Source organism: Coregonus lavaretus (genome assembly GCF_964263955.1).
Source record: "Coregonus lavaretus genome assembly, chromosome: 18".
Lineage (NCBI taxonomy): Eukaryota > Metazoa > Chordata > Actinopteri > Salmoniformes > Salmonidae > Coregonus > Coregonus lavaretus.
Window position 1 is genome coordinate 19,216,789 of NC_140005.1, and position 280,378 is coordinate 19,497,166.

At 44.5% G+C, this 280,378-nt stretch overlaps 7 protein-coding genes and 1 long non-coding RNA gene across 10 annotated transcripts in view; 5 read left to right on the forward strand and 3 right to left on the reverse strand.

The window, feature by feature from the left end:
* Nucleotides 1-23,628: 23,628 nt before the first annotated feature.
* Nucleotides 23,629-28,148, forward strand: LOC311145555 (pre-mRNA-splicing factor syf2). Its single transcript, XM_084181825.1, has 7 exons — nucleotides 23,629-23,674; nucleotides 24,096-24,191; nucleotides 24,356-24,481; nucleotides 24,894-25,011; nucleotides 25,726-25,816; nucleotides 26,430-26,528; nucleotides 27,465-28,148. Exons 1-7 carry the CDS (start codon nucleotides 23,657-23,659, stop codon nucleotides 27,628-27,630), a joined length of 714 nt encoding a protein of 237 aa, XP_084037951.1. The 5' UTR covers nucleotides 23,629-23,656; the 3' UTR covers nucleotides 27,631-28,148.
* Nucleotides 28,149-42,939: 14,791 nt separating this feature from the next.
* On the reverse strand, nucleotides 42,940-47,706 carry LOC311145556. The gene is made up of 3 exons (XR_014614613.1): nucleotides 46,945-47,706; nucleotides 43,425-43,503; nucleotides 42,940-43,293 (listed from the first exon to the last, which is right to left on the reverse strand). It is a non-coding gene; the product is annotated as an uncharacterized lncRNA (long non-coding RNA).
* Nucleotides 47,707-48,650: 944 nt separating this feature from the next.
* On the forward strand, nucleotides 48,651-51,403 carry LOC311146043 (glutathione S-transferase 3, mitochondrial-like). Its single transcript, XM_084182490.1, has 4 exons — nucleotides 48,651-49,080; nucleotides 49,640-49,762; nucleotides 50,319-50,391; nucleotides 50,968-51,403. Exons 1-4 carry the CDS (start codon nucleotides 48,955-48,957, stop codon nucleotides 51,066-51,068), a joined length of 423 nt encoding a protein of 140 aa, XP_084038616.1. The 5' UTR covers nucleotides 48,651-48,954; the 3' UTR covers nucleotides 51,069-51,403.
* A 3,486-nt stretch (nucleotides 51,404-54,889) lies between these two features.
* Nucleotides 54,890-61,031, forward strand: LOC311145217 (transmembrane protein 50A). Its single transcript, XM_084181441.1, has 7 exons — nucleotides 54,890-55,154; nucleotides 55,953-56,058; nucleotides 56,153-56,265; nucleotides 56,392-56,459; nucleotides 59,559-59,651; nucleotides 59,781-59,841; nucleotides 60,174-61,031. The coding sequence occupies exons 2-7, from the start codon at nucleotides 55,957-55,959 to the stop codon at nucleotides 60,217-60,219; spliced, it is 483 nt and encodes a 160-aa protein (XP_084037567.1). The 5' UTR covers nucleotides 54,890-55,154; nucleotides 55,953-55,956; the 3' UTR covers nucleotides 60,220-61,031.
* An 80-nt stretch (nucleotides 61,032-61,111) lies between these two features.
* LOC311145216 (ammonium transporter Rh type B-like) lies at nucleotides 61,112-66,450 on the reverse strand. Its single transcript, XM_084181440.1, has 10 exons — nucleotides 66,249-66,450; nucleotides 64,973-65,159; nucleotides 62,936-63,086; nucleotides 62,707-62,854; nucleotides 62,418-62,596; nucleotides 62,076-62,213; nucleotides 61,877-62,004; nucleotides 61,583-61,662; nucleotides 61,424-61,497; nucleotides 61,112-61,286 (listed from the first exon to the last, which is right to left on the reverse strand). Exons 1-10 carry the CDS (start codon nucleotides 66,397-66,399, stop codon nucleotides 61,260-61,262), a joined length of 1,263 nt encoding a protein of 420 aa, XP_084037566.1. The 5' UTR covers nucleotides 66,400-66,450; the 3' UTR covers nucleotides 61,112-61,259.
* Nucleotides 66,451-109,837: 43,387 nt separating this feature from the next.
* On the forward strand, nucleotides 109,838-132,887 carry LOC311145707 (macoilin-1-like). 2 transcript variants are annotated; one of them, XM_084181974.1, is made up of 11 exons: nucleotides 109,838-110,072; nucleotides 118,791-118,932; nucleotides 119,544-119,670; nucleotides 122,319-122,442; nucleotides 123,047-123,225; nucleotides 123,338-123,860; nucleotides 128,866-129,024; nucleotides 130,147-130,329; nucleotides 130,407-130,527; nucleotides 131,810-131,984; nucleotides 132,126-132,887. In XM_084181974.1, the coding sequence occupies exons 1-11, from the start codon at nucleotides 109,993-109,995 to the stop codon at nucleotides 132,326-132,328; spliced, it is 2,016 nt and encodes a 671-aa protein (XP_084038100.1). In that variant the 5' UTR covers nucleotides 109,838-109,992; the 3' UTR covers nucleotides 132,329-132,887. The 2 variants fall into 2 exon arrangements, with proteins under 2 accessions (XP_084038100.1, XP_084038101.1); XM_084181975.1 differs by having other exon boundaries at nucleotides 109,902-110,072; nucleotides 123,344-123,860.
* A 7,843-nt stretch (nucleotides 132,888-140,730) lies between these two features.
* On the forward strand, nucleotides 140,731-216,808 carry LOC311145869 (low density lipoprotein receptor adapter protein 1-B-like). Of its 2 annotated transcripts, none has more exons than XM_084182218.1 (9): nucleotides 140,731-140,952; nucleotides 190,151-190,314; nucleotides 191,494-191,606; nucleotides 193,201-193,315; nucleotides 193,761-193,833; nucleotides 205,131-205,226; nucleotides 207,483-207,616; nucleotides 208,226-208,260; nucleotides 215,372-216,808. In XM_084182218.1, exons 1-9 carry the CDS (start codon nucleotides 140,829-140,831, stop codon nucleotides 215,514-215,516), a joined length of 999 nt encoding a protein of 332 aa, XP_084038344.1. In that variant the 5' UTR covers nucleotides 140,731-140,828; the 3' UTR covers nucleotides 215,517-216,808. The 2 variants fall into 2 exon arrangements, with proteins under 2 accessions (XP_084038344.1, XP_084038345.1); XM_084182219.1 differs by having other exon boundaries at nucleotides 140,831-140,952; nucleotides 190,172-190,314.
* Nucleotides 216,809-249,236: 32,428 nt separating this feature from the next.
* LOC311145740 (fibronectin type III domain-containing protein 5b-like) overlaps nucleotides 249,237-280,378 on the reverse strand; it is a gene marked incomplete at both ends in the record, with an annotated part of 62,018 nt that continues 30,876 nt past the window's right edge. The window contains 4 exons of the mRNA XM_084182027.1: nucleotides 249,237-249,376; nucleotides 249,771-249,854; nucleotides 270,361-270,562; nucleotides 274,062-274,177. Of these exons, the coding sequence (XP_084038153.1) occupies nucleotides 249,237-249,376; nucleotides 249,771-249,854; nucleotides 270,361-270,562; nucleotides 274,062-274,177 (542 nt within the window). The remainder of the gene's footprint in view (nucleotides 249,377-249,770; nucleotides 249,855-270,360; nucleotides 270,563-274,061; nucleotides 274,178-280,378) is intronic.

The window sequence follows — 280,378 nt, forward strand, 5'->3', positions numbered from 1 at the left end:
AGCAGAATAAGACAAAAATTACATTGATTATATATCCCAATCCATCCATGTACTTCTCTTGGAAATATGGTAGGCTTTCAAACATGGTTGAATTTCAGAGGTAAAGTAAAAAATCCCCCAAACAATGTCTGGTTTAGATCATTGACAGACACTGACATTTCTGTCATGCAAGAATGTTATTCACTGCAGAACTGTACTTTGAAGTCTCTTATTTCTGTCTAAATGTTTAGAAATTTAGAACCTAGAATGTTTAATGAGGGAGGCAGGGAATACAACTGTGGATAAAAAAGAAATGTTCTGAAAATGTTACAGCTCAATTCAATACAATTACAAATGTGAAATAGTGCACTGTGTAAAAATATGTACTTTCAAGATCCTTGATTATACTCAGGGAACATCTAAGGAGAGGATACATAATCGATACATTATTATTACAGTTTTTCTCGATTGCTAAGACACATTTCTTGAAAGCTGCTCTCATTTTCTCTTAACTGTGAACACAAAACCCAATTTTCAAGCTACATTCACAAAACCTCAGACTCTTCTTGCAAAACCAAACTTTCACCTCAAAACAGTTCAATCTGTGCTCAAAACTGAACTATGTTGTCAAATCGTGCCCCGAGTCAATCAAAATTAAAAACACTACTGAACAGTCACTAAACACTACGTAGAAAAATAGAAAACACAATGCTCAGGACATGAAGCTGGAGAAATAAATGTTTATTGTTCACTGTAGGCTAAATGCATGTTGCAAAACAAAAAAAAACCTGTGCATTTAGCACTTGTACAAAAAGACAAAACAGAAATCTTATGCGTTTGCCACTTGTGTACAGTAAGCCCATGTAAAAAATAAAGTACAAAAATATACAAATAAGTGCATTACTCAGCCACAGCATCATGTCTCCGTACTGGGTCAGGCCACAGGACTTCATCCACATCACAGGCCACATTTTGTCTGGCCAGGCAACGGGGGAAAAAACCCCTGGCATGCCGTATCCAGGCTTGGCATGCCTCCACACCTATGTCACCACAGGCAAGTCCCATGGCTTGCAGGAGATTTACCCTGGTGTAAGGTTGGCGTTCATATACCTTCCACCGCCATGAGGAGAAGAATTCCTCAATGGGGTTTAGGAAAGGGGAGTACGGTGGAAGGCAAAGATTGATAAAACCTTGGTTCATATTGTACCACTCTCTATCCTGGAGGGCTCTGTGAAAACTCACATTGTCCCAAACAACAACATAGATGGGATGCTCATCCTGCTGCCCTAACAAAGCATCTCGCATGTGATTGAGGAAAATGAGGAGCTGGTGAGTGTTGTAGGGCCCCAGGTTGGCATGATGGTGGACAACCCCATGATTGCTGATGGCAGCACATAATGTGACATTGCCACCACGCTGCCCAGGAACACCAACAATGGCCCGATGGCCAATCACATTACGGCCTCTCCTTCTCCTTTTGGTGAGATTAAACCCAGCTTCATCCATGTAGATGTATTGATGGGGTCTTTCCATTGCATCCAGTTGAAAAACCCTCTGTAGAAATAGATATAGTTTTGTAAGTGATACGGAAAAAGTGATTTAGGCCACTACAGTAAATCACTACTTAGAGTAATCAACATTGAATGTGTCTGGATATATGCCAACCTGTACATACTGGAATCTTTGCTCTTTGACTCTGTCTGAGTTGCGATCAAAGGGCACTCTGTATAGCTGTTTCATGCGCAGTCTGTTGCGCTTGAGGACACGATCAACAGTAGAGAGGCTGACACTGTTGATACTCTCAAAATTTAAATGGTCCTCAATGATCTTCTGCTGAATTTCGCTCAGTTTAATGGCATTGTTCTCACGGACCATATCAACAATTAGGGTCTCTTGGTGTGGGGAGAACATACCTGTCCTCCCACCCCCATGTGGCAGTCTTTCAATTCTACAAAAAGAGAACATGGAGTTACAAAAAATATACATGGAATACTAGGCCTACAAACAGTTAGACCAACCCTCCATTACAATACTACAGTACATTGGTAGAGTGATGTACTGAAACATATATTTACTTACAGTATACTGTGGTACAGTATATAGTATGTCATACAGTAATTGCTGTCAACATTTACATACTGTACTATAATGTCAAAAAAAGGTAATTACCTGTTCTCTTCTCTAAATCTTTGGATTATGGTGGACACAGTGAATCTACTGATGTTTGGTTGTACCCTTTGTCCAGCCTCCCTCATGCTCATACCATGGACAAGAACATGGTCAATCACAGTAGCTCTGATTTCATCAGATATTACTGTTCTTTGTCTTCGCTGACCACCTCGACCACCTCGACCTCCTCTCACACGAACTCTTCCTCTCAGATTTCTATCCATTGTAGGGCCTCACAAACCAGTGCTCTCTGAACTGGCTTACTGTATATGTTCCCTCACATCATTAGCCACAAGTGTGATCAATTTTGAGTTGTTGTGTTCAAGTGGTGACACCTGTGCTCTAATTGTGTTTGACTTTTGTTACCTGTGCTCACCATTATGCAGCACGGGTGCATCACAATGAAAATGTGTTGGCAAGTTATATCTAAACAGGTGAAAAGTGCTTATGGTTTTGCCAAAAGAGTGATTGATTCAATCAGTGGGTTCAGGCAACTGAGCATTTGGTTCAGACAATAGGGTTTAGTGTTTTAGCAATTGAGAAAAACTGTATTATTATTGTTCATTTCTAGTTCCTCACTCATCCAACCATTTATCATACTTATAAAGATATAAAGATACCCATTCTCATGTGACTCAAATTATGTTCAAGCCATTTCCTAAATATAAATGTATTGGTCGCGTACACAGTTTAGCAGATGTTATAGCGGGTGCAGTGAAATGCTTATGTTACTGGCTTCCTAACAATGCAACAATCCAGACATAATGGGACCCAAAAAGTTGACTCAAGGTTGCCAAAAAACACCTGGAAGCACCTGGATGATCATCAAGATACTTGGAAGAATGTTCTATGGACAGATGAGTCAAAAGTATAACTTTTTGGACAACATGGGTCCCATTATGCCTGGAGAAAACCGAACACTACATTCCACAGTAAGAACCTTATACCAATAGTCAAGCATGGTGGTGGTAGGTTTGGGGATGCTTTGCTGCCTCAGGACCTGGAGCACTTGCCTTAATAGAAGGAACCATGAATTCTGCTCTGTATCAGAGAATTCTACAGGAGAATGTCAGACCATCCGTCTGTGAGCAGAAGCTGAAGCTGAAGCTGAAGCGCAGCAAGACAATGATCCAAAACACACAATCAAGTCTACATGGAAATGGCTAAAAAGCAACACATTTGAAGTTTTGGAATGGCCTAGTCAAAGTCCAGACCCAATCCCAATTGAGATATTGTGGCAGGACTTGAAACGAGCAGTACAGGAAGCGTTTGGTTGGAGTCATTGCAGCTAAAGGTGGCACAACCAGTTATTGAGTGTAAGGGGGCAATTACGTTTTTACACAGGGGCATTGGGTGTTGCATAACTTTGTTTATGAAATAAATTAAATAAGTATGTAATTGTTGTGTTATTTGTTCACTCAGGTTCCCTTTATCTAATATTAGGTTTTGGTTGAAGATCTGATAACATTTAGTATAACAAATATGCAAAATTAGAAAGGGGGCAAATACTATTTCACAGCACTGTATGTCAAGAATCCAGTATATAAATAAATATGTGGTGTGTAAACAGGGTAACTAAAATGCAATGTACAGTAGTAGAAATATTAGAATGAGCTTTGTCGAGAATGCAGTATTTAAATCCACAGCACAAAACTCCATGGCAAAATGGCTAGAATTTCAGGAAATTAGCTTCCGGACCATAGAGGCCATTAGATTCCGGGATATAAATATATACACTAAATGACCAAAAGTATGTGGACACCTGCTCGTCGAACATCTCATTCCAAAATCATGGGCATTGCTGCTGGGACTTGCTTCCATTCAGCCACAAGAGAATTAGTGAGGTCGGGCACTGATGTTGGGCGATTAGGCCTGGCTCGCAGTCGTCATTCCAATTCATCTCAAAGGTGTTCGATGGGGTTGAGGTCAGGGCGCTGTGCAGGCAAGTCAAGTTCTTCCACACCAATCTCGACAAACCATTTCTGTATGGACCTCACTTTGTGCATGGGAGCATTGTCATGCTGAAACAGGAAAGGGCCTTCCCCAAACTGTTGCCACAAAGTTGGAAGCACAGAATCGTTTAGAATGTCATTGTATGCTGTAGTGTTAAGATTTCCCTTCAGTGGAACTAAGGGGCCTAACCCTAACCATGAAAAAGAGCCCCAGACCATTATTCCTCCTCCACCAAACTTTACAATTGGCACTATGCATTGGGGCAGGTAGCGTTCTCCTGGCATCCGCCAAACCCATATTCGTCCATCAGTCTGCCACATGGTGAAGCGTGATTCATCACTCCAGAGAATGCATTTCCACTGCTCCAGAGTCCAATGGCGGTGAGCTTTACACCACTCCAGCTGACGCTTGGCATTGCGCATGGTAATCTTAGGCTTGTGTGCGGTTGCTCGGCCATAGAAACCCATTTCATGAAGCTCCCGACAAACAGTTCTTGTGCTGATGTTGCTTCCACAGGCAGTTTGGAACTCAGTAGTGAGTGTTGCACCGGGGACAGACAACTTTTTATGCGCTACACGCTTGTGTGGCCTACCACTTCGCGGCCACACAAGCCGTTGTTGCTCCTAGATGTTTCCACTTCACAATAACAGCACTTACAGTTGGCCAGGGCAGCTGTAGCAGGGCAGAAATTTGACAAACGGACTTGTTGGAAAGGTGGCATCCTATGACGGTGCCACATTGAAAGTCCCTGAGCTCTTCAGTAAGGCCACTTTACTGCCACTGTTTGTCTATGGAGATTGCATGGCTGTGTGCTCGATTTTATAAACCTGTCAGCAATGGGTTTGGCTGAAATAGCCGAATCCACTTATTCGAAGGGGTGTCCACATACTTTTGAATAATGTTTTTCATGCCATTTCATGCCATCATTTTGGGACAGTGCACTATGTAAAAGTGAGATGTGCACTATCTCTCCCATCCTCTCGACTTAATCCTCTCCCTCCCTCTCTCCGTCCCTCCGCCCCTCTGTCCCTCCAGCTCTCTCTCTCTCCCTCCCTCTCTGTCCCTCTTTCTCTCTCTCTCCATCTCGTGGAAGCATTGGTGGAAGTGACTCTGTTCAGAGTGGGATCGTCACATAAGGAAGTGATCGGACTCTAACCTCCAAATCATCACTGTGCTCTCCTCACGCCGGTATCTGACCCACTGAGTGGCGGGCGGTTGTACCCAGTTTGACCACCTTTCTGGGGTTTGGTTTCCAACCCAGAAGCCACAGCCATGGCTTGGAGACCTGTATAATCACATACTACTGAAGACAACAACGGCAGCTGCATTCTCTCTCAATCCCATCATGTACCAACATCAGCCGCAAGCGAAATCCCCAACTTTAGATAATACAGGGTATTGAAAACAGTATTTCTGAATCTGTCCTCCACTCGCTATATCATCTGCAGGCTCACAGGAGCACATTGTGTAGGGTGGCGTTTCATGACGATCAAAACGTATGTTATAAATGGGATTCATATCAAGGTAGGAAATGAAACACAGCAGCTAACGTCTTCAGACATCGAGCACTAACGACTTCAATAACCCAGCCCAGGCAGAGAGCTGAGCACTGAACAGCTCATAGTGGTGAAAATCCCCATAGAGAGAGAAAGAGAGAGAGCGAGAGAGAGAGAGAGAGAGAGAGCACACGAGAAAGGAATGGAGGGGGGGGTTTCTGGCATGATTAATCTTATTTAAATTAAAACTGTCCCCCCCCCCCACACACACACACAACCAGCATCACCCCTCATTGCCTCTGCACTGTTTGATCCCAGCCCTGTGTCCACCCACCCTCCCTGTGCCTCCCCTGCCCCCAGCCCCTGCCATGCTTGCCCTCTGGCAAAGGAAGAAAGGCTGTTTTAACAGAACCCAGAGTGGGCCGGGCCAAACGGGCCTCGTGCCATCCGTACATTTCCACATTGTCTCATCGGCAGCGCTGCGTTTCCTTTCCAGAAGCCATCCATCAAACGCCACAGGCCCGCCGAGTGCCTGCCCCACTCCGCAAAACAACAACAAAGTCCTGGGCTAAATGAGACTAAATAAGAGGGGAGGAGGAGGAGGAAACGTAGGATGAAAGGTAGGAAGAGAGAGAGGAGAAGGAACGGGCATTAATAATTCCGGACATACAGTATAAAGCTGCCCTCTGAAAAGGATATCACAGGGACGGGGTTTCCTTTGTGGACTACAATAGTTTCTGCTGTGGGCAGGGTGGTGGGTTGGGGTGGGGTGATGGCTGGCTGCCAGGTTGGCAGACCCCAGTCTTCCCAGTAGGGCACAAATTGTCACAACCATCGCTCGCCAAGCCCAAACCACCATGACCAGGGGAGGAAGTGACATCATGCACCATGGCTTGGCAAGCAGTAGTGATGGTCATTTAATGGGGATGGCGTAGCAGAAGATGAGAGAGCCAATAACCAGTTAATCACCAGGGAAAATAGCCATGGGGGTGCAATAAATGAAGAGACAGAAGGGAAGATTGCTCTTTTCTGTCGATATGTGTTCCAGAGCAACAATCTAATTTGTATCAGATTCTCCACATCCCCAGTCCCCCACCCCCAGCAGGATAAATAGTTTGGTACTCTGCGGTTTGTTTCTCCAGATAAGGGTACATACCAGACTGTGTCCATACAACCATCACTGGTGCAGGATTTTGAGATTTGGAGGTCACTGTGGCTTACAACCTCACACTAAGTGCCAGTTTACATATTGCTTGTGGTCAAAGTTAAAAAAGATCAAAAAGAGAGGTGGACAGAGAGGCCTGTTTTAGGCCCTGTTTTCGAAATACTAAAGATCTACACATATAGCTGACACATGTAAATAAATGATACTCCTGAATGTGTGTTTATAAACAAGGCTCAATAATATTGTGATCTCTGATCTGATTCCGATAGATTTTTCCTCTGTCAGTTCAGCTTCCTCTGCAATATGATCTGAAATTACCTTCTGCAGCTAGAGGAGACGAGCACCTCTCTCTCGCTCTCTGTTTCTCTCTCTAGCTCACTTACTCTCCCTGTAACTTCATCACAAGAGCTGGACTGGGCTCACGAGGGGCTGTGAGTCTGGAAACACCCCAACCCATTACTCACTCCCAGTCTGGTCTGGGGAGAGTCTAGCCGGCCCGCTATATACAGCAGGGAGCATGCACCTCCATAGCATAGACTACCCCCATGCCAAACACAAGCCTCTCCCTCTGAGGCATTAGGCTTTAATGGACTCTGCTAAACACATTCTCTCCCTATTGGGGGGATATCTGGTTTCTACACCCTGTTTACACAGTTTTCTCTCTTTCTCCCTCTCTCTCTGCTTCTCTCTCTCATTGACACACACACACACACACACACACACACACACATTCTTTGCTGGAACTTTCCCCTCATGTATCAGGATTAAGAATAAATTCACACAGACTACTTTACATAGCACTCTGTGAGCTCTCCCTAAAGGGCTGGATTATAACCCACTGTAGAGGAAACACCCCACACGTTTACATACTGAACCCACAACCTTTACATCATTGGAGTGTTCAGAGAGCAATAGGTGAAACAGTCCAACAGCCCAGGTCAGTTACTCTGGGATACACTACATGGCCAAACTTATGTGGACACCTGCTCGTCAAACATCTCATTTCAAAACCATAGGTATTAATATGGAGTTGGTCCCCCCTTTGCTGCTATAACAGCCTCCACTCTTCTGGGAAGGCTTTCCACTAGATGTTGGAACATTGCTGCGGGGACTTGCTTCCATTCAGCCACAAGAGCATTAGTGAGGTCGGTCACTGATGTTGGGCAATTAGGCCTGGCTCGCAGTCGGCGTTCCAATTCATCCCAAAGGTGTTCGATGGGGTTGAGGTCAGGGATCTGTGGAGGCAAGTCAAGTTCTTCCACACCGATCCCGACAAACCATTTCTGTATGGACCTCGCTTTGTGCATGGGGGCATTGTCATGCTGAAACAGGAAAGGGCCTTCCCCAAACTGTTGCCACAAAACTGGAAGCACAGAATCGTCTAGAATGTAATTGTATGCTGTAGCGTTAAGATTTCCCTTCACTGGAACTTAGGGGCCTAGCCCAAACCATGAAAAACAGCCCCTGACCATTATTCCTCCTCCACCAAACTTTACAGTTGGCACTATATATTGAGGCAGGTAGCGTTCTCCTGGCATCCGCCAAACCCAGATTCCTCCGTCAGATTGCCAGATAGTGAAGCGTGATTCATCACTCCAGAGAACGCGTTTCCACTGCTCCAGAGTCCAATGGCGGCGAGCTTTACACCACTCCAGCTGACGCTTGGCATTGTGCATGGTGATCTTAGGCTTGTGTGCGGCTGCTCAGCCATGGAACCCCATTTCATGAAGCCCCCGATGAACGAACAGTTCTTGTGCTGATGTTGCCTCCCGAGGCAGTTTGGAACTTGGTAGTGAGTGTTGCAACCGAGGAGAGACGATTTTTACGCAATACGCGCGTCAGCACGCGGCGATCCCATTCTGTGAGCTTGTGTGGCCTACCACTTTGCGGCTGAGCCGTTTCCACATCACAATAACAGCACTTACAGTTGACCGGGGCAGCTGTAGCAGGGCAGAAATTTGACGAATTGACTTGTTGGAAAGGTGGCATCCTATGACGGTGCAACGTTGAAAGTCACTGAGCTCTTCAGTAAGGCCATTCTACTGCCAATGTTTGTCTATAGAGATTGCATGGCGGTGTGCTCAATTTTATACATTTTTCAGCAACTTGTGTGGATGAAATAGCCAAATCCACTAATTTGAAGGGGTGTCCACATACTTAGATATATATAATGGTGTGTAAAGACAGTATGGACAGTATATGAATAAAAAATGTGTTTACAGCAGTAGTTATATAGGATGAGCCTTGACTAGAATACAGTTTATGCATATGAAATGGGAAAAACAGTATGTAAACATTCTTAAAGTGACCAGTGTTCAATGACTCTATGGGGCAGCAGTATCTAAAGTCCAGGGTAGCGCACCGGGTGGTAGCCGGCTAGAACAGTGATTAAGGTTCAGGGCCGGGTACTGGGTGGAAGCCGGCTAGTGGTGACTGTTTAACAGTCTAACGGCCTGGAAATAGAAGCTGTTTCCTAGTCTCTCGGTCCCAGCTTTGATGCACCTATACTGTCTCCGCCTTCTAGATGGTAGCGGGGTGAACAGGCCGTGGCTCCGGTGGCTGAGGTTCTTGATGATCTTCTTGGCCTTCCTGTGACACCAGGTGCTGTAGATGTCCTGGAGGGCAGGCAGTGTGCCCCTGGTGATGCGTTGGGCTGACTGCACCACCCTCTGGAGAGCCCTGCGGTTGTAGGCGGTGCAATTACCGTACCAGGCGGTGGCCCGACAGGATGCTCTCAATGGTGCATCTGTAGAAGTTTGTGAGGGTCTTCGGGGCCAAACCGAATGTATTGTTAAAGACAAGAGTTCAGAGGGGGGCCTGCTTGTTGCACATTAACAAGTGGTCATGAGCCTCCTCAACTTGTGAAAAACAGTTTATAATTGATACCATTGTTCTTAAAGAAAGATCGCATTTACCACTTGAATGTCAAAGAAGCACCCTGGCAGTAGCTTGCACATCACCAGATTTGATATTAGATCATTGGTGGTGGTGTGAACTGGAGATAAAAAGACCAATCTGTTTGCTTTTTTTACGTGTAAAATGGTTTGTTCCTGTTCCAAATGTTCTGATGGGAGGAAGCTGCTGTGTGTGTTCCGCGGTCGGTTGGTTTGATGTTGGGCCTGATTTGCTGCATTGACCAAAGGACTGATAGGAAGGACTGTTCCCCACACAGCTGTATATCTAGAGGCTGTTGGCAAAGCCAGGTCCCTACGCAGCTGTCCACAACAGAGTATTGTGAAGCCAAGTGAGAACTGTACTATCTAATTAAGCTTGTGGGGAAAGACGATGGGAACTGAGATGCGGAAACACATGACACTTTTGGCAACGCGCAACCGGGGGACACCTATATTGAACTTGAGTGTTTATGAATTAGTTTATTGCTTTCATCTGTGCAACACATCCAAATCTATGAATGGTTTAAGCTTTGATGAGTTCGAAAAAATAATGGTGGGCTTATTTCTATGGAGCCACACTACATGTCCTGTTTATGGTATACTTTTATTGATTGAGAATGGCCCTTTAAAAGTGAATCATAATGGGCATTTTATCTCACCTTGTGTAATATCAACTATAGGTTTTTGGTTTTTACCCTGTTACATGTGGTTGCTCATTAATGGTGTTGTATGTCGCCCTCTTGTGGTCATGGGCATCCCATCCCCCCTGGGCTAATATGACAACTGCTCAATGAGGTCAACAATTACAGTATTCATCATGTCCTCCTTCGGAAGGATATCTTTCCGAAATACTTCTAACTCTCAAATTCCATTTACTTTTGTATTGCTGTCCTCAATAAAGGCTGCTCTCTCACTTTAATTTTGATCAGCAGAAGAGAGTTGGGTAAGTTTTTTGTTTTTTTACGTTCAGCATCACTCCATCAAGAGAAATGTAGTATTCTTCTAACAAAGATATCTACATACATTATATTTCAGGATGTTGTGTATCCCTGGAGATAATCAGTATTCATGTAAACATTACAGTTTTGAAAACATAGCTTCTCCAAACAAAGTGGTCTCTTGGCACAATTTACACAACGTATGGGGTAAGTTGAGCCTCGGGACAGGGTAAGTTAAGCCGCCTACACATTTCTGTACTGAATGAAATATTAACACTACCTTTTTAATCATGTCTATCTCTATTACACAATTCAACACAATCACAATCACATTTTTGTCTTTTAATCGTTTTAAATATATTTTAGTGCAGGCTTAACACCTAACAAACACTTTGTACTTTTTTAATCACTTTTAACATAGGCCAGGTCTTGTTGTTACCTCATATGCCAGTGATAATGCCTTGCATTACGCCTGGGAAGAAAACTCTTCAATTTGCTCAACTTGCCATTGGCTCAACTTACCTCATGGCCATTGGCTTAACTTACCCCAAGGCAAACATTTTGACTATATTAGCCCACACAGCTACAAGAATGCACTTTCTTGTAGATTTAGAACCTCATATCGAAGCTTATAGAGACCCCAACTGATGTATAGAACAATCTTAAAATGATCTATTTTGGTTTAGATACAAGCATTATGAAACCTCTAACACAATAAATTAATTGAACTTCGTGAAAATCTGTTTTTTGGACCTAACTTGCTTACCACTTGTCTTCCTTCACAGACTCCATGAAATGATGACCTCTTCCTAAATATTTGGTCAAATTATGGTTTCCTAGAAACAAGGCTGGCTCAACTTACCCCTTTGGCTCAACTTACCCCATTCTCCCCTAATTATGATCATAAAGTTTGTGGATTAGCCTGAGTTCCTTTGGATAACATCACAAGAGACATCTGTTTACCCACAATGTTGAGCCGGTGGTGCTGCTCTTCGTGGTCGTTTCTAGTGGAACAACCATAATGGGCCTTAATTGGGAATGTAAGTGTGTGTGGTGCAGAAAGAGCATTGACTACAAAACCAGTGGTATTTGAGTGCATACATTCATCTTTGTGTATGAATCACTCTCTAAATCCTCTTATATCGCACACTTAATCCTTTTCCACTCGTGGATAATAAAATGGTTCAAGAAGAATCAGAACAGTCAGTTCCATGTCAAATCATACAAAACATACTAATGTGATGGATAGTGAAGCTTTTGGCTGAAATTAACTTGTGTCATGCATTCATCACCATGTACGTATGCAGATAGAAAGATACATTTGGTGTGACACATTTTACAAGGAGATTCATCTATGTATCCATGTGCAGCCTCGATTCATCTGTGCCTGTTGACTATGCCTGAAGGCAGTGGGAGCCGTGAAATCAATGGGACACATTACAACTTCTAGAAAGAGTTGATAATGACGTATTGTAGAGCTGGTTTCCATTGATAATTCTGTGTGGGACATATGACACTGTGAAGGATTGTGATTTCCCTCCAGCACGTATCTGGGGGAGGCGAGAAGGAGAGTTGCTTTAACACCTCTGGATTTACGGGCACAGGCTGGCCACCAGGCTGGCCACCAGACTGGCCACCACCAGAGCCCTGGTTGTCATCACCACAGAGAATCTCCCCTTAACCAGCAACCACACAGACAGTGAGTGAAAAATTGTTTTGGAGAAAAGAGAAGTACTGAGCTGAAGAGAGAAAAACGGTGGGTCGGTCATTAAAAGGCATGTGTTGAACATACTGAGACGCAGTGAAAGAACGAGAGAGAGAGAGAGAGAGAGAGAGAGAGAGAGAGAGAGAGAGAGAGAAGAGGGAGCGAGAGACAAAACAAGAGTGGTTGCGCCTGTCATGGTTTTACTGGCTTCAGTGGTGGATTTGGAGGGGATGGAAAACAAGACGCCATTTCGTGTTCCATTAATATATGCGGCACCATGGCCCCCTATCCCTGCACACACACACGGGGGGGGGGGGGGGGGGGGGCAGAAGCCTTGTTGCCCTACATGTGGGGTTTCCAGCCCAGTGACAGCGCCCTGTAGTCGGGGTGGTGCAGCTTCAGGTCCTCATATTGGAGGAGCGTGTTTGTGTTGGCCCAGAATTAATAACTTTTCATTTAGTGCGGAAATGACAGGAATAGTAATTAAGGAAATGGAATGATTTTATTGGCCATGATGTTTATATTAAGTTCCAGATGTGAGGCAGCTGCTCATGCAGAGAGGCCCTGCCCCCGGAGCGATATCACTGGGGTAGAGGAAAGGGGGTGGGTTATTAAAGGAAGATAACAACACAAGCCAAATGCATTTCCCCATGTAAAAAACATATAGCAGTGGTGGGTAGCAAATTAGACCAATATAATGTGCCGTTTCATGAATCACAAGTACTGTGCTATATGCCATATTCATAAACGTGCCCCTATAGCATAATGTATTTGCACATATCACATTACCCTATTCCAGGCCTGATTTGCCTGACTGGAAATATTAATATTGAAGAGAGGTGGTTCAGCATTTTTTGGGTGGCCCAAACCCATGGTCGTCCCATCTCCTACTGTAATAGGGGCTTAACATCCCTTAACAGGCAGTGACAGAACTGCTGAGTCTCTCTATTGGAGGGTTGTGGGCCCCAGGGCCAGCCAGGGTTCCTCATTTAAAGCCAAGCCAATTTGAACCCTGCTGGGCTCTACTCTCCTGTATGCCCATAGAAAAGACTTACACTGGTGGTTCTAGAATAAGCCATCTTTGTCTACCCTAACCCAAGCCTATTGGAGGTGGCGTGCCTGGTAACTGCAACCCCCAGTATGCGTCAACATGCCTTTTTTCCAAATGGACACTTCCAGTAAACACAATATGGGTGTCCTCCTGGCTCCTGGAGTAATTAGGTCTGATTTGTTTTCTCTAAAGCTGATCTCCAAACAGTGTCATTAGAGTAATGGTCCTGAGTGAGCAGCTTTAATCAGCCTTTACAGCTCTGGATGAGATGGTGATTTATTCAAGAAGGGCTGGAGGAGAAGAAGTCCTACACATTGGAACATGGAAGGACTCTCTCTCTCCCTCTCTGAGAACATTATTCCATTGATTTGGGGTGTTCACCCCTTCAAGTTATTTGTAATGGAAAACTCCTGAAGGAAGTTATTGGTTAATGTGTTGTGTGTGTGTGTGTATGTGTGTGTGTGTGTGTGTGTGTGTGTGTGTGTGTGTGTGTGCGGTGTAAATACACACGTGCGTGCTTGCCTGTGTGAGCGTGTGCATGATGTTCAACTGAGATACGTGTCAAAATCTGAAAAGATATCAATGGCACTAGAGGGATGTATTGCTCTTGAGTAACAACAAAGAGCACAAGCCACACGCTCATATCATAATTTGCCAGAATATAAGGAAAACATGGAGTCAAAAGAATAATTCCTAAAAGCCTGTGTCAGGTTACTTTCTCCTTCACTATATCAAGATGAATGTTCTGCAAGCCACCATTTTGTGTTGAAATAAAGTATTTCAGTTGCTGTTGTTTTTAAAGCACTTTCACCTCTTTTTTATTTTCTGTAACAGCAATGGCAGGGCCCTTCCCGTTACTTTAGTGCTGTTTTGCTTTGCTGTGTTGTGTTCCCATCTGGTTCCCAGTGAAAATGCATCACTCCATTAACATTGCCTGTGATCTAGAGGATGCTTTAATCTAAGACTATAAACTCCACTTAATTACATCCTCCAAAGAGCTCTATTAGTATAATGCAATCAAATAGGGAATACATTCATTCTGGCAAGTCAAACATGCGAAAGTTGCCATTAAACAGGGTTTACTATTGTCTCAAGAACAGATCTTAAAATCATATTTAATACATTCAGGCCAAGGCTTGCTGCATACTGTCAGAACGCTGCGTGTGGATGTGGTGCAGGGAATCAAGCGCAGGAACAAGGGTGTTCGTCAACAGACTTTAGTAATCCAAAAACAGGTGCATTGCCAACCCAACCGGGAGGCAAGAACAAATTACGCACACAAACAACAGTGCGCAAAAACAAGAAAAGGCGCACGCAGTGCGGACTCTCGATACTAACAACACGAGAGAGGAAACTCCTCAATAGCAACAGCTGACAATAATAATCACACATAACACCTGACCCAACACACGATAACTAAATAGGAAACAAAATCAAACACTAACAAGGGACAGGTGTACAAACAGACAAAACCAAACAAACATGAAACATCGAACGGTGATAGCTAGTACTCCGGGGACGACGACCGCCGAAGCCTGCCCGAACAAGGAGAAGGAGCAGCCTCGGCCGAAACCGTGACAGTACCCCCCCCTTGACGCGCGGCTCCAGCCGTGCGCCGATCCCGGCCTCGGGGACGACCAGGACGACGCGGAGCAGGGCGCGTAGGATGACCCCGATGGAACTCGGTCAGCAGGGACAGGTCTAATATGTCCCTCCTCGGCACCCAGCACCGCTCCTCCGGGCCGTACCCCTCCCACTCCACGAGATATTGGAGACCCCCCATCCGGCGTCTCGAATCAAGGATGGACCTCACAGTGTACGCCGGAGCCCCCTCGATGTCCAACGGGGGCGGAGGAATCTCCTCTATCTCATAATCCTGGAGTGGACCAGCTACCACCGGCCTGAGGAGAGACACATGGAACGAGGGGTTAATATTCCTGTAATCAATAGGCAGTTCTAACCTGTAACACACCTTGTTCAACCTCCTCAGGACTTTGAATGGCCCCACAAACCGCCGACCCAGCTTCCGGCAGGGCAGGCGGAGGGGCAGGTTTCTGGTCGAGAGCCAGACTCGATCTCCAGGTGCGTATACAGGCCCCTCACTGCGGTGGAGATCGGCGCTCGTCTTATGCCGACGGATGGCCCGCTGCAGATGGACGTGGCCAGCGTTCCATGTCTCCTCCGAGCGCCGCACCCACTCATCCACCGCAGGGGCCTCGATCTGGCTCTCGTGCCAAGGTGCCAGAACCGGCTGGTACCCTAACACACACTGGAAAGGGGTTAGTTGGGTGGAGGAGTGGCGGAGAGAGTTCTGCGCCATCTCGGCCCACGGAACATATCTCGCCCACTCCTCCGGCCGGCCCTGGCAATAAGACCTCAGAAACCTACCCACATCCTGGTTGACACGTTCAACCTGCCCATTACTCTCCGGGTGGTAACCCGAGGTAAGGCTCACCGAAACCCCCAACCGTTCCAAAAAGGCTCTCCACACTCTGGAGGTGAACTGGGGGCCTCGATCAGACACTATATCCTCGGGTACCCCGTAATGCCGGAAGACATGGGTAAACAGAGCCTCAGCGGTCTGTAGGGCAGTAGGGAGACCCGGCATGGGAAGGAGACGACAGGCCTTCGAGAACCGATCGACAACGACCAGGATGGTAGTATTCCCCTGTGAGGGGGGAAGGTCTGTAACAAAGTCCACCGAGAGGTGGGACCAGGGTCGTTGTGGAACGGGCAGGGGTTGTAGCTTACCCCTGGGCAAATGTCTGGGCGCCTTACACTGTGCACACACCGAACAGGAGGAGACATAAACCCTCACATCCCTGGCTAACGTTGGCCACCAGTACTTAGTGCTAAGGCAGTGAACTGTCCGGCCGATACCTGGATGTCCAGAGGAGGGGGACGTATGAGCCCAATAAATGAGGCGATCGCGTACCTCGAGCGGAACGTACGTCCGACCCACTGGACACTGTGGAGGACTTGGGTCGGTGCGTAACGCCCGCTCGATCTCTGCATCGACCTCCCATACCACCGGTGCCACCAGACAAGACTTTGGTAGTATGGGAGTGGGCTCAACGGACCTCTCCTCCGTGTCATACCGCCGAGACAGGGCATCTGCCTTCCCGTTCTGGGACACAGGGATGTAAGTGATTTTAAACACAAACCGGGCTAGAAACATAGTCCAGCGGGCCTGGCGAGGATTCAGTCTCCTAGCTGCCCGGATGTACTCCAGGTTACGGTGGTCCGTCAAAATGAGGAAAGGGTGTTGAGCCCCCTCAAGCCAATGCCTCCACACCTTTAGGGCCTGTACCACGGCTAACAGCTCCCTGTCCCCTACGTCATAATTCCGCTCCGCCGGACTGAGCTTCTTAGAATAAAAAGCACAGGGGCGGAGCTTAGGTGGTGTGCCAGACCGTTGTGAGAGGACGGCCCCAATACCGGCCTCGGACGCGTCTACCTCTACCTGGAATGGTAAAGCGGGATCCGGATGCGCCAACACCGGCGCCGAGGTAAACAGGTCCTTCAGTCTCCCAAAAGCCCTGTCCGCCTCAGCTGACCACCGCAAGCGCACCAGACCCCCCTTCAACAGAGACGTTATGGGAGCTGCCACCTGTCCAAAACCCCAGATAAACCTCCGGTAATAATTCGCAAAACCCAAGAACTGTTGCACCTCTTTCACAGTGGTTGGGGTTTGCCAATTACGCACAGCTGACACCCGGTCAACCTCCATCTTCACCCCTGACGCAGACAACTGATAACCCAAAAAGGAGACCGACTTCTGAAAGAACAGGCATTTCTCTGCCTTGACATATAGGTCATGCTCCAACAGTCTCCTCAACACTCGGCGCACCAGGGCTACATGCTCAGCTCGGGTAGAACTGTACACCAGAATATCGTCTATGTACACGACTACTCCCTGCCCCTGCATGTCCCGGAAAATCTCATCTACAAAGGATTGGAAGACTGAGGGAGCATTCATTAACCCATATGGCATGACGAGATACTCGTAATGACCGGAGGTCGTGCTAAATGCTGTCTTCCATTCATCGCCCTCTCTAATGCGCACCAAGTTATATGCGCTCCTGAGATCCAATTTTGTGAAGAACTGAGCACCGTGTAATGACTCCGTCATAGTCGCAATCAGAGGAAGTGGATAACTGTACTTCACCGTAATCTGATTGAGACCGCGGTAATCAATACACGGGCGCAAACCTCCATCTTTTTTCTTCACGAAAAAGAAGCTCGAGGAAGCGGGTGAAGTGGAGGCCCGTATGTATCCCTGTCTCAGAGACTCGGCGATGTAAGTTTCCATCGCCTTCCTCTCCTCTTGAGACAAGGGATACACATGGCTCCGCGGAAGTGCTGCTCCTAACTGGAGATCTATCGCACAATCCCCCTGTCTATGAGGCGGCAGCTGCGCCGCCCTTGTCTTACTAAACACCAGTGTCAAATCCTCATACTCGGGGGGAATATGCAGTGCGGGCATTTGATTTGGACTCTCCACCGAGGTCGCCCCTATGGAAACACCCAGACATAGCCCCTCACACTGAACAGACCACCCTTTAAGAGCTTTCTCTCGCCACGAAATAGTAGGATCATGGGTAACCAACCAGGGAAGCCCCAGCACCACCGGATACGCAGGAGAGTCAATCAGATAGAGCTGAATCGTCTCCTCATGACCCCCCTGCGTCTTCATCCTAAGGGGCGCTGTGACCTCCCTAATCAACCCAGATCCTAACGGACGGCTATCTAGGGCATGTACAGGGAAAGGCTTATCAACGGGAAGGAGAGGAATCCCTAACTCTACACAGAACTGGCAATCTACAAAATTCCCAGCTGCGCCTGAATCTACTAGCGCCTTATGCTGGGAACGAGGTGCAACCTGTGGGAAACAAACAGGCAAGGTTATGTGAACGACAGAAAGCTCTGGGTAAGTAGGGCGCCTACTCACCTGGGAGGACTCCCCAATGCGTGGCCAGCCTTCACCTCCTCCGGGGGACCCTCCCCAACACCTAGCCGCGGTGTGCCCTCCACGGCCACAGTTGGTGCAGGGAATGGCCCCCCTCGGGTTCCTACTCCTCCGTTCTCTAGCGCCAGCACCTCCGAGCTCCATAGGGCTCGGCTCGGAGGTGCCGGAAGGTGGAATGGGCAACCCCCACCCGGGACGTCCACGGGTGGCGAGCAGGGTGTCCAGCCGAATGGCCATGTCGACCAGTTGGTCAAACGACAACGTGGTATCCCTGCACGCCAACTCTCTCTGGACGTCCTCCCGGAGACTGCAGCGGAAGTGGTCTATGAGGGCCCGCTCATTCCACCCTGCATCTGCCGCTAGAGTCCGGAACTCCAAAGCAAAATCCTGTGCGCTCCTCATCCCCTGTCGGAGGTAGAACAGACGCTCCCCCGCCGCCTTCCCTTCTGGTGGATGGTCAAACACGGCACGGAAGCGGCGGGAGAACTCCGCATAGGTAATAGTAGCGGCGTCTATTCTCCTCCATTCGGCGTTGGCCCACTCCAACGCCTTGCCGGTGAGACAGGAGATGAGGGCGGAGACGCTCTCGTGTCCCGAGGGCGCCGGGTGTACGGTGGCGAGGTAGAGCTCCACTTGCAGCAAGAACCCTTGACACCCGGCAGCGGAGCCGTCGTACGCCCTCGGGAGTGAGAGCCGAATCCCGCTGGGTTCCGGAAGGGAGACAGGAGGACTGACCGATGGGGATGGTCCGGTAGGTGGGGGCGTGGGTACCCCGCTGGTCTCCCATCGGTGGAGAGTGTTCATCACCCGATCCAGGGCGTGACCGATCTGGTTGATCCTGTCCTCCTGCCCACGAAGACGGTCCTCCATAATGTCCGTTGGCGCGGCTGCTCCTGCTGATTCCATAGTGTGATGTGTGATTCTGTCAGAACGCTGCGTGTGGATGTGGTGCAGGGAATCAAGCGCAGGAACAAGGGTGTTCGTCAACAGACTTTAGTAATCCAAAAACAGGTGCATTGCCAACCCAACCGGGAGGCAAGAACAAATTACGCACACAAACAACAGTGCGCAAAAACAAGAAAAGGCGCACGCAGTGCGGACTCTCGATACTAACAACACGAGAGAGGAAACTCCTCAATAGCAACAGCTGACAATAATAATCACACATAACACCTGACCCAACACACGATAACTAAATAGGAAACAAAATCAAACACTAACAAGGGACAGGTGTACAAACAGACAAAACCAAACAAACATGAAACATCGAACGGTGATAGCTAGTACTCCGGGGACGACGACCGCCGAAGCCTGCCCGAACAAGGAGAAGGAGCAGCCTCGGCCGAAACCGTGACACATACTGTATTGAATTTAACAAGAAAAGGATGTATTGTTGATTGGCATGAGCTGTCCTTTTTTTGTGCAGTGAACGAGCATAACAAATGAAACTTCAAACAAATCAACAGTCACTGCCATGGTCTCTGGTCTCTGTCAGTGTGGAAAACTGATGTCTGACTTTACGCTTGACCTTTCATGCTTTCTATTACTTCCAGTCATATCTGTAATCACACCATGCGTGAGTTATGCTGATTTCCATTGATATAGCAATATTTTGTTTGATTAAACATCAAGAGAAAAAAAGTAAAAGTCTGGTTAAAATTTCAACACAAAGACATAATTATGAAACGCAAGATGCTGTGATGAGGTGATGTTGAAGGAGTCAGGCGCAGGAGGGTAAATCACAGAGTTACGCAGTAACGTGTCAAAAACAGGCCCACTGGAAAATACAAGGCACACGAGGAATTATAAAATAATATAATATGCCATTTAGCAGACGCTTTTATCCAAAGCGACTTACAGTCATGCGTGCATACATTTTTTGTGTATGGGTGGTCCCGGGGATCGAACCCACTACCTTGGCGTTACAAGCGCCGTGCTCTACCAGCTGAGCTACAGAGGACAATTATCCCGGCAATACAAAAATACAAGGAGCTCCACCGAGCTACATTACTCTCCACAATAAACAATCACACACAAAGACAAGGGGGCAGAGGGAACACTTATACAGGTACTGATGAGGGGATATGAACCAGGTGTGTGTAATAAACAAGACAAAACAAATGGAATGATGATATGAGGAGCGGCAGTGACGACGAACGCCGAAGCCTGCCCGAACAAGGAGAGGAGGCAGCCTCGGAGGAAGTCGTGACAGATGCAAACCAATTACTTTTGTCATGGTGTCACATTTCCATTTCCATTAGATAATTTAGCAGACGCTCTTATCCAGAGCGACTTACAAATTGGGTCACGATAATAGATCTGGCTCTCACACAATGACACAATAGCTACAGTGAATACTCAGATAGCTCTCTATCTGTTCATAATTTAACAGGTTTTTGTCATTGTTTGTGTAACTAATGGCTGTCTCCCTGACATATCCAATAAGAGTCATTGTTATTTTAACTTTAAAAAATATATATGTTCTCAGGTCAGTGGTAGTATCATATACACCTATCAAAGATACAGTATGTGCACATGTGTGGAGTGAAAACAAGATCAATGTATTAGGCTACTGAATATCTTATTGACACCATGCCAAGACAGTAGCCCATTATTGGATTTTCCCCCTTATGAGTAATGATGATACTTTTAATGTATTTTTTACAATCTAAATAATATACTAATAATATTAATATTTGATTGAGAATTTCTATAACGACGCTCCAATTCCGTTCGTTGCGTAACATCCGACATTCAGAGTGAAGACTTCCTGCCTGTGCACCATTTACCAGGGCAGAGGTGAAAAGAGCAATAGGTAAGGCTGGGTTAACTTCACCTGGGAAAGATGAGGTGTGCTATGTTATGTTGGCCCATCTTCGTGATGAGGCACTGGATAAGGTATTGGTGTTGTACAACAGAGTGTGGGAGGAGGGGAAACGACCAGGCAGTTGGAAGGAGGCAGTAGTGGTACCAATCCGGAAGCCCGGGAAGGATCCACCAAAGCCAACAAGCTATCGGCCAATTGCTTTAACATCACATGTATGTAAGATTATGGAACGTATGATTACAGAGAGGCTAAGTTACTTCCTGGAGAGCAGAGGGCTAGTATCGCCACATCAGAGTGGGTTCAGGAAGGGTAGGGGAACTATGGATCCAGTGCTCTGCTTAGAAGCAGAGGTCAGGAAGGCTCAGGTGAACAAGGAGACTGTTGTAGCTGTCTTTTTTGATGTGGAGAAGGCGTATGATATGATGTGGAAGGAGTGGTTGTTAATCAAGCTTGATATTATGGGGGTAGGAGGAAGAACGTACAACTGGATAAAGGATTTCCTGTTTGGAAGGTCTATCCAGGTGAGGGTGGGGAAGTCTTTATCAGGCAGCTACTTGGTGGATAACGATACACCAGAGGGGAGCGTGATTAGTCCTCTGTTGTTCTCAATCATGATCAATGATGTTTACTCTCAGGTACAGCCGGATATAGGGAGGTCGTTATTTGCAGATGATGGGGCCTTATGAAAGAGGGGAAGAAATGTGCCATACGTAGTCAGGAAGGTACAGGAAGCAATTGATGAGGTAGAGCGGTGGGCATTAATGTGGGGATTCAGGTTCTCTGTAGAGAAAACTCAAACAGTGTTCTTTACCAGGAGGAAGGTGGGAGATTAGGTATGCTTGAGGTTATATGGGAGAAACTTGGAGAGGGTGGGGGCCTTCAGGTTCCTTGGGGTATACTTTGACACTAGACTGACCTGGGCAGAACACATTGAGAGAGTGGTGGGAAAGTGTAAGAAGGTGCTAAATGTGATGCGCTGTGTCATGGGGAAGGAGTGGGGGGCTGGGCGTTCCTCATTGAAGACCACGTATGTTGCATTGATCCGATCTGTAATAGACTATGGCAGTATAGCATATGGTTCGGCAGCCCGGACCTCACTGGAAAGGCTAGATGTCATACAGGGCCAAGGACTCAGAATATGTAGTGGGCCGTTTCGGACGTCCCCAGTGGCTGCATTACAGGTGGAGATTGGGGATATTCCATTGCAGATTAGGAGACAGCAGCTGGCAATTAATTATTGGGTCAACCTACAAGGACATGGGGTGTCTCATCCTGCAAAAGGGATTTTACAGGCATGCTGGGAACATGAGCGAAGACAGAACACGAGCTTTGCGTGGGTTGGTAATACCCAGTCGAAGGAGATGGGACTGTATGGAAGGGAGTTTAGTCCAATGGTAGTTATTCCTGTAAAACCAACATGGCTACTCCCGCCTCCAGTAGTTGATCTAGAAGTGTTGGAGAGACTACAAAAAGATAGGGATGGTGTTGATCCAGCTGATTTCTTTAAGAGACATCTGGAAACTGTGTATCAGGATTTTGTGGCCATTTACACAGATGGTTCAAAAGATCCAAGGACAAGACGTACTGGGTTAGCATTTGTAGTGCAAGAATGTGGGGTGGAAGTCAGGAAACGTATTACAGGTCATCTGGCTGTATATACGGCAGAGCTGATGGCCATACTGTTGGCCTTGCAGTGGGTGGAGGAAGTCAAACAAGACAGAGTAGTTATTTGCTCTGATTCATGTGCAGTGTTAATGAGTCTCCAGTCCTTTAGCTCACATAGCAGACAAGACCTGCTTTATGAGGTGCTACAAACCCATGGCAGGATTAAACAGATGGGTATTCAGATAATAATTATTTGGGTCCCAGTCCATGTGGGGGTGGAGGGGAACGAGGCAGTAGATGAACAGGCTAAACAAGCACTTAGTAGTGGGGATGTTGATGTTGAAGTTTCAATGGGCAAGGCAGAGGCAAAAAGATTGATATTTACAGTGATGGTGCAGAGATGGCAGGAGCAGTGGAATAGAGATAATAAGGGAAGGCATTTATTTCAAGTACAGAGGAAAGTCGGGGAGGGGAGGACGGCATGAAGGGAAAGAAGAGAGGAGGCTATTTTTACAAGATTAAGGGTGGGACACAGCCAGTTGAATAAGACATTAAATGTGATAGGAAAGCATCCAACAGGAAAGTGTGATTATTGTCAGGAAACAGAGACTGTGGAGCATGTATTGCTACAGTGTGGGCAGTATCAGAGGGAAAGAAAGAGGATGAGAAGGGGATACAGGAAGTTAGTTTAAATAGTATATTGAGTAGCACGTCATTAGATATAGTCTCAAATATTTTGTTATCTTTTTTAAGAGAAACGGGGCTGGCGGGTAGGATTTAGTTTCTCCCTGTTTCTGCCCCACACTCCAGTACAATAGGTGTCGGTAATGCACCATAACGTTGGATGCCAACCGCTGATAAACCCCACCGAAGAAGAAGAAGACTTCCTGCCTTCTAGCTCAACGATGTCGTCCTGTTTTGAGGTTGGTGTTTTGACGAATGATATCCTTAAATAATGAAAAGGGGGGTTTTATTAGTTGTGATGAAGATAAACAATTATTGAAAATCAATATGCCATTTGAAATGTGTTAGTGTACCCAATGGAGAGCTCGTATCAGTACTTCCAATGTCTTTGTTTACAGTCCAATGGCCAGCGCTAACAGCATTAGCTAACCGTTAGCTAAATTGCTATAATTTCAGACCATTATCTTTCTAACGCTTAACTAGTTATATATTTCCAATTTGCTTTTAGCTACTGATGTTTGTAGTGGATTAGCATGCTACGTAGCAAACGTTACCTTGCTATGTCTTGCCACTGTAACGTACAGCACGGATCTGACATGTGAGTTAGTACTTTATGCAAGCTAGCTAATAAGCTAGCTAATGTTTATGCTATTTTCATAGGTATCTGCGTCGGTCAGTGATGAACAGACTGATAGTGCTGCATCTCAGAAAAGAGAGGAGAGACTCCGAAAATTCCGTGAACTGCATTTCAAAAGGGTGTGTGTTCAAAGGTTCTCCTATTTCAGACACATTTTAGTAACGTCATAGTAGCCTATCCTCATTTGAGTTCAGAAGTAGCTTGAGTTTACATGGTATATCTTGTCTCTGTGTTCTTTGTATTCAAGTTCTGGAATGTATGTATTTTGTGGTATCCATTGCAGAATGAAGCGCGCAAGCTCAATCACAAGGAGGTTGTGGAGGAGGACAAAAGACTGAAGCTACCAACTAACTGGGAGGCTAAGAAAGCCCGTCTGGAGTGGGAACTTATGACGGATGAAAAGAAAAAGGTACCAGTTTATCAACCGACTTAATTATAATATATTAATTATATATGCCATTTAGCACATGCTTTTATCCAAAGCAATTTACAGTCATCCTTGCATACATTTTACGTATGGATGGTCCTGGGAATCAAACCCACTATCCTGGCATTTTAAGTGCAATGCTCTACCAACTGAGCTACAGATGGCCACTGCTATGTTGAACATAATTATTATTACAGAGGCACTGCTTTCTGGATGAACCGTCACATGCGTAGGATTATGTTTTATTTTGTTGGCTGATCACAGACAGCAGGATGTCAGAAATCAACTGCAAGTTGTGTACCTTAGGATAATAGATAAGTAATGTTATAAGTTATCTAGTAATTGTATGCACACTGTTGCGGTTTAGTGACTTGGTGTGTCTGTGAGATTTCAGGAGTGTGCGGCCAAAGGGGAGGACTATGACCGGGTGAAACTGCTGGAGATCAGTGCTGAGGATGCTGAGCGTTGGGAGAGAAAGAAGAAGAAAAAGAACCCTGATCCAGGATTCTCAGGTGAGAGATACTACTCTTTTTTTTTTGAGCGAACATAACAACCATGCCTCAGCTGGTCAGTTTTTCTGAACAAGAAAACTCTGGTTTCTACTTATAGGCTATAACTGGTAAGGCCACATGGTCAGGAAGAGCTCAGGTCCTCCTCTTTAGCTGAGGGCCATTCAATCATGGGCTTGGAGAGCACCTACCAGTATGTCATGCTGTACATCCTCAATCCATATATATTTTTTAATCAAGCTATCATCTAAAATAAGATATACGCCTGGGGAAACAAGTGGGAAAGAGTGACTTTTTAATGTAGAGCCTGGTTGTTTGTGAAGACCTCAACTCCACAAAGACCAGTCTGAAATGCAGCAGAAATTAGATTGTGGAAGACAGCTACTGGAGGTGGTACAGTCACTCCACCACAGGGTAGCCCTGAGGAATTCTGGGTGCGTGTAAAGACCCCTTGGGATACATCATTTTTAACTGCCTCCAATTTAATCTGCCAAAAGGGATCACTGCATTCCCCAAATATGGCTGCCATCTGTTGCATCAAAATGTCTCTGAATTAAACCTCTGGGGAGAAAATTATCACCAGAGGGGCTTGAAAGCGGGGAAAGCGGCCTCCTCATCTCCCCTAACCAGACGCAGGTTTTGTCACAGAGCTTTGCGCCTGCTTGTTGTTTGTTCCGGTAATTATAACCTCTCTTGTTTGCTGCCATTGGCCCGCAGGTTACGCGGAGGCCCAGCTGCGACAGTACCAGCGCCTCACCAAGCAGATCAAACCAGACATGGACGGCTACGAGAGGCAGCGAGAGCAGTGGTGAGCCGGCGCCCCCTCATAAAACTCCTCTCTCATTTTCCATTACTGAGTGTCTTTGATATTGTCTACAATGAGTCGGCCGTGCAGGGTTGCCTCCCAATGTCCTCAAGCACAAGTCGTATATATTGGTTTTGAAAAGGCACATGTTTCAAAGAAGACTGTTTCCCCCATAAAAGGGGTACCATTACATTTTTTTATTGCGTCAAACAAATGGATAATTGACGCTGCTATCACACAGTTTCACTGATCATGTGCAGAAAGCATTCACTTAAATCCCAGGCAGTGTGCCCCAATCCTGCCCCATGGTTAGTTTTGACATTGTCACAAAATCATTTAATGTCTTAAAAGCGTCAGTGTGAGGCATATGCTCAGAGAGGAACGGTATGGTTATAGTTATGGTGGGTTTTCTTGATCAGCCAAAGATGAGTTCAGAACCCACAGGTTTTTCCCCTTAATTGCTGCCACATGTGGAGCTGTGAAGGGTGCACTACACTAAAGCATAATGTTCCCAGTCATAGAGATGGCTCATATTCAGCTTGGAGAGATGGATGGCGTTGAGGAGGATCATTATAATTGATATTGTGTTAACCGACTCTCCTGTTCTGTCTCACAGTGGCGAGGACTTCCACCCCACATCCAACAGCCTGATCCATGGGACCCACGTCCCATCCAAGGAGGGCATTGACCGCATGGTGGACGATGTGGAGAAACAGTAAGTGTAATAGAGACGAGAGAGATCCTATCCCCCTCTGACCTCCCATTTAATGCACTGGAGTCCAAAACAAGGTCCATTTGTGGAAAGAGTGAAAGCCCTCTGTGAATGGGAGAGGCAGACATGTGCGTGCATGAAGCCAGGGCATATCTGATGCCTACTGAATGAACCCCAGTGTTGGGAGCCTGATGGGGCTGGCTGATAAGGCTCTTTTATGGTATCACCCGCTGGGGAGGTGCTGGAAAACTTGTCTGTTCTTTCTAGCTTAGTGGGAGTGTTGCCTAGTTAATGAACCCTCATCTCTAATTCACACCCCTTAGATTACCACAGTTTCTGTTGCATCTGCATGAATGGTGTTAAATTTGCCAGATAGAACGGATTTTCCCCAATCCAATAATGCATGGCATGCCTTTCAAAATAAAGGCCATGGAATAGAGCAGTCGAGCTGCACATTAGACCTTCCATACCAGCTACGGTCAAGTCCTGAAGTCCCTCACACCTGACCAGCATATTACCTTCCCTAGTGTCCCTGGGTTACATTAGCCTTCTATCTTTCTTTTCTCTCCTCTTTGCGCCCAACTATTTTTGGGAGTCCTTGTGTTAGTGATGCTCCTGTGAGAGATTAGACAGGGAAGGAGCTGCCAGGGCATGACGCACATCTCCGCTTTGAAGACACACTAAGTAAAGGCTGTGAGTTAGCAAAGTGACTGTGTGTGCCAGCCTGTGTGTTCAAGTAGAAGAGTAAGGTTTTCCATTGGTGCTTTGGCATATGAAATTGTATACTGTCTTCGTTTAGGGATTGTTGCCTGTGTGTGATTGAGTCGTTCTGGAGAGGTCGGATTTGATGTAACTGAATTAGGTTTTTCTACTATGATTGTTCTTTTGGTTTGTGAGTTGTGTGTGTCCTTGACACTGATCCTTTGCTGTTCTTCGCAGGATTGAGAAGCGGGCCAAATACAGCCGGCGCAGGGCCTACAACGATGACGCAGACATCGACTACATCAACGAGAGGAATGCCAAGTTCAACAAGAAGGCAGAGCGGTTCTATGGCAAATACACAGCCGAGATCAAGCAGAATCTGGAGAGAGGCACAGCAGTCTAACTGGACTGGTCATTCTAATTGACGCTACCATTTCCACTGCTTTGTTGTAACTGAAGGCCATAATTAGTCACTATGGTTACAGGACCGTACATAGAACATAGAAACCCCATTTCAGTTGGTGACAATGCTTACGTATCTGAGATCTAAGTTTGTATTTTGTCGCTGACATTTCTTTAGAGGCATTTTATAACTAAAAATGTTTTACTGTATTGTTACTAAAACACTTTGAATTACATTTTTACATTTTAGTCATTTAGCAGACGCTCTTATCCAGAGCGACTTACAGTTAGTGAGTGCATACATTTTTCATACTGGCCCCCCGTGGGAATCAATCCCACAACCCTGGCGTTGCAAGCGCCATACTCTACCAACTGAGCTACACAGGACTACTTGAATCAGGTGGAATAGCTAACTCTGAGTACAACCTGAATATTCTTGTAACGCTATTCCTGCCTTTCTGTCAGTGTTTATGGTATGTATGAACACGCATTTTGTTTAAATAAAACTTCTTAAACGTTTTTGTTATCTAGCAGATTTGTAGGTCTTGCTGAATGCGGTCTTGGTTGGATGGGGGGGGGGGGCTTGTCGTGAGCGTGAGAATGAAACACTATCATTCATCTTAAGGCTACAGTGTGTCCATCAGTTATGCCAGCAGAAGAATGTGCTATTGTAGGTGCACGAGGAGATAAAAAAACAATTATACAATTTAATCGTTATCGCTCACATCTCTGTTAAGCCGACTGCCCCCAAGCAGAATATGAGCTAGGAGAGACTTGTGACCTAAGATGAGATCAGACAGTCAACAGATTCCCATGCTATCTTCACCCATCCCCTGATTCAGTTTCTCTTATTCTGTATCAATGCACACTATGGGTTATTAGAAAATACAATGTGGGGGTTCTACAAACACATTGAATAGAATTTGATCCTCATCCTTCCTAATTTGAATCAGACATCTGTGTAATGTTTCATCGGCGTTACTGAATGTGTTCTGAATAAGCCTCATGGGGTTAGGTAATAAGATGGGGAAGAGGGGTTTCAAAGGCTAGCGTGCAAGAAAACATTTACAAGTTGTTTATGATTTCCTTGTAGATGAGGATGGCGTGTGGGGGGTATACACCCTAGTCAAAACATCCTATAGGATTTTGTGTCACCTGTATCAGAATCCAATTGGGATTATATTAGACAACTTTTTTCCTATTGGGAATCAAAAGTCATTTGATTGGATCCCATAGGTTTTTGATAAATCTTTTGATAAGGATTTTGTCACCCCAATCAGAATGCTATTAGAACTTTTTTTCTAAATTGAACCCATTAAATTATAGTTTGTCATTAGTTCCAGGACAATACAACAACATTAATTACAAAATGTCCATTGATCGGTTCTATGTCATTTCTGTTTTATTCACCTGTAAGGAAGCCTGTCCCTTTAAGAGGGAGGTAGCTCAGTTGGTAGAGCATGGCGTTTGCAACGCCAGGGTTGTGGGTTCGTTTCCCACGGGGGGGCAGTATGAAAAAAAATTAAAATAAAGAATAATGTAAGTCGCTCTGGATAAGAGCGTCTGCTAAATGACGTAAATGTAAGAGTGACTGATGACGTCATCCTAACTCCCAAGTTTAACACGTCACTTGTGGCTGTGCAGAGAATCTCCGGTTTTCTAACATTATTATTCTATCTGTTTTATGCTTCACTGTGCGTGAATGAAAGAACAGTGAGTACAGTATTTGTTTCCTGACTAAGTTGTCAATGTTTTAGACATATTTTCGTAATTGTGCAGCATTTTATGCACTCGTTTTTATGCTAGCTAAAACACTACTGTTAACCACATTTTGCCTGTCAGCTGACTAGCTCGCTAGCTAAATTGTAACTATTTGTATGTGGTTTTTGAGTCTAGTTTATTATTGCTAAATGTATGTGCCTTATTATAGGCAAGACAACCCCATTTTCACTATTTCTGGTAGATCCCTGGTAGAAACATCCTATACCATTTTGGGAACCAGTCCTATTGGACTCCTATGGGATTCTGTCCTATATGATTTTATCTTATAGCATCGTATAGGAATCCAATACAAAAATAAGGTCTATAGGATACAGTCCTATAGGATAGGTTCCAAAATCAGAGGATTTGCTATTGGATTTTTTTTATTGGAATCCTATAGGATTTTTTGATTAGGGCAATCATGTCTTTGATATTTGATTCTACTTTGCAGAGTTGTTGGGACCCGGCCTGGTTTGGTTCTCAGGTGAGGGTTGTTTCTTTTGAATTATCCTCTGATCAGCCTGAGGATATTGGCTGAAGATGATGTAAAACAGGGGTGTCAAACTCATTCCATGGAGGACCTAGTGTCTGCTCGTTTTAGATTTTTCCTTTCAATTAAGACCTAGACAACCAGGTGAGGGGGGTGCCTTACTAATTAGCGACCTTAATTCATCAATCAAGTACAAGGGAGGAGCGAAAACCCGCAGACACTCGGCTCTCCGTGGAATGGGTTGGACACATGATGTAAAGGAAATAAATAATACAAAACGTTCATTAATCAGCTTACATTTAAAGCAAAAAAACTATGATAGTGCTTTACCTTTTTGCCTCATGGAGGGCCAACTTTGGCAGATATCTTTAGTGGTCCTAAATGGTCAGCACCATTCATGTATAGGTATTTCCTCTTCCTTTTCACTATTGGGCCTATCCACAATCATGTGCCTGATGAGCAGGCAGTGACCCACATATACTGTGTCATGTTTTTCCATCAGAGAGATCACATGAAAGAGCTTTTCCCCCAGTACAATGAGAAGAGAATGTGATAGGTTAGCCAAAAGGCTTTTGTTGGAAGTTATTCTCTTTGAAGATTGATGAGATAAGAGTGTTTATAAATTGGAAATCTGTTACACAGTGATAGATAACTCTATTGTTAAAACACGTATATGGTACAGGGCTAGGTGTTTTTGAATGAAAATCGAATTAATGTGATTTACCCAAATAGATGCTTGGTATCCCTGGTAGGATAGAAAATTAAACATCAAATAAAGTTTGCCTGCAAGGGTTGACTTTTAGCATTTTTCTCAAGACAAACTGAAAAGGCGTTCTGTGTTCCACACACAATGGAATCCTTTATGCCCTTCTGTAAACACTCGTTTTTTTCTCTCCTAAAGATGTGTCAAGACACTTTTGTGTTATTGCCAGAATGTTCCCGATTTAGGGCTCTATTCAATCAGATCCACATTACCCGACATCTGCATAGTGGTTATTTTGATGGTGTACGAGGTGGAACTGCATTTGAGCTGTCAAATCCACAAGTGGCTCCCGGCATTATACCTAAAGCGGACATGTTTTACTTTTTTATTTTTTTATTTCACCTTTTATTTAACCAGGTAAGCCAGTTGAGAACAAGTTCTCATTTACAACTGCGACCTGGCCAAGATAAAGCAAAGCAGTGCGATAAAAAACAACAACACAGAGTTACATATGGGGTAAACAAAACAAAGTAAAAAATACAACAGAAAATATATATACTGTGTGTGCAAATGTAGCAAGTTATGGAGGTAAGGCAATAAATAGGCCATAGTGCAAAATAATTACAATTTAGTATTAACACTGGAATGATAGATGTGCAAGAGATGATGTGCAAATATAGATACTGGGGTGCAAATGAGCAAAATAAATAACAATATGGGGATGAGGTAGTTGGGTGGGCTAATTTCAGATGGGCTGTGTACAGGTGCAGTGATCGGTAAGGTGCTCTGACAACTGATGCTTAAAGTTAGTGAGGGAGATAAGAGTCTCCAGCTTCAGAGATTTTTACAGTTCGTTCCAGTAATTGGCAGCAGAGAACTGGAAGGAATGGTGGCCAAAGGAGGTGTTGGCTTTGGGGATGACCAGTGAGATATACCTGCTGGAGCGTATACTACGGGTGGGTGTTGCTATGGTGACCAATGAGCTAAGATAAGGCGGGGATTTGCCTAGCAGTGATTTATAGATGACCTGGAGCCAGTTGGTTTGGCGACTAATATGTAGTGAGGACCAGCCAACAAGAACGTACAGGTCACATTGGTGGGTAGTATATGGGGCTTTGGTGACAAAACGGATGGCACTGTGATAGACTACATCCAATTTGCTGAGTAGAGTGTTGGAGGCTATTTTGTAAATGACATCGCCAAAGTCAAGCATCGGTAGGATAGTCAGTTTAACGAGGGCATGTTTGGCAGCATGAGTGAAGGAGGCTTTGTTGCGAAATAGGAAGCCGATTCTAGATTTAACTTTGGATTGGAGATGCTTAATGTGAGTCTGGAAGGATAGTTTACAGTCTAACCAGACACCTAGGTATTTGTAGTTGTCCACATACTCTAGGTCAGACCCGCCGAGAGTAGTGATTCTAGTCGGGTGGCCGGGTGCCAGCAGCGTTCGATTGAAGAGCATGCATTTCGTTTTACTAGTGTTTAAGAGCAGTTGGAGGCTATGGAAGGAGTGTTGTATGGCATTGAAGCTCGTTTGGAGGTTTGTTAACACAGTGTCCAATGAAGGGCCAGATGTATACAAAATGGTGTCGTCTGCGTAGAGGTGGATCTGAGAGTCACCAGCAGCAAGAGCGACATCATTGATATACACGGAGAAAAGAGTCGGCCCGAGAATTGAACACTGGCACCCCCATAGAGACTGCCATAGGTCCAGACAACAGGGCCTCCGATTTGACACGTTGAACTTTATCTGAGAAGTAGTTGGTGAACCAGGCGAGGCAGTCATTTGAGAAACCAAGGCTATTTAGTTTGCCAATAAGAATGCGGTGGTTGACAGAGTCAAAAGCCTTGGCCAGGTCGATGAAGACTGCTGCACAGTACTGTCTATTATCGATCGCGGTTATAATATCGTTTAGGACCTTGAGCGTGGCTGAGGTGCACCCATGACCAGCTCGGAAACCGTATTGCATAGCGGAGAAGGTACGGTGGGATTTCGAAATGGTCGATGATCTGTTTGTTAACTTGGCTTTCAAAAACTTTCGAAAGGCAGGGCAGGATGGATAAAGGTCTGTAACAGTTTGGATCTAGAGTGTCACCCCCTTCGAAGAGGGGGATGACCGCAGCAGCTTTCCAATCTCTGGGGATCTCAGACGTTACGAAAGAGAGGTTGAACAGGCTAGTAATAGGGGTTGCGACAATTTTGGCTGCTAATTTGAGAAAGAAAGGGTCCAGATTGTCTAGCCCAGATGATTTGTAGGGGTCCAGATTTAGCAGCTCTTTCAGAACATCAGTTGTCTGAATTTGTGTGAAAGAAGCGGGGTGGGGGGGGGGGGGGGGGGCATGGGCAAGATGCAGCGGAGGGTGCAGAGCTGGTGGCCGGGGTAGTGGTAGCCAGGTGGAAAGCATGACCAACCGTAGCAAAATGCTTGTTGAAATTCTCGATTATTGTAGATTTATCGGTGGTGATAGTGTTTCCTAGCCTCAGTGCAGTGGGCAGCTGGGAGGAGGTGCTCTTATTCTCCATGGACTTTAGTGTCCCAAAACTTTTTGGAGTTAGTGCTACAGGATGCAAATTTCTGTTTGAAAAAGCTAGCCTTTGCTTTCCTAACTGCTTGTGTATATTGGTTCCTAACTTCCCTGAAAAGTTGCATATCGCGGGGGCTATTCGATGCTAATGCAGTAAGCCACAGGATGTTTTTGTGCTGGTCAAGGGCAGTCAAGTCTGAGGAGAACCAGGGGCTAAATCTGTTCTTAGTTCTGAATTTTTTGAATGGGGCATGCTTATTTAAGATTGAGAGGAAAGCACTTTTAAAGAACAACCAGGCATCCTCTACTGACGGAATGAGATCGATATCCATTCAGGATACCTGGGCCAGGTCAATTAGGAAGGCCTGCTCGCTAAAGTGTTTTAGGGAGCGTTTGACAGTGATAAGGGATGGTCGTTTGACCGCGGACCCGTTACGGGCGCAGGCAATAAGGCAGTGATCGCTGAGATCCTGGTTGAAGACAGCGGAGGTGTATTTAGAGGGTAAGTTAGTCAGGATGATATCTATGAGGGTGCCCATGTTTACGGTTTTAGGGTTGTACCTGGTAGGTTCCTTGATAATTTGTGTGAGATTGAGGGCATCTAGTTTGGATTGTAGGATGGCCAGGGTGTTAAGCATATCCCAGTTTAGGTCACCAAGCAGTACGAACTCTGAGGATAGATGGGGGGCAATCAATTCACATATGGTGTCCAAGGCACAGCTCGGGGCTGAGGGGGGGCTGTAGCAAGCGGCAACAGTGAAAGACTTATTTCTGGAAAGGTGGATTTTTAGTAGTAGGAGCTCAAACTGTTTGGGCACAGACCTGGATAGTATGATAGAGCTCTGCAGGCTATCTCTACAGTAGATTGCAACTCCACCCCCTTTGGCAGTTCTATCTAGACGGGAAATGTTGTAGTTGGGGATGGACATTTCTGAATTTTTGGTGGCCTTCCTAAGCCAGGATTCAGACACTGCTAGAACATCATGCCGTGAATAACTCAAACTTAGGAAGGAGGCCTCTGATGTTAACATGCAAAAAGCCAAGGCTTTTACGGTTACAGAAGTCAACAAATGATAGTGCCTGGGGAGTAGGAGTGATATTGGGGGCTACAGGGGTTAACCTCTACATCACCAGAGGAACAGAGGAGGACTAGAATAAGGATGCGGCTAAAGGCTTTAAGAACTGGTCTTCTAGTGCGTTGGGTACAGAGAATAAAGGGGGCAGTTCTCTGGGCATTGTAGAATAGATTCAGGGCATTATGTACAGACAAGGATATGGAAGGATATGAGTATAGTGGAGGTAAACCTAAGCGTTGGGTAACAATGAAAGAGATAGCATCACTGGAGGCACCGATTGAGCCGTTCTCCGCGTGTATGGGGGGTGGAACAAAGGAGCTATTTGAGGCAGTTTGAGAGGGACTTGGGGATCTACAGTGAAATTGTATAATAAGAACTAACTGGAACAGCAATAGGCAAAGCATATTGACATGGGAGAGAGGCATAAAGCAATCACAGGTGTTATTCGAGAGAGCTAAGACAACAACTGGAAATGGCGATGAAAGTTTGGGCTGAGGCTAAACAGATAAAACAGGACAGGGTACCGTGTAAAGGAACAGTCCAGCAGGCATCAGCTGTGCAGCTGAGTGATCATAAGGTCCAGTGAACAGCAATGTGAGTCCGAGAGCAGTTCGAATTGGTGCTACAGCACAGGCGATCAGGAAGCACGGCTGTTGAATTTGCGTGTGCTAGCGGGCCGGGGCTAGCAGATGGATCTGCGTGGTCGTCGCAACGGGAAGCCTGTTGAAACCACAGATGATTACGTCGGCAGACCAGTCGTGATGGATCGGCGGGGCTCCGTGTCGACACTAGGAGGTCCCGTCCGGTTGACAGAGAGGTAGATAGCCGGGAGATGGGCCTGACTCGAGGCTAGCTCAAGGCTGATTAGCCAACCACAACATCCATTCGGTTGCAGCTAGCTAGTTGCGATGATCCGGTGTTAAAGGTCCAGTGATTCAGTGATTCCGGCAGAAAATCTGATATGTTCTGGGTCGATAACGCGCTGTGCAGACTAGCCGATAATAGTCCAGGCTAGAGCTGGCTGGTAGGTAGTGCAAGCCACGGACAATGGTGAAAAAATCCAGCTAACGGTGGCTAATAGCAAGTAGCTAGTTAGCTGGCTACTCCCATCCGGTAGACAGAGAGGTAGATAGCCAGGATATGTGCCTGGCTCGAGGCTAGCTCAAGGTTAACTGGTGCTTGCTTCGGGGGCAGTGGTGATTAGCCAACAGCAACATCCATTCGGTTGCGGCTAGCTGGTTGCGATCCGGTGTTAAGGTCCAGTGATTCAGTTATTCCGGCAGAAAATCTGATGTTCTGGGTGAAAAACCGCTAACGGTGGCTAATAGCAAGTAGCTAGTTAGCTGGCTAGCTAGTTTCAACTGGAGATTCTAGATAAAAGGTAAGTAAATAATAGAATCCGTTCCACATTGAGTGAGGCGGGTTGCAGGAAAGTATATTTAGTAGAAGGATGAAAAGTGTGATAGGGGAATATATATACTCTGTAGCTCAATTGGTAGTGGGTTCGATCCCCGGGACCACCCATACGTAAAAATGTATGCACACGACTGTAAGTCGCTTTGGATAAAAGCATCTGCTAAATGGCATATTATTATTATATTATTCAAAAAAAGACACACAAAAAAGACAAAAAACGGGCTATTTACACGGACACACAAGAGTACACGACCGCACTGTTACGCCATCATTGCCATTGGCTGCAAGGGGTTGCATTAACAGAAATACAGCGTTGTTTACAAGTTGGAACACTGGAATGTGAGGTGTAATCTACACGATTAGGATGATAGAAATGCTCATTTTGATGTTTTCTCTATTTGAGCGTAATTATTTCTATATTGCCTACACTTTCTCGTTCTGAACTTCTAGCGCCAGTGGGGCAGGAATGGCTTCATGACAATGATCGCAAGAGCAGCTGCTCACCGATTTGACAGCGCAAACATAGTTTAACCAGCACTGCCAAAACATCTGCTATGTGGGTGTATGCTATCGCCGGTTAACCCTTGATCTGATTGAATCTAGGCCTTATAGACTGCAGCTCCCTTGTGGCCAGATCATATAATCAGAGGAGAGGAAAATACCCTCATATGATGTAAGAAGACAGAAGGGAGAATATCTGGCCTGAGATGTGGCGGATTGCATTACTCCTGCCTGAACGCTTGCTAGTAATGCAGTAATTCATGCTTATAAAAATAATGATATAAGAAAGTAATTGTGCATGATGAACCCTCTACATTTACATTTTAGTCATTTAGCAGATGCTCTTATCCAGAGCGACTTACAGTTAGTGAGTGCATACATTATTTTTTAAATTTTTCATGGGAATCGAACCCACAACCCTGGCATTGCAAACGCCATGTTCTACCAACTGAGCTACATCCCTGCCGGCCATTCCCTCCCCTACCCTAGACACACAAGGATGACAAGTCAGACCTGCCTTTCCTCCTCCACATCTGATTAAATTACAAATGATTGTGATTTGTTTGAGACTATACACAATTACATTGATATTGACATCAAAGGTGTGCTGATCATACTGGCATTTCGTAGACATAAGAAGACAGTTGCTAAGGATGTACTGTATTGAACAATGTGGGATCTTTGTGTGGCATCTTTGATTGTGTGGCATGACATGGGAATATCAGATTCAAACCTCAAGCCATGGGATTGCAGTTACATTTTTACTCCCCCATTGATAAAACACAGGAAATCACAGTTTATGGTAAAATAATCAGTTAAATTTACACATACGCCAAGATCTTGTCATAATAATAGGCTTACTGAGTCTCAGGTAAGATGCATCTGAAGGAAAGTATCTGACTGCTAGCCAGTTTTACGAGCCATAATGACACTTTGGGTTAGATCAGGTAACTCGGGAGAGAACATGTTAAAAAAAAGCTCAGTCATGTGTTAGCAGACATTTGGCACCGTCTGAGTTCTCTCCATGAACAAAGAGTTTAACTCACCTGCCAAAACCAAACGCCACCTTCACAAACACTGCTCTATGAGTGTGGCTGTGACTTCTGGATGATGTATGGCAAGTTTATTACACTGAAATCTGAGCCTGAGTAAATCATTCATTAAAACCACTAAACATGAGGTGGCCGTGTTGAAGGTAGGTGTTATGACAAGCTAAGCTATGCAGTTGTTTTTTACAGGGGGTCCAATTCAGACCTCAAATCACTAACATAGCCATTGTCCCCCAATCAATTACTTAAATTCGCTTGGCTTTAACCACCAAAAACCATTCCATCACTAAACTAGTTGTCAGAGTCAATCATCTCTTATAAAAACCATTCCACCAATAAACTAGTTGTCAGTGTCACTCATCTCCTTGGAGGTGTTTAGGAATCAGAACAAGTTCTGCAACACTCACTTCAGTGGTGCAACTCTGACACTATGTGGTCAACATGTGCATTACAGCCAGGGGCGCAACTTTCACTCGGGACGAGGGGGGGACATGACCTCCCCACATTCTGAAATTTCATTTTTGTCCCCCCCCCCCCCCACACTGTTTTATCATTGCATTGTGACAGAAAAAGCGGTATCGGTGTGCTTTAGGACAATGCGGACGCCTTAGAGTGGTCGGGTAGGCTGTTTGGTTGTTATTTGGTCGTTATTGATCTGTCAGTTTCCCTAGCTAATTCCCTACCTTACACACTGCCACGGTATAAACAGCTCTACAGGCTTCACTGTCATGGTGCACAGTCAGTACAGAACACTATGCTCATCATGTCCCAACAGGATCAGACAGCCAGGCAAGACTAGTCTACGGAGCTCAGGTGAATTTTGCAGTATATTATAACAATCAGTGAATGGATACAAAGTTCCATCTTGAGTTGATGGGTAGGCTACAGTCTGGGATCTGGGAATATTGGTAATTTATTAAACCATTGATTCTATTCTTGGATAATATAATGTATAAATGTACACCAAGGTAATTCTTTGGTGACAGGTGTTTCAGCAGGGTCAGGCAACCAGGGAAGACCAGTCTGTGATGGCACTGAGGTGAACCTTTGAAGATGCAACACTTTATTATATTTGTGCAGCAAACCGTGGACAAGCCAGAAGCTTCAAAGAATTAAACTATTTTAAGGCAGTCTGATAAACCTCTTAAGGTTGATTTCCAAACTGTATCAAGTTGATAGTCTTTTCCCGATGACACAAAACATGTAAAACAAAAATGTGAGGAAGACCTGGGAGACACTACTGATGATGATGAATGGATACAGATATGTTTGAATGCCCAGTCATGTTCATATAATCTCAGACATAAATTACTGCAGTTTAAGACCATCCATAGAACATACTATATGCCAGTAAAACTGAATATCATGCATTCAGAAATGTAGTTCCTCTGCTGGAGATGTAAAATACAAAAGGGGACATATTTCAATATGTTATGCTCTTGTGAAGGCTGGCTGAATTCTGGCAAAGAGTATGTTGTTTTTATCTCAGCATGTCTACAGATTGACCCTTCTCCCTGTTTTTGTTTGCTTGGAAATGTTGATACTGGAGACCGTTATCAGAAGAAACTGTGTAACCTAGCATTTATAGCGGCTAAGAAATGCATTGCCATTAATTGGAAGGTTGGTTATCCTCCCACAATGTCACAATGGATGGCAGAAATGTTAAGTTATGTATCACTAGACTTGATTTATTACAAGATTAAGGGTATATTGTGCAACTTTCATAAAGTCTGGATGCCTTAGATGGAATACTGTACGACAAAAATAGTCTGTATTGAAAACATGCCCACGTCAGGGGTGATACCTATTTAGGCAATCCTTAGCTGCTAGGTTGCTCAGTCCTGGCCCAAGGGGTCTGCCGTACTGTTGGTTGTCACTCTAGCCTTGGCCTAACACATCTGAAACCAATAATGAATGGTTCACTAAGATCCTAAAGCTGAGTGGGATGTGTTGGGTTGGGGCGCTGCAGGGCAGTGGACCCCTAGACGCAGGACAGGGTGATCCAGCTATATTGTGTGCAAGTAAAAAGAGCTCTACAGTACTATTAGGCCGATGATATGAATTACAGTGCACTCTGTAATTATTGGGACAGTGAAGCATTTTTTCTTATTTTGGCTCTATACTTAAAATCAAACAATGACTATGAAGTTAAAGTGCATACTGTCAGCTTTCATTTTCATCCATATCAGAGGAACCGTTTAGAAATGACAGCACTTTTTGTACATAGTCCCCCCATTTTAGGGGGGCAAAAGTATTGGGACAAATTCACTTGTATGTGTATAAAAGTAGTCAAAAGTTAAATATTTGGTCCCACATTCATAGCATGCAATGACTACATCAAGCTTGTGACTCTACAAATTAGTTGGATGCATTTTCTGTTTGTTTTGGTTGTTTCAGATTATTTTGTGCCCAATAGAAATTAATGGTAAATATTGTGTATTGTCATTTTGGATTCACATATATTGTAAATGAGAATATAATACAGTGGGGAAAAAAAGTATTTAGTCAGCCACCAATTGTGCAAGTTCTCCCACTTAAGATGAGAGAGGCCTGTAATTTTCATCATAGGTACACGTCAACTATGACAGACAAATTGAGAAAAGAAATCCAGAAAATCACATTGTAGGATTTTTTATGAATTTATTTGCAAATTATGGTGGAAAATAAGTATTTGGTCACCTACAAACAAGCAAGATTTCTGGCTCTCACAGACCTGTAACTTCTTCTTTAAGAGGCTCCTCTGTCCTCCACTCGTTACCTGTATTAATGGCACCTGTTTGAACTTGTTATCAGTATAAAAGACACCTGTCCACAACCTCAAACAGTCACACTCCAAACTCCACTATGGCCAAGACCAAAGAGCTGTCAATGGACACCAGAAACAAAATTGTAGACCTGCACCAGGCTGGGAAGACTGAATCTGCAATAGGTAAGCAGCTTGGTTTGAAGAAATCAACTGTGGGAGCAATTATTAGGAAATGGAAGACATACAAGACCACTGATAATCTCCCTCGATCTGGGGCTCCACGCAAGATCTCACCCCGTGGGGTCAAAATGATCACAAGAACGGTGAGCAAAAATCCCAGAACCACACGGGGGGACCTAGTGAATGACCTGCAGAGAGCTGGGACCAAAGTAACAAAGCCTACCATCAGTAAAACACTACGCCGCCAGGGACTCAAATCCTGCAGTGCCAGACGTGTCCCCCTGCTTAAGCCAGTACATGTCCAGGCCCGTCTGAAGTTTGCTAGAGTGCATTTGGATGATCCAGAAGAGGATTGGGAGAATGTCATATGGTCAGATGAAACCAAAATATAACTTTTTGGTAAAAACTCAACTCGTCGTGTTTGGAGGACAAAGAATGCTGAGTTGCATCCAAAGAACACCATACCTACTGTGAAGCATGGGGGTGGAAACATCATGCTTTGGGGCTGTTTTTCTGCAAAAGGACCAGGACGACTGATCCGTGTAAAGGAAAGAATGAATGGGGCCATGTATCGTGAGATTTTGAGTGAAAACCTCCTTCCATCAGCAAGGGCATTGAAGATGAAACGTGGCTGGGTCTTTCAGCATGACAATGATCCCAAACACACCGCCCGGGCAACGGAGTGGCTTCGTAAGAAGCATTTCAAGGTCCTGGAGTGGCCTAGCCAGTCTCCAGATCTCAACCCCATAGAAAATCTTTGGAGGGAGTTGAAAGTCTGTGTGGCCCAGCGACAGCCCCAAAACATCACTGCTCTAGAGGAGATCTGCATGGAGGAATGGGCCAAAATACCAGCAACAGTGTGTGAAAACCTTGTGAAGACTTACAGAAAACGTTTGACCTGTGTCATTGCCAACAAAGGGTATATAAAAGTATTGAGAAACTTTTGTTATTGACCAAATACTTATTTTCCACCATAATTTGCAAATAAATACATAAAAAATCCTACAATGTGATTTTCTGGATTTTTTTCCTGATTTTGTCTGTCATGGTTGACGTGTACCTATGATGAAAATTACAGGCCTCTCATCTTTTTAAGTGGGAGAACTTGCACAATTGGTGGCTGACTAAATACTTTTTTCCCCCACTGTATGTTTCTAAATACTTCTACATCAATGTGGATGCTACCATGATTACAGATAATCCTGAATAAAGCATGAATAATGATGAGTGAGAAAGTTACAGACACGAATATCATACCCCCAAGACATGCTAACCTCACCATTACAATAACAGGGGAGGTTAACATTTTTTTGGGTGGTATGATATTTGTGCGTCTATAACCTTCTCACTCATCATTATTCACAATTCATTCAGGATTATCCATAATCATGGTAGCATCCACATTCATGTAGAAGTGTTTAGATAAATATTCAGGGCCTAAAATGTACTTTTTGGTCCACCAGGCACTGTGGCAGGTAGATTTAAAAATCTACCAGCCACTCAGATTTTTTTGCAGCCAAAACAATTTTCCCCGCTAAAATTACACCAACAAAACAAATCACCGAGCATGCTTTGTAATGTTTCTAAAACAATAAATGTATTACTAGTAAGAAGTAATGTGGTATATTGTTTAATTTCATTTCATTTTTTGTGGCCTGAGTCTTTTAACCAAAATATCACAGATGAGACAAAAATGTTCACCTTCCCCTTTAAAGGCAGGAGGTTACTGTGGTAACGTGACTCGAGTCATGTTTGTGCCTGTGAGGTTGAGAGTCAGACTAGTAGCAGCAATAATAATAATAATAATTAGTCATTTAGCAGACGCTCTTATCCAGAGCGACTTACAGGAGCAATTAGGGTTAAGTGCCTTGGTCAAGGGCACATCGACAGATTTGTCACCTAGTCGGCTCGGGGATTAGAACCAGCAACCTTTCGGTTACTGGCACAAAGCTCTTAACCACTAAGCTACCTGCCGCATTGTCTTCTCTTCCCTACCAGTTGAAACGCAAACATTGAAAAACAACCTAGCTTGTGAACAAAACAATGTAAATAGCCAAGAAACAAGGACAAAGTCTCACTTCAGTAGACTTTTGTTTCAAGTCAATAAGACTAACTTTTATGCCTGTGTGCAGCGCTAAAAATTAATCTTTCACTCAGATTTTCACGTGCGCACAGCCCCTAGCCAGGCAGTATTGCAGCGCAAGGTGGGATAGGCTATGTAGGATTCATAGTTCTTTGGCTTTGTGCAATTAATTTACCAGCTATGAAACAAAACGGCAGAAATACTTTGAAACAGCTACTGCAGCATTTATTTTACTATAAATCTGATCATACTTTACTTTTTATTCACATGTGAGTGAAATAATGCGAGTGAAATGCTTGCACTGTGGAGCCCTGACCTCCGTTGACTAGTAAAATAGACATTGTACCCACCAATGCCAAAATCTACCCGCAGGTGGCGGGTGTTACATTTAGGCCCTGAACATATTCTATTTACAATAAAAGTGACCACAAAATGTTCCTAAGGGTCATATTAGATTGTGTAGAAATGCAGGAAATTAGCTTTGGATGGCCAAAGAATTCTGACGGAGGACCCCCAGACTCCCCACCAGGTTATGTCCACCCCCACTTCTAAAACCAAAGTTGCGCCCCTGATTACAGCTGACTAATATAACAGCTGCAGCAACAGCACATACTGGAGGAAACCTTGATTTGATTCTGCTATACTTAAAAATGATTTCAAACTGCTGTATGCACACAGCCTTTATGTTGACTAATGTCACCAAAATTCTTTTTGTCATTCCCGTATTGGTAATTATTGAATGAGAGAACACAGTTAAGTCAAGGAGCAAGGAATTTATTTTAAGTGTCTTTATTGGTTCGCTAATCAGCACTAAACACCACAAAAAAGTAATCCCACCTGAATGAAATCTTCTGTTCTTCCCACTTAATTCACTTTGTATCTGAAAGAAAACATCTACCATAAAATCAGCTAACCCGAACCACCTGTACAAATGTTATACAGTATTTACATTGTCCATGTATTCTGACACACTAGCGTGATGTGGCGAGTTAGTGTTTGAAAGAAGTGCAAGAAAAGGAGAATTGGACCATGTTTCGGACCAGGACCCAGTGACCAAACAGGCACTCCACTCTTGATGTTACCGTTGATGTGGTGGAAGCTGCAATGGCTGTGGGCTTGGCCACTGAATTGTTCTGTGTGAACAAATGAAAGAGAAACATTAGAATCAATATAATTCAAGTGTGGCGCACAATACTTCAAGGAAACCTCTAGGAATTTAAATAAAACATTTCTGCTAACTCAATGTAACACTAGTGGCACTTACATTAATAATGGATGAGTATCTTTCTCTTGGGAGACATTTTAGGGCTTGGGACATCCTCGTCAGGCTCTATGTCACTGTTCTGCAGCAAAGAGAAAACAAAAAGACTAAGTTGAGTAGAAATCATATCAGCTTCTTTAGCAGTTATTTTCTGGTCTCACTATCAACACACAAAGCATAACTATCAATACATTGTCCTAGATGAGCAACAGCTCACTTGTCTACAGTACATAGCTTTAACAAACTGCAGTTCCCATGCACCCTTGCTTTATTGAAGTCAAAGCTAGGCATCTGGTCATTACAATAATTCTACAAGGGTAGTTTTCATAAACAAAACTAAATAATATAGAATGAAAAATCCCTTCTCTGTCTGTGGCATGATGATGATGATGATGCAGTTCTCAAAATCCTATCCAGAACACCACTTGTGTACCAACTTATCTTTGGCATACGGACGGAGGGAGTCCTTGGTCTGTTTTTAGTATTGTCAGTATAACATGTGGTGTATGTTTAAAATGTGAGTTGTATCTATCCATCTATGTGTGATAAAGTAGCATAGGTGATTAATTGGGATGTTCCAAATTGAATATAAATGGAGTCCGTGAGAGTATACAGTGCATTTGGAAAGTATTCAGACCCCTTCACTTTTTCCACATTTTGTTACGTTACAGCCTTATTCTAAAATGTTGTTTCCCCCCCCCCCCCCCCCTTCATCAATCTACACACAATACCCCATAATGACAAAGCAAAAAAGGTTATACATTTTTGCAAATGTATAAAATAAAAAAATAAAAAACTGAAATCACATTTAACTAATTTCAGGAAACTAGGCGTATGTCGCACGTCACTACTTCACAGGAGAGGCATTTGACGGTAAATCAAAATGCATTTTTTGGCAGAAATAACTTCTGGAACATAGGAACTTTCATGTGCCTTAATAACAAACTTGTATGCCATCTGTAAATACAAATAAAATGGTTAAATTCCGAGCCTAGTTGGTTTAGCCACAGAAAAAGACAGGAACCTTCCCGCTAGCCATGATTGGCTGAGATAATGGATGGACTGGACATGCCGAGAGAGGAGTTCGGATTGGTCTGCCATGTAGCACGCTTCTGTCTATAACATCAGCTGGTAAGTATGTTTAGGTAATCCTTTCTAACACATGTTTTTAAAAGATCTCACGTAGTAAAACTGCATAAGTGTTGCTCTCCACTTTCTGGAAGACCGAGTTTTTAAAATCAGTGGAATGCCCGGTAGAGTTAGAGTATGATAGCTAAGGAGATGGAGAACATTCTGCCGTTTGATTGCAAATATGCAGAGGGAGTCGAAAAGAGAACACACAGAAGGCTGTTGTATAAAACACCTGTCTCCGGATTACATCTTCAAACAAAGGGCAACCATTGCATCCGTGACAGAGAGGGAGAAGTCTCCATCCATGTATACGGGTAAGAGAGTCTAGCTAGCTACATTTTCAGATATGTTTCTAATTTTGTCAGAAAGTCGTTTTCATTTCAAGTTAAAGCGTACTGTTAGCTAGCTAGCTAACGTTAGCTGGCTGGCTCGCTAGCTAACGTTACGTGTATGATCTGTGTAGTAATATTATTCGTATCTCAGAGCTATTTGCATTGCTAGTTATAGCCTAATGTTAGCTAGCTAGCTAGCTAACGTTGAACCTGGTTGGTTAGCTACCTGCAGATTCATGCAGGGTAGTAACGTTATGAGTTGGGATTATGGTTCATTGTTTGGCTAGCCAGCTAGCTACATGTCTAAACAAAGGACTCCATTATGCAACTAACAATTTCACTGTACTGTTTACACCTTCTGTATCCTGTGCATGTGACAAATAAACGTTGATTTTATTTGATATAGTATGTGTTTACCAGAGATGGTAATATGAAGAACATGACCTGCACCAAAGTCAAATTAGGATAAAACGTTAGGCCAACGAGACAGACAGTGTCAAGTTCTAAAATTCTCTGGTAGAATGCCCTGCTTTTATTTAGTCATACTCACAACCGTAAGCTATTTTCTGTAATTGGCTCGACCATTAACTTGTAAATAATGATCTTGTTGTGAGTTTATTTTCCTGTAATAATGAATACAAATGTGCTAAAGTGAAAACGTTGTCAGCTATATGATATGGTCATTATTTGAACTGGATAGCCAGCTAACTTGACATTAGCTAGCTAGCTAACAAGCTAGAAACGAACCAAAACATTATTTAGAAAGTTGCATTTAGTTGCCTGGTTTGCTAGATTGACATATACTAAATTCATTTTTAAACGGGTGGGTTTATTGGTGTTAAAATACACCAGTTATGCTATTTCGGACCACCAGGCTGCTAATGTCATGCACCCTGTAGTTTTTGTGTTTATACTTTTTCATTACGACAAGTTTGATATCGGACGACAATAGAATGTTTATGATGTCAATGTGACAACTGTCGATAGACGTAGTATAAACCAGCCTTTAGTCTTGAAATCTTTGTTTGTTTAGTACATGGCCTCACGTGAATCCTTAAAGAGATGGGTGGGGCTAAGGCTTAAGAGGGTGTGAACTATAATTAATTCATCTTTCCCTCAATCCTGACTAGTCTCCCAGTCCCTGCCACTGAAAAACATCCCCACAGCATGATGCTGCCACCACCATGCTTCACCGTAGGGATGGTATTGGCCAGGTGATGAGCGGTGCCTGGTTTCTTCCAGACGTGACGCTGGGCATTCAGGCCAAAGAATTCAATCTTGGTTTTATCAGACCAGAGAATCTTGTTTCTCATGGTCTGAGAGTCCTTTAGGTGCCTTTTGGCAAACTCCAAGCGGGCTGTCATGTGCCTTTTGCTGAAGAGTGGCTTCTGTCTGGCCACTCTACCATAAAGGCCTGATCGGTGGAGTGCTGCAGAGATGGTTGTCCTTCTGGAAGGTTCTCCCATCTCCACAGAGGAACTCTGGAGCTCTGTCAGAGTGTCCATCGGGTTCTTGGTCACCTCTCTGACCAAGGCCCTTCACCCAGATTGGTCAGTTTGGCCGGGCGGCCAGCTCTGGGAAGAGTCTTGGTGGTTACAAACTTCTTCCATTTAAGAATGATGGAGGCCACTGTGTTCTTGGGGACCTTCAATGCTGCAGAAATGTTTTGGTACCCTTCCCCAGATCTGTGCCTCGACACAATCCTGTCTCGGAGCTCTATGGACAACTCCTTCGACCGCTTGGTTTTTGCTCTGACATGCACTGTCAACTGTGGGACCTTATATAGACAGGTGTGTGCCTTTCCAAATCATGCTCAATCAATTGAATTACCACAGGTAGACTCCAATCAAGTTGTAGAAACATCTCAAGGATGATCAATGGAAACAGGATGCACCTGCGATCAATTTCGAGTCTCATAGCAAAGGGTCTGAATACTTATGTAAATAAGGTATTTTTTTACTTATTTTTTATTTGCCAAAAATTCTAAAAACCTGTTTTTGCTTTGTCATAATGGGATATTATGTGTAGATTGAGGGGAAAAATTAATTTTTGGGACTCACCTTGTTATGCTGTGCTCACTTGAACAGGAAGGTGGCGCGACGGTCCTTCTTGTGGGTAAATTTAGTCATCAAACTTTGTCATCAAAGTCTGGCATTCCCTGGATTTATGGTTATTTCAAGACAACTAGGAACTCTGAAAAAAACAAGGTTGAATGATGACGTCAGTGATCTTCAGGTCGGAGCTCTAGAAAGAGGTCCGAGTTCCGGATTAGGAATTCCGAGTTGGATGACTGTTCAAAATGTATTTTCCCAGTCTGCGCTCGTTTTTTTCAGAGTTCCCAGTTGCCTTGAACTCACTGAAGTCTGAGATTTCCCTGTTGTTTTGAACGCGGCAGAAGTCATGCTGGATTGACAGCATGGCCAATGTATTCAATATTTCTGGCCCATGGTGTTGCATGCAAATGTTTATTATTTTAAGCTCGGAAAAGAGACCCTTAAACCCAGACATGGACCGCACACACACTCTACTGAATAGCAGGCTAATGATTGCTTTGCAACGCTTGCAGTTATCCACTGATTCCTTCCAAACCACTCATTGTTGAATTTGTGATTTCCAACTTGTTGTGTAATGTTTATGTCCAATGACCGATGAGCACCGATACGTTTTATCTATAATTTCTCTTCATATGACAAGGATTGAAAATGATGATGACTGCTTGTCTAGCTTGCTTGCTAAGATTTTGAAAGTAGGATGTTGACATGATCAGTCCAATCAAAGCTACGGTAGATATAATGTGATTTGATGTCATTTTATCTGTGGCCAATGGCCTTGAGCCTTCTTGGATGGGCACTTCTAATGTAACTCTATGGCAGCACCCCAGGGGCTTGGAATTTTCGAGCTCTCCCCGTAGATTTTGCGGTGATGTAGTTTCCCCATGAGTGACTGAACACTGTGCCAATCATGGTGCAACTAGAGAACAATACCAACCCCTACACTCCCTATTTTTCGCTGGCAGCCCCACCACTACAGAATGCACTGAACTAGGCTGAAACGCCTGCATTTTGGAGCTGCTTTAATCAAGGAAGAAAAAAAGAGACCATGTTTGTATGCGGATTTGTAACTAAATTATCTATTTATTTATTTTTACATTGTTTGCAAACTGACATGTGGTTTGGTATTAATACCAAAATAACATGCAAAACAGACAACACATTTGTTTTTTCGCTAAACAGGAATGATGGGTCGCCACGGTATCTCTGTGCATTAAAATTGCCATCGATAAAATGCAATTGTGTTCGTTGTCCGTAGCTTATGCCTGCACGCCACCATGGGACACGCTGTTCACACCAGCAAACCGCTCGCCCACACAACGCCATCTGCCCGGTACAGTTGAAACCGGGATTAATCTGTGAACTGCAAACTTCTCCAGTGTGCCAGTGACCATTTGCCAACTGAAATCGGTTTTGCCCACGATTATTAATTTGCTCCCATTGGTAACGACAGGCTGTGGTCTATCTTGGGTTAGTTATAAAGACGAAGAAAAAATATTTGAAATGGTTTAGAAACTGTGATGGAGTGGAGTTTAGTCTGCTGCTTGACCAAACAACTAGCCACAAAATGCTCAAGTCAGCCTACGTCATCGAGTGTCGCTCTGGAAAATTCCAACCTTGCAACCCCTTCCGCTTGAAAACATTCCGCTATGTTCTTTCCACAGCAGTTAGAACGGTGAGGTGATTAGTAAATCTTTCCCAAATAGAGTGCGCCTTTGAGTGCACATTATGTGGTTTACAAACAAAGTTTATCTTCAATACACCGGAGTTGCATTAAAACAGACATTGTTTTGGATGAGTTTACTGTTTACTGCAAGCAACCCATACAAGCAGTATGGATATAATAGACCGTATAAAAACATATGGATCATACTAAACACGCGAGAAAATAAATATCGCGAGACCAGCATACATAACTTCTCCCCTACTTGTTATTAGCAGCATAAACAACCAGTGGTTACAGGCGGAGGTTATTCTCTCATTTAAAATTAGTTGGGATTTTGCTGTATTTTTTTTACTATGGAAATTCTAGAGCTCTTACCATCAAGCTTCGGATATGTCATATTTACATACTTTTATAGCTGGATCATGTTGAGTTATCTTGGTATTAAGGTTGGAGCTGCCAGAAAGAAATACGATGTGAAGGTAAGTACATAACGTTTCTGTCTGATGATGATTATGCGAAAATTAAATAACTGCGCTGCAATGCCAGATAAGTACATTTTAGCACTGTAATCCGTCTGGAACATAGCCTTCTTCTGTTCTAATCCGAGTTTATATAAAATAATTCCAATCCTGCTCAAATTGGGAGCTTCATTCAATGTCAGTCACTTCTTGTCTTGACCAGACTTGAGGTGCTGTGTACTTGGGACTCAAGCAAAACACATTGAAGTGAGCTTGACCTGCCCTATGTAGAAAAGTCTGTTATGCAAACACAAAAATGTGTGCATGAGAAATACAGGTCACCTGATGATGCAGACTGTTGTATATGTTAATGTGTTTGCCCTCTCCTCTTCCATTATGTCAAGTATTATGAATCTTGTCTCCAAGAACCTGGCCCTAATGCACCACAACTCCATCCTAACAATGATTATGCAGTTGTGGTAGACAGCTACTACTATCCCTATTGCTGGTACAGGGGCTCAAAGAAAATGAGTATTGCTATGCCACTTCTCACTGACGTTTTCTCTCCTCCACTGGGCAGTACCCTACCATGTACAGCGACAAGGAGCAGGTGTTCAACTGCATCCAGAGGGCCCACCAGAACACACTAGAGGTCTACCCACAGTGGCTTGTGTTCCAAACCATTGCAGCTCTTGTCTATCCAGTACGTATCTGCTTACACAAATCAACATTACCAGGTTACATCACTTACAATGCCACACACATTGGTTGGATTTAGTGTCAGTTGACATTTGAGTGGTTCTTTCACAACCACATTCAGAAACTAGTAGTCGACCATTTTAACATCCTCTAAATCCTCTCCCAAATGACTGCATGCTACTACCTAGTTGAACAGCATTATTTTGTCAACTCACACACAGTGCACTATTGACCTTATCACTGTGTAAATACTGATAGATAAACGCTTCTAAAGGAAGGTTTGTCACTAGTGTAATTTTCGGATAATAAGTAAGCCATGTGGGAGTGGCATGCCATGTTCTCTGGATGATCATTGACAGCATGTGCTGCACTTATCTGTCGTCTTTACACAACCAACGACAGCACATACCAAAAGGGGCCACTCCCCACTGGTGTTGTGACAATGATTCAGCATCTTCTCCATTTGACAGTTCACTGGCTGTTGCTCTCTGTCCTACTTCCCTCACTCTGTGTTTTCCCCTTTTTCCTGTTACCCAACCACACATCACTCCACCTCTAAGACTTCTGCAGCTGTGCTGGGAGCCATCTGGGTCACCAGCAGGTTCTCCTATGCCTGGGGTTACTACTCAGGAGGTAAGACCATATCTTGTAGTGACATTGCACATTACATTTACATTTTAGTAGACGCTCTTATCCAGAGCGACTTACAGGAGCAATTAGGGTTAAGTGCCTTGCTCAAGGGTACATCGACAGATTTTTCACCTAGTCAGTTCGGGGATTTGATTCAGCGACCTTTCGGTTACTGGCACAACGCTCTTAACCACTAAGCTACCTGCCACCCACATCATGACATCAACACATCTCTTATCTTTTTTTATTACTTTTGAGCCAGTTTCCATTCAATAATTCACAAACCGGGTCACAGGGCATGAGGGGAAAAAGGTTAAACTCCCAATGCACTCCTTGTAGATTATATATGCTTTTAGCAACTATTTAGTATTTCAACCATATCTGCATTTTATCATTATTCAACACAAGGGTATACCATTATGAAAATTAGTACTACAGCTGTATTTTATGAAAATGTAATGTGAAACATGCTGAAATATCCCCACATTCTGCTAAATGTTAGCAGGTAATGATTAGAATAATCACTCTTATTCTGCATTTTATAAACGGCTGTAAACTGTAAGAAGTCTCCCCCCCCAGATCCAGCCAAGAGGATGAAGGGTGCCTATGGATACATTGGGTATTTTGGAGTCATCATTCTTTCCATTGCAGTGGCTTTGCAATTGCTTGGAGTCTTGTGAACCAGCTGGTTCTGTCCCCTATTCGCCCTTTTTACTAAAGAAACGTATCTCTTACAGTGGCTTGTGCCTTTTTATTCAAACAGCCACTATGATATCATCTAGCTGAACAATATATTATTTTCAATTATGATAGTCTTTAATTGCTGTCATCTTACAAGTGTGTAAACAATTATAGGCCTATGTTTTACTGCAACACAATTTAGTTTTGTTAGGTGATACTGTGAGGAATATTGATTATGATTTGGCTTTTTTTATATGATTATCAGGCATTTGTTGTAACCTTTCATGCCCATGTACTGACAACGCTATGTTAATAAAGATGAATGTAAACATTGTCAGAAAAGTTATTTTTATCATATTGAAGCATGATATCAATTCCTATGCACTAGTCTTGATATATAATTTTCCAAAGGGTAGAGAAATATAGAAGGCAAGGAATATGACACCTGTGATCTCTCATGTGACTGTTTCATGCAAATTGGGAGAATTGCACCTCAAATTAGGTCATGAAACAATCTTCCAACCAATGGTCCCCTCCCTTAATATGCCAGCGAGATTCAGACAGTGGGTGAGTACAGTTGCTTAAACTGTAGTGGCCCACTGGCCCATAGTGATTATCTGTGACCCTTGACTTCACACAGCTCTATGAATTCTCTTTTTTAAATGTTTTTATAAAATAGTGCAATTGAAACACGTATTATTTAAGTAAGATATCTCATCAACTGAATTGATATTGAACAGTCTATGTCAGTGAGCAGGCCCAGTCCTGGCCATTCTGAAACACCCGAGGCAAGGCCAAAAAAGTGCAGTTTTATCATTTTTCTAGTTGAAAAACAAGACAAATTGGATATCAACTAGTTTTCTCGTTTATGGTTTCCAAATTGGGCATAAAGTAACAGAAAACAAATGACAACTAAATGTATCCAATTTTGTATTACTTTTTTTTCCTTTTGTTCATACCTGGAAGTACACGCCCCAAAATATAATATTCATAGCGCATAGCCGGTTGAGCTGCAGTACTGTCGGCAGCACAGAGAAAGGATTAGACATTTGTGTGACTGGAAGATAAAAATAGTAATTTTAGCTATGATGCATAACTTATCATGAAGTTAGCATGCCACTAGAACTAACTTGGCGAAGCGCAAGAAGTATGAATGCCCTGACTTCTGCAGAGGCCATATCACCCTAAATGCTGGACGGCCAATGCAGATGTCAGATTGACCATGCAGCCCCATTAAATTAGTCCCTCTACTAGTAGTAGCTAGCTAGTGGAAGTAAATTAGCATAAAAGGCGCTGCATAGTCAATCCTATGTCTGCAGTGGCCATACAGCATTTACTGTGATGCGGCCTCCGCAGAAGTCAGAGCAACCATACTTTTTGCGCTTCATGGAGCAGAGCTGTAGTGAAGGAAGCTGTCAAGGAAGTGAGTTTGTGATTATACAGGACCTCCCACCCCCACCTACAGTGAACCAATCATGTCAATGTGGAGCTATACAGAGCCCTCTGCATTGTTACACAATTTGAGTGGCGCACGGCGATGTGCTATGGAAATTGATTTGGCCTCTGCATGCCTCTGGAGGCTCCGCCATTGCGTCACACCCTCCAAATGAAGCCTCCAACCACATTTTTGGATCAAGCATAATTTGGCTTTAAATGGGCTTTTCCGGCCTAACTGGTGTGGCGAGATTACTCGATCCGTTGGTATATGACGACATGAGTGTTTATTTCAAAGAGCGCTCTGTAAACCACGCCCCAGTGGGCATAGCTAGGCATGTTGCACTGGGACACGTTTTAATATGGTAAAAAGCCTCTCATTCTGTGTAGCCCTGTTATGCTAATATATTCGAGACCAGTGTATTGCAGTTAATTTTGTCTTTGACATAATAAGTAAAATATCTTTGAGTAGTAAACAGGGAAACCACGAGTCCCAGACAGTTTGCAATAGAACATACCAGAGGGGGGCATTGTTTACTACATCAATTACTGGGATCATCTGGTTATCACTAGTGTTTGGAATACATTGAACTGGTTGACAAAACATGGGATGCCTTTTCGCACTGAGATGTAAGGTCGGCGGTGGGTCTGTGTAAACTATTCGATCAATATGGAGACAGGTTTATAGCATATTTATTTACTGTTATAGTATTTCTAACTAGCAGCCATATAACAGCCAGGGAAACTAATTGTTCTCACTTTAGGATTTTCTTGTGATCACAACTAAAGTACTTATTTTGCTCAAATAGAGAGAATTATATTGTATTTTCTTTGAAAAGATGGGCCTGGTTCCGTGTGGCGCTGTTGACCGCAATTGTCTGGATTATCTTGTGACCAGAAAAAAACTACTTATTTTACTCAACTAGAGATTGAAATGAATGGTGTTTCTTTGAAAAGATGGGCCTGGCTGACATGAAAACTACATTAACTACATCTTTTTCCCCTCAAGTCACTCATTCCCAACACACCCAGAAACTTGAATACCAGTACTTACCATGACCTCTTTATGAAAAGCCATGTCACCAGTTTTTGTACTATCTCTAAAGTCATTATGGATATTGTCTGAGCGTGCTGGCCATTAATACTGGTATTGCTTTTTTCAATTTTTTCAATTAAGACACAATGAAGACACTGTTAGAGATGTAATGTATGCTTTTCATTGGTCTGTGTCTCTGTATTACAGCAAATTTAAGATTAGTGCAAACTGGAAGTGTGACTTCTTTCCCCAATGATTTCCTAAGGCTGAAGTATTTAGTCAGTTATCAGTTATTCCACAACAAGGCTAGATGGGGCTAAATCGCAACAACACCACACACAATAAAGAAAGTTTATTAAATAAAGTCATTGACAGGAAAGTTATTTACTACATCAATTATAGTCAGCCTCTCCCCTTCGTTTGCTTAACTGGGGGAATGGAATGGAGAAATAGTTTACTATAGGCAGGGTGGGATTCGATGGGTGGAATGCATCCCAAAGGGCACCCTATTCCCTATAACTTTTCCCTATATAATGCTCTACTTTTGACCAGAGCCCTCTGGGCCTTGGTCAAAATTAGTGCACTACGTATAGGGAATAGGGTACCATTTGGGACACATTCCATCTGTTCATGAAGCCACCTGAAATCAATGGCTGCATATCAATTGTCCATCCCTCTCCTCATGGATATCCAAGCATTGGATAGGTGTACGCATTGGCTTGAGCTACTTTACACCATTGTTAAATAAAAAAAGAAGAAATGTGTAAATCCACACTTTGGGAGAAGGTCAATGGATATGCAGCCAATGTTAATGGTCACACAACTTTGAGTCATTAGTAAATATATATATATATATATATTCTATAAAAGGGCAAATAATTGACAAGTTGTTGCAGTAGTAGGTAAGACCATGGATGGAGAGTATGGGTTAATTATGGACTTTGAGAGAATTGCGGTAAACAGCGCCACACTCGGAATGTTATATTCTCAGCCAGCCCCATTTTTCAAAGAAAACACAATTTGATTATATCTCTATTTGTAATTCAAATTTATTCCAAACACAGGTGGTAACCAGATTATCCCAATAATTTAGGTAGTAAACGATGCCCCCCTCTGGTATTGTCTATTGCGATCTGTCTGCGACTCGTTGTTGTTTCCTTGTTTAGGCCTACTACTAAAAAAAAAGTACTTACTTATTAAGTCAAAGACGAAATGAACTGCAATACTACACAGAACAACGGCGGACACAGTAAAATGAGAGGCTTTTCATCATATTAAAATGTAAATGTGATATTAAAACGTGTCCCAGTGCAACGTGATAGCTCTGCCCATTGGGGCGTGGCTTACGGAGAGCTTTTTGAAGTAAGCGCTCGTATTGTCGTATCTCAACGGATCGAGTTATCTCACCACACTGGCCCTGCTGGTGAATACAATACACTGTGGCGCAGTACGGTGGTGCAGATCTACAAAAATGCGAAACTGATGCTGACATTGGCACCTCCAACATCAAAGAGGCGTGGAAAGTCAACTGAGCAGGCGTGTGGTTGAGCTCAGTCGGAAGCAAAGTAATAAACGGCGTCTGGGTGGGCCCATAACGAACATAAAACAATAAAAGGTAATTTATTAACGATGAATATTAGGTGACAGTATAATTTATAATGTTTGTTTGTTATTGCTGTTAAGATATTGTTGTATTTTGGGCTACTGGGTCTTGCGTTACGTCCAACACGAAGGATACTTAAAGGGAGGGCTGGTGCTCCCAATGCTTTGAACAATAGACTGCGAACAAGCTCACACATTGGTATGGCGCAGTATCGATTTATTTGAAACAATATTTAGCTATCGATTTATACACGTAAGTTATCATAATTAGTTTGATTCCTGAAAACTACATTTGTTCTGGTGGTTGTTGATTTGTGTTTGAGAGCTTATGCGCTTTAGAGCATCGTAACCTCTTTGTGTTTACGCAGCTTGACCTAACTTTAAACAATATGGATAGGTGTAAAAAGCTTTTATGGGCGCTAAATAGGTGAATCCTTAGCACTGAAAGCTCAGGTATACTGAGTCGGCACAGCAAATAGCAGGTGTTTGTCAACTAAACAATAGTTTCACAGTACTAAGCTGTTGGATTCTTTTTATAAATATAGCTAAATTGCTACCTCATCCATTTACGTGTTAATACACTACATGTCCCATGAAGCTACAATTCCGTATGCATGTAGTAGGTGCCTGGCACTTATGCCATCTCATGAACTAGTCTCTGGGCAACATTTTACCAGTAGTGGGTTTGATAAGTAAATGTATTAATTGTGCAGGCATTATACATGAACTGTAATTAGCTACCTAGCTGTAATAGTCAACTCCATCCCTGCCTGGGTACTCTAACCCAGCTCCTTTTCCCTTCACACCTCAGAACCATGTCAGGGTTTTTGGACAGCATCCGCTGCGGAGACTGCGAGTGCAATGTGGACTGGGGAGAGAGGCGAAACACCATTGCATCTATAGCTGCTGGAGTCCTGGTATGTTCTACTCTACTATCACATTTGACAACTTTACATCACTGTAAAGTGAGAAAGAAGGCGTATTCCTAAATCCTAATCCATATTCCTGCAGTTCTTCACTGGTTGGTGGATAATCATTGATGCAGCTGTGAACTATCCCGATGAGGCAACTTTCCATCACGCCTATCACACCTGTGGAGTCATCGCTACTGTGGCCTTTCTCATGTAAGTCACGCTGTTGTGAATGTGTCCACCAAGGTTGGGGTCAGTCCCATTTTGAATTCAGTCTGTTGAAATTCTCCTTGAAAATAAATTGAGCTTTTTAAACTTTTGTCTTTGGTACTTATCTAGGATCAATGCTGTCTCGAATGGCCAGGTGAGAGGGGACAGCTACAGTGAAGGTTGCATTGGACAGACAGGTATGAGATAATGGAATAATCCTAACTGCATTCCTTCAAGTTAAGATTCAGCCCTAAATGCAAAATGATGTAGATAAGTTAAGCTCTGAGCTGCGGCGCTCGCTTTATGTGTATGGATTGTTTTGACCTTTGCAGTAACATGATTGACCTAATTCTGTGTTTAAATTATGTTTTCCCAAAATCCAGAAAATCCCAAGTGATTACATACGTTGAAACTAGTTCAGTGGAGTTTCCCTCTCTCTCTCTCTCCCTGTAGTGCTGTACTGAAACAGCTGCAAAAACGGGAGCCGTGACATTGCTGAATGCAGGCCTCGCTCTGTGGACAAGCTCTTTGTTTTATTGAAAGCGTACGGCCGAATTAGCTATTTTTGTCAAAAGTACTATCAGTTTTGAGTCAGGGAATGTGTACTTTTCCGACAACGTGGAAAAAGAGATGGCAGCAAGAGTAAAGCTGGTGTTCGGTGCTGGCTTTACATTATGCAGGAAATCAAGGGAAGAAGGCACCAAATTTCACGTTTTTCCGATAAAAGATACGGAGAGATGCAGAAGATGGTTAATAGCAATTAGAAATAGTAAATATGACGTAAATACTCCTGCAGCCCACTTTGCATCGCTGTGTGTGTAGCAAGCACTTCAGTGACGATGCATATGAACGAGATATGCAAACTGAAATGATGGGGACAGAAAACTGAAGGATACAGCTGTTGCTGTATTTCCATGGGCTGGATCTGGCGCAGTGCCAAAATACAAAGGCACGTTTGAGAAGAGAAAGAGAAAGCGACAAAGCAAGTGTGCCTAGCCTGATTCTTGACATTCGAGGTGTTCTAATTGTGTTATTAATTGCACCATATCATGTAGACAAACTTTTGTATATATAGTGTATGCGGACACCCCTTCAAATTAGTGGATTCGGCTATTTCAGCCACACCCGTTGCTGACAGGTTTATAAAATCGAGCACACACACAGCCATGCAATCTCCATAGACAAACATTGGCAGTAGAATGGCCTTACTGAAGAGCTAAGTGACATTCAACGTGGCACCGTCATAGGATGCCACCTTTCCAACAAGTCTGTTCGTCAAATTTCTGCCCTACTAGAGCTGCCCGGTCAACTGGAGTGACGTTCTCTGGAGTGATGTTTCACGCTTCACCATCTGGCAGTCCGATGGACAAATCTGGGTTTGGCGGATGCCAGGAGAACGCTACCTGACCCAATGCATAGTGCCAACTGTAAAGTTTGGTGGAGGAGGAATAATGGTCTGGGGCTGTTTTTCATGGTTTGGGCTAGGCCCCTTACCTCCAGTGAAGGGAAATATTAACGCTACACCATACAATGACATTCTAGACGATTCTGTGCTTCCAACTTTGTGGCAACAGTTTAGGGAAGACCCTTTCCTGTTTCAGCATGACAATGCCCCCGTGCACAAAGCAAGGTCCATACAGAAATTGTTTTTTGAGATCGGTGTGGAAGAACTTGACTGGCCTGCACAGATCCCTGACCTCAACCCCATCGAACACCTTTGGGATGAATTGGAACGCTAACTGCGAGCCAGGCCTAATCGCCCAATATCAGTGCTTGACCTCACTAATGCTCTTGTGGCTGAATGGAAACAAGACCCCGCAGCAATGTTCCAACATCTAGTGGAAAGCCTTCACAGAAGAGTGGAGGCTGTTATAGCAGCAAAGGGGGGACCAACTCCATATTAATGGCCAGGATTTTGGAATGAGAAGTTCGATGAGCAGGTGTCCACATACTTTTGGTAATGTAGTGTAGGCTTAGGTGCACTACATGTTAGCATATGTGCCCTATGTATTTTTGACGGGGGGGGGGGGGGGGGAGGGTTGAGAGACAATAGACATTGTGTCACCTTGCATTGCAGAATAGAATATCCCTAAAACATTGTGGTCCCGCTCATAGAGGTTTATGAAAAGTGATAATTCAATAAAGTAAAGTAGCTACTAACTCGTTAGATGACTGTCCATTTGGCCCAGCTGGAACAGGGGTGCGTCTCCAATTCGTTTTCGGAATATAAAAACAACTTTACAGGACACCAGAGTTTGTGGGCAGCAAAATATGTGTATGCGACCAATACAATTTCATTTGATTCTAAATCCCCTTGATTTCAAAAAGTAAATGAACTGCTCCTCATTATGTTCCTCCATTTCTGTAAGAATTGTAGTCACATAGTCAAATTGTCTGCAGTACAAACATTCCTCATTCGCGGCATTGGAGCGTAATTGCCACAACTGGACCACCAGTCTGTGTTGATCCTGGAGATGGGTTGACGCTGTGGTCCAGCTACTGCTATGCTTCGGTAGCTAGAGCAGCCGCGGTCATCAGAAGCTCAATTTGCCTTAATTCTTTGTCCGAATACTCAGGCTCAAATAAATACGGTTCAACAACACTGTCGGCACCCCTCCAGTAGTTTTCTTCGTCACTCGCTAATATTTCCTCATCAGACATACAGTATATTTGTAGGTTGTTGATTCCTTTTTTATAACTAATGTGTAACGCTGTCTTCTCTTCTCCACCGGAAAAAAAAAGTGCGTCTGTGAATAAGGGCATTACGTGCAGTTTCTACGTAGCTTGGATTTCCCAGAGAGCGCACATGCACAATTGTTACCCACCGCCGCTGCTGTGGCGGTCGGCTACATAAAATAATATAAGATATTCGCAAATGTTTTTTGTAGTACTTTGGACAAAAAGCTAATTCGGCCGTACTCTTTCAATAAAACAACCAATTAATCCACACTGGGCGGATTTCTGAATCATGAATTCACTGGCAACGGAGCAAAGCGAGGCCTGCATCCAGCAACGTCACGAGTCATATGACCCATTTTTGCAGCTCTTTTAGCACAGCACTAGGGAGAGAGGGCAAACTCTACTGAACTAGTTTAAATGTATGGAATCACTTGGGATTTTCTGGATTTTGGATAAACTTCTCCTTTAATTGGATTTTGGGGGCCCAGAAGCTGGTTGACTTCTGTTGTGACTTTTTGCTCTTACAATACACACACACACCCACATACAGTTGAAATAAAAGATAGAGCTTCAGACCCTAATGAATCCCTTCCACCTCGTTGTATCACTGATTGCAGGAGCTCGTGTGTGGCTCTTCATTGGCTTCATGCTGGCGTTCGGCTCGCTCATCGCTTCTATGTGGATCTTGTTTGGAGGCTTCGTAGTGCCCAGTAAGTCCAGCATTCCCACTCAGCATGTGATTATTATGTACCCCAAACTAATAGCTCATCGACATTGAGTGGTCACTGTGCAAAACATGGTAAAGAATGATAGTAAAGGTAATTTTTTTCGGTTCTCAGAGAAACCTGTTGTGTATCCTGGTATTGCGGTTTTCTTTCAAAATGCATTCATTTTCTTTGGGTAAGTATTCTTCAACTTTTCTTCATGTTTTACCTTAATTAAATGTTGTTTTCTGTTAAGTTATATGTACTATAGGTATTCCCTTGGAATGTATTTCTGGCCTAGTAGTGCATACGTCACTTAAATGTATTATAGTCTAAAATGAACTATAATACCTTCAACTGTAACTACATTACAATACATTGTCTAAAATGAACTATAATACCTTCAACTGTAACTACATTACAATACATTGTCTAAAATGAACTATAATACCTTCAACTGTAATACATTACAATACATTGTCTATGCTAGTTATTTTCTCTAAATAGACACCCACTCTTTCCTTGCAGGGGCTTGGTGTTTAAATTTGGACGCACTGAAGACTTGTGGCAATAATGGTTTCTCTCCTTGTTTCTGTCCACTGTCATACTATCTGTTCTCTTTTTCTATGAGTCAATGTATGCTTTGGTCAATCAAAACACCTACTTTCCGTCTTTCAAGCGATACAAAATATTCACTTTATATGATAACCTTTTTTAGCTTTTAGATTAACATATGTATGTTTAATTTATGAGTAGGTTGGTTGTTGTACAAATGCACACAAAACAATTACAATATAAAAAGCACAATTTGCAATTCATCATATCTTAATGGAATGTTTTCTTTTCACTCAAAGTATGGAGCCATTCTGTTACAATTTACCATCTTACATTATTTATAATGGAAACCTTCAAAAACAGACTATTTACAATACCATTTATGCACTCTAATGATGCATAAAAAAATATTTTGCTCCATTTGTGGAAAATGTCATTAAGGTACAAACATCTGAGGGGGAAAAGACAGAATATATATATATATATATATATATATGGGAGTGTTAATCTTGTAAGTAGACTTACTTACTGTACATTTACTGATAAGAATTTAACCTTGAATGTGGGCAAAAAAAAAGTTGTACAATAATGTGGGGTCTATAATTGAGTAGTTATACTGAACCATAATTTGAAGGTTCGTAAATCAAGCTGTAGTTTTAGTGTGGTTTGATTCCTCAAGGTTTCAATGTTTTGGCACCCATCTCTGTTCTTTGACTATGTATTTGACTGTAATGCTTATGCATTTTACAGTACTTGTATAATAACCTAACCATGAGGTCACTTTTCTGATCCTGAACAACCATGGCAGCATTAAACAGAAAATGTACAACACGCGTGAGATGACGAGTCATTATTCACATCTCTCACAGGCCAGTTTCTCTGTTCTCTTGGCTAATGTTTGACTAACACAAAGCAATCACAATCGCATATTACAGTGCAGTTTTCACATACTAAACATTTGAAAAATTAAATAAGTTGAAGATGCATTGGAATATTGTATGGTTGAATTGTGCATTGCTCTCCTGACACAATACTTGTTTATTTTTCTCTTCCAACCTCTCACTGTTTCACCACTAGGTGGGGAAACTGAAAAACAATGATTTTAGTTAAAACAGCATAACTTCAGAGGCACAAATGTATTGCTTCAACTGCATGCATTTCTTTTTTTAACCTATCAATCGTTGGATACAAACTGAGCATTTCTGTCATCACTGATTACTTACCTCCCAGTAGGCCTGGTCATCAAAGCATTTCTTTTTCTGGGGTGGCCTCCAGAAATTACATTTCAGAAGGAAACCTGAGCAGGAAGGAACAGGTTTGTGGTTAAAACTCCAATCCTCCAGTGAGTCCAATAACATATGTACAGTACTGTAGAAAGTCACCTGTGATGAGTCCCAGAATCATGCTCAGACTCAGGGTGATGAGGAGCGTGCAAATGTGGAACACAGCAAATCGGACGGCCCTGAAAAGATGCATAACCTCATTCAAAGGACACCCCATAAATGTGTATATGTTCTTATGTATTCACAAATTCACCTTCAATTATTTGTATAAGTAGAGTGATTGTTATAATGTAATGCCCTATCAAATGCGGAGATCATTTTTGAAACGTGTCCCCAATGCTCTTCCATTCTCTTAAGATCCTGTAAACATAAGATGCTTTTAATGCCGCCTACGTTGTGAGATCATCAGAGTCGGCAATCTGTAGGAGAAGTTGAACCATCCACCCCAGGATACCAGGCAGACCATGGACACTAAGGACTCCGCAGGTGTCATGGCACTCAAACGCAAACAGCATGAGGGGCTGAAAGACACAAAGCAGTAATATGAGATAAGGAAAGCCCATGGGCAATTCATGAATTTGTTTATACGTACCTTAATGTATCGGGATCCCAAGGTTGATATCAGTGCAGCAGCAAATCCAACCGCCATAGCTACCCACGGCAAATTAACGGCTGACATAGCAACTCCAATAGCAACACCACCAGCAAGAGTACATCTCTGAATATGAAACTGAGAGGAGAGAACATTTCCACAAACAATTATTTTGGTGGATTGGATAGGGCAACTGTCCCTCAAGATAACAAAATATGTGAAATTCTTAAATTGTTTTTTCCATTCTACTTGATCAATATCCCACTTTAATGGCTACTGCTGCCCTTTAACTTCCCACCTACAGGTGACCCTGGCCATTCAAACATGTTTTCAGGTCATTACCAGGTTGAGTTTCCCTTGGGGACTGGTGAGGACAGAGAAACCAGTAGCTGTGACGGCACTGACTGCTAGGGCCAGGTAGGTGCTGTAGACAGCTCTCAGGTTCCTCCCACTGTCAGGATGATCCACCTCTACCAGCACAGAGTTAAAACTGGGCCAGAACATCCACAGGAACAGAGTCCCTGGAGAGGAAGAGACGCACATACCAACCAGAAGTCAACACTCTCATTATTGAAAACAGCCCTGTCAAACAACAATACATTATTAGTGAAGCATTAGCATTTCCATTTACCCATTACAGAGAACAGACCGGTCTTGCGGTCAATTTTCTCTTTCTCATGCTGTTGCTCGGATCCCGGTTGGTACAGGACCCATGACAACATCAGTCCAAAGAAGGTCCCAAAAATGTGGAGCAGCATGATGGTATTCAGAAACTGCACCTGTGTGTAAACAGACGAGCCAATCATCAGTATACAGTCTAAAAACACATCATCATCATGATCATCACTTTATTGGCTTACCTTTAGGAATGTCTGGAGTAGCCAGCCATTCAGCACAAACCCTGAGACCTCCAGCAGGGCAATAAGAAGGAGATGGACAGGATTGGTCTTCCCAAGGATAGCACCTATGGCAATGAGGGAGGAAGCTGTGCACATCTCTGCAACAACCAAGCTGGTCCAAACACAGGAAAAGGGGCTCAATATTTATGATATACAGTGAGGGAAAAAAGTATTTGATCCCCTGCTAATTTTGTACGTTTGCCCACTGACAAAGAAATGATCAGTCTATAATTTTAATGGTAGGTTTATTTGAACAGGGAGAGACAGAATAACAACAACAAAAATCAAGAAAAACGCTTGTCAAAAATGTTATAAATTGATTTGCATTTTAATGAGGGAAATAAGTATTTGACCCCCTCTCAATCAGAAAGATTTCTGGCTCCCAGGTGTCTTTTATACAGGTAACGAGCTGAGATTAGGAGCACACTCGTAAAGTGAGTGCTCCTAATCTCAGTTTGTTACCTGTATAAAAGACACCTGTCCACAGAAGCAATCAATCAATCAGATTCCAAACTCTCCACAATGGCCAAGACCAAAGAGCTCTCCAAGGATGTCAGGGACAAGATTGTAGACATACACAAGGCTGGAATGGGCTACAAGACCATCGCCAAGCAGCTTGGTGAGAAGGTGACAACAGTTGGTGCGATTATTCGCAAATGGAAGAAACACAAAAGAACTGTCAATCTCCCTCGGCCTGGGGCTCCATGCAAGATCTCACCTCGTGGAGTTGCAATGATCATGAGAACGGTGAGGAATCAGCCCAGAACTACACGGGAAGATCTTGTCAATGATCTCAAGGCAGCTGGGACCATAGTCACCAAGAAAACAATTGGTAACACACTACGCTGTGAAGGACTGAAATCCTGCAGCGCCTGCAAGGTCCCCCTGCTCAAGAAAGCACATATACATGCCTGTCTGAAGTTTGCCAATGAACATCTGAATGATTCAGAGGAGAACTGGGTGAAAGTGTTGTGGTCAGATGAGACCAAAATGGAGCTCTTTGGCATCAACTCAACTCGCCGTGTTTGGAGGAGGAGGAATGTTGCCTATGACCCCAAGAACACCATCCCCACCGTCAAATATGGAGGTGGAAACATTATGCTTTGGGGCTGTTTTTCTGCTAAGGGGACAGGACAACTTCACTGCATCAAAGGGACGATGGACGGGGCCATGTACCGTCAAATCTTGGGTGAGAACCTCCTTCCCTCAGCCAGGGCATTGAAAATGGGTCGTGGATGGGTATTCCAGCATGACAATGACCCAAAACACACGGCCAAGGCAACAAAGGAGTGGCTCAAGAAGAAGCACATTAAGGTCCTGGAGTGGCCTAGCCAGTCTCCAGACCTTAATCCCATAGAAAATCTGTGGAGGGAGCTGAAGGTTCGAGTTGCCAAACGTCAGCCTCGAAACCTTAATGACTTGGAGAAGATCTGCAAAGAGGAGTGGGACAAAATCCCTCCTGAGATGTGTGCAAACCTGGTGGCCAACTACAAGAAACGTCTGACCTCTGTGATTGCCAAAAAGGGTTTTGCCACCAAGTACTAAGTCATGTTTTGCAGAGGGGTCAAATACTTATTTCCCTCATTAAAATGCAAATCAATTTATAACATTTTTTACATGCGTTTTTCTGGATTTTGTTGTTGTTATTCTGTCTCTCACTGTTCAAATAAACCTACCATTCAAATTATAGACTGATAATTTCTTTGTCAGTGGGCAAATGTACACAATCAGCAGGGGATCAAATACATTTTTCCCTCACTGTATGCTTCCAACAGAAAAACATGAATATAAACATTAACTATAATCCAATTGGCAGGTAAAAAAAATCAGGGATCTATCATTTTGTAATGTTTTCAAATCTCCCATGAAATCTGAAGTTTAGATCTAATTACATTATGCCTCAATGCCGAATGAATAATAAAGATAGGCACCATCTAAAATAATGAAATAAGATGATGCCTATCCCATACACCTCAACTTTGATTTATTTCCCAATACCTTCTCATATTTATCCAGATCTTTCCTCTGTGATACAAAGACTCAACGGCGTTCAGGATAACTGCCCACTGGACAGCCATGGCTGCCACTAGGAGGGTAAATCCTGCACCACTGAAGCTGTACCGCACCAGGAATGTGGCCAGAAAGCCAAAACCCAGAATCACCATCACATGAACATCCTGGAATTCTGTGAGGAAAGAGGGGACACCTAATATGTCACAGAAGGGAAATTAATTGTATCACTAATCTTGTGAGCCTGGGAGCCTATAGCCTGCCCAAAACGCCCTTATTGCCTTCTAAGGGAATAAATAGAGTTGAATTGTTTTGTGTTGCCCCATACAAAGACTGTGTATCTCCTGAGTGGCGCAGTGGTCTAAGGCAGTGCTAGCTGTGCCACTAGAGATCCTGGTTCGAATCCAGGCTCTGTCATAGCTGGCCGTGACCCATGGGGCGGCCCACAATTGGTCCAGGGTAGGGGAGGGAATGGCCTGCAGGGATGTAGCTCAGTTAGAGCATGGTGTTTGCAACGCCAGGGTTGTGGGTTTCGATTCCCACAGGGGGCCAGTATGAAAAAATTTAAAAATAATGTATGCACTAACTGTAAGTCGCTCTGGATAAGAGCATCTGCTAAATGACTAAAATGTGTATCACTGAAACTGTGCACAATGCAGCTAGCCATTATGTGGGAAAGCTTTGGGAGGCGTTAACAAGCCCAGCTGCAACTCTTGCTGGCCAAACCAGATTAAGCACTTATCACTCATAACCAGTGTTGGCAGCCCCTCCCATTTCTTTTCTCTCTCTCTCTCTCTCTCTCTCTCTCTCTCTCTCTCTCTCTCTCTCTCTCTCTCTCTCTCTCTCTCTCTCTCTCTCTCTCTCTCTCTCTCTCTCTCTCTCTCTCTCTCTCTCTCTCTCTCTCTCTCTCTCTCTCTCTCTCTCTCTCTCTCTCTCTCTCTCAACAAACACTGTAGGATATAGCCTCAAAACATTGTTTTTTTTTATCTCTTGGATGGTCAGTCCTTGCATCCATAGCTCTGTCTATGAATTTGAGAGTGGTTACATTTCTCCAGCCCCATCACTCAGCTGTTTACCAAAACAGTAGTGGGGAGATGGCTTTGTTGTTATTTGAAATGCAGATTGCATTTAACACATACTCCCAAAGCATGCTTTAGTAAGACACTTTTTTTGTCTCATAATAACAATAATAATAATTATCTTGAAGTCTACCACTGTACAACACCTTTCCAAAATAGCACATTAGAATTGTTTTTCAACTCACCTGAGTAATAGTTGGTGAATGCATGTTGTTTAGTTTCTACATTTTGTTCAATTTCAACATAAAAAATAAATACTACGATGAATCCCGTCTGCAGGAAAAAAAGCAGAGGCGGCAGACGAGAGCGGAGACTCGGTGCATATTGGGGAGCCATCGGCGCTTCTAACCAAAAATGACCTAATGGTGCCAAAACAGAATTGTCTGTGCGCAACCCCTTCTACGCGAAACCGGAATGTCCCGTTGGGCGAAGAAGAGCAGCTACTTTACCATCTGTGTTATCTGTTTATGTTTACAAGTCAAAATGTCGACGCTGTTGCAGGTGTTTGGGCCATCCCTATTTGGTATCGATTTTCATGTAGAGTAGATAGACGTTACACATTGGGTCGGTTTTGAAGACATGGTGTTTTCATTTTAGATAAATAATCTCCGTTTACTTTAAACCGCATTTGAAAGTGAAAATATATGCTAGTCCCAGTAGAAAATAGTCTGGAGGTGCCTAATGTAGCCTACTCTTATCAAAAACTGTTCGTATTTATAAACCCTATGTAATGCGGTTTTTGTCCTAAATAGGGAGCTAGATACTCAACATAGACAACATTTTTAGCACCCATAGCATGTGTATTGGCCTTTGACTCAGATATTAACGCAACAATAATTTTGATCTGGATTAAATTTTTTGAAAACCTGTATCCTGGTTGTGCAAATTGTTCCAGTGTGTGTGGTTGCGTCTGAATAATATATAATTTATCCTGAAGTGTGCACTCATTTAATACTCCCCACAAATCTAAAAGTATAGACCCCTTTCAAGTACACGACATGCCTCCATCACCATCTGCGCCCATTCAACATTTACAATATTACTTCCAAACAAAATAACTTTTTTGGGGTTCTCATATGCTTACAATTATGTTTTGATTCTTGCTTGAACAGCCGCTAAGATTATATTTGGTTGAATGCTAACGCTCATTGATATAGGCTGTAGCAAAAGCTAGCCGAAGAGCCATTTTACTGCTTGAAGTTTAAGTGTTTTAGTATAATGCAGTTGATTTGCGATGATGACACAAACATTATATTAAGCAGGACATTCATACTAGCCTTAAAAACCAATTATAATCCAAAAGTAGTGTGAAATGCACTCATAAGCAACATGTAAATAGAGGCTTTTTTATACTGAACCAAAATATAAGCGCAACATGCAACAATTTCAACGATTTTACAGTGCTACAGTTAATATAAGGAAATCAGTCAATTGAAATAAATAAATTAGGCCCTAATCTATGGATTTCACATAACTGGGCAGGGGCGCAGCCATGGGTGGGCCTGGGAGGGCAGAAGCCCACTCACTTGGGAGTCAGGCCCATCCACTGGGGAGCCAGGCCCAGCCAATCAGTATGAGTTTTTCCCCACAAAGGGGGTTTATTACAGAAATAGTCCTCAGTTTCATCAGCTGTCCGGATGGCTGGTCTCAGATGATCCCGCAGGTGAAGAAGCCGGATGTGGAGGTCCTGGGCTGGCTTGGTTACACAAGGTCTGCGGTTGTGAGGCCGGTTGGACGTACTGCCATATTCTCTAAAATGACGGAGGCGGCTTATGGTAGAGAAATGAACATTACATTCTCTGGCAACAGCTCTAGTGGACATTCCTTCAGTCAGCATGCCAATTGCACGCTCCCTCAAAACTTGAGACATCTGTGGCATTGTGTTGTGTGACAAAACTGCACATTTTAGAGTGGCCTTTTATTGTCCCCCAGCACAAGGTGCACCTGTGTAATAATCATGCTGTTTAATCAGCTTCTTGGAATGCCACACCTGTCAGGTGGATGGATTATCTTGGCAAAGGAGAAATGCTCACTAACAGGGATGTAACAAAATTTGTGCACACAATTTGAGAGAACTAAGCTTTTGGTGTGTATGGACAATTTCTGGGATCTTTTATTTCCGCTCATGAAACATGGGACCAACACTTTACATGTTGCGTTTATATTTTTGTTCAGTATAGCTGGCATTCTAAAAGGACTCCCCCTTGTTCTGCCACCAAGTTGCGCACATCGCCCTCCTGTGGCAATGTTTGCAAACACAGAAAGGGGTCTATTGGAACGATGGAGGTTTCTGCCATAATTCTTATAGCCTAACAATAATTTCCTTTGGAGGAAAGAGAATTTGAGTATGCGTGTGTTTTAGTTACTCAACAACCATCATTGAGTACATTGGATATGCAATGTATTGTCCAGTGTGATAGCCCCCTACACACTGTTAAGTAGAGCAGATATCCATCTGTCAGCTGAGCGCGTCTCACTTTTTTTTAGGACATATGCCTACACAATTGCACATGACAAAGAAATAATTTGAATTTAATAATGTTATTTAATCATGGTCTACATTACATTCTAATCTAATACATAAACTATGCAAATAGCCTATACATTCGGATGTCTTTGATAGCAAGAGCATTGGACAAAGTGCACTGCACCATGAGACCAATTCCAATTGTTAGAATCATTATCTTTCATTGGATTACCATTTACAGAGTGCATGGCACATTAAATATAATTTGATCAACTGTAGGCCTACACAAATCATAGCCAACAAGTTTGCCTGTGTCTGTCACACTGAGGTATAAAGAACGAACTGTCATTCAGCGTGATGGTACCAGTGTTCCACCATAGAAAGAAAGCCCGCCCCAGGGCTAATATAGGTCAATCAGCAATGTCTGATTTCTCCACAAAGAATATAATTGGTCGAATGGCGAGACTCAGGCCTCATGTCCACCAGATGCGTCCCTCTGCGTTCCAGTGAAAGCCATTAATTGTCAATGGAGCAGTCCTCAACGCTGAGTCGGGAATGCCGCACTAGGTTGCGGTGTGTTCTGTGTGTACCGCATGCGTTCAATATTTTCAACTTGTGCATTGCTTTACAGTGCGGTTGTACAAACAGCAGTTTATAAACAGTCAAGCCAGTTGGCTAGCTATCTAACTACAAACTAACCCTTGACTTTTTCCACATTTTGTTACTTTACAGCTTTATTCTAAAATGGATTTAAAAAATAATAATTCTCAGCAATCTACACACAATGCCCCATAATGACAAAGCGAAAACAGGCTTTTAGAAATTTTAGCAAATGTATTAATAATAAAAACCAGAAATAACTTATTTACATAAATATTCAGACCCTTTGCTATGAGATTCGAAATTGAGCTCAGGTGCATCCTGTTTCCATTGATCATCCTTGAGATGTTTCTATAACTTGATTGGAGTCCACCTGTTGTAAATTCAATTGATTGGACATGATTTGGAAAGGCACGCACCAGTCTATATAACGTCCCACAGTTGAAAGTTCCCTGCTGTGTTCGACCAAAGCGCCGATTGCTAACGGGACCTCCATGCTAAAAATGCTTCAAGGAGACACACTGCCAATACCATTGCATTACCTTGTCAGTTGAATGTGAAATAATTAGCTGGAAAGTGGAAGCTAGGTGCTGGCAATTTCTTAGGTAAGCTACAGTGCATTCAGAAAGTATTCAGACCCCTTGACCTTTTCCAAATTTTTCTAAAATTGATTAAATCGTTTTTTCCCCTCATCAATCTACACACAATACCCCATAATGAAAAAGCAAAAACAGGTTTTTAGATTTTTTTGCACATGTATTAAAAACAAAAAACTGAAATATCACACTTACATACAGTACCAGTCAAAAGTTTGGACACACCTACTCATTCAATGGTTTTTCTTTATTTTTACTATTTTTTACATTGTAGAATAATAATGTGGTCCTCTGTAGCTCAATTGGTAGAGCATGGCGCTTGTAACGCCAGGGTAGTGGGTTCGATCCCCGGGACCACCCATACGTAAAAATTTATGCACACATGACTGTAAGTCACTTTGGATAAAAGCGTCTGCTAAATGGCATATTATATTATATTATTATATTATAATAGTGAAGACATCACAACTATGAAATAACACATATGGAATCATGTAGCAACCCAAAAAGTGTTAAACAAATCTAAGTACATTTTATATTTGAGATTCTTCAAAGAGCCACCCTTTGCCTTGATGACAGCTTTGCACACTCTTGGCATTCTCTCAACCAGCTTCATGAGGTAGTCACCTGGAATTAATTTCAATTAACAGGTGTGCCATCTTAAAAGTTCATTTGTGGAATTTCTTTCCTTCTTAATGCGTTTGAGCCAATCAGTTGTGTTGTGACAAGGTAGCCCTATTTGGTAAAAGACCAAGTCCATATTATGGCAAGTACAGCTCAAATAAGCAAAGAGAAATGACAGTCCATCATTACTTTAAGACATGAAGGTCAGTCAATACGGAACATTTCAAGAACTTTGACAGTTTCTTCAAATGCAGACACAAAAAACATCAAGCGCTATGATGAAACTGGCTCTCATGAGGACCACCAAAGGAATGGAAGACCCAGAGTTACCTCTGCTGCAGAGGATACATTCATTAGAGTTACCAGCCTCAGAAATTGCAGCCAAAATAAATGCTTCACAGAGTTCAAGTCACAGACACATTTCAAAATCAACTGTTCAGAGGGGACTGTGTGAATCAGGCCTTCATGGTCGAATTGCTGCAAAGAAACCACTACTAAAGGACACCAATAAGAAGAAGAGACCTGCTCGGGCCAAGAAAAACGAGCAATGGGCATTAGACCGGTGGAAATGTGTCCTTTGGTCTGGAGTCCAAATTGGAGTTTTTTGGTTCCAACCGCCGTGTCTTTGTGAGAGGTGGTGTGGGTGAACGGATGATCTCCACATGTGTAGTTCCCACCGTTAAGCATGGAGGAGGAGGTGTTATGGTGTGGGGGTGCTTTGCTGGTGACACTGTCTGTGATTTATTTAGAATTCAAGGCACACTTAACCAGCATGGCTACCACAGCATTCTGCAGTGATACACCATCCCATCTGGTTTGGGCTTAGTGGGACTATAATTTGTGTTTCAACAGGACAATGACCCAACACACCTCAAGGCTTTGTAAGGGCTATTTTACCAAGAAGGAGAGTGATGGAGTGCTGCATCAGATGACCTGGCCTCCACAATCCCCCGACCTCAACCCAGTTGAGATGGTTTGGGATGAGTCGGACGGCAGAGTGAAGGAAAAGCAGCCAACAAGTGCTAAGCATATGTGGGAACTCCTTCAAGACTGTTGGAAAAGCATTCCAGGTGAAGCTGGTTGAGAGAAGGTCAAGATAGTGCAAAGCTGTCTTCAAGGCAAAGGGTGGCTACTTTTAAGAATCTCAAATATAAAATATATTTTGATTTGTTTAACACTTTTTTGTTTACTACATTATTCCATATGTGTTATTTCATAGTTTTGATGTCTTCACTATTATTCTACAATGTAGAAAATAGTAAAAATAAAGAAAAACCCTTGAATGAGTAGGTGTGTCCAAACTTTTGACTGGTACTGTATGTAAGTGTGATATTTCAGTTTTTTGTTTTTAATACATTTGCAAAAATGTCTAAAAACCAGTTTTTGCTTTGTCATTATGGGGTATTGTGTGTAGATTGATGAGGGGGAAAAACAATTTAATCAATTTTTGAAAAACATGGAAAAAGTGTCACGAGAATTTTGTTATCTCAATGGTTGAAGTCAAACACTTCTTAAATCTTTGAATAATTCCCAGAGGTGTAAATCTCTAGTTTAAATAAATTAAACAAAGACCCCTATCTGCAATGGTCAGCCTTTATTCATGAGAGCGCTCTGCCACAAAATGGACGTACACTCTTTTTATACATACACGTCGGAGGAAAAATCCCACCCCGCTTTAGGCGGGCTGTATTTTTCCACTGTACACATCTTGTAAACTCACACCTGAGTTTAGCTCACGTGGTTATCCTCTGCTCTCCTGACCATCAGGTCACACACACACACACACACACATTCTTATCATAGTCTACTCCTTGCTCGGGCAGGCTGCATTTTTTCTCTAGTTATCGCTGTTCTCACAATATCCTGCAAGGCTTTTTCACTCCCCTTCCCTGTGTGTTTTTGGAACCAGTCTCCTGTTATTGGTTTCAATCATTTTGCACTTCTGCTTGCTAATTACAAGACACAAATACACTGTTACTGGGCAAATATGCATCTTATATAAAGACATTTGATTAACTCTCTAAGCTCTAGTCTACTAATAGTCATACAATATTAGTTTAACTGAGGGTGTGACATTTTAGTCATATCTTACTCACATATTTCTTTATCAAAAAGTCAAGGGGTCTGAATACTTTCCGAATGCACTGTAGCTTACCTAAGAAATTGCCAGCACTTAGCTTCCACTTTCCAGCTAATTATTTCACATTCAACTGACCAGGTAATGCAATGGTATTGGCAGTGTGTCTCCTTGAAGCATTTTTAGTATGGAGGTCCCAGTAGCAATCAGCGCTTTGGTCGAACATTGCAGGGAACACTGAGACAGCAAAAATGACCATCTCCTCCATGCTGCAAACCTTTCTGCAGCCTTGCGAAGCACATATGCGTCAATTATGGAATATGCAGACTAGACAACCGCCAAAAACAACATAAGGCAAAATGCATGCGCATCTGGTGGACAAACGTTGCAGTTGTAGCCATAGCCACAGGAAGTAGGGGTGTTGAGGGTGCTGCAGCACCCCCTGAATAATCAAAAAATAAATAGGTAAATAAATAGTGCACTGGGCCTTTAATAGTCCTGTATTAGCAGACCAATATATCCTACTGCAGCTCCCCGCCGCTGAGAATATTGGCAAAAATATTTGTAGCACCCCCACCCCCAAACTACTACCCGCGGCAATGTACGGCGTCAAACTAGGTATGCCGTCTGCCGTCCCTGATGGGATTCAATTATCTGTCCCACCCCGGTGGGAGGAGTTTGCACTGGGTGAAAAGTGATTGCATTCATTTTGGAACAGGGCTGGCCCCTCCTGGGCGTGAGCCAGGTGCCCCTTTCAAAGCCCATGGTGAAGTCAGCTCAAAACAAAAGTGAAGTAGCCTAGGCTAGATTAAGCGCGTGGAGTAATGAGTAGGATTCTGTTTTCACATGCAAAAGTGACATTCCTTTAATAAAAACGTTAATCTGCCTTCCCAATGAAAAATAGTTTGAAAATTCTGACATGTAATTTATGGAAAATAGATGTACAGTGGCTTGCCAAAGTATTCACCCCCCCTTGGAATGTTTCGTATTTTGTTGCCTTACAACCCCCCCCCCCCCCAAAGACAATACTTTGTAGAGCCACCTTTTGCAGCAATTACAGCTGCAAGTCTCTTGGGGCATGTCTCTATAAGCTTAACACATCTAGCCACTGGGAATTTTGCCCATTCTTCAAGACAAAACTGCTCCAGCTCCTTCAAGTGGATGGGTTCCGCTGGTGTACAGCAATCTTTAAGTCTTACCACAGATTCTCAAATTGGATTGACTAGGCCATTCCAATACATTTAAATGTTTCCCCTTAAACCACTCGAGTGTTGCTTTAGCAGTATGCTTAGGGTCATTGTCCTGCTGGAAGGTGAACCTCCGTCCCAGTCTCAAATCTCTAGTAGACTGAAACAGATTTCCCTCAAGAATGTCCCTGTATTTAGCGCCATCCATCTTTCCTTTAATTCTGACCAGTTTCCCAGTCCCTGCTGATGAAAAACATCCCCACAGCATGATGCTGCCACCACCATGCTTCACTGTGGGGATGGTGTTCTCGGGGTGATGAGAGGTGTTGGGTTTGCGCCAGACATAGAGTTTTCCTTAATGGCCAAAAAGCTCAATTTTAGTCTCATCTGACCAGAGTACCTTCTTCCATATGTTTGGGGAGTCTCCCACATGCCTTTTGGCGAACACCAAAGGTGTTTGCTTGATTTTTTCTTCAAGCAATGGCTTTTTTCTGGCCACTCTTCGTAAAGCCCAGCTCTGTGGAGTGTACGGCTTAAAGTGGTCCTATGGACAGATACTCCAATCTCCGCTGTGGAGCTTTGCAGCTCCTTCAGGGTTATCTTTGGTCTCTTTGTTGCCTCTCTGATTAATGCCCTCCCAGCCTGGTCCGTGAGTTTTGGTGGGCGGCCCTCTCTTGGCAGGTTTGTTGTGGTGCCATATTCTTTCCTTTTTTTTATAATGGATTTAATGATGCTCCGTGAGATGTTAAAAGTTTTGGATATTTTTTTATAACCCAACCCTGATCTGTACTTCTCCACAACTTTGTCCCTGACCTGTTTGGAGAGCTCCTTGGTCTTCATGGTGCTGCTTGCTTTGTGGTGCCCCTTGCTTAGTGGTGATGCAGACTCTGGGGCCTTTCAGAACATGTGTATATACTGTATACTGAGATCATGTGACAGATCATGTGACACTTAGATTGCACACAGGTGGATTTTATTTAATTAATTATGTGACTTCTGAAGGTAATTGGTTGCACCAGATCTTATTTAGGGGCTTCATAGCAAAGGGGGTAAATACATATTCATGCACCACTTTTCCGTTATTTATTTTGCAGAATGTTTTGAAACAAGTAATTTTTTTCATTTCACTTCACCAATTTTGACTATTTTGTGTATGTCCATTACATGAAATCCATTTAAATTACAGGTTGTAATGCAACAAAATCCATTTAAATTACAGGTTGTAATGCAACAAAATAGGAAAACGCCAAGGGGGATGAATACTTTTGCAAGGCACTGTATGTTGCTGTGTTCAACTGCTAGTCGGAACTAGGAAACTCTGAAATTTCCGACATGCTAACTGGTTGAATGCGGCACCTGTATAACTACAACCAGTTAGCAAGTCTGACTTTTCAGAGTTTCCTAGTTCCGACTAGTACGTGTATGCGGCATGTTTCTGGACAACGCACCATGCTAGCCTCGCTTATGCGCGACCCACGTGACTACACAGCCAGCTGTGAGAGCTGGCCCATGTTCAGTTGTCAAACGTTCTCGAACATTACGGTTAGAAATGTCATAAATAGAGCCGATGGGATTCCTTATTCTATATGTCAGAGAGGCATGTTTGATCTACATTTCTATTCGAACGTTCTAAAACGTTCAATCCTGCTGAACGCGCCCCTGGTGTCAACCAGACTAGCACCATGCTGCCTTGTTGAAGTCATGACCAAGAGGCGCAAATTATGCCGGGTTCAAAACAGCTGGAAACTCGGAACTCGGAAATCTCAGACTTTCGACTTCAGTGCGTTCAAGACAACTGGGAACTCGGGGTTAAAACGAGCACCGACTGGGAAAAATAGTTTTTTTAAACAGTCATCAAACTCGGAATTCCAAGTCGGGAAATCGGGCCTCTTGCCGTGTTCACGTGCTAGTCAGAACTAGGAAACTCAGACATTTCCGACTTGCTAACTGGTTGAACGCAACACGTGTATTACTACAACCACTTAGCAAGTACGACATTTCCTAGTTCTGACTAGGACGTGAACGCCGCATCTTTCTAGAACTCTGACCTGAAGATCACTGACGTCATGATTTGACCTCATTTTCTTCAGAGTTCCCATGGTGATTTCAAGACAACTGGGAACTCTGAAAAACGAGGTAAAATCATGACGTCAGTGATCTTCAGGTCGGAAAGTCGGAGCTCTAGAAAGATGCCAGTGTTTCCGACTTGGAATTCAGAGTTGGATGACCGTTCAAAACTATTTTTCCCAGTCGGAGCTCGTTTTTTTCAGTTCAATCAAATGTTATTGGGCATACACATATTTATCAGATGTTATTGCGGGTGTAGTGAAATGCTTGTGTTCCTAGCTCCAACAGTGCAGTAATATCTAACAATACACGACAATACACACAAATCTAAAAGTAAAATAATGGAATTAAGAAATATATACTGTATATATAAGGACAAGCAATGTTGGAGTATATATATATATATATATATATATATATACAGTGGGGAGAAGAAGTATTTGATACACTGCCGATTTTGCAGGTTTTCCTACTTACAAAGCATGTAGAGGTCTGTAATTTTTATCATAGGTACACTTCAACTGTGAGAGACGGAATCTAAAACAAAAATCCAGAAAATCACATTGTATGATTTTTAAGTAATTAATTTGCATTTTATTGCGTGACATAAGTATTTGATCACCTACCAACCAGTAAGAATTCCGGCTCTCACAGACCTGTTAGTTTTTCTTTAAGAAGCCCTCCTGTTCTCCACTCATGACCTGTATTAACTGCACATTGTATGATTTTTAAGTAATTAATTTGCATTTTATTGCATGACATAAGTATTTAGCTCTCAGTTCTCATGTTTTGTGGCACTACTATTCTATCACTATTGATCCAAGATGGCGTAGCAGTGTGGTCATGTTCTTTGTTGTGTGTCTGTGTAAATAGCCAGTTTTTTGTATTTTTCGTACATATTTCCCTATCACACTTTTCATCCTTCTATAAAATATACTTTCCTGCAACCCGCCTCACTCAATGTGGAACGGATTCTATTATTGACTTACCTTTTATCTAGAATCTCCAGTTGAAACTAGCTAGCCAGCTAACTAGCTACTTGCTATTAGCCACCGTTAGCGGTTTTCACCCAGAACATCTGATTTTTCTGCCAGAATAACTGAATCACTGGACATTAACACCGGATCACAACTAGCTAGCCGCAACCGAATGGATGTTGCTGTTTGGCTAATCACCACTGCCCCCGAAGCAAGCACCAGTTAGCCTTGAGCTAGCCCCATATCCCGGCTATCTACCTCTCTGTCTACCGGACGGGAGTAGCCAGCTAACTAGCTACTTGCTATTAGCCACCGTTAGCGGTTTTTCACCATTGTCCGTGGCCTGCACTACCTACCAGCCAGCTCTAGCCTGGACTATTATCAGCCAGTCTGCACTGTCTGCACAGCGCGTTATCGACCCAGAACATATCGGTTTTTCTGCCAGAATCACTGAATCACTGGACCTTTTAACATCGGATCATCGCAGCTAATCAGCCTTGAGCTAGCCTAGAGCCAGGCCTATCTCCCGGCTATCTACCTCTCTGTCAACCGGATGGGACCTCCTAGTGTTGACACGGAGCCCCGCCGATCCAACACGACTGGTCTGCTGACGAAATCGTCTGATGTGGTTACAACAGGCTTCCCGTTATGACGTCGACAACGAAGATCCATCTGCTAGCCCCGGTCCGCTAGCACACGCTAGCCGTGGCCTCTTGCTCACCAGTGCTATAGCAACCCTCCTATTGCTGTTCACCGGACCTTATGATAACTCAGCTACACAGCTGATGCCTGCGGGACTGTTCCTTTTTACGGTACCGAATATTGTTTATGTTTAGCCTCAGCCCAAACTTTGTCGCCATTACCAGCTGTTGTCTTAGCTCTCTCGAATAACACCTGTGATTGCTTTATGCCTCTCTCCCATGTCAATATGCCTTGCTTATTGCTGTTTCGGTTATTTCTTATTGTACTATTTCACTGTAGATCCCCCAGCCCAGCTCAACCTGCCTTAGATAGCTCCTTTGTCCCACCCCCCATACACGCGGAGACCGACTCAATCGGTGCCTCCAGTGATGCTATCTCTTTCATCGTTACCCAACGCTTAGGTTTACCTCCACTGTACTCATATCCTTCCATATCCTTGTCTGTACATAATGCCCTGAATCTATTCTACAACGCCCGGAAATCTACCCCTTTTTTTCTCTGTCCCCAACGCACTAGAAGACCAGTACTTAAAGCCTTTAGCCGTATCCTTATTCTACTCCTTCTCTGTTCCTCTGGTGATGTAGAGGTTATCCCAGGCCCTGTAGCCCTCAGTATCACTCCTACTCCCCAGGTGTTATCATTTGTTGACTTCTGAAACCGTAAAAGCCTTGGTTTCTTGCACGTTAACATCCGAAGCCTCCTCCTTAAGTTTGAGTTATTCACTGCGTTAGCACACTCCGCCAACCCTGATGTTCTAGCAGTGTCTGAATCCTGGCTTAGGAAGGCCACCAAAAATTCAGAAATGTCCATCCCCAACTACAACATTTTCTGTCTCGATAGAACTGCCAAAGGGGGTGGGGTTGCAATCTACTGTAGAGATAGCCTGCAGAGCTCTATCGTACTATCCAGGTCTGTGCCCAAACAGTTTCAGCTTCTACTTCTAAAAATCCACCTTTCCAGAAATAGGTCTCTCACTGTTGCCGCTTGCTACAGACCCCCCTCAGCCCGAGCTGTGCCCTGGACACCATATGTGAACTGATTGCCCCCCATCTATCCTCAGAGTTCGTACTACTTGGTGACCTAAACTGGGATATGCTTAACACCCCGGCCAACCTACAATCTAAACTAGATGCCCTCAATCTCACACAAATTATCAACGAACCTACCAGGTACAACCCTAAATCTGTAAACATGGGCACCCTCATTTATATCATCCTGACAAATTTACCCTCTAAATACACCTCCGCTGTCTTCAACCAGGATCTCAGTGATCACTGCCTTATTGCCTGCGTCCGTAATGGGTCCGCGGTCAAACGACCACACCTCATCACTGTCAAACGCTCCCTAAAACACTTTAGCGAGCAGGCCTTTCTAATTGACCTGGCCCGAGTATCCTGGATGGATATTAACCTCATTCCGTCAGTAGAGGATGCCTGGTTGTTCTTTAAAAGTGCTTTCCTCTCAATCTTAAATAAGCATGCCCCATTCAAAAAATTCAGAACTAAGAACAGATATAGCCCCTGGTTCTCCTCAGACTTGACTGCCCTTGACCAGCAGAAAAACTTCCTGTGGCGTACTGCATTAGCATCGAACAGCCCCCGCGATATGCAACTTTTTAGGGAAGTCAGGAACCAATATACACAATCAGTTAGGAAAGCAAAGGCTAGCTTTTTCAAACAGAAATCTGCATCCTGTAGCACTAACTAAGTTTTGGGACACTGTAAAGTCCATGGAAAATAAGAGCAGCTCCTCCCAACTGCCCACTGCACTGAGGCTAGGAAACACTGTCACCACCGATAAATCTACAATAATCGAGAATTTCAACAAACATTTTGCTACGGCTGGCCATGCTTTCCACCTGGCTACCACTACCCCGGCCACCAGCTCTGCACCCTCCGCTGCAACTTGCCCATGCCCCCCCCCCCCCCCCCCCGCTTCTCCTTCACACAAATTCAGACAGCTGATGTTCTGAAAGAGCTGCTAAATCTGGACCCTACAAATGCTGGGCTAGACAATCTGGACCCTTTCTTTCTAGCCTCCAACTGCTCTTAAACACTAGTAAAACTAAATGCATGCTTTTCAACCGAACGCTGCTTGCACCCGCCCACCCGACTAGAATCACTACTCTCGGTGGGTCTGACCTAGAGTATGTGGACAACTACAAATACCTAGGTGTCTGGTTAGACTGTAAACTCTCCTTCCAGACTCACATTAAGCATCTCCAATCAAAAGTTAGATCTAGAATCGGCTTCCTATTTCGCAACAAAGCCTCCTTCACTCATGCTGCCAAACATGCCCTCGTAAAACTGACTATCCTACCGATCCTTGACTTCGGCGATGTCATTTACAAAATAGCCTCCAACACTCTACTCAGCAAATTGGATGTAGTCTATCACAGTGCCATCCGTTTTGTCACCAAAGCCCCATATACTACCCACCATTGTGACCTGTACGCTCTTGTTGGCTGGTCCTCACTACATATTCGTCGCCAAACCCACTGGCTCCAGGTCATCTATAAATCACTGCTAGGCAAATCCCTGTCTTATCTTAGCTCACTGGTCACCATAGCAACACCCACCCGTACTCTGCGCTCCAGAAGGTATATCTCACTGGTCATCCCCAAAGCCAACACCTCCTTTGGCCGCCATTCCTTCTAGTTCTCTGCTGCCAATGACTGGAACGAACTGCAAAAATCTCTGAAGCTGGAGACTCTTATCTCCCTCACTAACTTTAAGCGTCAGTTGTCAGAGCAGCTTACCGATCACTGCACCTGTACACAGCCATTCTGAAATTAGCCCACCCAACTACCTCATCCCCATATTGTTATTTATTTTGCTCATTTGCACCCCAGTATCTATATTTGCACATCATCTCTTGCACATCTATCATTCCAGTGTTAATACTAAATTGTAATTATTTTGCACTATGGCCTATTTATTGCCTTACCTCCATAACTTGCTACATTTGCACACACAGTATATATATTTTCTGTTGTATTTTTTACTTTGTTTTGTTTACCCCATATGTAACTCTGTGTTGTTTTTTTTTATCGCACTGCTTTGCTTTATCTTGGCCAGGTCGCAGTTGTAAATGAGAACTTGTTCTCAACTGGCTTACCTGGTTAAATAAAAGGTGAAATAAAAAAATAAAAAAGTAAAACATGTCCGCTTTAGGTATAATGCCGGGAGCCACTTGTGGATTTGACAGCTCAAATGCAGTTCCACCTCGTACACCATCAAAATAACCACTATGCAGATGTCGGGTAATGTGGATCTGATTGAATAGAGCCCTAAATCGGGAACACTCAGTGACACCCACAGAACACAATTCTCAAGAGTTAGACACATAGCAGAGTTCAATTGGTGGCGTTCTGAGTTAGGTGTAGTGATAATGTCAGGTCATCACATTGGGTAGCCATAGCAATTGACATGGAGCAGAGAGTGAGTAAAGAGACAACCAAAACATTACCTTGTGGAATAATGCACTCCTTTTACAGCAATACAAAATGGAGATCACAGGTATTCTGTAAAGATTGCAAAAATACCTGGCTGTGTAATACTTGGCATTGAATAGAGTTGTTGTCACGATCGTTGACTGATGAAGAGACGGACCAAGGCGCAGCGTGATAAGCGTACATTCTTTATTTAGTACACACACGAACCAAAACAACAAACGAAACGATACGTAAAGTCCTAGATTATACACAAAACCTTACGGAACAAGATCCCACAAAATACTAGTGCCAAACAGGCTGCCTAAGTATGGCCCCCAATCAGAGACAACGAGCTACAGCTGTCTCTGATTGGGAACCACCCTGGCCAACATAGATATAAACGATCTAGAACAAAAGCATAGAAAATGTAACAGAAACTCCACACCCTGGCTCAACATTTAAGAGTCCCCCGAGCCAGGGCGTGACAGTACCCCCCCCCCAAAGGCGCGGACTGCGACCGCGCCACACCAACACAACGGGGTAGGGGCCGGGTGGGCATTCCGCCTCGGAGGCGGATCCGGCTCCGGGCGTGACCACCACTCTCTCTCTACCCCCCCGTAGCGCCCCTGGTCTGGTCTGGCCCCGCTGGCCGGAGCTGGACTGTACACCGGTGGAGCGGATTGCTCTGGCTCCGGTGTGGAGCAGCTGACGACGCGCACCATTGGCTTGGTGCGGGGAGCAGGAACAGGCCGGACCGGGCTGGCGACGCGCACCACTGGCTTGGTGCGAGGGGCAGGAACAGGCCGGACCGGGGTGACGACGCGCACCACAGGCTTGGTGCGAGGGACAGGAACAGGCCGGAACGGGCTGGCGACGCGCACCACAGGCTTGGTGCGGGGAGCAGGAACAGGCCGGACCGGGCTGGCGACGCGCACCACAGGCTTGGTGCGGGGAGCAGGAACAGGCCGGACCGGGCTGGCGACGCGCACCACAGGCTTGGTGCGAGGGACAGGAACAGGCCGGACCGGGCTGGCGACGCGCACCACAGGCTTGGTGCGGGGAGCAGGAACAGGCCGGACCGGGCTGGCGACGCCCACCACAGGCTTGGTGCGGGGAGCAGTAACAGGCCGGACCGGGCTGACAACGCGCACCACAGGCTTGGTGCGAGGGACAGGAACAGGCCGGGCTGGACTGTGGAGACGGACTGGAGGTCTGGAGCGGAGAGCTGACACAACCTGTCCTGGCTGAATGCCTATTTCCACACAATCTGTGTGAGGCATCAGCACAGGACGTACAGGGCTGTGCACTCGTACTGGCACTACAGCACGTGGCACTGGCGCAGGATATCCGGGACCGAGGAGGGGTACTGGAGGCCACGAGCGTTGAGCCGGCACACTCCGTCCTGGCTGCATGCCCACCTTAGCACGACACGTGCGTGGTGCTAGCACAGGACGTACAGGACTGTGCCGGAACACTCGCGGCACAGTACGTGGCTCCGCATAACACAGAACCTGCCCAGTCTCACGCTGCCTAGCCTGAGTACGGGGAGTTGGCTCTGCTCTACCTCTAGGCTACGCCAACCACCCTTCCAGCCCCCCAAACCTGGTGGCCTCCTCTCCTAGTCCGCCGATTCGCCCTGTAGCTGCCTCCAGCAGCCCCGTTGTCCACGCCGTGTGCCCCCCCAAAAAAATTACTTGGGGTTGCCTCTCGCGTGTCCGTCGTCGGCACGGTTGGCGCCGTTTCTCCTCTCCTGCCTGGGCATTTACTTTTGCCCATGGCCCTCTGCCCGCGAATATGTCCTCCCATGACCACCATTCGCCCACCTGAGCCATCGCCCTCTTCTCCTCCTGGGCACGCTGCTTAGTCCTCTGGTGGTGGGATCTTCTGTCACGTTCGTTGACTGATGAAGAGACGGACCAAGGCGCAGCGTGATAAGCGTACATTCTTTATTTAGTACACACACTAACCAAAACAACAAACGAAACGATACGTAAAGTCCTAGATTATACACAAAACCTTACGGAACAAGATCCCACAAAATACTAGTGCCAAACAGGCTGCCTAAGTATGGTCCCCAATCAGAGACAACGAGCTACAGCTGTCTCTGATTGGGAACCACCCTGGCCAACATAGATATAAACGATCTAGAACAAAAGCATAGAAAATTTAACAGAAACTCCACACCCTGGCTCAACATTTAAGAGTCCCCCGAGCCAGGGCGTGACAGTTGTGATGGATATTGTCCATGATTATGAATTCTGGCATTGATGCCCTAAATAAAAAAACTGTCAGATGGCAGCAGTTGTAGTATCTATACTGAACAAAAATATAAATGCAACATGCAACAATTTCAAAGATTTTACTGAGTTACAGTTCATAGAAGGAAATCAGTCAATTGAAATAAATTCATTAGGCCCTAATCTATGGATTTCACATGACTGGGAATACAGATATGCATCTGTTGGACACAGATACCATAAAAAAAAAGTAGGGGCGTGGATCAGAAAACCAGTCAGTATCTGGTGTGACCACCATTTGCCTCATGCAGCGCAATACATCTCCTTCGCATAGTGTTGATCAGGCTGTTGATTGTGGCCTATGGAATGTTGTCCCACTCTCCTCTTCAATGGCTGTGTGAAGTTGCTGGATATTGGCGGGAACTGGAACACGCTGGGCTTGAAAAATATTACGGACTACAAAGGGAAATCCAGCCGCGAGCTGCCCAGTTACACGAGCCTACCAAACGAGCTAAATTTCTTTCATGCTCGCTTCGAGGCAAGCAACACTGAAGCATGCATGAGAGCACCAGCTGTTCTGGACGACTGTGTGATCACGCTCTCCGTAGCCGATGTGAGCAAGACCTTTAAACAGGTCAACATTCACAAAGCCACAGGGCCAGACGGCTTACCAGGACGTGTACTCAAAGCATGCGCGGACCAACTAGCAAGTGTCTTCACTGACATTTTCAATCTCTCCCTGACCGAGTCTTTAATACCTACATGTTTCAAACAGACCACCATAGTCCCTGTGCCCAAGAAAGCGAAGGTAACCTCCCTAAATGATTACCGCCCCGTAGCCCTCACGTCGGTAGCCATGAAGTGCTTTGAAAGGCTGGTCATGGCTCACATCAACACCATTATGTCGGAAACCCTAGACCCACTCCAATTCGCATACTGCCCCAACAGATCCACAGATGACGCAATCTCAATCACACTCCACACTGCCCTTTCCCACTTGGACAAAAGGAACACCTATGTGAGAATGCTGTTCATTGACTACAACTCAGCGTTCAACACCATATCGCTCACAAAGCTCATCACTAAGCTAAGGACTCTGGGACTAAACACCTCCTTCTGCAACTGGATCCAGGACTTCCTGATGGGCCGCCCCCAGGTGGTAAGGGTAGGCAACAACACATCTGCCACGCTGATCCTCAACACTGGTGCCCCTCAGGGATGCGTGCTTAGTCCCCTCCTGTACTCCCTGTTCACCCACAACTGCGTAGCCAAGCACGACTCCAACACCATCATTAAGTTTGCTGACGACACAACAGTGGTTGGCCTGCTCACCGACATTTACATTTACATTCACGTCATTTAGCAGACGCTCTTATCCAGAGCGACTTACAAATTGGTGCATTCACCTTATAGCCAGTGGGATAACCACTTTACAATATCTATTTTATATTTTTATTTTTTTGGGGGGTAGGGTAAGGATTACTTTATCCTATCCCAGGTATTCCTTAAAGAGGTGGGGTTTCAAGTGTCTCCGGAAGGTGGTGAGTGACTCTGCTATCCTGGCGTCGTGAGGGAGCTTGTTCCACCATTGGGGTGCCAGAGCTGCGAACAGTTTTGACTGGGCTGAGCGGGAACTGTGCTTCCGCAGAGGTAGGGGGGCCAGCAGGCCAGAGGTGGATGAACGCAATGCCCTCGTTTGGGTGTAGGGACTGATCAGAGCCTGAAGGTACGGAGGTGCCGTTCCCCTCACAGCTCCGTAGGCAAGCACCATGGTCTTGTAGCAGATGCGAGCTTCAACTGGAAGCCAGTGGAGTGTGCGGAGGAGCGGGGTGACGTGAGAGAACTTGGGAAGGTTGAACACCAGATGGGCTGTGGCATTCTGGATGAGTTGTAGGGGTTTAATGGCACAGGCAGGGAGCCCAGCCAACAGCGAGTTGCAGTAATCCAGATGGGAGATGACAAGTGCCTGGATTAGGACCTGTGCCGCTTCCTGTGTAAGGCAGGGTCGTACTCTCCGAATGTTGTAGAGCATGAACCTACAGGATCGGCTCACCGCCTTGATGTTAGCAGAGAACGACAGGGTGTTGTCCAGGGTCACGCCAAGGCTCTTCGCACTCTGGGAGGAGGACACAACGGAGTTGTCAACCGTGATGGCGAGATCATGGAACGGGCAGTCCTTCCCCGGGAGGAAGAGCAGCTCCGTCTTGCCGAGGTTCAGCTTGAGGTGGTGATCCGTAATCCACACTGATATGTCTGCCAGACATGCAGAGATGCGATTCGCCACCTGGTTATCAGAAGGGGAAAAGGAGAAGATTAGTTGTGTGTCGTCTGCGTAGCAATGATAGGAGAGGCCATGTGAGGATATGACAGAGCCAAGTGACTTGGTGTATAGCGAGAATAGGAGAGGGCCTAGAACTGAGCCCTGGGGGACACTAGTGGTGAGAGCACGGGGTGCGGAGACAGATTCTCGCCACGCCACTTGGTAGGAGCGACCGGTCAGGTAGGACGCAATCCAAGAGTGAGCCACGCCGGAGATGCCCAACTCGGAGAGGGTGGAGAGGAGGATCTGATGGTTCACAGTATCAAAGGCAGCAGACAGGTCTAGAAGGACAAGAGCAGAGGAGAGAGAGTTAGCTTTAGCAGTGCGGAGAGCCTCCGTGACACAGAGAAGAGCAGTCTCAGTTGAATGACCAGTCTTGAAACCTGACTGGTTTGGATCAAGAAGGTCATTCTGAGAGAGATAGCAAGAGAGTTGGCTAAAGACGGCATGCTCAATAGTTTTGGAGAGAAAAGAAAGAAGGGATACTGGTCTGTAGTTGTTGACATCAGAGGGATCGAGTGTTGGTTTTTTGAGAAGGGGTGCAACTCTCGCTCTCTTGAAGACAGAAGGGACATAGCCAGCGGTCAAGGATGAGTTGATGAGCGAGGTGAGGTAAGGGAGAAGGTCACCGGAGATGGTCTGGAGAAGAGAGGAGGGGATAGGGTCAAGCGGGCAGGTTGTTGGGCGGCCGGCCGTCACAAGTCGCAAGATTTTATCTGGAGAGAGAGGGGAGAAAGAACTCAAAGCATAGGGTAGGGCAGTGTGAGCAGGACCAGCAGTGTCATTTGACTTAACAAACGAGGATCGGATGTCGTCAACCTTCTTTTCAAAATGGTTGACGAAGTCATCCACAGAGAGGGGGGGGGGGGGGGGGGGGGGGGGAATTCAGCAGGGAGGAGAAGGTGGCAAAGAGCTTCCTAGGGTTAGATGCAGATGCTTGGAATTTAGAGTGGTAGAAAGTGGCTTTAGCAGCAGAAACAGATGAAGAAAATGTAGAGAGGAGGGAGTGAAAAGATGCCAGGTCCGCAGGGTGTCTACTTTTCCTCCATTTCCGCTCGGCTGCCCGGAGCCCTGTTCTGTGAGCTCACAATGAGTCGTCAAGCCACGGAGCAGGAGGGGAGGACCGAGCCTGCCGGGAGGATAGGGGACATAGAGAGTCAAAGGATGCAGAAAGGGAGGAGAGGAGGGTTGAGGAGGCAGAATCAGGAGATTGGAGGGAGAAGGATTGAGCAGAGGGAAGAGATGATAGGATGGAAGAGGAGAGAGTAGCGGGAGAGAGAGAGCGAAGGTTGCGATGGTGCATTACCATCTTAGTAGGGGCAGAGTGAGTAGTGTTGGAGGAGAGCGAGAGAGAAAAGGATACAAAGTAGTGGTCGGAGAGGAGTTGGAGGGGAGTTGCAGTGAGAATAGTAGAAGAACAGCATCTAGTAAAGATGAGGTCAAGCGTATTGCCTGCCTTGTGAGTAGGGGGGGGGGACGGTGAGAGGGTGAGGTCAAAAGAGGAGAGGAGTGGAAAGAAGGAGGCAGAGAGAAATGAGTCAAAGGTAGACGTAGGGAGGTTGAAGTCACCCAGAACTGTGAGGGGTGAGCCATCCTCAGGAAAGGAACTTATCAAGGCGTCAAGCTCATTGATGAACTCTCCTAGGGAACCTGGAGGGCGATAAATGACAAGGATGTTAAGCTTGAATGGGCTAGTGACTGTGACAGCATGGAATTCAAATGAGGAGATAGGCAGATGGGTCAGGGGATAAAGAGAGAATGTCCACTTGGGAGAGATGAGGATTCCTGTGCCACCACCCCGCTGACCAGATGCTCTCGGGGTATGCGAGAACACATGGTCAGACGAGGAGAGAACAGTAGGAGTAGCAGTGTTTTCAGTGGTAATCTATGTTTCCGTCAGCGCTAAGAAGTTGAGGGACTGGAGGGTAGCATAGGCTGAGATGAACTCTGCCTTGTTGGCAGCAGAACGGCAGTTCCAGAGGCTGCCTGAGACCTGGAACTCCACGTGGGTGGTGCATGCAGGGACCACCAGGTTAGAGAGGCAGCAGCCACGCGGTGTGAGGCGTTTGTATAGCCTGTGCAGAGAGGAGAAAACAGGGATAGACAGAGGCATAGTTGACAAGCTACAGAAAATGGCTACAATAATGCAAGGAAAGGAGAGAGCGGGGCATCCCTCACTTACGTTTCACTGAAGCACCCAAATATAACTCTCCCAACTTCCACCTCAGAAACTATAATTGTTGTAAACTACAGCGGTTCAATGTTTTCTAGGAATAGACTAACTTAGTTTATTCAGCTAGCTAACTTGGTACAGAATTCTTCTGTGAAAATCGTCCAGGGCACCTAGTCATATGACGCCACAGCCAACTAGAATGCCGGACTTCAACAACACGGTTTAGCACCAATACTCTGCCACAACAAACCACCAGCGTGTCAACACGCCAAGCAGATCATTCATGTCCGTGTCTAACGTTGTGGGTTAGTCCCGACAGCTTGAGCGAGTCCGTCGTCAACTTATTCAGCCAGTTAGTTAACTAGAATAGTTAGCATACTAGCTAGCCATTGCTTTCAGACAACGAAGAAACCCCTCCTCCCACGGCACGAACACACAGAGAGAGCCAAGCTAACGTTAACTAGTCACCCATGTCCCGAATTCCCTTGAACGACTCTGGCTACCAGTATGTAAAAACATAACACAAATGTAGGTTATAACTTACCCCTAGCAGCTACTGTTAGCTAGCCAAGTGCAAAGCTAGCCACTGAATTGACTCAGCCAGTTCGCGTCTGTTCGCTAGGTCGTTCCAGCTATTGTTTAGTAGCTATCCAGGTAGCAACAAGCTAGCTACATTTCAAGCACAGTAGCCACTTACTACCTAACGTTAACGCTTCAGACAATGAGGTTAGAAAAACAGCTGAATGGTAGGCATTATTGTATGTAATTATTGTAGGCAGCTAGCTGGCATAATTACAGGTACTCTCAGGCGTGAAACAACTATCCACAGTTGCTAATAGTTACCAGTAGCTACCCGCTAGCTAGTCCAGGTAGTGGGTTAGCTAGCTTCGTGCTTCACCGGGCTCAGCCGAATACAATACTAACCTACAATAATTACATACAACATCAACCCACGATAACTACCTACAATAAATCAAATCAAATCAAATCAAATTGTATTGGTCACATGCGCCGAATACAACAGGTGCAGACATTACAGTGAAATGCTTACTTACAGCCCTTAACCAACAGTGCATTTATTTTAAACAAAAAAAGTAAGAATAAAACAACAACAAAAAAAGTGTTGAGAAAAAAAGAGCAGAAGTAAAATAAAGTGACAGTAGGGAGGCTATATATACAGTAAAATAAAGTGACAGTAGGGAGGCTATATATACAGTAAAATAAAGTGACAGTAGGGACAGTGGCGGCTCCTGAAAAAATTCTCAGGGGGGGCAATTTTTCTGATGATTTAGGTGACCTACACACATTTTAAAAAAGATATGTCCAGCAACAACATGAAGACAGGGGCAGCATATAAGTCAATACCAGAAGCATTTATTGACTGATCTCAAAAGTGTTGGCTTACCAGGGTTGGTGGAGCCCTCAGTTTCATCTTTGCCTCGCAAAGCTAACTCAAACACTCCGCAAAACTTCACACACTGGATTAGCCGGCTGAGGATGTGGCGGTTCTTGCTAATGTCGTAGTAAATATATTTGTTATAGTGAATATGGAATATGATATGTTGAGTAAAATGTTGTGCTAAGATCTATTTAGGTCAGGAGCTGGTTATAAGTTCTGTTCCTATCCAATAACAATGGACAAAAGGGTCCTATCTTGTCAGCCTTGTCAGCAGGTGGCCAAGGACAACACCCACGCCATAGGCCTCTCAGTTCTTCCAACTCACGAGTTCTTGCTCTGAGGACACACACACACACACACACAAACACACACACACACACATCATCACTGTTAAACACACACACACACACACACACACACACACACACACACACACACACACACACACATCATCACTGTTAAACACACACACACACACACACACAAAAATCCCCTCTCTTAGGCTGAACATTTGAAGACAGAGAACCCGACTCAGAGCCAATGCAACAGTGACAGTAGCCTGGAGGGGACCTCGCCCAACTCATCAGGACCAATCAGAAGATCAGAACTACTACATTCAACCTACTTCATTTATTGCATAAAATGTCTGCACACAATGTTTCGGGGCTCTCTTCAGATAATAATAATAATAATAATATGCCATTTAGCAGACGCTTTTATCCAAAGCGACTTACAGTCATGCGTGCATACATTTTTGTGTATGGGTGGTCCCGGGGATCGAACCCACTACCTTGGCGTTACAAGCGCCGTGCTCTACCAGCTGAGCTACAGAAAGTGGATACTCATGGATGCGCATCGCAATTGTAAAATGTCAACACAATTGGAGACACCACGTCATTTTTGGAGACATGTTATTGACAGTAAACTATTGTAGATGCGACTGCTAACTAAATAAAACATTTTAGCTGGCTAGCTAATCATCTTAGCTAAATGTGGGGCAAACAATTCAGTTATTTACCGTTAATTTGAGGGATTGGGGTGAAAGAAATCGAGTTACATAGTGATACTTTACGATATACTGTATTGACAATATCGCAATATTTTAGCGCTAGTTGGCTGTACCTGCACCAAAACACCATTATTGTTCCTTCATAGCTTGTTCTCAATCTTTTCACATTGGGAGCCAATTTGTTTTCAGCACTTTTATTTCCATGACTGATCAAAACTCGTTCTCATGGCTTTCTGATCCCTCTGCAACAGACATATGGTGCGCAATAAAATCACAGTATCGAATCGCAATACGTATAGAATCATGAGACTCGCAATGCATATATCTTATCGTGAGGTTCCTGGCAATTCCCAGCCCAAGTTCATTTGCCACAACAAATCTCTTCGCTAGCAAACGCGATGTCTTCTCCAAAACGGCAATGTGTCTCCAGCAATGTTTACTTTTTTGACGTTCTATGGCATCTCCACTTTCCAAGCATATATGACCACATGTAATATTTTGGTAAGTGATGCAAATAGTGAACTATGTAGGGCCAGGATGTAAAATATATGTAGCTGCAGCAATTTCTCTTATCTGATATGGTAAGTAATGGGGCTTAATGTATAGCTCCCTAAGAGTTTGACGAACGGGTCCGTGCACGCGATTCCAGATATCTTTACCTCTGAATAAACTGCCTTTATTATACCATATCCACCCTGTCCAAAGTCTCTACTTGGTCTCAGTTCTCCAGTAAACTTGTGATTATCAACACTAACCTCATCGTTGTGGCGGCGGACAGCTAGCCTGTATCCCTCATCCAGTTGAGTGGCAATGTTATTTTTTCGTTCTTACCAATTTTTGGAAAATCCTCGGGTGTAGGACTTTCCGCCTTTAGTAGAAACCTGTTGAATTATTAAATTTGGTCTGGGAGGTCCTAATTGTTTCGTTGCCAATTTATCTTCATTTGTTCGCCGACAAAAAGGAACTTCTTTCAAAGACACAATCCGCTCTTTTCTTAGTTACGTTCATGGTTACGTTACGTATGACGAAAGCGCGTAAGTGCAAGCCCTCAGACACCCATAGAGATTGTATTGAAAGCTCTGAAATTTGAAAAAAATAGATTTTACATGGGAGTCTATGACAGACTTCTGGGCGATTTTCAACCTGACTGAAATCGCCCCAAAAGGGGGGGGGGGAGCCATTTGAAGCACGACTTTAGCCTGATTGGACATTACAACACTGATAACTACTGTTGCCGTGATATAATTGATTAGAAAAAAAATCCCTTCCTTTTCCCGTTTGGCAGTGCGTCGCCCATATCGCCCTATTGAACACACCGCCCCTGAGTAGGGAGGCTATATATACAGGGGGGTACCGTTGCAGAGTCAATGTGCGGGGGCACCGGCTAGTTGAGGTAGTTGAGGTAATATGTACATGTGGGTAGAGTTAAAGTGACTATGCATAAATACTTAACAGAGTAGCAGCAGCGTAAAAAGGATGGGGTGGGGGGGCAGTGCAAATAGTCCGGGTAGCCATGATTAGCTGTTCAGGAGTCTTATGGCTTGGGGGTAGAAGCTGTTGAGAAGTCTTTTGGACCTAGACTTGGCACTCCGGTACCGCTTGCCGTGCGGTAGCAGAGAGAACAGTCTATGACTAGGGTGGCTGGAGTCTTTGACAATTTTGAGGGCCTTCCTCTGACACCGCCTGGTATAGAGGTCCTGGATGGCAGGGAGCTTTGCCCCAGTGATGTACTGGGCCGTACGCACTACCCTCTGTAGTGCCTTGCGGTCAGAGGCCAAGCAGTTGCCATACCAGGCGGTGATGCAACCAGTCAGTCAGTCAGTCAGTCAGTCAGTCAGTGATGCAACCAGTCAGGATGCTCTCGATGCTCAGGATGCTCAGGATGCTCTCGATGTCAGGATGCTCTCGATGCTCTCAATACCTAACTACAATCTAAATACATAGTTTAAGCTTTACTCGACAAAGCCCAAACTATGTATATAAGCCATATAAGCCAAGCTTACCTCCCGCCAGAGAGAGACACAACCTCACCCGACGACGACACACTCAACCCTGTGACAGCCCTGTGACAACGACGAGACAGCCTATAGGGAGGAGGTCAGAGACCTGGCATTGTGGTGCCAGGACAACAACCTCTCCCTCAATGTGAGGAAGACAAAGGAGCTGATCGTGGACTATAGGAAAAGGAGGGCCGAACAGGCCGCCATTAACATTGAAGGGGCTGAAGTGGAGCGGCTCGTGAGTTTCAAGTTCCTTGGTGTCCACATCACCAACAAACTATCATGGTCCAAACACACCAAGACAGTTGTGAAGAGGGCACGACAACACCTTTTCCCCCTCAGGAGACTGAAAAGATTTGGCATGGGTCCCCAGATCCTCAAAAAGTTATACAGCTGCACCACTGAGGGCATCCTGACCGGTTGCATCACCGCCTGGTATGGCAACTGCTCGGCAATCTGACCGCAAGGCACTACATAGGGTAGTGCGTTCGGCCCAGTACATCAATGGGGCCAAGCTTCCTGACATCCAGGACCTATATACAGTCACCCAAGTCATAGACTGTTCTCTCTGCTAGCGCACTGCAAGCGGTACTGGAGCGCCAAGTCTAGCACCAAAAGGCTCCTTAACAGCTACTACCCCAAGCCATAAGACTGCTGAACAATTAATCAAATGGCCACCCGGACTATTTACATTGACCCCTCCCCCTCTGTTTTTACAATGCTGCTACTCGCTGTTTATTATCTATGCATAGTCACTTTACAAATTACCTCGACTAACCTGTACCGACGCACATTGACTTGCTACCGGTACCCCTGTATATAGCCTCGTTATTGTTATGTAGTTTTCTTGTGTTACTTTTTTATTTTATTTGATGTTTTAACTTTATTTAGTAAATATTTTCTTAACTCTATTTCTTGAACTGCATTGTTGATTAAGGGCTTGTAATTAATCATTTCATGGTGAGGTCTACACCTGTTGTATTCGGCGCATGTGACAATAGTTAACCAAACAGCTACCCGGACTATCTGTATTGACCCTTTTGCACTAACTTTTTTGACTCATCACATACGCTGCTGCTACAGTATACTTTATAAATACAGTGCCTTCAGAAAGTATTCATACCCCCAGACTTATTCCACATTTTGTTGTGTACAGCCTGAATTCAAAATGGATTAAATAGATTTTATTTCTCACCCACCTACATACAATACCCCATAATGACAAAGTGAAAACATGTTTTTAGAAATGTTTGCAAATGCATTTAAAATGAAATACAGGAATATCTAATTTACATAACTATTCACATCATGAGTCAATACATATTAGAATCACCTTTGGCAACAATTACAGCTGTGAGTCTTTCTGGGTAAGTCTCTAAGAGCTTTGCACACCTGGATTGTACAATATTGACCCATTATTCTTTTCAAAATTATTCAAGCTCTGTCAAATTGGTTGTTGATCATTGCTAGACAACCATTTTCAACTCTTGCCATAGATTTTCAAGCAGATTTAAGTCAAACCTGTAACTCGGCCACTCAGGAATATTCACTGTCTTCTTGGTAAGACACTAGTATACAGGTTATTACTTGTTTTAGGTTATTGTCCTGCTGAAAGGTGACTTAATCTCCCAGTGTTTGGTGGAAAGCAGACTCAACCAGGTTTTCCTCTAGGATTTTGCTCCATTCTGTTTCTTTTTTTTTTAATCTAGAAAAACTCCCCAGTCCTTAACAATTACAAGCATACCCATAACATGATGCAGCCACCACTATGCTTAAAATATGGAGAGTAGTACCCAGTAATGTGTTGTATTGGATTTTGCATTCAGGACAAAAAGTTAATTGCTTTGCCACATTTTTTGCAGTATTACTTTAGCGCCTTGTTGCAAACAGGATGCATGTTTTGGAATATGTTTGATTCTGTACAGGCATCCTTCTTTTCACTCTGTCAGTTAGGTTAGTATTGTGGAGTAACTACAATGTGGTTGATCCATCCTCAGTTTTCTCCTATCACAGCCATTCAACTCTCTAACTGTTTTAATGTCCATGGTGAAATCCCTGAGCGTTTTCCTTCCTCTCCGGCAACTGAGTTAGGTAGGACGCCTGTATCTTTGTAGTGACTGGATGTATTGTGTCACGATCGTCGAAAGGAGGAGACCAAAGCGCAGCGCGTTGAACGAACATGACTTTAATTGGAAAAAGCACCGAAATACAAAACAAAAGACGACTCGTGAAGTCCACAGTACAACGACTGAAACACGGAACAATAACCCACAATGCCCACAAGAAAACATACAGAATAAATATGGCTCCCAATCAGAGATAACGAGCCGACAGCTGACACTCGTTACCTCCGATTGGGAGTCATATGACTAATCAACATAAAACCCAAACCTAGAAATGACACAACTAGATCCCACATAGAAATACACCCAACAGAAAATGACAACCCTGGCTCACAACTAAGAGTCCCGGAGCCAGAACGTCACAGTACCCCCCCCTAAAGGCGCGGACTGCGACCGCGCCTCACAACCCCACAATAGGGGAGGGCTGGGTGGGTGTTGCTCCCCGGAGGCGGTTCCGGCTCCGGGCTTGACCACCACCCCACTATAGTTACTACCCGCCTTCTTAACCTCCTCCCAATGACCACCCTCCACTTAAACCCACCTGGATTAATGGGCAGCACCGGACTAAGAGGCAGCACCAGGCTAAGGGACAGCACCGGACTAAGGGGCAGCACTGGACTAAGGGGCAGCACTGGACTAAGGGGCAGCACCTGACTAAATGGCGGATCCTGGCTGGCTGGCTCTGGCGGATCCTGGCTGGACGGCTCTGGCGGATCCTGGCTGGACGGCTCTGGCGGATCCTGGCTGGACGGCTCATGGCTGGCTGACGGATCTGGCTGCTCATGGCTGGCTGACGGATCTGGCCACTCATGGCTGGCGGAAGGCTCTGGCTGATCCCGTCTGGCGGAAGACTCTGGCTGCTCCTGTCTGGCGGAAGGCTCTGGCTGATCCGGTCTGACGGAAGGCTCTGGCTGCTCCGGTCTGGCGGAAGGCTCTGGCTGATCCTGTCTGGCGGAAGGCTCTGGCTGATCCTGTCTGGCGGAAGGCTCTGGCTGATCCTGTCTGGCGGAAGGCTCTGGCTGATCCTGTCTGGCGGAAGGCTCTGGCTGATCCTGTCTGGCGGAAGGCTCTGGCTGATCCTGTCTGGCGGAGAGCTCTAGCGGCTCCGGTCTGGCGGACGGCTCTGAAGGCTCATGGCAGACGGGCGGCTTTGCAGGCTCAGGACAGACGGGCAGTTCAGACGGCGTTGGGCAGACGGACAGTTCAGACGGCGTTGGGCAGACGGGCAGTTCAGACGGCGTTGGGCAGACGGGCAGTTCAGGCGCCGTTGGGCAGACGGGCAGTTCAGACGGCGTTGGGCAGACGGGCAGTTCAGACGGCGTTGGGCAGACGGGCAGTTCAGGCGCCGTTGGGCAGACGGGCAGTTCAGACGGCGTTGGGCAGACGGGTAGTTCAGACGGCGTTGGGCAGACGGACAGTTCAGGCCCCGTTGGGCAGACGGCAGACTCTGGCCGTCTGAGGCGCACCGTAGGCCTGGTGCGTGGTGCCGGAACTGGAGGTACCGGGCTGAGGACACGCATCTCAGGGCTAGTGCGGGGAGAAGCAACAGGGCATGCTTGGCCCTGGGGACGCACCGTAGGCCTGATGCGTGGTGCCGGAACTGGAGGTACCGGGCTGAGGCCACGCATCTCAGGGCTAGTGCGGGAAGCAGCAACAGGGCATGCTTGGCCCTGGGGACGCACATAAGGCCTAGTGCGGAGAGCAGGAACAGGCCGGGCTGGGCTGGCGACGCGCACCGTGTCCCTGGTGCGAGAGGCCGGAACAGGCCGGGCTGGGCTGGCGACGCGCACCGTATCCCTGGTGCGAGTGGCCGGAACAGGCCGGGCCGGGCTGGCGAAGCGCACCGTATCCCTGGTGCGTGGAGTAGGAACAGGCCGGGCTGAGCTGGCGACGCGCACCGTATCCCTGGTGCGAGTGGCCGGAACAGGCCGGGCCGGGCTGGCGAAGCGCACCGTATCCCTGGTGCGTGGAGTAGGAACAGGCCGGGCTGAGCTGGCGACGCGCACCGTATCCCTGGTGCGAGTGGCCGGAACAGGCCGGGTCGGGCTGGCGTAGCACACCGTGGACCTGGTGCTTGGAGTAGGAACAGGCCGGTCCGTACCGGGAACACACACCACTGGCCTCAACCGAGGATCAGGAACGGGCCGGACCGGACTGGCAACACACATCAGTCCTTCACGCCGTGCCACAAACACTTCCCTCCCTCTACTCGCCAATGGCTCCCGTACTCCGTTAGCCTTCTCTCCTTTTCTCCCTGTGGCAGCCTCCTGCTGCCCAGCCGCCCAAGCCATGTGCCCCCCCCCAAAAACTTTTTGGGGTTGCCTCCCGTCCTTCCGACGATGGCCCTGCCGATGCCGTTGCTCCTCTCCTGTCAGGTTCTCCCCCTTCATCGCCCTCCGGTACCGGACGGCCTCCTCCTGGGTAATATGTCCCCAGCCGAGGAGGACATCCACCAACGTTCTCTCCTGACCCGGCGCCTCCTCCGATGTCCAGACCCTTTGCTCCTGGACGCGCTGCTTGGTCTTTCTTTGGTGGGTTATTCTGTCACGATCGTCGAAAGGAGGAGACCAAAGCGCAGCGCGTTGAACGAACATGACTTTAATTGGAAAAAGCACCGAAATACAAAACAAAAGACGACTCGTGAAGTCCACAGTACAACGACTGAAACACGGAACAATAACCCACAATGCCCACAAGAAAACATACAGAATAAATATGGCTCCCAATCAGAGATAACGAGCCGACAGCTGACACTCGTTACCTCCGATTGGGAGTCATATGACTAATCAACATAAAACCCAAACCTAGAAATGACACAACTAGATCCCACATAGAAATACACCCAACAGAAAATGACAACCCTGGCTCACAACTAAGAGTCCCGGAGCCAGAACGTCACATATTGTTACACCATTCATAGTGTAATGACTAACTTCACCATGCTCAAAGGGATATTCAATGTCTGATGTTTTTTTACCCATCTACCAATAGGTGCACTTATTTGCGAGGCATTGGAAAACCTCCATGGTCTTTGTGGTTGAATCTGTGTTTGAAATGTACTGCTCAACTGAGGGACCTTACAGATAATTGTATGCGTGGGGTACAGAGATGAGCTAGTCATTAAAATATAATGTTAAACACTATTGTTGCACACAGAGTGAGTCCATGCAACTTATTTTGTGACTTGTTAAGCACATGTTTACTCCTGAACTTATTTAGGCTTGCCATATCAAAGGGGTTGAATACTTATTGACTCAAGACATTTCAGCTTTTCATTTGTAATTAATTTGTGTCACGGTTTCGGCCGAGGCAGCTCCTCCTCCTTGTTCGGGCGGGTTTCGCCGGTCGTCGTCTCCGGAGTACTAGCTGCCACCGCTCCATGTTTCCTGTGTTGATTAGTTTTGTCTGTTAGCCACACCTGTCTTGTGTTATGTCTCATTAAGCACCCTATTTAGTTTCCTTGTTGTTAGTGTAGTGTTGTGTGTAATTGTTTTGTGTCAGGTGTTTATGCGTGTCCCGTGTTTCGGCACGCCATTTGCTAATTAGCTTCCTCCTCGGTTGAGGAGAGTTTTGCGCCCTGTGTTGTGCGCTCGTGTTTGGACGCCTGTGTGCGTCTTTTGGCCTCTGGCTGTTTTTGGATTATTTTGCACTCTCCAGTAAAGCCTTGTTGGACTGTCTCTCTGCTTCTGCGCCTGATTCCACACCACACCATTTCTAACATCGTGACAGAATTACACACCGCCTATGGAATCAGCAGGAGCACACGTCGACAGCGTGGAGGAACGTCTCCTGGGACAAGAGCACCGCATCAATCGGATCGGGCACGCTTTGGAGGGCGTCATGGACACCCTTCGGCGATGGGAGACCAGCGGTGTTCCCACAGCCCCACCTGTCGCTCCTTCACCACCAGACAACCAGCCCACCCCTCTACCGGAACCCAGTGGAATTCGGCTCTCGCTCCCGAGGGCGTACGACGGCTCCGCTGCCGGGTGTCAGGGGTTCCTTTTGCAAGTGGAGCTCTACCTGGCCACCATACACCCGGCGCCCTCGGGATACGAGAGCGTTTCCGCCCTCATCTCCTGTCTCACCGGCAAGGCGTTGGAGTGGGCCAACGCCGAATGGAGGGGAATAGACTCCGCCACAGTCACCTATGCGGAGTTCTCCCGCCGTTTCCGTGCGGTCTTTGACCATCCACCAGAGGGAAGAGCGGCGGGGGAACGTCTATTCCACCTCCGACAGGGGATGAGGAGCGTACAAGAGTTTGCGCTGGAGTTCCGGACTCTAGCGGCTGATGCGGGGTGGAATGAGAAGGCCCTCATAGACCACTTTAGGTGTAGCCTTAGGGAGGACGTCCGCAGGGAGTTAGCTTGTAGGGACGCTACATTAACGTTCGACCAGCTTGTGGACATGGCTATTCGTCTGGACAACCTACTCACGACTCGCGGACGTCCCAGATGGGGGCCTCCCATTCCACCCTCCAGCGCCTCCGAGCAGAGTCCGATGGAGCTTGGAGGGGCTGGCGCTAGAGGGAGACGAGGTAGGAACCCGAGGGGGGCAGTCTCCTGCACCAGGTGTGGCCGCGGAGGGCACACCGCGGCTAGGTGCTGGGGAGGGTCCTCTGAGGAGGGAGATGGCAGGCCATACAGTGGGGAGTTCTCCCAGGTGAGTAGGCGCCCTACTTACCCAGAGCTTTCTGTCGTCCACTTTACATTACCTGTTTGTTTTCCACAGGTTGCACCTCGTTCCCAGCATAAGGCGCTAGTCGATTCAGGCGCAGCTGGGAATTTTATAGATCGTAAATTCTGTGTTAAGTTAGGGATTCCCCTCCTTCCAGTCGATAAGCCTTTCCCCGTACATGCCTTAGATAGTCGTCCGTTAGGATCTGGGTGGATTGGGGAGCTCACAGCGCCACTTAGGATGATGACGCAGGGGGGTCATGAGGAGATGATTCAACTCTATCTGATTGACTCTCCTGCGTATCCGGTGGTACTGGGGCTTCCCTGGTTGACTACCCATGATCCTACTATTTCGTGGCGAGAGAAGGCTCTTAAAGGGTGGTCTGCTCAGTGTGAGGGGTTATGTCTGGGTGTTTCCGTAGGGGCGACCTCGGTGGAAAGTCCGAACCAGATGTCAGCACTGCACATTCCTCCTGAGTATGAGGATTTGGCACTCGTGTTTAGTAAAACCCGAGCGGCACGATTGCCACCTCATAGACAGGGGGATTGTGCGATAGACCTCCAGACAGGAGCCGCGCTTCCGCGGAGCCATGTGTATCCTTTGTCACAGGAGGAGAAAAGGGCAATGGAAACTTACATTGCCGAGTCTCTGAGACAGGGATACATACGGACCTCTACTTCTCCCGCGTCCTCGAGCTTCTTTTTTGTGAAGAAGAAGGATGGAGGTCTGCGTCCGTGTATTGACTACCGCGGTCTCAATCAGGTGACTGTTAAATATAGTTATCCACTTCCGCTGATTGGGACTATGACGGAGTCATTGCACGGGGCACGGTTCTTCACAAAATTGGACCTCAGGAGCGCATATAATTTGGTGCGCATTAGGGAGGGCGATGAGTGGAAGACAGCATTTAGTACTACCTCCGGCCATTACGAGTATCTCGTCATGCCATATGGGTTAATGAATGCTCCATCAGTCTTCCAATCGTTTGTAGATGAAATTTTCCGGGACATGCAGGCGCAGGGAGTGGTGGTGTACATCGATGATATTCTGGTGTACAGCCCTACTCGGGCCGAGCATGTAGCCCTGGTGCGCAGGGTATTGAGGAGACTGTTGGAGCATGACCTGTATGTCAAGGCTGAGAAATGTCTGTTCTTCCAGGAGTCAGTTTCCTTTTTGGGTTACCAGTTGTCTGCGTCAGGGGTGAGAATGGAGGTGGACCGAGTGTCTGCCGTGCGTAATTGGCAAACCCCAACGACGGTTAAGGAGGTGCAGCGGTTTTTGGGTTTTGCGAATTACTACCGGAGGTTTATCCGGGGTTTTGGACAGGTGGCAGCTCCCATTACGTCTCTTCTGAAGGGGGGTCCGGTGCGCTTGCAGTGGTCGGCTGAGGCGGACAGGGCTTTTGGGAGACTGAAGGACCTGTTTACCTCGGCTCCGGTGTTGGCGCACCCGGATCCCACTTTACCTTTCCAAGTTGAGGTGGACGCGTCTGAGGCCGGTATTGGGGCCGTTCTATCTCAACGCTCGGGTACACCACCTAAGCTCCGCCCCTGTGCTTTTTATTCTAAGAAGCTCAGTCCGGCGGAGCGGAATTATGACGTGGGGGACAGGGAGCTGTTAGCCGTAGTACAGGCCCTAAAGGTGTGGAGGCATTGGCTTGAGGGGGCTCAGCACCCTTTTCTCATTCTGACCGATCACCGTAACCTGGAATACATTCGGGCAGCTAGGAGACTGAATCCTCGCCAGGCTCGATGGACTATGTTTCTCGCCCGGTTTGTGTTTAAGATCACTTACATCCCTGGGTCCCAGAACGGGAAGGCAGATGCTCTGTCCCGCCGGTATGACGCGGAGGAGAGGTGCGTGGAGTCCATTCCCATACTACCGGAGTCTTGTCTGGTGGCACCGGTGGTGTGGGAGGTCGATGCGGAGATCGAGCGGGCGTTACGTACCGACCCTAGTCCTCCACAGTGTCCGGTGGGTCGGACGTACGTCCCGCTCGAGGTCCAGGATCGGTTGATTTATTGGGCTCACACGTCTCCCTCCTCTGGACATCCGGGTATTGGTCGGACAGTGCACTGCCTTAGTACGAAGTACTGGTGGCCAACGTTAGCCAGGGATGTGAGGGTTTATGTCTCCTCCTGCTCAGTGTGTGCCCAGTGTAAGGCACCCAGACACTTGCCCAGGGGTAAATTACAGCCCCTGCCCGTTCCACGACGACCCTGGTCTCACCTATCGGTGGATTTTGTTACCGATCTTCCCTCCTCACAGGGGAATACCACCATCCTGGTCGTTGTGGATCGGTTCTCTAAGGCCTGTCGTCTCCTTCCCATGCCGGGTCTTCCTACTGCCCTACAGACCGCTGAGGCTCTATTCACTCACGTCTTCCGGCACTACGGGGTACCCGAGGATATAGTGTCCGATCGAGGCCCTCAGTTTACCTCCAGAGTCTGGAGAGCATTTATGGAACGTTTGGGGGTCTCGGTGAGCCTTACCTCGGGTTACCACCCGGAAAGTAATGGGCAGGTCGAAAGAGTTAACCAGGATGTGGGTAGGTTTCTGAGGTCATATTGTCAGGGCCGGCCGGAGGAGTGGGCGAGATATGTGCCCTGGGCCGAGATGGCACAGAACTCTCTCCGCCACTCCTCCACTAGACTAACCCCTTTTCAGTGTGTATTAGGGTACCAGCCGGTTCTGGCACCGTGGCATGAGAGCCAGATCGAGGCCCCCGCTGTGGATGAGTGGGTACGGCGCTCGGAGGAGACGTGGAACGCTGCTCACGTCCATCTGCAGCGTGCCATACGTCGACAGAAGACGAGCGCCGACCTACACCGCAGTGAGGGGCCAGTGTACGCACCTGGAGATCGAGTCTGGCTCTCAACCAGAAACCTACCCCTCCGCCTGCCCTGCCGGAAGCTGGGTCAGCGGTTTGTGGGGCCTTTTAAAGTCCTGAGGAGATTGAATGAGGTGTGTTACAGGTTAGAACTACCTATTGATTACAAGAATATTAACCCCTCATTCCATGTGTCTCTCCTCAGGCCGGTGGTAGCTGGTCCACTCCAGGACTTCGAGATTGAGGAGACTCCTCCGCCCCCGTTGGAGATCGAGGGGGCTCCGGCGTACACTGTTCGGACCATCCTGGATTCGAGACGCCGGATGGGGGGTCTCCAATATCTCGTGGAGTGGGAGGGGTACGGTCCGGAGGAGCGGTGCTGGGTGCCGAGGAGGGACATTCTGGATCCGTCCCTGATGACCGAATTCCATCGTGGTCATCCTACGCGCCCTGCTCCGCGTCCTCCTGGGCGTCCCCGAGGCCGGAGGCGGCGCGCGGCTGGAGCCGCGCGTCAAGGGGGGGGTACTGTCACGGTTTCGGCCGAGGCAGCTCCTCCTCCTTGTTCGGGCGGGTTTCGCCGGTCGTCGTCTCCGGAGTACTAGCTGCCACCGCTCCATGTTTCCTGTGTTGATTAGTTTTGTCTGTTAGCCACACCTGTCTTGTGTTATGTCTCATTAAGCACCCTATTTAGTTTCCTTGTTGTTAGTGTAGTGTTGTGTGTAATTGTTTTGTGTCAGGTGTTTATGCGTGTCCCGTGTTTCGGCACGCCATTTGCTAATTAGCTTCCTCCTCGGTTGAGGAGAGTTTTGCGCCCTGTGTTGTGCGCTCGTGTTTGGACGCCTGTGTGCGTCTTTTGGCCTCTGGCTGTTTTTGGATTATTTTGCACTCTCCAGTAAAGCCTTGTTGGACTGTCTCTCTGCTTCTGCGCCTGATTCCACACCACACCATTTCTAACATCGTGACAATTTGTAAATTTTCAAAAAACATAATTCCACTTTGACATATGGGGTATTGTGTGTAGGCCAGTGACAAAAAATACATGTAATCTATTTTAAATTCAGGCTGTAACACTTCAAAATATGGAAAAAGTGAAGGGGTGTGAATACTTTCTGAAGGCACTGTATCTACCTCAATTACCTCGTACCCCTGCACATCGAATCGGTACTCCTACCCCTTGTATATAGCCAAATTATCATTACTCATTGTGTATCTATTATTACTTTTATTATTACATGTTTTACTTTTCTATTATTTCTCTATTTTCTTTCTCTCTGCATTGTAGGGAAGGGCCCGTAAGCATTTCATTGTTAGTCCACACCTGTTGTTTACGAAGCATGTGACGAATAGAAATTGATTTGAATTTTTTGGGGATTTGATTTGATATGAAAACTATGCTAAGTATATTCACTTCACCAAATAATTGATTAAAACACACTGTTTTGCAATGAAGGTCTACAGTAGCCTCAACAGCACTCTGTAGGGTAGCACCATGGTGTAGCCAGAGGACAGCTAGCTTCCGTCCTCCTCTGGGTACATTGACTTCAATACAAAGCCTTGCAGGCTCATGGTTCTCATGGTTCTCAGCCCCTTCCATAGACTTACACAGTAATTATGATAACTTCCGGAGGATGTCCTCCAACCTATCAGAGCTCTTGCAGCATGAACTGACATGTTGTCCACCCAATCAAAGGATCAGATAATTAATCTAGTACTGAAAGCATATGCTACAGCTAGCTATTGAGTAGTTGACTTAAAGAGAGAGAAAGACAATAGTTGAAGAGTTTATAACAAATTAATTACTTCCAAAATTAAGGAGAACCAAGAGAGAGATAGAGAGAGAGATTGTCATTTTTTTTCACTTTCAGTTTCACTTACTTAGCTAGCAAATGCAGCTAGCTAGCTAGTTTAGCCCATTCAAACACCCTGCTCAAACAGAGGGATGCTATGTTAGCTAGCTGGCTATGACTATCCAACACAACACTGGAACTCTTCCAAGTCAAGGTGAGCTTTTGGTTTTACTAATTTATTGCCACCGGGGCCCGCCGGTATAAGTGCTAAACTGCTTACTGACTGTACACTGTAATGTTACTGCATGATTGTAGCGGGTTTACTAACGCATTAGTTGTATTAGCTATGTTGACTATGATATCACTTTAGCTAATATGGTGACAACGATGTAGGCTGTGTGTAGCGGTTATGATATGGTTTGGCTTGGAAAGGTTTTTTTGTCTGGTCACATACAGCTGATGTCTTGTGCATTGAAGTCCACAAGCGAAGGGAAAAGGTGAGAGGAGGAGAGCGCATAGATGCGAGAAGGAATACAACGTGGTTGCTGTGAAAATGAACTGTATTTACTGTTGAAAAACGTTTCTTAAACGGAAGCAAACGGAACGGAACAGAACGGGGATAAACATACAGTTGAAGTCGGAAGTTTACGTACACTTTAGCCAAATACATTTAAACTCAGTTTTTCACAATTCCTGACATTTAATCCTAGTAAAAATTCCCTCTTAGGTCAGTTAGGATCACCACTTTATTTTAAGAATGTGAAATATCAGAATAATAGTAGAGAGAATGATTTATTTCAGCTTTTATTTATTTCATCACATTCCCAGTGGGTCAGAAGTTTACATACACTCAATTAGTATTTGGTAGCATTGCCTTTAAATTGTTTAACTTGGGTCAAACATTTCGGGTAGCCTTCCACAAGCTTCCCACAATAAGTTGGGTGAATTTTGGCCCATTCCTCCTGACAGAGCTGATGTAACTGAGTCAGGGTTGTGGGCCTCCTTGCTCGCACATGCTTTTTCAGTTCTGCCCATACATTTTCTATAGGATTGAGGTCAGGGCTTTGTGATGGCCACTCCAATACCTTGACTTTGTTGTCCTTAAGCCATTTTGCCACAACTTTGGAAGTATGCTTGGGGTCATTGTCCATTTGGAAGACCAATTTGCGACCAAGCTCTAACTTCCTGACTGATGACTTGAGATGTTGCTTCAATATATCCACATAATTTCCCTTCCTCATGATGCCATCTATTTTGTGAAGTGCACCAGTCCCTCCTGCAGCAAAGCACCCCCACAGCATGATGCTGCCACCTCCGTGCGTCACGGTTGGGATGGTGTTCTTCGGCTTGCAAGCGGACCCCTTTTTCTTCCAAACATAACAATGGTCATTATGGCCAAACAGTTATATTTTTGTTTCATCAGAGCAGAGGACATTTCTCCAAAAAGTACGATCTTTGTCTCCATGTTGTCACGATCGTCGGATATAGAGGACCAAGGCGCAGCGTGGAAGGTGAACATACTTATTTATTAAATGATACACGAACAAAACAACAAATCGATACGTGACGTCCACAGGTGCAAAACACAAACCAACACGGAACAAGATCCCACAAACACTGTGGGAAAACCACCTGACTAAATATGGTTCCCAATCAGAGACAACCAGCAACAGCTGATACTCGTTGCCTCTGATTGAGAACCACTCTGGCCAACATAGATATACCAAAACTAGACTAGACACAACGAGCACAAAACATAAACTCTACACACCCTGGCTCAACTTAAAAGTCCCTAGAGCCAGGGCGTGACAGTACCCCCCCCTAAAGGCGCGGACTGCGACTGCGCCTAAACATCACCGAACAGGGGAGGGCTGGGTGGGCATTCCTCCTCGGAGGCGGTTCCGGCTCCGGGCTTGACCACCACCCTCTACTAACCCCCCCGTAGTGCCCCTAGTCTGGTCTAGCCCCACTGGCTGGAACTGGACTGGACTTCGGTGGAGCGGATTGCTCAGGCTCCGGTGTGGAGCAGCTGACCGGTACCTGACCAGGCACCGGTGAAACGGGCACGGGCTGGCGATGCGCACCATAGGTTTGGTGCGGGGAGCAGGAACAGGCCGGACCAGGCTGGCGACGCGCACCATTGTCTTGGTGCGGGGAGCAGGAACAGGCCGGGCCGGGCTGGCGACGCGCACCACTAGCTTGGTGCGGGGAGCAGGAACAGGCCGGACCGGGCTGGCGATGCGCACCACAGGTTTGGTGCGGGGAGCAGGAACGGGCCGGGCCAGGCTGGCGACACGCACCATTGGCTTGGTGCGGGGAGCAGGAACAGGCCGGGCCGGGCTGGCGACGCGCACCATAGGCTTGGCGCGATGGACAGGAACAGGCCGGACCGTACTGGGAACACACACCACTGGCCTTACACGGGGATCAGGAACGGGCCGGACCGGACTGGCAACACACTTCAGTACCTCTCGCCGTGCCTCTACATTTTCCTTCCCTCTATACACCAATGGCTCCCGTAACCCGGTGGCCTTCTCTCCTCGTCCACCAACTCGCCCCTTATCTGCCTCCAGTGGCCCCGTCGTCCCTGCCATGTGCCCCCCCCCTAAACATTTATTGGGGGTGCCCCTCGCCTGTCCGACGACTGCCCGGTTGGCGCCGCTTCTCCTCTCCTGCCTGGGTACGCTGCTTGGTCCTGTATTGGTGGGATCTTCTGTCACGATCGTCGGATATAGAGGACCAAGGCGCAGCGGGGAAGGTGAACATACTTATTTATTAAATGATACACGAACAAAACAACAAATCGATACGTGACGTCCACAGGTGCAAAACACAAACCAACACGGAACAAGATCCCACAAACACTGTGGGAAAACCACCTGACTAAATATGGTTCCCAATCAGAGACAACCAGCAACAGCTGATACTCATTGCCTCTGATTGAGAACCACTCTGGCCAACATAGATATACCAAAACTAGACTAGACACAACGAGCACAAAACATAAACTCTACACACCCTGGCTCAACTTAAAAGTCCCTAGAGCCAGGGCGTGACACATGTGCAGTTGCAAACCGTAGTCTGTTTTTTTTATGGCGGTTATGGAGCAGTGGCTTCTTCCTTGCTGAGCGGCCTTTCAGGATATGTCAATATAGGACTTGTTTTACTGTGAATATAGATACTTTTGTACCTGTTTCCTCCAGCATCTTCACAAGGTCCTTTGCTGTTGTTCTGGGATTGATTTGCACTTTTCGCATCAAAGTACGTTCATTTCTAGGAGACAGAACACGTCTCCTTCCTGAGCGGTATGACGGCTGCATGGTCCCATGGTGTTTATACTTGCGTATTATTGTTTGTACAGATGAATGTGGTACCTTCAGGCATTTGGAAATTGCTCCCAAGGATGAACCAGACTTGTGGAGGTCTACAAATTTTTTTTCTGAGGTCTTGGCTGATTTATTTTCATTTTCCCATGATGTCAAGCAAAGAGGCACTGAGTTTGAAGGTAGGCCTTGAAATACATCCACAGGTACACCTCCAATTGACTCAAATGATGTCAATTAGCCTATCAGAAGCTTCTAAAGCCATTACATAATTTTCCTGAATTTTCCAAGCTGTTTAAAGGCACAGTCAACTTAGTGTATGTAAACTTCTGACCCACTGGAATTGTGATACAGTGAATTATTATTGAAATAATCTGGCTGTAAACAATTGTTGGAAAAATTACTTGTGTCATGCACAAAGTAGATGTCCTAACCGACTTGCTAAAACTATAGTTTGTTAACAAGAAATTTGTGGAGTGGTTGACAAACAAGTTTTAATGACCCCAACCTAAGTGTATGTAAACTTCCGACTTCAACTGTACCTGAATCTGTCCAATATAAACTCTTGTTTGCAAATGTTGGGACTAGTGATTACACCCTAGATCAGCTAGATGCAGGCAAGAGTGTGCAAGGCGGTATTTAATTTTTCTCTCGACCTGTGTGCACCTACAGTGAGGGAAAAAAGTATTTGATCCCCTGCTGATTTTGTACGTTTGCCCACTGACAAAGAAATTATCAGTCTATAATTTTAATGGTAGGTTTATTTGAACAGTGAGAGACAGAATAACAACAACAAAATCCAGAAAAACGCATGTCAAAAATGTTATAAATTGATTTGTATTTTAATGAGGGAAATAAGTATTTGACCCCCTCTCAATCAGAAAGATTTCTGGCTCCCAGGTGTCTTTTATACAGTTAACAAGCTGAGATTAGGAGCACACTCTTAAAGGGAGTGCTCCTAATCTCAGTTTGTTACCTGTATAAAAGACACCTGTCCACAGAAGCAATCAATCAGATTCCAAACTCTCCACCATGGCCAAGACCAAAGAGCTCTCCAAGGATGTCAGGGACAAGATTGTAGACATACACAAGGCTGGAATGGGCTACAAGACCATCGCCAAGCAGCTTGGTGAGAAGGTGACAACAGTTGGTGCGATTATTCGCAAATGGAAGAAACACAAAATAACTGTCAATCTCCCTCGGCCTGGGGCTCCATGCAAGATCTCACCTCGTGGAGTTGCAATGATCATGAGAACGGTGAGGAATCAGCCCAGAACTACACGGGAAGATCTTGTCAATGATCTCAAGGCAGCTGGGACCATAGTCACCAAGAAAACAATTGGTAACACACTACGCCGTGAAGGACTGAAATCCTGCAGTGCCCGCAAGGTCCCCCTGCTCAAGAAAGCACATATACAGGGCCGTCTGAAGTTTGCCAATGAACATCTGAATGATTCAGAGGAGAACTGGGTGAAAGTGTTGTGGTCAGATGAGACCAAAATCGAGCTCTTTGGCATCAACTCAACTCGCCGTGTTTGGAGGAGGAGGAATGCTGCCTATGACCCCAAGAACACCATCCCCACCGTCAAACATGGAGGTGGAAACATAATGCTTTGGGGGGGGGTTTCTTCTAAGGGGACTGGACAACTTCACTGCATCAAAGGGACGATGGACGGGGCCATGTACCGTCAAGTCTTGGGTGAGAACCTACCTTCCCTCAGCCAGGGCATTGAAAATGGGTCGTGGATGGGTATTCCAGCATGACAATGACCCAAAACACACGGCCAAGGCAACAAAGGAGTGGCTCAAGAAGGAGCATATTAATCTCCTGGAGTGGCCTAGCCAGTCTCCAGACCTTAATCCCATAGAAAATCTGTGGAGGGAGCTGAAGGTTCGAGTTGCCAAACGTCAGCCTCAAAACCTTAATGACTTGGAGAAGATCTGCAAAGAGGAGTGGAACAGAATCCCTCCTGAGAATCCCTCCTGAGATGTGTGCAAACCTGGTGGCCAACTACAAGAAACATCTGACCTTTGTGATTGCCAACAAGGGTTTTGCCACCAAGTACTAAGTCATGTTTTGCAGAGGGGTCAAATACTTATTTCCCTCATTAGAATGCAAATCAATTTATAAAATTTTTGACATGCGTTTTTCTGGATTTTTTTGTTGTTATTCTGTCTCTCACTATTCAAAATAAACCTACCATTTAAATTATAGACTGATCATGTCTTTGTCAGTGGGCAAACGTACAAAATCAGCAGGGGATCAAATACCTTTTTTCCCTCACTGTACGTTGTAAACTTTCATTCATAGGCTAGGTTGTAGCAACTTCATGATGGGTATTGGGAAAATGTGAGTATCATGTAGTAGCCTAAACCTATCGCTGTTACATTGAACTGGGTGAATGGAATATAAATGACAGTCATCCACTATGCTGTAAGAGAATTAAGGACATGCTCATGAAAAAAACGGCTCTGACCGCCACTGGTGCACAATGCATTGGTTAGGCTGTACAGTGCACTATGAATGTCCAATATACACAATAGACTGACATATAAGTATGCCCCAATGCAATTCTGAATTCAAATACATCCACAATGTGATTTCAACTGATAAGCCTACTTATCTTTTGTTGAATATATATAATAACATTCCAACCTGGTTTAGCATTATCTAGTACAATTGTGGCATGTTTTCACAATTTCTATCCTTTTGCGTCAGTTTCAATGGGAAACTTTTATTTTGAAGGCGAACCGCCGATTCCACTATTGTTGCTCACGCTAAATGTTGTTCAGGACAAACACACGTACAGCTGCTCAGGTTAATAGAACTCCCTGGGCTTGTTCGATGTTGCTGCCGACAATGCAGGCGACTGCCGACCTGACTGATTTACAAAGAACCTTGTATCATAAATAACTTCTCATTATTATTTTTAGATCAGTCAGTCAGTCACAATTTACCCGTGATACATTACGGTTTTGATCATCTCGAACACGGCCTCTGACTCGCTCTCTCGTTTTAGGTGGACACGAGCAATATAAATGGCTCATCTTTGCGTCAATCCAAATGAAAGGCTTTGGCAAATACGGTGATTGGATAAACCGGCTGTCTCATAACCTGACAGACGTAAATTATAGCGTGAGCCTGCGCTGAGAGAAAAGAGGAGGTTCTTGAAAATAGTTTGATTTATTGATGTTTCCAGTAGAAAAATAATTACAGCGATATATTTCACAGGAACTTAATTTATTGCCTTTGTCTTCCCACACAAGAAAACGGGATAAGATTACCGTAGGAATTCAAAAGCCAAAGCGAAGGAGGGGAGGATGAAGCGGCGCAATGCGGACTGCAGCAAACTCCGACGGCCGTTAAAACGGAACCGAATCACCGAGGGAATATACGGCAGGTATATGAAGCCTAGCGATGGGTTCTCACGTCCATAAGGGGGGTTGTAAGACTCCCTCATTGCAGGGCTGGGTTGTCAGCAAGTATCTAGTTACTGTGTCTCTCCTAATGTAAAATGTCACACTGACATTCAAGTGAAATTGGCTAGCTACTATATTTGTGGACAGAATAGCTAAACGGAGAGGTATAAATTATTTGATGTAACGTTAGGCTACTAGCCATTGATAGGCCCCAAGAAATAGCTTGGGGCTGTCTTTAACACACCTGCTTCAATTAGGCATCTCGATTAACTGTATTTATCCCTTATTGTTGTCTTAAGTAGCTAGCTAGCTAGAACTGGAGGCAGCAGCGTTAGCTAGCTAAGTTCACCCTACGAAGATAGGCTACTAGCTGCTGGGGTATGGAACAGTTATACCAATTTCAGACAAAGCTGTTGAATGTTACCAGTAAAAAAAAAGGCAATGTTGAGGACCCCTTTCAAACAGCCCCTTATTTACCACTTATTTGCAGGTATAACCCTTTTATACATCAGTGGGTAACTGGTAAATTGGGAAGGGTGGTGGGTGTTAAATCATGGGGGCTGTTGGCGGACTAAACTCCACGGTGAAGGAAGTTTGAACTTCAACTGAGTGGAGCAGAGACCAGGCTTTGTGGAATCTAGCTCCGATTGGATCGATTCGCCCAAGGTCAATCAATACTTATAAATACTTAAAATATAAATCATGAAACGGTCACCTATGTTTGCGTGCCTTTGTTTGCTGAAATCAAGAATTTTTCAATAAACGTTAATCAAATACAACCACCAACTTTTTTTGCTCGTTTCTGTTTCTCGAAGATGGCAACTCAGCGCTAATGCTCATGGATGACCAAATCAAAATCTATTTGTCACATGCGCCGAATACAACAGGTGTAGTAGACCTTGCCGTGAAATGCTTACTTACAAGCCCTTAACCAACAATGCAGTTAAGAAAATAATTCTGAAATAAACTAAAGTAAAAAAAAAAACCCAACGAGGCTATATACAGGGGGTAGGGGTAAAGTGACTATGCATAGATAATAAACAGCGAGTAGCAGCAGTGTGTGAAAAAAATAATAATGGGGGGGTCAATGCAAATAGTCCGGGTAGCCATTTGATTAATAGTTCAGCAGTCTTATGGCTTGGGGGTAGAAGCTGTTAAGGAGCCTTTTGGACCTAGACCTGGCGCTCCGGTGACGTTTGTAAATGAAACCTAGGCTATAAAATGATTGTAATATGAAGAGAAAAGATTTCTCTCTCAGCATCTCTGGACAAATAGTCAAGTGAAAGTTATGCGCAAAATGTAGTGTTTACTGGCACCTGTAATGATCTGTGATACTTGATTGGTTGACACACCATCTGTAGATTGTTCAATCAAATCACACAGTGATAATTTGGAGACCTAGGCCGACGTCATGTTTGAGAAACAGAAACGAGCAAAAGTCGGTAGTTGTATTTGATTAACGTTTATTGGAGAAAAAAATATGGATTTCAGCAAACAAAGGCACGCAACTACAGAGGACAAACATGGGTACAAGGTCGGCGTTTTCATGATTTAAATTTTTTGAAGTATTGACCTTGGGCGAATCGACGTAATCAGAGCTAGATTCCACCAAGCCTGGTCTCTGCTCCACTCGGTTGGTGAAGTTCATCATAAACTTCCTTCACCGTGGAGTTTAGTCCGCTAGGGGGCTGTTTGCAGTTCAAATTAGGGAGGTGTCAAACTCATTCCACGTAGGGCTGAGTGTCTTCTGGTTTTCACTCCACCCTTGTACTTGATTGATGAATTAAGGTCGCTAATTAGTAAGGAACTCCCCTCACCTGGTTGTCTAGGTCTTAATTGAAAGGAAAAAACTAAAACCCGCAGACACTCGGCCCTCCGTGGAATGAGTTTGACACCCCTGTTAAACAATGGAAGTGTTCATTAATTTTCCTACAAAAAAAGCAGAGAACCATTCACGCAGACCTGATACCTGTATTTTAGTTACAGGGTCTGTGAAAATGCAGGAATCATGACTAGGACTTTAGGTGGCTTTTATTTTTCCATGTTTTACCCCCTACCCCTTTCAGATATACGAAAAAGCAGGTATAAAATGCAGGCATTGTAAATTAGTGTGATTTTGGTCTGCACATGAAGGGGATATTAGTAGCAGTAAACCACCCCTTTTTGCAGCTTATTTGCCAACATTGCACCCTATCATCATTCAGATAACTAAACACATTTAATTCAGCCAGCAGAAATGTCAATGTGCATTAACTGTTCTAGATGTTTTGTAGGCTGCGCCGGAGAAGATGGCTGCCGTTTTACAGCCCTCTAACCAATTGTACTATTATGTGTGTTTTTCCGCGTTATTTGTAATTTATTTTGTACATAATGTTTCTGCCATCTTCTCTTATAACCAAAAAGAGCTTCTGGATATCAGGACAGCGATTACTCACCTCGTATTGGACGAAGATTTTTTCTTCAACGAGGCGGCCGCGAAGGATATCATACAGACACCCGACAAGGCCCAAATCCCCGTCATTCGCGTGAGGAAGAGACGGAGATATCGTGGACGGAGATCGGGGTGCCTTGTAAGGATCCGACTGCGAGCGAGTAAACTGCCTCTTCCATCAATCCTATTAGCCAACGTTCAATCTTTTGAAAATAAAGTGGACGACTTAAGATTACGGTTATCCTACCAACGGGACATTAAAAACTGTAATATATTATGTTTCACCGAGTCGTGGCTGAACGACGACAATGATAACATTCAGCTAGCAGGCTATACGCTACATCGGCAGGACAGAACGGCTGACTCCGGTAAGACAAGGGGTGGCAGTCTGTGTATATTTGTAAACAATAGCTGGTGCACAAAATCAAATACTAAGGAAGTCTCGAGGTTTTGCTCGCCTGAGGTAGAGTATCTTATGATAAGCTGTAGACCACACTATTTACCAAGAGAGTTTATCTATATTTTTCATAGCTGTCTATTTACCACCACAAACCAATGCTGGCATTAAGATTGCACTGAATGAGTTGTACAAGGCCATTAATCAACAGGAAAACGCTCATCCAGATGCAGCGCTCCTAGTGGCCGGGGACTTTAATGCAGGGAAACTTAAATCTGTTCTACCTAATTTCTACCAGCATGTTAAATGTGCAACCAGAGGGAAAAAAACTCTAGACCACCTTTACTCCACACACAGAGACGCATACAAAGCTCTCCCTCGCCCTCCATTTGGCAAATCTGACCATAACTCTATCCTCCTGATTCCTGCTTATAAGCAAAAACTAAAGCAGGAAGCACCAGTGACTTGGTTAATAAAAAAGTGGTCAGATGACGCAGATGCTAAGCTACAGGACTGTTTTGCTAGCACAGACTGGAACATGTTCCGGGATTCTTCAGACAGCATTGAGGAGTACACCACATCAGTCACTGGCTTCATCAATAAGTGCATCGATGATGTCGTCCCCACAGTGACCGTACGTACATACCCCAACCAGAAGCCATGGATTACAGGAAACATCCGCACTGAGCTAAAGGGTAGAGCTGCCGCTTTCAAGGAACGTGACTCTAACCCGGACGCTTATAAGAAATCCCGCTATGACCTCCGACGAACCATCAAACAGGCAAAGAGTCAATACAGGTCTAAGATTGAATCGTACTACACTGGCTCTGACGCTCGTCGGATGTGGCAGGGCTTGAAAACTATTACAGACTACAAAGGGAAGCACAGCCGCGAGCTGCCCAGTGACACAAGCCTACCAGATGAGCTAAACCACTTCTATGCTCGCTTCGAGGCAAGCAACACTGAAGCATGCATGAGAGCACCAGCTGTTCCGGATGACTATGTGATCACGCTCTCCGTAGCCGATGTGAGTAAGACTTTTAAGCAGGTCAACATTCACAAGGCCGCAGGGCCAGACGGATTACCAGGACGTGTACTCCGAGCATGTGCTGACCAACTGGCAAGTGTCTTCACTGACATTTTCAACATGTCCCTGACTGAGTCTGTAATACCAACATGTTTCAAGCAGACCACCATAGTCCCCGTGCCCAAGGACTCTAAGATAACCTGCCTAAATGACTACCGACCCGTAGCACTGACGTCTGTAGCCATGAAGTGCTTTGAAAGGCTGGTCATGGCTCACATCAACAGCATTATCCCAGAAACCCTAGACCCACTCCAATTTGCATACCGCCCCAACAGATCCACAGATGATGCAATCTCTATTGCACTCCACACTGCCCTTTCCCACCTGGACAAGAGGAACACCTACGTGAGAATGCTATTCATTGACTACAGCTCAGCATTCAACACCATAGTGCCCTCTAAGCTCATCACTAAGCTAAGGACCCTGGGACTAAACACCTCCCTCTGCAACTGGATCCTGGACTTCCTGACGGGCCGCCCCCAGGTGGTAAGGGTAGGTAACAACACATCTGCCACACTGATCCTCAACACGGGGGCCCCTCAGGGGTGCGTGCTCAGTCCCCTCCTGTACTCTCTGTTCACCCATGACTGCATGGCCAGGCACGACTCCAACACCATCATTAAGTTTGCCGACGACACAACAGTGGTAGGCCTGATCACCGACAACGATGAGACAGCCTATAGGGAGGAGGTCAGAGATCTGGCCGTGTGGTGCCAGGACAACAACCTCTCCCTCAACGTGACCAAGACAAAGGAGGTGATTGTGGACTACAGGAAAAAAAAGAGGACTGAGCACGCCCCCATTCTCATCGACGGGGCTGTAGTGGAACAGGTTGAGAGCTTCAAGTTCCTTGGTGTCCACATCACCAACGAACTATCATGGTCCAAACACACCAAGACAGTCGTGAAGAGGGCACGACAAAGCCTATTCCCCCTCAGGAGACTAAAAAGATTTGGCATGGGTCCTCAGATCCTCAAAAAATTCTACAGCTGCACCATCGAGAGCATCCTGACTGGTTGCATCACCGCCTGGTATGGCAACTGCTTGGCCTCCGACCGCAAGGCACTACAGAGGGTAGTGCGTACGGCCCAGTACATCACTGGGGCAAAGCTTCCTGCCATCCAGGACCTCTATACCAGGCTGTGTCAGAGGAAGGCCCTCAAAATTGTCAAAGACTCCAGCCACCCTAGTCATAGACTGTTCTCTCTGCTACCGCACGGCAAGCGGTACCGGAGTGCCAAGTCTAGGTCCAAAAGACTTCTCAACAGCTTCTACCCCCAAGCCATAAGACTCCTGAACAGCTAATCATGGCTACCCGGACTATTTGCACTGCCCCCCCACCCCATCCTTTTTACGCTGCTGCTACTCTGTTAAGTATTTATGCATAGTCACTTTAACTCTACCCACATGTACATATTACCTCAACTAGCCGGTGCCCCCGCACATTGACTCTGCAACGGTATCCCTCCTGTATATATAGCCTCCCTACTGTCACTTTATTTTACTTCTGCTCTTTTTTTTCTCAACACTTTTATTTTGTTTTATTTTTACTTTTTTTGTTTAAAATAAATGCACTGTTGGTTAAGGGCTGTAAGTAAGCATTTCACTGTAATGTCTGCACCTGTTGTATTCGGCGCATGTGACCAATAAAATTTGATTTGATTTGAAATTAAAAGTAACCGCAGACGTGCATCATGGCCATGTGCATAAACGGTAGGTCTATATTCACAATTACATTAAACAGTAAAAAAAAAAAAAAAAGCAACATGAAAATATTTAGAGTCTGATCTAGAGAATGATTAGCCCATTGGGGTAAATAATGTAGATGAGCAACCCCATGCTTCAGCCATGTAGCCAGTCTAGCCAAAATGCTGTATCAGGCTACAGGTGATGATGCTTTTTGCTAAAATAGCACACATGCATACAATATGCACCATGTACAGGACCTAAACATTTAACTTTTCATGAATATGTTATTGGGCTTGTTTCTGGAGGGGAACATTACATTTTAAACGGTTTCATATGTTAAGGCTATATGTCATCATGGGGGGGGGGGGTGGTTTTATAAAAAAATTCCAAACTAAAATCAGTTTAAATATCAGATTGAATGGTTGGCCATAGGCTATAAGGTACTTTCCCAGACTGCAAATGAAACATGAAATCACATGATTGAAATTCTGCATGCATAACTTGCTTTCCTGTGATCTTGGCCCGGGCCAGTTATTTTCTCATTCGGGCCAGTAGTTTTCACTTTGTACTCAGCTGGTGCCACAGGCAAATTTACCTGAATGTCAAGCCCTGAACACTAACTGTATAAAGGTGTGTAGTAATTGCTGATATGAAAGATCTATCATACTATCCAGGTCTGTGCCCAAACAGTTTGAGCTTCTACTTCTAAAAATCCACCTTTCCAGAAATAAGTCTCTCACTGTTGCTGCTTGCTACAGACCCCCCTCAGCCCCCAGCTGTGCCCTGGACACCATATGTGAATTGATTGCCCCCCCATTTATCCTCAGAGTTCGTACTGCTTGGTGACCTAAATTGGGATATGCTTAATACCCCGGCCATCCTACAATCCAAACTAGATGCCCTCAACCTCACGCAAATTATCAACGAACCTACCAGGTACAACCCTAAATCCGTAAACATGGGTACCCTCATAGATATCATCCTGACTAACATACCCTCTAAATACACCTCAGCTGTCTTCAACCAGGATCTCAGCGATCACTGCCTTATTGCCTGCGTCCGTAACGGGTCCGCGGTCAAACGACCACCCCTCATCACTGTCAAACGCTCCCTAAAACACTTTAGCGAGCAGGCCTTCCTAATTGACTTGGCCCAGGTATCCTGGATGGATATAGATCTCATTCCGTCAGTAGAGGATGCCTGGTTGTTCCTTAAAAGTAATTTCCTCTCAATCTTAAATAAACATGCCCCATTCAAAAAATACAGAACTAAGAACCGATATAGCCCCTGGTTCTCCTCAGACTTGACTGCCCTTGACCAGCACAAAAACATCCTGTGGCGTACTGCATTAGCATCAAATAGCCCCTGCGATATGCAACTTTTCAGGGAAGTTAGGAAACAATATACACAAGCAGTCAGGAAAGCAAAGGCTAACTTTTTCAAACAGAAATTTGCATCCTGTAGCACTAACTCCAAAACGTTTTGGGACACTGTAAAGTCCATGGAGAATAAGAGCACTTCCTCCCAGTTGCCCACTGCACTGAGGCTAGGAAACACTATCACCACCGATAAATCTACAATAATCGAGAATTTCAACAAGCATTTTGCTACAGCTGGCCATGCTTTCCATCTGGCTACCACTACCCCGGCCACCAACTCTGCACCCTCCGCTGCAACTTGCCCATGCCCCCCCCGCTTCTCCTTCACACAAATTCAGACAGCTGATGTTTTGAAAGCGCTGCAAAATCTGGACCCCTACAAATCAGCTGGGCTAGACAATCTGGACCCTTTCTTTCTAAAACTAGCCGCCGAAATTGTCGCAACCCCTATTACTAGTCTGTTCAACCTCTCTTTCATAACGTCTGAGATCCCCAGAGATTGGAAAGCTGCCGCGGTCATCCCCCTCTTCAAAGGGGGTGACACTCTAGATCCAAACTGCTACAGACCTATATCCATCCTGCCCTGCCTTTCGAAAGTATTTGAAAGCCAAGTTAACAAACAGATCACCGACCATTTCGAATACCACCGTACCTTCTCCGCTATGCAATCCGGTTTCCGAGCTGGTTATGGGTGCACTTCAGCCACGCTCAAGGTCCTAAACGATATTATAACCGCGATTGATAATAGACAGTACTGTGCAGCCGTCTTCATCGACCTGGCCAAGGCTTTCGACTCTGTCAACCACCGCATTCTTATTGGCAGACTAAATAGCCTTGGTTTCTCAAATGACTGCCTCGCCTGGTTCACCAACTACTTCTCAGATAGAGTTCAGTGTGTCAAATCGGAGGGCCTGTTGTCTGGACCTATGGCAGTCTCTATGGGGGTGCCACAGGGTTCAATTCTTGGGCCGACACTTTTCTCCGTGTATATCAATGATGTCGCTCTTGCTGCTGGTGACTCTCAGATCCACCTCTACGCAGACGACACCATTTTGTATACATACATGAAATTAGCCCACCCAACTACCTCATCCCTATATTGTTATTTATTTTGCTCTTTTGCACCCCAGTATCTCTATTTGCACATAATCTCTTGCACATCTAGCATTCCAGTGTTAATACTATTGTAATTATTTTTGCACTATAGCCTATTTATTGCCTTACCTCCATAACTTGCTACATTTGCACACACTGTATATATATTTTCTGTTGTATTTTTGACTTTGTTTTTTTACCCCATATGTAACTCTGTGTTGTTTTTATTGCACTGCTTTGCTTTATCTTGGCCAGGTCGCAGTTGTAAATGAGAACCTGTTCTCAACTGGCTTACCTGGTTAAATAAAGGTGAAATAAAAAATAAATAAATAAATTTCATTATGTTTCCGAAACCGTACCGCAATCGCTGTGTCTTAACGTTCAGAATGTGTGTCGGGGCTCTTAACAAAACTCCCCCGGCCAGAAAATACTATCGTCAGTAGGCGCTTAAGGTAGTTGGCATCTAGGAATAGGTTAGAGGTGGAGTAGCTAATCCTTTAGTTTTTGATCAGGTGCTTTTTAGAGCCCACACCTTTACACAATCCAGTCTTATTGAAAAATGGTTTTGATGTTGGACACACAAATTCATGAATGTCTCTTCTCTCGGTCTCTCCTATCCAGTACCTTCCTGTACCTGAAGTTCCTTGTGGTGTGGGTACTGGTGCTGCTGGCAGACTTTGTGCTCGAGTTCAGATTTGAGTACCTGTGGCCTTTCTGGCTCTTCATCAGAAGTGTGTACGACTCCTTCAGATACCAGGGGCTGGTGAGTGTCTGTCTGGCTGTCTCCTGGGTTGGCCTGACTGATCTGTGGTCTAAAGAGCAGGCCTGTGGAGCTTCTGTGAACAACATCTAGCCTAAGCCCTTCTCTAGTGCTGCCTTGTTTTCAAAATATTTACATAATATTTCACCCCCCCCCAAATCAGTGTTTTCCACAAGTACATGGTCTCTCCCTCTGTGTAAAGAAATTTGACTGCAACCACAGAGTACACAACACACACATGCCCAGGTACCAGGAGGCGGGACAGACAGCAGACTGTCAAATCAGCAGTATTTCCCTGTCATCGCTCACTTTGACTGACAGGCGCCTGTCCAATCAATAGATCACTAGAAGATGCATGTTTTTCATTCTAGCGAGAGGGCTCGGCTGACTTTTTTTCGGACTTGCGAACTGTAAAAAAAAGTAGCGTAGTCAATTTAAGTGGAGGCTTTGATGTCTTTTGCAAATGTTTTGTATTTAACTTGTGATTAATCATCAAGCAATAAATGTTGATGTGGATAATGTGACCCACATCTCTCTAATTGTTGGTAGCAATGTGTTTTTTTTGTGTTTTGGCAGATCTCCTACTTACCCCCCTCACATCTCCTCTCTTCCAGGCATTCTCAGTGTTCTTTGTGTGTGTGGCGTTCACCTCTGACATCATATGCCTGCTCTTCATCCCAGTACAATGGCTGTTCTTCGCTGCCAGTACCTACGTGTGGGTGCAGTACGTGTGGCACACAGGTAAGCCCTCCTACTCACCTGCCTTTTTTAATGAGGGGAAACACCTTAACGATTACGGTGAATTAGTGTGTGGGTATAAAGACTATGATCACTGTATTGCACTATTTAAGCCTAGCTGTAAAGAAATGGAACTAGTGACAGGAGGGTCACAGGATCAAATCTCACAATACTATTTCTTTGGAGTGAGGCACCAGCATTAGTATACACGGAGCACATACAGTGCATTCGGAAAGTATTCAGACCCCTTCCCTTTTTCCACATTTTGTTATGTTATGGCTTTACTCTAACATTTTATTAAATACATGATTTTCCTCAACCTACACACAATACCCCATAATGACAAAGCAAAATATGTTTTTTAGAAATGTTTGCAAATGTATTAAAAACAGAAATACCTTATTTACATAAGTATTCAGAATCTTTGCTATGAGACTCGAATTTGAGCTCAGGTGAATCCTGTTTCCATTGATCATCCTTGAGATGTTTCTACAACTTGATTGGAGTCCACCTGTGTTAAATTAAATTGGACATGATTTGGAAAGGCACACACCTGTCTATATAAGGTCCCACAGTTGACAGTGCATGTCTAAGCAAAAACCAAGCCATGAGGTTGAAGAAATTGTCCCTAGAGCTCCGAGACAGAATTGTGTCGAAGTACAGATCTGGGGAAGGGTACCAAAAAAATGTCTGCAGCATTGAAGGTCCCCAAGAACACAGTGGTCTACATCATTCTTAAATGGAAGACGTTTGGAACCACCAAGACCCTTTCTAGAGGTGGCCGCCCAGCCAAACTGAGCAATCGGGGGAGAAGGGCCCTGGTCAGGGAGGTGACCAAGAACCCGATGGTCACTCTGACAGAGCTCCAGAGTTCCTCTGTGGAGATGGGAGAACATTCCAGAAGGACAACCATCTCTACAGCTCTCAACCAATCAGGTCTTTATGGTAGAGTGGCCAGACCGAAGCCACTCCTCAGTAAAAGGCACATGACAGCCCGCTTGGAGTTTGCCAAAAGGCACCTAAAGGACTCTCAGACCATGAGAAACCAAGATTGAACTCTTTGGCCTGAATGCCAGGCGTCACATCTGGAGGAAACCTGGCACCATCCCTACGGTGAAGCATGGTGGTGGCAGTATCATGCTGTGGGGATGTTTTTCAGCGGCAGGGACTGGGAGATTAGTCAGAATTGAGGGAAAGATTAACGGAGCAAAGTACAGAGATCCTTGATTAAAACCTGCTCCAGAGTGCTCAGGACCTCAGACTGGGGCAAAGGTTCACCTTCCAACAGGACAACAACCCTAAGCACACAGCCAAGACAACACAGGAGTGGCTTCGGGACAAGTCTCTTAATGTCCTTGAGTGACCCAGCCAGAGCCCGGACTTGAATCCGATCTAACATCTCTGGAGAGACCTGAAAATAGCTGTGAAGTGACGCTCCCCATCCAACCTGACAGAGCATGAGAGGATCTGCAGAGAAGAATGGGAGAAACTCTCCAAATACAGGTGTGCCAGGCTTGTAGCATCATACCCAAGAAGACTTGAGGCTGTAATCGCTGCCGAAGGTGCTTCAACAAAGTTCTGAGTAAAGGGTCTGAATAGTTATGTAAATGTGATATTTCAGTTTTTATTGAATTATATAAATGTGCAAAACATGTAAACTGTTTTTGCTTTGTCATTATGGGGTATTGTGTGTAGATTGATGAGGAAAATACAAATTTAATCAATTTTAGAATAAGGCTGTAACGTAACATTTGGGAAAAAGTCTAGGGGTCTGAATACTTTCCGAATGTACTCAACTGGAGTTACCTACATTGACAAGCTAGATTATTCAATTTTTTTTTATATTGTCCAAAAATAATATTGCGATTGTTACGGCCTTTGGTTTTTCCATTTATATTTCGAGGTTGCACGTTGGGCACACCGATTGGTTTCACCTCGTTATGCAGTATGTTTTACACCTGTGCTGGCTTGTCATCTCTTTAGTCAGAAGGCGTTTCACCTGTGTTGGCACAGGGGATATTTAAGAGTGGCTGGCACAGTCTTCTAGTTGTCTTGAGATGTGGAGGGTCAACACCTTTGGTTGGTGCGCCCTATTTTATCTGATCGTCCCTGTTTTCATTTTTGCTCCACGTTTTGGTTTGCTTCCTGTCTTTAAGTTTGGTGTGGGCTTTTCTTTTGTTTGCCTCTTTCTTGGGCAAATTTAGTGGGCGCTCATGGTGGGTGTCGTGGGTCCCAGTTGTTGTTGCTAGTCAACTTTCAGTGGACATCCCCATGAGTGTCTTTCAGAACCCCTCGTAGAACCCCACCTGTTTTGTTTTGGTTGTCAGTGACTCTGTTAGTTCCCCCTTCTGTTTGAGCGGCAACTTTTGGTTTTCTTGCTGGGGAACGTAACAGCGATATGTAACAATCACTATTGAAAAGCTGTCCTTTTGTGGTTGTGTGTCTCACTTCGTCACTCAAACGCTGATCTACTCTGCTGCTGTTGTGATGCTTGTTCTTTGTCTGGTGAGGGATGCTGCTGTACTGACCACAGTGTAAGCCCCTGGTTTCATGTTCAGAGGAAGTAAATCTGCATGTATCATTTTTCATGTAGATGTGTGGTTATGACCAGTAGTCTTTCCTGTTCTAATACATCTCTTTTGCTTCCACAGAGAGAGGGGTCTGTCTCCCCACAGTGTCTCTTTGGATACTCTTTGTGTACATAGAGGCAGCCATCAGATTCAAAGACCTGAAGAACTTCCATGTCGACTTGTGTCGCCCATTCGCTGCACATTGGTAAGATTAAGTCAAGTGTTTTGTCCAAGCCCTGGCAGGTCTTTGTCTAGGCTACATGTGTGGATCTGTGAGGAAGATGGGCTAAGATTCCGTAGGGGAGTGTTCTGCCTCATTTGACTCTCAGAAAACAATATTATTTCAGCTTGTTAGGCATAATATACAAATAATGATGCCTGGATATCCCCTATGCTCAGACTCCACTTTCCACAAATAGAAAAAGACTGCATGCTGGTTTCATTCAGTCTGTATTACTATTAAAAAGCATACATATTCTAAGATGGTTTAAGGAATATTTCTGCCCCAGATCTGTAAGGTCATACACCACTGTTGGGTTGAAAATACCTACGTTTATAATCTAAGTACTCTTTAAGACCTTTGTGTGGATTAAGAGTTTAGCCTGTATTATGTGCTGTAATTGAGCTGTTTTGTAGTAATGCAGGATATTAGGGCAAGTCATTCCTCCAGCTTTACTTTCTGGAGTGATATTCATCTCAAGGCTTTTTTTCATAGCACCTATGCTTCTCAACTTGTGAACCAGTTTGTCTTGTGATGCGTAAGGCAGGATGAGTTGTCTGAACTTTGGTCTCTCTCCATATGTCTGTAGCATTGGCTACCCAATGGTGACGCTGGGCTTTGGATTCAAGAGCTATGTCAGCTATAAGATGCGCTTAAGAAGGCAGAAAGAGGTGCAGAAGGAGAATGAGTTCTACATGCAGCTCCTGCAGCAGGCCCTGCCCCCAGAGCAACAGATGCTCCAGAGACAGGAAAGGGAGGCAGAGGAAGGTGAGAGACGCACACAACCGACGCTCCAGACACAGTCCAAGTGAAGGTGGTCAAATATGCATTTAATCTCACTCTTTCATTCTTTCCTTTCTTACTTCCACCCTCCATTCAGCTGCAGTAGCTAAAGGGATATCTGTGATGGACTCCACCCCAGTCTCACAGAATGGCGCCCCTGCCAGTAAAAAGACGGCAGCTTCGCTCCTGGAGCTGGAGTACAGAGAGAAAGGGAAAGAGGGCCGCGAGGCCAAAAAGCAACACAACAGCATCCTGCCGTCATCGGTAGACTCTAAACTCCAGGAGATGGAGTACATGGAGAACCATATGAACAATAATAGACTTACCACAGAGCTGGTGGGCAGTACAGAGAACCTGATGCTAAAGGAGGAGAACTCTTCCTCCTGCTCATCGTCCTCGAAAAACTACAAGAACTCCAGCGGAAACGCGGCCGTCAACTCCTTGCCCTGCGGACACTGCGTCACCAACGGCAGCGTCCCATCATCAGCCCCTTCCTCCTTTTCATGGGGGAAGAAGCAGAAGTGTGCAGCGGGGAAGGGTCCAGCAGTAGGCTCCCACAGGGACCCAACAGACAACTGCATCCCCAACAATCAGCTAAGCAAGCCTGAGGCACTCCTACGGTAAGAGGGTCTTTGTATAAACTAGGTTACCATTGAGGATTTCCTACACTTGACGACTTGTTACAGCTGTTAAGCCATTGATGATATCAGCCATTTTTTTCATGTCATTACATTTAAGATATAACGGGGTGATCATAGCTATATTCAATAATTCACGAGTTGATTTTAAAGTCTATGTTTAACCCATTCTCATGGTTGGTGTCTTGACAGATTTGTCCAAAATCGTGTGACATAAAACATACATTTTCTGTCCTTGCATTTATGGCAGTGTAAGTTTTCGTTATATATCATATATTAAGCATTAATCAGTTAGTGCCTTCAGAAAGTATTCACACACCTTGACGTTTTCCAAATTTTTTTGTTAGCCTGAATTTAAAAATGGATTAAATTGAGATTGTCACTGGCCTACACCGAATACCCCATAATGTCAAAGTGGAATTATGTTTTTACCAATTAATAATAAAAAGCAGATGTCTTAAGCCAATAAGTATTCAACCCCTTTGTTATTGCAAGCCTGAATGGGTTCAGGAGTAAACATTTGTTAACAAGTCACATAATAAGTTGCATGGACTCTGTGAAATAGTGTTTACCATGATTTTTGAATGACTACTTCATCTCTGTACCCCACTCATTCAATTATCTGTAAGGTCGAGCAGTGAATTTCAAACACTGCGATTCAACTACAAAGACCAGGGAGGTTTTCCAATGCCTCGCAAAGAAGGGCATCTATGTTTATTTTTAATTCACAATCTGTAGAAGCAATGAGAATAGAAAGGTTCAGAACTTTTGTAAAACATCACAGTACGGTTGAAATATATATGGCAAATAGAAATCCTATATGGATGGTGTTAAGAGATAGATGGGAGGTATTGAATAGAGTTGAAGGATGGGACTAATAACAAATAACAACAAATAATAACAAAGATATCTAATAATGTAAGCATACTGTGTCCATAATAAGTATATAGGTTGTATGTTGGGAGCTTTTGGGAAAGCGCACAGTTAGAAAGATATGGCATATAGGAGCAAACCGGATGGACATCATGAAAATGATCGGAAAGGTTGAGAGTAGAAGAACTTCAGGAGCAAAAAAATAATAATAAATATATATATATATATATATATAATATAATTATTGTAAAATTAACATAAGGTGTAGATAGTAATTATAGACCGGAAGTAGAGGCCTGGGCATTGTTGTTCACTAATTTACTCCAAGTAGGGAAAGGATGGTGGGGTTGAAAAGTAATAAAGGGGAGTGTGTGTATATAAAAAAAAAAAAAAAAAAAAAAACATGGGGGATTGGAAGTGACGCAGACAATTACATTGATAGAAGATACAATCTATCTGCAATATTAAGCTGATCCATTTCCCCCCCCCCCCAAAAAAAAGTAACTACAAAGATACAGGCGTCCTTCCTAACTCAGTTGCTGGAGAGGAAGGAAACCGCTCAGGGATTTCACCATGAGGCCAATGGTGACTTTAAAACAGTTAGTTTAATGGCTGTGATAGGAGGAAACTGAGGATGGCTCAACATTTGAGTTACACCACAATACTAACCCAATTGACAGTGAAAAGAAGGAAGCCTGCACAGAAGTTTTTTTTCCTCCAAAACATTCATCCTGTTTGCAACAAGGCACTAAAGTAATACTGCAAAAAAAATTGGCTAAGCTATCAAACTTTTTGTTCTGAATACAAAGCGTTATGTTTGGGGCAAATACAACACATTACTAAGTTCCACTCTCCTCTATATTTTGCTTTGTTTTTTAGGTTATTGTCCTGCTGAAAGGTGAATTTGCCTCCTAGTGTCTGTTGGAAAGCAGACTGAACCACGTTTTCCTCTAGGATTTTGCCTGTGCTTAGCTCTATTGTTTATTTTTGTCCTAAACTCCCTAGTCCTGCCGATGACAAGCATACGCATAACATGATGCAGCCACCACCATGCTTGAAGATATGGAATGGTAGTCGGTGATGTGTTTTGGAATATTTTTTTTCTGTAAAGGTTAGTATTGTGGAGTAACTACAACTCAGTTTTCTCCTATCACAGCCATTTAACTCTTAACTGTTTTAAAGTCACCATTGGCCTCATGGTGAAATCCCTGAGCAGTTTTCTTCCTCTCCAGCAACTGAGTTAGGAAAGATGCCTGCATCTTTGTAGTTGACTGGGTGTATTGATACACCATCCAAAGTGTAATGACTAACTTCACCATGCTCAAAGGGATATTCAATGTCTGCTTTTTTTTTACCCATCTACGAATAGGTGCCCCCCTTTGCGAGGCATTGGAAAACCTCCCTTGTCTTTGTGGTTGAATCTGTTTGAAATTCACTGCTCGACTGAGGGACCTTACAGATAATTGAATGAGTGGGGTACAGAGATGAAGTAGTCATTCAAAAATCATGGTAAACACTATTATTTCAGAGTCCATGCAACTTATTATGTGACTTGTTAAGCAAATGTTTACTCCTGAACCCATTTAGGCTTGCCATAGCAAAGGGGTTGAATACTTATTGACAATTTTAAATTCAGACTGTAACACAACAAAATGTGGAAAAAGTCAAGGTGTAATACTTTTTGAAGGCACTGTATGCATTTGCTGTTTGAGATACTGTAGCAGCAGCTCTCGCGTTGTCTTCCAGATTTTTCATTCAAAGGCTCTATCTGTATGCTGTACATCTACATTTTAGTCATTTAGCAGACGCTCTTATCCAGAGCGACTTACAGTTAGTGAATGCATATTTATTTTTATTTTTTTATACTGGCCCCCCGTGGGAAACGAACCCACATCCCTGCCGGCCAAACCCTCACGTACCTTGGACGACGCTGGACCAATTGTGCACCGCCCATGGGTCTCCCGGTCGCGGCCGGCTGCGACAGAGCCTGGACTCGAACCAGGATCTCTAGTGGCACAGCTAGCACTGCGATGCAGTGCCTTAGACCACTGCGCCACTCGGGAGTCGTGTATGATAAATAAGATCCATAACGAATATACTGTACACGTGCCAATTTAATTCAGTAAATTAACCTATAGACTGATAAGCATGACCAGTCAAATGTATTTCCATCAATGAATAGGCTAAAAAGCATTATTTTTGCAATGGGATTTCTTCTTCTCCTGGACCATTGGCAATTTTATTTATCTGCTTTACAACCAAAAAAAATATCGGCTGGCTATTACGGCTAACGGAAACCCTGATGCACTCACAGAGCTGTGCTTGCTTGAGACTCCACACACACTCAGAATCTAAGGATATGTATTAGTGTTGTCATGATGATATCGCTACTACGATATCAGATTTCCCTTGGCAAAAAAGGAAACACGAAGCAGATTAAACTCTATGGTCCTTTAAAACCGACTTTTCTAAAATATTGTGAGCTATAGCTTGCAAAATAAACAAATGTGATTCTGGGTGACAACATAAGGCTGTTTTTTTTTTCTCCAACATTTTCCTTGAATTGCGTCTGCTTCATGTTTTTGCTTCCTTGCTTCCTAGTATTGCGCTACTGGTATTGTGACAACAATGTATGAACAGGAGTAGCTCCTGCCTGGATGTCAGTTCTCATATTTTCAGGCCAAAGTATCAGTAACTTGCTGGTGCATGATTGCTGCATGGGATGCTTCCCTTTTATCAGATACCACAGTCCCTGACCTCAAACTGACCATGCTGCAGACAGATAGGCGTGAAGTAGAGCTGTTTCAGCTGTGATGTCATTGGGCTGGGGGGTGAGAAAGTTGGACTGTTAGAATCTATGGTTTGCCACAAAATTATGCTTTGCTGAAAATGTGAACTTTGAGTAGTGAATGTCTGACCCTTTTGGCTCTGTAGTTATACCGCTGGGTGTGTGATGGTGCTGGACAGACACAGTGGTGTGGGGGAGGAAGATTGTCGATGAAATCAGCGGAAAGTCGAATGAATGTGTTTGTGGCAAGTTGTCATGGTAACGTGTGGACTGCATTTACCACACTCTCAAACTTTGGGCTTCCCTGCCTACATTATTTTGACAGTAGTAGGGCTGTGACGATACCAGTATTGCAATATTTTGCCATGGAAACGCGAAGCAGACCTAACTCTTCGGGTCCTTTTAAAAACCTGCTGTGTATATAAAATATTGTGTTCTATAGCTTGGAAACGTGACTGGATGACAACATGTTTGTTTCCAACATTAGGGCCATTTTCCTAAAGTAGTTAAATCCACTTTGTGTTCCCTTTCCATGATACTAACGTAGCTCAGTTGGTAGAGCATGGCGCTTGCAATGCCAGGGTTGTGGGTTCGATTCCCACGGGGGCCAGTATGAAAAATGTATGCACTCACTAACTAAGTCGCTCTGGATAAGAGCGTCTGCCAAATGACTAAAATGTATTGCCATACTGGTATCGTCCTGGCCCTAGACAGTAGCCTATAGGCTTAGTCTAAATGTGTTTTTGCTGTATACACTTTTGGCTGATGGGTGTTTCTTATTGGTTAAAGTGTTGCTTGTTGCATTGATTGTACACTCAAAGACAAAAGCTGTGTCTAGTATGAAAGAAAAGTCATTTTAAAGCTGAAAGAGGAAACTTTCCATCAAAATTCAGAACCACAGATAATTAAATGGTTACAGCTTATTCAACAATTTGGAATATCATGAAAAATAAAACACTGGCCAAGGAAAACCAATGACAAACACTAAAACAACTGTCAGTGAAATGGCCAACAGCCAGAAAGGAGAATCTGCCATCAGCTGAAATAAAACAGGCCAAATACAAACCACTACGCAGCAGCACTCCGCAGAACAGAAAAGAGCTAAGTGGTACAAGGATGGCCCTACTGAAACCATCTTATGAGCAGATTAAACCATTATAAACCTTTGCCAAAGCCTGGAGAAAGGAACTGTGGATGATACAAACCTACTGTGTATGCGCTATGCAGAAACCGTATCTTCATCAAATTGTTTCTCTCGCCCCCTCTCCTCCACTTCTTTCTCATCCTCTTCATAATGTTCTTTCCTTCCCCCCTCTACCCCTGCAGGCTGGAGCAGGATGTGAAGAAGCTGAAGGCAGACCTGCAGGCCAGCAGACAGGTGGAGCAGGACCTGCGCAGTCAGATCGGCTCCCTGGGCAGCGCTGAGCGCTCCATCCGCTCTGAACTGGGCCAGCTGCGCCAGGAGAACGAGCTGCTGCAGAACAAGTGAGTGGCACAGGTTAAAGGTCAGGAATTGACAACTGGATCTGCTCACCTGCTGGGACTAGTGGGGCTAGCTTTGCCAATAATAAAGTTAGCTAGCTTGCTTAATTTTGACGGTGTAATTGACATTTTCAACCAAAAGATGACATCCTTTTTTGACAGGTCAGTGGTGAAACATCGCAACTCGGGTAACACATTTTTCAGAGTTTCCAACTTGGTCATTGAAGTGAAATTTCCCACTACCGATAGCATGTGAGCGCCCCACGAGTCTTTCCTAGTCGGGTCATGTAGTCAGGAAAAACTCAGGGGACCTAGTTCAGACCTAAAGGTTATCACTGCTTGAAAACCCAGGACTGAGCTTGGACTGTCCATGTCAAAATGCTTTAGTTTAGGGACAAGAAGAGCTAGTCTGAAATACAAATAACTCTGGGTTAAAACATTCTGGCGTGAGGACTGAAGTCAAAAACAAGTCATTATAGTGAAGGTTACAGATGGGATCCTGTCTGCTTCTCCTCTCAGTGCAGGCTTGTGAAAGCGTCAGTCTGGCAGGCTTCATATCACGGCAGCAGACTGGAGCAGAGAGGGCTGCTTTAATTGGCCAATTAAGTCATCACTGACCAGCTGGGGACTCCTGGGTGTCCTTGGTAAGGAGCGTTACTTAAGACCACCCTAATATGGTAGTTAGCATGTACATACTGACACAAACTCAGCAGTTATGGGCAGTTAATTATCTGATGCAATTAAAGGTAACATGTAGGCCCTCCAAGCCTGCCCCTAATGACCAGCTGATTCCTATTGCCTCATCAGAGCCTGTTTCACTCATTCAGTCTGTCGGTGGAGACTGGCTCTGTTGGCTATGCTCAAAGCTAGGCAAAGGATGCTAGGCTAAGGATTATGAAAGTGCAAAGAAATTAGTGGACAGTTTACTTGGTTACCAAACTCATCAGCCATCCTGCCCTCTCACCATCTCCACATGGACAGACTCTGTTAACTTACACTCATGATGAACATGACTACCTTTTAGCACTGTTAGCTTGCGTGCGCACACACTGGGGGTGGGATGGAATCTCACTGGCTGCTGGCTAACATGGTGCTGAATGGTCTGTGGCTGCTGTGTGTGTGCAGGCTCCATAACGCAGTCCAGGCCAAGCAGAAGGACAAGCAGGCCGTGGGCCAGCTGGAAAAGAGGCTGAAGGTCGAGCAGGAGGCCCGCGCCAACGCAGAGAAACGGCTTGCAGATGAGAAGAAACGCAAGAAACTGGAGGAGGCCACCGCAGCCAGAGCCGTCGCACTAGCAGCAGCATCCAGGTATAGGCTCCAGAGATATTCAGAAATATTTCATAAATGATCTGCTATTAGTGGAGTTCTCTCGGTCTGCTCCACAGGGGGGAGTGCACAGATACACTGAGGAGGCGGATCACGGAGCTGGAGACAGAGTGTAAGAAACTGACCATGGACATCAAGCTCAAAGAAGATCAGATCAGAGAGCTGGAGATGAACGTGCAGGTGAGGTTCACTGTTCAGTTAAGATGGGTATGTTTTGATGTCAAGAAAATGTTTGGTTAAGGTAGCTAAAATGTTATGACTCTAGCCCAATATTAGCCCTCTAATTATTTAATTAATAAGACTAGGTCAAGGGCATTCCATAGCAACAGCGTGTGATCTATGTCCTTGTCCAATGACTGTACCTGCCAGCAGCATGTGTCCGGCATCCGAAGCTACATCCATAATCAGTAGATGGTTCTGATTGGAGAATCGTTGTTTGCGTCGCCAAGCAATAAACAAGACACTATTACATCCAGTTAGATGCTACACCCCCTCCCCAAATCAAAGTCTACAGTCATTGGACCATGACCCATCTGACATGCTGTCACTATGGATTTTTTATTTAACTAGGCAAGTCTACACCGGCCAAACCCGAACGACGCTGGGCCAATTGTGCGCCGCCCTATGGGACTCCCAATCATGGCCGGTTGTGATACAGCCTGGAATCGAACCAGGGGGTCTGTAGTGACGCCTCAAGCACTGAGATGCAGTGCCTTAGACCGCTGCGCCACTCGGGAGCGGTCTAAGGCCCTTAGACCTAATCTTATTAAATAAATATACTTAACAAAAATATAAATGCAACATCCCAGAAATGTTCCATGCACACATAAAGCTTATGTTTACATCCCTGTTAGTAAGCATTTCTCATTTGACAAGATAATCCATCCACCTGACAGGTGTGGCATATCAATAAGTTGATTAAACAGCATGATCAGGTGCAGCTTGTGCTGGGGACAAAAGGCTACCCTAAAATGTGCAGAGAATTGAATGTTCTCTACCATAAGCTACCTTGTTTTAGTTTGGCAGTACATTCAACCGGCCTCACAACCGCAGAACACGTGAAACCACGCCAGCCCAGCACCTCCACATCCGGCTTCTTCACCTGTGGAATCATCGGGGGGGGGGGGGTGCTGAGCTGAGGAGTATTTCTGTCTGTAATAAAGCCCTTTTCTGGGGAAAAACTCATTCTGATTTGGCTGGGCTTGGCTCCCCAGTGGGTAGGCCTATACCCACCCAAGGCGGCGTCCCTGCCCAGTCATGTGAAATCCATAGGTTAGGGCCTAATGAATTTATTTCAATTGCCTGATTTCCTTCTATGAACTGTAACTCGGTAAAATATTTTAAATTGTTGCGTTTGAGATTTTTTAGTGTAATTAGAGGGCTAATATGACTCATGCACACCTGCTGTACACTGGCACACAGACAATGTCACTTATATTGATGTGTTCTTTCCCTCTCTCAGGAGCTCCAGAAGTACAAGGAGAATGAGAAGGACACAGAAGTGCTGATGTCAGCGCTGTCGGCCATGCAGGAAAAGACCCAGCACCTGGAGAACAGCCTGTCTGCAGAGACCCGCATCAAACTGGACCTGTTTTCAGCACTGGGTGATGCCAAGAGACAGCTGGAGATTGCACAAGGTCAGTGTCTAGCCCCTCTGCAATACTGCCTCAGTCACACCTATTTCCTACCGAATGTGATTGATGTAGAATAGGTTGCATGACATTATGAAGGTCTTATCTGACAGTTTGTTGCTGTGTGTGTGTGTGTGTGTGTCTCAGGTCAGAACCTGCAGAAGGACCAGGAGATCAAGGACCTGAAGCAGAAAATAGCTGAGGTGATGGCGGTCATGCCCAGCATCTCCTACACAGCTGACAGCAGCAACATGACTCCCGTAGCCCCCCACTACTCCTCCAAGTTCATGGACACAAGTCCCTCCGGCCTGGACCCAAATGCCTCCATCTACCAGCCACTCAAAAAGTGAATGCTCCCTCCAAACCTCCATTCTCTTTTTTTTCTCTTTCTTTTTTTCTTAAGCCGACCTCCAGATCTGCTTGGAAGGTCTGCGACTGAACTGTTTTTGTTAAATTTTCTCGCCAGATCAGAAGGATGTTGTATTGTGTGACTATTTGTTGTAGTTAAAACAAAAGACTAAAAAAAGAACTAAGGGACATCACATGTCGACTAGGAATTCCCAGTTATTTTTCTTCTTGTGAATGTCTTGTGAAAACGTAGAGAATTGGGCTTATCTAGGGCGTTTCAGTTTCCCCTTCTACTCTACCTGTTACCAGTTACTTGTCTCCTGAGTGGCGCAGTGGTCTAAGGCACTGCATCGCAATGCTAACTGTGCCACTAGAGATCCTGGTTCGAATCCAGGCTCTGTCGCAGCCGGCCGCGACCGGGAGACTCATGGGCGGTGCACAATTGGCCCAGCGTCGTCCAGGGTAGGGGAGGGAATGGCCGGCAGGGATGTAGCTCAGTTGATAGAGCATGGCGTTTGCAACGCCAGTGTTGTGGGTTCGATTCCCACGGGGGGCCAGTATAAAAAAAAAAAAAATGTAATCACTAACTGTAAGTCGCTCTGGATAAGAGCGTCTGCTAAATGACTAAAATGTAAATGTCTCTGGGCTTGGTTTTATTTAGTTATATCTGGGATGTGGATCTCTGCTAGCAGGAGTGCTCACCCTTATTTCCACATTAGACATTCTGATCGCTGAGTGCAGATACCCAGTAAACTCTAGCCCTGTTTTGTCAATGGTATTTTTCAGTTGTGAATATCAGACCAAATTGAACCTTCCAGTGGCTGTTCTTGGGTTTTGTGGTATTGGTTCTATTATGTTTGAAAGTGGATTGTGTGGTCTCCTATTTCACTTGTTGATCTTGCCACAAAAAGTTGAAAACATCACTGAGTTGAGAACAGAGCTGTACCAAGATGTTATTTGTTTGAATAACAAGGGATAAATCAACATAAACCATCCTCAACAACCCCAAATGTTGACTACCATCTGCAAAATTACATTTACTTCCCTTAAAGCACCCTAATTTCCACGATCCTTTCCAAAAGTGTTATGCAAAGGCAGTATTAAGAGAAGTTAATCTATAATATGCCTTCTCTTTAAGCCCAGAAATGTCTTTCACAAATTGTCATGATCACAGTGCCTTGAGACAGGACCTCAGTGGTGGGAGTTAGTAGCCTGCTATGCTAGAAAGGACTGAAGTACAGGGCTTTCCAACCACATACAATTATACCCCTAACCTTGACCCGGATCCTAACCTTAGGTTCAGAAAAGATAGCCCATCTACTTGCTCAACAGTTCTGACGATATGGCCACTTTTGTCTGGTCTAGCATGGTCATGTTAATCCTTTACAGTATGTTGAATATGGTAACATTACTACTAAGTCTACTGCAAACAGGTCCCAAGCTCCCAGCATGGGAGTCTACTGCATCCAACTATAACACATCTCTCTGCTGGAAACTCCTGTTCTGTTGGTTTAACTGTTGTCCCTACTTATCTTTTTATTGTTTTGACTTAAATTGTATGGTAAAAAAAAAAAAAGCTGTTTGGAAGGGGAAAACTTGATGGATTTTGTGCAATGTACACTACAGTTCAAAAGTTCGGGGTCACCTAAATGTCCTTGTTTTCGATAGAAAAGCAATTTTTTTGTCCATTTTAAAATAACATCAAATTGATCAGAAATACAGTGTAGACCGTTGTAAATGGCTATTGTAGCAAAAAATGGCTGATATTTTTTTTATTTTTTTATGGAATATCTACGTAGGCGTACAGAGGCCCATTATCAGCAAACAACAGTCCTGTGTTCCAATGGCACGTTGTGTTTGCTAATCCAAGTGTATCATTTAAAAAATGATCATTAGAAAACCCTTTTGCAATTATATTAGCACAGCTGAAAACTGTTGTGCTGATTTAAAGAAGCAATAAAACTGGCCTTCTTGAGACTGGCCTTCATGGCCCCGTGTAGCTCAGTTGGTAGAGCATGGTGCTTGCAACGCCAGGGTTGTGGGTTCGATTCCCAGGGGGGCCAGTATGAAAATGTATGCACTCACTAAGTCGCTCTGGATAAGAGTGTCTGCTAAATGACAAAAAAAAAAAAACTAGTTGAGTATCTGGAGCATCAGCAATTGTTGGTTCGATTACAGGCTCAAAATGGCCAGAAACAAATAACTTTCTTCTGAAACTCATCAGTCTATTCTTGTTCTGAGAAATGAAGGCTATTCCATGTGAGAAATTGCCAAGAAACTGAAGTATCCAGTGTCTGTGTTATTTTGCCCATCTTAATATTTTATTTTTTGTCCAGTCTGAGAGATGGTTTTTTCTTTGCAACTCTGCCTAGAAGGTCAGCATCCCGGAGTCGCCTCTTCACTGTTGACGTTGAGACTGGTGTTTTGCGGATACTATTTAATGAAGCTGCCCGTTGAGGACCTGTGAGGCGTCTTTCTCAAACTAGACACTAATGCAGGGTTCTTCAATTCCGGTCTTGGAGGGCCGAAACACCTCTGTTTATCATCCTCTCCTTCTAATCAGGGGCTAATTCAGACCTGGGACACCAGGTGAGTGCAATTAACTACCAGGTAGAAATAAAAAACAGAAGTGTTTCGGCCCTCCAGGACCGGAATTGAAGAACCCTGCTCTAATGTATTTGTCCTCTTGCTCAGTTGTGCACCGGGGCCTCCCACTCCTTCTATTCTGGTTAGAGACAGTTTGCGCTGTTCTGTGAAGGGAGTAGTACACAGCGTTGTACGAGATCTTCCGTTTCGTGGCAATTTCTCGCATGGAATAGCCTTCATTTCTCAGAACAAGAATAGACTTACGAGTTTCAGAAGAAAGTTATTTGTTTCTGACCACATTGAGCCTGTAATCGAACCCACAATTGCTGATACTCAACTAGTCTCAAGAAGGCCAGTTTTATTGCTTCTTTAATCAGCACAACAGTTTTCAGCTGTGCTAACATAATTGCAAACAGGTTTTCTAATTATCAATTAGCCTTTTTAAAATGATAAACTTGGATTAGCCAACACAATGTGCCATTGGAACACATGACTGATGGTTGCTGATAATGGGCCTCTGTACGCCTATGTAGAAATTCCATAAAAAATCAGCCATTTCCAGCTACAATAGCCATTTACAACATTAATGTCTACACTGTATTTCTGATCAATTTGATGTTATTTTAATTGACACATTTTTTTTGCTTTTCTTTTGAAAACAAGGACATTTCTAAGTGACCCCAAACTTTTGAACGGTAGTGTATATATATGTAAGTTATACAAGAAACAAGGCTCTGGAATTGCCAAATGACATTATTTTTCCACTAAATGTTGCATTAAATTCTTAATATGGCTCCTTTTTATTGCTGAATACTCAACTTCAGCCATTTGCCAAGAAAGGATTGCTTGTTTTCTAGGATATGTGCTATCCAAGAATGTACTGCAAATACATTGGTTGATGTTTGACAAACATTCTCTAACTGAATTGTCTGAAGTATGTCAGGAAGGTGGGAAAACTGCTCACGTGTTTGTAGTAGACTGTTTACGTAGTTGAAAGTAAGGGACTAGGAAATGACGTTTTCTTTTTGTAAATGAAACAGTATTGGAAACTGCCTGGGCCATGGGTGTTAAGAACAGTCAACCATTTCTTCCTTACTCCTTTTTGGTATTGTCATTCCCTGCAGGGAGGAATAGCTTGAGCCAGATGTGGTTTTGCTGTCATCTGAAATGGTAATTTGTGTGTGTGGTTATGACCTACTGTATATGGAAAAGCTTTTTGTGCAAATTACAGTTTAGTCAGTTGGTCCTTCAACTGATATTGAAAGTATACACGTTTTTTTTTGTTATTCCCGCAGTCACTGTTCTGTTTCTCCCCAGGTCTGCTCTCACACTCTGAGGTTTACAAGGAATAAATTATTTTCATGCAAATGTTCAGTCGAGAGTTCCTTTCCTTGTCCTTTGACGTAATAATTAAACATCAAGCAGAGTGATCTGTGAAGTCTGAAAGAGCAATTAAATGTTATGGTCATCTCACTCCCACTAGGAGGCAGTGTCCATCTCTTCAGTGTTACAAAGCCTCTGGTCCTCAGCTCACTCATGTTCAGCTGTGTGGTTTGGCTATCTTAAATGTGCATCAGTGTGTTTTTTTGCAATCTAAAATGAAATCCAATCACAGCTAATAAACTAGCTGCCTCTGTGCAATAGGCTGTTCAGCCAGGCCTGGGACACATAAGATGGTATTTGGTGGAGGTCGCAGGCCTAATATATTGATTACCTTAATCCCCAGACCAGTCTGAGCACTTAAACCCACCGCCCTGTTTTCTTCTGTCACTGAACCCTCTGTATTCTCTATCCACATCTTTGGCTGTCTGAGCGCCACAGAGAAAAATAATCATTAGATGAGGCTTTTAGAAATAGAATGACCTCAAGGCCAATGATTTCTAAATGATGGAACTGTAAATGGAAACAGTATGGGCTGCCTGTATGTTTAGATTTTTTATTTCAGGTTCGTCAAGATGTTGCTCTCAATTAACCCTTTTAACATGATGCATGAAAGCACGGCTTTACAAAGAGTTCCCTCAATTGCTTTGAATCCAAATACTCTGTGACAAACACATTGATCAAGTTTTTTGGGGGTATTGTTGCGGCTGTTTTTATACAGCTGAGTTGCATGGGCATTCCACACTGCAAGGCATAGAGGCCTCAAAGCCATGCATATTTGGCCACTTCACATATAGAGGAACCGTATCAGGCATAAATCTGCAGAAATATAAGAATGAATTGCATATATTTAATCCTGAGTGCTTTGTTCCAAGTTAACATCAATTTGGCACATTGACCATTCAGATTTGACAGATTATAATGGGTATTTTCAAGCAATCTGAATCTGGCAAAGTATACAGTAAACAAAGCATAAAGCCATTATGCAATGCAAATTTAGCTCAGCATTTTGATTTGTTTCGATTGTCTGCTATTAAATAGATATCTACTGTGCTGGCAATGAGGATGTGATATGAGGCCATTGGTGTGAATTACGTGAGCAGAACAAAAGGAATAAGGTAGGCCTATTTCTGTGAGGGGACAACCAGTACTCCTGTGGATAGACACTCGCTGCTCACCACAACTGATTTTTAAGACAATGCCAAAGATTTATATTATCCGACTATCTATTAAACAAACATGATGTGCATGAGTTATAGTTAAGTAGTACATTCTTTACACATGAATAATTATATTTCACACGTTCCCCCTGCCAGCAGAGCAAGAATTGGCTGCATTTTATAATAATAATAATAATAATAATAATAAGCCATTTAGCAGACGCTTTTATCCAAAGCGACTTACAGTCATGCGTGCATACATTTTTGTGAATGGGTGGTCCCGGGGATCGAACCCACTACCTTGGCGTTACAAGCGCCGTGCTCTACCAGCTGAGCTACAGAGGACCTTCATCTTATATCAAATATGTGCTTTCAGCGACTGCCTACATCAAATCAAATTTTATTGGTTGCATACACAAATTTAGCAGATGTTATTGCAGGTGTAGAGAAATGCTTGTGTTCCTAGCTCCAACAGTGCAGTAATATCTAACAATACACACATCTAAAATCAACCTACTCACCTGAACCTGTCTTGGACCACTGTGTTTCTCTCTTTCCTCCACTGCTGAATTAATTGATTCTGAAAAATATAAACTACATTCATCTTTTTGCTTTAAAGTCTAGGAGTGTCAGCTATGCTCAGACTTTGAACAGGGTTTCAGTGGAACTGACAGATTTATTGGCAGTATAACTTCTCCAGGCTTTCATCAAAGTATAGCTATGGCAGCAAATCATGAATATGTATATCTAAAAGTTGTGTATGTGTTATTACAAGAGACACATGTATCTATAAAATATTTGGTTTAGTTATCGCCAGAGTGATCAGAGTCCCTTGGTATTAGATGCCAGTTGTATTGCTCATACAAGGTAAAGCTTTGCTCATTGATCTGTAGCCTCTGATTCATGTCAAAGGAGCTCTGTGAGACTGTCATTTGTACTATTTGTAACCCAGCTATGCTAATGCACCTGGGAACACAATACATTGTAGAACTCTTTCTATATCTGTGGCATGTCATCTCCTGAAATCTGGAAGTGCTGGATATTTTGAATTCCAAACCCCTGAGTGCACAATGTGAATAGGTGATGACTGATGTAAACTCAAGGAAATTCAATGTGGAAAGCGCACCTTTTGCTGAGGTACAACATAAGGATCTTACCTATACTGAACAAAAATATAAACACAACATGCAACGATTTTACTGAGTTACAGTTCTTATGAGGATCAGTCAATTGAAATAAATAAATTAGGCCCTAATCTATGGATTTCACGACTGCGAATACAGATATGCATCTGTTGGTCACAGATACCTTTAAAAAAATGGGCCTCACAATAGGCCTCAGGTTCTCGGCACAGTAATTCTGTGCATTCAAATTGACATCGATAACATGCAATTGTGTTCGTTGTCCGTAGCTTATGCCTGCCCATACCATAACCCCACCGCCGCCATGGGGCACTCTGTTCATAACGTTTAGATCAGCAAACCGCTCACCCACACGACGCCATACACGTGGTCTGCGGTTGTGAGGCCAGTTGGACATACTGCCAAATTCTCTAAAATGATGTTGGAGGCAGCTTAAGGTAGAGAAATTAACATTCAATTCTCTGGCAACAGCTCTGGTGGACGGACATTCCTGCAGTCAGCATGCCAATTGCACGCTCCCTCAAAACTTGAGACATCTGTGACGTGTTGTGTCACAAAACTGCACATTTTAGAGTGGCCTTTTATTATCCCCAGCACAAGGTGCACCTGTGTAATGATCATGAAACAGTCATATCACTCATGTGTGGAACACAGTTTCATTATTCAGATTCAACCAGAGCCAACTCTAAATATTTATATTGAGGAAAAACAGCCACCATTCCTTCATGAATCTAGGGGAGAAGAGCTTTTGTTATGGCCTGGGAGGGTGTTGCAACACAGCCTGTCTCCAGACAGGTGAGCATGTCACCCAGAGTCTGCCAGGAACAAGGTAGTCTGGAGGGACTTGCTGAGAGCTGGGGTCTATGGTGATGGAGCAAAGGCTCACTGGCACTGGCTCTGTTTTTCCACCAGCAGCTGTCTGTCCATTTATATGATGGCCTGCCTGTCATGGCACAGAGGGAGAATGGGGCTTGGGTTACACAGGGGGAGGGAGGGGGGACTCGGGTTTAAATGTATATGAAATGTGTAACTTGAGAGAAAATCTAAAGATCTGAAATATGTATCAAATGAATGTGTTACTTGAGAGGAAATCCAACATCTGGGCAGTGGACATTATCTAATGATGACAAATATTATAGCCTATGACAGGAGTCCTGTCAATTCAGTCGTTCATAAATCAAATATCACCCAATTTGTAAGTTGCTCTGGATAAGAGCGTCTGCTAAATGACGAAAATGTAAAATGTAAATGTAATCTACATAATATATGGCAACTCTGAATTATTTTATCTAGTCGACATATTCATCATGAACATTTTATTAACCCATGAACACATCAATTAGTAGTAATAGGTAGTAATTCATGTCTATTTTGTTGATATTCTGATAAACTACGCTATTCAAAAGAATAGGACAATCAGTCACAGTGAAGGCACAACCTGCGCGAGACACAAGGGCCCGGAAAGAGCTGCGTAGCGACCTGCAATTATGGACAGAGAGAGGGAGGTGACGCGAGAGCCCTATCGCTGCCCCAAATGTGTCCACATTAAGTAGATCCTTAATTATTAAGCAGGTGAGGAGTTTTTGTATGGGGGGGGGGGGGGGGGGGGGGGTGAGTGTCGAATTTAGTCAAGATAAACATAAATTGCTATATTGATACGTGAGGCTTATTTGATATAATAGAAGTTTCGTAATGCTTAGGTTGTTATGAGTGTACTGATATAAGTGTGATGCACGTGACATCCGGGCAACTTTGAGAAAAAAACACTTTATATCGGAGTTATCCCTGTAGACGTTCGAGACTGTCTCTGCATATTCATGAGGCTAGCACAGCGTCTCACGGTCAATTGAATACAGTCGGTTAACGTCAACCCCTCCTCATCGAATATTCAAAACAATATTTAAATAAGGAGATGTATCCACCAATCCAAAGAGAGGAATAGGCGGGAGCTTGACAGCCCGCCGTTCCGCTCTGTGGACAACGAATCCCATTGTTAGGGCGGAGACATTGGCATCTCGTCATTATAGCCATATCTCTGTTATGGATTCCACAAATATACGTCACATATATTATCCGGTAATTTACATAGCTAGCTACATAACACCGCCCAGTGCGGACGAATATGATAATGTATCTATTCTGGGCTGTCTTTGAAGCAGGTGGGGGAAAAAACCGCTGGAAAAGTTTGGGAGAGTGTGACAAACCAAGCCAAGTGCTTCGAGAGACAAGAATCGATGTTTGATGGGCTCTTTGCCCCAATTTTGGATTACGATATGGACGCTTTGAAGTCGGCAGGAAGGGCAATAATTCGCAGCCCCAGTCTCGCTAAACAGTCATGGAGTGTGGGCAGACATAAAAGTAAGTATTGGTAGTGAGCTGACTAGCTAGCATGTGGATACTAGTAAAAGGTTAGCGGAAATGTTTGGTATACGTATTTTCTATGTAGTTCTCTACGTATAGGCTAGGTACCGAATTTAGCTTCCTGCTGTATTCCCCAATTTGTTCCTCTGTAGCTAGAGTAAAGTTGAGTACTTGAAAGTGGAAATCGTACCTAACTGAATGTACTTTATGCTCACTCACACGCATACCGACACACATTCACACATCATATGCAGCTGCTACTCCATTCTTTATTCTTAACCTTACTCCTATTGTTATCTATCCTGATTCTTAACGTTAGTCATTTTACCCTGCCTTTATGTACATGTATCTCAATTACCTCGTACCCCTGCACATTTATCTGGTACTAGTACTCCCTTTATATAGCTTAATTATTGTATATTTTATTCCTCTTGGTACAATTTTGGTAGTTTTATTTATTAAACTCTGCATCGATGGGGAGGGCTTGTAGGCTAGCATTTCATGGTAAAGTCTACACACCCGTTGTATTCGGCGAATGTGACAAGCACAATTTAATTTGATGCATTATTTTTCCGTGATTGCCGATAGATCATTAAAGCTAAAACGTGCTAGGAAGATTGTTTAAACTCATAAGGTTAGTTCTCTGGCTATCATACCAGATTTTCCCTAGGAAGCGTCTAGCCAAAATAGATTCCGACCATACTATTGCTTACAGCTGTATTGAGCCTAAAGTTACTCCTTAGTCCAAGGAACTTGCATGTTCAGTTTAAAGAGAGTTGGCCCTGGAAGCCAAAACATCCAAATAGCCTAGTCCATCTAAACGAGAATCGATTCTCACTTGCGATACGGTTCTAGAAACCTAAATCCCTCTACTTTCAGATCGTATCAAAATAATTTCACAAATGCCAAATACACACTTACTGTTTTAACAGTTGCAGCCGACAGTATTTTTCGGGTGATAACACGTTTTTGGCGGCTGTCTTCCGTTTACACACAGGTGTTCGGAAACACAGATAGCTAATTAGCACAGGTAGTCCACTCTGTCTTCTGTAAATGCTGTAACATGGAAATATGGCCGTGTGGGAACCCTAACCCTATAAAGGTGTGTATCAATTTAACCTTTTGTTTTGTGAAAATAATTTCTCACCGATATGAAAGATAAGGTCCTTATGCTTCCAAAACCGTACCGCAAGCGATGCCTGTTAATGTTCAGACAGAGCGTCGCTTCTTAACAAAATGCAACCCTACAGAAGACGCCTTCATCCAATGACTCATATGTGGAATGGAACTGAGAGTCATGATCAAGGGCTAGGGTCGGCCAGGCTTCCTGTTTAGATTAAGACACTGCGGAGCCGGCACGAGATATGGCTCGGAAAACAAATTTAATAATTTTTTTGTGAAGCAAAATGTGTAAAGGAGTGGTAGCAGGGAGGTCTTAGAGGGGGCTCAATTTAGTTTCAGTTTTTGGTGAACGTGTAGCCTAAAAACCAACAGAAGCTGTAGACCCCTTTCAAACACATGATCAACACTTGGTAAATTGGCTTAAAAACAATGACTTCTTTACTTATTTTATTACACTGAACAAAAATAGAAACGCAACATGCAACAATTTACTAAGTTACAGTTCATGTAAGGAAATCAGTCAATTGAAATAAATTCATTAGGCCCTAATCTATGGATTTCACATGACTGGGCAGGGGTGCAGCCATGGGTGGGCCTGGGAGGGTAATAGGCCCACCCACTGGGGAGCCAGGCCCAGCCAATCAGAATATGTTTATCCCCACAAAAGGGCTTTACATTTACGTCATTTAGCAGACGCTCATATCCAGAGCGACTTACAGTTAGTGAATACATGTTTTTTTAAATTTTTTATTTTTATACTGGCCCCCCGTGGGAATCGAACCCACAACCCTGGCGTTGCAAACGCCATGCTCTATCAACTGAGCTACATCCCTGCCGGCCATTCCCTACCCTGGACGACGCTGGGCCAATTGTGCGCCGCCCATGAGTCTCCCGGTCGCGGCCGGCTGCGACAGAGCCTGGATTCGAACCAGGATCTCTAGTGGCACAGTTAGCACTGCGATGCAGTGCCTTAGACCACTGCGCCACTCAGGAGTACAAATTACAGACAGAAATACTCCTCAGCAACCCCCCTACCCCCCCCCCCCCTCAGATGATCTCACAGGTGAAGAAGCCGGGTATGGAGGTCCTGGACTGGCGTGGACTGCGGTTGTGAGGTCGGTTGGACGTACTGCCAAATTCTCCGAAACGACGTTGGAGACAGTTTATGTTAGAGAAATGAACATAAAATGATCTGGCAACAACTCTGGTGGACATTCCTTCAGTCAGCATGCCAATTGCATGCTCCCTCAACTTGAGACATCTGTGGCATTGTGTTGTGCGACAAAACTGCACATTTTAAAGTGGCCTTTTATTGTCCCCAGCACAAGGTGCACCTGTGTAATGATCATGCTGTTTAATCAGATTCTTGATATGCCACACCTGTCAGGTGGATGGATTATCTTGGCAAAGGAGAAATGCTCACTAACAGGTATATAAACAAATTTGTGCACACAATTTAAGAGACATTTTGTGCGTGTGAATTTTTTTTGGGATTTTGTAAACATTTCAGGTCATGGAACCAACACGTTACATGTTGCGTTTATATTTTTGTTCAGTATAGATAAATCATCTTCAAAGTCTCTCCATATCTTCATGCACTACCATTGGCTGGGGAGCTGCAGGATTCTCACAATGGCTTTGATCTCTGTCTTCAGTGGTTTGTCACAGACAGCTATGCGATGTGCAGTCACCCGGGTGGGTGCATATGATCACACTACTGTAGTATGGCTTTTCAAAAAGAGGAGTAGCTGCTTGGTTAAACCTTTTTTGTTTGGTTTCACAGAGGGAACAACGCCCTCTCCCTTGTCTCGCCTTCCTTTTCTTCATAGACAGTGGGGTAGTTGGCAGACATGGCAGCATGATGCCACACGTGCCATTCTGTGCCGTCAATGCTTTGTTTTGGTCCACTTTCTCTGGGCGAATAGTGAGGCTTTCTAAAGGCCTGCTTCCTGTCCCCAGTCTCCCGGCAGGGACGATGCGTGGCCAACAGCCACAGTTGGTGGAAGCTGATAATGCACATCTATAATCATGGTTACAGATTTATCAGGGCAGTGTTGCATCTTCATCTTTTATGTTGTTGACCTCTCTATATGCAAGTCATGTGGGCCCTGGCCTGTGATGGCCAGGGCCCACATGACTTAAAACCAGCATTTCCTCTCACCCACATGCTGCCTATTCACAGCAAGGTCAGGTAGTGTTTATGGTCAAAACACTGATTTAACTGCCTCTTGTTTCTATGTGGTTATTTCAATACAGCATGGCTAGTGTAGAGTGCACCGGTAGCTGCCGTCAACTGTTGATGGAAAGCAACTTGTTTCATCTTGTCATAACAGGAAGAATACCACTGCTGCAAGACAGACTGTGTTTCGTTGTGGGCAAGTGATGCATGCTGCTTTAAATGCTGAGACCACAAAACAGAAGTATTCAGGGTCTTGTTATTGAGATGTCTGGAGTCCATGCAAAGCACCTACAAGTCCAAACACACCTGGATTCAATGTTGGTGTACTCCACTCCTACATGATGTATACTAAATAGAATGTTTGTGTTCGAATCCCAAATAAAGTAACTCTTGGCGCTCATGCTTTGGGCTTGGCCTTGTACAGTGCCTTGCAAAAGTATTCATCCCCCTTGGCGTTTTTCCTATTTTGTTGCATTGCAACCTGTAATTTAAATGATTTTTTATTTGGATTTCATTTAATGGATATACACAAAATAGTCCAAATTGGTGAAGTGAAATGAAAAAAAAACGTTGAAAAATAAATAACGGAAAAGTGGTGCGTGCATACAGTGAGGGAAATAAGTATTTGATCCCCTGCTGATTTTGTACGTTTGCCCACTGACAAAGAAATGATCAGTCTATAATTTTAATGGTAGGTTTATTTGAACAGTGAGAGACAGAATAATAACAAAAAAATCCAGAAAAACACATGTCAAAGATGTTATAAATTGATTTGCATTTTAATGAGGGAAATAAGTATTTGACCCCCTCTCAATCAGAAAGATTTCTGGCTCCCAGGTGTCTTTTATACAGGTAACGAGCTGAGATTAGGAGCACACTCTTAAAGGGAGTGCTCCTAATCTCAGTTTGTTACCTGTATAAAAGACACCTGTCCACAGAAGCAATCAATCAATCAGATTCCAAACTCTCCACCATGGCGAAGACCAAAGAGCTCTCCAAGGATGTCAGGGACAAGATTGTAGACCTACACAAGGCTGGAATGGGCTACAAGACCATCGCCAAGCAGCTTGGTGAGAAGGTGACAACAATTGAAGAAACACAAAATAACTGTCAATCTCCCTCGGCCTGGGGCTCCATGCAAGATCTCACCTCGTGGAGTTGCAATGATCATGAGAACGGTGAGGAATCAGCCCAGAACTACAAGGGAGGATCTTGTCAATGATCTCAAGGCAGCTGGGACCATAGTCACCAAGAAAACAATTGGTAACACACTACGCCGTGAAGGACTGAAATCCTGTAGCGCCCGCAAGGTCCCCCTGCTCAAGAAAGCACATATACAGGGCCATCTGAAGTTTGCCAATGAACATCTGAATGATTCAGAGGAGAACTGGGTGAAAGTGTTGTGGTCAGATGAGACCAAAATCGAGCTCTTTGGCATCAACTCAACTCGCCGTGTTTGGAGGAGGAGGAATGCTGCCTATGACCCCAAGAACACCATCCCCACCGTCAAATATGGAGGTGGAAAAATTATGCTTTGGGGGTGTTTTTCTGCTAAGGGGACAGGACAACTTCACCGCATCAAAGGGACGATGGACGGGGCCAAATACTTATTTCCCTCATTTAAAATGCAAATCAATTTATAACATTTTTGACATGCGTTTTTCTGGATTTTTTTTGTTATTCTGTCTCTCACTGTTCAAATAAACCTACCATTAAAATTATAGACTGATCATGTCTTTGTCAGTGGGCAAACGTACAAAATCAGCAGGGCATCAAATACTTTTTTCCCTCACTGAAGCCCCTAAATAAGATCTGGTGCAACCAATTACCTTCAGAAGTCACATAACTAGTTAAATAAAGTACACCTGTGTGCAATCTAAGTGTCACATGATCTGTCACTTGATCTCAGTATATATACACCTGTTCTGAAAGGCCCCATAGTCTGCAACACCACTAAGCAAGGGCACCACCAAGCAAGCGTCACCATGAAGACCAAGGAGCTCTCTAAACAGGTCAGGGACAAAGTTGTGGAGAAGTACAGATCAGGGTTGGGTTATAAAAAAATATCAAACTTTTGGGTTATAAAAAAATATCCAAAACTTTTAACATCCCACGGAGCACCATTTAAATCCATTATTAAAAAAATTGAAAGAATATGGCACCACAACAAACCTGCCAAGAGAAGGCTGCCCACCAAAACTCACGGACCAGGCAAGGAGGGCATTAATCAGAGGCAACAAAGAGACCAAAGATAACCCTGAAGGAGCTGCACCCTGAAGCGTGGCCAGAAAAAAGCAATTTCTTAAAGAAAAAAATAAGCAAACACGTTTGGTGTTCGCCAAAACGCATGTGGGAGACACTCCAAACATATGGAAGAAGGTACTCTGGTCAGATGAGACTCAAATTGAGCTTTTTGACCATCAAGGAAAACGCTATGTCTGGCGCAAACCCAACACCTGTCATCACCCCGAGAACACCATCCCCACAGTGAAGCATGTTGGTGGCAGCATCATGCTGTGGGGATGTTTTTCATCGGCAGGGACTGGGAAACTGGTCAGAATTGAAGGAATAATGGATGGCGCTAAGTACAGGGACATTCTTGAGGGAAATCTGTTTCAGTCTTCCAGAGATTTGAGACTGGGATGGAGGTTCACCTTCCAGCAGGACAATGACCCTAAGCATACTATTAAAACAACACTCGAGTGGTTTACGGGGAAACATTTTAATGTCTTGGAATGGCCTAGTCAAAGCCCAGACCTCAATCCAATTGAGAATCTGTGGTATGACTTAAAGATTGCTGTACACCAGCGGAACCCATCCAACTAGAAGGAGCTGGAGCAGTTTTGCCTTGAAGAATGGGCAAAAATCCCAGTGGCTAGATGTGCCAAGCTTATAGAGACATACCCCAAGAGACTTGCAGCTGTAATTGCTGCAAAAGGTGGCTCTACAAAGTATTGACTTTGGGGGAGTGAATAGTTATGCACGCTCAAGTGTTCCGTTTTTTTGTCTTATTTCTTGTTTATTTCACCCAAAAAATTATTTTGCATCTTCAAAATGGTAGGCATGTTGTGTAAATCAAATGATACAAAGCCCCCAAAAATCAATTTTAAATTCAGGTTGTTAGGCAACAAAATAGGAAAAATGCCAAGGGGGGTGAATACTTTCGCAAGCCACTGTACATGCATGCCGATTATTTTTGTTTGTTTTTATTTTGGCATCTATGCACATAGCATTCTTTCCCCCCCAGTCTGTCTATTTTGTAACCCTGCCTTTTATTTGTCCATCATTTATTGATCCCATTGAGATTTAGTGTCGTTTTCAAGAGAGATCTCTCAATTCTGCAGCAATTGTACAGTGTCACACGTGGTCCTCTGTAGCTCAATTGGTAGAGCATGGCGCTCGTAACGCCAGGGTAGTGGGTTCGATCCCCGGGACCACCCATACGTAAAAATGCATGCACACATGACTGTAAGTCGCTTTGGATAAAAGCGTCTGCTAAATGGCTTATTATTATTATTATTATTATTATTATTATTACACAAACCATTAACCACATAGTATCACATTGCATAATTCAAGGCATTCAGAGTCACAGCTATGATACTCCCCCACTTAACATACTGCTTGACTACTTGGGGCCAAGCTTGCTGTACAACATAAAAACTAATTCAGTCTGTCTACAAACAGGCTCTCAAGGTTCCTGATAGAAAGCCCAATAGCCATCACCACTGTTACATCCTCAGAATGCATGAGCTCCTGAGTTGGGATAATCTTGTGCAATGCACCAACGCTTGTCTTGTATTCAAGATCCTAAATGGCCTTGCTCCCCCTCCACTTAGTACTTTTGCCAAACAGAAAACCCTAACCCATGGCAGCAGATTCACAAGGTCTTCCATAAGGAAAAACATCTTTAGTCAAACTGCTTTCTCTGTGAGAGCTTCCCATGTCTGGAACACGCTGCCATCAGACACACACAACTGCACCACCTATCGCACCTTCACAAAAAGCAAAGACATGGCAAAGGACAATCAGATTTGGGAACATAATCCCTAGCTGTGTATTGTCGCTTTCCATGTATTCAGATTCAGTGTTTTAATAGTCACGTACAGGGTTGCAGGTGTGATTGCAGGGTACAGTGAAAGTCTTAGGCTTCGACATGCAGGACTAGTTGAAATAAAATAATGAAAATGGTAATAAACAACAGTATAAAAAGAAATAGCACCATATATATATATATATATTACAGTGGGGAGAACAAGTATTTGATACACTGCCGATTTTGCAGGTTTTCCTACTTACAAAGCATGTAGAGGTCTGTAATTTTTATCATAGGTACACTTCAACTGTGAGAGAAGGAATCTAAATCCAGAAAGTCACATTGTATGATTTTTAAGTAATTAATTTGCATTTTATTGCATGACATAAGTATTTGATCACCTACCAACCAGTAAGAATTCTGGCTCTCACAGACCTGCTAGTTTTTCTTTAAGAAGCCCTCCTGTTCTCCACTCATTACCTGTATTAACTGCACCTGTTTGAACTCGTTAACTGTATAAAAGACACCTGTCCACACACTCAATCAAACAGACTCCAACCTCTCCACAATGGCCAAGACCAGAGAGCTGTGTAAGGACATCAGGGATACAATTGTAGACCTGCACAAGGCTGGGATGGGCTACAGGACAATAGGCAAGCAGCTTGGTGAGAAGGCAACAACTGTTGGCGCAATTATTAGAAAATGGAAGAAGTTCAAGATGACGGTCAATCACCCTCGGTCTGGGGCTCCATGCAAGATCTCACCTCGTGGGGCATCAATGATCATGAGGAAGGTGAGGGATTAGCCCAGAACTACACGGCAGGACCTGGTCAATGACCTGAAGAGAGCTGGGACCACAGTCTCAAAGAAAACCATTAGTAACACACTACGCCATCATGGATTAAAATCCTGCAGCGCACGCAAGGTCCCCCTGCTCAAGCCAGCGCATGTCCAGGCCCGTCTGAAGTTTGCCAATGTCCATCGGCATGATCCAGAGGAGGAATGGGAGAAGGTCATGTGGTCTGATGAGACAAAAATATAGCTTTTTGGTCTAAACTCCACTCGCCGTGTTTGGAGGAAGAAGAAGGATGAGTACAACCTCAAGAACACCATCCCAACCGTGAAGCATGGAGGTGGAAAATCATTCTTTGGGGATGCTTTTCTGCAAAGGGGACAGGACGACTGCACCGTATTGAGGGGAGGATGGATGGGGCCATGTATCGCAAGATTTTGGCCAACAACCTCCTTCCCTCAGTAAGAGCATTGAAGATGGGTCGTGGCTGGGGTCTTCCAGCATGACAACGACCTGGAACACACAGCCAGGGCAACTAAGGAGTGGCTCTGTAAGAAGCATCTCAAGGTCCTGGAGTGGCCTAGCCAGTCTCCAGACCTGAACCCAATAGAAAATCTTTGGAGGGAGCTGAAAGTCCGTATTGCCCAGCGACAGCCCCGAAACCTGAAGGATCTGGAGAAGGTCTGTATGGAGGAGTGGGCCAAAATCCCTGCTGCAGTGTGTGCAAACCTGGTCAAGACCTACAGGAAACGTATGATCTCTGTAATTGCAAACAAAGGTTTCTCTACCAAATATTAAGTTCTGCTTTTCTGATGTATCAAATACATGCAATAAAATGCAAATTAATTACTTAAAAATCATACAATGTGATTTTCTGGATTTAGATTCCGTCTCTCACAGTTGAAGTGTACCTATGATAAAAATTACAGACCTCTACATGCTTTGTAAGTAGGAAAACCTGCAAAATCGGCAGTGTATCAAATACTTGTTCTCCCCACTGTATATACACACACAGTTGAAGTCGGAAGTTTACATACACCTTAGCCAAATACATTTAAACTCAGTTTTTCACAATTCCTGACATTTAATCCTAGTAAAAATTCCCTGTCTTAGGTCAGTTAGGATCACCACTTTATTTTAAGAATTGGAAATGTCAGAATAATAGTAGAGTGATTTATTTCAGCTTTTTAATTATTTCATCACATTCCCAGTGGGTCAGAAGTTTACATACACTCAATTAGTATTTGGTAGCATTGCCTTTTTAAATTGTTTAACTTGGGTCAAACGTTTCGGGTAGCCTTCCACAAGCTTCCCACAATAAGTTGGGTGAATTTTGGCCCATTCCTCCTGACAGAGCTGGTGTAACTGAGTCAGGTTTGTAGGCCTCCTTGCTCGCACACGCTTTTTCAGTTCTGCCCACACATTTTCTATAGGATTGTGGTCAGGGCTTTGTGATGGCCACTCCAATACCTTTACTTTGTTGTCCTTAAGCCATTTGACCACAGCTTTGGAGGTATGCATGGGGTCATTGTCCATTTGGAAGACTCATTTGTGACCAAGCTTTAACTTCCTGACTGATGTCTTGAGATGTTGCTTCAATATATCCACATCATTTTCCTTCCTCATGATGCCATCTACTTTGAAGTGCACCAGTCCCTCCTGCAGCAAAGCACCCCCACAACATGATGCTGCCACCCCCGTGCTTCACGGTTGGGATGGTGTTCTTCGGTTTGCAAGACCCCTTTTTCCTCCAAACATAACGATGGTCATTATGGTTAAACAGTTATATTTTTGTTTCATCAGACCAGAGGACATTTCTCAAAAAAGTACAATCTTTGTCCCCATGTGCAGTTGCAAACCGTAGTCTGGCTTTTTTATGGCGGTTTTGGAGCGGTGGCGTCTTCCTTGCTGAGCGGCCTTTCAGGTTATGTCGATATAGGACTCGTTTTACTGTGGATATAGATACTTTTGTACCGTTTCCTCCAGCATCTTCACAAGGTCCTTTGCTGTTGTACTGGGATTGTTTAGCACTTTTCGCACTAAAGTACGTTCATCTTTAGGAGACAGAACGCGTCTCCTTCCTGAGCGGTATGACGGCTGCATGGTCCCATGGTGTTTATACTTGCATACTATTGTTTGTACAGATGATCGTGGTACCTTCAGGCGTTTGGAAATTGCTCCCAAGGATGAACCAGACTTGTGGAGGTCTACAATTTTTTTTTCTGAGGTCTTGGCTGATTTCTTTTGATTTTCCCATGATGTCAATCAAAGAGGCACTGAGTTTCAAGGTAGGTCTTGAAATACATCCACAGGTACACCTCCAATTGACTCAAATGATGTCAATTAGCCTATCAGAAGCTTCTAAAGCCATTACTTTATTTTCTGGAATTTTCCAAGCTGTTTAAAGGCACAGTCAACTTAATGTATGTAAACTTCTGACCCACTGGAATTGTGATACAGTGAATTATTATTGAAATAATCTGTCTGTAAATAATTGTTGGAAAAATTACTTGTGTCATGCACAAAGTAGATGTCCTAACCGACTTGCCAAAACTATAGTTTGTTAACAAGACATTTGTGGAGTGGTTGAAAAACAAGTTTTAATGACTCCAACCTAAGTGTATGTAAACTTCCGACTTCAACTGTGTATATATAACAACAACTGTGGCAGTGATGAATAAATAAATGTTCATTGGGGTGGAGGCAGAGTAAAGACTGAGGGGGTCTGATGGAATGACCAGCAGCATGACCATTGAGTGAAATGAAAACAATAATCATTTTTACTAATATATATATATATATATATATATATATATATATATATATATATATATATGTGTGTAATATGCAACAGTGAAGAATGACGTTGAATCTTGTCTGTAGCTTGTGAGGTGTGTGTGAAACACTGTTTGTTGCTTTTGTATATATATATTTTTTTTAAATGGTGCAATTGCTCTGTCAGTCTGAGTGCTATGTGTTGCTTGTCCTATGTTGCTCTGCATGTGCTCACTGCTCATTGTTCGTTTGTCTGTATTGTAATTGTTTTTAATAACCTGCCCAGGGACTGCTGTTGAAAATTAGCTGGCTGGCTAAAAACTGCACTTTTGGAGAAACATTGATTAATGTGCACTGTCCCTGTAAAAATAAACTCAATAAAGAAATAAAGACAAAGAATAACAATGTATCTTTGTCAGTAAACGGGATGGGACAAACAGATTTTGTACAGACTACCGTAACGTAAACAGTGTCACTAAGCCAGATTAGTTTCCTCTTCCTCGGATGGAGGACTGCGTTGATCAGGTCGGAGCAGCGAAGTTTGTGAGTAAATTTGACCTGTTAAAGGGCTATTGGCAGGTGCCACTGATGAGTAGGGCACGCGAAATCTCTGCCTTTATTACACCCTCCGGTCTGTACTCGTATTCGGTTATGAGTTTTGGCCTGCGGAACGCACCTGCCACTTTTCAGCACCTTTATGAATAGGCTTGTCTCCGGTCTGGTTGGGTGCGCTGTTTATCTGGACGACATAGTGGTTTATGCAGATACTGGTGGACACGTGTTTTGTCATGCGTGTGGTCCCCGAGTGTTGTGACGTATGCGTGTCGTCCACGTGACCGGCCGCTGTTTATTTGGTATTTTGTATTGTCCTGTTCTGTCGCTCCTATCATCTGTTCTCATTTTCGTCTTTGCTCTTAAAGGTTGCTTCCAGAGAGCAAAGGTTGCTGAGGTCTGGGAAGGATGAGGTTGGCTGGGGCAGTGGGGTAGCTTTAACCAGGGCAGTATTTTGTTTGTGTTTATATATATATATATTTTTTTTTGTTTGTTGTTGAAATATTTACATTTTTAGTTTTTGGTTGGTGTGGTGTTCCAGGGTCCTTGGTGGTCCCCGGTTTTATTGGGGGGATGACAACCCTCCCATTCTGTCTGCCGTATTCTTTCTCTCTGCTCTTGTTTTCCTTAATAGGATGTCTGTCGGTGGGCGGAGCTGGGAGGGTCGTCAGTGAATTGGGACACACCTGGGCTCGGGCGTGTCTCGGGGATAAATACACCTTTCCTCCATACTTCGAGGAGACTCTCTCCATGCAGACACACTGTTGTTTTTGGACATGACATTCTGGGGCTTCTTTGTGTTAATTTGTCTTGGCACCTCTCAACACCCCTCATTATCACCATCTATGCACGCATCCACTCACTTACACTACTGATTACTGACTACACACACCATTGTTACTTGGATGTAGTTTACTTTATTTAATAAATATGTTTGTTATTTCTTTATCTCTGCGTTGCCTCCCTCTTTGTTACGGGCTACGAGCCGGTTCGTAACACCTGTACTGTCTCCGCCTTCTAGATGGTAGCGAGGTGAACAGGCCGTGGCTTGGGTGGCTGAGATCCTTGATGATCTTCTTGGCCTTCCTGTGACACTGGGTGCTGTTGATGTCCTGAAGGGCAAGCAGTGTGTCCCAAGTGATGCGTTGGGCTGACCACACCACCCTCTGGAGAGCCATGCGGTTGCGGATGGTACAATTGCCGTACCGGGCAGCAATACAGCCCGACAGCATGCTCTCAATGGTGCATCTGTAGAAGTTTGTGAGGGTCTTAGGGGCCAAGCTGGGTCTTAGGGGCCGCCCCTGTGTTGAGGATCAGCGTGGCGTAGGTGTTGTTACCTACCTTCTGTACTTGAGCTTGGAGGGCACTATAATTTTGAAGGCTGAGCCGTAATCGATGAAGAGCATTCTTACACAGGTATTTATCTTGTCCAGGTGGTATAGGGCAGTGTGCAGTGCAATGGCTATTACGTTGGTCCGTGGATCTGTTGGGGCGATGGATCTGTTGTGTTTGGTAAGGTGAGATGGTCCCCTTTTAAGGATCGGACCCTTTTTTTAAATTTTCGCCTAAAATGACATACCCAAATCTAACTGCCTGTAGCTCAGGACCTGAAGCAAGGATATGCATATTCTTGATATAATTTGAAAGGAAGCACTTTGAAGTTTGTGGAAATGTGAATTTAATGTAGGAGAATATAACACATTAGATCTGGTAAAAGATAATACAAACAAAAAAACAATTCGGCACATTTATTTTTTGCAGCATCTTTGAAATGCAAGAGAATGGCCAGACAGTGATGTAGGATTCTCAATGTAATTTAGATGTTGTCCATCAGATGGCAGCAGTGTGTGTGAAGTTTCAGACTGATCCAGTGAAGAATTACATCACTACACAAAATTTGGATCAAGTCTGCCAGGAGTTTTCCCAAATGTGCGGAATTGGTTTTCAAGTACATAACTATAGAGAACGTACAAAAATGCTATGGTAATACAACATGTAAGTTTGCACACTCCCAGGAATGTCATAAATAATGGATCATTAGCTTCCTACCGAAAAGCCACTAACCTTCACACATCTAGATGGCCGGGCGGGGTGGGTGTGGAGTCAGAGGTCAAACTGTATAACCCAGTTCCTACATTTGAATATAAAAATAGATTTTTCAAACAAAACTACACTACATTTTATCTCTGGGACCCTCAGGATGACAAATCAGAGCAAGATTACTGAATGTAAGTACATTATTTAACTTCAGAGGTGAATGTACCAAACCAGTTGCCGTGATAAGTGTTTTGTTGTTGTGCACTATCCTCAAACAATAGCATGGCATTTTTTTTAGCTGTTATAGCTACTGTAAATTGGACACTGCAGTTAGATTAAGAATACTTTAAGCTTTCTGCCCATATAAGACATGTCTATGTCCCGGAAAGTTGGCTGCTGTTTACAACACCATTCTAGTCACATATCGCATATTGAGCAAAACCGTCCCGTATAAGGGACACCGATCCCGTAGAGTTTAACTAGCCTCTCAAAGCACTTCATTTAGTTCAGTTACCTTCACTTTCTTGGGTACAGGGAAAATGGTAGACATCTTCAAGCAAGTGGGGACAACAGACTGGGATATGGAGAGAGTGAATATGCCCGTAAACACTCCAGCCAGCTGGCCTGCACATGCTCGGAGGATGTGGCTTGGGATGCCGTCTGGGCCGGCAGCCTTGCGAGTGTTAACGCGCTTAAATTACTTACTCACGTCGGCCACGGAGAACGAGTAAACACAGTCCTCGTGAGCGTTGTGGGCCCGTGTCAGCGGCTCTATGTTGTTTTTCTCGACGCGGGCGAAGAAGGTGTTTAGCTCGTCCGGGAGCAAGGCGTCAGTGTCCGCGACGTGCCTGGCATTTACGTCTCGTCTCTGAGCCGTTGAATTGAGACTCCAATTTGTATCTGTATTGTCGTTTTGCCTCTTTGATTGCCTTACGGAGGTCATATCTGGTCTGTTTGTACACATCCATGTTCCCAGTCACCTTGCCATGGTTAAATGTAGTGGTGAATGCAGCCATCTATCTATGGTTTTTGGTTTGGATGAGTTAAAGTTGTCGCAGTGGGAACAACATCCTCTAAGCACTTCCTTATGCCCCGAGGCAGTGTGTACGTCGATACTATTCCCAGTCCGCGTGATCAAAACAATCTTGAAGAATCGATTCCGAATGGTCAGACCAACGTTGAACAGTCCTTACCATGGGAGCTTCCTGTGTACGTTTCTGCCTATAAGTGGGGAGGAGAAGAATGGAGGCGTGATCTGATTTGGCGAAAGGAGGGTGGGGGAGGGCCTTGTAGCCATCCCGGAAGGGATTCCAGATCAGGAGAACAACAAATTCTCTGTAACAATGTTGCAGAATGCCTTCTATAATGGATATCTAAAAGCACATTCCATCATAGATTGCGCCGTCTGGAAGGAGGGAAAGATGGCGGAAGAGGATAATGAGTTCGAATCAAGCAGCACGTCGTGCAAATTGGTGAAGACTAATGTTTTGAATGGACAACAGTAGTATCAAACTGGAACAAAAAGGAAATTGTCTGAAATTGGAGTGGAGGATACGTGTATGAATGGTAATGAATTGCTTCTTACATTTAACATTTACATTTTAGTCATTTAGCAGACGCTCTTATCCAGAGCGACTTACAGTTAGTGAGTGCATACATTTTTCATACTTGTTGGGATGCGTTTGAGTAAGGATGCATACAGTGAGGGGAAAAAAGTATTTGATCCCCTGTTGATTTTGTACGTTTGCCCACTGACAAAGAAATGATCAGTCTATAATTTTAATGGTAGGTTTATTTGAACAGTGAGAGACTAACAACAACAAAAATCCAGAAAGACGCATGTCAAAAATGTTATAAATTGATTTGCATTTTAATGAGGGAAATAAGTATTTGACCCCCTCTCAATCAAAGATTTCTGACTCCCAGGTGTCTTTTATACAGGTAACGAGCTGATATTAGGAGCACACTTAAAGGGAGTGCTCCTAATCTCAGTTTGTTACCTGTATAAAAGACACCTGTCCACAGAAGCAATCAGTCAATCAGAGTCCAAACTCTCCACCATGGCCAAGACCAAAGAGCTCTCTAAGGATGTCAGAGACAAGATTGTAGACCTACACAAGGCTGGAATGGGCTACAAGACCATCGCCATATGGAACATTTCTGGGATATTTTATTTCAGCTCATGAAACATGGGACCAACACTTTACATGTTGCGTTTTATATTTTTGTTCAGTATAGTAATGTTAAAATATATCACATTACACATTTAGTAACGATTGAATGCATTTTAAACTTTACGCACAGTAACACTTGTATGACTTAATAAAATAATTGTATCACGATGAGTGGGGGAAAAAAGGTGGTTGTGTTTGTGCATTTCATAAGTACCCCAAAGCACACCAAAGTCTGCAATAACGATAAGTAAGCACACCATAGCCTGCTGAATTTGCAAGATAACTTTACTTCCATTTTGATTTCGGCACAAATTAAAATGTGGCGCTGACTCGGCCAATGGATTGATGTTTCACCGTTGTCTCGATGAAGAGTTTGGCTTTCGACTAGCAATGTGTGACATGCACACGCAGTTACAAGCCTGCTAGAGTTCGTGGCAGGCGGACAAGCAATATCCACCGTCGTATTACGAATGAAGCCTGAGCTGAAATGTGAAGCTAACTGAAGCTGGTTAGCTTTAGAAAACCCTGAGTAGATCTAGCTTGCTTCGTAGGATACCCCTCTGGTATGAGAGCAGCCCATGCTTTGGTTTTGTTTACCTGACCACTGTTTCAAATGCTAACTTTTTAGCATTTGTGACACATCCAAAGCAAGTCAATGGTACCTAATATTAGCTTTTTCACGCTTCATGTACAAATCATCCAAAAGTATCTAAAAATAGATTTTGTAACTCAATTAGGTTACTTATAGATGATTTGGATATGTGAAAATGATATAGGTACATTGACTTGCATTGGATTTGTGCCACAAATGCTAAAAGGTTAGCATTTGCTGTCATACCTGGTCTATAGGCTGCTTACAGGGTAAACTATCCCTAATCCTATGAATTAAAATTGACATTTTGGGTGCAATCAATTAGCGCAATTTCTCAGAGATCAAATTAATGCTTCCAGAATGCGTATTTTATCTGTTTCTAACTACAGAAAATATTTCAGAACAATCTTAGATGGTGAGTGTTATGGCTTGCTGAAATGACATGGATCGACCCTTTAGCCATTTTAAACAAGTTGTTTTTGGGTGAAAACTCTGTTTTTGCAATGCCCTCTGGCTTCCATACGTTTAAAACGTGAGCTTGTCCGAGGTGTCAGACTCGACAACGGTTACTATCCATTTTCTGTTTTCCATCCCCTGCCTGACTTCAGCATAGAATAGAGCAAGACACCTACACTGTATGTCATTTCCTGCTGACAACAAACAGCTCTCGTGATTTTGGCAGTGCTGCTGATAAAGGCTTACTCTGCACAGCTATAGTGTCTGATTCGCTTTAGTTTGTCCACATTTTTTTATTTGACATCAACCTTTACCCTCTTCTCAGGCCATAACAATTCCCCATGTTATGTCTGTATGCCTCTGTCTGCGCTTCAGACACATTGCCTAAGTGCTGGCCTAGGAACTGTCACTTATCTGCCTGGAGCCCTTTTTACAGTGGAAAGACTGGATTTAGATGCTTGACCAGTTGATCCAGGACATCCACAGATGGACGCCTGGGGAATGCCCCAAGTGGACTCTTTAACCACTCAATGTGTTGGTTTATCAACTATTATAATAGTGTTTCCCCTGGTGGTAGTTGTTGCTGTAACATGGTGTTATGTTGACGAGTGTGGCCAACTGGTTATTGTGGCCTGTGTAACCAGAATATCAGTGGTGACACGATGTGGAAAGCCATAGAGCCATGGAGGAGTAAAAGTCTCTAGGCTCTACTTTTCTGGCCTTCTAAAACAGACATGACATACTGGAGCTGTAGTTTCCTCTGCTCTGTCCTGGCTAGTTCTTGCCCTCTGCCTCTGGCCAGTGCAGTGGAATTGTGGCCCCTGCACAAAGTCATCCAAAAAGCACTGCCAGGTTGTAATGGAGATTGCTTCCTGCATGATTCCTTTATGGAGTTCTAAAATCCCCAGTGACGTAGCCCTGTTACATCTCCAGTATCACTGGAGTCTGCTTGTGTATGGAGCCACACGTGCACTGTGTGTGTGGATGGGATGGAACTGCACAATCATGCTTTGTCACTGTTTTTCTTTTTAGATTGGCTTATCCCACACAGGGGTTAGTCACCCTGTTTCTTAAAGTGGCAATATGTAACTTTTGGAGCGACCTGACCAAATTCACATAGAAGTGTGAGTTATAGATCTATCATTGTACTTGAAAGCAAGTCTGAGGTGGTAGAGCTGTTCTATGTGCTCTATTTCTATGCTTCCCGTTCTGAAGTTTTGTTTTTTTGTCTTTCGGTTTTATACACCAGCTTCAAACAGCTGAAACAACAATATTTTTGGTTATGGGAACTATATTTCACAGTGGTGTAGATGGTACAATGATTCTCTACACTATACTAGTTTATTTTGTCAACTAAACTGAAATTAGGCAAACTTAGTTTCAGCAACCAGGAAATGGCGGAGCGATTTCTGCATAGTGCAACTTAAAATTATTTTATTGTTTGTTATGAGAAATTCCACGTTAATGGAATTTTGCCTTGACTCCGTAGTATTATTATTATATATTTTTTACTTTAAAATGTATGCCAAACAAAAACCATTGATTTCAAAGTTTAACAAACCATACAGGACTACTTTTTACAAATTCCACTTGAAAATATACAAAAATGAATTTATTGGAAGAACTGTGCAGATGCAAACTCTGGTAACGGAATTACTGTAAAATCTTCCTCAGCTTTTTATGCGACCACATTTTCCAAAAACAATGTTAAATATCTGCTCCGATTTAATGATTCAAAGTCTGCAGAAGGAATTGGGTGTCGGCTATGGCAATGCACCTTGAGTTTGAACAAATCTATTTTGGTTGTTGAACTACAGTAAGTGAAGTGGCTTTACACCCGGTAAAGGAATTACGGTTACTGAATTACATCATGGGTCCCTGATCTGTACTACACAGAAATGAGTAATTATGGATATGAATGTCATTCTCCTCATGTTTCACAAGTTTGGACATCACAGCAGAGCACATTAGAGTGCTGTGCAATACAATAGAGCACAGCAGAGTAGGGTAGAGTGCAATACAATAGAGCACAGCAGAGTAGGGTAGAGTGCAATACAATGCAGTAGAGTATAGAAGGAGAGTAGAGAGAGATTAGAGAAAGGACAATAAATAACGTCCCAGAGTTCCACGGCTGGGACAGCTTGTCCAGGTGGCCACATAAATAAGGTGGCATACAATATACTGTACTATACTTTTCTTAACTGTATTGTACTATAATACTGTATTGGTCTGTACTCTACTGTGCTCTACTCACTGTATTGTATTGTACACTTCTGTATTTTACCTTTATTTAACTAGGCAAGTCAGTTAAGAACAAATTCTTATTTACAATGACGGCCTACACCGGCCAAACCCGGACGACGCTGGGCCAATTGTGCGTCGCCCTACGGGACTCCCAATCACGGCCGGTTGTGATACAGCCTGGAATCGAACCAGGGGGTCTGTAGTGACGCCTCAAGCACTGAGATGCAGTGCCTTAGACCGCTGCGCCACTCGGGAGCCCAGTATTGTACTGTACTCTACTGTGCTCTACTCACTGTACTGTGCTAGCCAAACTTGTGAAACATATGTCTATGATAGGTTCAGATTTGGTCCATTCCGGTCCGTCTGTGGACGTTAATCCAATGAGTCCCACCGTAACGCTGGCGCGTTTTGGACTTCTAACGCCTTTTAAACATTGTGTGTTTGAGCTACAGACTTCTGGGTTGTACCATTTTGATTCTATTTCTTCTGCATCCGTATATACCAACCATTAGTCTGTGATTAACGGGGGCTGAACCAGAACGGTGTTTGTGAGACAAAGGCGGATCCCAAAGGGGCTTGGGGCCGGGTCTTTTATACAAAAACGTCTGTAGAGTCCGAATGGTTTGAGCTACAAACTACTAAAAGCGATCTATGAAAAGCTGAGATTCTCTCAAACACACATATGTCATGTTTTGCTCTATGACGTTCACAAGCCACACAAGTCGTTAGAAGTGAAGTGTTCTTCTACATAGAGCATAGGAAATCCCAGGACATAGTGTCTATAATACTGTAATAAGCTCACATAGTTGCTGTCACAAACTCCAAACTCCACACAGTTGTCACTGACTAGTTGCATATTAATTTCCCAGTGAGCAGCATTTATATCAATTCATTTTGATCCGATTTTTGCTTTGGCATACTTTGTATTTATTTATTTATTTATTGACATTTGTCAATAAAACAAATGAATGCAACTGTTTGTCAAATTGTTTTGTGTAGTTGTAGCCCTGGCTGTCCTGAAAATAAAATGGTAAAACACTTAATTGTGAGGCTAGATATAAGGGCTGGACATACAGATAAATGAAAGTCGTATAATTGAAAAGCCATTTTTTTGCTGGGGTCTTGGAGTTGATAGGGCTAACATCAAGGCCAGGGTGGATTGACCAACTTTAAACTACTTTCAACGTCCATGGATGTCCAGTGTCGGTCGTGCTCAGTGGGGAAGGATGCTGGTTACAGTAAATGGAAAGCGAGGGGGCTCATGGCTAGAGCTGGGAGAGATGACATTAACTGGAGAGGGAGAGGGAGGGGTTGTCCAGACTCTGATTGTTTTAACGCTCTTGGTTTGACCACCAGACAACCAAAAGACAAAGAAAAGTTATGAGCTGAAGTTCACAGTATGCCAGTGGAAGGGAGGACTGTAACAAGTGGCCCAATGGTTGTTTATGACTAATATGAATTCCCGTTGTAGCCAATTCAGTTGCAGTGTTTCCTTGACTGATTTTTTTGTTTGTTTGGTAACGGAATTACGAGTTTTAATCACTTAATAATTCATAAACAAAATTGATATCAGTAAAATCACGAACTAATTGGTAGGTCTACCTTTACTTGTTACTTCTGTGAACTTTCATTATCCTCTCTCCTCATGAGGGAGAGAAATTATTAAATATTTTAAAGATGTGGGTTTTTGGTAACGGAATTACAAGGCACAAGGCCATATTTCTTAGACTTACAGAAGGTAAACAATTTCTTCAAAACTAAATGTGTTGATACAGTATTAGTTGGCAGGGGTGTTTACGTCAACATTATTGTATTTTGATGTATTTCTGATACCTTTTAAGACTTTCTGATAGATGTTTTCAAAGACCCCTTTTCCATCAGTTTATCCAGAAATCAAAGCCTTTACTTATGCCTAATTTTTAAGAATCAAAATGGTTGAAAAATGTATCCATGCCTTAATGATAGACTTTTAGCTTTCATTTGGCACCCAATTTGATATGCTCCTATCAACTTCACATGTTAGTGCTCATGGGTCCTTTTTAGATGGAAATGCCCTTATTGTGTTTGAAGAGATTAGGCCTACATCTGTATGTTTGAAGGGTGATTCCAATTACATTTACATTTACGTCATTTAGCAGACGCTCTTATCCAGAGCGACTTACAGGAGCAATTAGGGTTAAGTGCCTTGCACATCGACAGATTTTTCACCTAGTCGGCTCGGAGATTAGAACCAGCGACCTTTTGGTTACTGGCACAACGCTCTTAACCACTAAGCTACCTGCCGCCCAATGTTTAGGGAAATGTCTAATCATTCTGTCAGCTTGTTATACCAGTATGGTTAAGCAAGTTTTGGGCTGTACAGTAGGCATTGTTTTAGATTTGGGGTCTGCTGCATAAATGCACGCCACCTGAGGCTATTTACAGCAAGTTGAAGGCCTACAAATCCCATTAAAGTATGATTTTATTTATGTGGCTTCCTGGACAAGCTGTCCCAGCCGTGGAACTCTGGGACGTTATTTATTGTCCTTTCTCTCAACTCTCTCTCTCACTCCCTACTTTCTCACTTCTCTCTCTCCCTCTACATTATCTCTCTCTCTACTCCTCTCTTCTCTCTCTCTGTCTTTCTCTGTTATGAGGGATGACAATGAGTCTGAGAAGGATGTGTGGAGGGCTCTAAAGTGAACCTCTGGAATCACTGGACACCCTCATGGCAAGCCCTTAATGATAGTTCTGTTGTCTAACCTGTCAGCAGGGCCATAAAGGCAATCAGAGATCTCTCAGGGCTTTTCGCAGACAGGCAGGTAAGATAAATCATGCTGCTGATGCTGCACATATTGCCTGTCCTCATATACAGTGTGGAGGTGGACGTGCACATAATTCAGGTAAGCATGTTCCTGACGGTCTGAGCGAGTCTCTGCTATTGACCTCCTGTAGCTTTGCATAGGGGTAAGAAGTTGCTGCACTCATGTTCTGGTATTGCGATAGGAAGTTTTCTATTTGTGCTGAGGCTGCAGCATTAACACCCCCTAGGCCTCATGACTAGGTCCTGGAGGTATTCCTGGTTGGATCACTTGATCAGGAAAAACTCCTGGCCCTAACCATGATGACCTATGCCTGGACAGCCCCTGTGATGTCTACTGTAACTGAAAAATAGTAGATTTAACCAGCGACAAGTTCATTCTTTGAGCACATGTAAACACAGGCCCTAGCTGACCACTGGTTTAATCCCTAACTGACAGGACAGTTCTCCTCCCCTCTTCCTCATTTTCTTTCTCCCAGTGGATTTGATCAGTGTTGCACAGCAGCACCTGTCTCACTGTTGGGACTTACAGGCCTGTGATAAGACTCTAATCTGATCTGTAAATCCCTTCCTTCAGTCAGCTGGAATTATTTTGGGGACACACCAAATCAAACGCTGATAACTACTCTGGGTTACGCAACAATTTAGTAGTTTCTCCTGTACCATATGTACACCTGTAACTGCTGCTGTTGCCATAATCTGAGTTTATACGGGCTGACATTAATTTCTGAAAGCATGTTGATCATTTTTGGCTGACTCTGCTCTCAAGTTGGATGCTATTTATTAGGTGATAGTGTTCACCTGATTTGGCAGAGTTGATGTGAACACAGCTGGATTATTATTGGGCAGGAAAAGGACACAGACAAGTATTTATCCAGATGGATGGCCCCAGACGATAGTAAATCAGTAATGAAGGGCAATTGAGGAGAAACAGAACATTGACATCAGGACACAGAATTGTATGGAGGACCAAACCTGATGTAATTAGAATTAAATGAATAAATAAATAAAACACACAAATATACATGAATACATAAATAAATGCATATATAAATAGATACATAAATACATGGATGAATGAATGTACACCTACATAGATAATTACTTAAATAATGAATGCCACAAATTTTATTCATTTATATTATTTCTTCATTTATTTATTTCTGTATTTCTTCCTCCAATATGATGTGGGTGGTATCTAACCCACCATTGGTTGGTCAATGCCACGGCGCGTTGCTTGTTTGCATTTGCCTATGCTGCGTTCAGTATGAAAGAATGGTGTTCAAAGTTTAAAGGCCATGTATCACATTAGCATCCCCCAAACAATAATGTGTCACGTATGTCACTTTTTTGGGGGGGAAATAGGAGATCAAATCTATATGTTGCTGTGCCGCACGCGCACCATAAACACACACAAAAAGAACAAATCGAACATTGTCCCTGCTTGATGTAGAAACAGGTGAACAGTTTTGGAACAATGAGCCATTGACTGACTGCCTGCCTGACAATAAGGCACCGGACTACAGCCATATAGTTTTGAACCGAGAAGAAGACTGGAGTAGGCAAGAAGGATTCAAACGGGATGGGCGAGAGGACTGTCCAGTAGGCCAGAAAAGTATGGAAAGCTAACGTTACTGAGTGAGTATCAAGCTAGCTAGCTTGGCTACAACTGATAAAGTCGGCGGCTAGATAGCTGCGTTTTACAGCCAGAATCTCAGTTTTACACTTAGATAGCTAGCTCAATTCCTATAGGCAGAAACTCAAACAGGAAGTACCCGTGCTAAGGACTATTTAACGCTGGTCTGACCAATCGGAATCCACGCTTCAAGATTGTTTTGATCACGCGGACTGGGATATGTTCCGGGTAGCTTGCGAAAATAAATAATTTTGATGAATACACTGAAACGGTGACTGAGTTTATCAGGAAGTGTATAGGAGATGTTGTGCCCACTGTGACTATTAAAACATACCCTAACCAGAAACTGTGGATAGATGGCAGCATTTGCGCAAAACTGAAAGCGCGAACCACCGCATTTAACCATGGCAAGGTGACTGGGAATATGGCAGAATACAAACAGTGTAGCTACTCATTCCGCAAGGCAATTAAACTGGCAAAACATCAGTATAGAGACAAAGTGGAGTCGCAGTTCAACGGCTCAGAAACGAGACGTACAGTGGCTTGTGAAAGTATTCACCCCCCTTGGCATTTTTCCTATTTTGTTGCCTTACAACCTGGAATTAAAATTGATTTTTGGGGGGTTTGTATCATTTGATTTACACAACATGCCTACCATTTTGAAGATGCAAAATATTTTTTATTGTGAAACAAACAAAAAAACAGAACTTGAGCGTGCATAACTATTCACCCCCCCCAAGTCAATACGTTGTAGAGCCACCTTTTGCAGCAATTACAGCTGCAAGTCTCTTGGGGTATGTCTCTATAAGCTTGGCACATCTAGCCACTGGGAATGTTGCTCATTCTTCAAGGCAAAACTGCTCCAGCACCTTCAAGTTGGATGGGTTCCGCTGGTGTACAGCAATCTTTAAGTCATACCACAGATTCTCATTTGGATTGAGGTCTGGGCTTTGACTAGGGCATTCCAAGACATTTAAATTTCCCCTTAAACCACTTGAGTGTTGCTTTAGCAGTATGCATAGGGTCATTGTCCTGCTGGAAGGCGAACCTCCGTCCCAGTCTCAAATCTCTGGAAGACCGAAACAGGTTTCCCTCAAGAATTTCCCTATATTTAGCGCCATCCATCATTCCTTCTATTCTGACCAGTTTCCCAGTCCCTGCCGATGGAAAAACATCCCCACAGCATGATGCTGCCACCACCATGCTTCACTGTGGGGATTGTGTTCTCGGGGTGATGAGAGGTGTTGGGTTTGCACCAGACATAGCGTTTTCCTTGATGGCCAAAAAGCTCAATTTTAGTCTCATCTGACCAGAGTACCTTCTTCCATATGTTTGGGGAGTCTCCCACATGTGTTTTGGCGAACACCAAACGTGTTTGCTTATTGTTTTCTTTAAGCAATGGCTTTTTTCTGGCCACTCTTCCATAAAGCCCAGCTCTGTGGACTGAATGGCTTAAAGTGGTCCTATGGACAGATACTCCAATCTCCGCTGTGGAGCTTTGCAGCTCCTTCAAGGTTATCTTTGGTCTCTTTGTTGCCTCTCTGATTAATGCCCTCCTTGCCTGGTCCATGAGTTTTGGTGGGCGGCCCTCTCTTGGCAGGTTTGTTGTGGTGCCATATTTTTTAATAATGAATTTAATGATGCTCCGTGGGATGTTTAAAAGTTTTGGATATTTTTTTATAACCCAACCCTAATCTGTACTTCTCCACAACTTTGTCCCTGACCTGTTTGGAGAGCTCCTTGGTCTTCATGGTGCCGTTTGCTTGGTGGTGCCCCTTGCTTGGTGGTGCCCCTTGCTTAGTGGTGTTGCAGACTCTGGGGCCTTTCAGAACAGGTGTAAATATACTGAGATCATGTGACACTTAGATTGCACACAGGTGGACTTTATTTAACTAATTATGTAACTTCTGAAGGTAATTTGTTGCACCAGATCTTATTTAGGGGCTTCATAGTAAAGGGGGTGACTACATATGGACGCACCATTTTTCCGTTATTTATTTTGCAGAATGTTTTGAAACAAGTTATTTTTTTCATTTCACTTCACCAATTTGGACTATTTTGTGTATGTCCATTACATGAAATAAAAATAAAAATCCATTAAAATTACAGGTTGTAATTCAACAAAATAGGAAAAACAGCAAGGGGGATGAATACTTTTGTAAGGCACTGTATGTGGCAGGGTCTACAGACAATCACGGACTACAGAAGGCAAACCAGCCACGTCGCCGACACCGATGTCTTGCTTCCGGACAAGCTAAACACCTTCTTTGCCTGCTTTGAGGATAACACAGTGCCACCGACGCGGCCCACTACCAAGGACTGTGGGCTCTCCTTCTCCGTGGCCGACGTGAGTAAGACATTTAAGCATGTTAACCCCCGCAAAGCTGCCGGCCCAGACGGCATCCCTAGCCGTGTTCTCAGAGCATGCGCAGACCAGCTGGCTGGAGTGTTTACGGACATATTCAATCTCTCCCTATCCCAGTCTGCTGTCCCCACATGCTTCAAGATGGCCACCATTGTTCCTGTACCCAAGAAAGCAAAGGTAACTGAACTAAATGACTATCACCCTGTAGCACTCACCTCTGTCATCATTAAGTGCTTTGAGAGACTAGTCAAGGATCATATCACCTCTACCTTACCTGTCACCCTAGACCCACTTCAACCGCCCCAATAGATCCACAGACGATGCAATCGCCATCACACTGCACACTACCCTATCCCATCTGGACAAGAGGAATACATATGTAAGAATGCTGTTAATTGACTATAGCTCAGCATTCAACAATATAGTACCCTCCAAGCTCATCATTAAGCTTGAGGCCCTGTGTCTGAACCCCGCCCTGTGCAACTGGGTCCTGGACTTCCTGACGGGCCGCCCCCAGGTGGTGAAGGTAGGAAACAACATCTCCACTTTGCTGATCCTCAACACTGGGGCCCCACAAGGGTGCGTGCTCAGCCCCCTCCTGTACTCCCTGTTCACCCATGACTGCGTGGCCAAGCACGCCTCCAACTCAATCATCAGGTTTGCAGACGACACGAGTAGTAGGCTTGATTACCAACAATGACGAGACAGCCTACAGGGAGGAGGTGAGGGCTCTGGGAGTGTGGTGCCAGGAAAATAACCTCTCACTTAACGTCAACAAAACAAAGGAGATGATCGTGGACTTCAGGAAACAGCAGAGGATGCACACCCTATCCACGGGACCGCTGTGGAGAAGGTGGAAAGCTTCAAGTTCCTTGGTGTACACATCACTGACAAACTGAAATGGTCCACCCACGCAGACAGTGGGGTGAAGAAGGCACAACAGAGCCTCTTCAACCTCAGGAGGCTGAAGGAATTTGGCTTGGCACCTAAAACCCTCACAAACTTGTACAGTTGTTCAATTGAGAGCATCCTGTCGGGCTGTATCACTGCCTGGTACGGCAACTGCACCGCCCGCAACCCCAGGGCTTTCCAGAGGGTGGTGCGGTCTGCCTAACGCATTACCGGGGGCAAACTACCCACCCTCCAGGACACCTACAGCACCCTATGTCACAGGAAGGCCAAAAATATCATCAAGGACATCAACCACCCGAGCCACTGCCTGTTCACCCCGTTATCATCAATAAGGTGAGGTCAGTACAGGTACATCAAAGCTGGGACCGAGAGAATGAAAAACAGCTATCTCAAGGCCATTAGACTGTTAAATAACCATCACTAGCACATTAGAGGCTGCTGCTGGCTATTGAAATCACTGGCCACTTTAAGAAATGGAACACTAGTCACTTTGATAATGTTTACATATCTTGCATTACTCATCTCATGTGTATATACTGTATTCTACAATATTCTACTGTATCTTAGTCCATGCCGGTCTGTCATTGCTTGTCCATATATGTGTATATATTCTTAATTCCATTCCTTACTTAGATTTGTGTGTATTGGGTATATGTTGTGAAATTGTTAGATATTACTGCGCTGTCGGAGCTAGAAGCACAAGCATTTCGCTACACCGGCAATAACATCTGCTAAACACGTATGTGACAAATAAATTTTTATTTGATTTTAGATAATGAACTAAACTGCAATTATCATAAACCATTATCTATACTGATCAAAAATACAAACGCAACTGACTTACAGCTCATATAAGGAAATCTGTCAATTAACATAAAGTAATTACGCCCTAATCTATGGATTTCACATGACTGGGCAGGGGCGCAGCCATGGGTGGGCCTGGGAGGGCATAGGCCCACCCACTGGGGAGCCAATCAGAATACGTTTTTCCCCACAAAAGGGCTTTATTACTGTTATGATGAGTTCTCTGGTATCAAGGAATTCAATATGCAAGAAGATACTTCAACACTTAGATGGAGAGTTGATACATGTATTTAATATACACAGTACCGGATTCAACATAGCAAGCTGCACATGGTTTGCATCTTACTATCCAAATGATAGGCATACAAAATATCTGTTTATGTACTGCTTTGCAAGCTAATTCTATCCAACAGTTGCCAACCATTATTGGGTGTCCCTCCCAACTACAATAGTATCACTCTAGATGGTATCATCTTGCACCCTAGTCAGGACATTCCATCACATACTCATTCTAAAATTAACATCAGTGGCCCCCCAGCCTTCCTGGCACGCAGACCTTCTGGCACCCACCAGTGACATAAATAAATGGAATGTCCTCATCCTCAAAATCCTATGCAACACACAATATCAGTCACATTAACAAATCCTGCATAAAACACGTCATATCAATTACAGACAGAAATACTCCTCAGTTTCATCAGCTGTCCAGGTGGCTGGTCTCAGACGATCCCGCAGGTGAAGAAGCCGGATGTGTAGGTCCTGGGCTGGCGTGGTTACACATGGTCTGTGGTTGTGAGGCTGGTTGGACGTACTGCCAAATTCTCTAAAATGACATTGGAGGAGGCTTATGGTAGAGGAATAAACATTCAATTCTCTGTCCACAGCGCTGGTGGACATTGTTGCAGTCAGCATGCCAATTGCACACTCCCTCAACTTGAGACATATGTGGCATTTTGTTGTGTGACAAAACTGCACATTTTAGTGGCCTTTTATTGTCCCCAGCACAAGGTGCACCTGTGTAATGATCATGCTGTTTAATCAGCTTCTTGATATACCACACCTGTAAAGGGGGATAAATTATTTTAACAAAGGAGAAATTGTCACTAACAGTTATGTAAACAAATTTATGCACAAAATTAGAGCGAAAAAAAGTTTTTGTGCATATGGAACATTTCTGGGATCTTTTTATTTCAGCTCTTGAAACATGGGACCAAAACTTTACATGTTGCGTTTATTTTTTGGTTCAGGATATTTTACATTTTAGTTTTAGTCATCTCATCCTTCGTTAGTTTTAGTTATTATCAGTCGACAAAAAAAAGTTTAGTTTTAGTCAGACATTTTAGTCACATAATAGTTAATGCATTTTTTTCTATTAAATAATGAATATTTAGGCTACCTCTAATTTCCATCATGTGCACATTCAGATAGCCTTGTCCAGCTAGGCCTACTATCCCCTCGTATACCTAAGCTGGCAACATTTATATTGAGGCAGATTGTAACCAATGCCAGACATAATTAACCAGATAGGCTATAAAGCCTTGGCTACTGGTTAAACATTTTACAGCTCTGATTTTCTCCCCATCACAACTGTCAAGTGGGTAAATAACAGTATATAACAGTGGTCCAAATAACAGGACCTCCACATCCAGCTTCTTCACCTGTGGGTTGGATGAAACTGGGTTTGCACATCCAAAGAACTTAGGTGTAAATAAATGAATAAATATATAAAATAAATTAAAGTTTGAATAATTAGATAATACATAAATAATTAAATACATACAGATAATGTATACATTTTTGTCAGTATTTTTGTATTTCCTTGCTCGTTTATTTAATTGTGTGGATTTATTTATTTAATTCTAATTACGGCAGGTCTGGTCCTCCATAGAAGTGCATGTCCACTTCTTTTCTTAATTGCATGGACAGACTTGGTGAATGTTCCAGCTATAAAATAAACACTTGACATGTACTGTAGAGTATATGTTGGTCCATGTTTATGTGTGAGTGTATAATATTGCTCTAAGCCTCTGACATAATGTAAACATCTCTCTACTCTCCCCTCAGTAGCTGAGTTGAAGGCAGCAGCAACAGTGCATCAGTGTGTACTACTGTGTACCAGGCAGAGGAAGTCTGTCACAGCGGCACACCTCCTTCCTCTCCAGTCTCCTCTGGCCTCCTCAACCTTTCCATACTGTCCCCCAGCCTGTCTCACAAAGTCTCCTTTCAGTCCACCGCCCCCACAGCAGCCACTCCTCTGTCTCTGTGAGGAGCTGGAGCTGGTGCCAGTGCCAGGCACTGTTCTGCACAGAGGCTAGCAGGCACAACACAAGACAGGGTTGAGTGGGTTTAAATGCATAATGTGACATGCAGGAGTTCTTACCCACTACTGTGCCAAGCATATGTGAAGTAAATCATGTATCTCCTGTGGTTTATATTACTATTTTACCTGTGAAAACAAGTGAAGCTACTCTCTCCTCTCTCCACGAGTGAATCTCACCTGCTCCCCAGAGCTCTCTCCAGGTCTTGAGTCTGCAGGTTCTTCAATGCGCACTAAGTGCCCTGATTGGAATCAGATGCTTCTTCACCAGGAGGTGAGGGGAGATGGATAGGTCAGATGAGGCCTTAAATCAGACTCTGCTCCGTCCGACAGCAGTACACTCGAGTTCAGCATAGTGATTGGTGGACATGGAGGTCTATCTCTAGAATTGTTGTGTATTGATCTCGTGGCTCATGGTCTGTTACATCTTAGTCCTGTTTGTTTTCAGGCTGTGTATTTCCAGACTGAGTCCACTGTCCCCAAACAGCACAGTCCAGTCTCTCTCTCTCTCTCTGACACGAAGGCTGTTCTCCCTGGATCACCTCTTCTTTGTGTTTGAAGGTGTCCACATGTTGACAAACACGTGTGCACACATTCACACAGATAGTCACTGTCAGACCTGGTGGGTTGGTTGTGTGTGTCCCAGATTCCCCTCTCTCTGTGTTTACTGCACTCACAGATCAATGGGGCTCCTCTCTGACCTCTGCACACACAGTGGCTGGCTGTGTGTTGACTCTGTCCCTGGTAAACAGCCACACTGCTGACCGGGCCACTGCCATCTTCAATATGCACATCCCAGGGTAAGCCATGAAATTGACTCCCCACCAGCCGACAACTGAAGTTCTGTGTGTGACTATATTACATAGAGTTTGCATGCTTATGAGTGCAAGTAGTAGAGGACCGTTGAAAATGAATCCCCCTTTTTGTATGTGGTGGGTGTAGGTTGTATGCAGGTGGGCAGAGCTGAGCGTTGGGCCTGCTCTAGTCTAAACAATGCCTCTTTGACAGGCCTGCATTCTGCTGGGGATCAGAGTGCTTAGTTACTGCATGGACCAGGACCTATTTGCAGGCTCATTCATTTAGGCTTCAGCCAGGCAGGCAGCATTCAGCTCTGCTCAACACAAACCCATGCAGGGAGCGCTCAACTGTTGGAAACTTGTTCAGGCTCTACGAAGGCAAAACTGTTGATACAGCAGGCTTGACTTGCTGGAGCTGCGGGGCTTGTTAATTGACCTGAAAGTCTTGTTTGTGTTTGTATGTAAACTGGTGCAGCAGAGCAGAGTAGAGCAGCAGACCCCTTCCCTTCCACTGGCTCAGGCACAAGTCATTCAGCCTACCAGTGGAAGGAGGAAGACCCAGGGTTGGGGAGCAGTGGTGTAGTGGAGGGTAAATGCAAGTGCACACAGTTTACCCACCTTTTTTATTTGCCCAACTGTTTACGCACCTTTTGCAGAAAAATGCATTAAGTATAGGAAGCATTACTTTTTTCAGCGTGACCAGCAATCAGTTTACCAACCTTTTTTTGTTTTTTTTTACCACTACATCACAGTTTGGTAGTAACTGATTACATGTACTGTCACATGTAATCTGATTACAAAAAAACTGTAACTGTAATCATTTAAGTTACCAGCAACAATATTGTAATCGGATTACAGATACCTTTTGAAAAACTAGATTACTTCTTGGATTACTTTTAAATTCAGAAAGGATGTTTGTGAAAAAATTACATTGACACCTTTCTGTTTTCTCAATGACATTCAATTCAGAATTGAAAAAGTTTAAGTTTGTTCCACCTCAGCGAGTCTGACCACAAGTCAGACTAATATGATGACACAGCAAATGCATTTGATGGATCCTTTTTTTCTTCTAATGCCTCTTAAGGGAAAGTAATCCAAAGTAACTGAACATAATCAGATGACATTACTGAGTTTGTGTAATCCAAAAGTTACATTACTGGTTACAATTTAGTACAGGTAACTAGTAACTGTAATGGATTACATTTAGAAAGTAACCTACCCAACCCTGGGAAGGTCTGAGATGGCAGGCTGTTGTGTAACTAACTAACTATTAGTGACTGTGATTTCTTAATAGTTTTTGTTTCTCATGTCTGTGTGGCTTTACAGTGACTTGATTTGGGCTGGCATTGCTGTTGCAATGATACTAGAGAGAGTACTTGAGAAAGACCGTAAGTGCCTTGTCGCTGCCCATGTGTAAGGTGAGTGGGTTATCCCACGTCAGCTAGCACTCTGCTCCACTCACTGAAGACATGGCAACCTGATCCGCCTTTGTGTCACCACATAGCCTACATGGTGTTGTGTAAAATAGGTGGATCTCTGAGAGGGGCGGGTTTGTTTGTCTTTCCTTTTGTTGATGCTCTTAAGGGGCCGTCAGCATTCCCTTGTCAGCTAGTGAATAGCCTGTCTTGAGATTCTTAACGCCCATGGCTAGAAACCATAAACCATCAAAAACACCGTAGGCTGTCACATCGTGCAAATACACAGCCATGATTTGTATTTTCATTGTCTCGATCATTGAATGCCTATCTCCACTCGCTCTGAGCCTTACTTTCGCTGTCTGCTTAGAGAGTCGCTGCCTGTTTCCATGGTGATTAAAGACTGTTACATGTCCCACATATCTGAATAACGCGTAATGGTCTGTCAGACTGGCTGTGTGATGTCTCCTCCTGGCTGAGAGTGTGTGTGTGCGCCTCTTTTTTTTTCCGTCTTGCTCCGTTTTACTGTCTCATTCGATCTCTCTCTCCTTGTCTAAGTGTTTGTCTGTCTTACCCTCTCTCTCTCTTCCACTCCCCCTCTAGTCTATAGTTCCAGAGCAGAGGGTAGCCTATGCTTAGACTAGAGGGCTGGATTCCTGTCCTCATTATCTGCGGTAACTGCAGGTTGTTGATGGAGGAGACAGCAGTGATCTGAAGTGACCCTCTGTCTCCCCGTCTCTAAATCGCCAGCCTCATTTCCTCTGTTGGCACACTACCCTGCGGTGTCTGCTTACCCCCTGCTTCCTCTGTCTCTCCTCTCCATGGTGTCAGGCCTGCAGTCCCTTTGATTCAAATCCCCCTGATCAGAAATGTTGGCATCTCCACTGCTCGTTGCACCAGGAGAGGTTGATGGTCTATCCCAGACTACATTTGGTATTTTTAAACTTTCTCTTTTCTTAAGTTTTAATATAATTGAGGATATATGTTCTTGACTGTGTTTGACCAGATACAATGCTATTTTACTGTAAACAAATTGACAACAGACTTTCAGCATGCTTATAGGGAAGGATAGTCAACAAGCACGGCACTTACACAAATGACTGGCTGAGAGAAATTAATGCTACAAATATTGTGGGAGCTGTTTTGTTAGACTTCAGTGCGGCTTTTGACATTATTGGCGGCTTTTGACATTATCGATCATAGTCTGCTGATGGAAAAAAGTATGTGTTATGGCTTTACACCCCCTGCTATATTGTGGATAAAGAGTTACCTGTCTAACAGAACACAGAGCTGCAGTTAGTTTCAGAATGGGTGGCAAGGAATAAGTTAGACCTGAATATTTCAAAAACTAAAAGCATTGTATTTGGGACCAATCATTCACTAAACCCTAAACCTCAACTAAATATTGTAATAAGTAATGTGGAAATTGAGCAAGTTGAGGTGACTAAACTGCTTGGAGTAACCCTGGATTGTAAACTGTCATGGTCAAAACATGTTGTACAACAGTAGCTAAGATGGGGAGAAGTCTGTCCATAATAAAGCGCTGAACTGCCTTTTTAACAACACTATCAACAAGGCAGGTCCTATAGGCCCTAGTTTTGTCGCACCTGGACTACTGTTCAGTCGTGTGGTCAGGTGCCACAAAGGGGGACCTCGGAAAATTACAATTGGCTCAGAACATGGCAGCACGGCTGGCCCTTAAATGTATATGGAGAGCTAACATTAATAATATGCATGAAAATCTCTCATGGCTCAAAGTGGAGGAGAGATTGACACACTATGGGAGGTGCACAGTACTACATAGAGCCATGGCTACATGGAACTCTATTCCACATCAGGTAACTGATGCAAGCAGTAGAATCAGATTTAAACAGCAGATAAAAATACCCCTTATGGAACCGCGGGGCCTGTGAAGAGACACACACACACACACAGGCACAGACACACATACACATGATAAGACACGCACTCTACACACATATACACATGGATGTTGTATTGTGATAGTGGAGTAGTGGCCTGAGTGTTGTGAAATGTAATGTCATGTAATATTTTAAATTGTATATATATTTGCCTTAATGTTGCTGGACCCCAGGAAGAGTAGCTGCTGCCTTGGCAGCAGCTAATTGGGGTCCTTAATAAATACAAATACAAACTGTAAGACATTCTAAAATGGATTAAATTGTTTTTTCCCTCATCAATCTAAACACAATACCCCATAATGACGAAGCAAAAACTGGTTTTTATAAATGTTTGCAAATTTTTTTACAGTATCTGTCAAAAGTTTGGAGACACCTACTCATTCAAGGGTTTTTCTTGATTTTTACGATTTTCTACATTGTAGAATAATAGTGAAGACATCAAAATGAAATAGCACATGGAATCATGTAGTAACCAAAGAAGTGTTAATACAAAAATCAAAATATATTTTAGATTCTTCAAAGTAGCCACCGTTTTGCCTTGATGACAGCTTTGCCCGCTCTTGGCATTCTCTCAACCAGCTTCATGAGGTAGTCACCTGGAATGCATTTCAATTAACAGGTGTGCCTTGTTACATTTACATTTACATTTTAGTCATTTAGCAGACGCTCTTATCCAGAGCGACTTACAGTTAGTGCATACATTATTTTATCGAACCCACAACCCTTAAAATATAATTTGTGGAATTTCTTTCCTTAATGCGTTTGAGCCAATCCGTTGTGTTGTGACAAGGTAGGGGTGGTATACATTTGGTAAAAGACCAAGTCCATATTATGGCAGGAACAGCTCAAATAAGCAAAGGCAAATGACAGTCCATCATTACTTTTAAGACATGAAGGTCAGTCAATCCGGAAAATGTCAAGAACTTTGAACGTTTCTTCAAGTGCGGTCGCAAAAACTATCAAGCGCTATGATGAAACTGGCTCTCATGAGGACCGCCACAGAAAAGGAAGACCCAGAGTTACCTCTGCTGCAGAGGATAAGTTCATTAGAGTTACCAGCCTCAGATTGCAGCCCAAATAAATGCTTCACAGAGTTCAAGTAACAGACACATCTCAACATCAACTGTTCAGAGGAGACTACGTGAATCAGGCCTTCATGGTCGAATTGCTGCAAAGAAACCACTACTAAAGGACACCAATAATAAGAAGAGACTTGCTTGGGCCAAGAAACACGAGCAATGGACATTAGACCAGTGGAAATCTGTCCTTTTGGTCTGATGAGTCCAAATTTTGAGATTTTTGGTTCCAACTGCCGTGTCTTTGTGAGACGCAGAGTAGGTGAACGGATGATCTCCGCATGTGTGGTTCCCACCGTGAAGCATGGAGGAGGAGGTGTGGAGGTGCTTTGCTGTTGAAGCTGTTGGTGATTTATTTAGAATTCAAGGCACACTTAACCAGCATGGCTACCACAGCATTATGCAGCGATACGCCATCCCATCTGGTTTGGGCTTAGTGGGACTGTCATTTGTTTTTCAACAGGATAATGCTCCAAAACACACCTCCAGGCTGTGTAAGGGCTATTTGACTAAGAAGGAGCGTGATTGAGTGCTGCATCAGATGACCTGGCCTCCACAATCACCCGACCTCAACCCAATTGAGATGGTTTGGGATGAGTTGGACCGCAGAGTGAAGGAAAAGTCGTGAACAAGTGCTCAGCATATGTGGGAACTCCTTCAAGACTGTTGGAAAAGCATTCCAGGTGAAGCTGGTTGAGAGAATGCCAAGAGTGTGCAAAGCTGTCATCAAGGCAAAGGGTGGCTACTTTGACAAATCTAAAATATAAATATATTTTGATTTGTTTAACACTTATTTTTGGTTACTACATGATTCCATATGTGTTATTTCATAGTTTTGAAGTCTTATCAAAATAAAAATAAAGAAAAACCCTTGAATGAGTAGGTGTGTCCAGACTTTTAACTGGTACTGTATATAAAAATAAATAAATGACATATATTTTGATAAGTATTCAGACCCTTTACTCAGTACTTTGTTGAAGCACCTGTGTCAGCGATTATAGCCTCGAGTCTTCTTGGTTATGACGCTACAAGCTTGTTACACCTGTATTAACGGAGTTTCTCCCATTCTACTCTGCAGATCCTCTCAAGCTCTGTCAGGTTGGATGGGGAGCGTTACTGCACAGCTATTTTCAGGTCTCTCCAGATATGTTTGATTGTGTTCAAGTCCGGGCTCTGGCTGAGCCACTCAAGGACATTCAAAGACTTGTCCCGAAGCCACTCCTGCGTTGTCTTGGCTGTGTGCTTAGGGTTGTTGTCCTGCTGGAAGGTGAACCTTCACCCCAGTCTGAGGTCCTGAGCACTCCGGAGGTTGGATGTGATAAAAATTCACATTTTACAGTAGCATTTATTGTCCCCAGCACAAGGTGCACCTGTGTAATGATCATGCTCTTTAATCAGCTTATTGATATGCCAGATCTGTCAGGTGGATGGATTATCTTGGCAAAGGAGAAATGCTCACTAACAGGGATGTAAACACATTTGTGCACAACATTTTTGAGAAATAAGCTTTTTGTGCATATGGAACATTTCTGGATTCTTTTATTTCAGCTCATGAAACATGGGACCAGCACTTTAAATGTTGCGTTTATATTTTTGTTCAGTATATTTAGCTTTGCTTTTTTTATAGTACAACTTTATTCAATATTTTTCTAAGTAACTTTGTTGCCCTATTGCTCACTGGAGGTCCTACAAGAGAATAACAATAACCATTAACTTGGAAACCTGGTCCCACCACTCTTACAGATTCCTTTGCTTGAGAATAAATTAATTTCATTAGAATAGGAACACACACCAAAGTAATAAGGTTGATATACAGTGAGGGGGGAAAAAGTATTTGATCCCCTGCTGATTTTGTACGTTTGCCCACTGACAAAGATATGACCAGTCTATAATTTTAATGGTAGGTTTATTTGAACAGTGAGAGACAGAATAACAACAACAAAATTCAGAAAGACGCATGTCAAAAAATGTCTACATTGATTTGCATTTTAATGAGGGAAATAAGTATTTGACCCGCTCTCAATCAGAAAGATTTCTGGCTCCCAGGTGTCTTTTATACAGGTAACGAGCTGAGATTAGGAGCACACTCTTAAAGGGAGTGCTCCTAATCTCAGCTTGTTACCTGTATAAAAGACACCTGTCCACAGAAGCAATCAATCAATCAGCTTCCAAACTCTCCACCATGGCCAAGACCAAAGAGCTCTCCAAGGATGTCAGGGACAAGATTCTAGACCTACACAAGGCTGGAATGGGCTACAAGACCATCGCCAAGCAGCTTGGTGAGAAGGTGACAACATTTGGTGCGATTATTCGCAAATGGAAGAAACACAAAATAACTGTCAATCTTCCTCGGCCTGGGGCTCCATGCAAGATCTCACCTCGTGGAGTTGCAATGATGATGACAACGGTGAGGAATCAGCCCAGAACTACACAGGAGGATCTTGTCAATGATCTCAAGGCAGCTGGGACCATAGTCACCAAGAAAACAATTGGTAACACACTACGCCGTGAAGGACTGAAATCCTGCAGCGCTCGCAAGGTCCCCCTGCTCAAGAAAGCACAAATACATGCCCATCTGAAGTTTGCCAATGAACATCTGAATGATTCAGAGGAGAACTGGGTGAAAGTGTTGTGGTCAGATGAGACCAAAATGGAGCTCTTTGGCATCAACTCAACTCGCCGTGTTTGGAGGAGGAGGAATGCTGTCTATGACCCCAAGAACACCATCCCCACCGTCAAACATGGAGGTGGAAACATTATACTTTGGGGCTGTATTTCTGCTGAGGGGACAGGACAACTTCACCGCATCAAAGGGACGATGGACGGGGCCATGTACCGTCAAATCTTGGGTGAGAACCTCCTTCCCTCAGCCAGGGCATTGAAAATGGGTCATGGATGGGTATTCCAGCATGACAATGACCCAAATCACACGGCCAAGGCAACAAAGGAGTGGCTCACGAAGAAGCACATTAAGGTCCTGGAGTGGCCTAGCCAGTCTCCAGACCTTAATCCCATAGAAAATCTGTGGAGGGAGCTGAAGGTTCGAGTTGCCAAACGTCAGCTTCGAAACCTTAATGACTTGGAGAAGATCTGCAAAGAGGAGTAGGACAAAATACCTCCTGAGATGTGTGCAAACCTGGTGGCCAACTACAAGAAACGTCTGACCTCTGTGATTGCCAACAAGGGTTTTGCCACCAAGTACTAAGTCATGTTTTGCAGAGGGGTCAAATACTTATTTCCCTCATTAAAATGCAAATCAATTCATAACATTTTTGACATGCGTATTTCTGGATTTTTTTGTTGTTATTCTGTCTCTCACTGTTCAAATAAACCTACCATTAAAATTATAGACTGATCATTTCTTTGTCAGTGGGCAAACGTACAAAATCAGCAGGGGATCAAATACTTTTTTCCCTCACTGTAGTAGTAGTTTCCTTGAAAAGGGAAGAATAAGCTTTACTTAAATGCCAGAAGTATTACTGTACTATACTGTAGTATTACTGTACTATACTGTAGTATTACTGTACTCCTAATATTCAACAAATACCATTTGTTTTTCCCATATGAAAAAAAGCAACCGCAACTCGCATTTGCAGGCCGCATTGCGAGATCAGCAACACAGATGATTGAATAACAGAGCACATGGGAAAATAGAGCTTCTGATGTGATCAAAGAAAAAATAGCCTACATGAAAGTAAGAGAGAAAGTGAACATTGTTTCTAGTTGAGGTTAGTTACAAGTCAAGTGTCCTGGCTTCGCATCAGTTCCAAAGATTGACGAGTGACTGAAGTTGACCGCCTTGGAGCTCACATGGTATTTGCGTTTTTGTAAAATGTAGACAAAATAAAAGTAATTTGTAATAGTTATTTTTTTCCCCAGGGCGTCTCGTTATCGTCATAGTTTTAGTCAGGAAAAATAGGTTGTTGACGAGTATCTTTCGTTATAGTTATTGTTGACAATTAACACTGCTTCCCACTAGTACTGAGAGACCTCAGATGGGCAGAATTTCCATACACTGTCAATGTCAATCAATCACTGGCTAACACTGTCTTGCCTACTGGTAATCCAGGAGACCGTTTGCAGCCGCTGGCACATCTGTTAGATATTCAGAGCCGTTCGCTGGTTTTATCTCACTGCTACCATCTTCCCACGATCCAGCTACCAGAGAAGCTCCACTTCACCATAAAACACAAGACAGTGGAGGCCAAATAAGGTCATTTCCACTTCGCCCAGTCCCCTGAAACCATTCTGGGTTCAGATGAGGTAGACTACTGACTGATGAAGAGAAAGAAGGGAGGAGGAAGGTAGTAGGGTTTATTTGTCTTTGTTCCTCCCCTCCCTCCCTCCCTTCTTCCTGACTGTGGCGTGTTAAGACTGGTCTGATCCAGGAGGAGAGGAGAAGCAGAGGACTGGAGGTGGCGTGATGGAGTGTATCAGTATGGCAGTGTGTCAGAGTGGGCTCCTCACAGCTTGTTTGATTAGAGGGCTGTGGAGCAGACTGCTCTCTCTGTCTCTCTGCGGGATTAGTCTGACACCTTTCACTGCCACCGTTCTGAGGGAAGCACCATTCTATCTGCTGTGACGGGAGACACTGGAATTGGTTCACACTTCTCACAACTATGACATAGACTGACTGTGGTGTATAGACCCTACTGTTTGAAGAATGTATGTACATTCAGTGAGATTCTGTATTCCTGTAACTGTCTCATTGTTAATTCATGATGGTGGTGCCTGATAATGCGATTTAAAAAAAAAAGGGCCTTGTCTTTTATTCATAGAGGGGCATATGGTGTATCACCTCAAACAGACATTTGTGTAAAGGAATGTATGTGGGCCGCTTTAGGGGAATCTCTTCTTTCTCGTTCCCTACTTTTACCTTGATTTAAGTTTCAGTCCACGTGTGTTTTGCCTGTTCACTGGGTTTTCCTCCATTCTGCCCATTTCCCCATGCAGAGTGAACATGCTTTGGTTAATTCATGTGTGTGCACTGTGCAGAAGCTGGCTTTGTTGTGAGATAGTCTGTTCTTAATGTTGTCCCATGGCAGCAGAAGTAGACACCTGCCCCTCCAGTGCCTCAGAGCCACCTCCACACATACACACTCACACACACCTCTACCGTTTCATTATCCAGACTTGGCTTTGAAGATCACGGGCCGAGTCGACCGTACTCACACCCCCTGCTCTGGGAGCAGCTGTGGTCCTCTGTGTCGCTGCCAAACTGCCTGGGCCTCCCAGCATGCAGCAGTGTTCCAGCGTCCAGCACTTCATTCAGTTACGGGCAGCGCTGTGGACCAGCCAGCATAGGCAGCCTTTGAAGTGTGCGCTAATCACCACCACCTCTGCTGGGAGCAAGAGGAGGAGAAGAAGAATGAGAATGTTGCGCTCTGTTCCAATATGGAACTAGATTATTATCCATACGAAGCAGCACTCTTAGTATAGGCTGATGTGTAAATATAGCATAGACTCACTCACTACCCCACTCTCATAGACATTGAGTTTGGCTTCAAAGGCTGAATGTACTTTAATGTAGCTATTTCAGGAGTCATTGGCATGTGGAGGATTGCCCCTCCCTCCATCTCTCAATTGCTTTTACGCATGAAAAGAGCATGAACATTATTTCACTTTGTGGTACATCATTTTGCTATAGTATATTATCTCTTGCCCTGCTTATCTCAGCAGCTCCTATGGTTTTCTATAAGAAGTAAGGAGAGGGTGTGAGGGAGGGACAGAATAAGCGAAAGAGCACAGCCATGTATATTTATGGTTCTGAGAGCAAGAGGGGGGAGGGTACCAAGAGAAAAGGATTACACTGAGGCTCTGTATGTAGAGTGAAGTGTTGGTCAACCCCACAGCCTCTAGTAGGGATTGGTCTCAGTGATCCACACAGTACATGTGTGTTGAGATAAAAGAATGGAGGAAATGCCCCTTGGGGGGGAAAAGTAAAGTGTCTTCTGTAGGCAGATGCTTGTAATTTCAGACGGCTTGATGCCCTTTCTGGTACTATAGCTTTTAAGACCTTTGTGGTCCGATCAAGGTACAATGCAATTTTACTGTAAACAAATTAACAACAGACGTTCCGCACGCTTATAGGGAAAGACATTCAACAAGCACGGCACAAACACAAATGACTGATGATTGGCTGAGAGAAATTGATGATAAAAAGATTGTGGGAGCTGTTTTGTTAGACATCAGTGCAGCTTTCCACATTATCGATCATAGTCTGCTGCTGGAAAAATGTATGTGTTATGGCTTTACACCCCCTGCTATATTGTGGATGAAGAGTTACCTGTCTAACAGAACACAGAGGGTGTTTTTTAATGGAAGCCTCTCCAACATAATCCAGGTAGAATCAGGAATTCCCCAGGGCGTCTGTCTAGGCCCCTTACTTTTTTCAATCTTTATTAATGACATGCCACTGGCTTTGAGTAAAGCCAGTGTATCTATGTATGCGGATGACTCAACACTACACATCAGCTACTACAGCGAGTGAAATCACTGAAACACTTAATAAAGAGATGCAGTTAGTTTCAGAATGGGTGGCAAGGAATAAGTTAGTCCTACAGTGCATTCGGAAAGTATTCAGACCTTATTCTAAAATGGATTCAATTGTTTTTTTCCCTCATCAATCTACACACAATACCCCATAATGACAAAGTAAAAACAGGTTTTTAGACATTTTTGCAAATGTATAAAAAAAAAACTAAAAAAACATGACATTTACATAAGTATTCAGACCCTTTACTCAGGACTTTGTTGAAGCACCTTTGTGGAAAAAGGGAAGGGAGCTGAATACTTTCCGAATGCACTGTAAATATTTCATAAACTAAAAGCATTGTATTTGGGACAAATCATTCACTAAACCCTAAACCTCAACTAAATTTTTTAATAAATAATGTGGAAATTGAGCAAGTTGAGGTGACTGAACTGCTTGGAGTAACCCTGGATTGTAAACTGTCATGGTCAAAACATGTTGATACAACAGAAGGTAAGATGGGGAGAAGTCCACAATAAAGCGCTGATCTGCCTTTTTAACAACACTATCAACAAGGCAGGTCCTACAGGCCCTAGTTTTGTCGTACCTGGACTACTGTTCAGTCGTGTGGTCAGGTGCCACAAAGAGGGACCTCGGAAAATTACAATTGGCTCAGAACAGGGCAGCACGGCTGGCCCTTAAATGTACACGGAGAGCTAACATTAATAATATGCATGAAAATCTCTCATGGCTCAAAGTGGAGGAGAGATTGACTTCATCACTACTTGTTTTTGTAAGAAGTGTTGATGTGCTGAATGCACTGAGGTGTCTGTTTTTAAGCTACTAGCACACAGCTCGGACACATGCATACCCCACAAGACATGCCACCAGAGGTCTCTTCACAATCAACAAGTCAAGAACAGACTATGGGAGGCGCACAGTACTACTTAAAGCCATGGAACTCTATTCCACATCGGGTAACTGATACAAGCAGTAGAATCAGATTAAAAAACAGATAAAAATACAGTAAAGTACTCTACACACACTTACACATGGCAGCAGCTAATGTGGATCCTTAATAAATACAAACTCATAATTTATTTTCCCCCCTATGACTGGTGGTTTAGTGAGGTCAGGTATCAAATTAGTATTCAGAATGTATGAGACGCCACTGTTATTTTGCCTTTATAATAATACTAATTAATGTAATTTGTAAAGCGCTTTTCTCACACCCAATGTGCTAAAAAAAGTATTATAATAAAAACAATCCAGAACATAGAACACCGACAACAAACAAAGCTATATACAGGTATCATCAGATCCGGAGGACATTGGAACAGAATTAGCAGAGGTCCTTGAAGGCTTTTCTGAGCAGCACTGTCTTGAGCTGTGCCGTAAAGGAGGACAGAGACCGCCGCTCTAATAGTGTCTGGAAGTGCATTCCACAATAATAAACGTATATAATTTACAATAATAATGAGCCTAAGTGATACCTCTGCTTGTAAAACTGAAACCTACACCCCCACAATGGACATATGTGTCTGCTTAGTAACCTAATTAGGGAGCATAATTAGCTTTTAGTGGTTTCATGCTGTAAAGTGCATTAAGTTGGATCAGTGGAGGGCCACGGTCAGATTCACATTTACCAGCCTGAGTGGCTGTGGGCCCTTGACCTCAATCATGGGCGTTCACCAGACTCCTGTTTGGTAAGTGTAGGTTCACATTTAGACTATTACAGACCATTCAACCTCCCTCAGTCACTTAGAAACCCTGGTTACAGTTAGCTGGGCTGCAGAGGCAGGGTTTATTATGGGGTTAGCTTAGTATAAAATGGAGATAAGGATGGATGGAGGAGGTTGGAATGGACAAAACCTGTGTTTACTGAAGGCTGGTCGCCAAGGGTGGGGAGAGAGATGGGAATTATAGATTCCGTATTTGAAAATATTAGTTTCTAGTTTCAACTCCTCCCTCACATTCAGAACAGGGTGTACTGTACATTTTCAAGATTTTTGCTCACATTTTGTTAGGTTTTAAAGGGAAGTCACCTTGTTGCACTTTTCAAACCAGTGACCTTGAGTGTGTGTGGCCTTCGATGGGTAGCTTTTGTCTCTGAAACACAAGCAAAGTAGCAAGCTAGACCTCAGGCATTTTACATTGGTAGAATATGACTGTGGCTCCATAGGGTGAAAGCATAATAATCTGAACCTTTTACCTTTTGCAGTCTATAGCAGGGACGGCCTGTTCAATAGGGCGATATGGGCGACGCACTGCCAAACGGGAAAAGGAAGGGATTTTTTTTCTAATCAATTATATCACGGCAACAGTAGTTATCAGTGTTGTAATCTGATCTGACTGCCACTAAATGTCAAATCAGGCTAAAGTCGTGCTTCAAATGGCCCCGCCCGTTTTTGGGCGATTTCAGTCAGGTTGAAAATCGCCCAGAAGTCTCTCATAGCCTGTCATGTAAAATCTATTTTTTTCAAATTTCAAAGCTTTCAATACATTCTCTATGGGTGTCTGTGGGCTTGCACTTACGCGCTTTCGTCATACGTGACGTAACCATGAACGTAACTAAGCAAATAGCGGCTAGCAGCGTCTCTGTTGCGACCTGCAGTGTGGCGTTATTTTATGTTTTTAATTTGTACACTTAGTGGCGTTATTTTATGTTTTTAATTTGTACACTTAGTTTACAAACATTCTGCCAACCATGGATTTCCAGTGGTGGGTTTTGGACTGATCTTGTTGATCGTGTACATACCCGCTACGAACGGACTAAATAATGAAAACGTTGCTGGCAGCGGAATCCAATACAGCTGGGAGACTTGGCTGGATGACAGAGTCCCGGACAGAGAAGTGGAGCCGGCCGGCTTCACCCTGGTCGGAGCGGACCTCGATCTGACAGTCACAGGGAAAATCGATCCTGGTAAGAGAGCGACTCTGTACCCCCGAGCCCCGACATTGAACTGCTTTCTGTGTCACTGCGACCTTACTATCTGCCCCGTGAGTTCCCCCAATTGTTTGTTACCGTTGTGTACTGTTGATAATCACAAGTTTACTGGAGAACTTAGACCAAGTAGAGACTTTGGACAGGGTGGATATGGTATAATAAAGGCAGTTTATTCAGAGGTAAAGATATCTGGAATCGCGTGCACGGACTCGTTCGTCAAACTCTTAGGGAGCTATCTGAAGAGAGCCCCGAAAACATTGTGTGCTGACATTTTATACAATAAATGATGTAGGTTGAATCTAGTAGTTCTGATCTTCTGATTGGTCCTGATGAGTTGGGCGAGGTCCCCTCCACTGTTGCATTGGCTCTGAGTCGGGTTCTCTGTCTTCAAATGTTCAGCCTAAAGAGAGGGGATTTTTGTGTGTGTGTGTGTGTGTGTTTAACAGTGATGATGTGTGTGTGTGTGTGTGTGTGTGTTTAACAGTGATGATGTGTGTGTGTGTGTGTGTTATCAGTGATGATGTGTGTGTGTGTGTGTGTGTGTGTGTGTCCTCAGAGCAAGAACTCGTGAGTTGGAAGAACTGAGAGACCTATGGCGTGGGTGTTGTCCTTGGCCACCTGCTGACAAGGCTGACAAGATAGGACTCTTTTGTCCATTGTTATAGGATAGGAACAGCATTGATTGAAAACAAACGCCCAACACAAAATGGGTCATGCACAAGATTTTAGTCAGACCAAGCTATAACATTATATATTTACTACGACAGTACATTCAACCAAAAGCTAATATAACAAAGGCATCAGAGATTATTTATAATCTGTCACAGAAACTGGAATCCATCTCCCCAGATCAGTCAATAAATGCTTCTGGTATTGACTTATATGCTGCCCCTGTCTTCATGTTGTTGCTGGACATATCTTTTTTTAAATGTGTGTAGGTCACCTAAATCATCAGAAAAATTGCCCCTCCTGAGAATTTTTTCAGGAGCCGCCACTGGTCTATAGCCTACATGGATTCCAATCCATGGGTTTACCTTTGACGCTCCGAACATGATTTTAACCTAGTAACCTTTGCAGTTGGCTGAATGTGTCTGTAAGACCACGGCAGCTGTAAAGACAGGATCTTCCATCTAGATGACCCTGAGGTCAACATATATCACTGACCGCCAGAGACCTCCCAAGAAGTGAGCAGTGGCCAGGGGGCAGGTGGCCATGTCTCATGGTGGCCTCTAACTGACAGAATTGAGCACCCTGATTCTTGTGAATGCTCTTCTTTAGAGCGACAAGTCAATAAAAGTGTTGGGAGGGTGTGAGTGTGTTTTCTGATTTGAGGAAGGAAGTGCAGTATGAAGATTAAGCATTGTTTTTATAATGAAAGCTGTCCAAAACAACCCTTGTTATTCGTCTTTCGTCTCAGAAACATGAATTTGGCTGGGTTTAGTGTACTGGCCAGCCTTTCAGATCTAAGCCTGTAACACTAATCATTAAGTCAGTGTAATTAAACATGGTGCTTAAGGCACTCTGAATAAGAAGCCTGTTATGTCACTCAGCTATTTAGAGGATTGTGTGCGTGTCTGTGCACACTCGTTTATGCTTTATTGCTGGGGTATTGCAGTGATCCCTCATGGTCTTGGCTGAGACTGAGGTCTCATGGGAGAGGGGGAGTAGGCTATAGGTAATAGTAGTTCTCTGTTTTGCTCAGCTCTATCTCTGCTCTAAGTAACTGTTCTGTCCTGTGACGAAATGCCTCAGGCTATCTGGCGTTATACAGAGACAGAGGGAGAGAGTCTTTGAGCTGCTCGCAGCGTATTCTGGAGATAAAATGTTAAAGAAATGAAATGGCAGGGCTCCTATTCGTCTCATAATATTACAATATTAGATTCATTGAATGTCATCGTTTCATAGACCGGAGGTGGTTCTACAATACCAAGGAACACTAATAATTTCAAATTAAGTTTTTGAAGGAAAGTTTATGTAGGGAGAGCAGCCTTTTGACAAAAATGTATCTGATTCTTACTGTTTTGATAACGTTTTTAATAGAGTAGACACAAAAGCTCTTGATGTGCCAATCCCTTCCCTGCATGTACCAAAGTTTGTCCTGCTGTATTTGCCCAATGTCTGGATAGATGCCTGGTTTGGCAGATTTTCACATTTTAAGGTGACTGACCAAAGGCTGAAGCTAGGTTTCCATCCAATTGGCGATAGATTTTCATGTGAATATTAAGAAAATCTGCATAAAGAATATATGCACATTTTCCCACCAGTGGTGATTCCACCAAACGTACTTGTTGCGGATACAAATCAGTGCATGATGACTAGTGCACACAAAATGTACTTTTTCGCTTACATTTTCATGTACAGAATAAAAATCTAAAGTTGAATATGTGTTTCCATCGCATGTTCAACTATAGCAATAGTTTTATCACAATCTGTTGCGTTAAATGGCAAATGTGCTAGGGCTGGGACGATACCAGTATCGCGATTCTCGTTAGTATAATGGCAAGGAAACAAAACACAAAGCAGATTTGTACTTATTTAGAAAAACAGCCCTAAAGTTGGAAATAAACATGATGTTGTCATCCAGAGTCACATGTATTTCATTTCCAAGCTATAGCACACAATATTTTACATATAGCAGGTTTTAAAGGACCAAAGAGTTTGGTCTGCTTCGTGTTTTCATTTTTGCAATCTAAAAAATATTGCGATACTGGTATCGTCCCAGCCCTAAAATGTGCCTACTCCGTTCTTGGCATGTGCGCTGTAGCCAACAGCTCGCAGATCCAGTGTGAGATTATGGATAAGAGCGAGAATATTTTTATTTGTCAAGCATCGATCATCATGTCAACAGAATAAGACCCTCGATATTTATTGGAAAGGAGCATCATCACTGTGCGCTTTTACCACCCTGTGAAGTTCATTTAGCAATAATACATGAGAGTCCATGTGTTTTGACATTTTTATCATGGCTGTGACATGGTCATAGCCACGAGGCGAAGCCGAGTAGACCAACTCAACATGATAAAAATGTCATAACACATGGGCTCAAGTGTATTATTGCTTTTATACAACGGGTTACCAGTTTATCCCCTTTTCTGACAGCCATTCCAGAAAGCACTTCACTGCCAATTGGTTTGTCTTGATGTAGCTTTTTCATTTCTCTCCTTTTCTATGTCGCCTATAACGGTGCTACTGATTTCTGCATGTCTAACGTTAATGTTAGGCTCAGGTTGCTGGTCCACTTGCTCTTCTTCTTTCATTTCTTTCATATCCTCCTCCTCTTCTTGTTTGCACCATTCTTCAAATGTTAGTGGATAAAACAAATCAAAAGTCACTTTAAAATCATCCATGACGAGTTACAGATGCTAATGCTTGTAGTTGTAAAAGTAGTAGTAGTAGTGGTAGTGCGTTGCTAGGTAACGGTAGGTAAGGATAGGCTCTAACAATGGGAATTCCAAACCACCCGTTGTATAACAGAACTTTATTTCTTCTGTAGCCTAATAAACTGCATGGTTTCCCGAGTCATAGTGGGAGGACCACACACCATATCATTGCTTGACTCCAAGTTTACTTCGATATGATGGTTGTTATATCAATATTTGCACATAAAGGCATTTCCACCAACATTTCTCTCATAATTCATTTTACCGACACAAAAAGATCCCACCATGTCGAACTAACAAATTCTGTCTGCATTTATAAAATTGTACCGAAAATCGCATAGAAACTGAGGATGGAAACGTGGTTAGTGTGATAAACCTTGGTCTGAGACAGTCTGCTTCTCTACCGTTTCCCCCCCCCCCCCCAATCTAAGGAATGGTCACGCACAACCATAGTACAGTTCAATGTCCTTTGGAGGATTTTACACAGAAACTGGTGAAGGAAATGAAATTACCTATAAAACTTGAATCATAAACTAATATCAGAAATATGCCTACCTGTCTCTAGATGGAAGAACATGGGCCATCTGTCTGACCTGTCACCTGTATGTCCCCTGTACCTGTCTCTTCTCACCTGTGTCACCTCACCTCACCTCACCATATACTACCCACCACTGTGACCTGTACGCTCTTGTTGGCTGGTCCTCACTACATATTCGTCGCCAAACCCACTGGCTCCAGGCCATCTATAAATCACTGCTAGGCAAATCCCCGCCTTATCTTAGCTCATTGGTCACCATAGCAACACCCACCCGTAGTATGCGCTCCAGCAGGCATATCTCACTGGTCATCCCCAAAGCCAACACCTCCTTTGGCCGCCATTCCTTCCAGTTCTCTGCTGCCAATGACTGGAACAAATTGCAAAAATCTCTGAAGCTGGAGACACTTATCTCCCTCACTAACTTTAAGCATCAGTTGTCAGAGCACCTTACCGATCACTGCACCTGTACACAGCCCATCTGAAATTAGCCTGCCCAACTACCTCATCCCTATATTGTTATTTATTTTGCTCATTTGTACCCCAGTATCTCTATTTGCACATCATCTCTTGCACATCTATCATTCCAGTGTTAATACTAAATTGTAATTATTTTGCACTATAGCCTATTTATTGCCTTACCTCCATAACTTGCTACATTTGCACACACTGTATATATATTTATTTCTGTTGTATTTTTGACTTTGTTTTGTTTTACCCCATATGTAACTCTGTGTTGTTGTTTTTATCGCACTGCTTTGCTTATCTTGGCCAGGTCGCAGTTGTAAATGAGAACTTGTTCTCAACTGGTTTACCTGGTTAAATAAAGGTGAAATAAAAAATAAATAAAAATAAAGTGTCCTCTCTCCTCTCCATAGAGCTGCCAGAGAACTGGACAGACACGCGGGAAACCCTGCTGGAGGGCATGGTGTTCCAGCTCAAGTACCTGGGCGTCACGCTGGTGGAGCAGCCCAAAGGAGAGGAGCTCTCTGCAGCCGCCGTCAAGAGGATTGTTGCCACGGTCAGCAACACACACACACACACATACACACTTGGCCTTCTATACTCCCACTCATCCTCTCCTAAGGAGTTCTGCACCCTATCCCCCCAAAATGCAAACTCCATTCTATATAGATTCCCTGACCTTTTAAAGGCCCTTTTGACAATTTTCCCAAACATACAGTGGATTGTGATCTATTCCTTATAGTTCAATACCCGCACCACCACAGTATAAAACAGTCCCATTTATTTTCCCATTAAGTTGTTGCCTTCATGAAAAGTCAACCTGCTGCAACACTTAGTGCCCCAGGCTTACTGTGCCATTTCAACCAGAGTAGTAGTGAAGCATCTGTGTGTTGCTTTGGCCAGGTTTATTATACAGTAACAGAAAGGCTTATTGTTAATAAATCTGTCAGCTCCACACTAATTAAATTAGGGGGAGCTGATCAGGCCCAGGGCACACAGGACAGTGTCTCAGAGGTGACTGACTCTGCTCTCTCTGTCGCCACCCTGACAAGACTAACAAGGTCCTGACAGTTAATACACTAGGTAGTGTTGTTTTGGACCCAATACTTCTACTATTGACTGGTTGATAGCAGGATTTTAGAGAGAATGGCTTAGATAACAGCCTTGAGTATTTCTACTGCTCCTCTTCCTTTTCCTAGCCGGGTGTAAACAGTACCGAACTTTGTTGTTGCTTGCTCTGCCCAAGGCTCTCTGTGGACATTGCTAAGCTCCTGAGTGGTATTTGTGTGTTATAGAACTCTAACAAGCTGCTTGTCTTGACTGTGTGTGTTAGGGATATCATTAGCAGCTGAGGGGTCTGGATGCATCCCTTCAGACTGTAGTATGAAGTTGTCTAATAGATCTGTTTCTCCAGTATAATGAATCATTGTGTCTAGAAAGCTGTTATCGGCCCCCAGGGTTTTCTAAATCATGTGTTTTGTTTCTCAGAGGGAAGTGTGTTTAGGCTAGGGGCGTGTAGGTTTGATTAATGCCTGCTGGTGTCAAGGCTGTGATTTGGACTAGTTCTGTGTCAGCACTGGAGGAGATAGCAGAAGTGTGAACGGACAGTCTAGATGTGTACTTTTAGCACAGACTTGCACACTGGCAAGTGTCGCACATGTTTCTGATTGCGTTATTATTGTTCTCTTTCTGTCTGTCTGTCTCTGTCGGTCTGTCTGTCGGTCTGTCTTTCTAGGCCAAAGCCAGTGGCAAGAAACTCCAGAAAGTGACATTAAAAGTGTCCCCTCGAGGAATCATCCTCTACGACTATGCCTCTAACCAGCTGATCGAGAACATCTCCATATACAGGTTAGTCCTCCTGTCTCCCTCTCTTTGTTTCTCTCTCTCTCTCTGCCTTTCACTGACAGAGAAGAAGATACTCATGCTCTCGTTGTGAGTCGCTGAAATGTGAAATTCTATCAGGCCAAGTTCATAATTTTTAACTCGCAAAAAAACAAAGGTTATTTTCCCCCAGAATCTCCCTTCTCTTCCAAAGGGTGGAGGGTTGGATAGAGTTTCCCATCAATCTCCTCTCCCTCAAGAGGCCTCTACAACATCTATGTGTCTGAGCCCTCACCTGGGGTGTGAACACTCAAACGGGCACGCACGATAGCACACATGCGTAAGCACACACACACCCTCAATTTCACCTTTCAAAAACAGTGTGTGACTTGTAACTGCTTAGGTCAAACTTGAGTCGCTTGTCTAACATTCCACATTTATGAGAAGTGGAGTTTGAACTGGGTCTTCCCAGCACTCTATCTGGAAATGAAATGAAGCAAGGCCAGAACTTGGATCACTCTCTCACAGTAACAGAGAAGGGGTTGGCAGAATCACAACCACGTCGCTCAACTCTCATCACACTGGAGCACACCACTCTGCTCTGACTCTGAAGAGGCTGGGTGATCTTCACACTAACTATCCAGCTGTGACCCAATGTAATCGTGTTGGTTAAATTTAAAGCAAACGTCATTCACTGGGGTCCTCCTCTCCAGGCATCCGCTAGAGAAGATGGACGAGCAGGAAATGAAATGGATTAGACACACAATTTTACAATGCTCTCACTCGAACATCTGTCGTAAATCCCACAGCGTCACATTGTGCAGCTGTGGGCTTTTTTAAATGTGTATATATATATATATATATATATATATATATATTGTTTTTAGTCATTTAGCAGACGCTCTTATCCAGAGCGACTTACAGTTAGATAGCAGAGAAACCTTTTACATGTTGCATTTTTATATCTCTGAGTAATTAGTTAACTAGACATTTGATCTCCCCGCAGTGATGTTGACAGTTTGAGCAGCAGTGTACTGGTGTGGAGAGGAACAGGGAGGGCAGATGGTGGTCATTCATTATCCCTGTCCCGCCACTGCTCAGGGTCCCCCTCCGACTGGCCAACCCACCTGTCAATCAGGTCTTGGGGTGATGACATCACCAATGATGTCATGTCTCTGAATATCTGCAGAACAGAGCATGTTCCAGGGGCCAGCGTTAGAGAAAGAGCAGACCTGTGGTTAAGAGTCCAGGTTCAATCCAATAATGCTAAAACGCCACAGGCCCAGGCGGGCTAGGTGGACACAGCAGGCATCAGTCTTTATGGCTGACACTAATGGAGCCAAGGTACACTGGGGATCAACTACAGATAGATGTCATGAAGTTAAAATTCACCGCCTGTATCTTTTGATTGGCTCTCCACCTGTACGCTATAGTGTGTGTGTCTGTGTGGAATGTGATGGGTGTATTTGATGTGGAAATTAAAGATTTAAGAGTCTAAATCTGATTTTAGTGGGCTTAAAGGCTTAGTGAAGATGAAGTGGTGTGATAGCCTTGCCCGATCCGCGGTGACTCTTAGATTTTTAGGTTTTATTCAAACTAGTTTGTCTCTGACCCCCCTCAGGATATCCTACTGCACAGCAGACAAGATGCACGACAAAGTGTTTGCCTACATCGCCCAGAGCCAACAGAACGAAACTCTTGAGTGCCACGCCTACCTCTGCACCAAGAGGAAGGTGGTGAGTCCGTGTGTGTGCCTGTGCGCCCTCTTCCAAATAGTCTTCCTCCAAGGGGGGTTTTGGGAATGATTGTGCCACTCCCTTTCTTTCCTTCCCCTTGTTAATTTAGCTCTGGTCCAAAGGCCACACTTCCTCCCAGCTGCATAAAACAACTGTAATGAAAAGGAGAAGTTGAACTGAGCAGTAGGGAACAACACCTAGGTTAATGTTCCCTCATCAAGTAGTCCCTAGTTCTGCTCTCATCTGTCATCAATGGATTTTCATCTCCCATCTTGAAACACTTAGCCAACATCTTGTTTGTCATACTTATTGTGTTTATCTCTCCCTGCCTCGCTTTCTCTCTCTCTCTCTCTCTCTCTCTCTCTCTCTCTCTCTCTCTCTCTCTCTCCTTCTCTCTCTCTCCCTCTCTCCCTCTCTCCCTCTCCCTCTCCCTCTCTCCACCCAGGCCCAGGCAGTGACGTTAACAGTGGCCCAGGCCTTCAGAGTGGCGTTTGAATTCTGGCAGGCCTCCAAAGAAGGTAGCATGGTCACCCCTGACGACTAGAGAAGTGTGATGGCTGCCTGATATTCTTTGAGTGTTCATATCCTCCTACTCTCTCCCTTTCCTTCCCCCCCAACTCTTTCATTCTTTCACCCTGTTGCCTCTCAGCCTCTATTCTCTTTCAGTACACACTTAATTATCTCCTGTTCACATGCAATGCATGTAGCTATTCTCTACAATAGCTGAATGAGGGACGATCGAGTGGAGTTTCTCAATCCCACCGTAGTTCCTGTACTATGTGGCAACATAAATGACCCTGTCCTCCCTCACCTTGGCCCTGACCCCTCAGAGGCATGTGAAATAGTTAGCTCCCCATCAGGAAGGTCCACATTTGATTAAAACAGTGCCTCTGTGGGAACAACCAGGCCAGAAAGGGAAACCTGGCTTAGTTCAGTAAACCCACTTTATTAAGGGCAGAATACTCTGGTTAAAGGCTGATATGGATATTGACAGGAGCTCAGTGAGTCGTAGCCTAGGTGGGTTAGAGTCAATCTGGCCTGTTTCCTGTGTTTTCACTGTGGGCTGTGAGAACATGAGGCAGAAGTGGGAGAGATGGAAGTCACCAATGAGATGGTGAGGACTACTTCAACCGGAGTGGAAATATTTTATTCTAGTACATTAATTATTTACTAGGTATATAGTTTAATTGAAGTATTTTTTACTTTGAGCATGTACAGTAGTGTATCTGTGTGCGTGTGAAGACAGCTATCCAGCTCCTACGGTACTCGCCCAGGCTAAACGGATGAAGATGTGTGTACACACACTGAATGTGCTGTGTTAGCAAGGTGTCACAAACCCATTCATGGTTTTCACAGATCAGCAGAATATGTATGTAATTTACTGCATGTATGACTTCTATGTAAATGAGAACTCCTGGGGGTATTCTCTACGTGTGTGTCAGTATTTCTCCCTCTTCACACCTAGGGCTGTTACGGTGACCGTATTACCGCCACACTGGCGGTCACGAGTCATGATGACAGTCAAATTCCACGTGACTGTATAGTCACGGTAATTGGGCTTCTCTGAGCTCTGATGCTGCTGATGGTCATCAGTAGCCTACCAAACTTGCTAACTGCCTGGTACTCAGCACTCTATTGTCCCTGTAATAACTCTGACATCAATGCAAATTAAATCGAAAATCTAATCAAACACTTCATGAGCGCCCACGAGCTCATGTTGCGCAACATTTCTATAGGCTATGCAATTGCGTGAGAAAACCGAGTGATGGAGGAGGATCCCATCAGCTTTCTACAGGCTAGGCCTACTATATTTATTTCTCAACTTTCCTAATATTAAGCACATTGCTTCTCTTTACAACAGGAGGAAAGCCTACCTGGCTGGCATGAAAATGAACCATGGGAAAAGGATCCTCCATTCGCTATTTAAGTGCATAGATGACATGTATTTATTTCCCCTGACCCTATTTCGAGACAGGTGCATGATAATGGTCCGTTCTAAATCAAAGCAAATTTCACACATATAGTGCCTTCGGAAAGTATTCAGACCCCTTGACTTTTTCCAAATGTTGTTAGGTTACAGCCTTATTCTAAAATTGATTAAATTGTTTTTTTCCCTCATCAATCTACAGTCGTGGTCAAAAGTTTTGAGAATGACACAAGTATTGGTCCTCACAAAGTTCGCTGCTTCAATGGTATGAGATTTTTGTCAGATGTTACTATGGTATACTGAAGTATAATTACAAGCATTCCATAAGTGTCAAAGGCTTTTATTGACAATTACATTAAGTTTATGCAAAGAGTCAATATTTGCAGTGTTGACCCTTCTTTTTCAAGACCTCTGCAATCCGCCCTGGCATGCTGTCAATTAACTTCTGGGCCACATCCTGAGTGATGGCAGCCCATTCTTGCATAATCAATGCTTGGAGTTTGTCAGAATTTGTGGGTTTTTGTTTGTCCACACGCCTCTTGAGGATCGACCACAAGTTCTCAATGGGATTAAGGTCTGGGGAGTTTCCTGGCCATGGACCCAAAATGTCAATGTTTTGTTCCCCGAGCCACTTAGTTATCACTTTTGCCTTATGGCAAGGTGCTCTATCATGCTGGTAAAGGCATTGGTCGTCACCAAACTGTTCTTGGATGGTTGGGAGGAGTTGCTATCGGAAGATGTGTTGGTACCATTCTTTATTCATGGCTGTGTTCTTAGGCAAAATTGTGAGTGAGCCCACTCCCTTGGCTGAGAAGCAACCCCACACATGAATGGTCTCAGGATGCTTTACTGTTGGCATGACACAGGACTGATGGTAGCGCTCACCTTATCTTCTCCGGACAAGGTGTTTTCCTGATGCCCCAAACAATCGAAAAGGGGATTCATCAGAGAAAATGACTTTACCCCAGTCCTCAGCAGTCCAATCTCTGTACCTTTTGCAGAATATCAGTCTGTCCCTGTTTTTCCTGGAGAGAAGTGGCTTCTTTGCTGCTCTTCTTGACACCAGGCCATCCTCCAAAAGTCTTCGCCTCACACCTGCCTGCTGCCATTCCTGAGCAAGCTCTGCACTGGTGGTGCCCCGATCCCGCAGCTGAATCAACTTTAGGAGACGGTCCTGGTGCTTGCTGGACTTTCTTGGGCGCCCTGACGCCTTCTTCACAACAATTGAACCTTTCTCCTTGAAGTTCTTGATGATCCGATAAATGGTTGATTTAGGTGCAATCTTACTAGCAGCAATATCCTTGCCTGTGAAGCCCTTTTTGTTCAAAGCAATGATGACGGCACGTGTTTCCTTGCAGCTAACCATGGTTAACAGAGGAAGAACAATGATTTCAAGCACCACCCTCCTTTTTAAGCTTCCAGTCTGTTATTCTAACTCAATCAGCATGACAGAGTGATCTCCAGCCTTGTCCTCGTCAACACTCTCACCTGTGTTAATGAGAGAATCACTGACATGATGGCAGCTGGTCCTTTTGTGGCAGGGCTGAAATGCAGTGGAAATGTTTTTGGGGGATTAAGTTCATTTTCATGACAAAGAGGGACTTTGCAATTAATTGCAATTCATCTCATCACTCTTCATGACATTCTGGAGTATATGCAAATTCCCATCATCAAAACTGAGGCAGCAGACTTTATGAAAATTAGTATTTGTGTCATTCTCAAAACTTTTGACCACGACTGTACACACAATACCCCATAATGCCAAAGCAAAAACAGGTTTTTATAAATGTTTGCTAATTTATCAAATAAATAAAAAACTGAAATATCACATTTACAAGGATTCAGACCCTTTAATCAGTACTTTGTTCAAGTACCTTTGGCAGCTATTAAAGCCTTGAGTCTGCTTGGGTATGACGCTACAAGCTTGGCACACCTATATTTGGGGAGTTTCTCCCATTCTTCTATGCAGATCCTCTCAAGCTCTGTCAGGTTGGATGGGGAGCGTTGCTGCACAGCTATTTTCAGGTCTCTCCAGAGATGTTAGATCGTGTTCAAGTCCGGGCTCTGGCTGAGCCACTCAAGGACATTCAAAGACTTGTCCCGAAGCCACTCCTGCGTTGTCTTGGCTGTGTGCTTAGGGTCGTTGTCCTGCTGGAAGGTCAACCTTCACCCCAGTCTGAGGTCCTGAGCACTCCGGAGCAGGTTTTCATCAATGATCGCTTCGTTCATCTTTGCCTCGATCCTGACTAGTCTCCCAGTCCCTGCTGCTGAAGAACATCCCCACAGCATGATGCTGCCACCACAATGCTTCACCGTAGGGATGGTGCCAGGTTTCCTCCAGATGTGACGCATGGCATTCAGGCCAAAGAGTTCAATCTTGGTTTCATCAGATCAGAGAATCTTGTTTCTCATGGTCTGAGAGTCTTTAGCTGCCTTTTGCAAACTCCAAGCGGGCTGTCATGTGCCTTTTACTGAGGAGTGGCTTCCGTCTGGCCACTCTACCAGAAGGCCTGATTGGTGGAGTGCTGCAGGGATGGTTGTCCTTCTGGAAGGTTCTCCACTGAGGAACTCTAGAGCTCTTTCAGAGTGACCATCGGGTTCTTGGTCACATCCCTGACCAAGGCTCTTCTCCCCCGATTGCTCAGTTTGGCCGAGCTGCCAGCTCAAGGAAGAGTGTTGGTGGTTCCAAACTTCTTCCATTTAAGAATGATGGAGGCCACTGTGTTCTTGGGGACCTTCAATGCTGCAGAAATATTTTGGTACCCTTCCCCAGACCTGTGCCTCGACACAATCCTGTCTCGGAGGTCTACGGACCATTCCTTCGACCACATGGCTTGGTTTTTGCTCGGACATGCACTGTCAACTGTGGGACCTTATATAGACAGGTGTGTGCCATTTTTCAGATCATGTCCAATCAATTGAATTTAACACAGGTGGACTCCAATCAGGTTATGGAAACATCTCAAGGATGATAAATGGAAACAGGATGCATCTGAGCTCAATTTTGAGTCTCATAGCAAAGGGTCTGAATACTTATGTAAATAAGGTATTTCAGTTTATTTTTAATACATTTGCAAAAATGTCAAAAACCTGTTTTCGCTTTGTCATTCTGGGATATTGTGTAGATTACTTAGTATTTGTATTTATTTAATCAATTTTAGAATAAGGCTGTAACGTACCAAAATGTGGAAAAATCAAGGAGTCTGAATACTTTCTGAAGGCACTGTATATTATTTAGTATATGTAAAGACAAGATTAAATCAAGAACAGTCTGATGGGTGACAATATTAGCCTATCACTTGTGAATGATGCCCAGCTTGTGTGTATTAAGGCGCGAATAAGCGCATGCCTTTTTTTTTGCAACTTTTTCATGTAGCCTAGCCTGTAGGCCGATATGTTTTGATAAGGTTTGTATCACAACTAAAGTGCTCAAATAACTTTTTAAAATTAAGCACATTAATCCGCTTTACAACAGGTGTAGAGCCTAACTGGCATACATACGTAGCGTGTGAGTTTCAAGTTTGGGGAAGATAATTTTCACCATAAAAATTCACCTTTTTATAATAAAAGCACTTTTGAGAATGGTATTTTCCTGCTAATTGATTGCATTGTGGAATATTTGCGCTTATACACTGCCGTGTGTGCATTGCTCCACTTATAATGTGAAGAAATAGCCTAATAGTTTATCAATATGATATATCATGTTTTATTTTTTAGTACTTTTTACCCCTTTTTCTCCCCTATTTTGTGATATCCAATCGGTAGTTACAGTCTTGTCCCATCACTGCAACTCCCGTACGGACTCGGGAGATGTGAAGGTCGAGAGCCATGCATCCTCCGAAACACGACCCTGCCAAGCCGCACTGCTTCTTGACACACTGCTCGCTTAACCCGGAAGCCAGCCGCACCAATGTGTCGTAGGAAACACCGTACAGCTGGCCGGCCAAACCCTCCCCTAACCCGGACGACGCTGGGTCAATTGTGCGCTGCCTCATGGGTCTCCCAGTCACAGCCGGCTGCGACACAGCCTGGGATCGAACCTGGGTCTGTAGTGACGCCTCAAACACTGCGATGCAGTGCCTTAGACTGCTGCACCACTTAGGAGGCCCTTTTATCAAAATTGTAAGCTAAACTTTATGATCTGTTGCGTCAGCCTCATTGCTTAAAAAATGTTTTTTATGCTAGTGGTTGTATTAATTTGGGATCTATCACATCCCACAACTGTCCTAGACTATGTTTGGAATATTTATTTCTCACAACGAAAATAGTGCAAAAGTTGACCTATTATTTTCTGTGCGAGAAATAAATATTCCAAACCTAGTCTGGGACAGTTGTGGGATGCGATAGATCCCAAATTAATACAACCAAAAGTTGATAGGCTAGTGCTTTTGCTGTTCGTTAGGCCTACTCATCTTGTTGGCTGACGAAAAGTAAGTGTGGACAGTTGGATAAGGACGCACTCAGTGAGAAAGACCCGATCACATGACGGGCATTAGCTAATAAGAATTGAGATATCTGAGAGAGCCATGTGAGTGAGAGGTGCTTCAGAGCATGCAGCCGGGAGAAGGGAATTATAATTATTATATTCAGCCCAAGGGCACAATGGCCACTGGCCGCAAAAGGCAGGGATTATTTTAGGGGGCGTTACGGCCACACAAAGGGGATGCTGCTTCGAGGCATTATCAAGTGCTTGTCAAATTGTGAATGAGAGACTGATGAAATGTGTGCAGCCTGCACAAATAACAAAGCAGAGCTCATGCGTTTCATGCGACTTTTTTCAAATCGTCATTAGAGCCGCATCATGCAGCCTTAGAATACAGTGGGGAGAACAAGTATTTGATACACTGCCGATTTTGCAGGTTTTCCTACTTACAAAGCATGTAGAGGTCTGTAATTTTTATAATCGGTACACTTCAACTGTGAGAGAGGGAATCCAGAAAATCACATTGTATGATTTTTAAGTAATTATTTTGCATTTTATTGCATGACATAAGTATTTGATACATCAGAAAAGCAGAACATAATATTTGGTACATAAACCTTTGTTTGCAATTACAGAGATCATACGTTTCCTGTAGGTCTTGACCAGGTTTGCACACACTGCAGCAGGGATTTTGGCCCACTCCTCCATACAGACCTTCTCCAGATCCTTCAGGTTTCGGGGCTGTTGCTGGGCAATACGGACTTTCAGCTCCCTCCAAAGATTTTCTATTGGGTTCAGGTCTGGAGACTGGCTAGGCCACTCCAGGCCCTTGAGATGCTTCTTACAGAGCCACTCCTTAGTTGCCCTGGCTGTGTGTTTCAGGTTGTTGTCATGCTGGAAGACCCAGCCACGACCCATCTTCAATACTCTTACTGAGGGAAGGAGGTTGTTGGCCAAGATCTCGCGATACATGGCCCCATCCATCCTCCCCTCAATACGGTGCAGTCGTCCTGTCCCCTTGCAGAAAAGCATCCCCAAAGAATTATGTTTCCACCTCCATGCTTCACAGTTGGGATGGTGTTCTTGGGGTTGTACTCATCCTTCTTCTTCCTCCAAACACGGCGAGTGGAGTTTAGACCAAAAAGCTCTATTTTTTTCTCATCAGACCACATGACCTTCTCCCATTCCTCCTCTGGATCATCCAGATGGTCATTAGCAAACTTCAGACGGGCCTGGACATGCGCTGGCTTGAGCAGGGGGACCTTGCGTGCGCTGCAGGATTTTAATCCATGACGGCGTAGTGTGTTACTAATGGTTTTCTTTGAGACTGTGGTCCCAGCTCTCTTCAGGTCATTGACCAGGTCCTGCCGTGTAGTTCTGGGCTGATCCCTCACCTTCCTCATGATCATTGATTCCCCACGAGGTGAGATCACGCATGGAGCCCCAGACCGAGGGTGATTGACCGTCATCTTGAACTTCTTCCATTTTCTAATAATTGCGCCAACAGTTGTTGCCTTCTCACCAAGCTGCTTGCCTATTGTCCTGTAGCCCATCCCAGCCTTGTGCAGGTCTACAATTTTATCCCTGATGTCCTTACACAGCTCTCTGGTCTTGGCCATTGTGGAGAGGTTGGAGTCTGTTTGATTGAGTGTGTGGACAGGTGTCTTTTATACAGTTAACGAGTTCAAACAGGTGCAGTTAATACAGGTAATGAGTGGAGAACAGGAGGGCTTCTTAAAGAAAAACTAACAGGTCTGTGAGAGCCGGAATTCTTACTGGTTGGTAGGTGATCAAATACTTATGTCATGCAATAAAATGCAAATTAATTACTTAAAAATCATACAATGTGATTTTCTGGATTTTTGTTTTAGATTCCGTCTCTCACAGTTGAAGTGTACCTATGATAAAAATTACAGACCTCTACATGCTTTGTAAGTAGGAAAACCTGCAAAATCGGCAGTGTATCAAATACTTGTTCTCCCCACTGTATATTAAAAATACAAACGTTGGGCTATATGTTTTGATCATAACTAAAGTTGCATAAATAACTCTAAATTAAGCATATAGGAAGACCTGTTTCTTTGTTAACCGCTCAACACAGAATAGCCACATGTGCGCACTCCCTCAAATATTTTGAAGAAAACAACATCCTTTTTATTTTATTCAGCTATGTTCTATTGTATTCTTCATACTATAAAATATGGAATTCTAAGCTAATCTTGTCTGCTAAATGAGCTAGTGTAGCCCACAGCCATATGGCATAGCCAGATCAGGGCCTAACATAAGGATAAAGAGTATGCTATTCTGTTCTTCTGAAGTAGACTATATTTTCTTGATATCATGTTTCTTTAGACCTGTCTATACATAATGGATTTATTGTGATGGTGTAGGCTATGGATTTATTAGACTTTTTTAAATGTAGATGTTCCAAAGGTCTGCATCAGTGGCTTGTAGGCTATATGTGTTTATGTTAATTACGGTGTGACTGGCAGTTATTTGCTTGACAATCACCGGCTGACAAAATATCATGACCGCCACAGCCCTATTCACACCTCCATATGGCATGCCCTCTCTTACTATGTTGTCTTTTGTTTCTAGATATTTCCAAATGTAATTTGTGACTGTGTATCTAGTCTGTTACCTGGATCTAGAGGGCTGCATGGACCTGCGGATCCCGACAGATTATTGCGGCGCGCTCTGCATTTTTCATGCTTCGGGTGGTCAGACAACTGGGATGAAACCATTTTTTCCCCCGCAGATTATTTGCAAACGGTCGTCTTTCTGCTTTGTTTCTGCGTTAGCCTTTGACACATTATTCACACACTCTCAGAATTCGCTGCTTCAATTTCAGGAGCCTTCCTCTCCTCTCCTCTCCTCTCCTCTCCTCTCCTCTCCTCTCCTCTCCTCTCCTCTCCTCTCCTCTCCTCTCCTCTCCTCTCCTCTCCTAGTTTGGCGTGCGAGATCAAGTGCGTCCTACAGTAGGCCATATGAAATAGGGTAGGCTGCTTATGCATGGACTGAGAATCACGTGGCAGTTATATTTCCAAGGAAATCAACTTAAATTTGATTAGACTATAGTTTACTACAGTGTCTGTAAATAAATATTGATAATGCAGAGAAGTAGAGGGCACTCAACCAACGTGAGTTGAGGTGCAATCAAAAAATAGCAACGTGCATACCATGGTGAGCGAGCGTTGCACCTTTTTCCTTTTCAATAAATATTGATTACCCATTTATTTGTCTCTGCCTGCAAATTGTCCCACTCCTAAAAGGTAGGCTATATGAAAAACTTAGTTCAAGAGAAAGTGTAAGCGTCCACTCCCTCTCCAACTCTGCTCTCTTCAAACTACATCTAGCCTATTGGCTGAAAACCAGTGGGAGCGGGCAGGTGCGGTATGAAAAGCTGCAGGTTTTGGTGGGAGTGGGATGAAAAACTCAGTCCTGCTCAAACCTCTACCTAGATCCTTGTAACGTTCCTGTTTTCTTTTCCTTGTCTAAACCCCTCTTTCTGTTTGTCACTGTCAGAGATGAGGGAGAGAGGAGGAGGAGGAGGGAGAGACGAGGGAGGGAGGCAGAGAGGGGGTGAGGGAGGGAGAGAGGCTGTGACAATGGCAGTTCAGTCCTGTGACAGCTGGGTGCCTGTGCCATTGATCCTGTCTCACTGAGAGAGTGAAGGAGTGGTTATTTATTAATCCCTTTACACCCACTAGCCTTTCATTTACTCCCCCCTTTTAGTGGTTTTGGACAGGAGAAGGTTGTGTTTACCGCAGAGCCTTTTGATAGTGTTTTAATTTGGATGCATTTCCATTTTATTATTTTATTATTTTTCAGAGATCAAGGCAGCGGAGGGCTGTTTAGTTTCCCCGCTTCTGTGTTCCACTCCGCATTTCAGAAATGAATATTAAAGCTGCAAATTAGGAGTGCAGACTTTTCTCCCCTCGCGCTCTCTCCCCTTGTACCTCGTCAGAGTTTGCTCAGACTCTGAGCCATCAGGAGCGCTAACCCCTCTGATTTGCTGGGCTGCGTCTTGTCTTGTTCTACACAATGTGGCTGATGAGGGAGAGAGTGGAGTAGAAAGGAGTGGGGCTTTGGGGAGCTATCAAAGGAAGTAGTTGTGTTCTCTTGTTGCAGAAGGAGAGAACTAAAAACGAAAAAGCTTTGAGACTGCTCTGTGAGTTACATGGCCCTAGAGGATTGTGGGTAGGAACATCAGGGTGGTTGTCTCTTTGCTGTACATCATTGCATCCCCCCCCCTCACCCCCCCCCAACCACACACACTCCCACCCCCACACAGCCCCACCATATTACTTACTCTAAACCGCATCCCTGACCCACATCCTTATAAGCTCTCATCTCTATGCATGAGAAATAGTGATTTGAAGTGTATTTACAGTAAACACAACTAGCTAGTATAGCTTTGATTTTGCCTCAGTGAACTCTCAATATTATTTGGAGTTGTTTCAATGTCTGATGGCACTCTCACACCCTGTCTGGGGGCTATCCAGTGCAGTGGAAAAGAGGGCGCAGTCGCCCAGGGAATGGTTTAGAACCCAGTCACCACTCCGCCACCGTGACTCTCCTGGAGAATGGGACTCTCGGGAGGGGGGCCATGTTTTTTATGCTTCAGCTGGACGATGGCTAAGGAATCTTAAAAAGGCCTTAATGTAACCAATGCCCTTGAGGGACAGGCTGAGATGTGCTTTTAATCTCCACCGACGGTAATGGAAGCATTAGGTACAGTAGGTCAGCAGCCAGGCCTTTTGAGAATGATCAGGCCTGCTCAGATACTGTGTATTGGTTTGCTTGAGTGCATCACAAGTATGTGTTTGTGCGTGAGCAAAAAACTCACCTTTCATCACAGGGGAATGGAAACATGCATGCAATGCATACCCATAGTGGATATGTATGTCCATACATGTGTGTGCATTTATAGGCCTATACTTTCTGTAGAGACCCTTCTCTAGTTATATAAACCATACTGTGAACACGTACTGTGTAGTCTGAGACTGAAATTCATAGAAAAGCATTCAGATTATCCAGGAAGTCCCAGGAAAGCTCTTTGGGTCTGTGCTCAACATAACCCTGCTCCCAGCAGGTGAGAATGTTAGGAGAGGAGACGGGCTTTATCCATGTGACCCAGATGCTCCTTATTAAGACAAAGGAGGAACTGTCTGCCTGACTGACTGACTGGATCCTGAAGCTACAGACATGACCAGTGTTTGGTTCTGCCCTATTTAAATCTCCTGGCCTATGGCCACTGACTGACATGTTTAAGTGTAGCCACTACAGAACTTGTGGTCTTTGTGGCATCTTGTCTAAATATTAGTGTTTGGTCAAGTGCCCGATTATCTGCTGAGAATGATCAACTATGATTTACAGACATCACAAACATGATCAGCTAGATGTAAATATTCTCCTGTATTTCCCTGACTGTCTCTCTCTTTTCCCCTCTCTCTCCCCCACAGAGAAGGAGAAGCACGTGATGTCTGGGTCAGATGAGGAAGGAGCAAGTAGTAGCCAGTCGGAGAGCTCGGCCAGACTGAGCAGTCTGAAGGGAGGAGGTGAGTCACCAACCTAAAGTCTCTGCCTGAGGGCCTCAGGGATGGAATTATATTCAAAGGGCAGGCTATTCATATAGCCCAGGGCAGTTGACGATGTCAATCTGGTGCTTGTTGAGTCTCCTCCGTCTACGAATCCATTTTCGTCTAAATCCACGATCACTCCCTCACGCTGGTTACTGTCTTTATTCTTCTGAAGATACTCATGTAGATGTGATCAATACTTCAGTAGGAAGTAATGGGGATCTGTTTTTCTCAGAATGTTGTCTCTCTGATTGAGCTATTTGTTTTTGAAGTATATTTTGCACAGTGGAATGTTAAGGAGAACAGTGACTTCTGCCATGTACACATGAGAGAAGTCCAACAACAGGAAACACTGTTTGTTTGAAAAGCTTGAGGGATCTACATTCTTTGTGGCTATTAGGTTCCTCTTCCGTAGAATTCTGTAAGCAGAGAGATTCTAGTCCCTGTGACCGTTTCCTCAAATCCTGCTGGGGAGGCCTGTGCAGCTTTAGGCCCTGAAGTGCTGCATCCTGATCCAGAGCCTGATAGAGGATGACGCTCACCCTTCACCCTACAGTACCTCTGGCACACCATGTTCTCCCTCTCCTCCCCTCCCCTCCTCTGTGAGAGGGTCACAGGAGTCAGTCACTGTGTGACGCAGAGAGAACAGCCTTAAAACATCAGCTTGGCCAATGCTTCCCCCTAGTCTGGCCAGGTGGACCCCAGAGTGGGATCCCTCTAAATCTCAGCTGACACTATTAACATGGGATGGGACTGGATCAGCTCGGGATTACAATGGGATTAGGCCCGTTTGGGTTCAGTGGTTTATAGATAATCTCTAGAGAGGACAGCGAAACCCTTGACCTAGAAATCATATTTTTGTAACAGAGAGGCTTGGTGTAAGGGGATTGCAGCCCTGTTCCTTTAACTTTTGGCAGTCCTTGAGCTATGATTCATAGTCCCATAGAGGGATGTGTGGGTTAGACCCATAAGGAAGCGGTATTGACCGAGACGTAAAGTGCTTACAGTAAGTATTCACCTCCTGGGAGCTTCAGGAAGGAGTGTTGCTGAAGACTATTCAGCTTTATTCAGGAGACATGATACCCACCTCCCCTCCTCCCTCTCTGCCAGTTTTCTGCTTGTCACACAAACTAGTGTGTGTGCGGGCATGTGCGTCTAAATGTGTGTGTGGATGTGTGCACATCCTCCTGTGTCCTCTACTTGGAGATGTAGTTCCTGAGAGGCCTGAAAAATGATACTCCTGACTCAGTCTGCTGCTCACTCCTTGGGGCAAGCCTGCCAGCCGGTGCCCAGACCCCTGACCCGTTCCAAGCCCCCACACCCATCCCACTCTCAACCTCTCCTCACACAGCACCAGACCCATCCCCAATGTGGTGATGAACAGTGCTGCGGTGCCCCCTGCATCCTTCCCCATCCCAGACAGACAGATATGATGAATAATTGCTGCTGATAATTGCTTTCTTAGTGAAATGGAAGATGCAGTTAATGTCAATGAGGCCATGTTGATGGAGATAACAACATGTTGATGGAGAGAACTAGTGGAGGGGAACTGCTGCGATGGCTGAGTTGATCATTTATGAGCCTTCCTCTTTTGGGGGCCACCTGTTATGCATAGAAAAGAGGACGAAGTAAATGAGGTTATTAATGGACCCAAGTACAACTATGAGACAGATTTAGAGAACCTACTGAGATTTGACGTTCTCTTCTCAGGGGACTGATACCAGTCTGTCTGACCAGGGAATCAATAAGCACACATGGCGCAGGCAGGCACACACACACACGATTCCCAATCCTATTAAACAGCTGCGTCCACAGCAGCCATTGGAGACGATCCCATTACAGCACAGTCATCATCATGGTGAGGTGTGTGTGTGTGTGTGTGTGTGTGTGTGTGTGTGTGTGTGTGTGTGTGTGTCGGGGGATTATTCCTTGCCCGCTTATCAAAAAGACAATAAATGACAAACAACAGATGGGCATGTTGATGACACACATTAGGAGGGGTAATAAGGAAGGCTTGGTCCTAATGATTCTCGTAATGGCCTTTGTCTGCATGACTCCGGTTACTGTTATGTTTGCACATGATGGTCATGAGTGTGCATGGGGTTTTGGTGCCAGTATGTGAAAATAAGATATTTAATAGATGTCTGTACAAGATGTCTGTACAGCAGTCCTGCAATGCTGTTGATGTTGAAAGTCAGAGATTAATGTAGTATGTTTGTTTTCTCTGAGTTACAGAAGTGGCCACAGGGAACCTTCTAGACTTGGCAGAGGGGGCGAACATGGCGCTGGTGCACTCAGGGACAAAGGAGAGTGAACCGGACACCTTCATGGCGCACAACCACGCCACAGAGAACAACAATACTGTATGGGTAAGAGAATGGGGGCTAGAATAGAACTACTGTAGCTGCACAGGCTTGATAAGGGGCAATGCTTTATGGATGAGAGAATGAAGGCTTGGAGAGCATAATGTTTGCTAGAACTAGCTGTATGGGTTAGATTAAATGGACATAGAATGGCTACAGTATACTGTATGGGTAAGATTGAAACAATACAGTATTGGCAGGAGCTCCTAGCATACATACTTGATTCAAAGGCAGTGTCTTTATAGTAGAGTATGATTGTGGGTTGAGTTTAGCTCAGGACAATGGTGCATTGAAAAGAACAAGACTTATCAGATGGTCCCCATAGCAGGGGAGGGTGTGGAGCTGTTACTCTGCAATCATATACTTATATTACAGGGAAAGTTTGGATAGAGGTGTGTGTTTCCTTTAGCTGCTCATAACCCAAACCTTCCATTTGTAGTTGTAAAACCAAAAGAGCCATTCATGATGCCATTTATTTTTATTGGTGGTCACTTCCTGTAGTATACCTACTGTAAACCTTTCCGAAACAAATGTTGTTGTTTTTTACAGTATTTAAATTATTTTGACATTGTGGTCTTTCCCTGAACTCGTCTATATGTGTGTTTTGTCTGGCAGGAGCTTGAGGATGGTCTGGATGAAGCTTTCTCAAGGTGTGTAATTTTACTGTGCCTTAGTACCCCCCCCCCCCCCCCCCCCCCCCACACACACACACACACACACACACACACACACACTGCTCTGGAAATAGCCGGTGGTTAGGGCTTGTCTTATAAACGCTGCCACTCCCACCTGCTGGCTGACCGCTGGGCGCTCGCTGCACTTATACCCAAGAAACTGCCTGTTTAGTTTACTGGCCTCAATGCCAAACTTAGTCATCTTCTGCTTTCTCAGCCTTTTTTTACTGGCCAGGTCCCCACAAGCAGTGATTTAACAGTAGATTTTTAAGTGAGGACTTAAGATAGATTGAAGCTTGCAGACAACAATGGTAGTGGTTGAGGGATAAATACACAGAGCATTGATTTTCGGTCATACAACTAGCAGGTTCAAGGTTGACTGGACACATCCTTCAGTGTATTCTCTGTACTCTAACACAGACTGGGATTCCTCAAGGGCAGGGTTGGGTAGGTTACTTTTTAAATGTAATCCGTTAGTTACTATTGTAGTTACCTGTCCAAAATTGTCATCAGTAACGTAACTTTTGGATTACCCAAATTCAGTAACGTAATCTGATTAGTTACATTTTGATTACTTTCCCCTTACAGGAAAATTCCACCCAAAAACTATCTTTTGGTATTTGTTTCATTAGTCCATTGTTAATATAGTCCCAAAATGTTTTGCATATCAGTAATCAAGTTTTCAAGATATATATAACCTTCAAAATACAGAAATACAGCCGGTATGATGCATTTTGCATCATATGACGCTACGTTTTGCATCATATGATTGAAAATGCATCATACCGGCTGTATTTCTGTATTTTGAAAGCTATATATCTTAACTTGATTGCTGACATGCAAAACATTTACCAAAATATCGTTTTTGGGTGGAATCTCCCTTTTAAGAGGCATTAGAAGAAGACAAAAAGGATCCATCAAACGCATTTGGTGTGTCATCGTAGTGGTCTCTGACTTCAAATCAAATCAAATCAAACTTTGTCACATGCGCCGAATACAACAGGTGTAGACCTTACCGTGAAATGCTTACTTACAAGCCCTTAACCAACAATGCAGTTCAAGAAAGAGTTAAGAAAATATTTACCAAATAAACTAAAGTAAAAACGAATAAAAAGTAACACAATATAATAACAATAACAAGGCTATATACAGGGGGTACCGGTACTGAGTCAATGGGCGGGGGTCAGGAAGTGTTGTTGCCTACCCTCACCACCTGGGGGCGGCCGTCAGGAAGTCCAGGATCCAGTTACAGAGGGAGGTGTTTAGTCCCGGGGTCTTTAGCTTAGTGATTGATGAGCTTTGTGGGCACTATGGGGTTGAACACTGAGCAGTAGTTAATGAACAGCATTCTCACATAGGTGTTCCTTTTGTCCAGGTGGGAAAGGGCAGTGTGGAGTGCGATTGAGATTGCGTCATCTGTGGATCTGTTGGGGCGGTATGCAAATTGGAGTGGGTCTAGGGTATCCGGGATGATGCTGTTGATGTGAGCCATGACCAGCCTTTCAAAGCACTTCATGGCTACCGACGTGAGTGCTACGGGGCTTTAATCATTTAGGCAGGTTACCTTCGCTTCCTTGGGCACAGGGACTATGGTGGTCTGCTTGAAATATGTAGGTATTACAGACTCGGTCAGGGAGAGGTTGAAAATGTCAGTGAAGACACTTGCCAGTTGGTCCGCGCATGCTTTGAGTACACGTCCTGGTAATCCGTCTGGCCCCGCGGCTTTGTGAATGTTGACCTGTTTAAAGGTCTTGCTCACATCGGCTACCGAGAGCGTTATCACACAGTCGTCCGGAACAGCTGGTGCTCTCATGCATGCGTCAGTGTTGCTTGCCTCGAAGCGAGCATAAAAGGCATTTAGCTCGTTTGGTAGGCTCGTGTCACTGGGCAGTTCGCGGCTGGGTTTCCCTTTGTAGTCCTTAAAAGTTTTCAAGCCCTGCCATATCCGACGAGCGTCAGAGCCGGTGTAGTAGGATTAAATCTTAATCCTGTATTGAAGCTTTGCCTGTTTGATGGTTCGTCTGAGGGCGTAGCAGGATTTCTTATAAGCGTCCGGATTAGTGTGCCGCTCCTTGAAAGCGGCAGCTCTAGCCTTTAGCTCGATGTGGATGTTGCCTGTAATCCATGGCTTCTGGTTGGGATATGTACCTACGACGTCGTCAATGCACTTATTGATGAAGCCGATGACTGAGGTGGTATACTCCTCAATGCCATTGGATGAATCCCGGAATATATTCCAGTCTGTGCTAGCAAAACAGTCCTGTAGCGTAGCATCCGCATCATCTGACCACTGCCGTATTGAGCGAATCACTGGTACTTCCTGCTTTAGTTTTTGCTTGTAAGCAGGAATCAGGAAGATAGAATTATGGTCAGATTTGCCAAATGGAGGGCGAGGGAGAGCTGTGTATGCGTCTCTGTGTGGAGTAAAGGTGGTCTAGAGTTTTTTTCCCTCTGGTTGCACGTGACATGCTGGTAGAAATTAGGTAAAACTGATTTGTTTGCCTGCATTAAAGTCCCCGGCCACTAGGAGTGCCGCTTCTGGATGAGCATTTTCTTGTTTGCTTATGGCCTTGTACAGCTCGTTGAGTGCGGTCTTAGTGCCAGCATCGGTTTGTGGTGGTAAATAGACGGCTACGAATAATATAGATGAGAACTCTCTTGGTAGATAGTGTGGTCTACAGCTTATCATGAGGTACTCTACCTCAGGCGTGCAATACATCGAGACTTCTTTAATATTAGACATCGCGCACCAGCTGTTATTGACAAATAGACACACACCCCCGCCCCTCGTCTTACCAGACGTAGCTTCTCTGTCCTGCCGATGCATGGAAATCCCGCCAGCTCTATATTATCCGTGTCATCGTTCAGCCACGACTCGGTGAAACATAAGATATTACAGTTTTTAATATCCCATTGATAGAATAGTCTTGATCGTAGATCATCCATATTGTTTTCCAATGATTGCACGTTGGTTGGTAGTGGAGGTTTACTCACTCGCCTACGAATTCCCAGAAGGCAGCCCGACCTCCGCCCCCCTTTTCTCCTTTTCTTCACGCAAATGACGGGTATTTGGGCCCGTTCCCGAGAAAGCAGTATATCCTTCGCGTCGGACTCATTAAAGAAAAAATCTTTGTCCGGTTCGAGGTGAGTAATCGCTGTTCTGATGTCCAGAAGTTATTTTCGGTCATAAGCGATGGTAGCAGCAACATTATGTACACAATAAGTTAAAATATAAGTTACTAACAATGTGAAAAAACTCTAACAAAATAGCACAGTTGGTTAGGAGCCCGTAATACTGCAGCCATCCCCTCCGGCGACATTAAAATCCAGACTTGCTCAGGTGGAACAAGCTTAAACTTGAACCTTTTTTTCAATGCTGAATTTAATGTCATTGAGATAACAGAAAGATGTCATAATGTATTTTTTCACAAACATTATACCCAAAATTTTAAATGTAATCCAATAAGTAATCATTGAGTTTTTCAAAAGTATCTGTAATCCAATTACAATATTGTTGCTGGTAATGTAACTGATTACAGTTACAGGTCTTTTATAATCAGTTACTGCCCAACCCTGCTCAAGGGCTCATTTTAAATAAACCAACTCATGCAGAGCTCAAAGGAGTCCTTCTTGTTTCAATTACATGTCCTGATGAGGTCTTTATGCATCCTGAATCACAATTCCCAATATGTTTATTTGTTTTTGTTATGTCTACCACTAAGTTATAGTCTGATTCCAGACTTTCAGTGCTTTCATTTCCCCCAGGGCTCTTTTCATTTTGTTTCAGTTGAAACTGATGGTGGCCCTCCTCTGTTTATCAGTATTTTTCTGACGGTAGGGATAGTGTGCTTCAGAGGGGCGGTAATCAAGCATTGAGGCCATTCTAGTGCTGTTATCAGATAATTATTTGTCTGCACACACAGTAATTACTCACTAGGCCATTAATCTATGCTACTGATTAATGAGGGGACTCTGTGGAGAAGTGATGGGCAGTCCGGCCACAGATTGCCTTAATTGAGGGAAATTTAGTAGGCAGAGGACCTGGGGCCTCATTTATCAACTGTGTGTACATTTCTTACTAAATTCTTTCGTACGTGGAGATTCTAGGATTTGCGTGCATGGATCTCCCAGTTGCGGCCGGCTGCGACACAGTCCGGGATCGAACCCGGCTTTGTAGTGATGCCTCTAGCACTGTGATGCAGTGCCTTAGACCGCTGCGCCACTCAGGAGGCCGTATTTCATCACATTTCTGTAGAGGTGTGGGTAGAATGTTTTTATATTTTGCAGTGACTTTTTCAAACCAAAAATGCATGCCACCTATAGCGCGTGGCAAACACTGGCCACGCATTCTGCAAGATTGATTGTCTATTCAAACAATTTAAATGTAAATGCTACAGCCCACACTTCTATGCAGTCAAATTGTTGTTCAATATTTTGTTTATCAATAGATGGTTGGGTTTCTATATCCTGCCTTGGTATAGGCTCTAATATTAAATGGGCTATGATGTCACACTCCTATCTTACAGCAATGCTGTAGCCTACCCATACTGTCAAATATTTTAAATAGGATACCGGTCTATATACTTCCGATCTTGCTTGACTATTGAATGATTCATGAATAAATGGTAGCCTAATATTTGTTGTGTAGCGGGAATAAACCAGTCATGTCAGAAAAGATTAGTATGATTTAGGCCTTAAGTCAAAGAAACATATATTATGCTGTAAGCTGCGATGCGATCTCAATGCTGCGATGCGATCTCAATGGCAAATGTATCTGTTTTATCATTGTTATTTGCTTGCAATAAAGTTGATCAACCACTAGAAGTTGTGCGTACGAATGGTCTGAGCTGTAGTTTGATACGCACACTTTCCCATGTTCAAAATGGATAAATACCAACCTTTGATGGAAAACAGGCACACGCAAGGTTTAGAGTATTTTTGTTGCGCACGCACTTTTGATAAATGAGTCCCCTGGTTCAAGCCTTTTGTCTATCAGAGAGAGCTGATTGCAGACCTGCACTCTTACTATTGAAGTAGTGGGTGTTGAGCTGTGGTGAAGAGTGAGAGGAAGTTCTGTCACTCTATATCTCCATATGAGGGCTGCTGAACTGATTCACTGTCATATGTACTGACCTTTATGCCCAAACATGACTGAACTGGACGTTCTGCTGATGTCAGTACCTGTAGACACGCTTCTCCTTTTTTAGAGTTGCATACCTGTAGCTGATATATTAGTATGGATAGTTTTTAGTTACTTGAGGAGACTTGGAAGTGGCAGCTGGAGATTTTAAACAAGCTCCTAAAAGCACTTTGAGTATACATTTTCTAAAAAGACCAAAACCAGCGATGACAGAAAATAAGCTTCTGTCTGTGAGACCTTAGTCATTCTCTAGACTGGGCTGTTTATAAACTCCCTGCATATTGACAGTCAGGGATATTTTGTTGCTAATGCTTGTTCTTTCCTTTCTTTTACCTCTGGGAATGGGGTGAAATAAGGTCGGACTTTTCCTCTGAGTTTCAGGAAATAACTCTTAGTAAAAGGAAGAGTATTGGCAGATTGACTTTTGTCCCTCCAAACTTGCTGTGGGTGGTATTATGGGGTAGCAGAACTCTGGAAGTCCAAGGATGCCTGTCATTTTAGACTGAATGGTTTTCCTCCTTCAGGACTTATTCTGAAGCCAAGAACAGTTTTAGTTCCAATCCTCCATCCCTGTTAATTAGTGTTTTACTAGTGTGAGTTTTAAAATTTCAGACAAGAGTTGACATTTCTTGCCTTCATTCTCTGTGTGAGTGATTGGTGAGAGATTTTGTTTAGCTGTATGGGCACCTAAACTTTCTCTCCTTGTATATTCCTTTAAACATCAATATGAAAGAAGTTTGTGCCCAGGAGTCGGAACCCTTTCTCAACACTGATACTGACCTCACTAAGATCGCTGTACCTCAAGAAGGATTACAGTGCCATCTGCTGGCTGTAGGAAGTTACTGCAACTTTTAAGTTCGGTGGGAATGCTCTGGTGTTCTTCATAATAAAACTATAGGGGAATAATAAAACAGCTGTCTGACTATTGACATTTCCTTTGCACCCCTCAGCCGCAGTCTGGATAGCTTTGAATCATACTCAGGTAATGACGCCATCCATTGGACGTGCAGTGTCCCACCCTCACTTCCCCCAGTCACCTCCACTCCATTCACCACCCTCACCACAACTGAGACCCCTTTGTCAACCTCCATCCTTACTGTACGCAGCCCATCTGTCTGAGCATGGATGTGGATCTGTAGGATTCTGCCATTACAACGCCTGTAGTTGCATATCTCCCTGTAGGAGCATCCCATTACCATGGCTCAGAACCCTGTCCTATTGACTTACCTTATGTTGAGACAAAGCTGAGCAAACTTATGGCTTAAACCAAGACAGAGAAGTTACCCGTCTGATGTAAGGTTGGACTACAGGTTCCAACATTACACCAGCAAAGTGCACAGAGGTTGGGAAGGCTGTGCTATGTATGAACGGCAGGGTTCTCTGCTAACATGTTGATTGTTGTCATTTATTCTCATTTTGTCCATGTACTTGAATTTGTGTGTTATTCTGCTTCACATCTACAGCCATTTCACTGTTGTTGCCACATCACTGAATGAGTAATGACATGGTGAGCCAAGTGGTGTTAGTGTCGTAGCAGTGAAGTGTTGTTGAGAGTCTGGCGTGTGTTGAAACATTCTGTTTTGTCAGGCCTGAGAGCTGTAGCTGTGTGAAGTACTTAGATAACCACACCTCACTGTTTGATCATTTAAAAAGACATCCCTCTACAGTTTAGTTCTGGATACTGTAACTCGAGACCAACACACTGTCTTTTTAGTTACTTACTCAAGTTTGACACATTTCTGTATAGTATCTTTCCTGTCATGTTGAACAATAATGTTTATGCTAGTAGCCAATACACACATTTGTCATTTAAATGCTTTTGAATGTTAACGCTACCACATCTCCATTAATTTCAATGTATTGAGTGTTCACATCCCATCTGTTAAATGGTGTCTTTTGCCTTATGAATGTGATAAGTGAAATGTCTTTCTTTCTCCCCCCCCCCAGACTCGCTGAGTTTCGCACTAACCCCCAGGTCCTGGACATTGGGGTAAAACCTCAGGACTTCAACACTGAAGAGTGCCTGTCCCTAGCTAACTGGGACAAAATGGATGCAGACAACGCCGAAAAAGACTATATGTTTGGGTTCTAAGGGTGGAGCCACTGCGGAAGTAAGGCGTCGAGGGAGGGAGAAAAAGATGGAGAAGGAGAGTGATAGGGATGTGGGAGAAAGCAGTAGAGAGGCAGTGACTGTGTGGTGTCTGTGAAAGAACAGTAGGCCTAGTGGAGTTTGTATGTGATTCTCCCTGAAAGTCCACTCAGTGGTGCCATCTTGAGGGATGTGACTGTTAGCGCGTCTAACTGACCAACCAGGAGAGACCTACTGGAGTCGAGAGCCTCCAGAACTAAGACCAAAGCAATTCAACCATTTGTTTGAATTGAATTTTAAACATGCAGTCATCTGGTGTTTGTTACATTCAATACCCCATTAATTTTTTGGTTTTTAAATTTGCCTTTGTCTGTACTGACTGGTATGTTTGTACTGTATATATGTGTGTATATATACCAAGTTGAGTATGTATGTACAGTATACATAACCTGATACAAACCGAGCTATAATTTATTACTTGTTGAGCATTTGGTGAAGGCGCATTTAAGCGTTAGAGGCAGAAAATAATGTGTATATATAAGGTCAACACATCCATGGTCACTGTTTGAGTCTGGGCTAATGCCACAGTTATGTTCCCTTTGTTATTGTCAGTGGATGGAGGAGTAACTCACTCAGAGGGGAAACTTCACTGGTGATGGAGTCAAAGCCAGCTGGAGTGAACTTCAGCCATGATGCAAAATATAAGAATAAAGATTGAGGGTGACCATCACTACGTCTGCGCTCAATGGCTCTAATAATTGGACAAATGGGCTTTAACAAAATGTACTTGCCACAGGAGGCTGCTGAGGGGAGGATGGCTGGAATGGTATCAGACACATGGAAACTGTGTGTTTGTGTTGGATACCATTCCATTTATTCCATTCCAGCCATTACTATGAGCCTGTCCTCCCCAATTAAGGTTTCACCGGCCGCCTGTGTTACTTGCATGTATAATATGTGGGTTATATGTATGTTTGTGTGTGTATAGAGTCTTATTTTTATTCTATTGCAAGATCTATTTTTGCACTCTCCACTAATCCCTCTACAAAGCACATACTTTCATGTCGGTGATTGTTATTATAATAACCATCTAGCTCTTACATGTACCACTAATGTTGTCTAATCTGGTTGGTGCTCATTTTGATCGTTTACTTGACAGTTTGGAATGAGGGTTTGAGTTAAGGTCAAGTCTCCATGTTAATATCTCTGACATTTGTGATACAGTTTAAAATATTTTTGATAATTTCTGGTATTATGTTACCTCTGAATTCAATAAAAAGTATGTATCAGTGTGAGGCTATTGTATTATATATATATATATATATACTGTATATACAGTGCATTCAGAAAGTATTGAGACCCCTTGACTCTTTCCACATTTTGTTACGTTACAGCCTTATTCTAAAATGGATTACATTTGTTTTTTTCCCTCATCAATCTACACACAATACCCCACAATAACAAAGCAAAAACTGGTGTTAATTTTCTTAAGCAAATGTATTAAAAATAAAAAATGGAAATATTACATTTACATAAGTATTCAGACCCTTTACTCAGTACTTTGTTGAAGCACCTTTGGCAGCGATTACAGCCTCGAGTCTTGTATGACGCTACAAGTTTGGCACACCTGTATTTGGGGAGTTTCTTCCATTCTTCTCTGCAGATTCTCTTAAGCTCTGTCAGGTTGGATGGGGAGCGTCGCTGCACAGCTATTTTCAGGTCTCTCCAGAGATTTTAGATCGGGTTCAAGTCCGGGCTCTGGCTAGGCCACTCAAGGACATTCAGAGACTTGTCCCAAAGCAACTCCTGCGTTGTCTTGGCTGTGTGCATAGGGTCATTGTCCTGTTGGAAGGTGAACCTTTACTCCAGTCTGAGGTCCTGAGCACTCTGGAGCAGGTTTTCTTCAAGGTTCTCTCTGTACTTTGCTCCATTCATCTTTCCCTCGATCCTGACTAGTCTCCCAGTCCCTGCTGCTGAAAAACATCCCCACAGCATGATGCTGCCACCACCATGCTTCACCGTAGGGATGGTGCCAGGTTTCCTCCAGACGTGACGCTTGGCATTCAGGCCAAAGAGTTCAATCTTGGTTTCATCAGACCAGAGAATCTTGTTTCTCATGGTCAGAGTCCTTTAGATGCCTTTTGGCAAACTCCAAGTGGGCTGTCACGTGCCTTTTACTGAGGAGTGGCTTCCGTCTGGCCGCTCTACCATAAAGGCCTGATTGGTGGAGTGCTGCAGAGATGGTTTGCCTTCTGGAAGGTTCTCCCATCTCCACAGAGGAACTCTGGAGCTCTGTCAGAGTGACCATTGGGTTCTTGGTCACCTCCCTGACTAAGGCCCTTCTCCCCCGATTGCTCAGTTTGGCCGGGCGGCCAGCTCTAGGAAGAGTCTTGGTGGTTCCAAACTTCTTCCATTTAAGAATGATGGAGGCCACTGTGTTCTTGGGGACCTTCAATACTGCAGAAATGTTTTGGTACCCTTCCTTGTCTCTGCGCTCTACGGACAATGCCTTCGACCTCATGGCTTGGTTTTTGCTCTGACATGCACTGTCAACTGTGGGACCTTATATAGACAGGTGTGCGCCTTTCCAAATCATGTCCAATCAACTGAATTTACCACAGGTGGACTCCAATCAAGTTATAGAAACATCTCAAGGATGATCAATGGAAACAGGATGTTCCTCTGAGCTCAATTTCGAATCTCATAGCAAAGGGTCTGAATAAGGTATATCTGTTTTTGCTTTGTTATTATGGGGTATTGTGTGTAGATTGATGAGGTATTTTTATTTATTTAATCCATTTTAGAATAAGGCTCTAACGTAACAAAGTGGGAAATACTTTCTGAATGCACTGTATAAAACACACTGCTCTGCTCCTTCATCAAATAATAGCTATCTCTGTGGTTAAATTCAAGTAATTCATGGCATTAACATTAAACATGAACATAAATTCATGTTATATGGGGATAATAATGTTAGGTCTTGTTTAGGTCATTTGTAGGCAGAGATGGGCAGTATTTCTGTTACATGTATTTGAAATGCGTATTTCAATCACTTTTGAGTATTTAGTCATTTGTATTTCAAAGGCCTGGAAAAATCACAATGTAATTTGTAACAAGATACTTCAGAGAATGGTATTTTGTATTTTCAAAATACTTTTTATAGTGGTTCACAATTTTGTGGCCCTCTATCACCCCAATGTTGCTGCATTGGTGTCAGATGGTACTATAGTGTGAGACCTTGAGAGGTGTTGGTAGATGAGTGGAGGAGTTTGAAAGAAAGTTGAAGCACATATAATGCACTTCAAAACTGAGGATTATGCAGTGAATTTGCTCCAAAAGGTGGAAGTGAACTCGACTTTGAAAACGAACACACTATGTTATTGCCACGCTGTCATTATACTTACTCTCATTCGGGAAGCAAGTCCCCTGCCTCAACTTCAAACCCTTTTGTGCCTCCACGTGCACCTCTGATTACGTCACCCTCATGGTATCTCATTTCTGACACCAACGCAGCGAATTTGGAGTAATATGTATTCGGTAAATAGGAGTCACAAAGCTCTGGAGACTTACATTATTATCTGGGTTATTGGTCATAGATGGTAGCTATTGGTATTGTTCATAGCAGAGTGTTAGGCAGGGGTCATAGGGTCACATTGTTTGGCACCAGTATTTTATATTTGATTGGTCTTTATGGTATTTTGGATTTTGTAACAAGATACATGTGTCTTTGCCCATTTCTGATTGTAGGAGACTTTAGGAGATCTGGCTAAATCCATAACGTGATGACGTTACATGAACTCATTGACCTCTGGTTTCATGCATGTACCTGCAAAATTAAGGTGCCAAGCCCGTGCCGTGGGTGGTTTGCCAAAAATTTAATTGGTTTATGAACATTAGCTAAATTTGACACTTCACTAGCACAGTCCAACTAGTTGTTCAAATCCATACAGGGCAGTGCTTCAAACTTATTCGCTGGACCGATTAATACTTTAATGTGGGGGAGGGAAGCAAATAAGTGCAAACGCGTTAGCTAGCTAACAGTAGCTAGTAGCATCCGATGAGCTGCTTTATGCTAGCTCACGAACGTTAGCATTTCACTTGTTTTTACAACAACTTTGTGAAAAACTTAAAGCCTGTTAATTAAGACTTCATATATGTAAGGGGACCTGTGTGGTTCTGGTACCGGTTCTGACCGACATTTTTGCTTATAAATCGATTTGTGGATACCGTCGATCGAATGGCTTGCATTGAGCGATAGCCCTGGTTCCCACGGACACAGTAGTATTTTGTCTGTGCCTGTGTGATGTAGGATGTGAAATCTGAAACCACTTGAAGCTGGGATGTCCCTACTACCATTTAATTCGCTCTTCTGACTGTCCATCAACTCCTGGCTGACCCTACATCATAGCCACGGACAAAGCACATGCCTGCAATCGTTACATCGTAGTGCAGCAGGAGAGAGTGGTTTAATCATGGTTCAGAGATTGATTTATAGCCATTAATCTAAAATAATTCATAGATTTTAAACAAAAACCACTTTCTGTTTGTCATAGATGGACAATATTAATATGAGATGAATGGCGAGTTCCTAACGAATTCAGGAATCCAAGCTAGAGCTCTGTGACATACACAGCGATGGAGGCAGACGTTTTGATCAAGCCAGACCTTTAGAAAATATGCAAATGTTCTGTAACACTAAACATACAAAGATGTATACAGATATAAGGAAGGTGAGATCTTAGAGTTAGTCATTTTATAATTTGATTGCTATATTTACAAAGCATATAAATAATTTTCGGCCTTTATTCATACAGTTTTGTTGAATAGGAAATACAGTGAGGGGAAAAAAGTATTTGATTCCCTGCTGATTTTGTACGTTTGCTCACTGACAAAGAAATGATCAGTCTATAATTTTAATGGTAGGTTTATTTGAACAGTGAGAGACAGAATAACAACAAAACAATCCAGAAAGATGCATGTCAAAAATGTTATAAATTGATTTGCATTTTAATGAGGGAAATAAGTATTTGACCCCCTCTCAATCAGAAAGATTTCTGGCTCCTAGGTGTCTTTTATACAGGTAACGAGCTGAGATTAGGAGCACACTCTTAAAGGGAGTGCTCCTAATCTCAGTTTGTTACCTGTATAAAAGACACCTGTCCACAGAAGCAATCAATCAATCAGATTCCAAACTCTCCACCATGGCCAAGACCAAAGAGCTCTTCAAGGATGTCAGGGACAAGATTGTAGACCTACACAAGGCTGGAATGGGCTACAAGACCAACGCCAAGCAGCTTGGTGAGAAGGTGACAACAGTTGGTGCGATTATTCGCAAATGGAAGAAACACAAAAGAACTGTCAATCTCCCTCGGCCTGGGGCTCCATGCAAGATCTCACCTCGTGGAGTTGCAATGATCATGAGAACGGTGAGGAATCAGCCCAGAACTACACGGGAGGATCTTGTCAATGATCTCAAGGCAGCTGGGACCATAGTCACCAAGAAAACAATTGGTAACACACTACGCCGTGAAGGACTGAAATCCTGCAGCACCCGCAAGGTCCCCCTGCTCAAGAAAGCACATATACAGGCCCGTCTGAAGTTGGCCAATGAACATCTGAATGATTCAGAGGAGAACTGGGTGAAAGTGTTGTGGTCAGATGAGACCAAAATCGAGCTCTTTGGCATCAACTCAACTCACCGTGTTTGGAGGAGGAGGAATGCTGCCTATGACCCCAAGAACACCATCCCCACCATCAAACATGGAGGTGGAAACATTATGCTTTGGGGGTGTTTTTCTGCTAAGGGGACAGGACAACTTCACCGCATCAAAGGGACGATGGACGGGGCCGTGTACCGTCAGATCTTGGGTGAGAACCTCCTTCCCTCAGCCAGGGCATTGAAAATGGGTCGTGGATGGGTATTCCAGCATGACAATGACCCAAAACACACGGCCAAGGCAACAAAGGAGGGGCTCAAGAAGAAGCACATTAAGTTCCTAGAGTGGCCTAGCCCAGTCTCCAGACCTTAATCCCATAGAAAATCTGTGGAGGGAGCTGAAGGTTCGAGCTGCCAAACATCAGCCTCGAAACCTTAATGACTTGGAGAAGATCTGCAAAGAGGAGTGGGACAAAATCCCTCCTGAGATGTGTGCAAACCTGGTGGTCAACTACAAGAAACGTCTGACCTCTGTGATTGCCAACAAGGGTTTTGCCACCAAGTACTAAGTCATGTTTTGCAGAGGGGTCAAATACGTATTTCCCTCATTAAAATGCAAATCAATTTATAACATTTTTGACATGCGTTTTTCTGGATTTTTTTGTTGTTATTCTGTCTCTCACTGTTCAAATAAACCTACCATTAAAATTATAGACTGATCATGTCTTTGTCAGTGGGCAAATGTACAAAATCAGCAGGGGATCAAATACTTTTTTCCCTCACTGTACATCATATAAAATATTTCATTTTTTATCATATTTGTGATGTACTTGAGCTTGTGTCCTCAGAAGTGACTACACCTCAGCAATTTATAACTACTTTTTACCAGAAAGGTGAGATTTTAACCTTCCTTTGAGTATCCAGCATTACTAGTTATTGTTTATGGCCCTCTCATGATAAATCATTATGTTTGGGGATTACGTAGACTACAATTTCATTGACATTTAGTTACATTTAACTGGTTAATATAATGTTTGAAGCATGTCACCTTCCAAAATAACAGTGATGAATATACTAATATTGTCTGTAATGTTAACTAGTTGTGAAAGATGCAAGGTGATGTGATAAACCGAATTTCCCAGCTAGCTTAGCTAGCTAATGTTAGCGAACGTTCACTCGTTTGCTAGCTAGCTAGTTAGCTAATCTAGTAGCAACCACAACATGGTCCTTTTGTGGTTTGTGAGGTTAGCAGACTGAGTGTTTACAAAGACATTTAACTCGAAGATAATAAAAATAAAGACAAGTAGGCTAGTTTTTTGGATTGTGTGGACTTGCTGTGTCGTTTCTTCCATGATGCAAGCCAAGCAAGGTCAACTGGGGTCAGCTACTGCTGTCATCTGAGAGAGGGATAGTCTGAAATCCAACACCTACGTTTTTTATCCCTTTTTATTGGTCCTTCGAATTCATAAACAACCCATATTTTTCATGGTCCTTCGAGACGGATTTAGTAACTGCCAAAGTTCAAGGATGCCAGTCTCCAGAGAAGATCCTCCTCAAGTTGTGGTTCGTCCCCGCCGTCAGACTCGCCCCCCACATCGTCTGGTCGACTATGAGGTAAGCTATGAGTCAAGGCAGACACCACACACAACAACACACCACTCCAACGAGGGACCACGAGCAGAGGGCCCTGTGAGTGGAATTAATTACTCTCACAACAAGACCAGCAGAAGCTACCCTCCTGTACAAGATGAGAGAGAAACCCGTTCTTCTTCCAGAACAGTTGTAACGTGCCTGAAGCTGATAGGAGAGGAAACTGAGAAGTTGACACGGGAGATACTGGAGCTATCGGAAGAGCTATATTCATCCGCTTCAATAGGTCCCCAACAGTTCAAGTCACTACCCAGGCTGACCCGCAACAGTGAGGATGGAGCCTCACCTTCATCAATGGCCAACTCACCGGCCCCCCATAGCAGGCGCACCTCGACTAGAGATTGTCATCATCAAAGTCAGCCTGAGCGGGCACAGCTGGTGACAACCAGAGATGATAAACTGCAGTCACAAAGGCAGCGTGATAAGCTAGAGCAGCTCATTGAAAACCTTGGGATCAGAGGGCTCTCCTTCTCAGACCAGTCATCCTCACCGTCATCATCTACTCAGTCAACCCCTCGACGTCGTGAGCCATCGCACCAGCGAGATCGGTCGACTTCTCATTACAGAACTCATAGCCCTACAGCGCCACCTAGAGGGCTGACTTCACAGGATCACCAACGTCAGCCCTCACCTAACCGCTGCGGTCAACCTACACCTGATCGCTGTCATCAGCCTGCATCTGCCCGTCACCGCTGCGACTACTCACCTGACCATTATGGTCAGCCTACACCTGATCGCCATCGTCAGCCTGTACCTGACTGTCGCCGCCCCAACTACTCACCTGACCGTATGCCGACACGACTACTCACCTGACCGCTACGGTCAGCTATGCCTGATTGCCGTTGTAAACCCTCAACTGATTGCCATTGTCAGCCCACGCCTGACTGTCGCCGCCACGACTACTCACCTGACCGTTGTCATCACCCCTCACCTGACCATCGCCACTGTGACTACTCGCCTGACCGTCACCGCCGGGCCTACTCACCTGATCGTCATCGGCACTCACCTGTCCGCTACCGCACACATTTTCCACCCAGCCGGTAGCGTGTCTACCGTGGACCAACTCCTACCATCCCCAACTTCATCAATAAAGACCCACGAGAGTTTGCAAGGCTGAAGGTGGCCCTCGACAATGTGCTGCCTGTAGATGCAACAGAGTGCTTCAAGTTTCAAATATTGGTGGACCACCTGAAGTTGGAAGAGGCTTTGCTAATTGCCGACTCCTACAGTAACAGCAGGTACCCATACAGTGCCACCATGGAGTCCCTCACAGAACTGTATGGCCAGCCCCAGCAGCTTGCCCTCCAACGCATCGCAGGGTTAATGGATGGCCCCAACATCAAGAGTGGTGACACCAAGGCATTCCAAAGATTCGCTCTGAGGGTCTCCCGCCTCTTAGCTAAGTTACCACACAACCTAAAAGCCAGCTTCAAGAGATGTGTGAACCCCATCAAGACACCCATTACAACCCTCCTTCACCTGGCAGAGTGCGAGGTGAGAGTGCAAGTAGATGGCACGCAGTTCAGTAATGAACAAAGCAGGGACCACCGTAGCTCACGCCGAGATAAGTGTAAAGACAAATCATTCCCCAAGACCATAACCATTCTCCATGGAGGTGAGCAGAGAAAGGACAAAGTCGAACTCTCTGCACAGAACCAGTCTCTAGAGGAAAGGTCATGGGAGAAGCCAAATAAGTATTGTCTGTTCTGCAACACCACGCAGTATTACATGAATCAATGCACCAACTTTCAGCTCCTTTCCAAAGAACAGAAATAATCCTGGATCAAGACAAATGAAAGATGTTGGAAGTGTGGACGCGAACACCAAGCAGCTCAGTGTACTCTCAAGGCTAAGTGCAAGAAGTGCGAGAAGAAGCATCTTGAGATTCTCCACGAGGTCAACGCTAGACCGACTGCTACAAAGAACGCTAGCACGAACACTATGAAGACCGCCAGCACAAAGGTGACAACAGAGAGCATTTGCCTGGTGAGCTCCACTGCAGAGACCCTCTATGTTGATCGACCTACCGGCAGCAGCAAGGTGCTGCTGAAGATGAGTCGAGTCATCTTGCGGAGTGGTAACAAGTCACTTGACACGTACGCCCTGTTGGATGACAGGTCGGAGCGCACTATATTTCTACATGAAGCAGCAGAGCAGCTAGGCCTCCAAGGAAATCCTGAGGACTTGGCACTTTGTACGGTGCGTCAAGATATCTGAGTCGTCCATGGAGGTTCTGTGTCATTCTCAGTGGCCCCTGTTACTCAACCAAACAGGTCCTTTGACATCCACAGCGCCTTCACAGCTGAAAAGTTGGGCCTTGCACCGCATACCTACCTGGTCGAAGCCCTTAAGAAAAGATATCGGCACCTCAAAGGCCTACCTCTTCAACCGCTGGACCAGGCGCAGCCGTTACTGCTCATCGGATCAGACTATCCCCATCTAATCACCCCGACAGAGCCAGTGCGTTTGGGTCTCCCTGGCGGACCTGCCGCATCAAGACTCAGCTCGGATGGACCCTTCAAGGTCCTTCAAAGTTCTTGCAGCAAAGTCTTGCTCCACAACAGTGCCTTCATACATCCCTTGTCTTTCCATCTGCAGAGCTCTTCAGCCATGTAGAGAAGTTATGGCAGTTGGATACGCTACCGTACAGGAGTGAGAAGCTCGTCACACAGTCCAGACAAGATGTAGAAACCATGCATCTACTGGAGGAGAAGACAGTCAGGGTCGAAGTGGACGGGGTTCAAAGGTACGCCACTCCTGTTTTGTGGAAGAAGAACCTTCCTCCCTTGGAAGCTCCAAAGGAGGCGGTACTGGCTCATCTGTGAGGGACAGAGAAGTGTCTGTCCATGGATCCAGAGAAAGCAGCAGTGTACAATGCAGAGATTCACAAATTGGTGGAGTCTGGCCACGTTAAGAAGGTATCCCCAGTAGCAGTCAAAGAGTACATTCCCCATCATATGGTCCATCACAATGGGAAAAACAGAGTCGTCTTCAACTGTTCCTTCAACTACAGGGGCAAGAGCTTGAACAAACAACTCTTTCCCGGACATATCTTGGGAGCTACTCTGCTTGGCATCCTTCTCCATTTCCAGGAACACACGTGCTGCGCCACGTTTGCCCTTCAGAAGCATGTGTTTGACCACAGTGAGTCCGAAGAAGATGTGCGCTTTTCTATAGAACGCTGTTTCTATGTAGACAACTGTCTACAAAGTCTCCCCTCTGCGGATGAAGCCAAGAAACTGATGGACAAGCTGAAGCACCTTCTTGCTGAGGGAGGATTCGATCTACGCCAGTGGGCCAGCAACCTTCCAGCCGTCATCGAACACCTACATCAAGAGTCCAGGTCAGAGAACGGTGAGCTGTGGTTCACCCAGTATGGCGTAGAACCCCAAGAGCACACCCTTGGATTACGATGGCAATATCTTGGATTACGATGACACACTGTCACGAGAATTTTATCTCTAATACTCAAACTTTGAATAATCCCCAGAGGGTGTCAGACTCTAGTTAAGAATGAATTAAACAAATTGTCCAGTTTGTAAGGGATCAGCCATTCTTATTCAATGAGAGCGCTCTCCCGCCAAAACATACAACCAGCCTTTTTATATCCCTTCACACAAAGGAACTTTGCTCTGCCTGCCTTTAGGTGGCCTGTACATTTCCACAGTATAGAATGATTAAGCAGTTTCTAAGTCCCCCTCCTTGGTTAATGGGTTTATACTACATTATAACCCTAAAACCGTTTACACAGTCATCATCAGTATCGGGGTGGAACCATTTTAGTCATTTTACCAAAATTCCTCTATCAATCCACCCTTTGGCTAAATTTTTACACCCTCAGGATAAATGTATTTACAAGCATGATTTTTCCCTATGACCTTCATATGTCAGAACCAATAAAAGTTGTATCTAGTTGCAGGTTATCAGGGTCAAAGTCCTTGTTATCCACCAAGCCTGGAGGATCGTTTTTCACATTCCACTGGTCAGAGTCCGGAGTCGGTCCATATCTCATCATCTGTTGAGACACTGCATTCTCCAACGCCTTACTCACCAACCCTCGGATACAGGGAATAAGACAACAACCACATAATACAAGAATACCAACACAAGCGATGGCTGCCCCCAAGATGGTGGCTGCTATGGTTTTCCATTTGCCAAACATTTCATCAAACCACCCTATCAAAGATGTATTAACTCCTGAGTTCTCAGCCCATTCTTCACTTAGAGCAGTCAATCCTGCAAGAGCTCTGGTGACCGTACCATCCGGTGCGGTGTTGTTAGGGATAAATGTGCAACAATGGCCCACCATTCTATAGACACCGCCCCTTTCAACCTGCAACATATCTAGAGCCAACCTATTTTCCCAAGTCATGAGTGAGGTGGTGGATAATTGTTCAGAGATCCCCTTTACTGCATCCCTAGTCTGGCCAATAAATCGTTGTTGGTCGTAATAGATATAATTAATCCCACCCACATTTTTGTTTATTGTCACCCACCAAAAGAACTTTGCAGTAAACCCTTCCCCTACTTGTTTCATAGCTTTGTATTCATCCTGTACCCCCCTTGGTATCCCAATCGCATTAATCTAAATAGGGCTATTCTACTTCTTGTCAAAACTCCTCCTACGTCTGTTTAACCCTTTCCTTGGTTCCTGGTGACTAATTCTAACTAGCTGAACCAGTAGAACCGGGGCGCACGTACCTAGCCACCCTTTTGGTATTCCCTGCCTTATACTGCCTTTACTGGTACACACCCACCACACATCGGTTACAGGGGCTGTAAGGTTCAGAATTCTCTCCTGTGCTTTTCGAACCTAAATCAGTCACATTACTACTATTTCCAATTGACAATTCGTGGTATCTTTGTTTCTCTTTACCTCCCATCTGGATGTCCTCCCATCTGGATGTCCAGTTTAAACACTTGAGTCCAGGAACAATCCGCTGTGGGGCCCGAACCCAAATATGATGGGATTTTATAATCCCAAATTGCTTGTTGACATGTACCCCACCTATTGGCTACGTCCCTAACCCTTATTTTGAATCCTACAGTCTGCCCTTCTCTGACTCCTATTTTGTAGGCTACTCGTCCTTGATGGTCAGTATGTCGGGTCGCTTCTCTTCTCTTTTACTTTTTAACAATGTTAAGGGCATAACATAATTGGTGCGGTGTGGTGGTGGATCTTGACATATCAGGACCATTGCCAAGACTATGATGCAGCTCAGGGTTACCCACATTCCCAAAAACCACCAACCCTCTCCTGCCCTTAGTCTTTCTGCTTGGTACCTCCCCATACTCACACCCTAAGAACACACTACAGTGATAATAGGTTGGGGTAGGAGATCTTCGTTAACAGAGGTGATCCCCAGACCCTATTGGTCCAGTTCTTCTCTCTAACTCTGCGTGTGTTCAGTGGTGCTTGTATGTGTTCCTACCTTTTTGCAGTGGGTAACGTGGACCCAGGTTGCTCTTTCTGCTATTCTAATGGCAAAGGCGGTGACCAATATAACCTGATAGGGCCCTTCCCAACAGGCCTGCTTCCAGTCTTCCTTCTTTAGGGACTGGATCCACACCAGTCACCTGGTTGGATAGAGTGGGTCACCTTCTCCTTTAGTTCACCTGTGGGGCACAAAACCTTTGACATACAGGTGTAGTTATAAACAACCTTCTCATGTGTTCTGCTAGGGTGCTCTCAATTTCTATCTCTGCCTGCTCCGGTCCTCATAACTCGGGCATTCTGTATGGTCTACCAAATACTTTCTCCAATGGCAATAACCCTTCTTTATCTGGAGTTCTCCTGATCATCATTAATACTATCGGTAGACATTGTACCCCATTTCTTCCTGCTCTCCTGTGTGTTTTCCTTAACCCCTCTCTAATCATACCGTTCACATTAGTATTTTCTTTCTAGACTGTATCTAAAAAAAAGTCTAGTATTTAGTCCTCTCCTTCGTCTATTTATCTTTAATCCTACCATCTACCATCATCCCCCCTGTTGACACATGGCTCTGCCCATGTGTCAATATTACCACCTACCTAAACAATCACTTAGGTAATATTGGTAAATTATCCTTATGCCATCCCTTTTCTTTTGAGATTGCCCCTTGCTTCTTTATTGCTCCTCCCACTTCCTTTGTCTATTATGGCGGCTAAATTCGACTTTCATTCAGTTCAGAATCAATAGTAATACAATCAATCAATCCCTTATCTTGTAAAAACACTCATGTTTAGTTTAAACTCTGTTCTACCCCGGCTCTCCCGGGCTTGACCTGAAGACTGATGGTTGGACATGACAGGTCCATACTTAAATCTTTCAAACATAAACAAACCCCCCATCATGCTGTAATCAATCAAGAAGTTAGCAAAGGAGAGAAAAAGGTTTTAGCCTGAACTCTGCTAAACCCTGGTCGCTCTTTCCTCTTTGTTTGAGGAGAGAAGCAAAAGACCCCCTTCTGCTTTCATTCACTAATAACGAGTGAGCAATTCGACCCTAGGTCAGATTCCCACTTCACCCACACACACCCCCACAGTGCAATGACTCAATGTCGTTCTGTATTTCGTCTCGGCATTTATTCCTTAACTCGTCTTTTTTTCCCCCATATCTGGACAGCTAGTCCTTATCTTAAATTATTCTATCTAGATTTCTATTATTATTATCATCCTGGTCTCATTACTGAATCCATGACCTAGGTAATAGCTGTTTCACATTAGATTGTGCCTTTTTCTGATTACTGCAGCCCATTGCATTAATTTAGTTTAAAATACTAACTTGTTGTTTAACAAATCTAGAACCTACATAAAGTTGGTGCTATCCCATCAGCATAATATTTAAAACTACCTACACTCCACTACATTCTACCTTATACCACAAATACATTTTCACCTAAAACATTTAATCTAACCCATAACACATGAATTACTACTGCTCATATTCTTGCTACAATATGCAAATGTACCAATAAATCCTCTTACCATCATTACTACCCCCTTTTCTGAACATATGAGTCACAACGTGATTCATGCTTTCAAAAACAAAATACCAACATTGTTTGTTAAACCATAATAAAAATGAAATTAAAACGACAACATTTGATAATACCTCAACTTACTTCTATCCCGTAAAGTAATCCAAGATTAGTACAATTGACTAGCAACAGGTATCCCTCATTCAGGGAAAGCTCTCTCTCTCTTTTGTTATTTTATGGTTCGAATCATATATATTATTACCAAATTATAAACTTCTTCACATTTTTCACAGTATTATAAATTACCCTCAGCTTGCTAAAATAAACTATCTTAAAGTCCTCCTCTCATGCCTTTAGAATTACCAGTGTGGATGATCAATTCACACCAGAAAGTCAAAACTGAGTTCAGAGGTCATTGAAATCATTCAACGAAATGTTCCATCCCATACATTTACATTTTAGTCATTTAGCAGATGCTCTTATCCAGAGTGACTTACAGTTAGTGAGTGCATACATTATTTTTATTTTTATTTTTTCATACTGGCCCCCCGTGGGAATCGAACCCACAACCCTGGCGTTGCAAACGCCATGCTCTACATCCCTGCCGGACATTCCCTCCCGTACCCTGGACGACGCTGGGCCAATTGTGCGCCGCCCCGTATCAAATGATCCATTATCGTTTACTTGATCAACAACCTAGGAAAATCTGTTTCCCCTTCTATTATTCCTGTCACCCCTGTAAATGTCATATTTCATTCATTAACCAATACAATCACGTACTCAGCTTAAGTAAGACTAGATATTTTGTCCCAGGCATCTATTTAAAAATTGTTTGATACGTTGTCTCCTACTCTCCCCTTAACATAATGCTATAGGAGACCTCCATCAATCCTGGAAGACACTATATAATACCACGTTTCATTAAGTTCACTACACCTCCTAATATAAACCTATAACCCCTTTCTATTAATTTAATAATCGCAACTTGTTGCATTGATGTTTTAAAATATAAACCTATTGTTTAATAACTTCATACTTACAAAAATGTTTATTTAATCCATCATCCTAATAGTAACAACTATATCCCATTGTTCTACGTACCATAAACAGATTATAGTTTTTAGAATTAATGAACTGTCTGCATAACTCACTGTTGTTTAAACAAACTATACAATGTAATAATAATAATTACCAATTATCAAATAACGTTCCATATTCAACTATTTAGACATGTTCTTCTTATCATCCCAATTAACTTACTTTGTAAATCCTCTACAAATATCCATTATTCTCTATTGCTAACTTTCCATATAACAGTACTTTAACAGATGACAAATTATTGTAAAGTTATAGTCAAAACTAACAGAACATCTATTCACCGATATGCAACTTTAATTACTATGTTATACTATTCGCTATGTGCTGGTAAGACAATTCCTTTCACGTAATGTTTTCAATTAATCTAGTAATCTAGGTCAATAGCATCAATGCAAAATATTTGCTTTCTGTTCCTTCCTGGGCTCGAACCAGGGACCCTCTACATATATCGACAACATTTACCATCGAAACACCATTACCCGTCGCTCCACAAAATCCGCTCTCCTTGTAAAGCACGTCAAATAACCACTTCCGTCTCGCACAGCAAGCCACGTCACTACTCCAAATGTCACTAGCTCGCAACCCCAACTAGCCAGCCCTTTCATCCCAAACACTCAACCCCCTATGACTTTCTTCTCCACAGCCACCATTGATCCTCGTGCACTTAACGTAACCCATAATATCCCTTACAGCGCTCTCACGTTTCAGCAAGCCCCAATGGTTAACACCCGCAGACAAAAAACATGGACATTCTTCCATTTTTTTACTAGTAGACATAATAAAACACACTCTCAAACAGCGTTCTGCATTTACCTCTATCATAGGGTTTAAAAACGAACGTAACAACATTAACCATCCTAAATTGCTGTAGTAACGTCACGTTTGGTTCAGTTTATCACCAATCCTCCATTATCAGAATACATCAGATCTAGGTAATATCCTTTCTTAGTAGGCTAGAAGTAACACCAAACACTTGCTGTATTTTACCATCATATATTGAATTCATATCCATATTAAATTCGATAGTCCACATTACAACTCTTTTCTCAGTAGTTCTTAAACTATCAACTAATTTAGCAACACAAAAATAATTATTTTACTCCCCTCACTATTCTCGTTGAATAAGTGAGTCATTACTAAAATTCCCTTACTATCTTACCTCTGCTCCGAAATGTAGATAGAAATAATGCTTAACCTATTTCTACCATGAATCATTTCGGACCCACTTTCTCAATGGATCTCACCCGGTGCCATTTTCTATTTATCCAGAATACTGGCGCATAGTTTTCTCTAGATAAACGTCTAAAAACGGTTCACCTGATGAATCCCCTTCGGATTATCGGCGGATCACTACCCTCACTACAGCAGATTAAAAACATTTATATTGCAGCTCTCAGATATCAATCCCTCCAAAAGCCATGAATACAAATTACTGACCTCGTCCTTGCAGCTGGGACTCAATTTTGGTTAGATTTCATCACTGTTTCTGTCGTTCATCAGTTTTTGCCACCGGCCTGTAAAGAACCCCCCTGTCTCAGAGCCCAGGACTTAGTCTATATACGGATATATTATCCGCCCGTGCACGGTTTTTGTTATCCCCTGGAACGACAAAAACGGATATTGAATCCGGGCTCGAAGGACCAATTGTCACGAGAATTTTATCTCTAATACTCAAACTTTGAATAATCCCCAGAGGGTGTAAGACTCTAGTTAAGAATGAATTAAACAAATTGTCCGGTCTGCAAGGGATCAGCCATTTTTATTCAATGAGAGCGCTCTCCCGCCAAAACATACAACCAGCCTTTTTATATCCCTTCACACAAAGGAACTTTGCTCTGCCTGCCTTTAGGCGGCCTGTACATTTCCACAGTATAGAATGATTAAGCAGTTTCTAAGTCCCCCTCCTTGGTTAATGGGTTTATACTACATTATAACTCTAAAACCGTTTACACAGTCATCATCAGTATCGGGGTGGAACCATTTTAGTCATTTTACCATAATTCCTCTATCAGCAACATATATCGGATCCTTGCCAGCCAGTACGATCCACTCGGCTTCATCGTCCCATACCCCACACGGGCCAAGGTTGTGGTCCAGAGGCTCTGGAATAAGAAAAGAGGGTGGGATGACCCAGACCTACCTGAAGATATTCTCCAAGCGTGGCTTATTTGGGAGAACAAACTTCCACAGCTGTCTCAGGTCACACTGGCAAGGTGTTACGTCAGCCCCGTCATGGACCTCACAACCAGCATAAGAAGTGTTCACGTCTTCAGTGATGCCTCAGAACGTGCGTACGGTGCCGCTGCATACCTCTGTACTGAAGACACCAATGGATGGATCCAAATAGCATTCCTTGAAGCAAGATCAAGAGTGGCCCCAAAATGACAACAGTCGATGCCAAGACTCGAGCTCTGCGCTGCACTCACCGGTGCACAGCTGGCCGTGACCATCAGAAATCCATGAGGTCACGTACTGGTCGGATTTTACAACAGTCTTAACCTGGCTCCAGTCAGACTCCTGCAGGTACAAAGTATTTGTAGGCACAAGAGTCACAGAACTACAGGAGCTCACAGACTCCCAGGCCTGGCGTTACGTGGAAATGGAGAGAAATCCGACTGATGATATCACACATGGCAAGACGCTGTGTCAGCTTTCAGAACACAACCGTTGGAGTCAAGGTCCTCCATTCCTGTGGCAGGCCCAGTCCTCCTGGCCGAGAAGACCAGACGAAGTACCTCTTGCCAAAGCAGATGAGCTGCGGAAGCCTACCTTCTGTGGACTCCTGTCAGCGGACACCAAGTCGTCTCTCCCTGATGTTGCCCAGTTCAACACTTTCCATGAGCTGGTGGAAGCCACAGTGCAGTTGCTAGACGGGGTGGCCAGTAGTGCCGACAGCCCTTCAGCCGAAGATTTCAAGCAAGCAGAACTCAAAGTACTCAGACATGCTCAGTCTGAGAGCTTCCCAGAAGACGTCTCCCTACTAGAGGCAGGCAAGCCAATCCTTCCAAGCAGCCGTCTGGTGACGCTGGCACCGGAGTATGATGACGACACCGGACTGATTCGTGTTGGAGGTCGCCTTCGGAGGTGTGACCAGCTGGGCCCTGATGTTCTTCACCCAGTGGTTCTGGACCCAGGTCATCCGCTCACCAGGTTGCTAATCAAGAAATATGATGAGCAGCTGAGGCACCCGAGCCCAGAGAAGGTGTTTGCTGAGTTACGTTGAAGGTTCTGGATTCTGAGAGGGAGGGCAGCCATTCGCCGTTTTCAGCTTGGCTGCACCGAATGCAGGAAGTGGCGAGGCCAGCCAGATGTGCCTAGGATGGCTGACCTGCCTCCAACCCGACTGCGGCTCCACAAGCCCACATTTTATTCTACAGGTGTGGACTGCTTTGGACCGTATATCATCAAGATTGGCCGAAGAAATTAAAAGAGATGGGGCATCATCTTTAAGTGCATGACCTCCCGGGCTGTACATGTGGATCTACTGATGAATATGGATTCTGATTCATTCCTAATGGCGTTGAGACACTTCATCACTCGAAGAGGAAAGCCCTTTGAGATCCTGTCCATTCGAGGAACAAATTTCAAGGGAGGGGAGCGAGAGTTACAGGAGGCCTTCATGACTCTCCACCCACAGCTCCAGGAACAGCCAGTCAGAATACTCGCTTCGCCTTCAACCCACCAAGTACACCACACATTGGAGGATGCTGGGAGAGGGAGATCAGATCCATCAAGACTGCCCTGCAAACCACTCTTGGTGCGCAGACCATCTCCGAAGAGGTGCTGAGGACTGTCCTAATCGAAATAGATGGGATCTTGAACTCCAGCTCATCTCCTTTCCAAGACCCCAACTTTCTTTTGGTTTTCCTATTGGAATAAGGTCAGGCCAATCATCATCATTTTATTAGCCAATCAGCAGCCTTTTCCCCCGGGACTTAGCGTAATACCCGACCAGGCAGGGCCTCAGGCAGTCTGTAGTTTCCATTCTGATGACCAACCAGTTTTTCTCTCTTGCTTATACTACCTCCTTAGAAGAAATTGCATTTCTTTCTGATGTTTATTGTGCGTGCAGCTAAATAACCACAATTAGTATCAGAGAGAGTGGTGTTGTATGTGTGTGTGTGGATCTTCATTAAACCTTGATCTGGAACTACTGCTTCCTTGTGTTCTGAACGGACACCCTGTGATGGTTGCTACCGGCCTAAAATCCAGCACCTACGTTTTTTATCCCTTTTTATTGGTCCTTCGAATTCATAAACAACCCATATTTTTCACATAGGCTTAGTAGTGAGAAACCAAGCAGAGATGATAATGATAGTTTTGGCCACTTGAGACCACTCTGTGTATTCCAGAATGATAACTTGCGAAAGTGGTAGGGTTAGTCCATTCTGAAACTTGAAAATAGAGATTGTGAACAACAATGCCCTTAGAAGTCACAAGAGGCAATTGGATGACTCCTGCCTTGATGACACGTACAAGACTCCTTACAAAAAGCCCCGTAGTCCAAAGGCAGTCTCCCCAGACCTGGCTTGTGTTGTAGATTCATGCAACCCCCTTCCAGATGTAGTCACTGTCTCCCCTGCTTCTGACCCCCAAGAAGTTCCATCTAGTGTGGAAAATACAGTCAAAGATAAAGTTAAAGGTACACCAGAAGCTATATGTGTGCCAAACTTTGATCATGTCCAGAGTGGGCAAGCAGGAGAAGCAGGCAGCAGACAGGGCTCCAAGGAGCCCAGCGTCTAACGTCACCGAGGCCTGGTTTGAGAGCCACAAGCCTGAGAAGGTCACAATGGACCTTGGTCCATGTGCCTGAGCCCCATTGACAGCGACGGGGGAGTGATGAGGGCATTGAAGCCTTCGTCGAAAGCTGTAACAGCTTTCAAGATGAGGACAGTGCCCATAACCCCAGTGACGGAGACAACCAGCAAACTAAGCCTCTCTTGGCTCAGTCCAACACAGGTTACAGTGGAGGGAGATGATGAGGGGGAGGATGAAAAAGGAGAGGAGATGGTGAGAGAAGGAGAAAGGGAAGAAGAGGCCAAGGGAAAGATTAACCAACAAGAGGAAGAGGAGAGCGTGAGCGATGAGGGTTATTTCTCCAGGTCCTACCTAGAAGAACTGAGGGCAGGGAAGGATGTGTCTCAGGCTGTGACGCCCCTGCAGCCCCACATCTTGTCTAGTACTTTGGTCAGGGGGAGGGAAGGATTGCAGAGGCCGCAGGTGGCTGTGTCAGAAGAGGGGGAGCCACTGTATCCCCCAGGTTTCCCTGAGCCCAATGAAGGCTAGGCTGTGGTTTTCCAGCCGATCGACTCTTTCACTCTGGAGGTTGTATCTTATGGGTTACCAGCGACCTTCTCGGGGCGGCAGGTAGCTTAGTGGTTAAGAGCGTTGTGCCAGTAACCGAAAGGTCGCTGGTTCTAATCCCCGAGCCGACTAGGTGAAAAATCTGTCGATGTGCCCTTGAGCAAGGCACTTAACCCTAATTGCTCCTGTAAGTCGCTCTGGATAAGAGCGTCTGCTAAATGACTGAAATGAAATGAAATGAAATGTTATATGGGGCACCTCTGGTCCCAGTGGAGGGTGCAGATGAGGGCGTGGAGGTGGAAGGGGGGCTTGATTCATTCCATAGACTCTCCAAGTCCAGGTAAGAGGTCCTTAAGCTGACCAGAAATGTGACAAATTGACAATTATGCTTAGCGTTAAAACAGCCATTAAAAAAAAAACTGCACCTTGTTTACTGTCTTTATTTGCTTTTTGAATGCTGTGCGTATTTCACTGCCTAAGTACTTATTTGTGCAGTTTTAATTTCTTACCCAATACATTTTGTGTTCATGCTGTTGAAGTACAAAAAACGAATCATCCAACATTTGTTTTTTTTTGTACTTGTGATTAACCTTGGTTCAGTTCGAACAGTTTGAAGGGACAATCACTTATTGATCCACCACATTTCTAAAGTGTGGTGTGATATGTATAGGTCCAGACATGCTCTTCACTTGCTGCCTCAGATGGTCTGGCATTTGTTTATTAGCATTTGTCAGAATTTAAGGTAATTTGGTCTGTGAGGCCATGTTATGCTTAATTTCCATGAGTCTCTAGCCTTTCTAGGCTTTACATGCCAGTTTTCATATCATGCAGTTTTAGTTTTGTTTAGTTTTTTGTACTTTTACCCCTTTTTCTCCCCAATTGTGTGATATCCAATTGGTAGTTACAGTCTTGTCCCATCGCTACAACTCCCGTACGGACTCGGGAGAGGTGACGGTCGAGAGCCATGCGTCATCCGAAACACGACCCTGCGAAGCCGCACTGCTTCTTGACACACTGCTCGCTTAACCCGCAAGCCAGCCGCACCAATGTGTCATCATGCTGTTTTCTACTGGTCCAGTGACCTTTGATACCTCTTATCTGACTCCTTCCCAGGCATCTTAATAGCACTCTTCCCTCTGGTTCCCAGCACCATTCACAGGAGGTGACACACTTCTTGAGAGTGTTTTCAGGGAATGAGTAGAAATTTCACCTGAATTATGTATGCCAACCTCGTCTAAAGATGATTGAATCAGTCACTTATGAGCACCTGCCTTCGACTTTACAGGTGACATTGAACTGCTTCCCAGAACTTCCTAATGGAATAAAATACATTTTTAAAACAGTTTTGTAGCTACAGTTAATGTGGTGCAAATGCCGTCCCTGCAGATATCACGCTTGGTCTGTGAAATTGCCTAAAATGCCAAGCGTCAGTTCAATGTGGAGGAAAGGGAGAGAGTCATTTCTTATGTAAATGTATGTTATATAAGCCCATAGCCCTTTAACTTGCATAACATTTATAGTCCTGCACAGCCCACAAACCTCAAGAGGTCTCTCTGTGAATAAGCCAGTTGATTCTTATTATTGTAGAGTAGCATTGAAGTGGTGACAATATTTTGTATTATAATGGATCTCTATAGAATCCGGTAAAATGTATCAGTCCCAAGAGTTGGATTGTAATTCTGTGTTTGTTTGTGGGTGGATGCCTCATGAATACCATCAGCTTTGTATCACCTTGTGTCTGTCTACATGTGTACATTTTTGTTGTTTCTTCTAACATTTATTGTATACTATACTGTTGTATGTGTAGCTATTTATTTGAGCGGTGGGAGAAGTGAATGGTTGGCTGCACGGAGCGAGCCCGTGTAGGTCCTGTCACTATGTCCTCCATCAATTAAATAATGCAGGCAGCTAAAGTAAGCCTGTCTCCACAGATATTCTGACAGGCTGTCTCTAGCCAGCCATCCAGAAGCTGTGTGTGTGGGTAGAGAGGAGAGAAAAAGGGGCTACAGGACCTCTACACCCACTGACAATTTTGCGTCTAATATCACCTGTAAGATCCTCTCAGCAACGTGCATACTGTGCTTGTGTTCATCTAATGTGTATGTGTGTGATTAACATTCTTCCAAAGCTGTATTGTTAGGGTCTCTAGAGGTACGACTTTTGTTAGACAAGAAATCATAGTGTAGTAAAAAATTTTTTTTTTAAAGATGAAATCAAATTGTATTTGTCACATGCGCCGAATACAACAGGTGAAGACCTTGCCGTGAAATGCTTACTTACAAGCCCTTAACCAACAATGCAGGTAAGAAAATAAGAGTTAAGAAAATATTTACTAAATAAACTAAAGTAAAAAATAATAATAACAATAACAAGGCTATACAGTGCATTCGGAAAGTATTCAGACCCCTTGACTTTTTCCACATTTTGTTACGTTACTGCCTATGTTTTTCATCATCAATCTACACACAATACCCCTTAATGAAAAGGCAAAAACAGGTTTTTATAAAAAAACGATACCTTATTTACATAAGTATTCAGACCCTTTGACATGAGACATTCGAAATTGAGCTCAGGTGCATCCTGTTCCATTGATCATCCTTGAGATGTTTCTACAACTTGATCGGCATCCCCCTGTGGTAAATTCAATTGATTGGAAATGATTTGGAAAGGCACACACCTGTCTATATAAGGTCCCACAGTTGACAGTGAATGTCAGAGCAAAAACCAAGCCATGATGTCAAAGAAATTGTCTGTAGAGCTCTGGGACAGGATTATGTTGAGGCACAGATCTGGGGAAGGGTACCAAAAACTGTCTGCAGCATTGAAGGTCCCCAAGAACACAGTGGCCTCCTCCATCATTCTTAAATGGAAGAAGTTTGGAACCACCAAGACTCTTCCAAGAGCTGGCCACCCGGCCAAACTGAGCAATCGGGGGAGAGTGGCCTTGGTCAGGGAGGTGACCAAGAACCCAATTGTCACTCTGACAGAGCTCCAGAGGTCCTCTGTGGAGATGGGAGAATCTTCCAGAAGGACAACCATCTCTGCAGCACTCCACCAATCAGGCCTTTATGGTAGACTGGCCAGACGGAAGCCACTCCTCAGTAAAAGGCACATGACAGCCCGCTTGGAGTTTGCCACAAGGCACCTAAAAACTCTCAGACTATGAGAAACAAGATTCTCTGGGCTGATGAAACCAAGATTGAAATCTTTGGCTTGAATGCCAAGCGTCACGTCTGGAGGAAACCTGGCACCATCCCTACGGTGAAGCATGGTGGTGGCAGCATCATGCTATGGAGATGTTTTTCAGCGGCGGGGACTGGGAGACTAGTCAGGATTGAGGGAAAGATGAACGGTGCAAAGTACAGAGAGATCCTTGATGAAAACACTCAGGACTTCAGACTGGGACGAAGGTTCAACTTCCAACAGGACAACGACCCTAAGCACACAGCCAAGACAACGCAGGAGTGGCTTCGGGACAAGTCTCTGAATGTCCTTGAGTGGCCCAGCCAGAGCCCGGATTTGAACCCAATCGAACATCTCTGGAGAGACCTGAAAATAGCTGTGCAGCGACGCTCCCCATCCAACCTGACAAAGCTTGAGAGGATCTGCAGAGAAGAATGCGAGACACTCCCCAAATACAGCTGTGCCAAGCTTGTAGCGTCATACCCAAGAAGACTCGAGGCTGTAATCACTGCCAAACGTGCTTCAACAAATTACTTAGTAAAGGGTCTGAATACTTATGTAAATGTGATATTTCTGTTTTTAATTTGTAATAGATTTGCTAACATTTTTTAAAACCTGTTTTTGCTTTGTCATTATGGGGTATTGTGTGTAGAAAAATCAATTTTAATCGTTTTAGAATAAGAATGTAACATAATAAAATGTGGAGAAAGTCAAGTGGTCTGAATACTTTCCGAATGCGCTGTATACAGGGGGTACCGGTACTGAGTCAATATGCGGTGGTACAGGTTAGTCGAGGTAATTGAGGTAGTATGTACATGTAGGTAGGGGTAAAGTGACTATGCATAGATAATAAACAGCGAGTAGCAGCAGCATAAAAAAAGGGCAGTCTATGTTAATAGTCCGGGTGGCCATTTGATTAGCTGTTCAGGAGTCTTATGGCTTGGGGGTAGAAGCTGTTAAGAAGCCTTTTGGACCTAGGCTTGGCGCTCCGGTACCACTTGCCGTGCGGTAGCAGAGATAACAGTCTATGACTTGGGTGACTGGAGTCTTTGACAATTTTTAGGGCCTTCCTCTGACAGATGAATGTCAACTCTTAAAATCCCCAAATGTATCATCTAGCCCCCTCAAACTCAGCCAGTTCCACTGCTTTTTTTCATTGTTCCCCTCTATTCAGGGACTGATTTAGACCTGGAACACTAGGTGGGTGCAATTAATTATCAGGTGGAACAGAAAACCAGCAGGCTTCGGACCTCGTAGGATAAGAGTTGAGCACCCCTGACTAGCCTATTCTGTGCAGATATGCGATACAGATAGGGATTGGCCCTGTATTGATGCATGTGTTGGAGAGACATCTGTAAACATAATCTAACTGAATAATTGAGTGAGATAAAAACCAATTTGTAGGGTTCTGCTATGTGCAGGTATTGATTTCTGTGACAGTGTGACTCTCTGCACATTTCTAGCACAGGTTGCTAACTCTACATTAAAAGCAGTTGCCTGAAACCCTGTTGTTGATAGATTTTTTTACAAGGATAAATATCTAGCCCAGTCAGAATACCATATATAAAGCTCTCTAACATCTTTACTTGTTATCTTTTAGATTCTCATAATCATATCATTGCTATTCTAAACCTCTGATTTAAATGTATTGCTGCTAACGGCTTTAAATAGCCTATGATTGAAGTACCCATATGTGGATATAAATACTAAGTTTGAGTTCATCCCTCTCAATTACCATGGTTGGAATCGTGGAAGAAAATAATTTGATGTACAGTAGTATTTGGACTCAAAAACGATGTGAGAAAAGGATAAAAACGAATATACTTTATTTGAAAATGTTAAATAATTTTTATTTGATTAACCCATACAGAAGTAACTTAAGCATACACCATATTCCTCATTATAGAAATTGTGTAACCGTGTGCATAATTGTAGAACCATGCTGGCCCTCATTAAGCAATTACTTGTTTATTTTATACATGGAATATAAACATGATGGTATTGATAAAGCGTTTAATATTTTCTTAATCATGCTTCTTTGTAAATCCCTTTGCTGTGTTACAAAGTACCAAAGTAAAAGTAAAGATACCCACACCCAAAAATCATTGCTTTTCATTTTAAGTTTCTTTTGACTCTGCAAAATGTACAACTTAGTATAACATTGTTTTTCTCTTTTTCATTGCCTTATATAATCATTAGACTAAACCTCATGAGACAAGTCCCATCCCCTGGTTTTTGTCCTACGAGGAGATCAAATCAACAACCCAAGCAAATCTGTTTAGCAAACATAATTTTTCAGCATTATAAAATGTGTGGATTACCACCACAAGACCGAAGTGGAATGTTAAGTTATTATAGTCTTTAAAAAAAGCTACCTTTCCCCTCAGAAGCTCCAGCTGGGTCCTATGCTTGATCAGGCCCATCTGAATACTGTATGAAAATGTCACTATCAGAAACCTCTGACAGTTGAGTTATTTTACAACTTTAAAGAATCTGTATCTCTCAAGGGACTATGATCCAAAGAAACCAGTTAATTTTTTACATTTACATTTTTAGTCATTTAGCAGACGCTCTTATCCAGAGCGACTTACAGTTAGTGAGTGCATACATTTTTCATACTGGCCCCCCGTGGGAATCGAACCCACAACCCTGGCATTGCAAGCACCATGCTCTACCAACTGAGCTACAGGAGGCCTTAATATATGGCATGTTTGCAGAGAACTGTTGGCCATATTAATAATATCTTATTTTTATGCTGTTGGCCTCCTTGCATGGATGATTGTTCAATCCCACTGTATCCCTCCTATGACATGAGGATGTGTTGAGAGGTTGTGACTGGAGACGGAGACCCAAGTGTCAGGCTGAACTCCTCCTCAAAGCCCCCATCCTGTCTGGCTGTTGGCTTTTGATGTGTCTGACACAGCCTTCTCTGATGTTTATTCAAATAACACACAGCAACAGTCGTGCTTTTAACCAGCGTCCGACTGCAGGGAGCTGCTCTCAGCTCCCAGAGCCAGTCAAGCAGATAATGCATCAATGCAGAACTGAAACAGTAGGCTCTTCAAAGCATGGTTGGACCACAACTTGGCAACATAACAAAATATGCTTTACAGTACATTAGGCCTAAATATATGAATTTTATTGAAACAGGAATTACATTTAGATTTTATTTACATTGGCAACATAGGGCAAACGGTGTGCCGTAATGAAAAGTTCTTATAGTACACTTAATTGAGTAACTTTTTTTGAGAATCAACATTAAGCAACTTTTAATATAAGACTTGAGCACTGTATTGATTATGTTTGGCCCTGACTATGAATCTCAACGTAACTGAAAGTTTAGAGTTGCCAAATCCAATGCGGACAGTAAGATACCCAACTCTGCAAGTAAGTAGGTGAATGAGAAATAAGCAATTCCTGGGTGCAATTGAGGGATGTTGTGCTGGCACACTGCAGACAGACATGGCCCCAGTTCACAGAAATCATCCAGGGAGATGATCATCACTATCCGTTACTGAGTCGACGGATGCCTATCAATTGCAAGGAGCTACCAGTTACAGCAGTCTTAAGGACAGATGGTTTCAACCTTCAGCACAGAAACTTTTGTGAGAAGTGCTGAGGGCTCTTGGGGTAATGCAGCAGAACAACGTTTGGAGAACTCACCACTAAGTTTGTCCTCCAAACATCCATATGTCTGTATTAATCAATCAAATGGGCCCTCTCCTTCTCATTCCTTCCTTCCTCTCTCTCTCTCTTTCTCCCTCCCTCATTTTCTTTTCTCTCTCTCCCTCTCTGCCTAAAGCCTGCTCTTGTTCCTGACATGAATCACTGTTCCCCTATTTCTCATTAACGGTGGAAGTGAGGAGAGAGAGAAAGAAAAAACCCTGCCACTGTATTAGTCATCAGTCAGCCCCCTCCCTCTATAACCTATGTATACATCGCTAGGCTCTGCCTGTCATTACAGTCTGCCTCTCCCCCACAGCCAAGGTTAATCACCTGCAGGGAGGACTGTCTGCACCGCGACGGGTACAGCTGGAATTACTGTGTGCTACCTTACTGTGTGTGCACAATTAATGTGTGTGCTACCTCAGTGTGTGTGCGTCTAGGTGTCTGTGTGTGTGTGTGTGTGTGTGTGTGTGAGTGTGTGTGTGTGTGAGTGTGTGTGCGTGTGTGTGTGTGTGCGCGTGTGTGTGCGCGTGAGCCGTGCATGCGCGTGTGCTACCTCAGTGTTTTGTGTGTGTGTAGGTCTAGGTGTGTGTGTGCGTGCGTGCGTGCGTGCGATTGGAAGGTGGAGAGTAGCGGAAGGCTGTTTGATGTGTCAACAGTCACAGTTCAGTAATGGCTAGTCTGACACAGAAGATGATGTAACAGAGCTGGAGTAATTCATGAGAGTAGAATACAGATAGTCAATACAGTACAAATCAGTGGAGGCTGGTGGGAGGAGCTATAGGAGGACGGGCTCATTGTAATGGCTGGAATGCAATTTATGGAACGGTTTCAAACATATGGAAACCACATGTTTGACTCCATTCCATTGATTCCATTCCAGCCATTTCAATGAGCCCATCCTCCTACAGCTCCTCCCACAAGCCTCCACTGTTTTGTTTATGGCTATTGTGAGAATTGTTTTATTTTTTATTTGGTAATGTCTGGTTGATCAGTACATATTAGGCAGGTAGCTTTTTTAGAGTGTCCACAGGAACGTTCTGTGACAAGTATTAAACTTGCTCTATTCCTCTATATTCACAATTAACAAGATTGTTTAGTATTGGATATAGGCTAAATAAGACAACCATAGAATGTGATAGAAATACATTGAAAGCAAAGAAGTGTCATGAACACATTTTCAAAGAGTCTCTACAATACAATTATATTTACATTGCCCTTGAGACTCCTAAACAATTTCCTGAAAACATATTTCTGTTACCAATACCACTCCCACTCTCTTACAGAATGTAAAAAGGTTGACACATTTCTCAAATAATATGTGTATGCAGCATTTCTAGAAAGCACATAATAAAAACGGAGAAAATGTATGTATACATTTATGTGTCATGCTCTTCATTGAGCATTACGTTCAACCATCCCTTAGGAAAGTTATCTGAAATCAAATGATCGTTTTCCTCTTAGCATGTTTCCCCTAAACCAACTTCAAACGGTTGTAGACAGACCTCCATACTGCTGCTTTCCCATGTGACAAGTGGCAGGGAATGGCGAAATGGAAAACATGTGGAACAAATTGGACCTTTATCATTCCATCCTATCAAACAAAATGGAAGATTTAGGTATTTAAGGCGGTGCTTTTTTAGTCAGCCCTAAAACACATAACCTCATTCACCACAACGATGTCCCCTTCATGGGGATGTGAAGGAGGTTGTTTGGCCCATTGAGAATCTCCTCAGCATAGTCTCTTCATACAGCATGTCAACAACATCTCTGTCTGTGATACACAATACATGGGGTGGGGAGGATGCACTCACACACGCTGAAGAAGATGAGTCAGTAGAAGCAGAGATACTGTATATAAAGACGAGATGTTTTTGTCTCCTCCCACCCTTAGCGGATGCATCCGGTTTTAATAATAATAATAATATAATAATATGCCATTTAGCAGACGCTTTTATCCAAAGCGACTTACAGTCATGCGTGCATACATTTTTTGTGTATGGGTTGTCCCGGGGATCGAACCCACTACCTTGGCGTTACAAGCGCCGTGCTCTACCAGCTGAGCGGTTTTCAGGGATACAGCCCACTGGGCACAGACGTCAATTCAAAGTCTATTTTACATTGGTTCAACTTAATTTCATTGAAATTACGTGGAAAAAATGTTGATTCAACCAGTGTGTGCCCAGTGGGAGATATCTTCAACCTAGCTTCCTTTTCCGCTGAAAATCGGATGTGGGAAATCCTCTCAAGCGTTTATTTTATGCCTGCTACGTTAGGTTAGTCTCCGCCCTAACAATGGGAGTTGTTATCCCAAAGGCGGGAAGGCAGGCGGTCTGCTTATCGGTATGCTTATCGGTCTGCTTATCGTGGACAGATTTTGACGGTAGTAAACCCTTTCGCTTCGCCTCTTTCTCTTTGGCAGAAGCCCTTCTGTCAACCTGGCAACTAGTGATGGGACTGAATTAAAGGGATCAAAGTTTAGAACGAACAGATGGAGCTCATGTGATCAAATCTTTGATTAGGCCTGGGCACCCTAGTGCCAACCTTCAGGGCAAGTTGGCAGTGGCAGGCATTTCATAGAAAGGTCTTTCATAATCAAGGATACTCATCAAATAAAACGTATTTAAACCCCTCAAAAACTCCTAACAATGTTCATCACCTTTTAAAGTGTGTTGAGTATTGGTGCCCCCGAGCTGAACATGCTGGGAAGTACGTGGACAGATGTGGACCTCCCAGGTTCTTCATGGCCTGCCGGTGTGTGAAATGCTCCATTGCTCCACTCAGCGCTGTTATTGCTAACATGGGAGAGGCCTGTTTACCCCTTCCTCAGAGATACATCCAGTCAATGCACATGAGTCAAGCCCCAATTGAGTCCGTAAACTAAACAAGACTTGACTAAATCGCATTTGTTTTCTCCTCTCTAGGATGCTCACTAATAAAAGTAGGTGATAATCAACAATATAAATCTACTAATCAGTAAAAAAAAATACTTTAAGGAAAATGCAATATTTAAGATAAATTCATGATAAATAAGAATTCTCTTGGTGTGCGTATGTACAGACCGGATTTGTTTATCAATGACATTGTTCTTTCTGCTGTCAGAGCTAATAAGCTTTAATACTGCAGAAACAGTGCATTCGGAAAGTTTTCAGACCCCTTGACTTTTTTCACATTTTGTTACATTACAGCCTTATTTTAAAATGGATTAAAAAAATGTTTTTTAAATACCCCATAATGACAAAGCAAAAATAGATTTTTTGAAATTGATATTTAATAACAAAACGGAAATATACATTTACATAAGTATTCAGACCCTTTACTCAGGACTTTGTTGAAGCACCTTTGGCAGTGATTACAGCCTCAAGTCTTCTTGGGTGTGACGCTACAAGCTTGGCACACTTGTATTTGGGGAGTTTCTCCCATTCTTCTCTGCAGATCCTCTCAAGCTCTGTCAGGTTGGATAGGGAGCGTTGCTGCACAGCTATTTTCAGGTCTCTCCAGAGATGTTCGATAGGGGTCAAATCCGGGCTCTGGCTGGGCCACTCAAGAACATTCAGAGACTTGTCTCAAAGTCACTCCTGCGTTGTCTTGGCTGTGTGCTTAGGGTCATTGTACTGTTGGAAGGTGTATGTTCGCTCCAGTCTGAGGTCCTGAGCACTCTCCTTCATCAAGGATCTCTCTGTACTTTGCTCCGTTCATCTTTCCCTCGATCCTGATTAGTCTCCCAATCCCTGCCCCTGAAAAATCCCCACAGCATGATGCTGCCACCACCATGCTTCATCATAGGGATGGTGCCAGGTTTCCTCCAGACGTGACGCTTGGCATTCAGGCCAAAGAGTTCAACCTTGGTTTCATCAGACCAGAGAATCTTGTTTTTCATGGTCTGAGTGTCTTTAGGTGCCTTTTGGCAAACTCCAAGTCGGCAGTTGTGCCTTTTAGTGAGTCTGGCCACTCTACCATAAAGGCCTGATTGGTGGAGTGCTGCAGAGATGGTTGTCCTTCTGGAAGGTTCTCCCGTCGCCACAGAGGAACTCTGGAGTTCTGTCAGAGTGACCATCGGGTTCTTGGTCACCTCCTTGACCAAGGCCCTTCTATCTCAATTGCTCAGTTTGGCCGGGTGGCCAGCTCTAGGAAGAGTCTTGGGAACCTTCAATGCTGCAGAAATGTTTGATACCCTTCCCCAGATCTGTGCCTCGACACAATCCTGTCTCGGAGCTCTATGGACAATTATTTTAACCTCATGGCTTGGCTTTTGCTCTGACATGCACTGTCAACTGTGGGAGCTTATATAGACAGGTGTGTGCCTTTCCAAATTATGTTCAATCATTTGAATTTACCACAGGTGGACTCCAATCAAGTTGTAGAAACATCTCAAGGATGATCAATGGAAACAGGATGCACCTGAGTTCAAGTTTGAGTCTCATAGCAAAAGGTCTGAATACTTATGTAAATATAGTATTTCTGTTTTTTATGTTTAATACATTTACAAACATTTCAAAAAAACTGTTTTCATTTTGTTATTATAGGGTATTGTGTGTAGATCGATAATTCAAGGGGCACTGTATTTTGAGAATTCTGCAGCACAAGTGTCTTGCCGTCGCCTTGCGTCAGGAAGGCCTCCCAAATTAGCCTTGTGTTGTCTGGATTCCCTGATCGAATGAAAACATCTCTCAGATGATGTTTCAGGGAGTTTAACCAGAGGGAGATTTATTAAAGTGGTACCTCAGCAATAAGATAACTGATCTCTGTTGGTATACTCGCAAATAAGTTTTCATGAGTAGATTGATAAAAAAGAAAACAGATTTTGATACAGTGATATAGTTTGAGTTTGAATAAGAGGCATAATATGTCAAACGAGATAAACGGTAGTAAGGACAGTATATGCCTTACAGCAAGAGCTTGATAGGAGACAAATAAGTAAATAAACAAGGTTACTGTGTAAGAGAGGAGATACAACAGGTGGTATTCATTTTCACAGGGTTCTCAGTGCTCCAGCCTTGGTTGCAGCATGGTGAACAGGGGGGAAACAGTGTGTTTCAGTTCATTGATAACAAGCTGAGCAGTGGAGGCTGCTGAGGGGAGGATGGCTCATAATAATGGAATGTTAATGGAATGGTAACAAACACATGGTTTTCATGTTTTTGACAAGTTTGATACCATTCCATTAACTCCATTCCAGCCATAATACTCTGTTCCAGCCATTATTATGAGCTGTCCTCCCCTCAGCAGCCTCCACTGAAGCTAAGAGAGTGATGGTCTCTGGCCCGGGTTACCTGCAGTCCCCTGGCCATGTTCATATCTCCCGTCTGTTTCTCAGCTTACAGCTGAATCCATTTGGCCCTTAACTCCTTGGCCCTGTGGCAGTGATTAGAGCAGTGACAACCACTGTCCTGCCACCACACCTAGAGCCTCTCCACTGAGGCCTGACCCCTCGAGTCCGGGGGGCCCAGTTCACACCAAGGCCCGTGCCAAAGGGCTGGGCACGACCGAGGGGGCGCGCCCACAGTCCCAGCTTCACCCTAACAAGCAGATGGGCATTTTGGTTGCTCTGTTCAGAAGACACTCAGTCCTTTGGATTAGAGAGGGTCCTGGCCATCACAGCCCGATGATGTTCACAGATGGCGTCCGGTTGTTGTTGTTATTGTTCTTGGGGAACTGTGGAGGAGAAGAAGGGGAACAGCAGTGATGAGAAAGATGAAGGCCACTCTCTAAACCTGGAATAAAGTATCATTCTGCTATGAGCACGGAGCACCTCGACAGAATGGGAGGATGCCTTGGTCTTATTTGATCATTTTAGTGTTGCTTTTCTAAGTGTCAGAATTGGTCTAGTTGGCTTGATCGGAGATGGGGGCATCAGCCAGTTGTTGAGAGAGATGGAGAGGAGCGAATGGACATGGGACAATCATGCCAGCAGCGTATGGGCTGTCTGTGCATTGATTTAAAGGATTTGGATTTATAGCACTGTTGTGGCTTATGTCCTTAGAGAGATGCATGTTTACATTTTAACTGTGTTTTTTAAGATGAAGTGCTGCCGAAAATGCAAGTAAATCAATGCATATTCTGTTTTAGGGTGGGCGTAGCTCTGATGGTACTATGTGTGTTACTTTGTTAGGTGCGGGTGGAAGTGGAAGGTTTTAAGTCGCTGGGACGATTCACCTGTCCGGTGCCGGTGGGGACCCAGTGTGGAGGCGGGGGGGGGTGTGGTTATACCTTACTGCGCAACAGCCCCCCCGTCGGGTGCTCCGGAGTACTGCATTCTGATGAGGTCTTGGCTTTGTCCTTGTTGTTGTTGGGCTCGTTGTCTTTGATGATGTCATACTGACGGCAGAAGAGAGCGATCACACCTGACAGAGAGAGGAGAAGAGGGCACACAGACAGATCGTAAATAACAACCACATTACAGAAGTGAAGAGCAGACGGAAATAATTTTACAACGACAAATTACTACACATTGTGGACCATATTTGTTTAAAATATACCCTTCCTTTGTTCTACACTCATGAGGGTGTATGTGTGGTGGTCTGTGGTGTGTGTGTGTGTGGTAGGGTTGCAAAATTCCGGTAAGTCCCCAACCAGAAATCCTGGTTGGAAGATTCCCGGAATCAGGAGGAAATAAGTAGGAAATCCAGAATCCTCCAAACATTTCTGGAAAACCTGAGAATTTGGGGAAACTTACTGGAATTTTGTATCCCTAGTGTGTAGGTAGCACTCTGACCTTTGGAACATTCCACCCCTCACCTGCCCACATGATCAGCACCACCACGATAATGATGAACTCCCCCGCCCTCAGCTGAGCTCCCACTTCCTCCATGGTCACCTCGTCTGGAGGGTCAAGATACAGCAGCACAATCAGTTGATCGCCATGGCAACACCATCATCAGAGTTATTATTGGTAACTGGCAGCTTATTAAATATTCTGGTGGTGCTCACAACAGGCCAGTCTAATGATGGGGGAGTGTTGGGGTAAAAGCCGTCATCTGTTAAATGAATAGGAAGGGCAGAACCTCAGTGAGCTCCGCATACACTCTCCTCTCTACTGTAACTATACATACACCGTAGTGGATCTGCTCCTTGTCAGCTGGATAGAACCGTTTGCTGCTGACAGTGTATTGTGTAGACTGATCTCTCAATTACTCTCCAGTCCCAGGATGGCACCACTCATCACTGTCTCTCTGTCAGTTAGCACAGCTTCAAACAGGCCACGCTTTTCATGATTCCAGGTGATTCTGGCACAACCCTAAAAACTTGTGCACAGCCTCCACAATTATATTGAACAAAAGTATAAACGCAACATGCAATTTCATTGATTTTACTGAGATACAGTTCATATGAGGAAATCAGTCAATTGAAATAAATTCATTAGGCCCTAATCTATGGATTTCACATGACTGGGAATAAAGATGTGCATCTGTTGGTCACAGATTTTAAAAAAGGGCCACAAAATGGGCCTCAGGATCTCGTCACAACATTTTTGTGCATTCAAATTGCCATCGATAAAATGCAATTGGGTTTGATGTCCGTAGTTTATGCCTGCCTGCCTGCCCATACCATAACCCCACCGCCACCATGTGGCAAACTGTTCACAACATTTAGATCAGCAAACTGCTCGCCCACATGACGCCATACACGTGGCAAAATTCTCTGGCAACAGCTCTGGTGGACATTCCTGCAGTCAGCATGCCAATTTCACACTCACTCAAAACTTGAGACATCTGTGACATTGTGTTGAGTGACAAAACTGCACATTTTAGAGTGGCTTTTTTATTGTCCCCAGCACGAGGTGCACCTGTGTAATGATCATGCTGTTTATTCAGCTTCTTGATATGCCACACCTGCCAGGTGGATGGATTATCTTGGCAAAGGAGAAATGCTCACTAAAAGAGATTTAAACACATTTGTGCACAACATTTGAGAGAAATAAGCTTTTTGTGCTAATGGAACATTTCTGGGATCTTTTATTTCAGCTCATGAAACATGGGACCAACACTTGACATGTTGTATTTATATTTTTGTTCAGTGTAGCTCCCCAATGAAGAGCGCTGCTATGTGGGAACCTCACAGCACACGCCCCAATTAGCCCACTCTGTCTGAGAGAGGCTGATAGTGTCAAATGATTCAGTAGAAGCTGAGCATGAAGAGAATACATAAGGCTGAGGCAGGGCCAGTGGGGATCCCCACTCTGAAGGGGTTGGAGAGAGACAGTTAATCACAGCAGCCAGGATTGATTGAGCTGGGCCTAGATATAACTCAATAATCCTTATTATTACTACTAATAAAGCACTAAAAATGATAAATCCTGGCTGCTGTGTGTGTGTGTGTGTGTGTGTGTGTGGGTGTGTGTGTGTGTCTGTGTGTGTGTGTGTGTGTGTGTGTGCATGCGTGCATGCGTGCATGTGTTTTGTGTGTTCATGGTCCACTCATACAAAGCAACTGAAAGCAACATCACATCTTAGACTGTTTGTGAAGATCGCTGGCTAAAGTTCACCACACAACAGCATACTGAGTGCCCCCCATTTAAAGACCAAACAGAAGGAGGCAGTGACCCTGACATTCTGAGGGCCCTGGGTAGCTCCACCAAACTCCTGCAGGTTCTCCCAATGAGCGATTCAGCCAATCGATAGGCCTATGTACCCTGGCATTAACCAATCAAAGCTGGACAGCCAGAGGCTCCTGACACCACCGCCAGATGGCCTCCATGTGGCTAATATTGGTCAGCTCTAATGTCCCAGGCACACAGTCTCCAGTCCCAGAGACAGGTTGAGTCCCCTGCAGCCATGAAGAGGTGGGGCTTTACTGTATGTAGAGGAGGGAGTTTGCAGGTGGGTGCATTCAGGGACATGGTCAACTGTATGCTATATAGCTGCAGGATTATGCGAGTAAAGAAATAGTATTGGAGTGTTATACATCTGTTTTACTGCAGCACTGTTTTGCAGACATCCCACTGGTCACACTAGAAAACCTCCCTCATCAGAGTCTTATGCACAGACCACATGTCTGTTCTATATCTATGGTCTTGGGAGACAAACACATACAGTGCCTTCAGAAAGTATTCATACCCCTTGACTTACTCCACATTTTGTTGTTTTACAGCCTGAATTCAAAATGGATAAAATGTCCTTTGATCATCCTTGAGATGTCACTACAACTTCATTGAAGTCCACCTGTGGCCAATTCAAATGTTTGTACATGATTTAGAAAGAAACACACCTGTCTATATAAGGTCCCAAAGTTGACAATGCATGTCAGAGCAGAAACTATACCATGAAGTCCAAGTAACTGTCCGTAGATCTCAGAGATAGAATTGTGATGAGGCATATATCTGGGAAAGGGTATACAACTTTTTCTAGAGTGTTGAAAGTATCCAATAGCGCAGTGGTCTCCATCAATGGGAAATTGAAAAAATAGGGAACTACCCAGACACTGCCTAGAGCTGGCTGTCCAACCAAACTGAGCAACAGGCCAAGAATGACCTTGGTCAGGGAGGTGACCAAGAACCCAATGACCACTCTGACAGAATTACAGAGTTCCTTGGCTGAGATGGGAGAACCTGCCAGAATGACAACAGTTTCTACAGCACTTCACCAATCTGGGATTTATGGGAGAGTGGCCAGATGGAAGCCACTTCTGAGAAAAAGGCACATGACAACACGCCTGGAGTTTGCAAAAGCGCACATGAAAGACTCTGAGAGCATAAGGAAAAAGATTATGCGGTGTGATGAGACAAAAATGTAACTCTTTGCCCTGAATGCAAAGCGCTATGTCTGGAGAAAACCAGGCACAGCTCATCACCCGTCTAACACCATCCTTACCATGAAGCATGGTGGTGGCACCATCATGCTATGGGGATGCTTTTCAGCGGCAGGGACTGGGAGACCGCGCATGTCAAAGCAGTTTGTCAGTTATACAAGGGAGAATAATTGTGTTTTGCTTTGAACTCTGACAGGATCTCTCATTTTGCCTGATCACAGCTTTCTCTATTTCCTCTCTTCATCTCCTGTTCTCTCTCTCTCTCTCTCTCTCTCTCTCTCTTGCTCTCTCTCTCTCGCTCGCTCTCTCTCTCTCTCTCTCTCTCGCTCTCTCTCTCTCTCTCTTCTCTCGCTCTCTCTCTCTCCTCTCTCTCTCGCTCTCGCTCTCTCTCTCTCTCCCTCTCTCTCTCTCTCTCTCCTCTCTCTCTCTCTCTCTCTCTCTCTCTCTCTCTCTCTCTCTCTCTCTCTCTCTCTCTCTCTCTCTCTCTCTCTCTCTCTCTCTCTCTCTCTCTCTCTCTCTCTCTCTCTCTCTCTCTCTCTCTCTCTCTGTCTTCCCCTTGCTCTGCCTTTGATCTCACACAGTATATGTGTCCATTGTGAATAGCAAAAAATGGGAAAATTCTGCTTTTTGGGTCTGTTTCTCTCTTTCTTTTATCTCCTCAGATCGCTATGTCTAAGGGGGTTTTCACACTTGGTCCCTTTCAGACAAGTTTTGTGAACTCAGTGTGGGTTGCTTAATTTTTTGTGCCATGTGAACACTCCAACAGAACTCAGACCCCTAAAAAGAGCCACCGAAGCGAATCAAACCGAGATCATCTCGAAAGGTGGTCTGAGTTCGGTTCGCTTGAATTCCGCGGTCCGGTTCCATTTTTTAGGGCAATGTGAACACAAAGCTCCCCAGGTCCACTTGTCATTATTCCCGCACCACACACTAGACTACTGCAACACCGTTCCCCCTGGCATAAACCCTCACATTGGTGCCACAAAAGAGAGAAGATGATGTGCAGGTCAGTGGAATTTTTTGTTGTTGCTGTTTTTTGATATTTATTAGTGATTGTCAAGGACACACAGAAATGCCAAAATGTGTGAAGTTTTTAGTTCAGATTATTTGTTTGCAATATGTGATCTATAGGCTAAGAGAGCTTCATAAGCTGTTTATTAATTGTGGGGTTTGAACAGTGTGAGAAGACAACATAGTTGGTGAGAATCACAACATAGGGTACAAAATCTATTCTATCTCTTAAAGGGACAGTAGCCTACATTGGGTGTACAATTTTCAATTACAGCATTAAATATTCTGCAGTTATTCTATTGGTATTTATTCAGTTACCAATCAAATGTATATGTTAATAGAATCTTCTGATTACAATTATTATGTCTCATATTTTAACTAAATGCAATCTATTAGCTTCCAAAATGTAAGTAGGTATATCTAGCTGTCCAATAACACATTCTGATTGAATGGCTTGTCCTGCACTTTGCAAAAACCCAGAGTGCATGTTGGAAAAATATCTTATAATATATATAATAATATGCCATTTAGCAGACGCTTTTATCCAAAGCGACTTACAGTCATGTGTGCATTCATTTTTACGTATGGGTGGTCCTGGGAATCGAACCCACTACCCTGGCGTTACAAGCGCCATGCTCTACCAATTGAGCTACAGAGGACCAGATCTTGGTTCTGTTCTAAACATAGCAATGTGAATGCAAAGAGGACTCGGTCCACAAAATAGTTGAAGTGAACTGGCAAAATAGTTGGGTCCTCATTCAAAGGCAAGGGCAGTGTGAACACAAACAGAACTGAGTTCTTTAGCTTCTTTGTTTTACCCCAGAGTTCACTTTAAAGAGGACTGAGATCGGTTATGGCAGAGGAGAGACCTACAGTAGAGAGGGGGCCGGAGGACGGTTCATTTCATACTCCCCCATAGTTCCCCTGGTAGGATAGTCTGTTAGCCTCACTAACAGGTCCATACTCCCCCATAGTTCCCCTGGTAGGTTAGTCTGTTAGCCTCACTAACAGGTCCATACTCCCCCATAGTTCCCCTGGTAGGATAGGCTGTTAGCCTCACTAACAGGTCCATACTCCCCCATAGTTCCCCTGGTAGGATAGTCTGTTAGCCTCACTAACAGGTCCATACTCCCCCATAGTTCCCCTGGTAGGATAGTCTGTTAGCCTCACTAACAGGTCCATACTCCCCCATATTTCCCCTGGTAGGATAGTCTGTTAGCCTCACTAACAGGTCCATACTCCCCCATAGTTCCCCTGGTAGGATAGTCTGTTAGCCTCACTAACAGGTCCATACTCCCCCATAGTTCCCCTGGTAGGATAGTCTGTTAGCCTCACTAACAGGTCCATACTCCCCCATAGTTCCCCTGGTAGGATAGTCTGTTAGCCTCAATAACAGGTCCATACTCCCCCATAGTTCCCCTGGTAGGATAGTCTGTTAGCCTCACTAACAGGTCCATACTCCCCCATAGTTCCCCTGGTAGGATAGTCTGTTAGCCTCACTAACAGGTCCATACTCCCCCATAGTTCCCCTGGTAGGATAGTCTGTTAGCCTCACTAACAGGTCCATACTCCCCCATAGTTCCCCTGGTAGGATAGTCTGTTAGCCCCACTAACAGGTCCATACTCCCCCATAGTTCCCCTGGTAGGATAGTCTGTTAGCCTCACTAACAGGTCCATACTCCCCCATAGTTCCCCTGGTAGGATAGTCTGTTAGCCTCACTAACAGGTCCATACTCCCCCATAGTTCCCCTGGTAGGACAGTCTGTTAGCCTCACTAACAGGTCCATACTCCCCCATAGTTCCCCTGGTAGGACAGTCTGTTAGCCTCACTAACAGGTCCATACTCCCCCATAGTTCCCCTGGTAGGACAGTCTATTAGCCTCACTAACAGGTCCATACTCCCCCATAGTTCCCCTGGTAGGTTAGTCTGTTAGCCTCACTAACAGGTCCATACTCCCCCATAGTTCCCCTGGTAGGACAGTCTGTTAGCCTCACTAACAGGTCCATACTCCCCCATAGTTCCCCTGGTAGGATAGTCTGTTAGCCTCACTAACAGGTCCATACTCCCCCATAGTTCCCCTGGTAGGATAGTCTGTTAGCCTCACTAACAGGTCCATACTCCCCCATAGTTCCCCTGGTAGGACAGTCTGTTAGCCTCACTAACAGGTCCATACTCCCCCATAGTTCCCCTGGTAGGACAGTCTGTTAGCCTCACTAACAGGTCCATACTCCCCCATAGTTCCCCTGGTAGGATAGTCTGTTAGCCTCACTAACAGGTCCATACTTCCCCATAGTTCCCCTTTTAGGATAGTCTGTTAGCCTCACTAACAGGTCCATACTCCCCCATAGTTCCCCTGGTAGGATATTCTGTTAGCCTCACTAACAGGTCCATACTCCCCCATAGTTCCCCTGGTAGGATAGTCTGTTAGCCTCACTAACAGGTCCATACTCCCCCATAGTTCCCCTGGTAGGATATTCTGTTAGCCTCACTAACAGGTCCATACTCCCCCATAGTTCCCCTGGTAGGATAGTCTGTTAGCCTCACTAACAGGTCCATACTCCCCCATAGTTACCCTGGTAGGATAGTCTGTTAGCCTCACTAACAGGTCCATACTCCCCCATAGTTCCCCTGGTAGGATAGTCTGTTAGCCTCACTAACAGGTCCATACTCCCCCATAGTTCCCCTGGTAGGATAGTCTGTTAGCCCCACTAACAGGTCCATACTCCCCCATAGTTCCCCTGGTAGGATAGTCTGTTAGCCTCACTAACAGGTCCATACTCCCCCATGGTTCCCCTGGTAGGATAGTCTGTTAGCCTCACTAACAGGTCCATACTCCCCCATAGTTACCCTGGTAGGATAGTCTGTTAGCCTCACTAACAGGTCCATACTCCCCCATAGTTCCCCTGGTAGGATAGTCTGTTAGCCTCACTAACAGGTCCATACTCCCCCATAGTTCCCCTGGTAGGATAGTCTGTTAGCCTCACTAACAGGTCCATACCACCCAAGGTCTTACTGGACCACAGCTCATGTAAGAATATTATTGTGAGAGAATGTTAAAGTAAACTGAAAGTCACCTTTTAAATCGGTGTTGTATATGCAGTAGCGGTGAGGGGATAAAATCACTGGGGAAGCCAGAAAAAAAAGCCATATTACAACTGTTGTGGAAATTCTAATAAATAATGAGGAGAGACACAGTCAATCACCAATCAGGATATTACTTTATTCAAAACGTATTAATAAGGTAGTAAGTGAGGCTGGTCATACAGACAATACAAATATATTTTATAGCAAAGATACACCCTCTCAGTCTACATGACAAACAGCAGATGTGTGGAATGAGTCAAAAGGTTAGGATTTGTATGAAATAAATGAATAATTCACAGCTGACAATATCTGCGGTGAAGACTGTTCTCATTGAATAGAAACAAGGGTTTGGCCCCCAAGACAAGGTTCTGTCACGGGCAAGTCATTACAGTTCTTATCAACTATTCAAAACAGATCTCGTCCCTGGTAACTTACACACACAGACAACAATTCAGTCTATGAAAATGCAGGCTCAGTCAGACCAGAGACATCTCCCTTTCACACACCACTAATCATAGAATGGAATGTGGCTGTTTGTTTTATCACCTAGCCATTCATAAATCAATTGTCAGCTCCAGATACCCCTATCTCGAGTAAAACCCATGTCCTTGACCACACGCCTAGACTAGCTACAAGGAGCTGGAGTAGAAATCATCCCTTTACAAAAACAGAGCTTCATAATATAGAACAGTATATAATTGTTAACTATTCATATTAAACAAAGCATGTTAATTTTTCTCTCACACAACACATGTGTTGTGATAACTGCGTTGTTTACTCTATTTTTATTTATTTAACTAGGCAAGTCAGTTAAGAACAAATTCTTATTTACAATGACGGCCTACCCCGGCCAAACCAGGACGACGCTGGGCCAATTTTGCGCCGCCCTATGGGACTCCCAATCACGGCCGGATTATGATACAGCCTGGAATCGAACCAGGGTCTGTAGTGACACATCTAGCACTGAGATGCAATCTACACACAATACCCCATAATGACAAAGCGAAAACAGGTATTTAGAAATGTTTGCAAATGTATAATAACAAAAGTAATAAAATCCTTATTTACATAAGTATTCAGACCCTTTGCTATGAGATTCCTTGAGATGTTTCTACAACTTGATTGGAGTCACCCTGTGGTAAATTCTATTGATTGGACATGATTTGGAAAGGCACACACCTGTCTATATAAGGTCCCACAGTTGACAGTGCATGTCAGAGCAACAACCAAGCCATGATATCAAAGGAATTGTCCTTAGAGCTCCGAGACAGGATCTGGGGAAGGGTACCAAAAAATGGCATTCTTAAATGGAAGAATTTGGAACCACCAAGACTCTTCCTAGAGCTGGCCACCCGGCCATACTGAGCTATCGGGGGAGAAGGGCCTTAGTCAGGGAGGTGACCAAGAACCCGATGGTCACTCTGAAAGAGCTCTAGAGTTCCTCTGTGGAGAACCTTCCAGAAGGACAACCATCTCTGCAGCACTCCACCAATTAGGCCTTTATGGTAGAGTGGCCAGACGGAAGCCACTCCTCACTAAAAGGCACATGGCAGCCCACTTGGAGTTTGCCAAAAGGCACTCAGACCATGAGAAACACGATTCTCTGGTCTGATGAAACCAAGATTGAACTCTTTGGCCTGAATGCCAAGCGTCACATCTGGAGGAAACCTGGCACCATCCCTACAGTGAAGCATTGTGGTGGCAGCATCATGCTGTGGGGATGTTTTTCAGCGGCAGGGACTGGGAGACTAGTCAGAATCTATGAAAAGATTAACGGATCAAAGTACAGAGAGATCCTTGATGAAAACCTGCTCCAGAGTGCTCAGGACCTCAGACTGGGGCAAAGGGTCACCTTCCAACAGGACAAAGACCCTAAACACACAGCCAAGACAATGCAGGAGTGGCTTCGAGACAAGTCTCTGATGTCCTTGAGTGGTCCAGCCAGAGCCCGGACTTGAACCCGATCGAACATCTCTGGAGAGACTTGAAAATAGCTGTGCTGCGACGCTCCCCATCCAACCTGACAGAGCTTGAGAGGATCTGCAGAGAAGAATGGGAGAAACTCCCCAAATACAGGTGTGCCAAGCTTGTAGCGTCGTACCCAAGAAGACTTGATGCTGTAATCGCTGCCAAAGGTGCTTCAACAAAGTACTGAGTAAAGGGTCTGAATACTTATGTAAATTTGATATTTTATTATTTTATTGTAAATAAATTAGCAAACATTTCTAAAAACCTATTTTTGCTTTGTCATTATGGGGTATTTTGTGTAGATTGATGAGGGAAAAAACAATGTAATCAATTTTAGAATAAGGCTGTAACGTAACAAATGTGTAAGAAGTCTAGGGTCTATGACTCTGTCATATAGTACACACTACTTGAACGAACGCACACCAGGGGCACAATGTATGAATTCATGGTTGGATCAGAATCGCAGTTATAATTATTGGCCAGTATGGAGAATTAAGTAAAACCACAAGTCCAAATCCCTATCTCCATCCATGGCTAATTTAGGAAAGGGCCAATTTTAGCTAGCTAGTGGGGTGTCTAAGGAATTTATGACTTTGCTAACGTTTGCAAATGGTATCTTGGAGGATGTTGATTCAGCTTAGGGAAGCATCTGGGGAGCAGTTTTATAGGGGAACCCCATAAAACAGAGGAAGTCTGTTGTGTGGAGTCATGGGATTGGTCTCTAGGGAAAACCACCCATATCATGTTAAAGATTATAAATACTTGGTTGAGACAAAGGAGGACAGAACAACATATTATTTTGGGTCATTGTTCTCCAGATGCCTGCAGATGTCTGTAAACTTACGCTGAAATCTTGTGATATAAATAAACCTTTATAATCAAAGTACAGTGTAAGCGGACTCCTTGGTCTCACAGCATAATTAGCATTATTATTTAGATACAACACTAGCCACCGGACAACAACACAACAAGATGCAACAATTAAAGTTTTTCTGTCAATGGCGTATTGCTCTCGATGTGATGTGAGTGGAGAGAAGCCAAATCCAAACTGGCATCCCTTGACACTTTCTTTTGGTGTGCCAAATGCTCACTGGCTTCCTTCCCTTGCGTTCAATGCTACGGGCAGCAACAATGTCATACTCTTTTTGACCAGACAGAATCAGATAGATGGCCTACACATACAGAGACAGAGGGGCGCTGTTTTGCTCGCTCGGATGCTATCTCTGGTGAGATACATTCAGCCTCTTGCGAACTGAAGGAAAATTATGAAACACAGAGAGACGAAAGATACATTCTTTTATGCTTTTTTCTTTTTTTTCTTGGCCAATTTTTTGGTGAAGCCTGGCTGATCCCAAGTTATCCATGAATACAGGTCACTGTATGGGATGCAATGTGTGGGGGAACTTGATTGGTATGTGTGATGGTGTATTTCTTGGGGAAATGGATGGAAGTGTGTGGTGTTCATGGCAGTGTTTATTGCAGTGTGTGTTTAATGGTGCAGTCAGTGTATACCGGTATGTAGAAAAAGGTGTGTATGTGTTTGTTTTTGTGTGGGATGGTAATGTGTGATTGTTTGTATATGCATCTATGTGTGTTTGTGTGATATGGTGCAGTGTTTGGGGAAATGGATGTCTGAGCTGAACCAGAAGGGTGTTGAGTCCCAGAGTAGTGCCCTTGAGTGGGATGTTGTGCCCTTGAGTGGGATGTTGTGCCCTTGAGTGGGATGCCTATTCTAAATGGCCTCATTGGATTTCACAACACATAAATATACACTACATGACCAAAAGTATGTGGACACCTGCTCGAACATCTCATTCCAAATTCATGGCCATTAATATGGAGTTGGTCCCCCCTTTGCTGCTATAACAGCCTCTACTCTTCTGGGAATGTCACGCCCTGACTCAGGGGACGTTTATTTGTTGAGTCAGGGTGTGTATATTCCGTGTTATGTTGTGTTTTTCTATGTTTAGTTCTAGATCGTTTAGATCTATGTTGGCCAGGGTGGTTCCCAATCAGAGGCAGCTGTAGCTCGTTGTCTCTGATTGGGGACCATACTTAGGCAGCTTGTTGGCACCAGTTAGTTGTGGGATCTTGTTCTGTATAGGTTTGTTTTGTGTAACCTTTAGACTTCATGTATCGTTTGTTTGTTGTTTTGTCGTGTTCAGTACTTGAATAAATATGTACGCTTATTACGCTGCGCCTTGGTTCGACCAGTCATTAAACGATCGTGACAGAAGATCCCACCAACGAAGAACCAAGCAGCGTGTCCAGGAGCAGACAGCCTGGACCTGGGAGGAGATCCTGGACGGGAAGGGATCCTGGACTTGGGAGGAGATTCAGGCTGGAATGGATCGCCGTCCTTGGGAGGAGACTGTGGAGGCGCGCTATAGAGAGGAGCAGCGGCAACGCAGAGGGTATCGGCCGAGGAGGAAGCCTGAGAGACAGCCCCAATATTTTTTTTTGGGGGGGGCTAAAAGGGTGGTTGGCGGGGCCTAGGGTTAGAGCAGAGCCAACTCCCCGTACTCATGCAAAGAAGCGTGTGACTGGGCAGGCTCCGTGTTATGCGGAGCCACGTACTGTGCCGCGAGTGTTCCGGCACAGTCCTGTACGTCCTGTGCTAGCACCACGCACGTGTCGTGCGAAGATGGGCATTCAGCCAGGACGGGGTGTGCCGGCTCAACGCTCGTGGTCTCCAGTACGCCTCCTCGGTCCCGTATATCCTGTGCCGGTGCTACGTGCTGTATCGCCAGTACACGTGCACAAGCCAGTGGTGCGTGTTCCCAGTCTGGCCCGGCCTGTTCCTGCTCCCCGCACCAAGCCAGTGGTGCGTGTTCCCAGTCCGGCCCGGTCCGTTCCTGCTCCCCGCACCAAGCCAGTGGTGCGCGTCGCCAGCCCGGTCCAGCCTGTTCCTGTCCCTCGCACCAAGCCAGTGATGCACGTCACCAGTCCGGTACGACCTGTTCCTGCTCCCCGCACCAAGCCAGTGGTGCGCGTCGTCAGCCCGGTCCGGCCCGTTCCTGCTCCACGCACCAAGCCAGTGGTGCGCGTCGTCAGCCCGGTACGCCCCGTTCCTGCTCCCCGCACCAAGCCAGTGGTGCGCGTCGTCAGCCCGGTCCGGCCCTACCTGCTCCCCGCACCAAGCCAGTGGTGCGCGTCGTCAGCCCGGTCCGGCCCGTTCCTGCTCCCCGCACCAAGCCAGTGGTGCGTGTGTCCAGTCCGGCACGGCCCGTGCCTGTTCCACCGGTGCCGGACCAGGCACCGGTGGAACAGGCACGGGCCGTGCCGGACTCCGGAGCCAGAGCAATTCGCTCTATCGGGGTCCGGTCCAACTCCAGTCAGCGGATCCACTCCGGAGCCAGAGCAATCCGCTCCACCGGGGTCCAGTCCAGCTCCGGTCAGCCGCTCCACTCCGGAGCCAGAGAAGTCCGCTCTACCGGTGCCCAGTCCAGCTCCGGTCAGCGGCTCCAGTCAGGAGCCTGTGCAGTTCGATCCACCGTCGTCGGGTCCAGCTCCAGTCAGCGGTGCCAGTCCAGACCCAGACGTCAGCCCCTCTCCAGGTTCGGGTTCTCCCACACCAGGGTCCAGACAGGGCTTGGTACTTCGTGGGAGGAAGGAGAGGGGAAGCAGCGCGCCGAGGTCCAGACCAGACCAGGGGCGCAACAGGGAGGTGGAGAGAAAGTGGTGGTCACGCCCCGGAGCCGGATCCGCCTCCGAGGCGGAATGCCCACCCGGCCCCTACCCTGTTATGTTTATGTGGCGCGGTCGGAGTCCGCACCTTTGGGGGGGGTACTGTCACGCCCTGACTCTAGGACTCGTATTTGTTGAGTCAGGGTGTGTATTTTCTGTGTCGTGTTGTGCTATGTTTATTGTCTATGGTTAGATCTAGTATGTATAGATCTATGTTGGCCTGTGTGGTTCCCAATCAGAGGCAGCTGTCTCTGATTGGGGACCATACTTAGGCAGCCTTTTTGGCACCAGTTTATTTGTTGAGTCAGGGTGTGTTTATTCCGTGTTATGTTGTGTTTTTCTATGTTTAGTTCTAGATCGTTTAGATCTATGTTGGCCAGGGTGGTTCCCAATCAGAGGCAGCTGTAGCTCGTTGTCTCTGATCACCATACTTAGGCAGCTTGTTGGCACCAGTTAGTTGTGGGATCTTTTTATTTTATTTTATTTATTTCACCTTTATTTAACCAGGTAAACCAGTTGAGAACAGGTTCTCATTTACAACTGCGACCTGGCCAAGATAAAGCAAAGCAGTGCAATAAAAACAACACAGAGTTACATATGGGGTAAAAAAAACATAAAGTCAAAAATACAACAGAAAATATATATACAGTGTGTGCAAATGTAGCAAGTTATGGAGGTAAGGCAATAAATAGGCTATAGTGCAGAATAATTACAATAGTATTAACACTGGAATGCTAGATGTGCAAGAGATTATGTGCAAATAGAGATACTGGGGTGCAAAAGAGCAAAATAAATAACAATATAGGGATGAGGTAGTTGGGTGGGCTAATTTCACATGGGCTGTGTACAGGTGCAGTGATCGGTAAGGTGCTCTGACAACTGATGCTTAAAGTTATTGAGGGAGATAAGAGTCTCCAGCTTCAGAGATTTTTGCAATTCGTTCCAGTCATTGGCAGCAGAGAACTGGAAGGAATGGCGGCCAAAGGAGGTGTTGGCTTTGGGAATGACCAGTGAGATATACCTGCTGGAGCGCAGACTACGGGTGGGTGCTGCTATGGTGACCAATGAGCTAAGATAAGGCGGGGATTTGCCTAGCAGTGATTTATAGATGGCCTGGAGCCAGTGGGTTTGACGACGAACATGTAGTGAGGACCAGCCAACAAGAGCGTACAGGTCACAGTGGTGGGTAGTGTATGGGGCTTTGGAGACAAAACAGATGGCACTGTGATAGACTACATCCAATTTGCTGAGTAGAGTGTTGGAGGCTATTTTGTAAATGACATCGCCGAAGTCAAGGATCGGTAGGATAGTCAGTTTTACGAGGGCATGTTTGGCAGCATGAGTGAAGGAGGCTTTGTTGCGAAATAGGAAGCCGATTCTAGATTTAACTTTGGATTGGAGATTCTTTATGTGAGTCTGGAAGTTGAGTTTACAGTCTAACCAGACACCTAGGTATTTGTAGTTGTCCACATACTCTAGGTCAGACCCGTCGAGAGTGGTGATTCTAGACGGGTGGGTGGGTGCCAGCAGCGTTCGATTGAAAAGCATGCATTTAGTTTTACTAGTGTTTAAGAGCAGTTGGAGGCTACTGAAGGATTGTTGTATGGCATTGAAGCTCGTTTGGAGGTTTGTTAACACAGTGTCCAATGAAGGGCCAGATGTATACAAAATGGTGTCGTCTGCGTAGAGGTGGATCTGAGAGTCACCAGCAGCAAGAGCGACATCATTGATATACACGGAGAAAAGTGTCGGCCCAAGAATTGAACCCTGTGGCACCCCCATAGAGACTGCCATAGGTCCAGACAACAGGCCCTCCGATTTGACACACTGAACTCTATCTGAGAAGTAGTTGGTGAACCAGGCGAGGCAGTCATTTGAGAAACCAAGGCTATTTAGTCTGCCAATAAGAATGCGGTGGTTGACAGAGTCGAAAGCCTTGGCCAGGTCGATGAAGACGGCTGCACAGTACTGTCTATTATCAATCGCGGTTATAATATCGTTTAGGACCTTGAGCGTGGCTGAAGTGCACCCATGACCAGCTCGGAAACCGGATTGCATAGCGGAGAAGGTACGGTGGTATTCGAAATGGTCGGTGATCTGTTTGTTAACTTGGCTTTCAAATACTTTCGAAAGGCAGGGCAGGATGGATATAGGTCTGTAGCAGTTTGGATCTAGAGTGTCACCCCCTTTGAAGAGGGGGATGACCGCGGCAGCTTTCCAATCTCTGGGGATCTCAGACGTTATGAAAGAGAGGTTGAACAGACTAGTAATAGGGGTTGCGACAATTTCGGCGGCTAGTTTTAGAAAGAAAGGGTCCAGATTGTCTAGCCCAGCTGATTTGTAGGGGTCCAGATTTTGCAGCGCTTTCAAAACATCAGCTGTCTGAATTTGTGTGAAGGAGAAGCGGGGGGGGCATGGGCAAGTTGCAGCAGAGGGTGCAGAGTTGGTGGCCGGGTTAGTGGTAGCCAGATGGAAAGCATGGCCAGCTGTAGCAAAATGCTTGTTGAAATTCTCGATTATTGTAGATTTATCGGTGGTGATAGTGTTTCCTAGCCTCAGTGCAGTGGGCAGCTGGGAGGAAGTGCTCTTATTCTCCATGGACTTTACAGTGTCCCAAAACTTTTTGGAGTTAGTGCTACAGGATGCAAATTTCTGTTTGAAAAAGTTAGCCTTTGCTTTCCTGACTGCTTGTGTATATTGGTTCCTAACTTCCCTGAAAAGTTGCATATCGCGGGGGCTATTTGATGCTAATGCTGTACGCCACAGGATGTTTTTGTGCTGGTCAAGGGCAGTCAAGTCTGAGGAGAACCAGGGGCTATATCGGTTCTTAGTTCTGTATTTTTTGAATGGGGCATGTTTATTTAAGATTGAGAGGAAATTACTTTTAAGGAACAACCAGGCATCCTCTACTGACGGAATGAGATCTATATCCATCCAGGATACCTGGGCCAGGTCAATTAGGAAGGCATGCTCGCTAAAGTGTTTTAGGGAGCGTTTGACAGTGATGAGGGGTGGTCGTTTGACCGCGGACCCGTTACGGACGCAGGCAATAAGGCAGTGATCGCTGAGATCCTGGTTGAAGACAGCTGAGGTGTATTTAGAGGGTATGTTAGTCAGGATGATATCTATGAGGGTACCCATGTTTACGGATTTAGGGTTGTACCTGGTAGGTTCGTTGATAATTTGCGTGAGGTTGAGGGCATCTAGCTTGGATTGTAGGATGGCTGGGGTATTAAGCATATCCCAATTTAGGTCACCAAGCAGTACAAACTCTGAGGATAAATGGGGGGCAATCAATTCACATATGGTGTCCAGGGCACAGCTGGGGGCTGAGGGGGGTCTGTAGCAAGCGGCAACAGTGAGAGACTTATTTCTGGAAAGGTGGATTTTTAGAAGTAGAAGCTCAAACTGTTTGGGCACAGACCTGGATAGTATGATAGAGCTCTGCAGGCTATCTCTACAGTAGATTGCAACTCCACCCCCTTTGGCAGTTCTATCTAGATGGAAAATGTTATAGTTGGGGATGGAAATTTCAGAATTTTTGGTGGCCTTCCTGAGCCAGGATTCAGACACTGCTAGAACATCAGGGTTGGCAGAGTGTGCTAACGCAGTGAATAACTCAAACTTAGGAAGTAGACTTCTGATATTTATGTGCAAGAAACCAAGACTTTTGCGATTACAGAAGTTATCAAATGATAGCGCCTGGGGAGTAGGAGTGATACTGAGGGCTGCAGGGCCTGGGTTAGCCTCTACATCACCAGAGGAACAGAGGAGGACTAGAATAAGGATACGGCTAAAGGCTTTAAGAACTGGTCTTCTAGTGCATTGGGTACATAGAATAAAGGGGGCAGATTTCCGGGTGTTATAGAAAAGATTCAGGGCATTATGTACAGACAAGGATATGGAAGGATATGAGTAAAGTGGAGGTAAACCTAAGCGTTGGGTAACAATGAAAGAGATAGCATCGCTGGAGGCATCAATTGAGTCGGTCTCCGCGTGTATAGGGGGAGGGGCAAAGGAGCTATCTAAGGCAGGTTTAGCTAGGCTGGGGGGTCTACAGTGATATAGTAAAATTAGAAATAACCGAAACAACAATAAACTAACCATGTTTGGGCTGAGGCTAAACATAAACAGGATGTAGTACCGTAAAAAGGAACAGTCCAGCAGACATCAGCTGTATAGCTGAGTTATCATAAGGTCCGGTGGTAAACTAGTGAGTAAGAGGCCACGGCTAGCGTGTGCTAGCGGGCCGGGGCTAGCAGATGGATGGAATCTTCGTGGTTAACGTCGTAACCACATCAGACGATTTCGTCGGCAGACCAGTCGTGTAGGATCGGCGGGGCTCCGTGTCAACACTAGGTGGTCCCGTCCGGTTGACAGAGAGGTAGATAGCCGGGAGATGGGCCTAGCTCAGGATGATTAGCCAGACCACAGCGTCCGTTTTGTTGTAGCTAGCTGATAGCGATGAATCCAGAGTTAAAGGTCCAGTGATTCAGTGATTCCGGCGGAAAAACTGATATGTTTTGGGTCGATAACGCGCTGTGCAGACTGGCCGAATATCCGGTGATTAATGTCCAGTGATTAAAATAAATCCCGCAGAAAAAATCCAATGTTCTGGGTGAAATACCACTAGCTGAGGCTAATAGCAAGTAGCTAGTTAGCTGGCTAGCTGGCTAGCTAGTTTCAACTGGAGATTCTAGATTCTAGATAAAGGTAAGTCAATAATAGAATCCGTTCCACATTGAGTGAGGCGGGTTGCAGGAAAGTATATTTTGTAGAAGGATGAAAAGTCTGATATGGAAATATGTACGAAAAATACAGAAAAATAGGGTATTTACAGGCTATTTACAGACATACAATAAAAACACAACTGCACTACTACGCCATCTTGGAAAACAATCTTGTTCTGTATAGGTTTGTTTTGTGTAACCTTTAGACTTCACGTATCGTTTGTTTGTTGTTTTGTCATGTTCAGTACTTGAATAAATATGTACGCTTATCACGCTGCGCCTTGGTTCGACCAGTCATTAAACGATCATGACAGGGAAGGCTTTCCACTAGATGTTGGAACAATGCTGTAGGGACTTGCTTCCATTCAGCCACAAGATGATTAGTGAGGTCGGGCACTGATGTTGGGCGATTAGGCCTGGCTCGCAGTCGGTGTTCCAATTCATCCCAAAGGTGTTCAATGGGGTTGAGGTCAGGGCGCTGTGCAGGCCAGTCAAGTTCTTCCACACCAATCTCGACAAACCATTTCTATATGGACCTCGCTTTGTGCACAGGGGAATCGTCATGCTGAAACAGGAAAGGGCCTTCCCCAAACTGTTGCCACGAAGTTGGAAGCATAGAATCGTTTAGAATATCATTGTATGCTGTAGCGTTGAGATTTCCCTTCACTGGAACTTAGGGGTCTAGCCCGAACCATGAAAAACAGCCCCAGGCCATTATTCCTCCTCCACCAAACTTTACAGTTGGCACTATGCATTGGGGCATGTAGCGTTCTCCTGGCATCCGCCAAACCTAGATTCGTCCGTCGGACTGCCAGATGGTGAAGCGTGATTCATCACTCCAGAGAACGCGTTTCCACTGCTCCAGAGTCCAATGGGTGAGAGCTTTACACTACTCCAGCCAATGCTTGGCGTTGCACATTGTGATCTTAGGCTTGTGTGCGGCTACTCGGCCATATAAACCCATTTCATGAAGCTCCCGACAAACAGTTATTGTGCTGACGTTGCTTCCAGAGGCAGTTTGGAACTCGGTAATGAGGACAGACGATTTTAACACGTTACGCCCTTCAGTACTCGGCGGTCCCATTCTGTGAGCTTGTGTGGCCTACCACTTCGCAGCTGAGCCGTTGTTGCTCCTAGACGTTTCCACTTCACAGTAACAGCACATACAGTTGACCGGGGCAGATCAAGCAGGGCAGAAACTTGACGAACTGACTTGTTGGAAAGGTGGCATCCTATGACGGTGCCACGTTGAAAGTCACTGAGCTCTTCAGAAAGGTCATTCTACTGCCAATGTTTGTCTATGGAGATTGCAATGGATGTGTGCTCGATTTTATACACCTGTCAGCAACGGGTGTGACTGAAATAGCTGAATCCACTAATTTGAAGGGGTGTCCACATACTTTTGGAGAGAGGGATGGAAAGAGAGGGAGAGAGGGATGTAGAGAGAGAGAGGGATGGAAAGAGAGGGATGTAGAGGGAGAGAGGGATGGAAAGAGAGGGATGTAGAGGGAGAGAGGGATGGAAAGAGAGGGATGTAGAGGGAGAGAGGGATGGAAAGAGAGAGGTGGAGGGAGAGAGGGATGGAAAGAGAGGGATGTAGAGGGAGAGAGGGATGGAAAGAGAGAGATGTGGAGGGAGAGAGAGGAATGTGGAGGGAGAGAGGGATGGAAAGAGAGAGATGTGGGGGGAGAGAGAGGAATGTGGAGGGAGAGAGAGGGATGTGGAGGCCCTATCATTACGCGACTGGCTCTGAGTCATGCCTCGACACTGTAGCCATTAATCACAGTGGCTGCCTGGCTTTACACAGGGAAACAAACACTTCTCCGAGACACGCACAAATCAGCCTCAGCCACATTCATCTCATCTCAGCCCAGCTGTCGCTCACACACTACCACCACTTTCACTGCACAGGGTCTCGTCTCAACTCATCCACCTATGTGGATGTAGCTCTGGGAAGGTCTGGGCCCATAGGGACTGGAGGTCAATGTGACAGAGCTGTTCGCAGCATTTTATGCTAGTTTCTCCTAGCTGAGAATCATGAGAATGTCCCTATTACGTTACCTGGGAGAAGTGTTTGTGTGTGTGTGTGTGTGTGTGTGTGTGTGTGTGCGTGCGGCCATGTGTGCAAACAGCCTATGCGCCTGTGACTGAGAAGTGTTCCCAGAATCACAAGCCCCCTGCTGTCCCTGCCTCTCTGTTTCCTGTGAGTGTGAGTGAGGAGTGAGTGAAGGAGCGAGGCGACGAGGAGGTGAGGAGTGAGTGAAGGAGCGAGGCGACGAGGAGGTGAGGAGTGAGTGAAGGAGCGAGGCGACGAGGAGGTGAGGAGTGAGTGAAGGAGCGAGGCGACGAGGAGGTGAGGAGTGAGTGAAGGAGCGAGGCGACGAGGAGGTGAGGAGTGAGTGAAGGAGCGAGGCGACGAGGAGGTGAGGAGTGAGTGAAGGAGCGAGGCGGTGAGGGGGGTGAGGAGTGAGTGAAGGAGCGAGGCGGTGAGTGGGGTGAAGCGTGAGTGATGGAGCGAGGCGGTGAGTGGGGTGAAGCGTGAGTGATGGAGCGAGGCGGTGAGTGGGGTGAAGAGTGAGTGAAGGAGCAAGGCGGCGAGGGGGGTAAGGTAAGGGGTGCCAGCCAAAAGCACATCCATTTGCATCTTGCTGCCCTGAATATCTCATCACCACTTTGACAAACACATCCCCTCAGCATTGCCCTTCCTGTAGATAGAGCACAGGGCAGGACCTGGGGGCAGTTGGGGTAGAGACACATCAATACATCATGAAAAGCACCCTGAAGGTGTTGTATTCATGAATTGTGGTAAGAGTGCTTGATGTTTAAGAGCATTCTGTTGTGAAACTTAATTTCTCGCTTTGTGTCCCCGTTGATTTTAATTGGCCTTTACGGAATCAGTCAAGAGTTGTAAATAGTCCAACTGCAAGCTGTACTCTAGGCATGGTATGTGAAGGCACTGTTGTGCACAGAGTTTTCTCTTCCTTTTTTGGCACCGTACGTGTATTACAATAAAGTTCAGGAATCCAGAGAAGTACTTTAGACTTAGTTTTTACTTTAGGTACTGTATGTATTTGCTTGTTGAGTTTGTTGAGATTTTTACCTTTACTCTTGGAGGCCAGTGTCTCGGCCTCCTTGGGCGTGCGGAAGCGCAGGGGTTCGCTGTGCGGACTCATGGGCCCACTCATGCTGATGGACTGCACGTGCACAATATAGTCGGTCTCCTCCGCCAAGTCCCATAATGCACAGGAGCGGGTGGTAGTGTTCACTTCTTGGATGAAGCGCAGCATGCGCACATCCTTTTTCTGTTGGCACATCATCACAGAGGGGCGTTTAGTGAGCAATGTAACACAAACATATCCACTGATGTTGAATAGAAGTCTCAAACACAAAATGGCGCCCTAGTGAACTTCTCACAGATATCACCCTCTCACTCCCAGTGAGTTTAGTTTAGTTTATTAGGATCCCCATTAGCTACTGCATATGCAGCAGCTACTCTTTCTGGGGTCCACATAAAACATACAAATACATGACAAAGTACAGAACAGTTATAGACAAGGACATGAAAAATAAATATAAATAATAATAATAATAATAATAATTAAAAATTATATATACACTATCGTTCAAAGGTTTGGGGTCACTTAGAAATGTCCTTGTTTTTGAAAGAAAATCAATTTTTTTGTCCATTACAATAACATCAAATTGATCAGAAATACAGTGTAGACATTGTTAAGGAGCTATTGTAGCTGGAAAAGGCTGATTTTTATGGAATATCTACATAGGCGTACAGAGGCCCATTATCAGCAACCATCAGTCCTGTGTTCCAATGGTAAGTTGTGTTTGCTAATCCAAGTTTATCATTTTAAAAGGCTAATTGATCATTAGAAAACCCTTTTGCAATTATGTTAGCACAGCTGAAAACTGTTGTGCTGATTAAAGAAGCAATAAAACTGGCCTTCTAGAGACTAGTTGAGTATCTGGAGCATCAGCAATTGTGGCTTCGATTACAGCCTCAAAATGGCCAGAAACAAATATCTTTCTTCTGAAACTCATCAGTCTATTCTTGTTCTGAGAAATTAAGGCTATTCCATGCGAGAAATTGCCAAGAAACTGAAGATCTCATACAACGCTGTGTACTGCTCCCTTCACAGAACAGCACAAACTGTCTCTAACCAGAATAGAAAGAGGAGTGGGAGGCCCCGGTGCGCAACTGAGCAAGAGGACAAATACATTAGAGTGTCTAGTTTGAGAAACAGGCGCCTCACAGGTCCTCAACTGGCAGCTTCATTAAATAGTACCCCCAAAACACCAGTCTCAACATCAACAGTAAAGTAGTAGTAGTAGTAGTAGTAGTAGTAGTAGTAGTAGTGGTGGTAGTAAGCAGGTACTGTACAGTAATAGTAGACAGAAATAGACTGTGTGGAGAGGAGCTGTATGTGGAGGAGTGGAGAGAGGGAGCAGCAGTCAGGAGATGGGCAGGACCAGGGCTCTCAGCTGGGCCTCTGGGACCAGGAAATAATCTGCTTGATGGGCTAGAATGAAGCCGAACCATTGACTCCATTTCAAAGGTTATGCCCTGATCTTTGCCTGCAACATATACCACTACTTCTCAGTAAAGTGTGTGTCCAATATGGATTTGTCAGGTTTGATTAAAATAACCCACGGGAACATCTTTACTCAGGCCTACTGCTCCATGCTTGGATCAACAACTTTCTTTTGTACTATTTCACTTCTGTCACATTATGGTTGTCAAATATAAAGGTCAAAACATCATTAAGTGTCTCCTAGTCTTTATCCTCTAACCCAGGGGTGTCAATCTAATTTTGCCCCTGGGGCCGCATTTGGTCTTCCACGAGGTCCGGAGGGCCACAGTCAAAATTGGTTACATTTCCTCGCCATCAAAATGTTCAAGCTATAGTCCTCTATCCATCGTTTATGGAATTTTCAATGCTCCCTTACTGTCTAGCTTTCATTTCGGTAATTATTAGCTAGCTGGACAAACTCAATAAACTTTATGAATGTAGGTCTATTAGAATTTCTAAACAGTTTCAATTTGGTTTGAAGTATATTGAGTTCATTCCCTCGCGGGTTGGATTCGGCGCGGGTTGTTTGACACCGCTGCTCTAATCCTAACCTACACTTTGCTGTCTTTAAAAAAATATATATATATATTTCAACTTTATTTAACCAGGTAAGCCAGTTGAGAACAATTTCTCATTTACAACTGCGACCTGGCCAAGATAAAGCAAAGCAGTGCGATAAAAACAACAACAACATAGAGTTACATATGGAATAAACAAAACGTACAGTCAATAACACAATAAAAAATCTATATACAGTGTGTGCAAATGTAGTAAGTTATGGAGGTAAGGCAATAAATAGGCCATAGTGCAAAATAATTACAATTTAGTATTAACACTGGAGTGATAGATATGCAGAAGATGATGTGCAAATAGAGATACCGGGGTGCAAATGGGCAAAATAAATAACAATGTAAATAACAATATGGGGATGAGGCAGTTGGGTGGGCTAATTACAGATGGGCTGTGTACAGGTGCAGTGATCGGTAAGCTGCTCTGACAACTGATGCTTAAAGTTAGTGAGGGAGATAAGTGTCTCCAGCTTCAGAGATTTTTGCAGTTTGTTCCAGTCATTTGCAGCAGAGAACTGGAAGGAATGGCGGCCAAAGGAGGTGTTGGCTTTGGGGATGACCAGTGAGATATACCTGACCGCGGCAGCTTTCCAATCTCTGGGGATCTCAGACGATACGAAAGAGAGGTTGAACAGACTAGTAATAGGGGTTGCGACAATTTTGGCGGCTAATTTAGAAAGAAAAGGTCCAGATTGTCTAGCCCAGCTGATTTGTAGGGGTCCAGATTTAGCAGCTCTTTCAGGACATCAGCTATCTGAATTTGGGTGAAGGGGGGGGGGGGGGGGGGGGGGGGCATGGGCAAGTTGCAGCGGAGGGTGCAGAGCTGGTGGCCGGGGTAGGGGTAGCCAGGTGGAAAGCATGGCCAGCTGGAGCAAAATGCTTATTGAAATTCTTGATTATCGTAGATTTATCGGTGTTTCCTAGCCTCAGTGCAGTGGGTAGCTGTAAAGGCACTTTACAGTGTCCCAAAACTTTTTGGAGTTAGTGCTACAGGATGCAAATTTCTGTTTGAAAAAGCTAGCCTTTGCTTTCCTAACTGATTGTGTATATTGGTTCCTGACTTCCCTGAAAAGTTGCATATCGCTGGGGCTGTTCGAAGCTAATGCAGTACGCCACAGGATGTTTTTGTGCTGGTCAAGGGCAGTCAAGTCTGGGGTGAACCAGGGGCTATATCTGTTCTTAGTTCTGAATTTTTTGAATGGGGCATGCTTATTTAAGATGGAGAGGAAAGCACTGGCCAAGTTATCTACACTGACTGTCATATTGACCACACACCTGTCCATCTGCATTTCTACGCTGAACTACAGAGTGTGTGTTCAGAGATATTCAAAGCAATGATGTGTGCTGTGCAGGGACTTTGTGTGCCAGGATAAATAATATTGATTTTCCCTCTTTACATAGCTGTCATCGTCCACTGCCGTCGTCGAGGAGACAGGCGCTCTGGCATGATCGTCCCGGCAACACAACGTCCCGTGACACAACGGTTCTGCAAAACAAGCGGCTGGCCGGGTACACCACGGAGAAATGGTGGGTAACGATTGGTGACAGGTACTAATTAATCTCCTGTTGGCGAGTGTGTGTGTGTGTGTGTTTGTGTGTGTGGTGTGTGTCAGTGTATCCTCCTCCGCGTTGCGCTCTGTCTCTCTCACCTGTTGTGTGATTGCGAATCCGATGACGGGGTCCCCCTCGGGGATGTCCCATGTCACCACAGCAGAGTTGGCCTTCAGAGCCTTGATGGTCACATTGACAGGAGCCGCCAAGCTGTCTGCAAACAAACAGAGAAAGAGAGAAAGAGAGGGAGAGAGGAGATACATATGAAGTCAATTAAGTTGACTTTCTTACTGTCTAGTGGGTACTGGGTAGAGTGGGTACAGTCATGGGTACATTTATTATTTACACCGCCTCAATAGAGTACTTCAAACAATTCAGAAAATCGCAGAGCGGTTTATAAGCTAATCCATAGGAGAGCTTGGCTAGTCTAGACAGTATGGCTACAGATTGGCCATCAGGCTGTGGAGCCTGGTGCTTATTGCAGACAGGGAGGCCTGTGATCACTGCAGCCTTCCTGAGGTGGTTTCACTGTTCACTACTACTTACCGTGGAAGAGCTGTGGCCTGATTCATTATTCACATCCATTCAGCATAATTATATGATTCATAAGAAATACAACTGCAATCAAATCTAGAGTGGGGTTGAATTTTGAATAGCCTTACAATTAAGGGTAGAGTTTTGAATAGGTTCACATTTAGCATCAATCTCTCTCTCTCTTGCTCTCTCTCACTCTCTCTCTCTCTGAGTACGTTTACATGCAGACTTATAATGTAATTTTAAATTGATTATGGCCATAGCCGCGGGAAGATGTTTGGGGGTGATGCAAAAAAAATTGCCTGCCCTACAGAAGGCTATATTGGTCCGCTAATGCAGAACTAGTAAAGGCCCAGTGCACTACTTTTGCGGCTATGATTATGGCAGTAGGCAGAGTATGGAAATAGTCATGTAAACACTTTACCCTGCTTATCTTAATCAGCGTAAGGCCAAAATCGAAATAAGCATATGCCGATTAAAACACCTGGTTTTCTGAGCAATCTTGTGACACTCTGGCTCTATGGACGTTTATATTGAGCCAGGGTTGTTCATTTTCATGTGTTTGGGTGTATTTCATTTGGTGGTGTTGGGGATGGGTGAGTTTCATTTTGTTTGTGTCATGTGGTGATTGGTCGATGACTCCCAATCGGAGGTAACGAGTGTCAGCTGTCGGCTCGTTATCTCTGATTGGGAGCCATATATATTCTGTATGTTTTCTCCTTTGTGTGGTGGGTTTTTGTTTCTTTGTTCCTGTTCCAGTGTTCTATCGGTGTCACAGAGGACTTCACGTATCGTCATTTGTTGTTTTCTCGTGTTGTGCTTTATTTAATAAAAGTCATCATGTTCACTCGCAACGCTGCGCATTGGTCCGCTCCTTTTGACGATCGTGACAGAATAACCCACCACAAGAGGACCAAGCGGCGTAACAAGCGGCAACAGGACCTACCTACGCAGGATTTATGGAAGCCTCCTAAGGACCTTTGGACATGGGAGGAGATTCGGGCTGGAAAGGGTCCTTGGGCACAACCGGAGGAATATCACCGCCCTCGTGAAGAGCTGGAGGCAGCTGCAGCCGAGAGGAGGTGGTATGAGGAGGAATATCACCGCCCTCGTGAAGAGCTGGAGGCAGCTGCAGCCGAGAGGAGGTGGTATGAAGAGGAAGCGCGGAGTCGAGGCTGGAAGCCCGTGGTTACTCCCCAAAAATTTTTTTGGGGGGGGCACATGGCTTGGGCGCCTGGGCAGCAGGAGGCTGCCACAGGTAGAGCTGGAGAGAAGGCTATCGGATTACGGGAGCCATTGGCGAGTAGAGGGAGGGAAGTTGTTGTGGCACGGCATGAGAGACTGAAGTGTGTTCCCAGTCTGGTCCGGTCCGTTCTTGATCCCCAGTTAAGGCCAGTGGTGGGTGTTGCCGGTACGGACCGGTCTGTTCCTACTCCACGCACCAGGTCCACGATGTGCGTCGCCAGCCTGGCCCGGCCTGTTCCGGCCACTCGCACCAGGGATAAGGTGCGCGTCGCCAGCCCAGCCCGGCCTGTTCCTGCTCCACGCACGAATCCTACGGGGTGCGTCACCAGTCGGCCAGAGTCTGCCGTCTGCCCAACGGCGCCTGAACTGGCCGTCTGCCCAACGGCGCCTGAACTGCCTGTCGGCCCTATGGCGTCTGAACTGCCCGTCTGTCAAGCGCTGCATAAGCCGCCCGTCTGTACTGAGCCTGCAAAGCCGCCCGTCTGCCATGAGCCTTCAGAGCCGTCCGCCAGATCGGAGCCGCTAGTGCATTCCGCCAGACAGGAGCCGCTAGAGCCTTCCGCCAGACAGAATCATACACCTGCTATGGAATCAGCAGGAGCCGACGCAGCCCATATCAGACTGGAAGCTCAGGTTCGGAACCAGAAAGAGCAGCTCCTGCAGATGGGAGCCGCCCTGCTGGAGGTGATGACTGCAATCCGAGGCTGGGGTCCGCCTCCACCGCCAGCCTCCCAGCCAGCACCATCAGCCAGCCATGAGCAGCCAGATCTGTCAACCAGCCATGAGCAGCCAGACCCGTCAGCCAGCCATGAGCAGCCAGACCCGTCAGCCAGCCATGAGCAGCCAGATCCGTCAGCCAGCCATGAGCAGCCAGATCCGTCAGCCAGCCATGAGCAGCCAGATCCGTCAGCCAGCCATGAGCAGCCAGACCCGTCAGCCAGCCATGAGCAGCCAGATCCGTCAGCCAGCCATGAGCAGCCAGATCCGTCAGCCAGCCATGAGCAGCCAGATCCGTCAGCCAGCCATGAGCAGCCAGAGCCGTCAGCCAGCCATGAGCAGCCAGATCCGTCAACCAGCCATGAGCAGCCAGACCCGTCAGCCAGCCATGAGCAGCCAGACCCGTCAGCCAGCCATGAGCAGCCAGATCCGTCAGCCAGCCATGAGCAGCCAGATCCGTCAGCCAGCCATGAGCAGCCAGATCCGTCAGCCAGCCATGAGCAGCCAGACCCGTCAGCCAGCCATGAGCAGCCAGATCCGTCAGCCAGCCATGAGCAGCCAGATCCGTCAGCCAGCCATGAGCAGCCAGACCCGTCAGCCAGCCATGAGCAGCCAGACCCGTCAGCCAGCCATGAGCAGCCAGATCCGTCAGCCAGCCATGAGCAGCCAGATCCGTCAGCCAGCCATGAGCAGCCAGATCCGTCAGCCAGCCATGAGCAGCCAGATCCGTCAGCCCGCCAGGATCCGCCAGATCCGTCAGCCAGCCAGGATCCGCCAGAGCCGTCCAGCCAGGATCCGCCAGAGCCGTCCAGCCAGGATCCGCCAGAGCTGTCCAGCCAGGATCCGCCAGAACCGTCTAGCCAGGATCCGCCAGAGCCGTCCAGCCAGGATCCGCCAGAGCCGTCCAGCCAGGATCCGCCAGAGCCGTCCAGCCAGGATCCGCCAGAGCCGTCCAGCCAGGATCCGCCAGAGCCGTCCAGCCAGGTTCCGCCAGAGCCGTCCAGCCAGGATCCGCCAGAGCCGTCCAGCCAGGATCCGCCAGAGCCGTCCAGCCAGGATCCGCCAGAGCCGTCCCGCCAGGATCCGCCAGAGCCGTCCAGCCAGGATCCGCCAGAGCCGTCCAGCCTGGATCCGCCAGAGCCGTCCCGCCAGGATCCGCCAGAGCCGTCTCGCCAGGATCCGCCAGAGCCGTCCCGCCAGGATCCGCCAGAGCCAGCCAGCCAGGATCCGCCATCTAGTCAGGTACTGCCCCTTAGCCCGGTGCTGCCCCTTAGTCCGGTGCTGCCCTTTAGCCCGGTGCTGCCCCTTAGTCCGGTGCTGCCCCTGAGTCCGGTACTGCCCCTTAGCCCGGTGCTGCCCCTTAGTCCTGTACTGCCCTTTAGTCCGGTACTGCCCCGTAGTCCGGTGCTGCCCCTTAGTCCGGTGCTGCCCCTTATCCCGGTGCTGCCCCTTATCCCGGTGCTGCCCCTTATCCCGGTGCTGCCCCTTAGGCCGATGCTGCCCCTTAGTCCGGGGTTGCCCCTTAGTCCAGGTGGGGTTAGGTGGAGGGTGGTCATTAGGAGGAGGCTACCGAAGCAGGTTGTGACTGTGGTGGGGTGGGGATCACGACCGGGGCCAGAGCCGCCACCATGGACAGACGCCCACCCAGACCCTCCCCTAGTCCTGATGTTGGTGCGCCCGGAGTTCGCACCTTTAGGGGGGGGTACTGTGACACTCTGGCTCTATGGACGTTTATATTGAGCCAGGGTTGTTCATTTTCATGTGTTTGGGTGTATTTCATTTGGTGGTGTTGGGGATGGGTGAGTTTCATTTTTGTTTGTGTCATGTGGTGATTGGTCGATGACTCCCAATCGGAGGTAACGAGTGTCAGCTGTCGGCTCGTTATCTCTGATTGGGAGCCATATATATTCTGTATGTTTTCTCCTTTGTGTGGTGGGTTTTTGTTTCTTTGTTCCTGTTCCAGTGTTCTATGTTCTGTCGGTGTCACAGAGGACTTCACGTATCGTCATTTGTTGTTTTCTCGTGTTGTGCTTTATTTAATAAAAGTCATCATGTTCACTCGCAACGCTGCGCATTGGTCCGCTCCTTTTGACGATCGTGACAAATCTTTAGAATTATTAGGACATGTAAACAGCTTAATCAGCGTTCCAGGGGTGTATTTGTGCCATCACCGGTAGCGCAAGCCTCCCTCTTATGGGCGAGTGAAGTGAGTTCGAAAAAACCCGAAAGTATGCATCTTAGAAAAAAAAATCACATACAAACTGTCCGAACACAAAAATAACATGGTCTCTGGGGTAAAACGTTTATTTTGATTGTCGAGTTTATTTAAGTCCCATCAGATTTGAGATATATCCATGTAAACAGGATTATTAGGGAAATTGTTCTTCTTGCAAAGCATGTAAAAGTTTTCAATTAACTATTATATTAATCTGACTATCCACAATAATCGTATTACTGTGTGCATCTATTATTGTGTGCATGTAGTCGTGCTCTCTGTCTCTATCTTTCTCTTCTCTCTCTCTATCTCTCTGCTCTCTTTCACTCTCTCTTTTTATCCCTTTCTCTCTCTCTCTGTCTCTGTCTCTCTCTCTCTCTCTCTCTCTATCTCTCAATTCAATTCAATTTCAATTTAAAGGCTTTATTGGCATGAGAAACGTGTGTTAACATTGCCAAAGCAAGTGAAGTAGATAGTAAACAAAAGTGAAATAAACAATAAATATGAACAGTAAACATTACACTCAGAAGTTTCAAAAGAATAAAGACATTTCAAATGTCATATTATGTATATATACAGTGTTGTAACAATGTACAAATAGTTAAAGTACAAATGGGAAAATAAATAAACATAAATATGGGTTGTATTTACAATGGTGTTTGTTCTTCACTGGTTGCCCTTTTCTTGTGGTAACAGGTCACAAATCTTGCAGCTGTGATGGCACACTGTGGTTTTTCACCCAGTAGATAAGGGAGTTTATCAAAATTGGGTTTGTTTTCTAATTCTTTGTGGATCGCTGTAATCTGAGGGAAATATGTGTCTCTAATATGGTCATACATTTGGCAGGAGGTTAGGAAGTGCAGCTCAGTTTCCAGCTCATTTTGTGGGCAGTGTGCACATAGCCTGTCTTCTCTTGAGAGCCAGGTCTGCCTACGGCGGCCTTTCTCAATAGCAAGGCTATGCTCACTGAGTCTGTACATAGTCAAAGCTTTCCTTAAGTTTGGGTCAGTCACAGTGGTCAGGTATTCTGCCACTGTGTACTCTCTGTTTAGGGCCAAATAGCATTCTAGTTTGCTCTGTTTTTTTGTTTGTTCTTTCCAATGTGTCAAGTAATTCTCTTTTTGTTTTCTCATGATTTGGTTGGGTCTAATTGTGTTGTTGTTGTTGTTGTCCTGGGGCTGTGTGGGGTCTGTTTGTGTTTGTGAACAGAGCCCCAGGACAAGCTTACTTAGGGGACTCTTCTCTCTCTCTCTCTCTCTCTCTCTCCTCTCTCTCTCTCTCTCTCTCTCTCTCTCTCTCTCTCTCTCTCTCTCTCTTCTCTCTCTCGTCTTCTTTGTCTCTCTCTCTCTCTCTTTGTCTCGTCTCTCTCTCTTTTGTCTCTCTCTCTCTCTTTTGTCTCTCTCTCTCTCTTTGTCTCTCTCTCTCTCTTTGTCTCTTCTCTCTCCTCTCTGGTCTGTCTCTCTCTCTCTGTCTGTCTGTCTGTCTCTCTGTCTGTCTCTCTCTCTTTCCTCTCTCTCTCTTTCTCTCTCTCTCTTTCCTCTCTCTCTCTCTTTCTCTCTCTCTCTCTCTGTCTTTCTCTCTCTCTGTCTTTCTCTCTCTCTCTTTCTCCTCTTTCTCTCTCTCTCTCTCTCTCTTTCTCTCTGTCTGTCTCTCTCTCTGTCCTCTCTCTCTGTCTCTCTCTCTCTCTCTCTCTCTCTCTCTCTC

What these genes read in the sequence shown, in the direction of transcription:
- LOC311145216 (XM_084181440.1), bottom strand. Translation starts at nt 66,399, where the DNA reads ATGGCTCCCCAATATGCACCGAGTCTCCGCTCTCGTCTGCCGCCTCTG. An exon ending in GACTCTGATGATCTCACAAC is followed by an intron (nt 61,663 to 61,876) that starts GTAGGCGGCATT and finishes GCATCTTTTCAG; the next exon opens with GGCCGTCCGATTTGCTGTGT. An exon ending in GATTCTGGGACTCATCACAG is followed by an intron (nt 61,498 to 61,582) that starts GTGACTTTCTAC and finishes CTTCCTGCTCAG; the next exon opens with GTTTCCTTCTGAAATGTAAT.
- LOC311146043 (XM_084182490.1), top strand. Translation starts at nt 48,955, where the DNA reads ATGGAAATTCTAGAGCTCTTACCATCAAGCTTCGGATATGTCATATTT. An exon ending in TTGCAGCTCTTGTCTATCCA is followed by an intron (nt 49,763 to 50,318) that starts GTACGTATCTGC and finishes TCCACCTCTAAG; the next exon opens with ACTTCTGCAGCTGTGCTGGG. An exon ending in CTGGGGTTACTACTCAGGAG is followed by an intron (nt 50,392 to 50,967) that starts GTAAGACCATAT and finishes CTCCCCCCCCAG; the next exon opens with ATCCAGCCAAGAGGATGAAG.
- LOC311145555 (XM_084181825.1), top strand. An exon ending in TGACGGATGAAAAGAAAAAG is followed by an intron (nt 24,482 to 24,893) that starts GTACCAGTTTAT and finishes GTGAGATTTCAG; the next exon opens with GAGTGTGCGGCCAAAGGGGA. An exon ending in GAGAGGCAGCGAGAGCAGTG is followed by an intron (nt 25,817 to 26,429) that starts GTGAGCCGGCGC and finishes TCTGTCTCACAG; the next exon opens with TGGCGAGGACTTCCACCCCA.
- LOC311145707 (XM_084181974.1), top strand. Translation starts at nt 109,993, where the DNA reads ATGAAGCGGCGCAATGCGGACTGCAGCAAACTCCGACGGCCGTTAAAA. An exon ending in AAGCCTGAGGCACTCCTACG is followed by an intron (nt 123,861 to 128,865) that starts GTAAGAGGGTCT and finishes CTACCCCTGCAG; the next exon opens with GCTGGAGCAGGATGTGAAGA. An exon ending in AGCTGGAGATGAACGTGCAG is followed by an intron (nt 130,528 to 131,809) that starts GTGAGGTTCACT and finishes TCCCTCTCTCAG; the next exon opens with GAGCTCCAGAAGTACAAGGA.
- LOC311145869 (XM_084182218.1), top strand. Translation starts at nt 140,829, where the DNA reads ATGTTTGATGGGCTCTTTGCCCCAATTTTGGATTACGATATGGACGCT. An exon ending in AGAACAACAATACTGTATGG is followed by an intron (nt 207,617 to 208,225) that starts GTAAGAGAATGG and finishes TTTGTCTGGCAG; the next exon opens with GAGCTTGAGGATGGTCTGGA. An exon ending in CTGGATGAAGCTTTCTCAAG is followed by an intron (nt 208,261 to 215,371) that starts GTGTGTAATTTT and finishes CCCCCCCCCCAG; the next exon opens with ACTCGCTGAGTTTCGCACTA.
- LOC311145217 (XM_084181441.1), top strand. Translation starts at nt 55,957, where the DNA reads ATGTCAGGGTTTTTGGACAGCATCCGCTGCGGAGACTGCGAGTGCAAT. An exon ending in CTATAGCTGCTGGAGTCCTG is followed by an intron (nt 56,059 to 56,152) that starts GTATGTTCTACT and finishes ATATTCCTGCAG; the next exon opens with TTCTTCACTGGTTGGTGGAT. An exon ending in GCTACTGTGGCCTTTCTCAT is followed by an intron (nt 56,266 to 56,391) that starts GTAAGTCACGCT and finishes GTACTTATCTAG; the next exon opens with GATCAATGCTGTCTCGAATG.